General features: G+C 41.4%; 3 protein-coding genes across 3 annotated transcripts; all 3 read left to right on the top strand.

The window, feature by feature from the left end:
* The first annotated feature begins 13,607 nt into the window (after positions 1-13,607).
* zc3h15 (zinc finger CCCH-type containing 15) lies at positions 13,608-48,544 on the top strand. Its single transcript, XM_067987695.1, has 10 exons — positions 13,608-13,787; positions 22,802-22,903; positions 23,334-23,442; positions 36,273-36,425; positions 39,987-40,072; positions 41,030-41,209; positions 43,085-43,231; positions 43,334-43,432; positions 43,512-43,665; positions 47,627-48,544. Exons 1-10 carry the CDS (start codon positions 13,716-13,718, stop codon positions 47,800-47,802), a joined length of 1,278 nt encoding a protein of 425 aa, XP_067843796.1. The 5' UTR covers positions 13,608-13,715; the 3' UTR covers positions 47,803-48,544.
* Positions 48,545-75,173: 26,629 nt separating this feature from the next.
* On the top strand, positions 75,174-163,833 carry itgav (integrin, alpha V). The gene is made up of 30 exons (XM_067987696.1): positions 75,174-75,837; positions 76,238-76,368; positions 100,177-100,268; positions 104,948-105,062; positions 106,717-106,778; positions 109,709-109,754; positions 110,094-110,219; positions 111,064-111,108; positions 112,509-112,552; positions 113,118-113,174; positions 113,278-113,330; positions 117,308-117,513; positions 121,237-121,428; positions 123,206-123,251; positions 128,173-128,277; positions 129,744-129,799; positions 133,116-133,270; positions 138,039-138,176; positions 139,069-139,136; positions 139,296-139,443; positions 141,635-141,727; positions 143,434-143,513; positions 147,590-147,670; positions 150,286-150,385; positions 152,146-152,304; positions 154,743-154,847; positions 158,237-158,350; positions 158,587-158,688; positions 158,787-158,909; positions 162,558-163,833. Exons 1-30 carry the CDS (start codon positions 75,668-75,670, stop codon positions 162,657-162,659), a joined length of 3,114 nt encoding a protein of 1,037 aa, XP_067843797.1. The 5' UTR covers positions 75,174-75,667; the 3' UTR covers positions 162,660-163,833.
* Positions 163,834-169,443: 5,610 nt separating this feature from the next.
* On the top strand, positions 169,444-211,274 carry fam171b (family with sequence similarity 171 member B). Its single transcript, XM_067986814.1, has 8 exons — positions 169,444-169,690; positions 189,295-189,528; positions 190,505-190,597; positions 193,908-194,066; positions 195,333-195,503; positions 199,895-200,011; positions 204,475-204,595; positions 208,121-211,274. The coding sequence occupies exons 1-8, from the start codon at positions 169,510-169,512 to the stop codon at positions 209,523-209,525; spliced, it is 2,481 nt and encodes an 826-aa protein (XP_067842915.1). The 5' UTR covers positions 169,444-169,509; the 3' UTR covers positions 209,526-211,274.
* The last annotated feature ends 12,839 nt before the right edge of the window (positions 211,275-224,113 follow it).

Here is a 224,113-nt window from a genome sequence, read left to right on the forward strand (position 1 = left end):
TTTTATTATGATATTTTCAGCTCTAACCTCCTCAGCAAGTTGATGTTAAGTCAGCGTGCCACACGATCCTCCGCTAAAACGATGACTTACTGTCACACCGCCAAGCATGGTGGGACTCGTGACAGTGTATAAATATACAGCTCAAACAAGGGTTCAGGGTAAAGGTCGAAATGTTGCACCAGAAGGGGCCAGCTGGGTCTAGAATGAGGGGCCACAGTCTCAGGATACAGGGTAGGACATTTAGGACTGTGCTGAGGAGAAATTTCTTCCCTCAGAGGGTGGTGAACTTGTGGAATTCTCGACCACAGAAGGCTGTGGAGGCCAAGTCACTGAATATATTTAAGAAGGAGATAGATAGATTTCTAGACACAAAAGGCAAAAAAAGGGTATGGGGAGAGAGCGGGAATATGGCACTGAGATAGAGAATCAGCCCTGATCATATTGAATGGCGGAGCAGGCTCAAGGGGCTGAATGGCCTACTCCTGCTCCTATTTTCTATGTTTCTATGTTTAAAGTAAAGAATCGTTGTACCAATTTTGGTGTCATTTCTGAATTCCTACACAGCCCTCAGCAGTTTTGACCCAAAATCCATGGGATCGGTGCAGAAGGGTGAGTTTAGAGGTATGCTGCCACCACTCAGTAAGCCTTCAATTATTGTAGGCATGGTGAACAATGTTCCCTCTAACTTTTTTCTGCCACGTGCGGAATGAATTTGGATTTGTGCATAAAGGCTGTGTGCGCCACCGTAAAAAAAAAATCACAACTTTGAATAAAACATTATTCAGGGTATATAACAAACACAACAAATGTACAAAATAATGGATAATTGTAACAATTTAATGTTATATTGGCTGGTAAATTTATATAATTTATGAAATGGGTTTCTTAAGTTGCACTAGGATTGAGCAGACCAGTCTTGTTATATTTTATTAAAAATTATCTGATTGGAAAAATTCCAATCAGCTTTTTGTTGAATCCGCTTAATGACTGATTCAAACAGAAATAAATCATGTGCAATCAGAATTTTTAAATGGAGTCAGAAATACAAAAGAGCTGTTAAATCAGTCAGTGTGAATTTGGGGATTGGGAACAGTTTAATTAAAGCTCCCTCACCATCACCACCCACCCCCCACCCCCCATTGAATCCTCAGCATGGTTTAGAAAATTATTGCATTGCAATTGTACATCTTGCAGGTCTCATTAGTTTTGGCTGCCTCTATGTAAGGCATGGAGCAGTTTGGTCATGAAGAACCTGAACTGAGGGAAACAACAGACAAAGATAAAGAGAGACAATCCTTGGGGCAACTGAGGGCTTTTGGATAGCAGTTGTATAAAACAATTTAAATCAACTTTTTTGTTTTGATTGCAATGTACCAATGTGATTGGAAAGTATATTTTAGCACAATTGTAGAAGGATCTTTAACAACAGTATTACACATGATCTGTGTCAGAATTACTTAATTTGTAAATATGAAATATGGAAATTGATAAACGATTATTACAATATCCCAGGTAATTTGGGTTCATTTGTAGTTTACTTCAGAAGCTAATGTTGAATAGGATGGTGACAAACTGTTAATTGCACTAATCGTAGACTCCCTCCAATGTTATTTGCTAAAATAACAGTTCTCCACAATTCGCACTAGAGGTGAAAAGCTTTCATTTAATTGAAGGCATCTCCTCACTGAATCTTTACTGTATCCTCGTGTGCTGAGGTTTTCTGATTGGAAACTCAAATCAGTTATATCATGAAGGGATGGAAATACACACTTTTACACTATTTGTCCAAGGAATACATATTTATGTATACATCCATCCATCGGACAGTATACTACTTGTGGAGACCAGTGTCTGAGCAGCTGTACCACTAACCCGCACTAGATGCCGACAACTGCTGTACAATGCTCCCGTCCAACTATTACACTATTTTCCCAATGCTCCAGTCCAATTATTACACTATTTTCCCAATGAATATACATATATGCAAACTGTTACACTATCTGTTTGTGGAGGCCGGTCTCTGAGCAGCTGTACCACCGACCAGCACTAGACGCCAACATCCGCAGTACAACGCTCCCGTCCAACCTAACTTTAACTCCCGCCCTTGCTGCAAAGTGATTGATAACTGACATCAACTCAGCAGTGTCTTCGTCAGAGAGCACTGGTTTGGTGCACGGATGGAATGATGACGTGCGTGGCACGTAACAAACCGCTGCGTACGCATGCAACTTAATGGGAACAGTGATGGTGAACAGCTGCAGAAGGAAAGTATTGTGGCCACATTTTAGGTAACAGACATCTACATGTATAATGTTTCTGTGGTCAGGCACCGAATGAACATTAGTGGAATGGAAGGTTTTTTGGGTCATGAATGTCATAGCATTGATATGAGGGCCCTGATTCCCACATGGGTGCCATCTACAATGCCTGCAATCTAGGGAATCCTACCATCCAGTGAAAGGTCTGCACCTTGTCAAATGATGCCTCTTTTTATAGGAAAAGTGATAAAAGTGTTGCCTCTTACAAACAATGACTTGTCACATGTTTGAGACATGCGTGCATTGCAAATTGGTTGATCTGGCAGATGTCCTCTGCAATGTTTTTCAAGTTTAAAAGTTTAATGCCGTGGTAACCTTCACTGCTATGGGAACAGCCTTCAGAAGATGGCTTTGTGACGGCCACTTTTGTGAAACCTGGAGTGGCAAAGTCAAATCTCCCCTTATCATGTCCAGGTTGGTGTGGCAGAGCATGTAAAAGCAGGTCCTGGGGTACTGTGGGGTGCAGACATACCACCTCGGGGGTCATTGCACCTGCTTTTGTTGACTGCTCATGACCTCTTCTTCCTCGTCTAAATCATGCAGCATTATCAGAACCCCCAAAAGAATTCCCATCCTCACCACTTTTTATATGCTAATATTTCAATAGCAGCAACAATAATGTATGGAAGTATTGCCAAAAGCATACTGGAAATGCAAAAATAGCATTCTCACTAGTTGTTACAACATGAAGCAAAAGAATTCTAAATATGGAAAAAAAAAAGTTTCCAAGCAAATTCAGTAGTAATAATCTCCCTTTCAGAATCCTACCCGAGTAAGCTACTTCACAGGGTTAGACATGCAGCCAATTTCTATCAGCACTACGGGTGAATATGACAAAAATTAAGCATTACTGTATGTGGTATATCATCATACTGACTTTATTCTTTCTGTGACAGTATATATGAGGTTTAAAAAACAGGTTTACTTATAGAATATAAATAATAGCTTCAGAATCGATGTTAAGTCATATTTGACTTAACTAGGTATCTGAGGGATCGGCCAAAGAATTCAATTCTTTTGTTTGAATAAAAGTTTCATTGACGGCTCTATTTGAGTTTAAAAGATGCATATTTAAATTTCAAATCTTGAACAGTCTCAGTTTGTTATATTCCAATTGATTCGTCTACCAAAGCCATCAGAGAGAGATAGGTAGGCCAGAGATTCCACACGGTAACAAACTGCCACATAAAGGTTAATATTCAGGAGCCTTATGCCTGGTCCAGTTTATATAACAGTTTAGCACAGCAGATGGAACTGTTATTTTTTTATTTTCTGCGGAAGGATTGTTAAACCTGTAACTATTGAAAATCTACAATGTCTTATTGCTTACTGTTTAATAAATCTGGTAATTTATAGCTTAAGCCATGGTCTAGTGAAGTATTTATTTTACTCAAGTCAAGGAAGGACACGTGAGGGCAAATGATATAATCAGCAAGCTGAAATACAGTAACATAGGTTTTCTATTTGATCCATGACCTGGTCAAGTAAAGGCGCACTCTGAGTCATAGAGTGAGAGCTCGTCATTGGGAGTGATCAGTTCACCTGGCTCAAGCACACCCTCTCCCACAGCCCCAAAAATCTTTGCTGCAAAATACAGCACGGCTTTGCTACAGCATATGAGCCTATAGATCCAATTTTATTATCCAATCTCATACCCAGTGAGGCTTCATTGGACAACACCGTGTGAACTGCTGAGAGTTTGGTGAGTGTGGGAGTTTGGTGAAGTGGGGGAAGGAGGTGTTGCTTTGCCTTGCTTTTCCTAACTTTTTCCCCAGAGCGGCAGTGGACCTGAGCGTAAAAGACTGAGATTGGGGAATAAAAGCAGCAGCAGACCTGCAACAAGAGAAAACTACTGGAGCGGTGGTACTGACGGTGAGCCCCGAGGTGGTTTACAAATCCAGGTTCCGGGAGAGGGAAGCAAAAAGTATTCGTAGTGTGACGTCACCAAAAAGCAGGTAAGTGATTGGTTGGTGAGTATTTTCTTTCTCAATTTTTCTAAACTTATATTTTGTGGTTACTACGGTCTCTTTGTGTAGCGGGGACGACTGTTAAGCAAGGGCCCTTGAGTATATAAACTTAATTCCAGTATGATTGGTGGGATCCATTTAATTTAAATCAATTAAAGGGTATGTCATGGCAGGACAGCTCGGCCCTGTGGCATGCTCCTCCTGCTCTATGTGGGAAATCAGGGACAATTTCTATGTCCCTGACGACCATGTGTGCGGGAAGTGTATCCAGCTGCAGCGGCTGACAGACCGCATTGCGGCACTGGAGCTGCGGATGGATACATACTGGTGCATTCGCGATGCTGAGAACCACGCGGATAGCACGTTTAGCGAGTTGGTTACACCGCAGGTAAAGGGTGTGCAGGAAGTGACTGGGTGACCACCAGGCAGAGTAAGAGGTGCAGGCAGGTAGTGCAGGGGTCCCCTGTGGCCATCCCCCTCTCAAACAGGTATACCACTTTGGATACTGTTGGGGGGGATGACTTATCAGGGGAAGGCAGCAGCAGCCAACTTCCTGGCACCATGGGTGGCTCTGCTGCACAGGCTGGGAGGAAAGAGTGGAAGAGCTATAGTGATAGGGGACTCAATTGTAAGGGGAATAGATAGGCGTTTCTGTGGCCGCAACCGAGACTCCAGGATGGTGTGTTGCCTCCCTGGTGCAAGGGTCAAGGATGTCTCGGAGCGGCAACAGAACATTTTGGAGGGGGAGGGCGAACAGCCAGCTGTCGTGGTGCACATAGGCACCAACGATATAGGTAAAAAAGGGGATGAGGTCCTAAAAGCAGAATATAGGGAGTTGGGAGGTAAATTTTAAAAAATAGGACCTCAAAGGTAGTAATCTCAGGATTGCTACCAGTGCCACGTGCTAGTCAGAGTAGAAATAGGAGGATATTTCAAATGAATACGTGGCTAGAGGAGTGGTGCAAGGAGGAGGGATTCAAATTCCTGGGGCATTGGAACGAGTTCTGGGGGAGGTGGGACCAGTACAAACCGGACGGTCTGCACCTGGGCAGGGCCGGGACCGCTGTCCTAGGGGGAGTGTTTGCTAGTGCTGTTGGGGAGGGTTTAAACTAAAGTGGCAGGGGGTTGGGAACCTGAGCAGGGAGACCGAGGAAAGTGTCAAGAAGGGACAGAAGGTATGGAGTAAAAGGTAAAGTGTTAAAAAAGGAAAAAGCAGGAACTAAGTGTCACAAAACATATTTGAAATTTCTTTATCTGAATGCACGTAGCATTCGTAACAAAATAGATGAGTTAACGGCACAAATAACTACATATGGGTATGATCTTGTGGCCATTACAGAAACATGGCTGCAGGGTGACAACGACTGGGAATTAAATATGCCAGGGTATTTAACAATCAGGAAGGACAGGCAGGAAGGAAGGAGAGGTGGGGTGGCTATGTTGATAAAGGAGGGAATCACTGTAATACAGAGAAATGATATTGGGACAAAGGATCAGGATAATGAAACAGTTTGGGTAGAGATAAGGAATAATAAGGGGAGAAAAATACTAGTGGGCGTAATATATAGGCCTCCTAATAGTTGCAACTCTGCTGGAAGAAGTATTAATCAGGAAATAGTCGGGGCATGTAATAAGGGAACAGCTATAATTATGGGGGATTTTAACTATCATATTAACTGGACAAATCAAATTGGGCAGGGCAGCCTTGAAGAGTTTATTGAGTGTATTAGGGATGGATTTCTTGAGCAGTATGTAACTGATCCTACAAGGGGGCAAAGCAACCTTGGACCTGGTCCTGTGTAATGAGCCAGGATTAATTAATAATGTCCTAGTTAAGGATCCCCTTGGAATGAGTGACCATAACATGGTTACATTCCATATTCAATTAGAGGGTGAGAAGGTTGGTTCTCAAACAAGCGTACTGAGCTTGAATAAAGGAGACTATGATGGTATGAGAGCGGAATTGATTAAAGTGGACTGGGAAAATAGATTAAAGGGTAAGACGGTACATAAGCAGTGGTGTTCATTCAAGGAGTTATATTACAACTTTCAAAAAAAACTATTCCACTGAAGAAAAAAGGGTGTAAAAGAAATGACAGCCATACGTGGCTAAGTAAAGAAATTAAGGATAGTATCCAACTAAAAACAAGGACATATAAGGTAGCCAAACTTAGTGGGAGGATAGAAGATTGGGAAGTCTTCAAAAGACAGCAAAAAGTAACTAAAGGATTGATTAAGAAAGGGAAGATAGATTATGAAAATAAATTAGCAAAAAATATAAAAACAGATAGCAAGAGTTTCTACAGTTTTATATAAAAAGAAAAAGGGTGGCTAAGGCAAACGTAGGTCCCTTAGAGGATGAGACCGGGAAATTAATGGTGGGAAACATGGAGATGGCAAAAATGCTGAACAAATTTTGTTTCAGTCTTTATGGTAGAGGACACTAAGAATATCCCAACACTGGACAAACAGGGGGTTCTGGGGGGGAGGGGCTAAATACGATTAAAATCACTAAGGAATTGGTACTCAGTAAATTAATGGGACTCAAGGCAGATAAATCCCCTGGACCTGATGGCTTACATCCTAGGGTCTTGAGGGAAGTGGCAGTAGGGATTGTGGATGCTTTGGTAATAATTTTCCAAAATTCTCTGGACTCGGCAAAGGTCCCGGCAGATTGGAAAACTGCTAATGTAACACCCTTATTTAAAAAGGGTAGTAGGCAGAAGGCTGGAAATTATAGACCAGTTAGCCTAACATCTGTGGTGGGTAAAATGTAGGAATCTATTATCAAGGAGACAGTAGCGGAACATTTGGATAAACATAATTTAATAGGACAAAGTCAGCATGGCTTTACGAAGGGGAAGTCATGTCTGACAAATTTGCTTGAGTTCTTTGAGGACATAACGTACAGGGTGGATAAAGGGGAACCAGTGGACGTAGTGTATTTAGACTTCCAGAAGGCATTCGACAAGGTGCCACATAAAAGATTATTGCTCAAGATAAAGAATCACTGGATTGGGGGTAATATTCTGGCATTGGTGGAGGATTGGTTATCTAACAGGAAGCAGAGAGTTGGGATAAATGGTTCATTCTCGGACTGGCAACCAGTAGCCAGTGGTGTTCTGCAGGGGTCGGTGCTGGGTCCCCAACTCTTTACAATCTATAGTAACAATTTGGAGGAGGGGACCGAGTGTAACATATCTAAGTTTTCAGATGATACAAAGATGGGAGGGAAAGTAGAGAGTGAAGAGGACATTAAAAACCTACAAGGGGATATAGACAGGCTGGGTGAGTGGGCAGAGATTTGGCAGATGCAATACAATATTGGAAAATGTGAGGTTATGCACTTTGGCAGGAAAAAATCAGAGAGCAAGTTATTATCTTAATGGCAAGAAATTGGAAAGTACTGCAGTACAAAGGGATCTGGGGGTCCTAGTGCAAGAAAATCAAAAAGTTAGTATGCAGGTGCAGCAGGTGATCAAGAAGGCCAACGGAATGTTGGCTTTTATTGCTAGGGGGATAGATGATAAAAACAGGGAGGTATTGCTGCAGTTACATAAGGTACTGGTGAGACTGCACCTGGAATACTGCATACAGTTTTGGTCTCCATACTTAAGAAAAGGCATACTTGCTCTCGAGGCAGTACAAAGAAGGTTCACTCGGTTCATCCCGGGGATGAGGGGGTGGACATATGAGGAGAGGTTGAGTAGATTGGGACTCTACTCATTGGAGTTCAGAAGAATGAGAGGCGATCTTATTGAAACATATAAGATTGTGAAGGGACTTGATCGGGTGGATGCGGTAAGGATGTTCCCAAGGATGGGTGAAACTAGAACTAGGGGGCATAATCTTAGAATAAGGGGCTGCTCTTTCAAAAACTGAGATGAGGAGAAACTTCTTCACTCAGAGGGTAGTAGGTCTGTGGAATTTGCTGCCCCAGGAAGCTGTGGAAGCTACATCATTATTTCTATTTTAAATTTATTTAGACAGTTTCCTAGAAGTAAAGGGAATTAGGGGTTACGGGGAGTGGGCAGGAAATTGGACATAAAGCTGAGTTTGGATCGGTCAAGGCCCTGTGGGTGGCGGAGCGGGTCCAGGGGCTGAGTGGACGGGTCCTGTTCCTACTTCTTGTGTTCTTTAGATTTGAGGTTAGGATCAGATCAGCCATGATCTTATTGAATGGCGGAGCAGGCTCGAGGGGCCGATTGGCCTACTCCTGCTCCTATTTCTTATGTTCATGCTGGAAGTGGCTCCTTGCAAACGAGACCTTTATTGGTTTCTATGAAAGACTGAGGTAGTTAGCTTGAATGGACTCCCTCTTATCTTTGTGAACTGTCGAGACAAGGACAGAGAACTATCCAAGATCTGAGGCAGACGAATTCTGTTGCTGGTGGAATGGATCACGAATGGTTTTAAAATGAATGTAGATTTCAATGTAATAGCCTAACAGCAAGATTATCAATTTACCATTATCTACAAATATGATGTGCAAGTGCAAGCAAAAAGGATTAGAGTTAAACAGAGGAAACTAAATGTCTTTGACAAAAATATATTGCTAAAATATTGGCTGAGATGTGCATAGATTCACTATTTCAAGACAAAATAACCAACTACTGAGTACTTCTTAGCTCATGATTTTTGATGTTCTTGTATTAATCACTATTTGAGGTACATGGAAAAAATATAGTTGCTGAGGCTGTACAGTGCCACAAGAGATCACATGCTTCCAGTTAGGATGCATAAAGGAATGAAGAGGAACATAATGCAGTTTTCTCCAACAAGGATCTGTTGATTCCTATATTTTTTAAACATGGAAGAATTTGTTAGATTTCAAAAAATCATATGAGCCTCTAAAATGAAAACTATATCTGCAAAATGAGTTTCTGTTTTAGACTGAGTTATTGCTTTGGGTAGCAGTTCAGTTTGAAAATGGAGGATTTACAAGTAATTTATGTCTTCTTGATACATTATCAATTTCAATTTTGAGAAGTAGTTAAAGAATTTAAACCTGCCATTTTGGATTACGAGAACTTTTTTGAAGGGTGGAAAATAGACTCAGAAGGGAATATTCCTTTATTTGACCCGTTAAACTTTAAGCTTCCCAGATTCTAGGAGGTCTGGTTTCTGTCAATTTCTTCTCAATAAAACTCAAAGAAAGTTGTCTGATGTTAGGTGATCTGAAAAAAGCCCAGGGATTGAACAGAAATATTTAATTTTATAAAAATCTCCATTTTATATACATAAAATAGCATTATTTAATTCCAAAATACATGCCAATATTCTTTGGAATGCAAAATCTCTTGATGCTTAAGTTTGTAAGATGGAAATAAACTTTCCCCAGTTTCAGAGATATAGTTGAGGGTTTATGTGGGACAGATCAGACATCTGTCCTGTTCAATATAATTCTTCACTGATGTCTTTAATTATATAATTATGTAAGACTGGCATCAGCTATGGAGGATAGAAGTTCTCTCATCCTATTGTGCAAAAAGTGAGAGAATTTACATCCCACCAGGTGATAGAAATAATTAATATTGACTCGATCCAGGATTTTCCCATATTCATATTCTATTTCATTTGTTATTGTACTAGGTATCCAAAGGGCCACCTGTGATGTCTGTCTCATCAATGATTCCTGTTTACCAGCCTCGGAGTTGTGCTTTGTCCTGAAAGAGGGAGAATGGCTTTAGTCAGGTTTCTGAGGAGGCTGCCCTGTACTTTTGATGTCTATTTTGATTGACAATTCTGTAGCCAAAATCTATGTGAGACTGGGCATAAGTATCACACAGTCTTGGTAGTTCACCAATTCCCTTCTTGCTCTACTGCTATATGAAAGATATTAACAAACAATTCCATGAGGTTTCACTCCCGTGTAAAACTTCTCATCATGGCATCTGGTCCAAACTAAAAGTGCTGATAACAAGAACTGAGAACATTATGATATTTATTGTTTTGAAAGAGATACTGGAAGTTAAGTGAAGTATTAGAAACTAGCCAATCTGCTTTACTTATTCTTGTATCTGTCAATCTTGAATCTTAATAAACTTGAATAGTACGGGTTGGATTTTACTGCCTGGGCAGTAATGTAGCAGAGCGGATCGCCTGATCTTTACAGAATCCACCTGATTTTCATTTCCACTGAAGTCAATGGAATGAAAATCAGGCTGGTTCTATGAAGGGTGGGCAATCCATTCTGCCAAGTTAACCGCCCAGGTGGTGAAGACAAAAATCTACCCTGTAGTTTCTAGCATGTGATGCATCATCTGTCAGTGTTGTTTGTCTCTGAGAGATGAGGAGGACATGGTGGTAACCCACAATGTTTCCAGTGCAAGTATTAATAGAAATCAGATTCATTGTTTGTCTGGGACATGCTACATCCAGGATTACTTCACCCATAAGATCATGCTTCTGTTTATGAAGCATGAGGGCTTGCTAATGGAAGCAGACTTTTGCACCGACACAAAACAAATCTTGAGAGCACCTGAATTATTGCTGCTGGTGTTAGAATACTTAAACTTGGGCTCCAGCATTAGGATCAGCTGGAGTATTAGCTGAAGTTACAACAAGGTGAAGCTTGCAAAGGCCTTAAATTGCAGGTGCAAGATTTTTGCTAAGTCCTTAAAATCACCTTTTCACTAAGTTTTTAGTGAACCTGCCAGTTCCATTTCTGATCTACCTGTTTAAACTTGTTCCTGCGCAGGTAAGCAGATTATTTGCTGGATGCAACATCAGCTGGTTATTGTACCAGGTGTTTTTTGTGCTCAACATGCAGTCAGTTCCCTCCTACTCACTAGCTCTGTTTAAGATTAGAATTTGTAATAACATGCCAGTCAGCGTAGGGGAGCGGAGTCATGCTGACTATAAAACAAGCTGACAAAGGATGGAATCATAGAAATTACAGCACATTCGGCCTTTGCTGGTGCTAGCTCTTCAACTGAAGCTATCTACACTAATCTCATTCCCTGCCCTTTCTCCATGTCCTTTCATATTTTTTTTAAAATAAGTTATTGTCTCAGTTGCTATTTATGATAAAGCATTTCATGTTCTAATAACCCAGTGAGAAAAAAATCTTCTAATTTCTCCTTCATTCATCTAAAGACAATCCAAGTTTATGCTTCTTTATTACAAATTTATCAACCAATGGAAACAATCTTTCATATTTTACCCTCAAAACATTTCATAATTTTGAAACCTCTATTAGATTTCCCCCTTTCCAGTGAAAAAAGCCCCAATTTTTCATGGCTTTCTTCACAACAGTAGCCATTTATTCCTAATCATTAGTAAATATTTGCTGTACTCCTACCATGGGTCTAATATCCTTTCCACAAATAATTACGACACCCTAGCTCTGACCCAACCTATGTCTTGTACAATGCAACATTCCCACTTTTGTTTTTTATTCAAACCCTATATATAGAAACAAAAATCCAATTTGTCTGTTTTACAGCCTTTTCTAACTGCACGCCTTTAAAGACCTATGTATCTGCATCCCTAGATCTCTCTGTTCCCCACTCTATTAGCATGTAGGATATACCTTTCACTGTTCTTTTTCCCAAAATGTACTGCTTCATATTTCACCTGCCACCCATCTGCCCACTCTGCTAGCCCATGTCCTTCTGCATTCTTCCTCACAGTTCGCCATAAATTCTGATTTAGTATCAGCCAACTTCAGTGTCATTCCTCTTGTGCCTTTGCCCAAATCGCTCAAACAGAAAACAAGAGGTTCCAGCGCAGATCTCAGAAGCACACTACATCCCACCAATCCATAAAACATCCATTTACCCCTACGCTCTGCTTTTTGTCTCCTGGCAATTGCTATATCTATACAGCAACATTCCCTTTAATACCATGCGTCTTACTTTTCATGTTATATCTTGTCAAATGCCCTCTGAAAAGCAATATATCCAATATCCATAGCCTTCCTTTTATCTTTATCATCTCAAATTCAACCATAAAAGTCCAGCATCGCCTGCCTTTTGCAAACCTATGCTGTTGTCCCTGATTCATCCTTGCTTTCCTCAATGTTCACTGATTTCATTCTGTATTATGGACCCTGGGAAGCCGATTTATCTCTATTGGTGCACACTGGGCAAATAGCTCGGGTGTACCCCAGACGCAGGCCCATCTCTTGGCTAGGCTTTGTGCCTGAATGTCCAGGAGGGCAGCTTCCTCTGGTGTTCAACTGCATTCCTGGCCATTACTATTGGGACTTGAGATTGTTTGGAAGCGGGGGTAAATTACATTTTTAAACTTACCTCCTTTCACATTTAAATAGAAACACAGGGCCTCTGCCTACTACAGGGGCAGATCCAGTTATGTCAGGTGGGAAAGTCCCATGAAATCATACGGCAGCACACAGGGGCACAGACCTGACAAAGGATCTCAACAACATTGCATCTACATAGCGCCTTTTACGTACTAAATGCCCCAAGGCATTTCACAGAAGCGTTACCAAACAAAATTTGACACCGAACCACATAAGGAGATATTGCTTGGTCAAAGGGGTAGGTTTTAAAGAGCGTCTTAAAGGAGGGGTGGGCGAGGTAGAAAGATTTAGGGAGGGAATTCCAGAGTTTAGGGCCTGGGCAGCTGAAAGGCATAGCTGGCAATGGCAGAGTGTTGAAAATCAGGGATGCGCAAGAGACCAGAATTGGAGGATCACAGAGATCTCTGAGAGCTATAGGGCTGGAGAAGGTTAGAGAGATAGGGAGAGGAAGAGGTCATGGAGGGATTTGAAAACAAGGATGAGAATTTTAAAATTGAGGCATTTCTAGACCAGGAGCCAATGCAAGTCAGTGGGCACAGGGGTGAGGGGAGAACGGGGCTTGGTGCGAGTTAGGATACGGGCAGCAGAGTTTTGGATGAGCTCAAGTTTACAGAGGGTGCACGCCGGGAGGCCGGCCAGGAGAGCTCCATTAGCTGCAAATCCTGAGGTCGTGAAAGGCGCTATATAAATGCAAGTCTGCAGGGGTCAAGTAGCCGAGGCCTTAGCTGACATTTTAGAATAAAGCGAGAGGGGAAAAAGACCTCTGCTGCAACCTCCCGAGGGCCACTGTCCGAACCTGCCTGCAAACCACGAGCAGGTGTGGTGTGTCTCTGGCCCCGCCCCTACTTGCCCGGCCTGGCCCCGCCCCTACTTGCCCGGCCTGGCCCCGCCCCTACTTGCCCGGCCTGGCCCCGCCCCTACTTGCCCGGCCTGGCCCCGCCCCTACTTGCCCGGCCTGGCCCCGCCCCTACTTGCCCGGCCCCGCCCCTACTTGCCCGGCCTGGCCCCGCCCCCGCCCATTGTTGTTGCCAGGGTATCGGAGCCGAGCCGGGATTACCCAGAACACCGCGCGGCCGCCACTTCCTTGCAGCGTCGCGGGCCTTCGGCGAGAGGATCCTCCAGTGCCGGCAGCGAGAGCGTGGTGGTCCGGAGAAACACAGTGACATGCCCCCCAAGAAAACGTCCAGCCAGCCCAGCAAAAAAAACGACCAAAAAAAGAAAGAGAAGATTATAGAGGTGAGCGGGAGCCGCGGTCGAGGGGGGGGGGGGGGAGCACGCCGCGCCGGCAGGGGCCTCGCCTCCACTCCACTCCACGCGAGGCACTGGCCGGGGCGGCCCCCTTTCCCCTCTCGGCCGGTAAACTCGTCAAAGTTTGAGGAGCGGGGGCATGAAGTGGAGGTTGGCGGCGGAGACCCCTGGGGCTCGGGGCGGAGGGCAGTTCCTGTTCCAGTCCCCAGGCCCGGCTCTCTCTCTCTCTCTGCCCCCCCCAATGTGTGTGAACTGGGATCTGTGACCGGAGGGAGCGCTGCTCCACACACTCCAGGAATGAGCCGGGTAAGGAGGCGGCTGTGAGAGATCAGGAGCCAAACTGTCAGTTCACCGTGACAATTCATGGAAGCCCCCCCCCCTTTTTTTTTTCTCCCGGTTAAAAACGTGCGGCTTCTGACTTACTCTTCGAATAAATCACAATTCTCAGTCTGGTTACCCACAAAATGGCAGCGGCGGGTCTATTTTTTTATTCGGCTCGTTGGCTGTAGAATCTGTGCAGCACTAACGTTTCTGCCTCCCAAGAATACGGCTGCTTTAATTCTGAAATAGTTGTTATTCAGTCTTTTTATACAAGGGGGAGGGCTGAAATTAGAGCTGCTGCTCAAAGAAGTAACATGCCTGAGAGGGGATTTGTTAGAGATTACATTCTAACAGCTGTCAAATAAAAAGTGGTATTTTTGTCCTGTTTTAAGAAGGTTGTAGTACAATCATCCTCGATGGTTGACTAGATGTTTTCCCTAACAACTTGTATTTATATAGCACCTTTTAACAGAAAAATATCTAAAAGCACTTGAGGTGGGGAAAAAAATGGATGCAAAGTTAAAGACAGAGATATTAGAAGTGACTATAAGCTTGGTCAAAGTGGTGAGGGAGTTGAAGAGACTGAAGGGTTCAGGGAAGAAAATGCAGAGTGTGGGGCCAAGGTGGCTGAAGGCACACACGGCTGCCAATGGTGGAGTTAAGGGAAAAGGGGATGCCCAAGAGACAGCAGCGAGATGGTATAGTACTGGAGGAGTTTAGGATGAGAATTTTAAATTTGGTGATGAGAAAACTGGGAGCCAGTGTAGGTCAGTGAAGACAGGGTGATTGGGGACTTGGTACAGGATGGGATGTGGGCAAAAGAGTTTTGGATGAGCCGAGGTTTATGAAAGATGGGTGGCTGGCCCAGGCAGCATTAGCATAATTGGGTCTGGAAGTGAGAACGGTATGAATGAGGGCAGATTGCTGATGAGGTTACAGAGGGGGAAAAATGTGGTTTGGAAGCTCAGCTCGGGATCAAATAGGATGCTAAGTGAGCAAATAGTCTGGTTCAACCTATGGATCGCTGGGGGGGGTGGTGGTGGAGTTGGTGGCAAGGGTATGGGGTTTGTAGTGGGGCAAAGGATGATGGCTTTGGTCTTCCCAAAGTTTAGCTGGAGGAAACTGCAGCTCACCTGAGACTGGATGTCAGACAAGCACAAGCAGTAGGTGCTTGTCTGGCGAGGTAGAAGTGAGTGTCATCAACATGCACATGTCTGCAGATAAGACTGTCAGAAAGTAGCATGTAGATGATGAAGAGGAGGGGGCTGAGGATGAGTCTTTCAGAGACTCCCAAGGTATCAGCACAGGGGTGTAAAGAGAAGTTATTGCTGGAGATGCTCTAGCTACAATCTGTTAGGTAAAAGTGGAACCGAGAGAAGTGTTTGAGGAGGATGGGTGATCAACCATGTCAAAGGCTGGAGAAAGATTGAGGATGGATAATGTGCCACAGTCACAGGAAATGTTATTTGTGCCTTTGGCAAGGGCTGTTTTGGTGCTGATTTAAGTCTGCATTCCCTTGGACTTGAGGGAGCGAAGATGGGACCAGACCACAGGAACAGCTGGGATGATTTTGCTGGGGACAAAGGCATCAAGAGTGGTGAGGTTTTTTTTTATTCGTTCATGGGATGTGGGCGTCGCTGGCGAGGCCGGCATTTATTGCCCATCCCTAATTGCCCTTGAGAAGGTGGTGGTGAGCCGCCTTCTTGAACTGCTGCAGTCCGTGTGGTGAAGGTTCTCCCACAGGGCTGTTAGGAAGGGAGTTCCAGGATTTTGACCCAGCGACGATGAAGGAACAGCGATATATTTCCAAGTCAGGATGGTGTGTGACTTGGAGGGGAACGTGCAGGTGGTGCTATTCCCATGTACCTGCTGCCCTTGTCCTTCTAGGTGGTAGAGGTCGCGGGTTTGGGAGGTGCTGTCGAAGAAGCCTTGGTGAGTTGCTGCAGTGCATCCTGTGGATGGTACACACTGCAGCCACTGTGTGCCGGTGGTGAAGGGAGTGAATGTTTAGGGTGGTGGATGGGGTGCCAATCAAGCGGGCTGCTTTGTCCTGGATGGTGTCTAGCTTCTTGAGTGTTGTTGGAGCTGCACTCATCCAGGCAAGTGGTTGAGCCACAGAGATATCATGGTGAATGGAGGACCTAATAGAGGCAGCTGGGAGTTTGAAATTGTTGTTGTAAGTGACGTGGGAAGAGTGTTTTCCAGGGGTGGACGTGGAATGGCTGGAAGGGGTAGGGTTGTGGGCAGTGAAAGATACAAGGAAGTAGTCAAAGATGGCCTTGTCAGAGATCGAGATCATACAGTAGAGAGGCCGAGGGGGATGGTATGGTCAAGAGTTTTTAATGGAGGGAGAGGTTTAGGGAGGGCAATGAATTCATGAGAGCACGCAATGAGTGTTGAGATGGAGATGAAATCACTGAGGAAAAGTTGCTCATTGCAGAGGCTGATAGGATATTTTGGGATGCGGATTGGGGCGGTAGACAAAAAGGATTTTGAAGAAGTGAGGTGCTTAAAGAATTACCAGGTGCTGGAAGAGATGGGGGGGCAAATAAGGTGTGACGTTGTGATGAGGGCCAAGTTGCCACAGCAGCAATTTGATTGGGATGGGTGGTGGAACGTATAGCCAGGTGGGGAGGCTCTGCTAAGAAACAAGGTGTCACCACCCATAAGCCAAGTTTCAGTCAAAGCCAGAATATCAATGCAATCATCCATAATAAGGACTTGAATGTCTGCGAGTGAACAGCCATTCTGGAGGGAGTTACGGACAGGGGTGATGATCGTTGGTTCGACAAGAGTCCAAGGGGGCAGTGATGGAAGCGTTATGCGGAACAGCAAGGTGGGTGGTCAGCTTAGCCCCCAGCCAGTGTGCTGGACATGAAAGTGGGTGAGAGAGGGGAGCATGGCGCAGTTGGGTTGCTGCTCATAAGGAGGCAGTGATGGGTGCTTGTTGAGCCCTTCGGAGAACACTAAGAAGTACAGAGGGTAGAAGTGGGTTTATTAAAGGTGATTCTAGCCTTTGGTGACAGCAGAGTAGGAGGGCAGAGGAGTAGTAATTGGGATGGGGTTGTAAAGTACCAAGAGGGGATAAATGAAAAGTGGCACAGTTGGGTGACAGGGAGGAGAGAGGAGAAAAGGGCTCAAGTGGCTGAGGGAAAACAAAATGTCTTTTCATTTATCAGACTAGTGCTTTTCTCGCGTCATTGTTCAGTGTATCAGAGAAGCTTAATAGAGTGTGTTCGCTAAGGTCTGACACCAGTATCCCTTCCCTGCCAGCAGAGCTGGAGATGACCCCACCCTACAAAGAGTTTCTCTCTGTCCTCTTGCACTTCAGATTCTTTTCCGTTTCGCGCTGAACCAGGTCTGCAAGACTCTCCCTTTCCCCCTCTTACCATGTCTTTAACAACAAAGATGTGCTCCCATGTGTGTGAATTTTGTATACAGTGAAATTATTGCATCAGGATTTTCAAAGTCAATTGGTCAGGTGGGAATTGTGAAGTGCGGGGAGGGGTTTTCTTGTAGCTCGGAAACCTGGTGGAGTTTGTGGTGGTGTTTGTGAAAGCTGACAGCCTAGGTTGTTTGGTATATAGTACGGTGGTTGAAGAACCATTATGGAGGTCTATATGCCACAGAAACTTCATTTGGTATAATGAGTGAATCACAATGCAGGTGTGGTTCTGGGATCTTTTGGGTTGAACAGACTCTAAATATGGAGTACTATAGAAAAAAAATCAGTACAGAAATGCATTGCCGTTAAGTTTGAGCATAAGATTTTTTTTTAAATTGGTTCATATCAATACAAGTTTATTTTCAGACGAGACTTCCTCAGCTGACGTTTACATTCAGTATCAGCAATACGACGGGCCTCATAGTAGGAGATGTCTTAGTGGGTGGTTTTTTGTCCTGCTTTCTTATCTTGAGCAGGTTGTTCCCCCTTATGAATGTTTATTTTTCAGAGTTGTTTTTAAGCAGTCTTTATATATCTCTTGCTGCCCACCATGAAATCACTTCCCAGTTGTCAGTGTAGCATATAAGATCTTTGGGATTTGTTCACCAGGCATTTGCACCACATGGCCTGACCGGTGTAGTCTTGGCTTCATGATCAGAGCACCTATGCTTTGCATGTCAGCTTTTTTAAGAACTTCTTGCCATATTATCTTCATTAGTTGTCTCATGCAGCCTAGGTGAAGGTGATTCAGTTTTTTTTAATGTGGCTTGCCTATGTTGTCCAAGTTTCACAGGCATAAAGCAGGATCATCAGAAAAACAGCCTGTATACTTTGAGCTTGGTCTGCAGGCTGTAGCCTCTCTTATCCCGGAGGCACTCGTGAAGTTTTCGAAAAGCTAGGTTGGCTTTGGTGATTCCGTGGGATACCTCTGTATCGATATGGGCTTCTCTAGACGGGGTGCTACCTAGGTAAGTGAGTCTGTCCACAGCCTGAACTCTGTTACCGTCGATACTGATGATAGGTGGAGTGTAATCCTTGCCTGGGGCTGATTGAAAGAGTATCACCATCTTCTTAAGATTGGTAATCATGTCAAATTGCAGGCAAGCTGTTGCAAAATGATTGTTCATGATTGTTTGCAGACCGTCCTGGGAGTGGGGCTCGAGCAGACACTAAGTGAATCAAGGGATATAGGGATAGGGTGGGAAAGTGGAGTGGAGGTCGAAGATCAGCCGTGACCTTATTGAATGGTGGAGCAGGCTCAAGGGGCCATATGGTCTGCTCCTGCTCCTACTTATGTTAGACCAGGTCATCAGAAAATAGGAGTTCATAAACAAGTTCTTCCAGCATCTTTGTTTTAGCTTGTAGGCTTCTAAGGCTGAAGAGCTGCCCATTTGCCTTGAATGTGATCTTGACTCCGATTTTGAGATTATTGAAAGCATAGCAGCAAACAAAATGCTGGAGTGATGGTGCAAGGCCACCATCCTTGTGTAGCACCATTTGTAATGAGGAAGGAAATGGAATTGTCCTAATCTTCCACCACTCTAGCCATCATGCTGTCATGGAATTGTTTGACCACTTTAATGAATTTGTCTAGACACCCAAACTTGGAGAGGATTTTCCAGAGACCATCCATACTAACAGTGTCGATGCCTTTGTCTGGTCAACAAAAACACAGTAAAAGTCTACATTTTGCTCTCCTTTTCTTGGAGTTGCCTGGCTGTGAAGATCATATCAGTTGTGCCTCTTATCCACATTGCTGAAAAAATCTTACCAGACAGTTAATGTGTTGAATAAAGCAATTGAGCATCATTCTTGCAAGGATCTTTACAGCAATGACAAGAGTTTCCCTGGTGATAAAACAATTTCCCTTTCCATTGTAGAGTGGACAAAAGAAGCAAATTTGAACTTCTGGGGCATCTTTCCTGAACGCCACATAGGTTGAAATAACTCATTGAGGTATTTGATTAAGTAGTCGCCACCTGCTTTGTATATCTCAGCTGGAATAGCATCAGAACCCAATGCTTTCCTATTTTGAGAGCATCTAGATGGCTAGAAGATGGTGTTGGTGATGAAAAGGCTGTGTTCAGCGTATTTCCTTAGGAGCAGAAGGCCGATGTTATTTCCAATGCCATATTTGCCAACGATGCACCTCCAGGTTTGATGGTCTGACCCGACGTGAGTGTTGAAATCATCCAGGATGATTTTATCATGCGTAGTTACTTGAGAGCATGATCTAGATCTTCATAGAACTTGCTTTTGATCTTGTGTGTGTTGGTGCTGATGATGTTGGCAATCTTAGTGTCATCATACGGTCATTGATACCTTTGGGAAAATTTTCAAGTTTGTCTGTGATACTGGACAGTAGCAAAGCCATCACCGGCCTCTCAACATTCCTCCTTGGGCCAGCCACTCCAGAAAAAGATAAAGCAAGCACCAGTTTCCTTAAGCTGACCAACTTCGACATGGCAAATTTTGCGTAGTGCTGCAATATCTATTTTATATCTATTCAGTTCTCTGGCGGTCAGCACAATTCTGCGTTCATGTCTCAGTGGAATCACCATCCATGAACGTACGAACATTGATAGAATCATAGAATCTTACAGCGCAGAAGGAGGCCATTTGGCCCGTCGTGCCTGTGCTGGCTCTTTGAAAGAGCTGTCCAATTTAGATCCACACTCGAGCTTTTTCCCCAAAATCCTGCAAATTAGTCCTTTTCAAGTACATGTCCAATTGTCTTTTGAAAGTTCCTATGGAATCTGATTCCGGCACCCTTTTAGATAGTGCGTTCCTGATCTTAACAGCCCTCTTAGAAAACATTTCTCCTCATTTCCATTCTATTTTAAATCTGTGACCTCTGGTTAGCGACTCACTTGCCAAAGGAAACAGTTTCTCCCTACTTGCTCTATCAAAACCCCTCATAATTTTGAATACCTCTATTTGATCTCCCCTTAACCTTCTCTGCTCCAAGGAGAACAATCTTGAGCTTCTCCAATCTCTCCACATAACTGAAGTCCCTCATCCCTTGTATCATCCTGGTAAACCTCCTCTGCACTCTCTCCAACGCCTTGCCATCCTTCCTAAAGTGTGGTGCCCAGAATTGTACACAATACTCCAGCTGAGGCCTAATTAGTGATTTGTAAAAGTTTAGCATGACTTCCTTGTTTTTGTATTCAGTGTCCCTATTTACAAAACCAAGTATTCCATACGCTTTCTTAACTAGCTTATCAACTTGCCCTGCCATCTTCAAAGATTTGTGAATATGCACCCCCAGGTCCCTCTGCTCTTGCACCACCCCTCAAAACAGTACCATTTAGATTATACTGCCTCTCCATGTTGTTCCTCCCAAAGTGCATCACTTCACACTTATCCACATTAAATTGCATCTGCCCATTTCATCAGTCTGTCTAAGTCCTCCTCAAGTCTGCTACTATCCTCCACACTATTTACTATGTTGCCAAGTTTTGTATCATCCACAAACTTCAAAATTGTACTCCCTATACCCAAGTCCAGGTCATTTATATATAACAAGACCCCACTGCATACCTCTGCCCAGTCAGAAAAACATTCATTGCAGGCAGCAATATTGAAAAGGAAAGGTTTGATTCTTGATTTTAGGTGTTTTTGACTACAAAAATGAGTTGTCCATCAGTTGCAGCATGCTGACTAGGGAACACAGAAGTGGGAAATGTTTAGGGCACCTTTTCTTATCTCTTCCTCATGCCATGGAGGTGAGCAGTGCTGTCATAAAGAGGGCTGCTGAATTCCACTGCCGCTTAATTCAGTGAGGAGTGACCTTGTGCTCTGAGCTGCCTGTGTGCAGGTCTGAGTTACTGGAAGGTGAGCAATGCTGTGGAAGTGTACTATTGAGGAGACAAAAATGTTTTGGTCATTTGCCTCTCTGGAGCACAACATCCTTCCTATGATCAGGTGACCACAACTGTTCACAGTACACCAGATTGGACTAAGCAATGCTTACACAGCAACAAATTTAAATCCCTTGATTTGTGCTTTACCTCTCTCCTAATGGAACCCATTACCTTATTTTTCTCTTGATATAGTTGAGCACCAGGTGACAATTTCATAGATTTATTCACAAGAACTGTTTTGCTTTCATCAGTGTGTGCATTTAAATAACTGTATATTGAATGCTTGATCTGTTGCTAAGTTTTCAAATACTGAAAGTGTCCAAGCATTTGTGTTCATGGGCCGCATAGATGCATTCCATGCAGCCTATGTTGAAGGCCGAGATAGGTAGATTTTTGGACTCTAGCGGCATCAAGGGATATGGGGATTGGGCAGGAAAATGGAGTTGAGGTTGAAGATCAGCCATGATCTTATTGAATGACTGACCAGGCTCGAGGGGCTGTATAGCCCACTCCTGCTCCTATTTCTTATGTTCTTTGGGGCTTCATAAAAAGTTTAAATCCATGTTCCGATTGATTTGCATTTACCTCAAGTTCCTATTACGAACACATCTTGATGTTGTGGCTTATCCACCAGTAAAGCAACAACAGTAAGAGCAACCCTTTCCGCACCTAAAGGCTCTCAAAATTCAAAAAGACAAACCAGCGAATAAGACGATTGCAAGTAGGAGCACATTGCTGGGGCTTCATGGTTTGGTATGCCAGGGCTCATGGGTTGCAGGTTGGACACCCCTGATGTACTGGGATGGGAAAACATCCAAGTATGCAACATTCATTGCATTTTTGTTGTCTACCATGTCAAAAAAAAACATCATTAGCTGAGCTTCCTTTCTCTTTTTTTCAAAATAACTAGAACTTTTTAACATTATTTAAAGTGTCAATCTCTACCAGTCTCTTAATTGAGGCCCACTCAGGGATAGTGCACTGTGAAGTGATGGGGCACAGGTCTGTGCATGCAGTTCCTCAAGTTAAACTGATCTCAGTAATATTACCATGTAGTTAACTAGCAGAGGCACTTTTGCACAGGATGAGTTTAATTTTAAATAAATGAGAAAATATAGCTTGTGATCCTAATAGAGTGCCTTCACCTATTGTAAGGAAGCTGCATTACTTTGCCTTTATTTGCTGGAGAGCTAGAAAAGGAGAGAACAGCACTGAATCCTAACTCGGTCACCATCCCATAGCAGACCATTAATGGAGAGGCCCTAAAGTGCATGGTACAGCATCCACCATAGGTGATGGGGAGGCCGGCTATATTCTGAATACCGTTCATCTAGTGAAACTTCAGATGTTGGCTTTTCTTGCTGTTCTAGGATAAGACCTTTGGTCTGAAGAACAAGAAAGGAGCAAAACAGCAGAAATTCATCAAAACTGTGACAAACCAAGTCAAGTATGGGCAGACAGGTGGAAAACAGGTACAGTAAATTAAATGTTGAAGCCCTGTAAGTTGTGGAATATTTGTTTGTCTTTCATACAGTGAGTCAACTCACAGACAAACCTAGACAAAATCTTCAGTTTGTTTAAAATGTTGTGCTGGTGAATGCTTTCAGCTCTGTTGCAATCCTTGAAAATCTGAATATCAATACAGTATTAATTGTTAAACAGTCTGAAATGATCAAATATCTTTCAAGAAAATCTATATGTTAGTATAAGGAGAGACTTGTATCCCGGTGCTAGGGTTTTACTGAACTGTAGCTGTGATTTAGGGAAGTGAATTATATTTTGGATTTTTGGTGCAGCATTGAGGCACTGAACAGATGGAGCAGGAAATTGATATAAACTATACTGCTTCCAAGCAATGTTGGTGTGCACTGTTTGCTTATTAAGAATTTTTTTTTTCTTTAGGCACCTTTTGGTGAAGAAAAGAAATCTAAGAAAGATGATAAAAAGAAAGAGCTCCAAGAGCTGAATGAACTTTTTAAACCTGTAGTAGTTGCTCAGAAGGTCAGCAAAGGTAACTAGTTTTTTATTACTGTTTGTCAACTCTTAGACTACTGAAATTTAATCTAAAAGGACATTGACAAATGATGGCATGGATAAACACTGCAAGAGATGATTAAAATACCATTGCCTCAAAATGATTCAATACCCTTCATTTTACCACCACTGTACAATAGCGCTTCACTAAAATTAGTGCCAACTACTCAGGGTGCATAAAATAGTCATGTCTAAACATTGATTCTGCCTATGTTCAAGACTGCACAGCCTGGCAGACATCTGACATAGTAAATAGTTTACCTGCTATATGTCTCATTGTTCCAACAGCCTCAGCACAAGTATTGTGGAATTATTTTCTTAGGAATAGACAAGAGATCAGTGATGTCCTAATGATCTGTAATTATCAACATTATCTCACAACATACAGAGTACAGTTTTTACTTGCTCCTTTTCTTCAAAAGCATATTGTGAGCAAAAATAGTATGCAAAAGGAATACTCATATTTTCTTTCTCCCCTTAAGTGACATTGCCTGAACTCTTTTATACATCATGTTGTCACTGTCTCTCTACATCTACCCATCAGCTTCCGCCCGTCTTTCCCTCCCCTCTTCGATCTGGCCTTTAGCTTTGCCCAAAATCTTTCCCAATTTATTACACTATCTTCCACTGTCTGTCTCCCACATTGTTTTTTTTTCTCCTATTTCAGCAGCAACTACAACACAGCATCGCAAGATATTGGGCCAGCAGGAATAGTGCACCATATCAGTCTCTCTGATTCTTCAGTTCTTCATAGACCTGCAGAGACTTTGGTAGGGAGAGAGATGTGTTTCAGAAATCAGCTGGTGGCATTGACTACATTATTAACTTCAAGAATACAAAGGATGTTACCAACATCCGGCATCCCCTGCCCAGCCCCCCTTCAAATTCCAGCCCTACCCTAAAGAAAAACATGTACCGTATGTTTGTGATAATGCTGAGAATTCTGGACAATTCCCTAATGTAATGACAAGATAGAGAACTATAATTTTAACTGCAACAAAAACATTCTTTAAATTTTCTTGCTAAGTTCTGTTGTAGCACTGGATTCTTGCCACTAGCTGGCATTGTAACCCATTTATACATTGATGTGTGTCTTACATTGATATGTATCTTCCTTTGCATGGTCTAGCACTGCCTGGGACTGTGCAAATCTATAATTTACTGCTTTGTTTCTGGACAGAGGCAGCAAATAACTAATATTTCAGTGACCTGAATTTGGAACTACAGCAATCATTGCCAGACATAAACCTTTTTGATGAAGATAAGTAAACACAGGGAAAGATTTGAAAAGAAAAAGTATTACATAGAGAATTGGAAATCAGATGGGAGGGGGAGAAGAACAGACTTTTATTTGACTGTCTGAAATTGACTTGTTAATCTGGGCCAGGTACCTTTTCAGGGTTTTTTTTTATTCGTTCATGGGATGTGGGCATCGCTGGCGAGGCCGGCATTTATTGCCCATCCCTAATTGCCCTTGAGAAGGTGGTGGTGAGCCGCCTTCTTGAACCGTGTGGTGACGGTTCTCCCACAGTGCTGTTAGGAAGGGAATTCCAAGATTTTGACCCAGCGACGATGAAGGGACGGCGATGTATTTCCAAGTCGGAATGGTGTGTGACTTGGAGGGGAACGTGCAGGTGGTGGTGTTCCCATGTGCCTGCTGCTCTTGTCCTTCTAGGTGGTAGAGATCGCGGGTTTGGGAGGTGCTATCGAAGAAGCCTTGGCGAGTTGCTGCAGTGCATCCTGTGGATGGTACACACTGCAGCCACTGTGCGCCGGTGGTGAAGGGAGTGAATGTTTAGGGTGGTGGATGGGGTGCCAATCAAGCGGGCTGCTTTGTCCTGGATGGTGTTGAGCTACTTGAGTGTTGTTGGAACTGCATTCATCCAAGCAAGTGGAGAGTATTCCATCACACTCCTGACTTGTGCCTTGTAGATGGTGGAAAGGCTTTGGGGAGTCAGGAGGTGAGTCACTCGCCACAGAATACCCAGCCTCTGACCTGCTCTTGTAGCCACAGTATTTATATGGCTGGTCCTGTTAAGTTTCTGGTCGATGCTGACCCCCAGGATGTTGATGGTGGGGGATTCGGTGATGGTAATGCCGTTGAATGTCATGGGGAGGTGGTTAGACTCTCTCTTGTTGGAGATGGTCATTGCCTGGCACTTGTCTGGCACGAATGTTACTTGCCACTTATCAGCCCAAGCCTGGATGTTGTCCAGATCTTGCTGCATGCGGGCTCGGACTGCTTCATTATTTGAGGGGTTGCGAATGGAACTGAACACTGTGCAAACATCCCCATTTCTGACCTCATGATGGAGGGAAGGTCATTGATGAAGCAGCTGAAGATGGTTGGGCCTAGGACACTGCCATGAGGAACTCCTGCAGCAATGCCCTGGGGCTGAGATGATTGACCTCCATCAACCACTACCATCTTCCTTTGTGCTAGGTATGACTCCAGCCACTGGAGAGTTTTCCCCCTGATTCCCATTGACTTCAATTTTACTAGGGCTCCTTGGTGCCACACTCGGTCAAATGCTGCTTTGATGTCAAGGGCAGTTACTCTCGCCTCACCTCTGGAATTCAGCTCTTTTGTCCATGTTTGGACCAAGGCTGTAATGAGGTCTGGAGCCGAGTGGTCCTGGCGGAACCCAAACTGAGCATCGGTGAGCAGGTTATTGGTGAGTAAGTGCCGCTTGATAGCGCTGTCGACAACACCTTCCATCACTTTGCTGATGATTGAGAGTAGACTGATGGGGCGGTAATTGGCCGGATTGGATTTGTCCTGCTTTTTGTGGCAGGACATACCTGGGCAATTTTCCATATTGTCTGGTAGATGCCAGTGTTGTAGCTGTACTGGAACAGCTTGGCTAGAGGCGCAGCTAGTTCTGGAGCACAAGTCTTCAGCACTACAGCTGGGAAGTTGTCGGGGCCCATAGCCTTTGCTGTATCCAGTGCACTCAGCCGCTTCTTGATATCACATGGAGTGAATCGAATTGGCTGAAAACTGGCTTCTGTGATCGTGGGGATATCGGGAGGAGGCCGAGATGGATCATCCACTCGGCACTTCTGGCTGAAGATGGTTGCAAACGCTTCAGCCTTGTCTTTTGCACTCACGTGCTGGACTCCGCCATCATTGAGGATGGGGATGTTTGTAGAGCCTCCTCCTCCCGTTAGTTGTTTAATTGTCCACCACCATTCATGACGGGATGTGGCAAGACTGCAGAGCTTTGATCTGATCTGTTGGTTGTGGAATCGCTTAGCTCTGTCTATAGCATGTTGCTTCCACTGTTTAGCATGCATGTAGTCCTGTGTTGTAGCTTCACCAGGTTGGCACCTCATTTTTAGGTACGCCTGGTCCTGCTCCTGGCATGCTCTTCTACACTCCTCATTGAACCAGGGTTGATCCCCTGGCTTATTGGTAATGGTAGAGTGAGGAATATGCCGGGCCATGAGGTTACAGATTGTGCTGGAATACAATTCTGCTGCTGATGGCCCACAGCGCCTCATGGATGCCCAGTTTTGAGCTGCTAGATCTGTTCTGAATCTATCCCATTTAGCACGGTGGTAATGTCACACAGCACGTTGGATGGTGTCCTCAGTGCGAAGACGGGGTTTCGTCTCCACGAGGACTGTGTGGTGGTCACTGTTACCATGGACAGATGCATTTGCGACAGGTGGATTGGTGAGGACAAGGTCAAGTAAGTTTTTCCCTCGTGTTGGTTCGCTCACCACCTGCCGCAGGCCCAGTCTGGCAGCTATGTCCTTCAGGACTCGGCCAGCTCGGTCAGTAGTGGTGCTACCGAGCCACTCTTGGTGATGGACATTGAAGTCCCCCACCCAGAGTACATTTTGTGCCCTTGCTACCCTCAGTGCTTCCTCCAAGTGGTGCTCAACATGGAGGAGGACTGATTCATCAGCTGAGGGAGGACGGTAGGTGGTAATCAGCAGGAGGTTTCCTTGCCCATGTTTGACCTGATGCCATGAGATTTCATGGGGTCCAGAGTCAATGTTGAGGACTCCCAGGGCCACTCCCTCCTGACTGTATATCACTGTACCACCACCTCTGGTGGGTCTGTCCTGCCGGTGGGACAGGACATACCCAGGGATGGTGATGGACGAGTCTGGGACGTTGGCTAAAAGGTATGATTCGGTGAGTATGGCTATCTCAGGCTGTTGCCTGACTAGTCTGTGGGACAGCTCTCCCAATTTTGGCAAAAGTCCCCAGATGTTAGTGAGGAGGACTTTGCAGGGTCGACTGGGCTTGGTTTGCCGTTGTCGTGTCCGGTGCCGGGTGGTCTGTCCGGTTTTATTCTTACGACTTTTTTTTAGCGAGATTTTACAACTGAGTGGCTTGCTAGGCCATTTCAGAGGGCAATTAAGAATCAACCACATTGCTGTGGGTCTGGAGTCACATATAGGCCAGACCGGGTAAGGACGGCAGGTTTCCTCCCCTAAAGGACATTAGTGAACCAGATGGGTTTTTACGACAATCCAGTAGTTTCATGGCCACCATTACTGATACTAGTATTTAAATTCCCCAGCTGCCGTAGCGGGATTTGAACTCATGACTCCGGATTATTAGTCCAGGCCTCTGGATTACTAGTCCAGTAACATAACCACTATGCTACCGTACCCCATTTCAGTAGTTATAAAGGATCAGTCTACATTCTAAAATAGTACTGACCCCTGTATTGTGTTAGATGTTAAGTTTTAAGTGGACATTCTTGATGCTACCTTAAATTAACCTTTTGTATTTAGGGTATTATTTTGTTTGTAAATCAAAAATTCAAGCAGTTGAATAAAATATATTTTATATGTGAAGAGAGTATAAATTGTTCCTATCCTTAATGGGATATTTTATATAAATTTATTCTAACCAACAAAATAATGTATCAATTTTATCACAGCCGTGGAGACCCTTGTGTGGAATCTCTCAATACTGGCATAGCCTAGCAAGATCAGTTTTTCCCTCTTGTGTGGTTTCCAGGGGTTGGCCGTTATGGAGCAGCCCTCAGGTTGGTTCAAAGTTGCACCTCTTGTTTGCAGTGGAGTCACTCTGGAGTCTTATTATTAGAGCAGCCTAAGAGGGAGTGAGTTCCTACTTGAGGATCCCCATGCCAGTGCTAAAATTGACACTTCCTTGGAGTTAGAAATTTCTGATGTACAGTATTTTTTCTTTGAAAAGGTAGGAGGCGTACTTTGAACAAAAGGTACTCCCCTTCTTCTCTCCCCCCACCGCCTGACTTTATTCCCCCTTTAAGTTGTAACCTACTCTTAGCCAAAGCAAAGATCAGGCTTATTGCATAATCCACAGCTTTTAACTTCCTTCCTGGTATCTTTTATTCTGATGTAAAGTGCGTGAAATTTTCAGCTATAATTGAACTTTGTGAACTTTCAAAGGTGTCTTTGTGTTTGGTCTCAAATCACCAATGTCATTACCGATGATGTGATACCAACATTTATATAATGGACAGAAAAGAGGGAACCAAGGGGAGGTAGAGAAGAAGGTCCCGCAGACACTGGTCCTATCCAGCAGGTACAATGTACTTTTGCTGTCTGTGAGGATAAGGATGTTGGCTGCAGGATGGACAACCAGAATGCTAACCATGGCACCATGGAGCAGGAGGCAGTCCAAGGTGGGGGAGGAGCAGACTAGAAGGGATATTCGTAGGGGATTTGATAATTTGGGGAATGGATAGCGTCCTCTGCAGTCACGACTAAATGTCCAGAAGGGTGTGTTGCCTACCTTGTGCAAGGGTAAAGGATATCTCTGAGCAACTGAAGAGGGACTTGGAAAGGGAGGGGGAAGATCCAGTTGTTGTGGTCCATGTTGGGACCAGTGACTTAGGGAAGAAAAGGGAGGAGGTCCCACTAAGAGAATATCAGAAGTTAGGAACTAAATTTAAAAAATAGGACGGGTGGTAATCTTGTGCTAATTTGCATAAGGATAGACAGATCAGGAAGGTGAATGCGTGGCTGAAGACTGGTGTGGGAAGGAGGGGTTCCATTTCATGGGACACTAGCACCAGTATTGGGACAGGAAGGAGCTGTACTGCTGTGACGGGCTCCACTGGAACTGGAATGGACCAGTGTCCTAGTGGAAAGGATAAATAGGACTGTGGATAGGACTTTAAACTAGTAAGATGGGGGGAGGGATCTGGTCAAAATAACAGAAGTCTGAAGGTAAAAGAAATAGATGAGAGTAATGGTCAGACCAAGGTAAGGAATAAGGGTAAAATAAACAGTCAGGGAACAAATACAGTTATAGAACATAAATACAAAATCACTGTTGTAGAATAGAATCATAGAATGGTTACAGCACAGGAAGAGGCCTTTCGGCCCATCGAGCCCATGTTGGCTCTCTGCGAGAGCAATCCAGCGAGTCCCGCTCCCCTGCTCTTTCCCTGTAGCCCTGTTTTTTTTTTCAAGTATTTATCCAACTTCCTTTAAAGTGAGGGGGAATTAAATTGCCTCTACAGCAATGTGCACAGTATCAGAAACAAAACGGGGGAACTGGAGGCAATAACTCATAGCGAGGAACCAGGTATAGTAGGGAAAACTGAAACATGGCTACATAAAGAACAGGACTGGCAGTTCAATATTGCAGGATATAACTTTTTTGGGAAGGAAGAAGGGAGGTGGGGTAACTGTACTAATTAGAGACAACATAATGACAATACAAAAAAGGACATCAGTAATAACAGAGGGTCAGAGGGATCTTGGTGTGCAAGTTCACAGATCCCTGAAGGCGGCGGAACAGGTAGATAAGGTGGTAAAGGCGGCATATGGGATACTTGCCTTTATTAGCCGAGGCATAGAATATAAGAGCAAGGAGGTTATGATGGAGCTGTATAAAACACTGGTTAGGCCACAGCTGGAGTACTGTGTGCAGTTCTGGTCGCCACACTACAGGAAGGATGTGATCGCTTTGGAGAGGGTACAGAGGAGATTCACCAGGATGTTACCAGGGCTGGAGCGCTTCAGCTATGAAGAGAGACTGGGAAGATTGGGTTTGTTTTCCTTGGAGCAGAGGAGGCTGAGGGGGGACATGATTGAGGTGTACAAAATTATGAGGGGCACAGATAGGATGGATACTAAGGAGCTTTTTCCCTTCGTTGAGGGTTCTATAACAAGGGGACATAGATTCAAGGTAAAAGGCGGGAGGTTTAGAGGGGATTTGAGAAAGAACTTTTTCACCCAGAGGGTGGTTGGAGTCTGGAACCCACTGCCTGAAAGGGTTGTGGAGGCAGGAACCCTCACGACATTCAAGAAGCATTTGGATGAGCACTTGAAATGCCATAGCATACAAGGCTACGGACCAAATGCTGGAATATGGGATTAGAGTAGACAGGGCTTGATGGCCGGCGCGGACACGATGGGCCGCAGGGCCTCTATCCGTGCCGTATAACTCTATGACTCTATAAGATAGAAACAGAATCCATATGGATTAAGACAAAGGATAAGAAGGCATCGATCACGTTAATAGGTATATTCCACAGAGCACCTAATAGTGGAAGGGAAGTGGAGGAAGAAAAACATAGGTAAGTCTTTGAAATCAATAAAAAACATGGAATAATCATAATGGGAGATTTCAATTACCCCAAATAAACTGGCAAGAAGAGGTAGGGAAAGGGGTTTTTACAGTGTGTACAGGACTCCTTTCTTACTCAGTATGTGAGAAACCCAACAGGAGAGGGATCACTGCTAGATCTAGTAATGTAAACAATTTTACAACACCAAGTTATAGTCCAACAATTTTATTTGAAATTCACAAGCTTTCGGAGGCTTCCTCCTTCCTCAGGTGAATGTGGAAATGAAATCCTCGAACCCTTCGCATTTATAAATCACAGAACAATACCTGGTGATTACAGATAGTCTTTCCAACTGCCCGTTGCCAAAGCAATCACAGTGTGCAGACAGAGGTGTTACCTACAAGGCCACCGAATATACAAACAACCAAAAAAAAAAGAGAGAGAGAGGCAGAAACATAGAAACGTCCGGAAGGAAGAGAAAGACAGCAAATGACCCGTTATATTAAAAACAGATAACATTTGTTCGCTGGTGGGGTTACGTGTAGCGTGACATGAACCCAAGATCCCGGTTGAGGCCGTCCTCATGGGTGTGGAACTTGGCTATCAATTTCTGCTCGACGATTTTGCGTTGTCGTGTGTCTCGAAGGCCGCCTTGGAGTATGCTTACCCGAAGGTCGGTGACTGAATGTCCTTGACTGCTGAAGTGTTCCCCGACTGGGAGGGAACCCTCCTGTCTGGCGATTGTTGCGCGGTGTCCGTTCATCCGTCGTCGCAGCTTCTGCATGGTCTCGCCATTGTACCATGCTCTGGGGCATCCTTTCCTGCAACGTATGAGGTAGACAACGTTGGCCGAGTCACAGGAGTATGAACCATGCACCTGGTGGGTGGTGTCCTCTCGTGTGATGGTGGCATCTGTGTCGATGATCTGGCATGTCTTGCAGAGGTTACCGTGGCAGGGTTGTGTGGTGTCGTGGACGCTGTTCTCCTGAAAGCTGGGTAATTTGCTGTGAACGATGGTCTGTTTGAGGTTGGGTGGCTGTTTAAAGGCGAGTAGTGGAGGTGTGGGGATGGCCATAGCGAGGTGTTCGTCGTCATTGATGACATGTTGAAGGCTGCGGAGAACATGGCGTAGTTTCTCCGCTCCGGGGAAGTACTGGACGACAAAGGGTACTCTGTTAGTTGCATCCCGTGTTTGTCTTCTGAGGAGGTCTATGCGATTTTTCGCTGTGGCCCGTCGGAACTGTCGATCGATGAGTCGAGCGTCATATCCCGTTCTTACTAGGGCGTCTTTCAGCGTCTGTAGGTGTCCATCGCGTTCCTCCTCGTCTGAGCAGACCCTGTGTATTCGCAGGACCTGTCCATAGGGGATGGCCTCTTTGACGTGGTTAGGGTGGAAGCTGGAAAAGTGGAGCATCGTGAGGTTGTCCGTGGGCTTGCGATAGAGTGAGGTGCTGAGGTGCCTGTCTTTGATGGAGATTCGTGTGTCCAAGAAAGAAACTGATTCTGAGGAGTAGTCCATGGTGAGCTTGATGATGGGATGGAACTTGTTGATGTTATCGTGTAGTCTCTTTAGTGATTCCTCGCCGTGGGTCCATAGAAAGAAAATGTTGTCGATGTATCTGGTGTACAGCGTTGGTTGGAGGTCCTGTGCAGTGAAGAAGTCCTGCTCGAACTTGTGCATGAAAATGTTGGCTTTTGGGGTGCGAATTTGGTCCCCATGGCTGTTCCGTGTGTTTGGGTAAAGAACTGGTTATCGAAGGTGAAGACATTGTGATCCAGGATGAAGCGGATGAGTTGTAGGATGGCGTCTGGAGATTGGCTGTTGTTGGTGTTGAGTATTGATGCTGTCGCAGCGATGCCGTCATCGTGGGGGATACTGGTGTAGAGTGCCGAGACGTCCATCGTGGTGAGAAGTGTTCCTGGTTCAGCTGGTCCGTGGGTACTGAGTTTTTGTAGGAAGTCTGTAGTGTCGCGACAGAAGCTGGGGGTTCCCTGTACGATGGGTTTCAGGGTGCCCTCGATGTATCCAGAGAAGTTCTCACACAGGGTTCCGTTGCCAGACAGGAGGGTTCCCTCCCAGTCGGGGAACACTTCAGCAGTCAAGGACATTCAGCCACCGACCTTCGGGTAAGCATACTCCAAGGCAGCCTTCGAGACACACGACAACGCAACATCGTCAAGCAGAAATTGATAGCCAAGTTCCGCACCCATGAGGACGGCCTCAACCGGGATCTTGGGTTCATGTCACGCTACACGTAACCCCACCAGCGAACAAATGTTATCTGTTTTTAATATAACGGGTCATTTGCTGTCTTTCTCTCCCTTCCGGATGTTTCTATGTTTCTGCTTCTTTTTTTTTTGGTTGTTTGTATATGCGGTGGCCTTGTAGGTGACACCTCTCTATCTGCACACTGTGATTGCCTTGGCAACGGGCAGTTGGAAAGACTATCTGTAATCACCAGGTATTGTTCTGTGATTTATAAATGCGAAGGGTTCGAGGATTTCATTTCCACATTCACCTGAGGAAGGAGGAAGCCTCCGAAAGCTTGTGAATTTCAAATAAAATTGTTGGACTATAACTTGGTGTTGTAAAATTGTTTACAATTGTCAACCCCAGTCCATCACCGGCATCTCCACATCAGATCTAGTAATGGGAAATGAACCAGAGCAGATAAGAGAAGTAAGCGTTGGGGAACATCTAGGCAATAGCGATCATGACATAATGAGGTTTAAAATAATGATTGGGAAAGACATAAGTAAGACAAAGACCAAAGTAATAGATTTGAAAAAAAGCTAATTTTGAGGGGGATGAGAATGGAACGAGGGAAGGTAAACTGGCAAAAAAAATTGACAGACTGAGAGAACAGAAGTGGGAAATACTTAAAACGGTGATCAATAGAATTCAAGAGAAATATATTCCTTTTTTTAAAAAAAAACAAGAACAAACTAATCAATAATAAAACACCATGATGAATAAAGAGATATGGGTAAAATTGAAACTAAAGAGAAAAGCATACACTAAATACATAGACAATAAAGGAAAGGATGACAAAAATGAATACGAAGAGATTAGGAAAGAAGCCAAAAAAAACATTGAGAAGGCAAAGAGGAACTATGAAATTAAATTATCAAAGAATATAAAAAGAAATAGTCAAGTATTCTACAGACACATAAATTACAAATGAAAAATCAGGATATGGATAGGGCCATTAAGGGATACACAAGATAAATTCACAGGTAATTGCAGAAATATTGAATAGTTACTTTGCTTCAGTATTTACCAGGGAGACCGACAAAATGGGCATGATATTAGAAGAGACCAAAAAAGATATAAAGACAATTAAGATAGAAAGGGGGGAGATAATTGATAAACTAATCAAATTTAGATAGGATAAAAATCCTGGTCCCTACGGAATGCATCCGTGCATATTGAAAGAAGTTAGGGAAGAGATAGCAGAGGCACTATTACATATATATAAAAATTGATTAGAAAAGGGAGCAGTGCCAGAGGACTGGCAGGCAGCTAATATGATTCCTATGTTTAGAAAGGGAGATGAAACAAGTCTGGGGAACTATAGACCAGTTAGCTTAATGTCGGTGGTAGGAAAGATAATGGAATCCTTACTCAAATAGAAAAACAGCTGGTTGGGGATTTTAGGAGTAGGGGGCACAGTCTAAAAATTAGAGCCAGATCTTTCAGGAGTGAGATTAGAAAACATTTCTACACAAAAAGGGTGGTAGAAGTTTGGAACTCTCTTCCGCAAATGGCAATTGATACTAGCTCAATTGCTAAATTTAAATCTGAGATAGATAGCTTTTTGGCAACCAAAGGTATTCAGGGATATGGGCCAAAGGCAGGTATATGGAGTTAGATCACAGATCAGCCATGATCTTATCAAATGGCGGAGCAGGCACGAGGGGCTGAATGGCCTGCTCCTGTTCCTATAAAACAAAAATAATAGTAGTCAGCACAGATTTCAGAAGGGAAAGTCATGCTTGACCAACCTTATTGAATTCTTTGAAGAAATAACAGAAAGAATGAACCAGGGTAATATAGTAGATATAATCTGTTTGGACTTTCAAAAGGCCTTCAATAAGGTACTTCATTGTAGACTCATGACTAAGGTCAGAGCATATTCAGCCAGTACAGGTAGCAGAATGGATAGCAAGCTGGCTGCAAAACAGAAAACAGAGATTAGGGGGTTACGGGTAGCTACTCAGACTGGAAAAAGGTGGGAACTGTTGTTCCACAAGGATCTGTGCTGGGACTGCTGTTCACAATTTACATTAATGATTTGGACACGGGAATTGGAATTTCAAAATTTGTGAATGACATTTAATTGGTGGGTATAGTTAATACAAAGGAAGAATGCATCAAAATGTAAGACGACGCTAATAAACTTGCAGAATTGGCGTGTAATTGGCAAATGAATTTCAAAATAAATAAGTGTGACGTGCATTTTGGTAGGAAGAATAAGGAGGCCACATATTGCTTGGATAATAAGAATCTAAATGGGGTAGAGGAGCAAAGGGATCTAGGGGTACAGGTACACATCGCAAAGTAGCGACGCAGGTTAATAAGGCCATAAAAAAGGCCACCCGAGTACTGGGGTTCATTTCTAGAGGGATAGAATTGAAAAGCACAGAAATTATGTTAAACTTGTATAGAACCTTGGAGTACTGTGCACAGTTCTGGTCTCCATATTATAAAAAGGAATAGAGGAATTGGGGAGGGTTCAAAAAAGATTCACAAGGATGATACCAGAACTGGGAGGATATAATTATCAGGAAAGGCTGAACCGGCTGGGGCTCTTTTCTCTAGAAAAAAGACTGAGGGGTGACTTGATAGCGGTCTTTAAGATAATAAAAAGGTTAGATAAAATGTTTCCACTTGTAGGGGAGTCCAAAACTAGAGGTCATTAATATAAGATAGTCACTAATAAATCCAACAGCAAATTCAGGAGAAACCTCTACCCAAAGAGTGGTAAGGATGTGGAACGCGCTATCTCACAAGGAGCAGTTGAGGCAAATAGCATAGATGCATTTAAGGGAAAGCTAGATAAGCTTGAGGGAGAAAGGAATAGAAGGGTACGCTGATAGGGTTAGATGAAGATAGGTAGGAAGAGGCTCATGTGGAGCATAAATGCTGGCATAGACCAGTTGGGCCAAATGGCCTGTTTCTGTGCTATAGACTTTTTTTAAATATCTTTTTATAAACAGCAAGTGAGGGTAGAAATTATGACTGCAAATTGTGACTTGTATTTGCTTTTCCTTCTAGGAGCAGATCCCAAATCTGTGGTCTGTGCTTTTTTCAAACAAGGTCAGTGTACCAAGGGTGACAAATGCAAGTTTTCACATGACCTGACCCTGGAAAGAAAGAGTGAAAAGCGCAGTATGTATGTTGATGCCAGAGATGAAGACCTTGAAAAGGGTACGTTTGCAAAGCACAGATCTTAATTTAAGTTTGTTACAGTATCTTTCATTTAAACTTGACTCATTCGATTCCCTTTTGTACCTTGTAAAAAAAAAAATAATTTCTAGTGAGACCGTTGTATACATGGCTGTAATTTAACTAAACATAATTCAGGAATGCATTTTTGGGCCAAACATTATGCTGAGTAATTTGAATCTATTTATTACACCTTTGTGAAGAGTTCTCATCTACCCTCTGAATCTATTTTCTGTTCCTGTTTCTATGTAAGACTTATTTGGTGTATAAATATATACAGCAATTTTTATATAGGCTTTCAGTTCAGCAACAAACAGCCTAATCTCCATGTCTGAATGGATCAAGTAATATTTTTAAAAAACAACTTGTCCTCTGGCTTTTTTTCTTAAGTCTAGAAAATAGGTTCATTAGGATAACCCTTATGCTCTACAATCCTACAATTGGTCATTGTACACTCTGTGCCTGCATGCCCATTGACAGACTAGCAACAAGAATTGTTGGGGCTAATATCCACATGTGATAATACTGTGGTTATAGTTGTATAAAGTAATGAAAAATCTTTCTCCTCTTCGGCTTTTCCATTGCCAAAAGAGCAAAGACTGGTCTATATAAAGTTGACTACAAGCAAGTTTTACAAATTAGCATCATTTGACCACACAATCACAAATATGGAAACGAGGAATTACATTGTGGGCATTGCCCGTAGCCAGCCACTTCATTTGCTACTCATGCTCTCCATTTTCAATTTCGCACATGGCATGCACTTTAAGTACTACGTCCATTTGGTGCCTTTTTTGTTAAATTTCTCTTCTTTTTCCCCATTGCACCCCTCCCCCAATATATTTCACTTCATTCATTAAATGCCATTCTTGGTGTGAAGCACTTGAGCATTCCAGCAGAATATGTGCTGGATGCAGTTCAGTTCCAGCTTGAAATGTCAATCAGTCTCTGTCGGGTAACAGATGTTGAAACTAAGTGAGGAAGACTTTTCATGCAGAAGTGAAGCCTTCCTACTCTAATGACTGCATAATGTGAATTCGACTAAAAGTTCAAATGAAAGTCAGACTTGCGTTTTAAGAACAAAAGATTTGTGAAAGAACGGCTTTCTTCACAGCCGAAGTAATGGGATGCAATGCGTTTGCCCTTTCTAGTTTTTCTCTCGTCGCACGTCTCTTATGATGAACCTCAGATTCAATTTTAAATATTGTGGAAAATGTTTTAATCTGGGTCTGCTGTATTTTAGCATTCGAGCCAATGTGCTTCATGTTTTTGGCCATGAACATGCTTAACATACTTAACTCTATCCAATCTTCCAGTTGAGAATGGGGATTAGATTTACACTGACTCAAGAAATTCCCATATTATCTTTATGAAGTGGAATGTATGTCCTGTTAAGGATGATGCCAGTACAGTCTATTCTGTTGATTTAAAGTCGCTTTTTCTCAAAAATTCAAATTATCCACAGTAATACAAATTAAATCATTTAAATAAAACAACCTGAGGTGCTTTTTGCTCAAAAACTTAATTATCAGATAATTTGAATGAAGCAACTTTGAATTAAGAGTGAACTGTAACTATTATTAGACAAAATCTACTCGACAAATCTTCTTCAGATGAAGCTTCACCAAACCAACAGCAGCTTATTAACAAGTTGAGGATAAGACACTGGGCTAGGTTTATTAGAAATAATTAGATACTGTAGTATGTTAGGGTTGGTATTTTGGAAGGGCATGATGCAGTGGACTGAAGGGCCACCTTCAAGCAAAACTATCTTATGAAGTATGCTGTATTGTGCATTACCAGGTGGCAAGGACAGTTTTTTTCCCTCTTAAGAAATAAAGGCTATCCCAAGCAAGAAGTTGCCTCTGTTAGGCCAGTTTCAAGCATATTGTATCAGATTTTTAAGGATACTTTATATCTCTGGCAATTCTCATTCTTCAAAAAAAAGTTATCCTCTGCATAGCTCTATACCTTGATACAATGGCCCAGAAATGACTCACCAGAGGATGCCATTCATCAACCGCTGGCGAAGACAGGGAGCAAGTTCACGAATTCGCGTGCACTAAAATCAGGAAATCGCGAACGTGCTCCCATTGGTTCGGCGGTTTGACAGGTCCAAATTAAAGGGCCACCTACGCTAAAATCATTAAACATTCGTAAACTTAGCCATCAGCCCAGCTGGATCAAAGATACTTATGCCACCAAAAGGTATGCTGGAAAATACCAGTCCTACACTACTTTTTAAAAGCGCGATGACTGTTAATGACTGAAACAGCAAAAAAATAAATTTTTAAAATGTGGAAAGTCATAATACTCAATATTTTTTGATCATTAAAAAAATTTTAAAATTTAATTTTTTTTAACTTATTACATTACATTAAATCATTTGCTTGGCTTTTGATAATATGTTAAATTTTTATTTAAACTAACATACAGAAGTTTACTTTAAATGAATGATTTGTACTTGTCTGCTTGTGGGCGTGACTTCTCTTGACAGATTCTGTGGGCGTGGTTTCCATTCCCACAGTCTGTATTGGTTCCGAATGAACCTGCGCTGAAATCACAGCGCTGAACTTTTTAAAAATTGAAAAGGGAGCCATGATGTAAGTTTTCTCGTAGTGTTTGTCCGCAGGATGTGTGGACGGCCTTGCCATGCTGGTCGGAGCAAGTTCAGGCTTAGTGAATTATTTTAAAGTGCAGTTGCTGCTGTTATGTAGGCAAATGTAGTAGACATTTTGTGCACAGCAACGTGCCATAAACAGCAGTTAATCTTTTTGGTGCTGTTGGTTGAGGGAGAAATGTTGGCTGAAGTGTCATGATTAGCATATACACTATGTTCTGTAAAGAATTTCTCCCCTTTTGTTCTCTTTCGTCACCTCCCCCAAAGCTTGGTAAGGATATAATTAAAAAGGGCAACTTTTTATACAAAAATCTCCAACACTAATAATTTTCCTGTTACAGCAATAAGGCAATTTACACAAAGCTTGCCTAGTTTGCAAAATCAGGAAGTGTTTTCTTCTAGCACTTCCTCATAATTAACAAAATAATTAGAAGTACCTTTTACGAAGGTACTATTATATTAATATTTGAAATCCTATTGAGCAACTTGTACTGAATTATCCATATTGAGCAGCATCTTACAGCAGTAGCAGGCTATGTATGACTTTGGAGGGCTTTTTTTGTCTCAGGTGACTTACTGTTTGGTTCTTGGACCTTGTTGTATAGGATTGCTGAGAAAGTGTTTTGATATGCATTTTCTGAAATCAAGTTTTGTACAGTGCTCTGTCACCATTTAAAATTGTACTTATGAGCTGCTTCAATTTCAGTACTAAAATTACTTGGCCTTAACAGTTGAAAGTTTTAAATATGCCCTTTCTATTTTTTGTAATATTCTAATTTAAACAAAAATTAAAATATATGATTAAACATTTATAGTTCTCAATGCTAATTAGATGCATTTAAATGGTGGGTTGATTTTCTTTTTTAAAAAAGCTTTTTGCTAATATTTGATCTCAATTAGAGAAACTTTCTGTTTCATCTCAGACACGATGGATAATTGGGATGAGAAAAAACTGGAAGAAGTAGTGCAACAAAAACATGGTGATGCAGAACAGAAGAAAACCGTAATAGTAAGTAGACTTTAACACTATTAAGCTTGTTAACTTTGTGTAGAAAATTGAACATTTTGTTCTATTTCAATGCCAAATAAGCATCCTCTAACTCAGGGTAGGCAACTTCTGCTAGGCCAACACCCAATGTCTCCACAATTTTTTTTTCTCCCTATCACACCAGAGATCAGAAACTCCCTGTGGAAGAGGGGAGATATTTAGTGAATGTTTGCTTTGTGGTTCCTTGATTGTTCAGTGATTAGCTGAACTCCACAGACCAGGAAAGTCACAGGTTCAACCTCTGGTCAATGCTATGTTAGCTGATCTCAGTCAGACGGTTGTAAATGTGTGTTACATTGGTCATCAGCGTTCCTAATTTGGGAGAGGACTATTGGCCAGTGTTCCTGCTCCCGATTGCTGTCCAGTGACTCCCTCTGTAAATGTGTTTGTGTATGTATATGCATCTGGGGACAGGTCCAGTCATAGGCTCGGCTGTGTCACTCCAAGATTGCATGGGCTGCAAACACTTTCTGCCGAGGCTCGCATATTAAAATGACTACTTTTGCAAGGTATTGGAGGATGACCAGTGGCAATCATACTTCAACAAGGAATCAATCCCTTGGGGAGGAGAGAAAGAACTGATTTAATTTATTGAGGGTTGTCAATACTAAAGCGTAAAGGTGAGTGTCTCCACCAAACATGAATAATTTGCTTTTATTTTTCTCAATCAGTCTCCCTTCCACTACCTCTACAGGTTGAGTCAGTTTCATTCCAACGGAGGCAGAGCATACCCATGCTTAACGAGAGCAAAGACATTTTAAATGTCTACAGGTTTTTGTATCCAACTTAAAATTAATTGGGGAAAAAAAAATCATCTACTTTGTTATAGCTACAGTTTAAATAAAGGTTAGTGTGGAGGTCTACATTGAGTTAAATTGTATAGAAAGGTGTGATTTGAGCTTTGATTTGCCTCGTTAGGTATGCAGACATTTCCTTGAAGCCATAGAGAATAACAAATATGGCTGGTTCTGGGTTTGTCCTGGAGGAGGAGACACTTGTATGTACCGTCATGCCTTGCCACCAGGCTTTGTACTGAAGAAAGACCAGAAGAAAGAAATAAAAGAAGAAATTTCATTAGAAGATTTAATTGAAAAGGAGGTAAAGAAAAAACATTATTTGATACATAATCTCGCCATTAACTTTTTGGGCTAAATGGCAAAATACTTTTAACTTTTTTGGATGTTTTCTTTCAATTTTGATCTGTGGAGGTATCAGTGTTGGTACTTTTTGTTCTGTATGTTTTGTTCTTATGGTTGCTTTTTTTAAGTGTTCATATTGTGGTAACATACAAAATAATAAAGATTTTGGAGCCAAGACCCAATAGCATTATACCAAATGGGTCTGGTATATGGGAGCCTTATCCTATATTGGCATCTTATTTTCACAGTATCTAGGTCTTTGTGCAGTCTTCCCCATTCTGCATGAGAAACATTGTTTATGGCCCTGCTAGAAGTGGGGATTTTAATTGAACTTCCTCCTTGTGTATGTATTTTTAATATTTAAAATGTCAATCGACTTCATAAAGTACTTTGCCGTGGGTTGTCAGAGGCCCATCTTGCATCCCCAAGACATCAGTTTGCTGCAGGAGTTCCTCAGGCCAGTGTCCAACCATTTTCAACTGCTTCATCAATAATCTTCCTTCCATCATAAGGTCAGGAGTGGGGCTGTTTGATGATTCCAGTGTTCAGCTTCTTTCACAACTCTTCCAATAATGAAGCAGCCATGCTGGCCTACAGCAAAAGACTTGGACTGACCAATGGCTGATAACATTCATGCCTTGTAAATGCCAAGTAATGACCATCTGGTATAATAAGTCCAAAGACTCTCCCTAACCTTCAGTGGTACCACCATTGTCGCATGTTCCACCATCAACATCTTGGGGGTCGCCATTGACAGAGTGGCTACATAAATAGGATAGAGGCTGGTTACTTTGCTATGAGTGGCTCGCCTTCTGGTCCATCAGATCCTCCCACCATGTACAAGGCTCAAGTTAAGAGTGTGATGCCATTCACCTTCATGGGTGCGGCCAGAATAACACTCAACAAGCTCAACACCATCCAGGACAAAGTTTGTTTGACACTGCTGCCAGCAGACTCTATATGTACCCCCCTCAACTGCTGATGCACTGTGGCTGCATATGTACTATCTACTGTAGCAACTGTCCAAAGTTACTTTGACAGCATCTCCCCCAGGGCCTGTACTACTGGGAACAAGAACAGCAATATCATGGGAACACCATCACCTCCAAGTTCCCCTCTAATCACAAAGCATTCTGACTTGGACATTTATTGCTATTTCTTCGTTGTCACTGGTTCAAGATCCTGGAATTCTCCATCTAAGACCATCCTGGGAGCACCATCAGCACAAGACTGCAGCGGTCCACCACCACCTTCTCAAGGCAACTAGGGATGGGCAATAAATATGTCCTTGCCAGTGTTGCCAACAACCCATTAAGAATTTTTTTTATTTAAATAAACACTTTTGATAGTTTTTTAAAAAGATTCCGTTTAAGATTTCAATTTGTGGTGGGACGCTTAAATGTATAAGATGTAGGAAGCCGATCCTGTTCTCATTGAATCAAACTGAATATTGAATTGGTCTTGGCTTAATCAAACTCAGAAAACTTATCGTTTTAATACAAAATACTAAGACAAAATACAAATGCTACGATTTCTGTACAGTTTAAGCTTTGTAAACTTACTTCTGTTCAAAGCAGTATTTGCAATGCACATTCTAACCACATGGTGACACTAGATTTTTAAAAATCTAGTAGGTGTATGTGCTGAACTGCAATAAGTGATCTTTGCAACTCCATAGAATAGCTTCAGTTATATATTGGAGTTTGTACAGTTTAATGCTTTTGAATTGTCTTGAATTCTTAACTATACTTAAGGCATTTGTTACTCACTGAATTAAAATAACTTTTGAACAAGTAATGGTAAATTTATTATAATTTTGTCTTCAAATATTAAGAGAGCAGCCTTGGGACCAGAAGTAACAAGAATCACCCTAGAAACCTTCTTGGAATGGAAGAAAAGGAAGAGACATGAGAAAATTGAAAAAGCACAGCAAGACCTAGAGAGGAGGAAAGCAGATTTCGATGCTGGCAAAGCTTTTGGCGTATGTAGATTTGCTCTTTTTATCACTTATTGAAATGCTGCTTTTTTTTATACTTTCAGTTCAAAAATGCTTGAAATTAAGAAATTATTTTTTCATAACTAGGTGAGTGGTCGTGAAGTCTTTGAATTCAGACCTGATTTGATTAGTGCTGACGATGAAGAAGCAGATGACACACAGTATCCTCAAGAAGACGACGAAGAGGTAACTCCAGCTACACAGAATGGCTGCTGCTGCTGCTTTCCTGTCATAATGTATTTTTGACTGACTGTCTTCATTCTAGGTTGAAGAGGAAGCACAGGTCAATGACATTGATATTTCCCGGTTTGTGCCAATAGAGATAGATAAAACTGGCATTACAGTTTCTACTGGATTTGACCGGATGGGAGTAATACATTCTGCAACCTTATCCAAAGAAATGCCCAATGATGCAGATGGTGAGTGGAGTTCAATAGTACTTTTGTTAGCATACTAGGTGGCTTACTTGGACATGCAACAGGGGCCAACTTGGGGAGAATGACTAGCCACAAGTTTCACCTGCCCAGGTTCCATAATGTGGCATAAATTTGAATCGAATGATGTGATCATTGGTGTGCAAGTGATCTAAACTTCAGTTTCCTCATGCTGCTTACTAAATATTAGGTTGAGTATTTCACCTTGGTCCACGTGTTACATTTCCCATAATTAATATCACACTTTTCTCTGAGGGATATTGATGCCAGGCAACGGATTATGTTATAGCATGATTAGATTCAATGTGATGCTCTTTTTATACTAGCGCTATTTTGTTTTAGATTCTGGACAACTGGCATTTGTGATTTTGGCTCCCCAAGTACTGCTAAATCTCCTGTAGTCCAGCAGCAGATTCACAGACCCACGAAAAAACTAGGTTTATGATTTCAGAGCTGGTTTCAGTAGTGTACACTCGAATCAGTTTACAACAACTGGTGCTTGCATTTAGATATAGTCCTCACCGTTTAAAACGGCAGTTGCTTATCGTCCAAAAAGCACTAACAATTACCCATTTGCATTATCATCCATTTCAAAGTTGCCAGATATAACGTCTTAAGAGCTCCGTTTATTTCGGGCAGAAACAGCTGTGTTTACTCACTAATTACATTTCATTCTACTTGGTGTTTCTGAAATTCAAATACTAAACATCAGAAATTGAATTACTGTAAGTGTTTCTTCAAGGCACAGTGGTTTTGCCATTTGCCTGTATTCAAATGATTAGGTTTTGCCATATAAATTAAATCTCCCTTTAGAATTGGATAGTACACTGTTATTAATCATTAATAAACTGCCTTGTTTTTGGTGGATCCAGGGCGATTAAATTATAAACAACCATACATAAATAAAGTGTGTGTGTGTGTGTACTTTTTAAAAAATCATTGAATTGTGATAAAAGCGAACTTGAAATTAACAGCACTTGTCAGGATTCTGTTTTCTATTTACGTTGCGAAGCAGTGCAGATTATACAGATAAATATAAACCGATGGAAAGTAACCCAGATGTTGGCCAGGAGGTTCTTGGTGTATTGGATTTTAGATTAAATGAAGCAAGAGATCAGACACTGCAGGTCTGCACGACCGAATGTACTTTGCAGATTATTTCAACAGATTTTAAATCTGAAAGGCTGGTGACGATTGTGCAGATAGCCTGGTCCCGTACCATATTGCCTGCCACTTCCAGGATCTCTGCCGTCTGGTTACACCGGCCATCGCATATACTGGGCAATCACGTTCACACAAACGTGTCCACAATAAGCAATGGGGACTGTACCACCTTTGACATAAAAAACATGCCAAGTTGCTTTTGGGGGGAGAAAAGGATAAAAGAATGGGTAACAAGCCATAGAGAGCTAGCAGAAGTAACTGAAAAATGGGTTTAAAGAGGTTTGTACAGGTGGAAAGAGAATTCTAGAGGTTGAAGGAAGTTCCAGAGAGTGGGGCTAACGGTAATGCCACCAGTGGTGAGGAAAGGAAAACAGGTTGCACAAAATGGCAGACCCAGAGGAGTGAAGAATGCAGGAGGTATATACAACCAAAGGAGTTTTCAGCAATAGAATAGGGCAAGGCCATGGGCAAATTTGAAAATGAGGGCGAGGATTTTAAATTTGTGTGGTAAAAGTTGGGAGTCAAAGTAGTTCAGCGAGGATGGGAGTAATGGGTGAACGGGAGGCAGTTCAGAGAAGGTTCACTAGGTTGATTCCGTGTATGGAAGGATTGTCTTATGAGGAAAGATTGAATAGGTTGGGTCTATACTCATTGGAGTTTAGAAGAATGAGCGATCTTATTGAAACATACAGGATTCTGAGTGGACTCGATAGGGTAGATGCTGAGAGGATGTTACTCCTTTTGGGGGAATCTAAAACTAGGGGGCATAGTCTCATAAGGGGTCGCCTGTTTAAGACGGAAATGAGGAGGAATTTCTTCTCCCAGAGGGTCGTGAATCTTTGGAATTCTTTATCCCAAAAAGCTGTGGAGGCTGAGTCATTGAATACATTCAAGGCTGAGTTAGACAAATTTTTGATCAGCAAGGGAGTCAAAGGATATATGGGGAAAGGGTGGGAAAATGGAGTTGAGGTAAAAATCAGATCAGCCATGATCTCATTGAATGGCGGAGCAGGCTCGAGGGGCCGAGTCTCCTGCTCCTATCTCTTAACGGAACAGAATATAGGCAGCAGAGTTTTGGATTAGTTGGAGTTTATGAAGGGTGACATAGAAGGCCAGCCAAGAGAACATTAGAGAAATGAGTCCAGAGGTGACAAAAGTATGAAGAATTTCAGCAGCAGTGGGCTGAGGTAGAGGCAGCGGTGGACAATTTTAAAGCAGAAGTAAGCCATCTTGGTGATGAATAGGATATAGGTTTGAAGCTCAGCTGTCAGTCTTCCCAATGCTCGTTTGGAGTAAATGTTAACCCATTCATGCATTGATGTCAGACAGGCAATCTGACAGCACAGAGTTTGACATAAGGAAGAAAGAAATGGTGGCGAGCTAGAGCTTGCCTTCATCAGCATACATAGGGAAGCTGTCCTTTGCCATTGGATGATGTCACAGAGGGGCAGTTTGTAGATGAGGAGAAGAGGACCAAGGATTAATCCTTGGACTCCTGGTGTGATTGTGCAGGCGCAGGAAAATAAACCATTGCTGTAGATGTGCTAACTGCATTCAGACAGTATGCACGGAGTAGAACGTGAACATGGTCAACTATACCAAACACTGCGGAGTCAGTCATTTGTTTTGGTCTCTGTCATCGATGTAGGTCTAATAGAATCAAACTAAAATAACAGCAGTATAAAAATGGCTGGAAGCTCACATAACATTGCCTTAACAAAGGATTTTGCCTGCTGACCTTAGAGTACTCTGGGCTGCATCATTGAATTTTCCACTTGCTACATCAGCACCTCTGATATTTCATAAACTCAGCTAACTTAAGTTTTGTGGTTTTACAGTTTAATGAATGTGTCTTAATGTAAAAGACTGGCAACATAAATTACTGAATAAATTATGTGGTGCACTAATGAAAAACGACTACCAAATTACTGGCTGAATTGTGGGCTGTTTGATGCTATACCAACTTGAAATTAGGGTGTCTGCCGCAACTCATTTCATTATTTCCCTGAGTCAGCTTTAAGGGTTCCTGCAATCTATCTGTTTATGTTGGATACATAGCCAGGTCTCAAATGTGAGTGCACAGTATTTTAACCCACTGCTACACAAACCACCTTTCCCCAATTGCAGTTTGTCACCTGAAACAGTTATTACCTTATTGCATATCATAACTGTCTGTAATTCTCAATTTAATTGGAGCAGTGGTCAGATTTAAATGGAGGAATAGGAAAAAAAATGAATGCTGAGTATGGGTTCTGTATTCTTTGAAACAAGTGGGTTAGCTGGATTGGATTGGATTGAATTGACTTAATTTTTTAAAATATATTTTTGGCAGATTTCCTTTGTTTTGGAAGCAATACCATTGATCAGCCAGAAATAATGTTTTACTGAGAACAAACAACACAAAACTGGAAATGTCTGAACACATTAGATATGGAGCATTTCTGCAAATCATAAAGGGTCATTAAATGTAATTAGCATTAATAGAAATATACAAGAAATATAATTTCACTGCAAATATCCAGTTGCTTAGCTATATCGCAGTACTGTACTAGTGCACACACTTAGTTTTTTTTTCCATGACCTTTTGGCCTGGCTAACTCAAATTTTGTAAATGTTTGAATAATTATGAAATTGTCTATCGTTATGGAGGTGACCAGAAGATTTAGTTCTTCCAATTCTGATAATTTCTCGCTTTTAGTGCATATCCAAATGTTCACTAAACTCATCTTTACACCAGAGATACACATGTAGATTGTATGATAAATTGTTTCCTTTGTTACAGAAAATAAATTAGATGAGGCCTCGGGAGGAGTTGATAATGAAAGTGAAGATGGTAAACTAGATGGAGAATTAGAAGATGGTCATATTGATGGTGTCCCTGTAGATGAAAATCTCTTTACTGGAGAAGATCTTGATGAGCTAGAAGAAGAGTTAGATGACTTGGATCTGGAAGATTAAGGAACCTGGAAAGCAAAGCATGTTTAACACAAACTTGGAGATGCAAATTCAAAAGACTTCATATTAAATAAACATCTGACTGATTTCTTTAATGTTTGACCCCATAGACCTCTCCTGTGCTGCTTTTGAAATATGCAGAAATATGGTATACATTGACCTTTGCGATGATCATCTCGTTGCCCTGTAAACCACCAATAGTTGAGATCTACCTTTCAAAATTGGCCAAAATGTATGAGTAAACATTTATTAGCATCACCGACTGTAATAGTGAAATCCATGTATTAAAACAGTTATTTACTCTGCTGAGCTGCAAACATTTTAAATGGCTCAAATGTAAATGTTCCTTTTTGAAGAACAATAACAGTGTCCCCTTTAATAAATGATACTTGAATTCATTATTTTGGACAAGATAGCTGTAGAGCCATCAGAACATAGGATATGAAACTGCATACTTAAAGGAGAGTGAAATGAAGTTAACCATTTCTATTAAATTATTCTAAAGATCATTTCTATGTGGAATTCAGTGTTGATCTGGGTATTGTAATGCCTAATGCCACATTAAGCAGTGCATCAAGCACCACTGCTGAACCCCTAGTTTATGAATTCATCAAGATGAAGAATATGAATTGGCAGTGTTGCGAATTGAACTGCTAGAAATGAATGATGCAAATGTCCAATATTTTAAATTTTCCTTACCATTCATGTCTGTGCAGGTTGTAAATAAAGTGTATTTGAAAAAAAATTGGTGGCTTGCTTTGTATAAATCACAAGCTTTACTTTATAGTGCATTTTTTTTACAAAAAAGTAGAAAAGCTTCGATGTACCAATGTTTAACTCTAAATTTAAAATGGTTGTGTTCCACAATTTACTATTGTGGTTTAAACATAGTTGGCAATATGTCAGGCATGGAGCTTCTAGCACTGTTCAGTATAAACAATGCATCTTTCATTCTCAAACTTAGCAACAAAATGTAGTTTATTGGTTCTTCTAACCTTTTTTGTTTCTACTCGAAATGGTACCCAGTAATTTTTTCTTTTAAGAGAGATTCTTGGCATTCTGAAAAGGAGTATTTTAACCTTAGTTCTGCATGATACTGTAATTATCACATACATATATAGAATATTGCCACTCTTTCATGGAAGCAAGTAGATGAGGATGATGAAGGCTTTTGAGCCCAATTGATTTCATTCTTCCAGAGTACCAACCCTGCCATTTTTGTTACAGCATTTTTTCTGATGCAGGAGCAAACCTGAAACATTAATGTTCTTTTCCAGATGATCAACCCAGTCTATGTTTTGAGCATTGAGTTTTTAAAATCTGTACAGCATCTAGCTGTTTATTAAATAAGTCTTGGTCTTGGTCACAATTCCTTGCAGCTCATTCCAGCTGCTCAACTTCTGTAAAATACTTCTTGACTCTGTCTTAAACTTGCCTGTTGCAACTGTTGCCTGCTTGTCCTGTTAATCTGACATATCTAAAACATTTGTTCTGGGTTTACCTTCTCTATCCTGTTGATACTTCTACAAGGCCCCCTCAGAGATATCTCTCCTGGAGGCTGGAGCGCTGTAGCTTATCTAGTGGCTCTTCATAAGCTGTTCCCTCCAGCAGCAGGAATTGGGTTTGTTGCTCTCCTCTGCATTGGCTGTAGGGCCTGATGGCTCCTTTATGCTACAAACATTGCAGCTTCAGCATAACTTCTAGCAATTTATAATACACTAACTTTGTAATCATACCCCAGTATCCTCTTTTGTATATTGTTGCCTAGTACTATTTAGATATGATGAGCAAGGATTCAACTAATACCCTGTAGATGTCTCACCTGTTTTGGCAAGTGTATCATACCCAAGGGTGTTGTCCATTTTCAGATCAAGTACAGCATGATTAGACACAGTTACAGAAAGTTGCTTTTTTAAAAAATGTGCAACAGCATAGATCTCATATATTGTCTGCATGTACATCCTGTTGTATAACACTTTCTGCAACAGTCACATTTTAGTTGTCATACATTGTTGATCGGCTAAAAGTAATAAAATCAAATCTATCATAGAAGTAAATTTAAATCTCCTAGATTGTCCCGGCAATGTTCCTGCACCTCCATACCAGAAGTCGACTTGGACAGATCTCCATAGCAATCTGATTGAGGGTGGTCATTAAGGGTACTTCAGTCTTATTGTCAAAAGAAACTTGTGCATTCTCCTACACTAACCATCCTGTCATCTTTGAGTGAAATTGTCAATTATGGGGTAGTTTTGTGCTCTGCTCATTAGCAACTGGATTGCGTGGACCCTTGAAGACTAGTATATTTAAATTCATCTGGTTTTACTTCTGAATTCCGTTCACTAAGACGTGTATACTTATGTACTTCTTGAAGCAGTCTGAAAACAACCCAATGAATCACAAAGCACTTACATTTTGGGATATACTAACTCTTACAGCACTCTGAACCTAGAGATTCTATTTTCAGTTTAAGTAATTGGTATTTAGGATGGAAACTACTTACAATAAATTGGCATTTGGAACTGAAATACATTTGAATAATTGGTAAGGAATATAAATTTCTGTTAAGATATTATAATTTCATACAAAAACACTATCTTGATTGTTTAAAGTAGCAATATACTATATTCCCAAGTTCATTAATTTTTTTCTCTAGGGTCTGTTTAATTATTAAAAGGTAATTGACTATTACTTGGCAGACAGTAACCAAACAGCATCGGATTAAATACATTCTTAAACTGATAATTGAGTCATTACTATCTATTAAAAACAGCTCGTTCATAACTATTATGATAATAGGCTTCCTGCATGACTCCTACTGAAATTTCAAGTCAACACTTCACAATGGATCTAAATGTGCCTGATTGTATGGAGGATTGTACAGTTTCCTGTTCCAATGTGTTTGCAAATTGATCTGAATTCCGTTCACTAAGACGTGTATACTTACATACCTCTTGAGGCAGTCTGAAAACAACCCAATGAATCACAAAGCACTTACATTTTGGGATATACTAACTCTTACAGCACTCTGAACCTAGAGATTCTATTTTCAGTTTTAAGTAATTGGTATTTAGGATGGAAACTACTTACAATAAGTTGGCATTTGGAACTGAAATATATTTGAATAATTGATAAGGAATATAAATTTCTAAGATTTAGTATAGAAATAGATGAGTAAAGCTGGCAGTGCAGTGTTTTTTTTTATTAGAACTGTTATGACATAAGCCTCCAGAACCTAGGGTTGCCTTCATTGGGTAAGAAAGAAATATGCATAATATGAACCAAACCACAGGATATTTTTCCAGATAATTGCTTTATCTGGGTGTTACTGCACTAAGCCTCTATGACCTCAGGCAACAATCTTCTGTGCTGACTTTTAGAACTAGAATCTTACCATATCTTTCATCTAAATATCTGAGATTAGTGTTACAGAAACAAGACACAAAGTTATCTCTGACTTTCCTCCTGTACATGTTGACCTTTGTGATTTGACAGTATTTAATTGTGTGTACTGCTGGTGGGGCATTCTCATAAAATACAGAACTTCTTTCATTGAATAATTTTTGATTTTGTGATTTTTTCCCACTTTTTTCAGGCATAAAATGCAGATTTTATTACTTAAGCCTGAGGAGATACCCTGGATAAATACTCTAAACCTTAAATAAATTTTACAGAGACTTGGCAGTACTTGGTCAAAACCACAGTGCAATGGGATTCTCCTTATATCAAAAAAAATTTAAAACATTGACCAAAAAGCTTCCATGCAATAACCAAAATTAACAGCATACATCGACGAAGAACAGAATTGGGGTTTGGCTGTAATGCCCTGCTCAGCTGAATAGCCTACCAACTCTTAGTCGAGGCTCAAAAGTAAAGATTAGATAGTTGGGTGGGTATTGGAGAGCATCAAGCACACATTGTGTGGTTTCCAGCAAGATCAATGCCTTGAGGGAAGAATGAGAGAAACTTAGTAAGAATATTGTTAGCTACAGGTGGTTTTAGTTTTTGAAATGAGCTTGTCACTAAATCCTGGAGTGGAGTAAAAGTTTGGACAGTATAGGAGTATTTCTGTTTGTTGCTTCTATGGCTGTTTAATCTCCAGTACTGCCTGCATGTACTACACAATCTAACATAGAACCTAAAAATATGACCTATTTGTCATTTGAATGAACAAAGCTGTGACTTAGCACTTCAATTTTTTCTAATGCTCATTATTTTGAAACAGTCAGCGATTGATTGTAAATTGACTTTTATAATTCAATCAACTTCTGACAGTTCATTTCCTTGTATGTTTCAGATCTTCTCTTCCAGGTCAACAGGTCATATGACCTGACCTAAGTCAACCAATGCTTTAGTGGCTCTGGAACTCATTCATGGCAACATCCTGGACAGAATGGGAAAGTTCATATTGAATCAGATTTAAGAGGCGCCCACAGTACAGCAGAAAGGGTGTAGTTTCCTTCCATTGATTAATACCATCATAAGAGCTTTGTTATTCAGTGTTCTGAGAGAGAGATTAGTACAGTTAGGCTTGTACAGAACTAACACGAGCACAGATAACAGGAAATAATTTCACATTTTTTTCCAAAAACCTCTCCCAAAAAGGCAGATATGTGTACTTTCTCATTTTAGACACTTTTATTACCATATTTGTGTGCAGAATACCCTAGTGAGTTTGGGAATATTGATACCATTTTAAAAGAGTGCTTTACTTGAAAGTGCTTGGAAATGAAAGTTTATTCCCAGAGTTAATATTCGGTCTTGACTTAATAGACTGTTATGCTCTCCAAATACCCCAAATCCATCCATACAAAAAAAACTGAAGATCTGCATAGTCATTACATAAGAATTTTATATTCTGGGCTTCAGGTAATTTTACCCTGGGCAATGAAAGTCATCAGACCAAAACAAAACATTCATGCTGCTACTAAAACAGTAACTAGCTGACATGATATAAGACTATTACAATTGAGGGGTTCAGATGACTTTACAAAATCAAATACACTAAAATAACACTGCCATGATACATAAGCCAGATTGTTACCGGTATAAAATTTCCTGTTTAGTTGCAATGACATCACTATCCTTTCATATGACTACCATTACTCATTAGCAGCATGGAGTGCAGGCACAAAATTTGATGGATGTGTATTACAAATAATATGGTAATAGAGAATGATTTAAAAGCTGTGGTTTATTTGAAGAATTCAGATGATGGTTATAAGTCACTCAACCTTTGCTTTTTGGAGTTTATTATTCCCATCTGAACCTCTCAATTAGAATCCTACCTTCTTATTACTCCCAGGAATCCGGTATTTTCTATTTATAATATGTATAATCTTCCCTTTTGTTGCTACTATCACATTGACATTTGGATTTGGAGCTTCTGTAGACATTGAGGTATGAGAACTCACAGTGGAACATCATAATGTGTTATGAAGAGAGGAGACTAGGAAATATTTTTTAGTTTGTCACAGGGATATACAACGTCTTGTATTTATTATAAGCCTTATAAGTTCATTGTGTGGTTTTAAGCCTTTGTCAGTTTTTCCAGGAGTGGTGTGCATTAGTTCAGTTGATTTTTTTTAAAAGGCACTTTAAAGGCACATCTATAGCAACTCAGTCTGGGTCGGAAAACATTCCAATGTAACCATATGTCCTTTTAAACTAGTTGCAGAGCTCTCCAGCTCTGCATACCAGCACATTCGAATCACCCTGTAGTGGTCTAATTTTGCATTTTTGACTCATGTGAATGTCTTTTTTCAATGTTAAACAGATATTTCCCTAGATTCAAAAAAAGATTTTTGGGAACACTATGGCCTTCTGGTAGCCTAATTCATGCTCAAACAGTGTAAGTTCTGCACATGATGGTTAGCCACATTTGAGTTTTTGTATACAAGGGACATTATTTCAGTCTAATACAGTGGGAATTGAATTTAAAAATCTGTCATTTATTGGTTCCACTTTATACTGTTCAATGATTATACAGAGTAATTCACAATACCAACTTTTCAAAATTACCTATCGAAATAATTGGGTATATATTTTGTTTCTAGATAAAATTATATTTTGTCCGTTAAACCAGTGTTAAAGGCTGAGTTCTTTAATATACTGCATTTTGTGACTAAAAATAAACTATATAACAAAATAGTAATACTGTTCAAAGAATTATAGTTCTGTGCTTTACAGTTTAGTCTCATTCTTCCTGAAGGTAATATGTAAGGAATCTTACAATACCAGGTTATAGTCCAACAGTTTTATTTGAAAATCACAAGCTTTCGGAGGCTTTCTCCTTCGTCAGGTGAGTGTGGGATTCCTTGAAAGTTACCGTATATATAGTCAGAGAACAATGCCTGGTGATTACAGATAATCTTTCCAACTGCCCGTTATCAAGGCAATCAAAGGAATTGAATAGTGTTCAGACAGAGAGACATTAGATACAAGACTACTGAATATACAAACGGCCAGAGCCAAAGACAGAGAGAGAGAGAGAGAAACATCCGAAAGAGAGAGAGAATGACCAGTTGTATTAAAAACAGATAACTTTTTTCCGCTGGTGGGGTTACGTGTAGCGTGACATGAACCCAAGATCCCGGTTGAGGCCGTCCTCATGGGTGCGGGACTTGGCTATCAATTTCTGCTCGACGATTTTGCGTTGTCGTGTGTCTCGAAGGCCGCTTTGGAGAAGGTTTACCCGAAGATCGGTGGCTGAATGACCTTGACTGCTGAAGTGTTCCCCGATTGGGAGGGAACCCTCCTGTCTGGCGATTGTTGCGCGGTGTCCGTTCATCTGTTGTCTCAGTGTCTGCATGGTCTCGCCAATGTACCATGCTCCGGGGCATCCTTTCCTGCAACATATGAGGTAGACAACGTTGGCCGAGTCACAGGAGTATGAACCATGCACCTGGTGGGTGGTGTCCTCTCGTGTGATGGTGGTATCTGTGTCGATGATCTGGCATTTCTTGCAGAGGTTGCCGTGGCAGGGTTGTGTGGTGTCGTGGACGCTGTTCTCCTGAAAGCTGGGTAATTTGCTGCGAACGATGGTCTGTTTGAGGTTGGGTGGCTGTTTGAAGGCGAGTAGTGGAGGCGTGGGGATGGCCTTAGCGAGGTGTTCGTCGTCATCGATGACATGTTGAAGGTTGCGGAGAACATGGCGTAGTTTCTCCGCTCCGGGGAAGTACTGGACAACGAAGGGTACTCTGTTGATTGCGTCCCATGTTTGTCTTCTGAGGAGGTCTATGCGATTTTTCGCTGTGGCCCGTCGGAACTGTCGATCGACGAGTCGAGCGTTATATCCCGTTCTTACGAGGGCGTCTTTCAGCGTCTGTAGGTATCCATCGTGTTCCTCCTCGTCTGAGCAGATACTGTGTATTCTCTGCAAGACATGCCAGATCATCGACACAGATACCACCATCACACGAGAGGACACCACCCACCAGGTACATGGTTCATACTCCTGTGACTCGGCCAACGTTGTCTACCTCATACGTCGCAGGAAAGGATGCCCCGGAGCGTGGTACATTGGCAAGACCATGCAGACACTGCGACAACAGATGAACGGACACCGCGCAACAATCGCCAGACAGGAGGGTTCCCTCCCAGTCGGGGAACACTTCAGCAGTCAAGGACATTCAGCCACCGATCTTCGGGTAAACCTTCTCCAAAGCGGCCTTCGAGACACACGACAACGCAAAATCGTCGAGCAGAAATTGATAGCCAAGTTCCGCACCCATGAGGACGGCCTCAACCGGGATCTTGGGTTCATGTCACGCTACACGTAACCCCACCAGCGGAAAAAAAAGTTATCTGTTTTTAATACAACTGGTCATTCTCTCTTTCTCTTTCGGATGTTTCTCTCTCTCTCTCTCTCTGTCTTTGGTTCTGGCCGTTTGTATATTCAGTAGTCTTGTATCTAATGTCTCTCTGTCTGAACACTATTCAATTCCTTTGATTGCCTTGATAACGGGCAGTTGGAAAGATTACCTGTAATCATCAGGCATTGTTCTCTGACTATATATGCGGTAACTTTCAAGGAATCCCACACTCACCTGACGAAGGAGAAAGCCTCCGAAAGCTTGTGATTTTCAAATAAAACTGTTTGACTATAACCTGGTGTTGTAAGATTCCTTACATTTGTCCACCCCAGTCCATCACCGGCATCACCACATCATTCCTGAAGGTACTCAGTGAACCACTTACACTTTGATCTTATGCAAGCTTATACTGTGGAACGCTCATAACTAGCAAAAGGTTACATATTAGTGAAGTGAGGATACACACCAAGATATACCAAGTAAAGAACAGGTAAAAAGAAAAGAAGCTATGAATTCTAACATTCTCTAGACATAATTCTTATTCTTTGTATAAAACCTATGTTCTCATGTAACCATCCTGATTTTTGTTGGGTATTTATTAGCTTTGTTAACATTCCAGTTAATACATGGGAACAGTTATGAGGTAATTTCCATGTGCTTTCATATCCTTTCACAGGAGCAGGACCCATTGGGAAATGATTAGAGAATATGGAGTTTTAGTAGGAAGTTATGCAGTGTTACAAGGAAACTCCTTAAATTGCTCTGCTAGAGTGAAGTATTATTTTAGATGTTAATTACTTTATAGTGTAATGTTTAATCAGTGGTAGTGCAATGGTTCTCATAATGCATCCATGTTTAATTGCAGTAAAAGAAAACTGGTATTTGAACTTGAGGGACTTTGCAGGCAGAAAAGGAGTATTTTTTTTAGTACAAATGAGACTGGAATAGCCATTGTATTACCAGTGCAAGCCTGTCACAAGAAAAGGCTACTCTATGGCTCAACTAAACATTCTAATTTAGATTTTTCCCATTGTACAATACATTTTTATTGTAAAGGCACCTGACCAGTGGATACTGAAAAGAAATGTGATGAACTACACCGGGCTGGACCATTAAATTTTGTTACCAGAGTATCACTATTAGTCAACATTATTTAACGCTGGAAACGAGTGGCTGAGTGGAAACTGAGTATTGGAGTACTACATTCTGCCCATTGAGCTGGAGGATGCCAAGTGGTAGTTCTTGGAGGGGGGGGGGAAGGGACCATTTTTACAGGGCAGGCTAGCCTGGGTAGTAACTTGAGCTGCCTAGTGACAGGCCAAAGATGGTATTGATGCACGGATTGGGAGCAGGCTACCCACCCACCATCTCAGTAACACAGGCCCAAGTGCAGGTGAACTAAGAATGGGATAACATATCTTGTAATGGAAACAGTTAAAGAATTCTTATTTAGTATGGTTCTTCATACTAGGTGTACATTGAGCTCTTATTAACAAAATAGCACTAATTCTAACAGAGATCCAGTAGAAAGTACTTTTCCCTCTCCTGAAGGAATGGTTCTCCTGAAGGCAAGGGATATGGTTCATTGTTGCTGATTGCCTTCCAGTATCTTGCCCAAGTGACCATTCTTCCTGTGTGAGCCTGGACAGTGAGTGTTGGCAGGCTATTTTATCATCACACTGGTGCACGTCCAACATTCAAACATACACATTTTATCAGCAAAGATCACTACAGAATGATCAGGAGCAGGAACACTGGCTGATCTTTCCTTTCCTTAGCCCAGGGTTGTTGAGGTGAAATGCACTGCCCCCAACTGCTATCCTATATGAGATCAGTTATTGCAGCACAGACTAAGGATCAAACTTCCCCATAGGGAGCACCTGTGCTGTGGCCTCAAAGGGACAAGGCAGGTAAAACACGGTTCCATCTTGGCAGCTAAACGTCACAACCGTGCTCCAGAAAAACCCCACGAAAGATCAGCTAGTTCAATTAAAATAAGAATAATGCATTTACATAAAATCCCATTTCGGAATGTTGCATTATAGATCATTTTGAAAGTTGCAAACCCTGAGGGTTACTTGTGATTTGGGCTGACCCTAGATGAATGCCTTGTGAAAGAATTGTGTAACATGCAAACTAGAAAAAGGTAACATTAAAATAAGACTGAATATTTCACTCCGGTGAGAAGTCACATTGTTCAATAAACACAAATGATACCTTAATAATAAGATTGGGTCAAAGGAAAACAACAGCTTGTAATCTTACTGGCAGCACTGATTTGAGGGGGAATTCCATCACTTTCAAATGCCTAGAGATAAACTGAATGGGTACATTGAAAAGATGAGAGGAACACTGATTTGCCAAGTTTGTATGCCTGAATGCTGCTGATCCTCTGTGCCCTGAGCTACAGAAGAATTCCAAGCACCATTGTAAGGAAAGCAACTCAGCTGCTTCAGTCACATGGTGCTGGGCCTCAGCTCGCATATGATGTAGTTGTCAAGTACAAAAACAAAAGGCCGATTGTGGCCCCTGCAGAGTGCAGACTAAGAGCTTGTCAGGTAGTGTGTGGAAGTTTTCAGCTATTAATGTGCTAAAGTAAAAAATGAATCCTGCCCAATTCCAGAGCACCAATCTTTAATTCAGTGAGAAAACAGTTAGCAAAAGTAAAACATATCTGGTAGAAGACCGCTCCCATTCTTGTCAGATTTGCTGTGTTAGTTCACTTGGTAGATTTGCAGACAATTAACAACAACTTGCATTTATATAGTGCCTTTAACGTAGTAAAATGTCCCATGGCACTTCACGGAAGCGTGAGGGGAAAAAAAAGTCTGCAAATCTACTAAATGAATTAATGCAGAAAGTCACTTTGACAACAAAAATTAATCACAAATGTGCATAGTGACAATCCTAAATAATTATTGTGTAACATAATTGATTTCATGCAGCTTATTTTTAAAAATTTATTTGCACTGAAGAGCAAATCAGACTAATAATTCCTGTTGTAAATAATGGGAAATCCTGTAATTCTTGGGTGTAAAGCGATTAATGATGTTCTGCTGAATCAGTAGAATAGGTGAACAATGGCCTGACCGTTATCAGCCGATGAGTCTACCTTGTATATAATCTAATTGAATAGGTTGCACAAGCACATCCTGTAACTTGTATAATCATCCTGTATTTGGCAACTTCTGTGTATATAATTGCCAAGGAACTACATAATTGTTTGTACAGTGTCACAATGTGATGACCTATGGCAACAGTCATTTACCACTTCCCAACACCAAATCTACTGAGCTATTTTTTCTTCCACAGTATCCCAGTTGATTGGTTGTGTGTGTTTCGTGTTGATTAATGATATCTGAATGACATCCTCAGTCCAGCTTCACCGCCCCCCCCCCCAGAGACCAAGTCACTCCCAACAGCTTGATCCCCTCTACAGAGAAAGGAATGTGATGAGGAAGGAACATTTTCTTGGTTGTTTTCTATTTTACTCATTTGTATTTTTTGTTTTCTGTTTTTTTTTACCCTTTCCATACACATTGCTTTTATCACTTAATTCATTTTTCTTTTTCCACTGAGATTCTTGTGTTCCTGTTTGTTCTATTAATTTATTCCTTCAATATTTTACTTGAATATTTTTCTGCACCTATGTATAAGTCATTGTATTATTTTCTTCTCTCTTTGTTCCTGTAGTTTTTTTTGCAGTACATTCCAGGCTAAAGGCCTGCTCCCAGGCATTCACCAATGCCACTCTGCAGTCCACTAGAGGGAGCATCCCAGAGCTGTTTATGAAGGTATTAATATTATTCCATTTGATGGTACAATGAACAAATGTTACATTACACGTGCTCACAAAGAACTTAGGTTTTGTACAGCTGAATTACCCAAACTTACTTTCCAGATACATGAACTACCACGGTGATCACTTAATCTACTGTTAGGTGTTTTGCTCATTCAGTCTGAAAAGAATGAATAAAATTTCATTTCCACTTTTCTTTTTGGATGTTAGGTTTAAATGACTCTTCTGTGTTCTAGTGACAACATTCAAATGGAAAATGGCAGTTTATCAAAGGTTTAACAATAATGGATTAATCCTTGCAGATAGGTTGAGCAGACAAAAGAAAAGGATCCAGGTGCAGGGCTCAGCTGAGTCAGTGGGACTGATATCCCCACATGGTCAGAATAGACCGTGAAAATGGTTGTAAATACAGGACTGTCCTTAGTAAGCTTCCAGTATTACTAACAAAGTCAAAATAGGCTTTGCGCACAAAAATGCAAAGATGAAAAGAACCAGCAGAGACTTTGAGGGTCAGATGAAAGGAGCTAATGAGCTGAACTTGGCTAACGGCCCACGTCTAGGAGCAGTCCAAGTGCAAATGTCAACCAAGTCCGGGAATTTGAAGTCAGCCTTTCTAGGCATTAGAGGTTGTAATGAACAGGTCATCCCAAACACCACTTCCCATAACTCCAACCATTGAAAACACAATCCATTTTTTTTTGCCAATTTTCTCTCCTCTCTTGAAGGCATTGACTTATGCTAGGGTATTGTCCCACAGGCATTGACCATCCTCCAATACTTTGCTCAACTGACCACACATCATATGATTGATGGCAGGTTAATCGATCATAGCTGAGCCCGATGCTGTCCTCACCTGACATTGACACACGCACTGCTTTCCAACATGGGTCATTAGATAATGATCACTTTTTTTTCTCTATACCTAGCCTAGGAACACCAAAGTCAATTGTAATGCCTCAACATTGATCAGTTAACTCAGTGCAGACCAGGAAACAAGTCTAGGACCTTCAGGAATATATAGCTCAGTTGAATGTCAAAACTCTCTGAAAAGGGCACTGCATGAACCGACAGTATGTTTTGGGGGAATTCATCGGCTCACTTGATTCTTTGTCATTCATATCTTTATTTTTTGTTCAGACACATGATAACTAAAATATATACCAACACCAGACAACAAAAGCTGTTGGGATATTTTGTACTTGTTGATGATATGTCTCCATGTCCTCTTCATTGCATTTGACAGCTTTTAGAATTTTTTTATTATGTTCTCCATCTTCTCAGGGTCCTGAGTTTTATTGTCACTCTCCTAGTTTAATTTATGCTCTGGAGACAAACTGGCCATCATTTTCAGTCTGATTAACCTTCTACAACACATGTACCAGCACGTATTTCCATAAGCAAGATAAAGAAAGCTGTGTACTGTAAGGTCCATGCCTGACTGATTGCATTAAAACACAAAATACCTATGTACAATATCATACAAGGAAATGCTTGTTAGGAAATCCTTACCAGCTCCCAATTCATGCCAGACACTGTCAATACCAGTAAAGAAATTCCTTTTAGATGAGAGGCTGGTTTCTATCCACACAGACCTATTACATAAAACAGTGCTAGGATTCCAATGTGCTTGCAGGATTGTACTCTTTCCATATACTGCCATGTATTTGTTTAAGATACTGAGAAGAGTGATTTCAGATCTGGCTTGTTGTTAGCAATCTTAAATGATAATGTGGACTATCTCAGCCATACAAATATACATGGGAAACATCAGGCACCGCGTAATTGATGTTACCCCACACCAACTGTGTTTCAGATAATAATCACAGATAAAATTCGATAGGCATTCGATGGAATGTAAACGCTTCTTCTCTGCAGTTTCCCCATTTTATTCAGTGTGTTTTCCCCTCAGTGCTTGTATGTCTGGTTAGATTATTTTTCACTCTAGATGCTTTCCTTTTCATGCCTTTTTTAAGGTTTGTTTTGTTGCAGTACAACCCCCAATCTCCCTAGCTTTGTCTTCATTGTATATGTATATATCAGAAAATAATTAAGGCGTTTTAACAGTGCCATTAGTGGAGAGCTTCCAGACTGAGCAGGCACTTTTCAGTTTAACAGCAACCACCAACCAATAGTTAGGAAATATTTGAATTTTAAAAAATAGAAATTTAATTTGTTGACAAATACAGTAACACTTCCCGTGTGGTGAAGTTTAATGCATAAAATATTGTGAACTGGAAGGTGTGTGCAATGATTGTCTTGGCACAAAGCAAGTTGCATGCTGAACAGTCATTACCATGGTTACCTCTACAGGGTTCAGTACTGCTATTGGTTCCCGAATGTGTGTGTCTCTCTCTTTCTCCCTGACAGTGCCTGTTTTTCTGACTTTCTACCTTTTTGTCTTTCTATTTATATTTGTCTCTTTATACTCGTGTGTGTGTTCTCTTTCTGTCTGCTTCTCTCTCTATGTCTGTATCCTTCCATTCATTTCAGTCAAATGAAAATAAACTTGCTGGCTGGCACTCATATCTCCGCAGCTGGACTCCTCACATACAGCATGAAAAGACTTTGTGCATCTGTGCGGTGACAGCTAACAGATGATCACAGAACTCCTGCCTATGCAATGCTCACCTGACATCAGCAGCCTCATTTTCCAGTTAGCAACTTATGAGAGGTAAATAATCAAAACACTTCTTGCCTCTGAGTCAGAAGACCATGGGTTCAAGCCCCAAATCAGGACTTGAACACATAATATATAAGCAGAAACTTTAGTGCAGTACTGAGGGAGGTGACATTGTTGGAGGTGCCAGCTCTCGCATGAGACTTTAAACCAAGGCCCTATCTGCCTGTTATAGCGGTTCAGGTGGATGTAAACAATCCAATGGCATTATTTGAACAGATTAATTGGTCATTTATCGCATTGCTGTTTATGGGACCTTGCTGTGAGCAAATTGGCTGTCACATTGGCCCACATATCACTTCAAAAGTAATTGATTGCATGCGACGGACTTTGAGATGTCCTGAAAACATGAAAAAGCTTGATAGAACTACAAGTTATTTCTTTCTTAAAATTAAGACCTTAATTCCCTCCATGGGTAAATGTTATACAATCCAAGAAGTTCTCAGGTCTGACCCTTGGTCTGTGCTGAGTAAGCTAACTTCAGCAAGAGCATTGGTAAGGACATTAGAATGAATCTTAATATTACTAGGCCATCCTGATGCGACATATGCTGGAATCATAGAATCATAGAAGGTTACAGCACAGAAGGAGGCCATTTGGCCCATCGAGTCCGCGCCGGCTCGATGCATGAGCAATTCAGCTGGTCCCACTGCCCCGCCCTATCCCCGTAGCCCTGCACATTTTTTTGTTTGAATACTTATCCAGTTCCCTTTTGAAGGCCATGATTGAATCTGCCTCCACCACTCCCTCGGGCAGTGCATTCCAGATCCTAACCACTCGCTGTGTAAAAATGTTTTTCCTCACATCACCTTTGGTTCTTTTGCCAATCATCTTAAATCTATGCCCTGTGGTTCTTGACCCTTCCGCCAATGGGAACAGTTTCTCTCTATCCACTCTGTCTGGACCCTTCATGATTTTGAACACCTCTATCAAATCTCTTCTCAACCTTCTCTGTTCCAAGGAGAACAATCCCAGCCTCTCCAGTCTAGCCATGTAATTTAAGTCCCTCATCCCTGGAATCATTCTAGTAAATCTCCTCTGCTCCCTCTCTAAGGCCTTCACATCCTTCCTAAAGTGCAGTGCCCAGAACTGGACACAATACTCCAGTTGTGGCCGAACCTGTGTTTTATAAAGGTTCATCATGACTTCCTTGCTTTTGTCCTCTAAGCCTCTATTTATAAAGCCCAGGACTCCGTATGCTTTTTTAACCACTTTCTCAAACTGTCCTGCCACTTCAACGATTTATGCACATACACCCCCAGATCCCTCTGTTCCTCCACCCCTTTTAGAATTGTGCCCTCTAGTTTATATTGCCTCCCCTCATTTTTCCTACCAAAATGCATCACATCGCATTTTTCTGTGTTAAACTTCATCTGCCACGTGTCAGCCCACGCCACCAGCGTGTCTATATCCTCCTCACTGTTCACTACCCTTCCAAGTTTTGTGTTATCTGCAAATTTGGAATTGTGCCCTGTACTCCCAAGTCCAAGTCATTAATATATATATCAAGAAAAGCAGTGGTCCCAGCACCGACCCCTGGGGGACACCACTGCACACCTCCCTCCAGTCTGAAAAACAAACATTCACCACTACTCTCTGTTTCCTGTCATTTAGCCAATTCTGTATCCATGGTGCTATTGTCTCCTTTATTCCATGGGCCGTAATCTTAATAGCAAGCCTACCATGTGGCACTTTATCAAACGCTTTTTGAAAATCCGTATACACCACATCAACTGCATGGCCCTCATCTACCCTCTCTGTTACCTCATCAAAAAACTCTACCAAGTTGGTTAAACACGATTTGCCTTTAACAAATCCGTGCTGGCTTTCCCTAATCAATCCACACTTGTCCAAGTGACTGTCAATTCTGTCCCGGATTATCGTTTCCAAAAGTTTCCCCACCACCGAGGTTAAACTGACTGGCCTATAGTTGCTGGGTTTATCCCTACACCCTTTTTTGAACAAGGGTGTAACATTTGCAATTCTCCAGTCTTCTGGCACCACGCCCGTATCTAAAAAGTCTGGACGATTATGGCCCATACCTCCGCAATTTCCCCCCTTACTTCCCTCAGCATCCTAGGATGCAACCCATCTGGACCAGGTGACTTATCTATTTTAAGTACAGCTAGCCTTTCTAGTACCTCTTCTTTCTCAATTTTTAGCCCATCCAATATCTTAACTATATCTTCCTTTACCGCGACTCTGGAAGTGCATGAATTAGGGTTGGATCCATCCAGTATTCACTTCTGACTCCAAACCTTCGAAACATATGAAAATGATGGACAAGAAATCACCAGATTGTCCATCGAGACTCTCTTGTACTGTCATGGTGTGATTTTTGTACTTCATGACCCCCACCCTCTGGTCTCCCACTCACCAGCCATACAATCTCCTGGGAGAGGCAAAAAAAGTGGAACACAACTTTAGGCCAATTTAGAATAAAACTCCACAAAATTTCTCTCCAATCTCCAAAGGCATTCAAACATGTTCCTGGTGAGCACGGTGTTTGGGTGACACATCCCCCAATACCTGTCTACTTTCTACATGTAGTTATGTTAGCCATACCCCCAGGAACTTGTCCAGATCCCTGAACATTAGTCAATGCCTGCTCCAAGCTGATTCCACACTGTCTACGAGTGTACTTCATCCCACCACAGACTCTTGGCCCTCAGGTTGTTACATATTGGGGTAGAAATTGCTTTAAACCCATTTGTAGCCCTGAAATGGGCACCGTGCATGAATTATGCTCACCCATCGCCCCTATCCTTGCTGACCTACATTGGCACCCAATGGCTTAAATTTAAACTTCTCATCCTTGTGCTAAATCCCTCCATGGCCTCACCCCTCCATATCTCTATGACCTTCTCCACCATACATCTCCTCTGAATTCTCCTTTCCTCGGACTCTGGCATCTCCTCTCCCCTCCTCCCCCTGTCCCATTCCCTTTGTGCAAAGGGTGGGGTCATGAAGTGCAAAAATCACACCATGACAATACTAGAGAGACTCGATGGACAATCTGGTCTTTTCTTGTCCATCATTTTCATAAGTTTCGTAGGTTTGGAGTCAGAAGTGAATAATGGATGGATCCAACGCTAATGCATACACTTCCAGTATATGTCACATCAGGATGCCTAGTAATATTAAGATTCATTCTAATGTTCTTACCAATGCTCTTGCTGAAGTTAGCTAACTCAGCACAGACCAAGGGTCAGACCTGAGAACTTCTTGGATTGTATAACATTTACCCATGGAGGGAATTACGATCTTAATTTTAAGAAAGAAATAACTTGCATTTCTATGGAGCTTTTTCATGTTTTAAGGACATCTCAAAGTCCATCACATGCAATCAATTACTTTTGAAGTGATATGTGAGCCAATGTGACAGCCAATTTGCACATAGCAAAGTCCCACAAACAGCAAGGCGATAAATGACCAGTTAATCTGTTCAAACAATGCCATTGGATTGTTTAAATCCACCTGAACCGCTATAACAGGCAGATAGGGCCTTGGTTTAAAGTCTCATGCGAGAGCTGGCACCTCTAACAATGTCACCTCCCTCAGTACTGCACTAAAGTTTCTGCTTATATATTATGTGTTCAAGTCCTGATTTGGGGCTTGAACCCATGATCCTCTGACTCAGAGGCAAGAAGTGTTTTGATTAGCAGCTGTGTCCTTAGCTGCCTAGGCTCCATGCTATGGAATTCCCTCCCTAAACACTTCCTTCTCGCCACCTTCCTCTACTCCTTTAAGACTCTCCTTAAAACCCACCTCTTTGCCCAAGCTGTTGGTCGCACCTCCTAATATCCCCTTCTTTGTACCCATTTTTGTCTGATTACCCCTTTGTGAAGCTCCTTGGTCTGTTTTTCTGTATTAAAGGCGCTATATGAAGGCAAGTTATTGTTATTTATGTAAATATGTGAGAATGGATATCAGGCGAGAACAGGATTAGGCTAAGTCTGATGTACCCACTTTCAAATAGCTTGTCTGGGTTTCATGATAAATAGCCACTTGGATGAGGAAATGGAGGGCTGCCAACATCTGTGGAATGTATCCAAAGTATGAATCACTGCCTTTGTTGGGCCAGGGTTGGGGGGGGCCTACTGGACTATAACAATTATTGGAGAAACGATCCTTGTTCCCTCTCACCTCCTCACTTCCCCACCACAAGGATGCTCCAGCAATTGTTTGATTTTAACAGTGTGTGTTAATTCAGCTCCTGTGCCCTGTTGGGATCAATAACTACTCCAGATCCAGTTCTACTTATATCATCATCACCACCCAGTGTTTAAGCACTAAAAATACACAAACCATTAGGAGAGACAGACAGATCAAAACAATGTTTAAAACATAATGATAATTCATTGTAACCATAAAAGGAGTAGTGATGCTGACACCGTAACTGTTGGATAAAAAAACAACATAATTTGAAACGTTAACAAAAAGGTTTTCTGGCTCTTGTGAATTGCAGCCATATAAGGAGATTGATACACCCATAGACTATGACTGTACTGTTCAACTGAGTAATGCAGCAAACCTTTCACACAACTGACTAAATGGTTTCCTGTCAGAGGCGGGAGATAAAACCACCAGAGACGTTTATTGATCTTACACAACATGGCACGTCATTAACCAACAGTTTGTTGTTTAAATTTTGAATGTCTCAATGAGCCACTCCAATACCTGTGCATTTAATTCTGCAAATAATTACCTGCAGAGTTAGCAATTTGAAAATTTTAATTAATTAAAATCTTTGATCTCATTTTTATAGTAATTAATGGTGTTCAATTAAAAAAAAGTGCAAACTTTTTTGGGCAGGAAGTTGGAAGATTTGTTTTTTCTTCCTTAATAAAGCAATGCAGAGCAAAATAGTTAATTTCTAAAATGTCCCTTCTGGATGCCTGGAAGTATCCTGTGGCATAAAGGTTGAGGACAGAGGTGACATTCTTTGCTAGTTATAGTGCAGCACAAATAGCAAACTGTCCCTGCAAGTCTTCTTGTATTAGATGGCAAGTCTGACGTGGAGTAAAGTACTTTTCAATTACCTTCCATGGCTATATAATTCAGCATAAGTTTAACAAAGCCATAACAATTTACATTAACTTTTTGCTAATGCTCATGAAGTTATTTTGGAGTAAGAGGAATCCCTAGAAAGGGGCTAAACACAAATAGCATTTTCAAAATGGCATTATACCACATTTTACTCATATACCTTTTTGCTAATGATTTTTTTTAGGAAGTGATAGCACAAGTGGACTGGAAAGCCCTGTAATTCCCATTAAAAAATAGAAAGGTTGAACCAAATTCAAACTAATGACTTCCAAAAAGGCATTTGACGAAGTTTCACATGAAAGGCTGTTAGTTAAGCACAAACCTGTGAGGATCCTGGGTAAATCTAGGAAATAGATAAGAAATTGACTAGCAGCAATGAATATTTCTTAGGTACATTATGTTGGGGTGCACCAGAGATTGATGTCGGGACCACTACTGCTTCTAATTTACATCAATGACTTGGATTCAGAAACTCAATGCCAATAGTCAAATTTGCAGAAGGTACCAAGCCAGGAGGGGCAGTGGAATCAGCAGAGGCAGCTCAGGAACTATAAAATGAGTTGGAGAAAATATGGAAGTGAGGAGAACAATGGCAGATGAAAGTTACTGTGGACAGGTGTAGAAATAGGTGGCAGATTTACTCCATGAATGGTGTTGAAATAGCTAAGGAAGAAGTTGAAAGAGACCTGGGAGTGTCTGAAGTTGAAACAGGAGTAGCTGGCAAAACTGAGTCGTATCCAACAACCCAAAGAGAAGAAAAGCAGGCCCGCATCAAGGAACCAGACTCTTCCACCAGCACGGTGTTCTGACGAAGAATCTCCACCCAAGCACAAAACCACCTGTGTTGACACACACAGCCACATCGCCAGAAACACTTGTCATAAAAAAATTGAAGGCTATAGTTAGAGTCTGAAATTATTAAAATCAATGTTAAGGCCTCAGGTTGTGCCAGGTTAAAGATGGGGGACTGTACCGTGAGCTTGCATTGAGTTTCAATGGAAACAAAAAGAAAGACTTGCATTTATATAGCACATTTCATGACCTCAGGACGTCCCGTAACACTTTACAGCCAATGCAGTACTTGTGAAGTGTAGAAGGCCAATGACAAAGATGTCAGGGTGGGAATGGGATGCGGAATTAAAGTGGCAAATGACAGAGAGCTCGGAGTCACACTTGTTGATTTACCTCCCACTGCTATTCATACGCTTTTTGTTTTTTTTATTTCATTTATACTTCTTCCCATCGTCTGATGTAAGCTTCATCTCAGCCATCTAACCATCATCTTTTGTTTTAACAGATTATAGTTCATTCTACTGATACTTGTGCATTGCTTCCTCTTTCACTGATTCTTTTTAGATGCTTGTTCGTTTTTTTATATTTTTCAGTTCTAATGAAGGATTAAACCGAATATACATTAACTTGTCACTTCTCTCCACAGATGCTGACTGACCTGCTGTGTGTTACCAGTATTTTCTGTTTTTGTTTCATGAATCGATCTCTTTTTAGATGCTGATGAGCCTGCTGTATATTTCCAGCAAATCAAAAGCAAAACACTGCAGATGCTGGAAATCTGAAATAAAAACAGAAAATGCTGGAGAAGCTCAGCAAGTGAGGCAGCGTCTGTGGAAAAAGAAAGAGTTAACGTTTCAGATCGAAGACCTATCGTCAGAACTGGAAGATGTTAAAAGAGTTAAAGTTTTTGAGCAAGTACAGAGCCAGGGAAAGGGGGGGGGGGAAAGAACAAAAGGGAAGGTCTGTGATAGGGTAGAGGGCACGAGTGATTAAATGACAAAAGGGATGATGGTGCGAGGCAAGGAAGGTGGTAATGGGACATGATAAGAAACAAAAGATTGATCAGGAGTAGCAGCACAGAACCATTACCAGCACTAGCTGACTGAAAAAATGGGAGCAGTGGTTATGATCTGAAGTTATTGAAATCAATGTTGAGTCTGGAAGGTTGTAAAGTGCCTAAACGAAAGATGAGTTTCTGTTCCTCGAGCTTACGTTGAGCTTCATTGGAACAGTTTAAGAGGGTGAGGACAGAGAGGTCAGAGTAGGAGTGGGAAGAGAAATTAAAATGGCAAGTGACCCGCAGGTCAGAGTCACGCTTGTGGACAGAGCGGAGGTGTTCAGCATAGCCATCACCCAGTCTGCGTTTGGTCTCCCTAATGTTGAGGAGACCGCATTGTGTGCAGCGGATACAGTATACTAAATTGAAAGAAGTACAAGTAAACTGCTGTTTCACCTCGAAGGAGTGTTTGGGGCCCTGGACGGTGGGAAGGAAGGAGGTGATGGGGCAGGTGTTGCATCTCTTGCGCTCGCACGGGAAGGTGCCGTGGGGAGGATAGCAGGTGTTGGGGGTGATGGAAGGAGCGGGCCCTTTGGAATGCTGAAATGGGAGGGGAGGGGAAGATGTGTTTGGTTGGGGGATCGCGCTGGAGGTGGCGGAAATGGCGAAGGATGATATGTTGAATGTGGAGACTGGTGGGGTGGAAGATAAGGACAAGTGGGACCCTATCATGATTCTTGGAGGGAAGGGAAGGGGTGAGGGCAGAAGTGCGTGAAATAGGACGGACACAGTCGAGGGCCCTGTCAACTACAGTGGAGGGGAATCCTCGGTGGAGGAAAAAGGAAGACATATCGGAAGCATTGGTCGTCAGAACAGATGCGACAGAGACGGAGAAACTGGGAGAAGGGAATAGAGTCCTTACAGGAAGCGGGATGGGAAGAAGTGTAGTCAAGGTAGCTATGTAGGAGTCGGTGGGCTTATAATAGATATTGGTGGGCAGCCTATCCCCAGAAATGGAAATAGAGAAGTCGAGGAAGAGAAGGGAAGAGTCGGAGATGGACCATGTGAAGGTGAGGGAAGGGTGGAAATTGGAAGCAAAGTTGATGAAAATTTCCATTTCAGGGCAAGAGCAGGAAACGGCACCGATACAGTCATCAATATACCGGAAAAAGAGGTGAGGGAGGGAACATGAGTAGGACTGGAACAAGGAATGATCCACGAATCCCACAAAAAGGCAGGCATAGCTGGGAGCCATAGAGGTTCCCATAGCGACACCTTTTATTTGGAGGAAGTGAGTGAAGTCAAAGGAGAAGTTGTTCAACATAAGAACAAGTTCAGCCAGGCAGAGGAAGGTGGTGGTGGATGGGGACTGGTTGGGCCTCCGTTGAAGGAAGAAGCGGAGGGCCCACTGGCCGTCCTGGTGGGGGATGGAGGTGTAGAGGGACTGGACATCCATGGTGAAAAGGAGACGGTTAGGGCCGGGGAACTGGAAACTGTTAAAGTGGCTGAGGGCGTCAGAAGAGTTGCGGACATAGGTTGGAAAAGTAAATTTCCAGCAATTTTGTTTTTATTTCAGCATTTGAATCTTTTCCTTTTTGTTCTCAACCATTAGTTTGGTAGTGTTTGGTTACATCCCTACTGAGAAGACACATATCCCGTCTGTACTCTTACAAATCCTATAATGTCTCATTATTTAAATCACTACAGACTATTTATCCATTATTAACGGGATACCAAGACATTCTCATTTCCGACTAGATTACCGGCTTTATTTTTCTTCACGTTTCTAAAGCAATGTTTTTTTCGTATTAATCCAAGAATTCAATTAGATATTGGATTGTTGCATCAAAAGATCACTGGTGATTTCTTTGACTGTGCATGGAAGAGCAGCAGTCGCACACACTGAGGGGAAATGAAACTTGAAGAACAGGAGATACTGTACAACGTTACTGTCAAATATGTACACTAGGTTTGCCTGAAACACTAGAAATCTCTTTGCTATGATTTCAGGAAACAAACTGCCAGCATGAAATGAGAGCATTTGGACTTTTATTTTTAGTTATAGATATCTAATAGTGCAGACAATTACTTTAAACAAATCACTCGTTGTTAACTGGTTTTACAGGGAGAGCTGAAGGTAGTTTTTTTCCCCCAAAAACTACTTAAGTCACAGCCTATGCTTGGTGGACCACAAATGGAAAAGAGTGAGTCAATTGTGAATGGTAATCTCCAAGGCTATTCTCACATCAGACGGTGAAATGCCCACTTCCTGTGAGCTGAGTCAGGGTCTCTTGCTATTAGTCTTTATAAAACAAAGGTACAATGGAAAACAAATTGGAACTGTGAAAACTTTTCAGGAACAGTATATATTCACAATCTGTGAAAATCACCAAATGGTTGAGGTGAATTAAAATGCTGACTGATTAGCAGGCAGTTATTGAAATGCCACTGTCTTGGTTAAAGAGTGGTTGGTAAAGGTTTTTCTTGTGTTTGTAAAGAACTGTGATGTGATGATGCAATTCATGTCAAAACAAATCACTGTGTCACAAAATACTCAACACAGGGAAAGTTACAGGAATCTGCCTGTATTTCTTCAGAAACCGTATGGAAATTCTAAACAAAAATATCCAAGGCCAGGTTTATGGGAGAAGTTGGGGTTTCAAATAAAAACCTTAATGAAGCTATTAAAAGACATGAAAAGCATTTCAATGAGTAAATATAATCATATTATTGTGAAATATGTCCTCTTTTGAATTTTTTATTTTGTTTAAATCCTCATTTTGGACATTAGAAATTTCAGATACTCAGAAAATATATTGTATATTACATGTCACAAAATAATATTTGTTTTTGGGACATTGGCAAGGTAATATTTTTGTCCATGTTTAATTGCCCCGAGGGCATTAAGAGTCAACCACATAATATGAAAGTGGAGTCACATTTGAGGTGCCAGGTTCCCTTCCCTGAAGGACATTAGTGAACCAGTTGAGTTTTTATAATAAACCAGCAGCTTTCATGGTCATTTTCTGATGCCAGCTCACAAATGACCAAATTTATTGAATTCAGTTTTACAACTTGCCATAGTGGGATTTGAATTTACAACCTTGAGGTTGCTTGCACAGTACCATAACCACTGGGCTACTGCATCCATGTTCAGATAATACATCTTTAAAATATACAAAAATAATATACTATAGTTAAATTGCACTTAGGTTTATTTTGTATAGTTTTATTTCCACTGCTTAGCAAATACTCTTTCATCTCAACATCTGTTACATCTGCAAATCTCGTATTTTCTGTTGGTATTGATCTTCTACTATGCAGCTCATCATGACTATCAAAAATCTCGGATAGAGTTCATTTATTCACGTGTTGAAACCGACAACTTATATTTGCAAAATCCTTCATTTTCATTTCAAATGTCGTCCCAGTGGCTCAGATCTAAAGTCTTCATCACGGTGCCACACAAATCTGGAAGTCCCAGGTTGGATCCCCAGTCTTGGCTGAGTTAGCTGATCTCAGTGGGGTAGCACTAGGACAACTACAGATGGCCACAGCACCCCTGGGTTTGACAGGAATAAATCAGTAACAGTTGGATAGCCTGCTGGCACTTACTGTCAAGGCTTGCACGTGAATAATCTCTAACTGGGTGAAGTATTAGAAGTTGACTGGTGCCTGTGGAACTGTACCTCTGTAGGTGAGTTATGCTTTCAGGAAGAGAGGAGAGGGAAGAACATTTCAGAAAAAAAATCTTATTTTAATGCATTAGTCTGAAAGATAATTTTTGTTCTAGTGAATCTATTTGTAGTTCAGATTAGCCAAATATATGTCCTAGGCCTCATTAATGTGGCTCTGTGAACCTTTTTCAACAATGCTGCGGCATTTATGAATAGGAAAGCATTACATTCAGTTAAATTCCATTCATTCTGTAGATCATACATCCTGCAGCCACAGTGTACCAGTGAAAGAGGGGGTGGATATTGAATCCAGTGGCAAGAATGCCAATCAAGTGAACTGCTCTGTCCTAGCTGGTGTCAAGCTGCGTGAGTGTTCTTGTGGCTGCATCTATCCAGGCGAGTGGTTAATATTCATTATTTGTATTGGTGAGACTGCACCTGGAATACTGCATACAGTTTTGGTGTCCATACTTAAGAAAAGACATACTTGCTCTCGAGGCAGTACAAAGAAGGTTCACTCGGTTAATCCCGGGGATGAGGGGGCGGACATATGAGGAGAGGTTGAGTAGATTGGGACTCTACTCATTGGACTTCAGAAGAATGAGAGGCGATCTTATTGAAACATATAAGGTTGTGAAGGGGCTTGATCGGGTGGATGCGGTAAGGATGTTCCCAAGGATGGGTGAAACTAGAACTAGGGGGCATAATCTTAGAATAAGGGGCTGCTCTTTCAAAACTGAGATGAGGAGAAACTTCTTCACTCAGAGGGTAGTAGGTCTGTGGAATTTGCTGCCCCAGGAAGCTGTGGAAGCTACATCATTAAATAAATTTAAAACGGAAAATCGACAGTTTCCTAGAAGTAAAGGGAATTAGGGGTTACGGGGAGCGGGCAGGAAATTGGACATGAATTTAGATTTGAGGTTAGGATCAGATCAGCCATGATCTTATTGAATGGCGGAACAGGCTCCAGGGGCCGATTGGCCTTCTCCTGCTCCTATTTCTTATGTTCTTATTACACTCCTGATTTCAGCCTTGCAAATAGTGGGGAGGTTTTGATGAATGAGAAGATAAGCCACTATGTTGCAGAATACCTGGCCTCTGCCCTGCTTTTTTTTAGCCACACTGCTGGTCCAGTTAAGCTTCTGGTCAATGCTGTTCCCCAAAATGTTGATTGTGATGGTTGTGCCATTGAGGGTCAGGAGAAGATGGCTGGGCTTTCTCTTGTTTGAGATGGTTATTACCTGGCACTTATGTGGCTTAACTGTTATCTGCCATTTGCCAGCCCAGGCCTGGGTGTTATCCAGGTACTGTTGTAGGCTGGCATGGGCTGCTTCATTATCAGAGGGGTTGTAAATGGAGTTGAACATTATGGAATTATCAGTAAATAGTCCCACCCCTAACATCGTGACTTAGGGAAGGCCATTGATGAAGTAGCATCCCTCTATTACAATTCTGTTTTTGCCTTTCTCTCTCTTTGCCTCTGCAACTGGGACTGATGACAGGCACCAACATTAGGACTCAAGTGAGTGGCTAAGTTGAGGTAGTTGCAGACCCTGGGGCCTTTGGTGGTGGGTAGAAGTAGGAGAATCAGTGGGTGGGAAAGTAAGAGGTAGCCATTGCAGTTGGGGCATTGCGGGATGAGAGATAATTGCAGAAGTGTATAATATATCAGACTTTTACCTTATTCACCATTTTGAACATCTCAAGGAGAGAGTCTTGGTTCTGCCAGTTTTGTCAAGTTTATAGCAGCTTATCAGCACGGCGGGAGCCTTTGCCGTGTTATAATTAGGCCCTTGTTACTGTTTGCTCATCCCCTGTCCATTCCTGCGTCCTGGTTAGTTACTCCTGCATTACAGGCCAGCATCCTGAACTGCCTCATATATTGTAATACAATTCAGTGTCCTCATTTTAACCACTGATTGCTACTTATTTTGGTTTAAAATGTACTTTATTTTAATATATGCCATTCCGAAAAATGTCACACATTATGTTTAAATAAGATTGCCATCCGTCATTCTCATTGATCACAAATGTAATTCCTAACTTTTTCCCATTGTTGATAATTCTGTAAGTGATCTAGACAATGACCGAAGTGTACAGATTTTAGCTAATCTGTATGAGGTGCTAATTAGTTTGGTGCCCTGTTTTAAACAGTTCTTGTCGTCTATTTTACCAGCTATGTCTTCTTAAGCCATCAAACAGGTCACATTCTACAAGTCCATTGCCTTCGTTGTATCATTTACACCCCGGGAAACTGCTGGGTAATTCCATTTTTCAATTTGTGACAAAGTTGCTACAGAACGATACAAATTAAACCTCTCAAGTTTGCCCCCGGCTTCAAGCCATGTCTGGCCGGAATGATCTCCCATGTAGACCAGTTGATTGTACATTCCAACCGACAAATTGAATGGAACAATGTAGGAGAGAAAAAAAAATGCATGACAGGCATTATGTTGCTGGAAAATTAGTTGGGCGGAGCTGATCTTCCAGAAAGCCGTCGGTGGAAAGCTCGGGTCCGGGGGGTGGGGGAACCAGAACGGCACGTTCGACGCCGCTCGCACTTCATTTCACTTCCTGAGACGAGCGGCGCGCGGCCGTTCTGTTGCCATTGACAGCGCCAGGCCGGGGTTCTATATCAGAACCTGGAGACAGTGCCCGGGAGCGGAGCGCGCGGCCGTTCTGATTGCCATTGACAGTGCCCGGGAGCGGAGCGCGCGGCCGTTCTGATTGCCATTGACAGCGCCAGGCCGGGGTTCTATATCAGAACCTGGAGACAGTGCCCGGGAGCGGAGCGCGCGGCCGTTCTGATTGCCATTGACAGCGCCAGGCCGGGGTTCTATATCAGAACCTGGAGACAGTGCCCGGGAGCGGAGCACGCGGCCAGTTTCCCTGCCACCGCTCGAGCCGAACACTCAACACACTTAGCGAATGGAGTTAGCCAGGCCCGCTGCTGCGTCTCTGAGGAACTCAGCCTGCTGAAATCACCGACCCGCAGCAAGCTCGCCCCGGCTCGAAGAGAGAACTTCAGGACATTGCAAGGCGAAGAGAAAGAGCCGAATAATAATGGCATCCGTGGGTCCGGGCACAGAGCGCCAGGCGTTGGCCGTGGTTTTCTTCGCCCTCTCCTGTTGTTATGGGTTTAACTTGGACTCCGCCAGTCCATCCGTTTATTCCGGACCTCAGGGCAGTTATTTCGGATTTGCTGTCGATTTTTTCACACCTGCCCCGACACAGTAAGTAAGGGGTTAAAGTTAGAGGGGGAACAAAAGTTCTGGAAACTTTTGTATCCACTGTGAACCCAATTTCTTTTCCGCAACAAAATAAAACATAAAGTTAATTGTATAAGTACGCTCATTGCTTTAAAAATACAGAATTTGTGGATGGCGTTGATCATATTAACTCATCAACACATTAAGACAAGAAAGTAAGCGCCCTGTTATCGTTAACTACTAGTATACTTGTTTTTCAGTCAAAACAAAACAATATTGGTATCTATGGACTAAGATTGTTGCAGAATATATTTGACCAATCTGTTGCATTGTACGTGAATAAAATACACTTGTTGAAAGGTGACAATACAGTTAAATTGAACAAAGGCTTTTGCCTCTCCGCTCTTTTTCATAATCTTACTAGGATGAACATTTTAGTTGGAGCCCCAAAGGCAAATACTTCTCAGCCAAACATTGTCGAAGGTGGGGCAGTGTACAGGTGCCCCTGGAACAAGGGGGTCACCAGCTGCGAGCAATTCCCATTTGACAACACAGGTATGTGAATTCATGCTTGATTTAACTGTTCAAATAATCATGCCCTTATTAATCGTGTGATACTGTTACTGAGTGGGTAACAGATTTGATGCAAGTTATTCTGTACACCATGCTTAATTATAGTGGGTTTAGAACAAATGTTTTACCAAATTCACATCTAGGAGGATTTCTTGAATTATTATACAGTTTGGCCATCTACATTTATGTCTTGGGAAGTGCTTTCCAGTTGGAAGTGCTCTGATCAGATGAACAGTGAATGACTCACTTTTCAGTACCTGCTTTTACAGCTGGGGGTTGCCCCAGCTGCATAAATTGCCTTGTAATTTAAAAGTTAAAGCCAAATTTAGTTCTGTACTACAATGTAGTTAACACAACTACCCTATTTTTAAGCATATATTATTTTTTAAAAATCAGTTGCCTACTTAACAAGGGCATGTTATAGTATAAGAACTCAAATTTGACTGTTAAAATGGCTTAGAATATTTAAAAATAACTACATCAATAGGTATGATTATTGAAGGGGAGGATAATAGTGCAGTCATCAGTCTGATAAGATGCTCATAACTTGAATGTTCAGTTAGCCCACTGTTGGGCTCAGTGGTAGCACTCTCGCCTCTGAATCAGAAGGTTGTAGGTTTGAGACCCAGACAAGAGACTTGAGCAGGTAATCCAGCCTGACACTTCAGTGCAGTAATGAGGGAGTGCTGCACTGTCAGAGGTGTCATCTTTCGGATGAGCTGTTAGACTGAGGCCCCGTCTGCTCTCAGGCAGATGTAAAAGATCCCATGGTACTACTGGAAGAAGAATAGGGGAGTTCTGCTGATGTCCTGGCCAATATTTATGCCTCAACCAACATCACTAAAACAGATTGTCTGGTCATTTATTTCATTGCTGTTTGTGGGACCTAGCTGTGCACAAATTGGTTGCTATGGTTCCCTACATTACAACAGTGACTACATGTAACAAAAAATTAATTGGCTGTAAAGTGCTGTGGTACATCCTGAGGATGTGAAAGATGCTATGTAAATACAGTAGTTCTCTTCGAACAGTTGCAGGGGTTTTCTGGTGTACTGGTGGTCTGCACCCTCCTAAGGGAGTACCTGGTTTCAACCACACTGTCATGGGGAGATGTTGTGCTGAGAGGTGAAATGGAGGAAGTGAAAATCAAAGAACATGTCATACTGGGTTGTTCGCTTACACCTCCCAGCATTTAGATCAAGAGTGGTAGTGAGAGAGGTGCAAGATATGGTCACCTGCTCACTTCCAAACTAGAAACATAGAAACTAGGAGCAGGAGTAGGCCATTCGGCCCTTCTAGCCTGCTCCGCCATTCAGTATGATCATGACTGATCCTCTCTCTCAATACCATATTCCCGCGCTCTCCCCATACCCCTCGATGCCTTTTGTGTCTAGAAATCTATGTAGCTCCTTCTTAAATATATTCAGTGACGTGGCCTCCACAGCCTTCTGTGGTAGAGAATGCCACAGGTTCACCACCCTCCTGAGGGAAGAAATTTCTCCTCACCTCAGTCCTAAATATCCTACCCCGTATCCTGAGACTGTGACCCTTCGTTCTGGACCCCCCAGCCAGGGGAAACATTCTCCCTGCATCCAGTCTGTCTAGCCCTGTCAGAATTTTATACGTTTGAATGAGATCCTCTCTCATTCTTCTAAACTCAAGTGAATACAGGCCGAGTCGACCCAATCTCTCCTCTTACGGCAGTTCTGCCATCCCAGGAATCAGTCTGGTGAACCTCCGCTGCACTCCCTCTATGGCAAGTTTATCCTTTCGTAGGTAAGGAGACCAAAACTGCACACAGTACTCCAGGTGTGGTCTCACCAAGGCCCTGTATAACTGCTGTATGACATCCTTGCTCCTTCCTAACTGCTTGCTGCTCCTGCATGTTTGCTTTCAGTGACTGGTGTACAAGGACACCCAGGTCCCTTTGTACATCAACATTTCCCAATCTATCACCATTTAAGTAATACTCTGCCTTTCTGTTTTTCACATTTATCCACATTATACTGCATCTGCCATGTATTTGCCCACTCGCTCAACTTGCCTAAATCGCCTTGAAGCCCTGCATCCTCCTCACAACTCACGATCCCACCTAATTTGTGTCATCAGCAAACATGGAAATATTACATTTGGTTCCCTCATCCAAATCATTGATATATATTGTGAATAGCTGGGGCCCAAGAACGGATCCCTGTGGTACCCCACTAGCACTGCCTGCCACCCCGAAAAAGACCCATTTATTCCTACTAGGAAATGGTGCGTAGCATAGTGATTTTTTTTTAAAAAGAGGATGTCTGGAGAGAAAAAAGTAATAAACAGTTGATGTTATAAAAAAATAATATTTAATGCTCTTTGTAGTTTTTCTCCATTAACTTGAACCACAATTCTAATTTTTCCAATTGTAACACCAATGGTAACTCATTAGAATGAATGGATTACTGTCAGCATTAAGATCAGAGAGTCTAAGTCTCAATATCTAGAACTGACATTTTCTTTATCATAGTGATTTCAAAGTAGTCCTGAGCTTGGATTCTGTGTAACTGGATAACTTTAGCTTAGACCAGTTATGTTGCTTGATTACAATAGTATTGGGAGGAGAGTGGTCATAGCAATCTGCTGATGTACAGTTGGTCCCCTACACACTTACATATTTTCTGGTGTGTCATTGGCATTTTAATAACATTTAATTTTTTTTGTGAGCAGATGTTTATACTATTTAAGATGTAGTGATGCAGACTAGCATTTGCACTTCGGACAGCGTAATGTAAAACTGCTGTGAGACCACTTTGTTGATGTGGCCTTTTATATCAGTCTTTTAAAGTTTGGGATGGTCCCAGAGAATCTATGCTGCACTTTTGGCACATATTTCTGAGAAATCAGCATGAAACTGCTTTCAATAGATAATGGGATGTTTGTGCTTAGTCTGTGGAAATCATCCTTGTGGCACGGTGACTTCCCTATCCAATAACAGGCCATTGTACGTTACAAAATGAAGTAGCAAATGTTGAAAGTTTGGCCTCAGCAAGGACTGATATGTGCTGACTACAGACATTTTGCAATAGTGCAGCTGGCTTAATTTGCAGTGCGCTCTCATAATGCACCCAATATTTCAATGTTCAGACTCTCCAGCAAAAAAAATTATCAGCTTGGCTAGGTTGGTAATATTCTTGCCTCTGGCTTAAGAAGTTGTAGATTTGAGTCCATCAGCATCTGTAAAGAGGAAGGATAGGCTAAGATGTTTCATGTGTGTACCCTTTATCAGAACACTTCTGGTGAAAGGTACACACCTGAAACATCATAACCTGTCTTTCATCTTCACAGATGTTGACTGACCTGCGTATTTTCAGCATTTTCTGTTTTTATTACACAGAGCGTTGTTTTGCTGTGTGGATCATCACAGCAAGTTGTGGATTCCTACAAGAAAGTAGAGTGTCTTTGTAAATTTGAGGAACAAACTCGAATAACTGCAGCAAAACTAGAGTTATAGTGAATGACTGTGGCAAATGACCAAAGCAGAAAGATTGTGAATACAAATAAATACCATGGGAAAAGTCTACATTAAATAAGAATGCTGACAAAAACTAGAATGCTCTTAATAATCAAAACGTTCAAGAATTAAAGTATGCTACCAAATCACCATCAGAAGTGAGTGTTGTTGGGAGGGGGAGGAAAAATCGTTTCCTGAAGTTGGATAATTCAAAAATATTGGGGGGGATAAATGTTTAATCCTTAACTCCAGTGATCTTAATGGAGTAAATCTCCCCCTTCAGCCTTAGTGGATATAGTATAACCAGTGGTGAAGTTGTGTAACTGAAACCATCTATCTTTCATTAAAGTCCTGCATTTAGTGTGTGAACATTGTACTTCAAAAAAAGAGAGAAAGAAAGTAATTTCCTGCTGCTTTTTCTGGCCTTGATAACCTGGCCTTATCCCAAGGCAAGAAGCTGGGAAAAAATAAGCAGCTACAGTTGACCATCTGATTGACCTCAAGAGATGCCTATTTAAACTATTTTTCCCAAAAGGAGTAGCTCATCAATGGCCTTAAAGGGACAGGAAAAGTTAATCTCAACTCCGTCTCATCAGCTAAACATCACGAGACCCCAGCCCAAGTACTGTGAACAACACCACAGGGATCCTGTGTGGTGCATGTTTTATCTGCAACACTCCAGACATCACACATTCTTACGAATGCAAAATGATTTTTTTTAAAGGCAGTCATTTAATGCAGGATGCTTCTGACCAGCATTTTGCAACTCTACAAGTCCCTCACCTAAGATTGACCTGAAGCTATGTTTATTTAACAGTAAGACTATGTCACCTTAAGTGCATACAGTTTGATTTTAATCAGCAAATAATACATTATACATTACATGGTATTCCACTCCTGTCCTTATAAAATGATATCATCCTACTTGCTGTGAGCAACTTCATGGGAAATTTGTATTTTTTTCTGTTTACATAAATAGCGAACACTTAGGAATTTGTAGAACAAAGTGATAATGAAGACAAAACCATCATATATAAATGAGCAAAGTTTGAGTGAATGCAAATCTCTGAAGCATCTAATGCAGCATTTTTTCCCAATGATTCCTTAGATGTGGTGCAGTGATCAGAGTGAGATCCTATTAGTTGTTGGATTTGTGTATTGAAGTAATTCCTCTGATAAGCGAGACCAAAGTGCAGTAGCATAGCAGACCTTAAATTTTTTTTTTACAAGATAGCTTTAAGAAAATTGAGATTTAAAATGAAGATGTATAGCTAACAAAGTCCTAAACCATAACTTTGGGAGCTAGTTTCAAAACTTTTGGAGCCTAACCATATGGAATATGAATGTGATACTGAGTAGAGGAGCTAGCATCAGCGGTGTAAGGTATTAGTTCAAAAATTTAGATATAGTGATGTCTGTATGGTGTCAGTATTCAAGATTGCTCAGAGTACTTGAACTGAGGCAGCTTCCAGTAACCTGGGATTCTCGATTTTTCAAGTTTGGATTCTTTATCTTTTAATATGAAAATCCTTTAGGAATTGAGTCCTTTTCTGTTGAATTCATGATGGAAACGTTCATTTACATCTGTAAATAATGTGGACCCTTTAAAGGAATGTGCGAAGATAAGTTTGTATGTAGTGTATTTGGGCTGGCATCCTGAATAGGGCAGCCATTTCTGAAATGACCCAGTTATGAATCCAGCCTTGGGGCCCCAGCATCCCCTGTTGCTTCCCAGAATAATGGAGAGTGTCTCAGCAGCTAAGAGCTTTCACATCTGTTGTGAATACATTGTATTCTTTATATAAAAGTAATGTGCAGGCTAGCTTTTCAATGTACCAATGGTTCTAGAGGGAAACTTAATTTAAAAGTAGCAGGGAATTGGAATTCGGTTCATTTAATAGTGCAGCAGACAGAATTGTGACAGTAGAGAGTTGGTCATCATGGATAGAGAATTTTGATAAAATGTCAGAACTCAGGTTCATTAATGATTTTGCTAACATCAGAATAACTGATGGATATTTGGGCTGTGAGCTGTAAATGTGCTTAATTGGGATAAATATTTTCAGGCTTAACATTAAGTTGGGATAGAAAGCCTTGTGTGACAAACTGTAATATATTGCCAACTGTAATATTTTCACATCGTTCACCTGACGAAGGAGGAAGCCTCCGAAAGCTTGTGAATTTAAAATAAAATTGCTGGACTATAACTTGGTGTTGTAAAATTGTTTACAACTGTAATATAGGTAGATAGCGTAGATCTAGCTTGGTTTATGAATGAATACATTGTGTTCTGTATAAATGTAAAGCTAAGGCTAGGGAAGGTCTAAGATGGTTGCTCAGCTCGTATTTTTGAAAGATGGCTTTTGTTTTTGACTTCCATTCTTAATGTGCTGATTAAACCAGAAATAGGTAGTTTGGATGGTGTTAATCATTCAGGCTGGAAATGGGACTGTCGGAGGAAACCTTGGCCTAGAAATTCAGCCATTCAGTGCCTGTTTTTTGGGTGCTAACTGGCCTATTAAGGTCCCAATATGGCAGGCAGGAAGCATGCGCACACTTCCAGCTGCAATTTTATTGTCAGCCATATTGGTGAAGGTGGTTGCATTGGAGTCAGGAGCGCTCATCGGGAACATTTAAACGGGGGAATAATTTATTCAAATTACGGTCCTGCTTTTCTTTGGAGGACCAGTTTTCAATATTCGATTGCCCCAGCACTTCACTCTCCACATGCTGAACTTGTACAGCATTATGTGGCGCTTACCGGCAGGAAGGCCCCCTCACCAGTGCTATTTGAAGGGATCATGCAGTACTTACAGCTTAATTGCTGGTTTCTCATTTCAGGCTGCTGGTTAACTTCTGAATGTTTTCTGATGTGTTTCACTCTGGAAAGTTCACTTTATCTAAAAAGAGAAAGATTTTGCTGGTGTTGTACTGTTGTTGGCTGCCTCAGAAATACTTTGGTTGCAGTCATGGGTGTTCTTATAGGGCTGCCTTTGGGGTTGGAGGACACAGGGGAGCAATAAGGAAGACACCACTGAGCAGGAGCAGCTGCCAGAAGAGGGAGGAGGGCACTACACAGGAGATCATACCCACAGCAGGTATTCAGGGAGCACTTCTCCTACATTAACTTTACTCAGGAACAATATTCTGGGTGCCTTTGCTTCACCAAGGAAGCTGTCACCAAGATATGTCACCTGCTGCAGCCACAACTCGAGCCTCAAACCAGGGCATGGACACCATTGCCTGTGGTCAAGGTCATTGTCGCCCTCAACTTTTCTGCTACTGGCTTCTTTCAGGCAGCAACAGGTGACATCAGCCATATCTTCCAGTTTGCAGTACATTGATGTACCAGGGAGATCACTGAGGTTCTCTACTCCAGGCGGAACAACTACCTCTCCTTCCCTATGGACAGAGCAAAGCAGGATGAGAGAGCACTAGGTTTTGCCTGCATGGCAAGCTTTAAGGTGCCATTGACTGCACACACATTGACTTGCATGCACTAGCCTAGCAACTTTATCAATCGAAAGGGATCCCACTCCCTCAACTTACATCTGGCTTGTGACAACAAGCAGTGTATCACGGGTATTCTGGCAACAATCATGACTTTCATCCTGTGCCTGTCCTCTGTGCTGCCTTTATTCCAACCAGGCCACCAAATTACAGGCTAGCTGTTGGGTGAGCTGCTATAGCAGCAGTCACTTCCATACAGTGCGTGCCACAACTCCTGCGCTCCTGATTCTGGGTGCAATCAGATTTCTAGGCCATTGTCATTAATGTGCCAGGTAGTTCAAAGTAATTTAAGCCTGATGCCTGTGAAGTTGTGTGAGAGATAAAAACTGAACCTCCAAAAGCATGGAAACCAGGATGGATCTAGGTGAAATTGAACTGAAAGGAAGTGCTGGGATGTGTTCCAGACTGTTAACAATGAGACTCTCTACATTCACTGCTAGTGGAACCCATTGTTGATTTAAAAAGACCTGATAATTTCTGCTGCAATTGTGCAAAATCTTGTGCTGTTTAATGTGTCCTACTGTAAATAAATATGAGTCTTACTTGCTTGTGGTGTGTCTTCTAGAATAGCTTGGAGAGAAATAAATCTAGGCTTGTGAGAGTACTGAAAGGTAAGAGGTCTCTGCAGGGGCAGAAAATCTCAAGACTGCAGCTTTTGGCTTGTAAAGGATGAGAAATCCACCTACAGGAAGCACAGTGAGACTTTTGATCCATTTGGAAAAATGGGTTAAGCAAACCCACCCTATTCATTATTTTACAATCAAAGCCAATCATTATTCTGATTGATAACCTTACAGAAATATAGCCTAGTACAATGAAACATTGCCAATGGCACCTTTTGAATAGTGGGTTGTAGGCCTGTACCCACGGTATCTTACGTAATGAGTTCTCAATTTCAAAAGGCTACTGTCAGAGGTTTAGAATCGAAGCTCACGACTTGACCTGTGGCACTCCCGTGCATTTCTAAATGGCACTGATCAAAGCTTCTGAGCAAATTGCCTGCTTGGTTTGTAATAGATACTAGCTCTAGAAACCAAGGAATTCAACCTGTACTGGTATGTCTATTACTAAAAGGACCACAAGTCCAGTTTTTATTAGGCTGTCCAATCCATACTTAATTAAAGTTTGGAAAGAAGTGCTGTGATTACCTGTGAAATATAGACCCATCTAGTTAGTGTAGAGGGCAGGGAAGTATCTAATGCTAGGATACTGTCTGTAGACCATCCTGGTGTTTAGACTTTTCCATAACAATGACAATGGCTGTGTTGTTGAGAATGTGCCCTTTAAATGCTGGCAATAAAAATATGGTGCCAGCACCATGTGCAAGGCCATGTTTCTACAGGAAGCAAGGAGTGCAGATGTTGCAGTAGCTGCTATTCATTGATTTGTATCTGCCAGGCAGCCAATTTTCATTACCCAATTTTCAAATATGTTTCTTCAGTTTTTGCCCCATTTACACCAAACTCATTGTTAACCTTGTGGAACTTAATAAAAGATAATGCTGTTTTTACTCCATTGGAATCCAGATTGATACGACATGTACAATTAAATGACAAGGCAAATGTGGCAAAAAAAATAGATAGTTGGGGGACTTTTAATTACTAGTCTTATTATGAGAAACAATACACATGGGATTAATTGTGGTTTTCTGTGAGCTAGGTTCTGCATTCCATTGAAAATACACATTACATCATGGCAGATGATGGTCAGTTAATATGCATCGGGGCAATGGTCCCTAAAGAAAAGTTGTTTTTCTGTGTAATGCGGGCTGGCTGTGATACTTTAAGGTCCAGTAATCAAGAGGCCCTGCCATTGCTGAAGCTTGAGATACCTTGCTACTTAAGGTGCCATTCTATTTAATTCACCTTGTATGGCACACATAAATCTCCATTCTCCTCTAGAACATTCCACGCAATTGATAACTTGTAACTGCTGATCTGAAGTAATTTGCCTTGGTTTCAGTATACTCCCAAAGAGGATGGATTGTATTTCTGTGAGAAGCTTGTTTCAGACTCACCACCAGATGAGTGGCTGTATGCTCTTAAGGTCAGTGCCATGTTAGCCAGGGAGATTAACTATATTGAATTTACCAGTAAGTAAATTTTTGTTTAGCGAGAAAGCAAGTGGCATCTTTTATTGTTTTATATATCAAGAAAGGTAGTGAAATAAATTTCACAGTATTATACTATTCATTTATCTATATTGTGTAAGTAAAACCGCTTGTTGGCCCAAAGTCTGGATATATATGCAGTCCAACTTTTGCGCAAAGGAGAATGACGTGGCAGTGTGTGATACTTTCCAATAGCTGGTGTGCTGAGTAAGGGTTTTCACTATTGTTTACTTAGATATTGGGCAGAAAAAAACACACTATATATTGTAGGGGATGTGAGGTCTGCTTACGGAAGTGGGCAATGATACTGAATGAGAGGAAATATATAACATAGAAACCCAAAAATATGACCGTAGATATTGGCAGGGACACAAATAGACTACCAGTTCAATACTGTTTGAGTGTTTATATTGGCGTAAGTGTGAAAGATATTTAACACCCATTCATTTGGTGTTGATTTTTAATGCTAGTTACATCACTACATAAGTAGGGAGCTTAATAGTGATGTATAAGCAACTGAAAATTGTTTTCCAGTTGCTTATACTGGAAGCACCAGACATATTCTTGTGATATGATGATTTCATTGGGGCATAGGATATTTTTCAGTCGGTCGGTGCTAGGTATGAGCTAACCAGCTTGAGAGCTTGGGTGCTATTACCCTTTTGGGTCAAAAGGATTATAAGTATCCAAATATGCCAATCTCTGACCTAGCACATCAAATTCTGACATTGCAGTGTTGGTTCAGTGCAGTTCTCCCATACAATCATAACCCTAAACAAAAATAATCTATCCAACTTGTAATCTAACCCTCTAGATTGGCTTGCATTCCTGTTGTAGGCTCTTTCAGGCTTCGCAGAATATTTTGTTACATCTGGATTGAAACTGAAGACACTCCATCCAGTTACATGATCCACCATATTTCTCCTGGTGTATGCAAGGGACTCATGGGTAAAACTTCATGCTCGCCCACAGCAGGGACTCTAAGCTTCTTTACTCACAATCAAACTATTTCCTTGCATTGACACTGAAAGTGCTTTGTCTCCTTTTGGTCATTCCAGTTTTGTTTTGAGTTTTCAAGTGATGCCCAAGGTCTACAGTGTCATTCTCTAATGTTAGTTGCCATTTTGTTCCTGGAAAGATCACTTCAGTGATATAGTTACAGATTGATACAGTTACACATAGGTTGAATTAATGGGAACGGGGTGGAACTTTTTACCAATAATGAAGCTTTGTTACCTGCTCAGTTTTGTAAACATGATGTTGAGATGCCGGTGATGGACTGGGGTGGACAAATGTAAGGAATCTTACAACACCAGGTTATAGTCCAACAGTTTTATTTGAAAATCATAAGCTTTCGTAGGCTTTCTCCTTCGAAGGAGAAAGCCTACGAAAGCTTGTGATTTTCAAATAAAACTGTTGGACTATAACCTGGTGTTGTAAGATTCCTTACAGTTTTGTAAAGGCATTGGGGGTGAAATTGGTGGGAGCACAAAACAGGCGATAGCGAATCGGCATTTTACACCCTGCCTGATTTTTCTTTTCCATTGACTTCACTGTAAAACGGGCTGCTGATTCGCTATTGCCCATTTTGTAGACCAATGTCACCCCCATTGTTTTTGGATTCAGTTCCACCTTTATATCCCGGTCATCAGAATTATTACTGAATAGCTTTAATGCCACAGGTGCAACCGAGCACCTCCAGGAAGAGGTTTCATATCTAGAAAATATCTTCATTGGTTTTAAATTTCTGAATGGAGCTTGCCTCTGATTTTACTTAACTTTTAAAAATTTCATGGATTGGCACAAAATTTCACTAATTGTTGCTAAATTGTCAGTCTTGCACATGCAGGATGGCTGATAGGGGAAATAGTTAAATAAAACACTTATGCAATAGGGAACACTCTTCTCCATATGGGGCTGAGGGCGCTTTAATAGATGGACCTTTACCCTGTATCGGACCATGATACACTTGACCTTGCAGTGGTTAATGCTGATACTAGGGCCTTGATTCTCCTCAGTTAACCTGGCTGAATTTGGACAAGATCACCATGGAGATTGAAGGACAATGTAGGCAGTTGGACCTACTGTTACCTCACCACATCACCTGTAATCCTTCTTTTCCGCCTTGCCAGGACCACCGCTAGCTTCTCCTACCCCACTCGTTGCGTGTGAATGGTGACTAGGGAAAGGGAGCTGCTAGGTCCCTGAAGGATTTCCCTCCTGTCCCCGTGTTGGGGGAAGATGGGCTTGTGGAGGGAGAGAGCCTGGTAGTGGCACCTCTCCCTCCATTCTGGCCCCCAACACTTACCTGCTGAAAATCGCAGTCTCAGCTGAGGCCTTAAGTGGGACATTATCTTCGATCTTCAGGGTGCTTCTGTCCCTTTTTAAGGATCCCCACTGGCTCTTCTGGTTTTGCAGCATCACTGCTATAGTACGGTTGATATTCTGGTCTTTGCATTGGCTGGCTCCTTTTTGGCAACAAGAATCCCACTGAGAACCCATCATACATTTCTGATGAGCCCTAACCTCTGAAAATAGATCAGGGTGGATTCGGGTGGAGGTGTTTAAAATCTACTCCGTTATGGAACTGCCATGGTGTAATAGAGTATCAGTACACAGCACTCTCCATCCTGCTGTTTTAGACAGTTTTAAAATCAATTTAGTATTGTCCACTTTCCCACACTTTCTCTCTCTTTTCCCACCCCCACCCGCTTTACACATTACAACTTAAAAGGCCAATCATGTTCCGGTCAGCACTTTTGTTTTTAGTTTTAAAACAAAATACTAATTGACTGTGGTGAAGCTTATTGATTGGGGCAAAGTTTTTTTTTTAACTGAAAGGTAACCTGAAACTCCAAGAAAGCTAATGGAGCTGGGCTTGAAACTTTCGTCAAATCTGCTGCCAGTTAGAAACAAAGTTCCATGGTAGGGTGACAACAGATAATCTAAATGCTGGCTTATTTTCCAGAAACTCTGGAAAGTTGCAATTCAAAACAGTAATATAATGTTTATATTAATATTTTTGAATTGCAGCCAACCAGCACTAACAAAGGAAGTACTGTTTGTGTAAACATTTTTTGGCAGCCGTAGACAGTAAATATGTAAGTTAGTGCTTGTTGTTTTTACTAAAATAATTACAGTTTAATAAAGCTAATACATTAAAATTACACAGTCTGACTAGGATTTACTTTACTGTAAAAAGCAGCAGCAATACTGTAAATCAGATTTACTAAATATTGTTGTTTTGGATTATTTCCCTCCCGGCCTGTTACACAGCCTTCTTTCCCCATTTTTTTTTCATTACCTTACACTGTACGTGATTTCCCAGCAAAGAGGGTAGGTAGACTTCTGCCAATGCTGCTATCTAATTGGTTAACAGAAGATGCACAAGGGGCCCACACTGATTGTTTTGCTCCAGTTTCATTTATTTTTTTGAAACTACTTCTCCTCATTACTTTTCCCCAATGTGAACTGATTGAGATTGAGAACTTGGAACAACATGTCGGGGAACACATGGGAGCTAACACATTCTACCACTCCAGTGTCCTTGTGTGTTGATCCGTCACACTGCCTGTACTTTGTGAAATTGATTAATCACCCACATCATGAAATACATCACTTGTAGTCTTGTGGTGTGATGCATGTTTTTACAGACCAGAAAAAATGCTTAATCATTGCAAAATTAACTTTGGTTAAGAGTATAAGTGTATTTGGATGAAATTGTGAATGGCCATCTTTAGAATTGTAGATAGCCTTGTGACTTAACTACTGAAAGATTTTCTTTATAGTGAACACTTCCTCTCAATGACGCTTGTGTTTCACTGGCAAATTTGGACTATAATTGAGACTGTCCAATACAGTGATACTTGTTAACCCAGCAGTTGCAACACTCTGTCATTAGTTGCTAAACAGAAAACAGCCCAGGGCACATAATGTACAATGACGATAATTTTGATGACCAGATTTAAGTGTGTCTGACCAGAAATATTTTCGGCAATGCAGTTCTATTTTTAATCTTTCCCTCCCTCGAGCAAACACACAAAGAGCTGTCTGAACAATAATTTATCACTTCAATAATTGAAAAATATCTCAGCACATTCTCATGGTTTATTTGTAAAAAAAACCTCTTATTTAGGTTACCACCCTCCCTCTTTCTTTCTCCCCCCACCCACCCTTACTTTCTGGTTAAGTATGGTCTGCAATGGTTTAATGCCACTTTTTAACTCTCTTCTCTTCCACTGACTCTTTCCCCACTCTGTTCCAAGTCTCCCTATTTTAAAAAAAAAGTCAGTATGACCTGTTTAGATGGCTGTAAGATGTCATGTATTTTAAATATACTTAAAATCTAAAAGAAGAATGTCTGACCAGAAATCCTGATATATAACTGGGGTTGCTGCCAAGCCTGCGGTTTAATTGCTCAGCAAACCATACCAGCCATGAAGCTGTCTTTTTTTTCAGCAGCGCTCTGGGAGTTTAACCCCTGGAAAACTGCAGTAGTATTTCTGAGCGAAAGAATCTAGAAGAAGATTACAATTATTTATTTCATACAAAATGCATTGTGAATTATGCGGTGTCCTAGAATTAGCGTACTTTTTAAAGGGGGCTTATAAAGCTTAACGTGTTTTTGAATAATTTCTGAGTTATTTTTAGACTTGTCCCATGCTTGTCTCCAGTTTTATAAAATCAGCTGTAGTTTATACCATTGAAAGATATGGCACAAGCAAAAAGGGCACACTGGGCTTTTCTTGAACTCTTATAGCTCCAGCATAGTGCAGTGGAAACAAAAGATGTTGGGATTTTTGGCATGGTCTGTAGATTTCTCTAGATGGATAGGCCAGTTGGCTTCATCATCCATTCAACTAACATCTTGAATTTGTCTATTTTATGACGACTTCATTTGAGGAGCTGGCTTGGAGTAATTTTTGAACCCAGCAGTGTGAAGCAGCTAAATTAACAACAGTATGAGAAAAGATCATTTAACTCAATGCTTTAGTGTTAACTGTCTGCATTCACCCCCCTCACCCTATGGGGTTAGAATCTCACTAACGCCGGTTCCTCCCTGATGATAATGTCAACATTTGCTGTTTTTAAAAAAAAAAAATCCCATCCAAATCAATAAACAAACAAAAACTAAGTAGCTGCAAAAAGTACTACTTTGTAATCGATTTTAAGTAAGGTTGTAAATCCAGAGCACTACTTCAGGTTAAACCAATATAATACAACTAGGGGTGACAATTCAAATTACCAAAAGACAAATTTGGGATTGATGAAGGGATATTCTTCACACAGAGTGATCAGCACATGGAATGAACTTCTAGATGGAGTAGTGGAGAAAAAACCTTGGAATCATTTAAGAAACGAGCGCTTACAGTGTTGGGACTTAGGCTTAATCTGGATGGAGAGCTAGGATGGTTTGAATAATAATTTCATTTACTCCTGGACCACTGAAGCCTACTCTGCTTTGCCAAGTTTTCATGCTCCCCCTTTTCCAATTTAACTAACCTACATTTACTGTTCACGGATTCTCTGGGTCTCGTATGTGTGTTTTATTTCTCTCATGCTTCTTTTTGACTTGCTGTATTATCATGTCTGTCAATTAATCATCTCATGTTCTCCACTTAATCACTTTACAGCTCATTCTTTTTCTTGTGGGTGTGTTTCTCCCCACCCCCCCCCCCCTTCCATGTCTCTGTTCATCTGTAATATCTTCTAGTTCTGATGAAGGCCTATGGCTGAAATGTTAACATTCCCCTTTCTTTACAGATGCTGAGTGTTTCTAGCATTTTCTGTTTTACAGATTTCCAGCACCTGCAGTGTTTTTTTTGTTTTAATAATTTTGTCTCTCTGGTTAGCCATGGGTAATTTAACAATGATACTTATCAGATCTTTCTTTAGGTAGATAAATATTCCAACATGAACATCATCTTGGCATATGAATTGTGGGTAATTGTTTCAATCTGAACTGCTTTGATGGGTACATCAAACTATTCTCTTCAATTTCACTAAAGATATCCATAATTTAAATGGACCTGTTATGCAGCTGTGGGTGGGTGAACACTAACATTGCAAAGTTGTAATAAAAAATTAAAGCTGAAGTAAATGGACAATTCTTTTTTTCACACCAAAACAAATTCAAATCAGTCTTTTTCCTCAATCTGCACGTATTGGATTTTAGAGGTGACAGATGAATACAGTGATGGTTAATTCAATGTGCTTCGGTTGGAACTATATGTCTAACGTTAAGAATTTTCAAAATGAGCACCAGTTTCTCTGTGGCACAGTGATGACATCCAATTACATATGTGTCATGTTCTCTACCAACTGTAAATGTAAAATTTACACATAGAATTGAGGGATATTATTTCCTAGCATAGCAAAAGGGAAGGCTGGTGCTTTATACCAGCTCCATCACAAGGCCACCTACTTCAACCTCCATAACATTGCCCATCTCCGCCCCTGCCTCAGCTCATCTCTTGCTGAAACCCTCATCCGTGCCTTGGTTACTTCTAGACTCGACTAGCTGGCTAGCCTCCCATCGTCCACCCTCCATAAACTTGACCTTATCCAAAACTCTGCTGTCTGTATCCTAACTCACACTAAGTCCCGTTCTCCCATCACTCCTGTGCTCGCTGACCTTCGTTGGCTTCCGGTCAGGGAAGGTCTCAATTAAAAATTCTTATCCTTGTTTTCAAATCCCTCCAATGCCTCGCCCCTCCTTTTCTCTGTAACCTCCTCCAGCCCTACAAAGCTCTGCGATCTCTGTACTCCTCCAATTCTGATCTCTTTTGTATCCCCGATTTTAATCGCTCTACATTGGTGACTGTGCCTTCAGCTGCCTAGGCCCTAAGCTCTAGAATTCTCTACCTCTCTCTCCTTCTATTAAGACGCTCCTTTAAACCTACCTCTTTGACCACCTCTCCTAATATCTTATGTGGCTTGGTGTCAAGTTTTGTTTGATAATACTCCTGTGAAGTGCCTTGGGACATTTTACTATGTTAAAGGTGCTATATGAATACAAATTGTTGTTGATTTCCCTGTGATCAATCCTAAGACTTGTCCAGCTATGAACTTATAGCTTGGCCTAGGTGTTAGAAAGTTTAAAGTGGAAGCTGTTGCTGCTGGGATTATTACAGTCCCTTGTCTTCGCTTGAGAACTGGCAGGTAAAAGAGTAATAAATATTGCCTCTTGGGCCATTTTATATTGACAAATTTAAATTGTCTGTAGTAACTGCACTGTTGAACAGAAGTGATTGATTTATGCCAGCTCGGAGGCATAAGAGGCAAATATGAAAACACATCGTCTAGGCCTTAAATTTAATTGTGAAATCTATTGGCGAGGCTTAATGCTGGATGCAATTGTTTATACTTATGGATTCCCTTTTGTCTCATCTGCCACTGCAGGATTAACTCAAAGTGGGTCAGTTTTAATTAATTGGGAATAATACCATCCTTACCGTCTGTTATCCTATTCTGGACATCCAAGCAAGACATATAATATGGGTGGTGCCCCAAGATTTTTAGATTCCTATTTCTTGGCATCACTATGCGTGTGGGTGGCTTTTAGGGACTCCATGAGGTTCAATTCTCATATCAAGTGTTTCATCATAGACTTCTGTTCAAGTTTGTTGAGAAGAACTGCTAAAACTTGGAGTCTGATTGTATCTAACACCATCTGTTCTAAAACAATGTTTTATCATTATTTAGTGATGATTTGTTGTTCTGTTTATATTACATAAAATATAAGCTCTTAGTTTTATTTTTATTAGTCTGAGCTGTATGATCTGTCCGCAATGTGTTTTCTGCCAATTTGGAGAAATCCAGAGGCTACGATGGGTAGGCTGCATTGTTCCCAGTGTACACCCCAATGGAAGGGTTCACTGTTCGCCTTGCAGCCTGCTATCTCAGATATTTTGCACATAAGAAATACAGGCTTGCCTATGAAAGCTGATTTTTGTGGAGAGCATGAATACAGAGTATTGGTAAGTAGCTCAATTACAACCATACTACAAGTTCCTGATCACACCTGTGCTGCAGTGGGGAGCAGCTGAGTGGAAACTGGTTTCCCCATTGGGACCGAGGAAAATTTAAAGGTCAGTCACCTGTATAAAGAGTTGAGTGCCTGAAGTATGAAAACAGGTTTTCAGCCCATATTATCAGCTGTGGAAACTGTGTAGGTCAAGGAGACTTTGGAAAGAAGGAACAAAAATAGTAATTACAAGCAAGACATTTGCGACTGCATAGCTGAGCTGATGGGACGCCTCCATTGTGTCATAGCTTAGCAACTCACTCTTAAACATCTGTTCCCTATCTAGTACTGGCTCCAAATTGTGTCTAAATATGGTGTCACTCCCACTACCCCCCCCCGCCCCCCCACCACCCCCAACTCGACCGCCAGACCCTGTTATGTTGCAGAAAACATCTGTGTAATGTGAACACTACAGTAACTGCACAGTATGTAGTTTTCTTAAGGGCAACTTAAAAAATAAAATAAAGTACATTAACTTTCAATAAACTTGGCACAAATTACAGTGATCTGTTTGGCTCACATTACAATGACATTTTGTACGGCTTTACGGAAATAAACAGTAAGGGCAGTGTGAAGGATCAAGAAATTATTCTGTTCTTTCCAAAAGTGAGTGTTTTACCAGCTTTGTAAAGTTATTGCAATCTTAGTTCTGGAAATATTTTTAATTGCTGTCAACTTAGAAAATGTAGAAACAGAGGTAGGCCATTCAGCCCCTCGAGCCTGTTCTGCCATTCATTTAGATCATGGATGAACTGCACCTCAACTCCATTTACCTGACTTTTCTCCATATCCCTTGATATCCTTACCAAGTCTGAGTCCTGAAAATTTCAATTGACCCAGCAACCACAGCCTTTTGGGGAAGAGAGTTCCAGTTTTCTGCTACATATATGCGAAAAAGTGCTTCTGAATTCACTCCTAAATGGCCTAGCTCTAATTTTAAGATTATATCCTCTTGTTCGGGATTCTCCCACCAGAGGAAATAGTTTCTTTGTATCTACCCTATCAAATTCCTTTATCATTTTAAAGACCTCAATTTAATCACTCCCCAACCTTCTAAACTCAAGGGAATACAAATCGCGTTTATGCAATCTGTACCTCATAATTTAACCCTTTAAGCCCTGGTTTCATTCTGTTGAATTTGCCCTGTAGCCCTTCCAAGGTCAATTTATATTTTCTGAGGTTTGGAGACCAAGTCTGCGTGTCAGCCATGTCTAGCTGCAGGGAATGTTTGATTATACACAGACTGTGGGGGGGTGGTGTCTGTGTGTCGTTCGTTCGTTCGTTCGTTCGTTCGTTCTTTCGTTCTTTCTTTCGCTTCAGTTTCATTCGTGTTCTTACTCCAGCTACTCAGAATGCTCAATATCACAAGCAGGGAACCAAGAACAGTCAGTGTGGACTCAAGTTCCCCACTCCCTTCACCCCACCATTGGTGGCTGTGCTTACAGCTGTCTAAGCCTAAACCCTTTTGCCTCTCCTCCTTTTTAAGACACTCCTTAAAACCTATCTCTGTGGCTCAGTGTCAAATTTTGTCTGCTAACACTCCTGTGAAGTGCCTAGGGACGTTTTACGAAGTTAAAGGCGCTATATAAATGAAAGTTGTTGTTGAGCAACGCTCTTTACAACTGCAGCATAACTTCCCCCACTTTGTATTCCACCCCCATTGAGATTAAAGGCCAACGTTCTATTAGTCTTTTTAATTACTTTTTATACCTGTGCTCTAGCTTTTTGTGATGTGTACGTGAATACCTAAATCTCTTTGCTCCTCCACAGTTCCTAGTTTCTCACCAATAAGAAAATATTCTGATATAATTCTAGACTGGACTGAGTATTCTTTTCAAAAAAATGTTTGACCTTTCCACGTCAGAAATATCATTAAATAGAAGGCAATAATTAAAGTTGTGATTTTGTTTGCCCCAGTCTTGGGCCTCTTTCCCACTATTATCTCCTGCTGGTGAAGCCGAACAATTAAATGCTCTGGGCTGTGGACTGCAGGATGCTCTCAGTGCTGCTCATTTGTGGAACTGTGCTTCTGCCCTGCCTGTCAATGTGTCCTCTCAGAAATATAAGCAAGGTTCAGTATGTTTCTTTTAGTCCATGTAATCCCTTTGGTCAGATATACAGGGTGTTCTGGTTCAACACAGGCAGCCCACCCTGCTCATACTCCACACACAAGCAACTTTGCATGTATCCAGCTTCCACTCACCACCAGATAGTTTTTATGTGAGTTTGTGAACTTTGGATTTTCAATAACTTAGTTTAATTGAGTCTAGCAAACATTTCCTTTTCTAATAAGGTTTCCTGTTGTAACATTCTTTAAGTTACTAATTTCTTGGTGTATAGAGTGGACAGTTAGAATCATATAAACAATATTCATTTAATTTCTTTTTTAGTAACCACAATAGCCATTTGGATTTTGAACCTGCTCTGAACCATGGAGAAAAGATGAATTTCTCATGATTTTGTCTGAACAGGACCTTGATAGGAACGGTGGTGGGCAGCAGCGGGGGGTGGGGGGAGAGAGAAGATGAGGAGACTTTTTTTACGCAGTGAGTTGTTACGAATCTGGAATGCACTGCCCGAAAGGGTGGTGGAAAGCAGATTCAATAGTAACTTTCAAAAGGGAATTGGATAATTACTTGAAAAGGAAAAGTTTTCAGGGCTATGGGAGCCCTGACAAGAAAGGAATTTATCAGTGTGGGATATTGAAATGAAGTAACTCTAAGAAGTACGAAATGGGCTGTTACTATGCCTTGTTGGAATAGACATGAGGATCGTATAAGTGGTTTTAATAAATCAGAATTTATGTTCCTTTTTTTTAGTGTAAGTAGTTCCAGAATGGAATTAATTAGTATAGGTCGAACAGTTAGTCCTCTCCTCTACCTCCCTTTTCCTGGCAGTATCTTGCTAATTTTCCTGAAAGAGCTAATATTCCTGATGGATGAATAATCTTATTAGAGAACAATAGAGGTACAGGTACAAAAGATGCAATTCACGTTTAAAAGTAGATAATTCCAAAACTCTAATAAATCCATGCTCCTGTATTGGGTGTGGTTGACAGTAAGAGAGCAGATTCTAACAGGCCCAAACAAGGTAGAGAAGAATGGTTTGAATATTTCCTTCTCGATGCCTGTTGTGTCTTGAATTCTATTTGAATGTAATCATAAATCCTTTCTGGGGGTGGAAAAGGGCAGGAGAAGTGGTTTAATTACAGCTGAGGATTCTCATTAGCCAAAAAAATCATCTTAAGCTTTAGGTTAGGCAGAGTTTCAGAACATGAATTTAAGTCACTCAAGATGAAATGCTGAAAATACACAAAGGGAAAGCCCTTTATAAATTTAAAAACTTGGACAGTAAAGGACAGGCACTAAAATTCTCACTGAGCACATACTTTGCTCATTCATTATTTGATCATTTTATTCATTGGGAACATTCCTTTCAGCTGATGCTACGTGATGAACTTTCTTTAAAGCTTGAAAAGGATTCTGACTTGTCTGTAGTTTTTGAGTTGTATAATCCATACAAACACTACCCTGAACTGTGCTATATTTATGTCCTTGTGACCCTGATGTAATTATTAAAAACTCTTGATATTATTCATAATGCAAGCACTAGTATTCACTCAGTTATGTCTGTGGAAGAGCTGGAAGTTTTTTTAGCAGCTCCAAGTCGAGATCTTCATATGTGCAGCAAGAAATAATCTATACAACTCAATTTATTGTGCCCATGATTTCAGAGGCCACAAATAAAAACTCTCTAATTATCTTTCCCCCTTCTAAAATGTTGCACCCTTAATGCTGTAATGTAAAACTGGACCTATATTTAGTGCTGATTAAAGGAATTCTCCAAAATTCATAGGAGCCATTAAAAATATTTCAAAGGTTCATACTTTAAACCCGCCGACTGGTAAAAGCAAAGCATTAGTTTCTGTTCCCTCCTGAGTCTTGTATCAGAAAAGGGAAGATAAATTCTACCAATGCACAGCTAAGAGTCCTCTTAATATACCTAAGCAATACCCCACCAGCAGAATGATTATATGTCCAAAGAAATTTTAAAACATTTCACATGAAGCAAGGGCATCTCAAATAACTCTGCTCACATTATAACAGAGGCCGTGAAGAAAGATGGGAACCCTCAATAAGAATAAGTGCACATTGACAGATACTCCCTCTCTTTTCCCCCACCCCTCCATAACAAAACCTTTACTTAATAGGCCCAGTGAGTTTATTGAGTGAAAAGCAGAGCCACACAGACCAGGAATGTCCCAAGTTTGATCCCCATTCTGTTAACAACTGAGCGGTGCTACTGTTGGTCTGTGTCCCCTTCCTTACCCATGGCCACTATCGGCCAGAGTTCCTACTCCTCATTGCTATCTAGTAATCTCTGAGGGAAGTGGGCATGTGTGACAGTCAGGTTGAATAGTCTGCCAACACTCACTGTCACAGCTCATGAGAAAATGGTCATTTTGGTGAGATACTGGTTGACAATAGATACTTGTGGAACTATATCCCAGCAAGGAGTTGACTCCTTTAGAGAAGGGGGGTGCAGAAAATTGGTAAGCGAAGGGGGAGGACTAAAAAGGAAAAGGATAACAAATGAGCAACTGACCTAAATTTGGAATATCCTCAAAGGACTAGTTTTGTGATGACCCAGCACTGTTGACCAGTTGGTCCAGTGACCTACAATACATTTACAGTAAATATCAAAGAATGCTAATGTGTGTTGGGAGAAGGTTAAAATAGTCATCTGAATAAGGTAGTTTGGTAAAGCAGGAAGCATTACTGTGTTATGATCGACATAGCTTCAGCTCATGCCAACCATTGCTGGTTTTTGGCAGCCAAAGTTAAGCTAAAAAAGTTCTGACTGGGCCATTTGAAAGTTGTGAATTGAGGTTAGATTGCCTAATGACATAATCCAATTGCTCAAGGCTATTGAGCAATAGAACTGATTTGTGTGTAGATCCCCACTGAGCATACAATAATAGTATCCCAATGATCCTGATTTAAAATGTTTACTGAACCTTGGGATTGCACTGTTGCTTTGTAACAAACTTTTCAAATCAGCTATTATAACTTTGTATCCAATGTATCATTGTAGGTACAGCACAGAAAGGGGGCCATTAGGCCTATCATGCCTGTGCCAGCTCTTTGAAAGAGCTATTCAATTAGTCCCATTCCTGTGCTCTTTCCCCATAGACCTGTAAATTTTTTCCCTTCAAGTATTTATCTAATTCCCTTTTGAAAGTTGCTATTGAATCTGCTCCACCACCCTTTCGGGCAGTGCGTGCCAGATCATTGCAACTCGCTGTGTTTTTTTTAAAAAAAGTTTCCTCATGACACTTCTGGCTTTTTTGCCGATCACTTTAAATCTGTGTCCTCTGGTTACCGACCCTTCTGCCACTGGAAAAAGTTTCTCCTTATTTATTCTATCAAAACCGTTTTTGAACACTTCTATCAAATCTCCCCTTAACCTTCTCTGTTCTAAGGAGAACAACCCCAGCTTCTCCAATCTCTCCACATAACTGAAGTTCCTCATCCCTGTACCGTTCTAGTAAATCTCTTCTGCACCCTCTCTGAGGCCTTGACATCCTCCCTAAAGTGTGGTGCCCAGAATTGAACACAATACTCCAGCTGAGATCTAACCAATGTTTTTGTACTCTATGCCTCTATTAATAAAGCCCAGGAACCCATATGCTTTTTTAACAGCCTTCTCAACTTGTCCTGCAACCTTCAAAGGTTTGTGTATTTGCACCCCCAGGTCCCTACACCCCCTTTTTAATGTATATATTTTGTTTTGGCATTTGGCTTTGCATCTTCCTTTGCTGCTTCAACTCTTTTATGATCCGTGGGATAGTATCATACAAGACAATGAGTCAAAGCAGGGCTTTTATGCATATTACAAGAGGTGTTTGGATTAGAGTAGTTGACACAAACTAGGCTTAATCATTCCAGCTGTGTGACTGAATTTGTTAGTAAGTAAATGTTGATGAAGCTGGCTGGTTGATGACTGAATCTTAAAAAGCAAACTGTTGTATGGGGGTTGATGTATTTTTACTAATTGTTAAAGATTTCCTGTTTTATTTTACGGTGTTAAAATTCATTTGTTGTTATGGCAATGCACGTATCTTGCTTTTTCTCATTTTATAGAGCCAAGTAAATCACCAAATTTAACATTGGAGTCGCTACTCCATTTTATTAGAAATCCATTGCAAGGGTTTCAGCTACATAGTGCTTTTATGACTACATTGAGAAAGGTAGGCTTTATGTTTCAGCACCAACCGTGGCTTAAAATAAATGCTCTGTTAAATTATTTATTTTGGCCCAAGAGACCTTAAGGGCATTTACACCGTTTTTTATGGGGAAGTGAGAATGGGCTTGAACTGGCTTGAACTGTGTTTGGACAGTACTTGTTCTCTGAGCTGAGTGCTTAAAATAGCAGCGGTAATGTAGCATGGATGCTTTGTTCTGAATTCCAGATGTCCTGGAGTCCAGCTTTATTAGTAGCAAATGTGGCCTGATGATTTCTGAAATAATTAAAGATCTTATTTTCCTGGATGTGAAGTCCATCTGGGCTATTTGTAAAATTCATAGCCGTAGAGGCAGTTTTGAGTTTCGCAGTCATGTGAAGGTATTTTAATGACTTTTAAAAATATTCCTTCAGGCAACAGATTTCAAAACGGTAATGATCTGATGGAATTTAAATCCTACCAGTGGTTTGGAGCATCCCTGAGAACTCAGGATGATAAAATTCTGGTAAGTGATGCATTCATCCGGCTGTGTGGTCATTCAGTGTTTACATGCATCTGAAATTAATTAACCATTGCTTAACTCCTGTTCTTGATTGGTACACTTTAGTTAAATAATATTTGTGGCAAGTGATGCTGTTAAATCTTCAGAACTGCATCTCTGATAATGTTATGAATCACATTGGATCCTATGTTTTAATTTATTTAAAGATTATTGGAAATTAAGTATTATTCCGAAGAGTTATTTTTAAAGGAAAAAAAGTCCCTTCTTTTCCACCAATTTTTTCCTCACCCCTCCTCTTGCAAAGGCTGCTGGGGTATGGATCTGAAGGCGCTAGATACCTCGCCTATATGGTATAATTCGTGTTAACCTAGATTAGAGCATTAGTAGTATATTCAACCATATTGACAGGAAAGGAAGTGGGATTTGCAACCATGCACTGTTCCATTCTCATTTATTGTCTGCAAGGAATCCTGACTGATTTTCCACTCGCTGTTATATCAGTGATCAGTTAATCAGCAGAGACCAAGGATTGATCTTAGGATCTTTCTGGTCTGTATGGCTCAGCTGTTCACGTCCTTAATCAGAAAAGCCATCAGCGTGTGTGTGCTTGTGTGTTTTCCTGGGGTGTGGGCATTTCTGACAAGGCTGCATTTATACTCCATCTCTTGTTGCCCTGAGAAGGCGGTAGTGAGCTGCTACCTTGAACTGCTGCAGTCCTTGTTGTAATGTTGCTCCAAGGATGGTATTATGGAGGGAATTTTAGGATAATGACACAGTGACCATGAAGGAATGATGATATATGTCCAAGTCAGGATGGTTTGTAATGTGGAAGCAATGGTGCTTCCATGGCCTTGCTGCTCTTGTTCTTCATGGTAGAGATCATGGGGAAGGGAGGTGCTATCAGAGTAAGCTTAATGAGGTGCTGCAGTGCATCCTCTAGATAGTACATACTGCAGCCACAGTGCACTGGTAATGGAGGGAGTGGATGTTGAGGGAGAGGGAGTGAAGTGGATGTTGATTCCAGTGGTAATGGCGCTGATTGAGCAACCTACTCTGTCTTAGATGGTGTTAAGCCACTTGAGTGTTGCAATGGCTGCATCTATCCAGGCATAGAATTACATAAAGTCAGGCCATTCTGTTTTACACCAGTGTTTATACTCCACATGATTATCTTCCCACGCTCTCCACCGCCCCTCCCCCAATATCCTTCTCTTCTCCCTCACATATGCATCAAGCCTACCCTTAAATTCATCAATGCTATCTGCTTCAGCTACTCCGTGTGGCAGTGAGCTCCACATTCTCACCACTCTCTGTAAAGAAATTCCTCCTTTGTCAGTGGCTATTGAATATTCCATCACAGCACATACATAAACTTTGCAGGTGGTAGAGAGGCTATGGAAGGCAGGGTGGTGGAGGAAGTGAACCACTCATCATAGTACACCCAGCCTCTGCCTTGCTGTTGTGGCCATGATGTTGATGTGGCTAGTCCTATTAAGTTCCTGGTCAGTGGTGACCCCCAAGGTGTTCTGGTGAAGGGGTGGAGGTGGGGGGGGGGGGGGGGGGGGGGGGGGGGGGGGGGGAAGAGAAACTCCGTGATGGTGGTGCTGCTGAAAGTCATCAGGAGATTGCTGCGCTATTTCTTGTTGGAGGTGAATATCACTGCCACTTACTAACTCAAGCCTGGACATTGTCTAGGTCCTGCTATAGGCTGACACGGGCTGCTTCATTATCCGAGGAGTTGTGAATGGAGCTGAAACTATAGAATTGTCAATGAACAGCTCCATTCCTGACCTCATGATGGTAGGAACGTCATTAGTGAAGCACGTGAAGATGGTTGGGTGGAGGATGCTTCTCTAAGGAGCCCCTGAAGCAATGTCCTGGGACTGCAATGATTGGCCTCTGACAGTCACAACCATCCTCCTTTGTGCCAGGTATGATTGTAGTCACTGAAGGGTTTCAGTCGAATGGTGCCATGAAGCTGTGGGCAGCTGCCCTTACCTCTCCTAAGATTCAGCTTTTGCTTCCATTTCTGGGTCAAGGCTGGAGTCAAGTGATTTAGGTGGAACCTGAACTGAACACTAGTGAGTAGGCATTGCTTGATGGGACAATTGATGACTCAATCACCTTGGAAATGTTTGGGAGGAGGGTGATTTATTCTGGTTTTTGTTATTCCAACATAGCTGAGCATTCTTCCAATTGTGTCAATGACAGGATGCAACCACTACAAGGGAGTAACCTACCTGCCACAGACATATCTGCCTTTGATAGCATTAGAGTGACTACTGTACCGTCCTTGTGAAGACAAAATCTTTTCTCCACGATGAGGAAGCCATCTATTCTGTAGTCTGGTATTACTACTGTGCTAATTGAAACACACTAAGGAGAAATATAGCAGCTTTAAACTGGGCATCTGTGAGATACTGAGTGCCATCAGCAGCTGCAGAATTGTATACCACCACAATCTGTAACCTCATGGCTTGTCACATCATTCACTCCTTGACCAACCCTGGTTCAGTAGGAAGTGTAGAAGGGTGTATCAGGAGCAGCATCAGGCATACCTTAGAATGAGATACCTACCTAGTTAAGCTACAACATAGGGCTACCTATAATAAACACCAAAACCAGCAGGCTATACATGCAGCTAAGCAGTTCCACAGCCAACAAATCAGAGCAAAGCTCAAGAATGGTGGTGGACAACTAAGCTTCTCCTGTACCAATCCTCAATCATGGTGGAGTTCAGCATGGAAGTGCAGGAGACGAGGTTGAAGTGTTTGAGTCTCTTCAGCCAAAATTGCTGATCCCACCGTTCATGGCAGTGCCTGGCCAATTCAATTCACTTAATGCCACATTAAGAATTGCTCTGGGAACAACGGAGACTATAGCCTCTGTCAATAACCCAGCGGTAGTGCTGTACATCTGCTCACTAGAGCTAGCCCTCCCCCAGCCAAGCTGTTCCAGTGCCCTTGTTTCCGTCAGTCCGCTCTCCAAGTGATGTTTAACTAGCTGAGGGAGGTGGTATGTGGTGGAGGATTTCCAGAGCTATCCCACCTGACTCTGCCCCATTATTGGACACTGATGGAACAGACAACATCCAGAGGTGGTGGAGGAGGTGTTTGCAATGTTGGCTCTTAGATATGTCTGTGAGTATGACAGCTGTCCCAACTGGGGCACCAGTGAGGAAAACATTGCAGGACTGCATGGGTCAAGATTGCCTACGGTGATTGCTGATGGGTCGATCCATTTTTAAAAAAAATTGATAATTGAAATTTGTAGTGATTGTCTACAACTGTGTGGCTTGGCTAAGCCTCTTCAGAGAACATTAAGATTCAATTCAGCACCTTTCTTGTTATTTTTCTAGTAATATCCTACAAATTACCAGAGTAATTGAATTCAATTTCATAGGTTGCCTTTGTGGGATTTAAATTCATTACCTCTGGTTTGCTAGTCCTGTGCCATAGCTACTGTACTATCACACCTATTTTCAGCTGGGAGAGATCTTAGACAAGTTGTCCACATACTATGCCATTGCTGTTGATCACTAGGAAGCACACATATGAAAGTGCCCTTTGAGTTAGTTACTTTCCTTCCTTCCCTCCCTCTGATGAGGTGCCTGATCTCTAGGTGCAATCAGAGATGGTGTGCTGGAACTTCCTATGGTGGCTTGGTCTAATGCTTTGTTACAGCAGAATAAAGAAAATGAAGAGGAGTTCTCCTCTTTCAAGATATTCTGAATGAATTAAAACATTTTTGTTTTTCAGGAACACCTTCTAGCAAAGGCATATCCATGTACAGTAGAAAAATCCTGTAATGCCATCACTCGTACTTTGAAATTGTGCCTTTTATGTTGGATATCATTTGATGTATCACAATATAAATATAGGCTTCCAGCGTTGCTCATTTAATATTGCAAACCCCACAGCTGGTCCATTGTCGAGACCATTTCCTTTTTACCTCTGGAGCATTCTTAGTTCGTACCCTTGTCGCATCCACACTGATGTAATTATTATCAACACCTTCATTACTTTGAGGATTAATTTCTAAATGCTATCCTTCATCCTTCACAAAATTCAGCTAATCCAGACCTCTGCAGTTTGAGTCCCCTCCCGCACAAAGCCCTGTGCTCCCATTGTTCCTATCCTCATTGTGCTCCGCTGGCTCCCTGTACCCCAGAAAATCGGTTCCAAGTTCATCACTTCCAAATCCCAGAACACCTTGCTCCCCCAGTATAGCAAATCTCCTTCAACTTTGTCCCTGCACTCTCTGCTCTTCAGACTAGATTGCTACTTGCTCGACGCTCACTAGGCATTGCCATTGAAGGCCAATCTTTCACTCATTACACTCCTGTCCGCTGAAATTACTTTCCAAATCCATCTCGCTTTGCTACCCCTCTCTGCCTTCAAAAACATCTTAAAGTCTTACCTATTTGACAGTACCTTTTTGTGTCTTTTTTTTATTGATCTTCCAGTGTCATCCGCCTCTTCTCCCTTGAGACAACCGCCTATATAATTGTTTACAAATATAATTATTCTGCAGTCTACAATTTTCCTTTATATAATTACTATCTTCATATAATGTTCAAGGCAAGATACTAAAGTCATGTATTGCTAACAGCAGGTCAATGCTTAGCTTGCTAATAATGAGCTGGGGTGCCCAAGCTTTCACTAATATTTTTGTGTGTCCAGGCTTGTGCTCCCCGTTATCACTGGAGAACATTAAGAAATCCAGAACGTGAACCAGTGGGGACCTGTTTCCTTGCAGATGGGGAAAAGATAGTGGAGTATGCACCTTGTCGATCAGGTTAGTTTGATGATGATAAGGCTTTTCAATGTAGCTTTATGGGTACTACATCAGAAATAATTCCTAATCGCTAACATTCTGTGAACATCACCTTGGTAAGAACTTCTCAAGCAGGTTTGATAACATTACCATCGGGATCCTTTTTAAAACCAGTTACAAAGTATGGTCAGAAACATTGACATCCTGTTCATTTCTGCATTTCTGATGTTTGTGAATTATATTTTTAAATCATGAGCAAAGAACAACATCCTGTTGCTTGTTTAAACCAATGGGGCCTTTCTAGAACTTTTTAGAAAGCTTCTTAGCTTTCTGAGGTCCACTTCACTAGTGGGGCCTCGCACGCAGTGGACTGTTTATCAGAAAATCACGAGTGCATTGCCTGCGATTTTCCACCAAAGTCGAGGGATGGAAAATCGTGAACAAAGCAAATACAATTTTCTGATAAGTCACCTGCTGATGGCGTGGAGCCTCAAATTTCCATCTATGTTCTCTTATCTTTATGGCATGTTTACCCTTCCTACGTAATTTACTATCTTTTATATATCGCTAAGGACGCACAGATTCAAACTGGTGAAAGGTGTATTTAGGATTAATGGAAGTTTTTCTTCACACAAAGAATGATTAATGTATGGATGGGACTCCTGGATTGGTCAGTGAAAGCAATAGCCTTGGAATCATTTAAAAGCAGTTAGATGCTGTGATGGAGGGGGGAAATTGGATTTTTTTTTTCTGGATGAATGGGATAGGATGGGCCAAATGGTGGACTTCATCTTCATCTATCTTGTAATGATTTCATTAATGGAGCTGGCTTGAAGTAGTTATTGAAATCAGCTGTGCAAAGCAGTTAATTTAATACCAGTAGGGAAGTAATCATCAACTTAGACTCTTAACTGTCTGCATTCAGCTTGCTTACATTTTGGGGCTTAATAGTTCATTAAAGGCAGTGTTTGCTTTTAAAAAATCTCCATCAAATTCTATGGAAAAACAAGTAAGCTGCCAAAATTACTGCTAATTCTTTGTAACTGGTTTTCATAGTGTTGTGATGGTTTCAAGATAAAATGTTCAGCTACAGTTGCGAACTTTGGTCATTGAGGGTCAAATTCCCTGCTTTCGTTCCCATGTAATAGTTTTTTCATCTGATCCCCATGTGAATAGGGTCTTCACAATTGAAAGTTGAGTCCTTAACAAAATGATTTGCTAGACTACATGGTGCAGTTTCCTTAAGAGCTAACAGATGTCATTGGGGCTTATTGGAAATGTTCCATACTGTACTATTTTTTTTGAGTGCAGCAGCAACTGTGATTGGTATAGAAGTTCTGCAGCAATAGTTTTCCCCTCTTTCAGGTAAATTGCATTTACCAGTCCTTCTGTTGAGCTGACTGCTAGGAGAGACATGAGTGTAGCCCAAGGTAATCCCCACTTTTTTTTTTCTTCTTTCCTGTTGGCAAACAGCTGAGCCTATAACTCTTATTTGTCAAACAGTGTGGCTGAGATCAAGAACCATGTGTCATTTGCACTTATTTTTTTCTGAAGATCAAATGTTCCTATTTATGTTACTCTGCCCCCTCAAAGAGAAACTGATGTCAGTACCGTGGACATTATTTTAAAAGCAGTGATGACTCATGCCTTATGTTTCTCTTTCCTTTTTTTTAAGACAAACCTGAGGCTGATGGTCAAGGATTTTGTCAGGGAGGTTTCAGCATTGACTTTACAACGGTAAGAACAGAAGGTGTTTTTTTACTTTTAATGCATTTTGGCTAAATCTGATTTAAAGTCAGACGTTGTATCTTTTATGTAGAATTTTCTGACCTGTAAACATAGCTGGCTCTTGCACATTCGTGTGAGCAATCTTTGCCAGTTGACCACGTTGCATAAAAGTGAGGTGTGACTTTTTCACTGTTTTTAAAAATGATTTTTGTGTGTGTGTGTTATTTAAAAAGCTTATGTCTACATAGACTTCCTGTCTGGATCATTTGACTTCCTGCTCCCACACTATTTGTGTGAACATTTTCCTATGTCCACTGTTACAATTTGTTTTGCCTGTGTAAAAGTGTCAAGCTATAGTAACACACTAGTCCAGAAATTGCTTATAAAATAACAGAACTCAACAGCACTCACCGCTGTTAGTGGTGAAATCGAGGAGCAAGTTCCGGCGCAGTGAAACTCGGAAATCCAGAACTTGCTCCTCCTGGTTTACTGGTGATATGACAGCTTCACACTAAAGGAATATTGTTGGCTGAAATCAGTGGAAACAATGGACCAGCGGCAACTTGCTCTTCTGCCCAGCTGGAAAGTAACTAATATCACCACAAAACAGGTGTGCTTAAAAAATACCAGGTCTAAACTAAGTTTTAACAGCATGGTAAGTCTTAATGACTGCCAAACATCTAAAAATTAACTTTTAAAAACGTGGCATCTCATTACTCCTTATATTAGTTTATGGTCTTTTTAAAAAAAATTTAAAATCAAAAAATTAAGATTTGTTTTTACTTTTCCCTTCTGTCTCTTTTCACTTAATTTGATTATTTTTTACCCCCTCTTTTGCTGTCTATAACTGTTTTTACAAATGATTTTAGTGTTGTAACTTTCACTTCCTGGATTTTTAAGTTCCAGCTTGCAGAAAATCTTCACAGCTTGTCAAAAATGTTGCAATCTGATTGGTTGAGAGGAGAGAGTGATCCTCTTGCTTCTCCCACAGGTCCTAGCTTCGCCAGAGCTGACACTGAGCTCTTCTCCACTTCCTATTAGAGGAAGTGCCCTGGTAAAGACCGCGGTAAATTAGTGTGTTAGTGTTAATCTATGGAGCAGCGAGCGCTGTTGGTTTGCCACTCCAAGCAATTTCTGTGCCAATGTGGCCGCAAGATGGCTTTGTGCCAAGTCTTTACTGAGCCTGTCAAAGATTTCAGTGCATCGTCTGCCATCTTGTTTTGTCTCCCAAGTAAATTTTAGATTTCAAGTTCAGATCTATCTTCAACATTTGTGACAATTTAATTTTAAATTCTATTATTTTCATTTTCTATAGCCTTCAGACTGATCTCTCCCCTTTGAGTTTAAAGAAAGAAAGAACTTGCATTTATGTAGCGACCTTTACAACCTCAAGACGTCCCAAAACAATGCACAGCCAATGAATTATGTTTGAAGTGTAGTCACTGTTGTAATTTGGGGGAAAAACAGCAGTAAATTTGTACACAGCAAGGTCCCAGAAACTGCACTTAAATAAATGCCCACATAATCTGTTTTAGTGATGTGGCTTGAAGAATAAATATTGACCAGGGTACAGGGAAAACTGCCTATGTAAACTTGTGACACTATAATTATATCCTTTCACGAGTCGGAGGGGGCTAGCTATACAGGGGTTCAGTGGGTAGTTCAAAGCGGAAGGCGTAGGGACTTGAATGGTCTTAAGTCATCTATTTATCTTCAAATCATCTGCACAGTCATTGCCCCTTTACCACACCCTGCCCCCCTTAACCAACTGACCAGAACCTGCACAGCACTTATCTGCAACATTGACACTGGTAACCAGGCTTTCGCCTTGGTTAAATTGCAATTGAAATCAAATTTATAGTACTCCACATTTGTTAAATGGTTGTGGGGATGACATATTTGGACAGGAGTGCTAAGATGGGTTAGGTTTCAGAAATAAATTTACAAAAATCTTCATTGGCTCTCAAAATTTAACAGCAGAGTGTAAAAGAGCATCTCATAGGCTATTGTGTACTGCTAGCTAAAGAAAGAAAGGCTTGCATTTATAAAGTGCCTTTCACAACCTCAGGACATCCCGAAGTGCTTTACAGTCAATGAAGTACTATTGAAGTGTAGTCACTGTTGTAATGTAGGTTAATACAAGAGCAGCTGCTAATGTTGGTAACTGAACACCCAGTTGTTTTAGAGCTAGCTTTCTGGAAGCCACAGCCAGTCTGTAATTCCTCCTATATCCAAAATGACTTTTGTAAGCGACGATATGGAGTTGATTACTAGTTTATTTCCCCCACAACTTCTCCGCTTCACTTCTGAATTTTCTACTCGTGTTAGTATACTATTAGTATGGGTGCTGGTAACTTTTGGTATCTTGCCCAAAAGGCCATTCTTCTCATATGAGCCTAGATGGTCAGTGCTGGCAAGTTGTTTGACTGTAGGGACACTACAACCTAACCTTATACTCGCTTCAATCCATGTATGCATGCAGGGGTGATTGGATGTTGATCAGCAAACACTGGCTGACTAGGCCCCACTCCAGGGATAATGAGGCCAGTTGTGATGTCCCCAGGTTGACCTCACTGGTCAGCTAACTCTGTATAATCTAGGGATTTCACCTGGGATCATCGTGATCTATATGGCTCATTACTATGTTTTGTAGTACATTTATTCACTGAGCCATTTCAGAGCTCAGTTACATTAAATTTGATTGGAGGCCAAGTGCTTTATATTGAGAATATTCCTCACTGCATTATCCCTCTTCTGTAAGCTTGAAACCCCATTTATAAATAAAAGGAAAGCAAAAGATGAAAACGCCTGCTGCCTCAGACAGTATGGCATGTGCCCAGAAAGGAGTGTTTTGATGACATTGTACAATGCCACATGATAACTACAAGTGCTTAGAAATATAACTCTTACTGTTTATTTGTCCCTTTTGTGAATTGCAGGCTGGTAGAGTGGTTCTTGGGGGACCTGGCAGTTTTTACTGGCAAGGTAAACATACAGTACTACTTTGTTATAACAAAGGATTACGAATTTACTAGTTGTAGACCTAAAACAATTGCTGTCCATGGCCATTTACTATTGATCTCATCTGTTTTGTTTTCTTTTAAATTTTTTGTCATGACTTTAATGTATTAATCTGACCTTCAAAAGCCAAGAGAAAAAAACATTTTCCTCAAATAATATCTACATATTAAGAAGTCTTTAATCATTGTAATGATGGGTATTAAACTAGATTTTGTAGCTTTCTTTTAAAGCTCTAGGTAGAACATTGTATCATTTATACATTAAACATTTTTTCACAGTAAAATCTATTACGTAATTCCACAGGTCAGTTAATCTCTGACGCGATACAGGACATTGTGACGATGTACAATTCTTCAATTTTTATCACAAAATTTCCGAATCAAATTTCAACCCGTGGGGCTAATGCTGTGTATGACGACAGCTACCTTGGTAAGTAAGGCCTTGCTTTTCATATAGCTCTTCTGGAACAAACATAACTGAACCAAACACATGAGTTTATTAAACTGAACTATCTGTACCTTTTTTTAAAAAAATGATTTTAATATGAATACCTAACTAAAAACAAGTTAATTGTTCCTATATTATTGAGTTTGTTAGAATTGGTAATTGTTGAGTATGTTTTACAAGGAGAGACAGGGAAGCCCAGTCAGTATTGCATCTGTTCTTATACCTGATCTAGGAATAATATTGAAGTCAGCAGGACACCAAGTTGAGATTGCGTTGTCAAATTATAAAATATAACTTTGAGTTCCAGGGGCACATTTAAGGATATGCTTATTTTATTAAGAAACCTCTTTCTTCTGCGTACCCTTTTGATTTTGTACTGAATAGTAGAAATAATACTAATGTGTTTTTGAGTAAGTCCACTTTTTGTCTGAAATCGGCTTATTAATTAGGAGTTGTAAAATGACAGCCTTTACAAGTGTCTCTTCTGAAGTGATCTTCTTTGCCTGGCCTAATTGTTTTTCTTGTGTAGTTCTGTAGTTAAAATTTGTAACAGTCATTTCACACTCTGATTTTAAAAGTTTGCTCTCATTAAATGTACACTTGATGGATTTAGAATGCTTCTTTAGTAAATATTCTTTACAGTAACTCCCATATTTGAAGGCTAGTTATCCAGTGGATTTCAAAATACGTCAAGGCCAGATACTAATTGTGCAGGCATTGTTTTTGTCAGCTGCCAGATGTTTCTGTTTCAGAGGCTGTATATTTTATGCCGGTTCAAAACATCAATTTTGACCAGTTTTCTAAACATCAAAATTTCTTCCATCAGGCTATTCAGTTGCTGTTGGAAATTTTAATGGTGATTCAGTGGAAGGTAAGCAAAGTTTCCGTGTGGTTATTTAAAGACAATGGTGAAGTGGCAACTCACTGTCTTAGTGGGTCACAACTCGGTGGAGTTGCTCTGACCTTAAAATCAGGAAGATCCAACTGTATTGAGTTATCTAATCAGCAGTAAGGGAAATGTAACTGATCCGTATGTCCATCTACTAGGGAAGAGAAAATTGGTCCAAGTTTTTGTTCTTGATTGCTGTCCCCCTACTCTTGGTAGAGATTGCATGGTGAAGACAAAATTGGGCTCACCTGTGCTCTCTTTACCAGCTCTCAGCCAGAATAGTAGTAAGAGCATTACAATTGGCCCCTGTGTCCCAGGGAAAAACTAGCTAGGGCTCCTGCTCCTGCTCGGTATCCCGTGATCTCTGCTGGAAGGTGTATTTGCATGGGTGTAAGTTGAGGACAGCAATGGGCTTGTTGTGACACCCCTTTTTGTTGGTGATCTGCCAACACGTGGTGTTTGAACTCATGTATGTTGATACAAGAATGGACAGGAAAAGACCTGTTGGTCTATCTTGCATGTCCCATAGTGTTGTGGTATAACTTATACACACCATGACCCTGTTTCCCCTTCTCTGCCTCACCTTCTCCCTATCAATTAGTGATGCAATCTTCTGGGGGAGGCAAAAAAAACATCGGCCAAATTTGGAAAAAAAAACTCTGGGAAATTTCTCATCAACCCCAAAGGCAATCAGAAAAAGTTCTGGGAGACACATTCCTTAATACCCATCTAACTTTTATACATAGTAATGTTGGCCACACTCAGGAACTTGTCCCACTCCCTTTTGAATTTTTGCAACTAACCTGCATTCGTCGCATGATCCGGATTTTACTAAGTAGCCAATTGTGTGACACCTAGTCAAAGGCTTTTCGAAAATTAAGGTTTACTACGTCAACTGGGCTATTGACATCCACTAACCTAGTGGCCTTCTCAGCAAATTCCACTAAGTTGGTGAGACTTGACCACCTTTTGCAGTTATGACTTATTACCCTTTTTAAATATTGCACCACATGGGCCTCCCTCCAGTCCAGAACCATCCCAGACCCAATGGCCTCTTAAATATAAGAGCAAGGGGCTCGCATGGCATAGTCCCTGATTTTTTTTATTTAAGCACAGTCAATGTTTGCTGCTTGCTGAGGTACCAAAGGACAATTGGCACCGTTGAAACTATACCTGAATATGAGTCAGTGCCGTCAGGAGAAGAGGGAAATTAAATGAGGGATTGTGTGGCCAAGTCTGAGTCCTATCACTCTAGTGTAGGGCATCAGTATGTAAATGTGCTGCGCTAATGTATATGGAAATGTGCTGTTTACAACATTATTGTCTGATGTGCATAATGTTTGATTTTAATGTGTAAAAGAAATTAAATTCTTTTCTTTTAGATTTTGTAACTGGCATCCCAAGAGGAGCAAAGTCCCTGGGCTATGTAAGAAATGCTCATTTGATATCCCAGTATTTGGGGAATCATTTAAAATAATTAAAACTATAAAAGTGAACTGCATTTAAATGTCACTATCACGCCTTGAGGATGTCCCAAAGCACTTCACAGCTAATAACTAACTTATCTTTCAAGTGCAGTTGCTGTATGGAGGCAAATGAAGCAACCAATTTTCACACAGCAAGATCCCACAGACAGCAAATCAGATAAATGACCATTTTGATAGTGCTGGTTGAGGGAGTGATGTTGGTCAGGGTACCCACTCCTTCAAGGAGTAAAGTGGGATCTTTTATATCTAGTTGACAGGACCTCAGTATCTTATACAAAAGATGGCACCTCTGACAATACAGCACCAATTTAGTACTGCACTGAAGTGTCAGCTTAGATTACATGGCCAAGTGCTGGAATGGGGCTTGAACCCATGGCCTTCTGACTCAGGAGAGAGTGTGTGTATCATGGGTATATAAAATTAAATATATAACTTGAATCATTCATCTTTATTAGGAGATTTTCCTGTGTCTTTTGATGTGTTAACGGTCCTTATTATTGACAGGTGACTATTTTAAATGGAGAGAATATGGAATCCCTCTACAATTTTACTGGGGAGCAGGTAAATCTTTATTTTTAATATATTGCAGAATGTTGTGTGTGATTTACCAAGTTTAAGTATCAATGGTGAAAGAAGACTGACTTAGATTCTGTTCTTTTCACAGATGGCTGCATACTTTGGTTACTCTGTTGCTGTTACTGATATCAACAATGATGGGTAAGTGGGGGGGAGTGGAAGAGAGCAGGCAAATTTGGAGAGATATATTGAAGAACTTTTTGGTTGGTTGTTGGAATATGTCTTGTTCCAGGGTTACACTGGTAAACATTGACCATTTGAGCAAGTCTGTTAATTTGTTTAATTGAATTTAAAGGGCAGGGTTGGTGGGTGAAGTGCCAATTCTTTATTTATAAAAAGACATGTGCTGATTACATCAGCTGCTACTTTTTAGTTCTGCCTTGGGTTCTTTTATTTTTAAATGTAGTTTGTTTATTGAGTGGGGTGCTCCAGGGATCAATACTGGGACCACTACTCTTTCTAATTTATATCCACAACTTGGATTCAGAAACTGAATGCAAATTGGTCAAATTTTCAGATAATACCAAATTAGGAAGGGCAGTCGATTCTGATGAGGCATTTTAGAAAATTCAAAATGAGTTGGACAAAATAAGTAAGGAGCAGAACAATAGCAGGTGAAAATTAATGTGACCAGTACAAAGTACTGGTTATATTAGCCATGGCTCAGTGGTAGCATACTCTCCTCTGAGTGAGAAGATTGTGGGTTCAAGCCCCACTTGAGACTTGAGCACAAAATCTAGGCTGACACTCCAATACAGCACTGAGGACTCTGTTGGAGGTCTCATCTTTCGGATGAGACGTTAAACCGAGGCCCCGTCTGCCCCCTCAGGTGGACGGAACAGATCCCTTGGTACTATTCGAAGAAGAGTAGGGGAGTTCTCACCGGTGTCCTGGCCAATATTTCTCTCTCAACCAACATCACTAAGACAGATTATCTGGTCATTACCAAATTGCTGTTTGTTAGCCCTTGCTGTGTGCAAATTGGCTGCTGCGTTTCCTACATTACAACAGTGACTACACTTCAAAATTACTTCATTGGTTATAAAGTGCTTTTGGGACATCTTGAGGCTGTGAAAGGCATTTTATAAATGCAAGTCTTTTTTTGGAAGAAAAAAATGGATGACGTACATTCACCATGAATGCCGTTGAAATAGATAAGGATGAAGTTGAAAGGAGTCCTAGTAGATTCAATGCTTAACATGTCCAACCACTGCAGAGCAGCAGTCAATAAAATCAATAGAGTATTGAGCTATATAACCAACAGAGTAGAGTGCAAGTCCAAGGAAGTCATATGTGTACAGTGTTGTGGTCAGAGCACACACTGATTACAGTACCCAGTTCTTGCCACTGAGACTCAGAGAAGACATTGAAGCACTAGAGGCATTTCAGATTAGAGCCACTAGCATTAGAGATATGAGATGTTAGGAAAGACTGGAGAAACTTGGGATTTTTAGGCTTGAAAGGAGTTGTCTGAGCAGTGATCTTATAAACTTAAAGATATTAAGTGGTATGGAAAAGGTAAATCTGTAAAACTAATTTAAACTGCAGGAGGAGAACAAGGAGACTAGTAAAAGGCTCATTTAGGACTGATATCAGAACAGACTTCTGGGTAGAGTAATAGAAGCTAAAACCCAGGAATTATTTAAGAAACAATTGGATGTTGCATTGGGAGCACTGGGTTTTTCTGGATGGACTAATTAAGGTGGATCAAATGGATTTCCTCATCTATATTTATCTCGTGGACACATTCTATTAATGCAAGGCTTATCCAAATCTGATCAGGAGCCAACTATCTACCCTTCCTCAGTCAGCTGTTTTGCATCATAAATCTTCATTACCATCTTCTTGGTATGTAGGAATGTTATAACTTTTGAGCTGTACCAGATATTAAACTCTTAGTCCTAAGAGCCACACTATAAGTGAACTGTTGCTCCCTACAAATCAAAATGTGACCATATACGCACATAATCTAGTGTTGTAGCATTGCCCAATGTTGAACAGAGCATCTTTGTTTCTGTAGTTTGCTTACTGGAAATGTCACATGCCTTTCTGTGTCCTTCTAGTCTTTGGATAGAGGAAGAGCAATCACTATCAGATTCTGTGGTTTACAGCATAATCCACAAATCAGTGAGCAAATTAACAAAAACTTAATTGCAGTAGATTAGAACAGGAAAACCTGCTGAACTGGGAAGTGCTGAATATATCTCTTTGAATTTGGAGCAGTCAGTTAATACCTTCCCTCAGTGACACAGGACATCAAAAAGGAGCTTTCACAATTAAATAAAACTGCCATTCATAGTAGGGAGTCAAAAACATAAGGCAGGTCTCTCAGAGCCTGTTTCTAGCCATGCCCCAGCTTTCATCTCCAAGCTGTTCTGTTTAGGTAGTTTTCTGTAGACAGATTGGAGGAGGACTACAAGTTGAATACCCATATTGCAAAGCACAAAAACAGGGTGACTGCCAACAATATGCCAGAGTCCATAGATGGATAACTGCAGATAATTATCAGAAAGTGCTTTGGTGAAGCATTAACAATAATATTGTAATTAAAATGTTAGTGTATTAAAGACACTTTGTGCCCATTTTTCCTGTTCCTGAACTTGAGCACAGCGCATAGAAGGAATATCGGTCTGAGAACATCACATGCCCATAAGTGAGCCCACCTGATTAACCATCCATTAATTTAAATGGATGAGAAATTGGGCAGGCTCCCTTACAGGTGATTTTCCTGTATGCGATCCGGTACACCGGGAAGAGGAAAATCTGCATGTTTGTCTTGGTACAGCAGATTGTATTTGGTGTGACTCTAGGGTTAAGTACGCTGGCTTAATGAATGTGCCGTTTAGGACTAAGTAGTGTTTTTTTTAAGTGAAGCTATCTTAACCTCAGATACCATGAAGAAAAGAAACAAAAATTAAACCAAGGACCAATTACTTTAAGGTTACCTTTCAAACCTGTTCTCTGACTGCTTCTCATATTTGACTGCAGATGATTAAAAACTAAGATTGAACAAATGTGATTGAAAAAGCTAGTGCAAGACTGGGAAGTTCCCAGGTTGGATCCCCAGTTTGTTCGGCATCGGCTGATCTCAGCTGCGTTAGTGGTAGGATACTACAGCTGCCTTCAGCACCCCTGGGTTAGGGAATGGAAAACTGGGCAGTGTTGAACTGATTGCCACTCAAAGCGGGAGTCACGAAGTAGCAATGTGATAGTGGATGAGAATTTGATTAGGTTCAGCGGTGATGCCCTTGTCGAATAGCCTGTTGTCACCACTTTCAAGGCTCACAGATCAATAATGACCACTGTTGCTGTGGAACCATTCCTCTCCTTCAGAAAAGGAGAGAAAAGTGGTAAAGAAAAAAATAGCGCTGTAGCAGATATAGCATCTGTAACAGTGCAAACTTCCATGGCAGCAACAATCTTTTAACAGGCTATTGCAAAATCACCTTAATGTGGCAATAATAGCATGCATTTGAATTGTGATAAGCCATTTCAGTCTGACTGATATTTTAAGTGCAGATATGACTTGAAAGATTAAAAACAAGACCCTGCCAATGTTTTGGTGGCTAACTTCACCACATCATGCAGACTAGAAGCTCTGCGCTGAGTTAGTTGAACTCGGTTGGAGTAGTGGTAGGGGGTCTCAGTATACTTGGCCTAGGGTTAAGAAAAATCTGCTGGAATTCTTGCTCCTGACCAGTGACCCTGTTGAAAAGTACATGTGTGCAGATACTAATTGAGTGACAGCTGTTTTGGTTCCCATTATCGAATAACCCTCTGACACTCACTAGGCTTACTTGCTCAAGTACTGGAGGGCCACTGCTATGGACTCTTGTGGAGTCAAAGTTGAGGACTAAATTAGGAGTAAATAGCCCTGATCTGTAATGTGAAATATATGAAACCTTTATAGCTCATAGATTAGCCTAATGATAGAAGTAAATTATTTCTCACAGCAACTGTCATAACACAGTTGCGAGCACTGTAGACCATATACTGTTATAAAATTATGACTTGTCCTTTTAAGTGCATTGGGGACAACTGCCTGTGTGTAGTTAGATAGTAATTCTTTAAGCAATTAGCTCTCCAGTAACTCTTGATGCTGATATTGTGTCTTCTAGACTGGATGACCTTTTGGTTGGAGCACCTCTTTTTATGGTTCGTGGTTCTGATGGGAAGTATCGAGAAGTGGGACAGGTGCATGTTTATCTACAAGATACTTCGTCTGATTTTACAAGTGCCCAGAAGCTGACTGGCACGGAGACCTATGCTAGGTTCGGGTCTTCAATTGCACCTCTAGGAGACCTTGATCGAGACGGCTATAATGGTGCGTCAGTTTTATTTACTGGCTTGCTTACTTGGGACATTTTGTGGTTTGAATTCTTAATTATAATATCCTGAGGCCTTGGAAAGAATTAACTGTACAAATAGACCATGCCTCATTGACATGCACCCTTTCGGATGGACATGCTAATGAGAGTAACATTTATTATAAATCCAGTCCCTTTGGAACAAGCCCATGTCAAAAAATGTTATGTCACAACTTTCCTCTCTGTTTAAGAAAAAGGGTAAATGTTCTATTGGTCTGCACTGGTTGCCTGTGTGCACCTGGCATAGGGGCCTGGATAATCCAGGGTGGAGGCATCGGGGGGAATTTTAAACCCCCGATGGGTAGGAGAGGGTTGGGGGGTTTAAATTGGTAACTATGTGAAACCCGCCACAAACACACCTACTTCTGGTTTAGGGGTTACGGGGAGCGGGCAGGTAATTGGACATGAATTTAGATTTGAGGTTAGGATCAGATCAGCCATGATCTTATTAAATGGTGGAGCAGGCTCGAAGGGGTGATTGGCCTACTCCTGCTCCTATTTATTATGTTCTTATGTAACCGAGGCGAGTTGGGGGCATCCGAGTAACCTGCTGTAGAGAGGTGGGTCCGTCATTATAATATATTAATGAGGCTGTGTTCCTCAGATTTTGGCATCCATTTGAATTTAATGGCTGCGGCCCGGGTTTTCCAGGGCTCGGGAAACCCGGCAGCTAAAGTGAGGCGGCAGATGCCGGATCCAGCAGGTAAGTGCTTATTAGAGCACTGCTTGTGGGCCTGCAGGAAGAGGAGTGCTTACCCTCCGGCCCTCCCAGCAAATCTACTGCGATCGGCACCCCCCACCCCCACCCCGGCCGCTAGATCAGAACATGTGGCTATGTGGGCTCTTTTCAACAATGCAATGGCATCTATGAATAGGAAGAGGTTCCATTCAATCAGGGTACAAGTTTATGTGACCATCAGTACCGTAAAATCGATATGTTTGCCAAGTACCATGGAAATTGCCATGATGCATTTATTCTGTGCCAGTCAACAGTCCTAATATTTCTTTCAGTAATATCAAGATTAAACGGTTGAATTCTGGGAGAACCAGGGATGCCCTTTTGAGTCGTAACCTAAGACACTGGTCCAAAATCCATGAACAGTGGTTGAAAGACAATATGAGGCTAAGGTTCCACAAGATACAAATCGAGCATACGTAGATATGCTGAAGCAAAGATTCTGGTGATGTCTTAATGTACAACCTCGAAAAAGTATCTAAACTGGTGGTGATGTATACTTTAAGCTGCACAGTTATGCAGCCGAAAGAGAGGCGAGTCAGGAAGACCGTGAAGAGTTTACTGATAATGAGCCTTAGGCTACAGGGTTGCCAGCTGCAGCAAAGCAGACAAATGTGGCAACACCTAATGAGATAACGATTTCAACTAAAAATCAAAGTCACTGCAACACAATCATTGTTCATTACATATTCCCAATGAATTGGTGTACCATACACAAAATTATCCTATTCTCTCTTCTCCCTCATTCCTGGTTTTCTGCATAGAATCATACAGCACAGAAGGATGCCATTTGGCCCATTGTGTCTGGCTGGCTCTTTTGAAAGAGCTTCTCTGTAATGTTAATATAAACCACCCTGTGAGGCTTGCCCTAAGTGGGACTGGAATGAGTCAGACCCTATATGCATATCTCAGTTGATTACTGTGCAGCCTGTTCCCTTAACTGAATGCAGGCTCAACCTCTGTAAAATCCTTGGATTTTTAAAAATCTCATTTAGTCCTTTCTCTTTAATGTTTTGTAACGGTAGAACATTTTGTAGCTGTAATCAAAACATTTTTCAGCACTCTGTTGTCATTTTAAATAGCTGTTTGAATCTAGCTTACATTGCTAGTTAATTGGGCAATATTATTCATACTTGCCAATGTGTAACAGCTCAAAAGTCTGGACTTTGGGAAGAGGATACTAGAAAGCATTATGGCAGGGGCATGGGAAGAGGGCAATTTATTGACTTTGCACTAATGCTTTACAGTGATTGTCAGAGACATTTTAAAAACAAGGAAAAGTAAGGGATTATGGTATTTGGTCAGTGTGGAGATTAAGACCCAACAAAAACCCCAGGAACAAGCTAATCACTAAACAAATTCTACTGTCTGGAGGTGAAGACACAACTTACTGATGACAAACTGAACTGATATCACTATGACATCACCAAAGACTGTCTTAAGTCTGCAATTATTTCTGGTTATGTATTACAAATACCATTAAAATCTACAATTCACTTCACCCCCCGCGTTAAGAAGGAAAAAAATGAGCCAGGATTCTCGTTCCTAATTGCTATTGGGAGTTGCTGAATGTGCATGTGAGGACAGGATTGGGATTTGATTCAATGTCCTGTGTAATTAAATAATCTTCCGACAATCTGTCAAGGATCACATACAAATAATAACCAATTGAGTGATTTATCAAGGGTGACAAATGGGACCGTTGGAAGTCTATCTCAATCAACAGTCAACACTTTCAGGAGAGGAAGGATGCAGAAAAAATTAGCTAGGATGGGGGGAGGGGGAAAGAACCCTACGGGGCTGTTTATTTTTTATTGTTGGCCTTATACCCCTGGATGGAATGATGGAATTAATAAATGCACTCTATTGCTGAGGTGAAATACTTTTCACAAAATGCCTAATAATAGAGAAATGTTGCTGCTTTGAGGTTAGTCTTCAACAGTCAAATAGATTATTTCTTGCTTTTCTGCCCATTTGGGAATTCTGTTGCCATAATGGGAGCAATATGCTGTGCAGCTGAATTGTATACTGCCAGCGGGCAATCCATCTGCAGCAATGCAATTGTTTCTACATGTCAGTCACCTTTTTAATGCCGTGACTGGTTTGGTTCCGTTCCAATGAAAGTAGAAATACTTAAGCTGATTAGTATCTTGAAGTATCCCAAAGCAGATGTTGCTTATGTCATTTTTGCCAGTTTTGGTAGTTTGTGTTTGTGGGTGTTCTTTACAACATTTTGTTTTACTTTGTACATCATTTTTCTGTGTGCCGTTTCCAGTGGTTTACGCTATGATATTTTTCAAATTTAAACTAATGTTGCAGACTGACTTCATTACTTAGTCTCTTTTTGTTAACTTTCATTTTTTTCTCTCTCGCCTCCTGACTGGAGTGATTCATGCTGCAGTACAATTACACATGGACCAGCCACACTTTAATACCCTCCTACCCACCTCGGTGGGCAGTCAGCATGTATGAGACAAGAGAGTGAATGCCAGCTGAATATTTGAATATGAGACCAGACTGATCTTTAATTGATGTCCATGCACAAATACTTTTCAACAGATGTCATAAGATGGAGGTTAGAAGTGGGAATCCTGGCTGTAGTGTGTTTATTTTACCTACACACTGCAATCTGAGACCATTTGTAGCACGCCCATTTGTATCACTCTGGCTGAGATCAGCCTATAATCTTATGGTCTGTATGGCTTAGCGTTGCAAGTGGTTTTATAATTAAGAGTTTCTTAATGTCTGTCAAATCAAACTGGCAAAGTAAGTCACAAGAAGATAGTACATTAAGCAGAAATGAAACCTTGAGCAGATAATTTTTCAGTATGTCTACAAATTGAATTTAAAAAAAATTAAGTTGCACTATATATAGATATTTATTTATAGAGACAAACATGTAAATATGGGACTAAAGATTAATTAAACTATGTTTAATTTATAGATGTTGCAATTGGAGTTCCTTATGCAGGGGAAAACCATAAAGGCCTTGTTTACATTTATAATGGAAAATCTTCTGGTCTAAACCCACATCCTTCTCAGACTTTAGAAGGGCAGTGGGCCTCCGACAGAATGCCTGCAAGTTTTGGTTATACCATGCATGGTGCTGTTGATATCGATGCAAATGGATATCCAGGTATGTTTGAGAGAGTATTCTAAAATAATCCTAAATTGGTAATCATCCAAATAGATTTTGATTTTAGTGTTGTTGTTTTGTCTGGGTGGAACGTGCTTTAATGTTATTATAGAAATCCCTTAAATAAAATAATGTTTATTTTAAAGAAACCAATATGTGTTCAGCCTTATCTCTGTGAAGTAGTTGTATCTCAATTGTACATGTGAGTCTATTGGGATTAAAGAATAACATCTCTCCTGGGATGGTAGTAATGTACAATACATCAAATGTTTGAAAGCTGAATTACTTTGCATTGAACAAGGGTTACAGAAGATAAGCCTGCATTTCGATTTCCTTTTTGTCTATATGTTTAACAATGTCAGCTGGGTCCCAGAGAACCAAATAAATGTCCAGTACTTTTATATAATCAAAAGTGTTATCACACTGCCTGCTGAATAAACAAACTTAATTTATCAGAAATGACCGCATATAATCCCAAACTGAGAAAGAATTAAAGCTGATTCTAAATACAAATATGACTGGTTTCTTCAGCATTCTAAAGGTGTGAATGAATAGTAGTAATGTTTTTGCTTGTACTTTACCATATGCAATCGCCTCCATCAGTCAGGCAACCTATCTTCAATCTCGTGATACGGTTTTGAGACTTGTACTCAACAAATAATTAAATGATAATGTACAAGCATTGGTCCCACAGAATAAGTTTCTAATTGAATCCAGATTGATTCAGATCAGAATTTGTCCATGTTAACCACCTTTCAAATTCCATTCTATCCTTTCATTATAAGAATAGTGATAAGTACTTTGATGGAGTCTGAATTGAATTATACATGTTGGTATGATGTGCTTGGGGTCCTGCGTGATGCATATGAAGGTACTGCAGCAAGCTATGTGAGGGTCCCAATATACCATGTGTCAAGGAGTTGCTTTGGTCATGTAAACTTTTTTTTTTCTCTAAAGCAATGTCTTCTAAATAAAAGCATTCTCTTTTTAAAGCCAAAAACTTGACTGTTCCAACTATTATTTTGCTTGCCAATTTTCACCCTTAATCACTTCTCTTGAAAATGTTGACTTCTTGCTAGATACTGATACCTTCTCAAGTGGCCATTATTTACATGTAAGCCTCGATGGTGAAGTTATTTGACCATAGGCAGTGGAAGGGAGGATCACAGTTGAAGCTGATTCTGTTCTCGAGCAACATCCATGTACACATGCTTCAAGAGGGGTAATTTCCCCCCTTCCTAATCCTGGGGCCTCTGAGGCTAGTGCCCTACTGATGCGGCAGCTGAGATCCGCTAACTCTGCATAGCCTGTTGATCAAGCTGGAACCTTCCTGGTCTGTATGTTCACTGGATAAACTCCCTAAACCATCGAAAAAGCCCTGTTTAACATTTTCATGAAACTCTGACAATTAGACAATGAGTTATTGTACTAGAGTTGAAGTATGATATGTGTGGGAGTGGGAACACTGCTGCGTCCCTATGTGGGAATATAAAGGGAATCGTTGCCTTCTCCTATTGCTGGTGATTATTCAATCTTCCCAACTGATTCCAAGCAAAGTCCCCTTACTTGGTGCTCAAAAAATGTACAAATGGGCAATAGGGGCATATTGATGCACAGGAAATCATTCCAGATGTAGTCCAGTCAACATTTTTGTGGTTGAAAATATAATGAGCTAAGACAGCCACAAAAATAGTTTGAAGACTTGGAATGAAAAAAAATAAGAAATGATAAGAATCCTCCATTTATGAAGAGCTCACTCTGCAACTTTTTTTTCTAGACTTAATTGTGGGAGCTTTTGGTGTTGACAAAGCAGTAGTTTACAGGTAGGTAATATAATTTTTCTACTGAAGTATAAAGTTTATTTTTATGAAATCCTAAATTGGAAGTTTAATATTTTATTTAAAAGGAAATGTTTCTCACTGTTAATAGTTTTTCAGTCCGATGCTGCTGACCCCTCTTGTATATCCTGCATTGGTTTCCCTTGCTTGCCACAGCACTGTAGATATGCCAACCTAACAAAAATACTACGAGTACTAAGTTTTCCTGTGTTGTACTCGTGAGCTCATTTCTTCTGTGAACTATTCTTTTCCTTCTCCACCATGACAACTGTTGTCCTGCGGCCTGCATGTGAAAAACTGACCTGTGATGGCTGATGGGCCAGCTTCACGGTGGCAGGACTTGGGAATTCATGAGTTTGGATCCATGCTCCTTTTTAAGCACAAAGTGGACACTGAGCCCAAATGCTGATATCCGTGTAAACTGCAGATTGGTTGGCTTTGTGGATTTTTGATTTTTATTTTAGGGTGGCCTTATTTCAAAATTTGTTTACTCTTCATCTTGCCTCCACTTTTTGCTGTTAACTGGGATGAATATTTGGCATTTATTACATATAAAATGTCTGGAGTAATCTCCCAGTGAAGTCAAAAATATTAGGGATTTCAAAATCAGTTGAATGGTAAAATGGGAGAGTTAAGGTAGTACAGGGAAGTGTTTCAATGGACTGAATGATCTTTTATCTTTCAATTTCCTTATGGATAATTTTATGACACATTTAACAAAAGCTTTTAAATAATTCAAAACTGTTACCTCAAAATTATTCAGTTTAAAGTGTGCGTGTGTGTTTAACATTTTCAGCAGTTTGGCTCCTTTAGTTCCAAGTGTTTCAAAAGATGTCTAACTTTTTATTGACTTAGTTGGCCTTAATACTTGCATAATGTACAGTGAGGGGAAGAGGCTTCATTCTGCAATTACCCCTCGTGAGTTTAGTTATCACAACTGGTGATAACATGCTGTTATCCTCTCCTCGTCCCACCAAAAGTCTGTTCGGGGATTTCAGTTTTGGAGTTTTACTTCAGAGTAGTCCTCAGCCAACCCTTAAGAATGTGACTCGTACATACTTTTAAATCAGAATTTCTACCTTGCCATCATCAAACAGATCCTGTTGGAAAAATGTATTAAGCTCCTCCATTGGCCCAGAAGGTAAAGGCAATGCCTGGTGTAGCACCAAGCCATGCAGATAGCAAGGTCCCAGGTTCAATCAGCTGTTTACTGATTTCAGCAGCAGTAGGGGTGTTACAATTGGGCTCAGTACCCCTGGGTTAAACAATGGGAAAATTGGCTAACGTGGGTCTCCATTTCTAATTGTTATTCAATACCCTCTGTTGGAATGAATGCATGAGTGAACAGCATGGGGCCCTTCATGTTTAAGTAACCTGTTGATGTTGACTGCTAGGCTCACACAGAAAAAGTGGTCACTTGAAGTGATGTTAGTACCCATGCTACTGTATACTAGCAGGAGTCTGTGCCTTTAGGTGAAGGGAAGAAAATTGCCAAAAACAAAAATTGAAGATCATTTTTTTAAAAAATGGCAATCTGAGCACTGCCGTAATCTGCCAAGGACGCCAGTAATGGTTTTGCATCCAAAAGCTGAACAAGCAATTTTCCTTAGGAAGTACAGCACTATAAATAGAAACATCTTCCATGCCTCTTTACTTAGTGCTGACTGGGTACTGTACTCCTAAGGATTATATAATTTTAAAAACAAAAATTGAGACTGAAAACATGTTTCTCAGCAATTAAAGGAGTGCTTCAATTCTCGAGAGTGACCATCATCAATGGCTTTAGTTCCTTTGCATTTTTATAAGACCGGCAGTGTAATAACACAGCTGGAATGCTCTAAAGTGATGGTGATTCTGGAATGAGCCCTACACAGCAGTTGAAAGTTTCCATTTGGGTTGCTGTTCCTTAAAGCACCAAGTTAATATGGATTGCCTGGCCCTACCTTTTTTCTTGTAATTTTCAACAACAATGAAATAGCTTTTTCTGACCAAATATAATGTAGAGTTAAATGCATTTTAAAGTAATCTTTTTATTCCAGTGTGTGACAATGGAAATATTGCCTTGCACCTTGCGCGGTGGAAGTGGCAATCCTGTATCCCTTCTCTTCCATTTCTTCCCCCAACCACCACTATGCGGTTGCAACACTCAAGACTTATCCTTTAGAAATTACGTGCAGCCATAAATTTGGGCTGGAATAAAACTGGATAACTTGGTTTCTGTGCCATTAAATAATGTTGGGTTGCAGACTGTAGATATAATATTTCCCAATGGCGCATCAGAAACAAAATCTGCCCCATGGTGTTGCAAATAGGTTTTATTATACCAAAGTCAAAAGTAGGGTGTGTTCCAAATCCCATTGGTATTCTTGGTGTCTTTGGCAAATGCTATATATGTAAATGAGCAAAATGTGAAATGTCTCAATGTACTGCAGTCTTTTGCTACTTTACTCACTGCAGCATAAATGGCTACTGGTTTCAGGGCCTTCTGACTGGTGTCCAAAAACAGCAGCCCGAAGGCCACCAGCCCCAAAAACCCTTTGCTGCACCGGTATTTGCTGAGCTCCCAGCCCCATTTCAGAGCTGAGCTGAGTGGGCATAAACAGTAAGCCCCAGTATTCAAGGATACAGTTCCACTTGGATCTCCACCAAGCAGAGACCCAGGAAAATGAGGCAGAAGGTAAGGTGATATTACTCCTGTCTCATTACTTTGGGATTATTATAGTTGTGCGTGTTTTAGGCGCAGCCGCTCTGCCCCTTTCTCTTCCCCCCCCCCGGGACTCCTGGAAATCCCCAGACGATGCAAAGGGGGAAAAAACCCAATATCCTGGGTCATTACCTGTTTTTTTCTCTGCTTTGCAACCAGGTAATGAGCATTGCCCTGACATAAAGCAGAGGAAAACTGGCCCCTGTAAGTCATCTTGAATAGTGGGTTGATCTTGAAGGATTTTCACACACTAACTTTAAGAATATGTTTAAACAGTGTAGGTGTTGGAAGTGAGTTAAACTATCTTTTTATCCATTCAATCCTGTCCAGATGGGATGCAATTCTCTGTCAAATAGCTGCAGTGGATCTACCCATTGAGTTTGGGTTGTTTTAACCTTTTTCCTGGATAAAAAGCTCAGCCGAAAACGTCTCCTAGTTCTGGACTAATGGCATTAAGTTGGTTGGACAGTTGGCTCATACATACAAATGTCACACTGGTCTGAGGTTGGAGTTGAATCATTTTACTAAGATGATGTAGAGAGCTTTACTCAACATGGGAATGTTTACTAATGATACTGGGTGCAAATAGTTTTGGTGGTAGCCTCCCCAGTGCAGACATCACTCACCTTTTTTGAGCAAGGATTCATCTATTAAAAGGAAAATACTCAATTTTTAATAATGCTGTACAAAAATGCACAAAAACAAGGAAAAGATGGACTGTAAAAACTTTCATAATCTAAAAATTCATAATCTAAAGTACTTATTCTGAAAATATTTTACATACAAATGAACTTTCAAGGAACTGTTCTTGCTAAGGACAGATCTGTGTTTTATATAGCAAATGTAAGTGAAACATTTTAGGTTCCTGGGGAATTCTAAATGATAAAATTTACTGTTGATCCCAGAATTCACTAGGTAAAGCAGCTTACGGTACACGATTAAAATGATTTGCTCAGCTCATGAATAATGCTATAAAGGTCTAAATGGCATTTTAGGAATGCATTAATTAGATTCAGCTGACCTGTTCAGTGTTTACCACACGTGGTGTCCTCATGTGCCTTGCACCGATAAATACAGTATGTTCTGTAAAATGAAAACCACTTTTAAAAATAGCAAGCAGAAATTTATATAAAAAAGCGATCAGCAAACAATATGTTTGGATCTTGTAAATTTTCCTGTAATGCAACTCTATGATGCAGTTCATAACGAGGAATACTGGATGAGTACAGCGGTCAGTTACAGCTAAAGTAAACACAGATTTCTGGCCAGATTCAGTGCAGAATTTTACAGATGATTACTTAAAATTAAATTACATTGATAATGATTTGATATCCAGAAATGTCTGTAATAAAATGCATGTCAGGGTTTTTTTTGCCATTATTAAGTTTAATTTGGTATACGTGGTGTTACTTCAAATTGCAGATTTCTTGAGGGAGATCTGTCTGATATTAGGCAATGCATAATAAGCCTATGTAAACTTATTAAGCAGATTCCATGCTAGTGTGGGGTTAGCAGGTTAGTCCATTATGCAGATTAATATCTGCTGATCCAATTCTTTCCTTGACTTCGTTTTAATGTAGTTGAAAGGCCTGCGGGATTTTGATTTAATGGTATAACTACAATCGTATGTGCTATAGGGCCTGATTTTATATTTAAGCTCCACTGTAAAACGAAGCTTATTATCAGTTTTTGGCATGTTTTGAAGGGTTGCATTAGTATACATCATGAGGTTTCTTGCAGTTGCATGTGTGATAAGGGAACACATTGGCACTGCCACCCAAATGAAGAATCTTTGATTATAAAGTCACATTTAAATGGAGTTATTGTCAATTTTATTGCAATTAAGATATGGCTTTATGCTATTTTTTTAAAAGTAAGTGTGAAGGCACAAAAAAATCTTGATGGGTTGAGTAATTGAGACTAGAAGGGAGTATGTTTCCTTAACTTGCCTTCAGAGTCTTCTGCCCTCCTCCATTGGGGCAAACAAAGGGAAGGTTTTGTCATCTACCTGTATGGAAGCTAGATTTCCAAATAATCATGGTGCTGAGCAGGGCAATGTATCAAGTTGAACAAAAATCTAAAATGGTATGTTTTGGTGCAAGTGATAAGATTGTACCAGTGCAGAAAATAAAACTAGTTCAGAACCTCTCCAACAGGACACTGTGTTAATGGAGGACTTCTCTTTATGCTTTAAACTTTCAGAGCCAGGCCAGTAATTCATGTGAACGCTTCATTAGAAATCAGCCCATCACTCTTGAATCCAGAGAACAAAAGTTGTACACTGAAAGAAAATGTCATGGTGTCCTGGTAAGTTCAGCCCTGTGTAATCTGAATCCCAAATCACTGATTTCTGTTTCTCAGTTTGCTGTTCCCAGTAACCAGTTTGATTTGTACTTTATCTGATTCCATTTGCTTGACAAAGCACAATGAAATCCAAGATGTTTATAGCCTTAGTCTTATAAACTGCTTTGACTGTGTAATAATTTAAACTATTTATTTATAAATGATACACCACCAGATTCCACTCAAATTTGAAATTTTAGTTTGCTTGAAAGCCAGGCATGAATAACGAGAATTAATTGGATGAAATTTTATTTAATTTGAGAAAGAGCAGGGAGTTCTCCTGGTGTCCTGACCAACATTCCTCCTTCAACCAAAACAGATTAATAGATCATTCATTTCATTTAACTGTTTGTGAACTTTGCTGAGTACAAACTCACTGCCATGTTTGCCTACGTAACCAAAGTTACTGCACTTCAAAAATAATCCATTGGTGTGAAGCACTTTGGGAAGTCTTGAGGATCTGCTAAGGTGCCATATGAATGCAAGATCTTTTCCTTTCTAACTCTAAAAGGGGCAGCAAAAAACACTCTCTCTAGTGTTCCCATTCATAACTCGTGTTGATTGACTTTCTTTGGTTCTTCAAAAATGTTTTGACTTTTATCTTTTATCACGTCCTATCCATTGATTTCAATGGAAAGGAAAATTTGGCAGTGTATAACAGGCGGATGGTCCATTAATGCCCGTATTGCACCTCTACCATTGGATTTTTATCTCCAGAATAGAAAAAGTGTTCTAGTCCCCAGCACTAACACCTCCACTTTGATGAATATCAAAAAAAAAACTTGAAGCAAGAATGCTAAAAATTGTTATCGCTCTACATGTAGAAACAGGAAAGAATATTGCAGCATCTTTGATACCAATTTATATATTGAGGGTTATAATGAATGTGATAATCTGCAGTGTGAATTCTGTAAAAACTGCTAATGGAAAGAGGCAACTTGAAAAGAATATTTAAATTTCTGTATTCTGCTAATGAAAGCAATTCTGAATTATAAATGAACCTTGATACACAGGCTGCACCTTGAGAGAATTCCATCAAAAGTAATTGCATAAATTCTAAATATATAAAGAAGTTCAAGACTGTCCAGAAGACTTATTTCCTGTTTGCAGTTTTCAATTCATTAGTTCTGACTGCAGATAATTAAAAAGCGCTTCAGGACCTGAGACCACTTAACAATAGAATTGTAAGTTTTCCAGAACTCAACATAAAACAGCTTTTGCATCACAATTAGGGAATGTGCATCTTGGACATGTATAGCCTCTAACTAGACCACAGTGCAACAAGCCTTTGATGGAATTTAACTTTAAGCAGTACTGCCACATTCAATCCTTTCTTTTTTTGTACTTGACTTTCGTTTTAGTAAAAAAAACCTGTTGTATTGAAATCTGGGCTTGTCACAATTGCTGATAACCTCGTTTCCCTTCATTAGTTTTACAGTTACATTTTGCCTAAGTGCATATGGAATAAAAGCCACAGAATTCTTGGGTGAGTTCAGTCTTCTCAGATGTGTACATTCTGCAGTATAGAACAATTTAAATAAAACTCTATAGTTTCTCTATGTTCTGTTATCATTTTAATTCTGGACTACAATCAACTAAATGGCTGCGCAATCTTTCAGGATTTAGTGCAATGAGAAGCCAAGACTTGAGACAGCATTGTTCAGAGCTGGGTGGCCCAACTGTCCTAGGGCTGAGCTAAGCCTGCAGCAAATTAGGTGTGCCAGAACATGAGCTGAGCCAAATAAACTTGGTGGTCATGATCCATTTTATGTAACTTGAAAATCAAAAGGGAATTGGATAAATACTTGAAATGGAAAAAATTGCAGGGCTATGGGGAAAGAGCAGGGGAGTGGGACTAATTGGACAGCCCTTTCAAAGAGCCGGCACAGGCACGATGGGCTGAATGGCCTCCTGTGCTGTATCATTCTATGATTTCTATAAATGTGGTTGTGGCTGTCTTATGACCTAAAGTGAAGCTCTTATAGGTCCTTTTTAATGCAGCACTTGATGATCAGTAAAGTACTTGCCATTTAATTGCTGTTCTATGTAGGTAGAGTACCTTGTGTTACTTACAAATTATAATTTAATACAGTTGAAACTATACCTAGTTCTATCAGTGACGTAATGCAGATTTGGCACAGCGTCATCAAAATAAACTTTTAATGCTTTCAGTATTCAGGAACTGTGAGAGCATTGTCTACCAAGGTCTTGAAACATTGTGTATTGTGGTGCATCCCTATTCTGTAAGGAAAGGATGAAGAAAGAACAAACTAACATCTCAGCCCAGAATTTCCAAGAAAGTTTCTGGATAATTATGGCATAAGAGTGGAATTGCGCCATTTTTTTTCCCAAGGAAATTTGCACATAACTGCATTGCGCTGGTTTTACGCCAAAACATCGCTATGCGCAAATTTCCTCTATCATTTGCACCACTCCCACGTTACATCCACCGAAACCCCACTTAGCTCGTGAACATAGCTCTGCTTCCGTGCAAAAGACAAGTTTCCTGCATTTAGCCAATTCTGAACAGATGTAAAATTACTCCAAAAATTTTAGGTGCAACAGGACCCAAAATCACTCTTTCTAGTGCTTTACAGTGATTTTTCTTTGTGTTTTTTCCTTTCTGTATTTTCAGTATCTTTAAATGTTGTATTCCCTTGAATATAGACGATTAAGCGGTGTTAAAGATGATTAAAGGATTTGATAGGATAGAAAAACTATTTCCTCTGGTGAGGGAGTCCAGAACAAGGGGGCATAGCCTTAACATTAGAGCTAGGGGTTCAGGGGTGATGTCAGGAAGCATTTTATCACACAAAGGGTAGTGAAAATCTGTATTTCTCTCCCCCAAAAAGCTGTTGAGTCTAGGTCAGTTGAAAATTTCAAAATCGATTGATAGATTTTTGTTAGGTAAGGGTATTAAGGCAGGTAAATGAAGTTAAGATACAGATCAGCCATGATCTAATTGAATGGTGGAACAGGCTGAAGTGGCTCAGTGGCCCATTCCTATTCCTATGATGGGGTTTGATGGTTTCAAACTTTATCTTACTGATGTTATGAAAATTATAAACAATTTTACAACACCAAGTTATAGTCCAGCATGGACTATAACTTGGTGTTGTAAAATTGTTTACAATTGTCAACCCCAGTCCATCACCGGCATCTCCACATCATGAAAATTATAGGGGGATCTTAATAAAGATGGCATATGTTTAGTGCTTTTATTGGGCCCTCATTTTTTATGCAGATATCGGCTTGTTCCAAGCCAGTTTTTATGTTCTGGTGTATGCTGATGAGATTCTCGGGAAATTTTGGCGTAAGTTGCCATCAGCAAAACCAGTGTGGAAACCGGCATTAATTTTGGTGTAAGTCAGATCAAGGAAATTCCGGCCCATCCTGTTTATCTTATGCACAAGCGTTCAATGCTTTTGTGTAAAATGAATGTTACTTTGAGTGGTTGGACAAGATTTTAGCATATACTAGTATTTCTCTGAAACAAGATTCCAAATGCCCCCATGGAAAGTCTTCTGACTCAGCACAAAAGTCGTCTCTTCTGCTTTTCGGCTCCCATTGTTCATCAATTCAAGAATGTGTTATGGTGACATCTAGTGTTAGTAAGACAGCACTGCAATTATTGTACCCAAGGGCTCAGTTTAACTCTCTTACCACGCTAGGCCGTAGCCAGCTGGTTTAATAGTGGATACCATAGACCTCGCTAAGGTGGATAGTGCTTTTGCAGCTTGTGTGTACTTAAAAATCCTGTAATTTTACAGTGTTTCAGAAGTTGAACAAATGGTCATGTTTAATCTTTTGAGCCTAAACAGCAAGTGTCAGCAGGTTACTCAACTGTGGAGGATATTACATCAAAACAGTCATGCTTTCTAGCAGGTTTCACTGGATAGTAATGAAGAACAAGAATCATTTTCCTTCTCTGGCCAGGGGCACTGAAGCTCAGTGTAGTTCACTTAGTTATGCCAGCCACTATCCAGCTAACTCACCATGGATTGGAATTTAACTGTGGCCCCTTTCAGTCTGTACAGAACCTTGGCAGATTGCACAAGTCCAAACTGAGCTTCATTTTTAACATACAATCTATTACCAAGATTGCTACCTTTTGCTTCTGAAACATCACTTCCTCCCTCAAAGATGCTGAATTCCTGTTCCTTGTCTTTTGCCCCGTGGAGCGTGACTTCTCCAGTGCTCTCCTTGCCTGCCTCCTGCCGTCCTTTCTCCACGAAAGATGGTTCATTTAGAACACCACAGCCTGTGTCCTCGCTTGCACAAAGTCCTGCACTCCGATCTCTCCTATTCTCGCAAAGCCGCTCTGGCTCAGTGTGCCCCAGAAAATGGATTTTAAGATCTTTGTCCTTGGTTTAACCTCCTGCTCTGTTTTCAAGAATCTCCTGAAAACCCTTCTGTCCTTCTATTGGACCATTCTAAAACACCACCGCTCCCCAACTTTGTTTCTTCATATCCCCTCTTGCTCAGTGTCCACTTTTTTCCTCTGTCTTATAAAGTGCTCTGAGACATCTATCAGTATTTGAGGAGTATTATAAAGATTTAAGATGTAGTATTGACATACCTGGCAGTGCATCTATCCACTAAGCCATTAGAGGTGCTTCAGTTTTATTCTTGAACACCATTTTTTTTTACTTGATGATAATTAACTGCTAGGTCACATTGCAAAGGCATGTTTCATCTCTGTTGTTTTGAAATATTCTCTCATTGATCCGTTGATTTGTTGAATTTTTTTTTTGTTTGGTGTTGTATACTTAAAGCTAATATTGAGTTTGATATGTTTGCAGATTTTAACTTGGAATTGCAACTGGATAAACTAAAACAGAAGGGTGCTATCAAGAGAGCTATGTTTCTCCATAGTTCTCTTTCTTATTATGAGAAGAAAATGAAAGTTGAAAATAACCGAAGGAAAGTTTGTGAAGAACTGCAAGCCTATCTGAGAGTATGTTGTTACCATACAGTTTATCTCTCTGAGCAAAATTGTATTTTTTATTTGTTTGAGAACAAGCCTCTTGCTCGCTCTCGCTCTCGCTCTCTCTTTTCTTGGTGTCCTCAAAATGCACACCATTCTCAACCAAGATAGCAGGTGAGCCGCTCCCACTTATTCTGCCAATGCTGCTCTGGAACTAGTGGCTAAGAGGTATATCATAGTAGTCTGTTGTTTCCTCCCTGAGTAGAACGTCTGTGCTGTGCCATATCATTCAACATGTGGAGGATAATGGATACAGCCTTGCATTCTGCTACTCTGGCACAATACTTTAGGGCTTCAATGCACTGTGTCACCACACAAGCCTCGTGCGCAGTGGTTTGTTCAGGGTTGTTAAAATATATATCAGGAGAGTTAGCACATTAATGCTCATAGCTACAGAACTGGGTTGCATAGAAGTTTGAGTCCCGTTGAGCAAAGAAAACACCATGTGAAGTGGGTCACACCTGGGATGTTCCTGGTGCTGTCAGCTAAAGAATATTTTAACAGTTGTCAGGTATGTGCCAAATTTGGCTTTTTTGTCTGTAGAAATATCTGGAAAGTTGGATGAAGCAGGTAAAAATTGCAGAACAAAGGGGAACTTGAAACCCCTTCAATAGATTTTTTTTTAAGAAACGGCTTCACCGTACACAAATGCAACTTACAAGCAATGGGCTGCAAGATATAGTCGTTCATATATCCTTTACAAGAGATGAGAATAAAATTTGAAATGCTGAAAATCTGAAATTAAATATCGAACAAGCTGGAAAAGCATAACAGGTCAGTCAGCACTTGAAGAGAAGGCGCAGTCACGACCGAGAGTTCAGGTGGGTGTGTTGACTACGTGGTGCAAGGATAAAGGACATCTCGAAGTAACTGGAGAGGAACTTGGATAGGGAGGGGGAGGATCCAGTTGTGGTGATCTATGTCGGCACCAATGACATAAGGAAGAACAAGGAGAAGGTCCTGCTAAGGGAATATCAGAAGCTAGGAACTAAATTAAAAAGCAGGACCTCACTGGTAGTAATCTCAGGTTTACTACCCGAGCCATGTGCTAATTGGTGTAGGGATAGAAAGGTGAACGTGTGGCTGAAAGAGTGGTGTGGGAAGGATAGGTTCCATTTCATGGGACACAGGCACCAGTACTGGGACAGGAAGGAGCTGTACTGCTGGGATGGGCTCTACCTGAACCAGAATGGGACCAGAGTCCTATCGGAAAGGATAAATAGGGCGGTGCATAAGGCTTTAAACTAGCAAGATCAGGGGAGGGATCTGGTGGCAATAACAAAAGTTTAAAGATGAAAGAAACAGGAGATGAGTGTAAAGGTCAGACCAGGGTAAGGAATAAAGATAATATAAACGGTCAAGGAACAAATACAGTTATAAAATAGAAGTATAAAAGGACTTTTTTTTTAAAAAAAAGTAAAAAGAACAACTATTAAAGATGAATTAAACTTTCTGTACAGCAATGTACACAGAGTCCAAAATAAAATGAGGAACTGGAGGCAATAATCCATAGTGAGGAACCACTAACTGTTAGGAATAACTGAAATATGACTACATAAAGAACAGGACTGACCGCTAAATATTGGCAGGTTATAACATAATGAGAAAGGATAGGGCAGGAAGGAGGGGAGATTGAGTAGCTGTACTAATTAGAGACAACATAATGGCAGCAGAAAAAAGGGACATAACTAACTGAAGGATAGAAATAGAATCCATGTGGATTGAAATAAAAGATAAGAAGGGATCAATCATGTTAATAGGGGTAAACTACAGATCACCTAATAGTGGGAAGGAGGTGGAGGAAGAAATATGTAAGCAAATATGTGAAATGAGTAAAGGACATAGAATAATAATCATGGGAAATTTGAAATATCCCCAAATAAACTGGCAAGAAGAGATAGGTAAAGGAGCAGGTAATGGAGTTTTTACAATGTGTGCAGGAATGGAACTAGGGAAAATAAACTGGAAAATTTACTTTTAAACAAAGAAATAGAACAGAGAGGAAACATTTAAAACAATGATCAGAGAGTCCAGGAGAAATATATCCCACTAAAAAGCAAGAACAAACGAGCCAGTACAAACAATACCATGGATGAATAAAGAAATAAGGGCAAAATTGAAACTGAAGAAAAAGGCATACATTAAGTACATAGACAACAAAGGAGAGGATGATAAAAGGGAATATGAAAAGTTTAGGAGAGAAGTTTTTGAAAAATAATTAGGAAGGCACAGAGAAACTATGGAATTAAATTATCAAGGAAAATAAAAAGAAATAGTGAAATAGGCTACAGAAACATCAAATAACAAAAGAAGAATCAGGAAAGGGATACACATGATAAACTCACAGGTAATGACAGCAAAATGGCAGATACATTAAATAATTACTTTTGCCTCACTGTTTACCAGGGAGACTAACATGGTGGGCATGACTTTAGAAGAAGAGATCAAAAAAAATGAAGTTATTTAAGATGGAATGGGGGGAGATAATTGATATCCTTTCTAAGTTTGATTAGTTTAAAACCCCTGGTCTAGATAGATTGCGTCCACGCATATTAAAAGAATTTTAGGGAAGATATAGCAGAGGCACTATTACATATATAAAAATTCATTAGAAATGGGAATAGTGCCAGAGGACTGGTGGACAGCTAATGTGACTCATATTTAAAAAGGGAGAACAAGTCCAGGGAACTATAAACCAATTAGCTTAACCTTGGGGGGTGGGAAAGATAATGGAATCCTTACTCAAAGATGTAATAGAAAAACATCCAGAAACTGAAAATATAAAGACTAGTCAGCACAGATTTTAAAAAGGAAGGTCATGCTTGACCAACCTTATTGAATTCTTTGAAGAAGTAACTAAGGGTAGATGAGGGTAATGTAGTAAATGTAATATATTTGGATTTTTAACAGGCCTTCGATAAGGTACAGCATAGTAGACTCATGACTAAGGTCAGAGCATGTAGAGTCAGGGGATAAGTAGCAGACTGGATAGCAAGCTGACAAACAGAGATGAGGGGTTAAAGGTAGTTACTCAGACTGGCAAAAGGTGGGAAGTGGTGTTCCACAGGGATCGGTGCTGGGACCACTGTTCATCATTCACAAACGATTTGTCTCGAATTGGAAGTACAATTTCAAAATTTGAGAACGACACCAAATTGGGTGGTAATATTAATACCGAGGAGGATTGTGACAAAATACTGGAAGACGTTAATAAACTTACAGAATGGGAGTGTAATTGGCAAATGAATTTCAATATAGATAAGTGTGAGGTATTACATTTTGGTAGGAAGAATAAGGGGGCCACATACAGCCTGGATAATAGTCTAAATAGAGTAGAGGAGCAGAGGGATCTGGGGGTTACAGATACAAAATCACTAAAAGTAGTAACGTAGATTAATAAGGTCATTTTTTTTTTAAAAGGAGGCAAACCAAGCATTGGGGTTCATTTCTAGAGGGACAGAATTGAAAAGCAGAGAAGTTATGTTAAACTTGTATAGAACCTTGGTTAGACCACACTTCGAGTACTGTGAACAGTTCTGGTCTCCATATTATAAAAAGGATAGAAGTACTAGAGAAGGTGCAAAAAAGATTTACTAGGATAATACCAGAACTGAGGGGTTATATCTACCGAGAAAGATTGAGTAGGCTGGCGCTCTTTTCTCTAGATAAAGAAGACTGAGGGATGACCTGATAGAGGTCTAAGGTTATGAAAGGATTTGATAGGGTAAATGTGGAGAAGATGTTTCCACTTGAGGGGGAGACTAGAACCAGGGGCTATAAATATAAGATAGTCTCTAATAAATCCAATAGGAAATTCAGGAGAAACTTCTCTACCCAGAGAGTGGTTAGAATGCGGAACATGCTACCGCATGGAGTAGTTGAGGCAAATAGCATTGATGCATTTAAGGGGAAGCTAGACAAACACACGAGGGAGAAGGGAATAGAAGGATATGCTGATAGGGTTAGGTGAAGTAAAGAGGGAGGAGGCTCGTGTGGAGCATAATCGCTGGCATCGATCTGTTGGGCTAGATGGCCTGCTTCTGTGCTGTACAATGTATGTAATTTAATTTTTCAATAAAACTTGCACCAACATTTAGCCCCTTTTTTTGACTATTGACTGGCCTGCTATGCATTTCCAGCATTTTCTGTTTTATCGTATATCCAAGAGATTGTTTTTCTGAAGATTGCATAAATAGGAACAACTGCAAACGCCAATGTGTTTTTTAAAAAAACACATGAAAGGCCTGTTGTGCTGTAATGGGAGAGCGTTTGGTAGGCTCTATACTTGGAGCAGCACGTTCTGGAAACACTTCTGATCTCCCATGTTGTCCACCAGCGTAGGTTCATGTGCCAGCAGCTGCTTTAATCTGCTACAGTGCAACCATTTATGATTTTTTTTATATTTTGATCTTGATTTTTATTTGAATATAAGTTTTACTTGTGGTAGCTGACCCAAAAGGTACTGGCACCTCATCATTAATATCACGTGCCAAGTGTGTTGTGTTAACAGTTTGTCATAGCGATGATGGATCTCCTAAAGAATGGATTTATGAACTAACAGTTCTTAACTCCTTTTATCGCAGTGTTCACACACCGGAATCCCCGGTCTTTGAAATTTGAAATGGCGTATTTTATCATGCAGTATGTAAAGTGTTGTACCTTTTTGTCATTTATCGGCTTGTAGGAGTTTCAAGGACATAAAATTTACAAAGTGAAGTGTTTATTCTTTAATTTATAGGATGAGACTGATTTCAGAGACAAACTGACTCCCATTGCAATCTACTTGGAGTACAGGCTAGATTTAAAAACTGCAACAGATAGCAATGGACTGCAACCAGTCCTCAACCAATTTACTGCAGATAATATCACCAAACAGGTCAGTAACCTACAAATTTCTCTCTTTGAACTGAGATTTACTTGGCTAATTATCTGCATATTTGGTGATTTTTTTTTCTTGAAAGTACATATACTTTTTTTACCCAATGATTTTAAAGTGCTAAATATTGCTAAAATTAACTTTTATCCCTTTCTTCAATTTATTTCTCTCTGTCCCTTTCCCCCAAGCCCTCCAAATATTCAGGCCACGGACCATTCCCTGGCCATTAAAGCAGGTAAGGAACCTGATCTACCCATGCATCATTGTAAACAACCTCATTTTAGGAGGTGCGCGAGAGCAGCCTGGTTGACTGCCATCAAATTTTCCTTCCCAGTAGGGAACTGTCAGGTTTCAACTCATCACTATTCTATTTTTCTTTCTTTGCCCCCCCCGCCCCGCCCCCCTCTGATAGGTATCTGAGATCAGGAGCTCATACATGATCTGTGATGACAATTTTTTTGTTAGCCTTCCACATTAGCATATCTGAATCCATTTCAAGAAATCTCTTGCGTAAAATGCAATATTCTGATCAATTCTTGGGAATCAATGGTTTAGCTTGCATTGAATCATTTACTTGTAGCACAAGACTTTGAGTGGTCTGATCAAAACACAATCTGTGCAAGAGCTTGAAATAAAATTGTTTTTCTGACAGTTCATCTTAATGCTGTGTGTGTCTCGGTGACTGCAGTACAAAGTTTGCACTCTCCAACGACTGTGAAAACTTGCGACATGGCACCTCACAAACCCTTCTCATCTAGGTTTAGCACAGAAAATAACGTAAATTTTTCCAAATTAAAGCCAAGTTGTATTCTGGGGCTGAACGGTGATTTGACCAAACTACCCGTTCCATTTGCGTATCATTATTTGATTGGTGCTTTTTTGTCTCTTGCAGGCCCACATTTTACTGGATTGTGGTGATGATAACATCTGTAAACCTGATCTTAAACTCTCTGTGCGAGGGTAAGTTCAAATAGATTGCAAATGGCAGTTCCCTTAATCCGGTTAATACAATTTTTTAAATTAGATTTGTTAACAAGTCAAACTGCTTTAACTTGCTGTGCAATACTTGAGGCTCTAAATGTAAAAATGGTGATCACCTGTGACCCATTTCCTCTTCAGGGATCAAAAGCAGCTGTACATTGGTGATGATAATCCCTTAACCTTGACTGTAAATGCACAGAATGAAGGTGAAGGAGCATATGAAGCTGAACTGTACATCACGTTACCACCACAAGCAGATTATGTTGGGGTTGTTCGCAACAATAAGGTAGGCAATTTGAACCTTCTGTGTATCAAAGTTGTATGCCTTGCAAAGCTAACACTGGATTCTAGTCCTACAATTTGTGCTACAGCTGAAGCCAAAACTACCATATACGTATAAATATTAATATTAGCTTCCATAAGCTTCCAGCATATTGTCTCATCGTATTTTAATAATGCAAAAAAGAAGTGACTCAAACAGTAATGGGAGTGAACACTTTTTAAGAATACTTAAAAATGCTATGGGGTTTTAAAATAACCTGTACTAACACATTAGAGATTTCTTTGTCTCAATATGTACAGTTAATGAAATAGTTCCACAGATAAACAAAATGGTAGGCAGGTTAAACATTTAATTTAGAATTATAGATTTTGTAGCATTATTGATATAATAGTTTACTACAATTAAAAATGATAACCAGTAATGAACACAAAAATAGACATGCTGTTTAAAACACAGAAAGCAAGGGGAATCCTGATATTTTTAACAGTAAGCCTAGGCTAAAAGTGACCACTTAGACCATTTATATTGGAAGTCATTGACTTATAAGGGATAATAAAACAAACAGTGTGGTTTAAAGTGCCATTTTCCCAACACACTGTGAAAATGCTAGACTGCTCAAGAATGTGCTGGAAACAGATTGTATAGCAAGTGCAAAAGAAACACCCACACTTTAGGGAACTTGATGCTACTAAACCACCTTTTCAATATTTTACTCAAGTACTACTTGTTGTACTTTTTTTGACATCATCAAATTGAAATATACAATTTAAAAAACTATGTATAGTAAGTGCAACACAAGCTTCTTCAATGGCAACTACTAACTAAAATGGAGACATTACTGGAAGTATGAATTATGAAATCTCAGTATTAAGACAATGGTAGCAAATGCTAAATCAGAACAAGTAAGCAACTTGCCAAAATTCCCTGTGTGAAAAATATTGGGTTGGAAATTGCTTTCAAAATATCAGGTGAGCCCAAAAGCACTCGTCATTATTAGTGGCGAAATCGAAGAGTAAGTTCCAGTGACTGCACATGCACAAATGCAGAAATCCAGGACTTGGTCTTCCTGGTTCGCTGGTGATCTGACTGCTTCGCCTTAAAGGGACATCCGGCTGCAATCAATAGACCAGCGCCAACTTGCTCTCCTGCCCAGCTGGAAACTAACTAATATTGCCACAAAACAGGTACGCTCAGTTTTTTTTAAAGTCTAAACTAAGTTTTAACAGCATGGTAAGCCTTAATTAACTGCCAAACAACCTCTCTGGCACTGAAAATTAACTCTTAAAAATGTGGAGTCTCATTATTCCTGAATTTAATAGTTTTGGGAGTTTTTTTTTAAAAAATATTTTTTTCTTTCTATCTCTTTTATCTGAGTCTTTTAATGTTATCCTCCCTTTACTTTGCTTTCTCTGTCATTTTATAATGCCTTATCAGGCACATTTGGGTTTTTAGTCTGCGCTGTTGGTGAATGAACTGCAGTGTGACTTGCTTCATGCTGATTGGCTGAGGGGCCTTAGCGATCCTTTCATCACTCACACTGCCTGGGAAAGAACGCTGATGTTTGAACTCTCTGTTAAAGGAAAGTGCTGCCAAAAAGAACATGGTAACTTATTGGGTGAATTTAAATCTAATGAGCGGCGACCACTGCTAGTTCGTCACTCAGCGCAATTTACAGGCCATTAATAGAGAGGAGTGTAGAAATTATTTGGAGAGTTAGTTTATCTGTAATAAAATACTAAATAGTCAGACGTGGAAATACCACTGGAAACTGAAAAGTGAATATTCCATTGGGCTGAATGCAGAAGTAAAGAATATGTTTGACCAACCAATTTTGATGTTTTCTCCACTGTTAAATTTTTACTTATTTAACATTCCTGCAAAATCTGTAGCTCTATTGTATTTGTAAACTGAAGCATTAGATTATCTTCACTAGCCTTGTAAAATATTCAAATTATAAGTAACACAACTAAAATCCTAGAATGGAGCTTGTTTTCTATGAAAGCAAATACATGTAACAAGCTCCTGGACTGCGCTTGTGTAGATGTGGGAGCTGGTTGGCCTGCTGAACCTGTTAAGGAATTATGTAATTATGCACAATGCAGCAGGAACGAAAATTTCACAAGATGTTGGGAGGGTAGGCTGCTTGTTTACAGTTGGTGCTAAAAGTTGCAGGTACATCTGCTTTGTTTTTCAGAGTCTTACTAGATTGTCCTGTGCTTACAAGATCGAAAATCAAACTCGGACGGTAGTTTGTGACCTTGGAAACCCTATGAAAGCTGGAACAAATGTAAGAAAACTATTCTTAATATTTGGAGGAATTTTTACTTTTAAGAACGGAACAGTCTAGGCTTTTCGATCACAGCACTCCTCAGACAGGACGGGATTTCTGCCCACCAGGAAATGTCCCTCGACCCTAGCTGATTTTCCAGCCCCTGGGTCATTTTGCATGCTGGAGGCAGGCTCCCCAGCCTCTGCTGGAGAGTTGTGCGAAACTCTGGCCAGAAACCTGCTGCAGCAGGCCTCTGTGAAGAATCCTGAGGTCCCCTCTGCCATCCTTTTGAACATAAGAACATAAGAAATAGGAGCAGGAGTAGGCCAATCGGCCCCTCGAGCCTGCTCCACCATTCAATAAGATCATGGCTGATCTGATCCTAATCTCAAATCTAAATTCATGTCCAATTTCCTGCCCGCTCCCCGTAACCCTTAATTCCCTTTACTTCTAGGAAACTGTCGATTTTCCGTTTTAAATTTATTTAATGATGTAGCTTCCACAGCTTCCTGGGGCAGCAAATTCCACAGACCTACTACCCTCTGAGTGAAGAAGTTTCTCCTCATCTCAGTTTTGAAAGAGCAGCCCCTTATTCTAAGATTATGCCCCCTAGTTCTAGTTTCACCCATCCTTGGGAACATCCTTACCGCATCCACCCGATCAAGCCCCTTCACAATCTTATATGTTTCAATAAGATCGCCTCTCATTCTTCTGAACTCCAATGAGTAGAGTCCCAATCTACTCAACCTCTCCTCATATGTCCGCCCCCTCATCCCCGGGATTAACCGAGTGAACCTTCTTTGTACTGCCTCGAGAGCAAGTATGTCTTTTCTTAAGTATGGACACCAAAACTGTATGCAGTATTCCAGGTGCAGTCTCACCAATACCTCATATAACTGCAGCAATACCTCCCTGTTTTTATATTCTATCCCCCTAGCAATAAACGCCAACATTCCGTTGGCCTTCTTGATCACCTGCATACTAACTTTTTGATCTTCTTGCACTAGGACCCCCATATCCCTTTGTACTGCAGTACTTTCCAGTTTCTTGCCATTAAGATAATAACTTGCTGTCTGATTTTTCCTGCCAAAGTGCATAACCTCACATTTTCCAATATTGTATTGCATCTGCCAAATCTCCACCCACTCACCCAGCCTGTCTATATCCCCTTGTAGGTTTTTTATGTCCTCCTCAATCTCTACTTTCCCTCCCATCTTTGTATCATCTGCAAACTTTAATACGTTACACTCGGCCCCCTTCTCCAAATCGTTAATATAGATTGTAAAGAGTTGGGGACCCAGCACCGACCCCTGCGGAACACCACTGGCCACTGGTTGCCAGTCCGAGAATGAACCATTTATCCCAACTCTCTGCTTCCTGTCAGATAACCAGTCCTCCACCCTGGATTACGCTGGATTACCAGGCCTAGCCTGTGTTCAGGATTTAAACAGGGCAAACGGTAGGGAATGTGGCCGAGTGAGGCAGTGGTTCTTCCATTTCAATATTTTTTGCATGCACCTGGCCACACGTGGACGGATGCATTTTAGGCTGCCCGACTTGCCCTTGGGAAAAGGGGGGAGGCAGGGTCGTGGCAGAGCGTATCCCCGAGCAACTTTCTAGCCCCTTGATTGGGAAAACTGACAGGAAAGTCCAGAGGCCAGTGTGTTTTATTGAAGGGATGAAAAATTTGAAATTTATTTTTGAAATTGATTTTTGTCCCTTAGCTCTGGGCTGGGCTGCGATTCAGTGTGCATGAGTTGCAAGATGCCGAGGCAGCTGTTAGCTTTGACCTGCAGATTCGAAGGTAGGTTTCCGTCTTTACCGACCATTATGGACATTTTCTATCATTTGCGTTTGTCAGGCATTGTAGTGTGTGAGCAGGTTAATGAGATCCACACCTTAATTGTTTCCTTCTGTCAGTAGTAAAAGGGACAGATGAGTGCAGCATGAAGCAACTACCGCACCAGTATTTTGTCTCAATGTTGTTCCAAAAGGGCCTTGATTACCTTACCTGCTACTCAACAACCCATAAACTGATTCCTAGTGCAGAACGGGAGTTAAAGTTGGGAGTAAACTAATTTTCCTTTTTACACAGAGGGTTGTGAAGCTGTGAAATGCACTACCAGAGTTAGTGACTGAAGCAGGGACTATATCAACATTTAAAAATAGGTTAGATAGGTGGTTGAAGGAAAGAGGAATGAAGGTATATGGAAATAGTGTGAGCACATAAGATTTAGGAAGAAAGAAATACTTGTACTTATTACACTTCCTCGTATTGTCGCAATGTCTCAAAGCACTTCACATCAACTTATTTTTGGACTGCAGTGACTGTATTGCCTGAACTTTGAAGTGTCTGCATCCTGCTGTCCCAGCTGAAGAGGCATTGACTCTGAATTAGTCCATAGGGCAGTCCAGGCTGCCCTCCTTACTGAAGTAGGCTGCATGGTTTGTGAATGGCTCTTGTAGGAGAGAGCAAAGGGAGATATTGGATCCAAAATCAAAAAGGAAGAATACCAACACTAAATTATAGTGACCGTAATATGATTTTGGACTGTAAGAAAATCAAGGGATATGGGGATTGGGCAGGAAAGTGGAGTTAAGGTTGAAGATCAACCATGATTGTATTGAATGGTGAAGAAGGCTCGCGGGGTCGTGTGGCCTACTCTTGCTCCTATTTCTTAGTCATTCTGTCTCATACAAACATGAGAACTTGGACAGGTATCAGTTGATCAAAGAAGCATATATTTGTGAAGGGTAGGTCATGTCTAACTAATCTAGTTGAATTTTTTGAGGAGGTCACCAGCATGATACATCGGGGGGAGCTTATAGATGTTGTTCATATAGACTTAGAAGGCATTTGATAAGGTTCCGCACAAGAGATTATTGGCAAAAATTAAAGCGCATGGTATTGGTTGGGAGGTAGGAGACGGTGTATGGATAAAGGATTCGTTCTCCGATTGTAGGATGTGACGAGTGGGTGTTCTCCAGGAATCTGTACTGGTGCCTCCGCTTTATATTAATGACTTGGATGAAGGAATAGAGTTGAATATCCAAGTTTGCAGATGACACTAAGTTAGGAGGCCCAGTAAGTTGTGTGGATGGGAGCAGGAAGCTACAAAGGGATATAGACAAACTAAATGAGTGGGCAAAACCATGGCAGGTGGAGTTCAAAGTGCGGAAGTGTGAGGTGATCCACTTTGAATCTGAGAAAGACAATGGAATATTTTCTTAATGGTGAGAGACTCGGAGCTGTCCATATGCACAAATCACTAAAAGCTAGTACACAGGTCCAAAAAAAATCAAAATGTCTAATGGAATATTGGCCTTTATCTGATGGGGGTTAGAATACAAAAGTGATGAAGTGATGCTTCAGTTGTACAGAGCCTTGGTCAGACCCCCATCTGGAGTACTACATTCAGTTTTGGACACCAAATCTTAGGAAAAATATATTGGCCTTAGAAGAGGCACAGCGCAAATTCACCAGAATTATATCAGTGATCAAAAGGTTAAGTTATGAGGACTGGTTGCATAAACTTGGCTTGTATTACTTTGAGTTTAGAAGGTTGAAAGGTCATCTAATTGAGGTGTTTAAAATGATTAAGGGATTCAGTTGGTAGATACTGAGAATCTGTTTCCTCTGGTGGGGGAATTTAAAGGGCATAAATCTTAAAATTAATGCTAGGCCATTCAGGAATGAAATCAGGAAGCTCTTTTTCACACACACATGGCAGTGGAAATCTGGAATGTCCTCTCCCAGAAGGCTGTGGATGCTGGGTCAGTTGAAATTTTCAAGACTGAGAATGAGTTTTGTTAGGTAAGGGTATCAAGCGATATGGAACAAAGGTGAATAAATGGAATCAAGATACAGATCAGCCATGTTCTAATTCAATAGCAGAAGAGGCTCGATGGGCTGAATGGCCTACTCCTGTTCATATGTTTTATAAGTATATTAAGGGTAAGAGGATGACTAGGGAAAAAATAGGGCCCATTAGGGACAAAAATGGCAATCTGTGTGTGGAGCCGGCAGATGTAGGAGGGGTTCTAAATGAATTTTTTGCATCTGTTTTCACTATGGAGAAGGACGATGCAGACATAGAAATACGGCAGGGGGACTGTGATATACTCGAACATATTAACATCGAGCGGGAGGAGGTATTGGCGGTTTTAGCAGGCCTAAAAATGGATAAATCCCCAGGCCCGGACGAAATGTATCCCAGGCTACTGTGTGAGGCAAAGGAGGAGATTGCGGGGGCTCTGACACATATGTTCAGAACCTCTCTGGCCACAGGGGATGTGCCAGAGGACTGGAGAACCGCTAATGTAATGCCATTGTTCAAGAAGGGGAGTAGGGAAAAACCGGGGAACTACAGGCCAGTGAGCCTAACATCAGTGGTAGGAAAATTATTGGAAAAAATTCTGAAGGACAAAATTAGTCTCCACTTGGAGAAGCAAGGATTAATCAGGGATAGTCAACATGGCTTTGTCAAGGGAAGATCATGTCTGACTAATTTGATTGAATTTTTTGAGGGGGTGACTAGGCGTGTGGATGAGGGTAACGCAGTGGATGTGGTATACATGGATTTCAGTAAGGCCTTCGATAAAGTCCCGCACAGGAGACTGGTCAAGAAGGTACGAGCCCATGGAATCCAGGGTGCCTTGGCACTTTGGATACAAAACTGGCTTAGTGGCAGAAGGCAGAGGGTGATGGTCGAAGGTTGTTTTTGTGACTGGAAGCCTGTGGCCAGTGGGGTACCACAGGGATTGGTGCTGGGTCCCTTGCTGTTTGTGGTCTACATTAATGACTTGGATATGAATGTAAAAGGTATGATCAGTAAGTTCGCTGATGATACAAAAATTGGTAGGGTGGTAAATAGCGAGGAGGATAGCCTCAGTCTGCAGGACGATATAGATGGGTTGGTCAGATGGGCGGAACAGTGGCAAATGGAATTTAACCCGGAAAAGTGCGAGGTGATGCACTTTGGAGGGACTAACAAGGCAAGGGAATACACAATGAATGGGAGGACCCTAGGCAAGACAGAGGGTCAGAGGGATCTTGGTGTGCAAGTTCACAGATCCCTGAAGGCGGCGGAACAGGTAGATAAGGTGGTAAAGAAGGCATATGGGATACTTGCCTTTATTAGCCGAGGCATAGAATATAAGAGCAAGGAGGTTATGATGGAGCTGTATAAAACACTGGTTAGGCCACAGCTGGAGTACTGTGTGCAGTTCTGGTCGCCACACTACAGGAAGGATGTGATCGCTTTGGAGAGGGTGCAGAGGAGATTCACCAGGATGTTACCAGGGCTGGAGCGCTTCAGCTATGAAGAGAGACTGGGAAGATTGGGTTTGTTTTCCTTGGAGCAGAGGAGGCTGAGGGGGGACATGATTGAGGTGTACAAAATTATGAGGGGCACAGATAAGATGGATACTAAGGAGCTTTTTCCCTTCGTTGAGGGTACTATAACAAGGGGACATAGATTCAAGGTAAAAGGCGGGAGGTTTAGAGGGGATTTGAGAAAGAACTTTTTCACCCAGAGGGTGGTTGGAGTCTGGAACTCACTGCCTGAAAGGGTTGTGGAGGCAGGAACCCTCACAACATTCAAGAAGCATTTGGATGAGCACTTGAAATGCCATAGCATACAAGGCTACGGACCAAATGCTGGAATATGGGATTAGAGTAGACAGGGCTGATGGCCGGCGCGGACACGATGGGCCGAAGGGTCTCTATCCGTGCTGTATAACTCTATGACTCTATGACTCTATGTTCCTAAGTGCCAGCGAAGTATCAAAAACATCTCTCAGTAATGGTAAGCAAACATTGACTTGAACTGTTCAATGCTTTGTGTCGCTTATCACTATTTTTGTGCATTTACTTTGCAGTTCCAACATACACAATGCGACGAGTGAAGTGGTTTCCTACACAGTTGACATTACAGTCCTGGCTCAAGTTGATATCCGAGGGTAGGTACTGAAAGTTCAAATGCAGGCACAAAGATAGATTTAGACTGAATGGTATTATGTTTGATTGCAAGTCATTCTCAAAAAGTTTGGGAGAAAATGATCATTGAAATAATTCATATAGAATTAATAAAACTTTGTGCAATAATAAAACCACCATAGAAGCAACCAGACGGTAGTTTAAAATGTAAATAATGTTTCCATACTAGTACACACAGACTAAAACCACATGGTCAAATTTATTGACAGACCGAATATAATATACAGAAGCACAACAACACATCAGAGTACCAGGTACAGCACAGTACTTTTTTTTTAAAAAAAGGATTGTTCCACAAAGGGTTAATGTACCTTTTTTAGAATAGAATCTTAGACCCTGATAAGTAATAGGATATTTGAGTGAAACAGCAAAATTTGTTTCTTAGTGGACATTTAAGATGAGATGTCTCATGCGGACATCCAATTTCCCATGAATCTTGGATGCTATTGCCATAACTGAAGCTTAGCAGCTAGAACTAGGGGGCGGCATAATCTTAGAATAAGGGGCTGCTCTTTCAAAACTGAGATGAGGAGAAACTTCTCCACTCAGAGGGTAGTAGGTCTGTGGAATTTGCTGCCCCAGGAAGCTGTGGAAGCTACATCATTAAATAAATTTAAAACAGAAATAGACAGTTTCCTCGAAGTAAAGGGAATTAGGGGTTACGGGGAGCGGGCAGGAAATTGGACATGAAGCTGAGTTCGGATTGGTCAAGGTCCTGTGGGTGGCAGAGCGGGCCCAGGGGCTGAGTGGCCAGGTCCTGTTCCTACTTCTTGTGTTCTTTAGATTTGAGGTTAGGATCAGATCAGCCATGATCTTATTGAATGGCGGAGCAGGCTCGAGGGACCGATTGGCCTACTCCTGCTCCTATTTCTTATGTTCTTATGTAGAACTGTGAGTTCTGCCATGGGACTCCAAATTAAAGCCAATTCTTTAAAGGAAATAATCAAGCTGAGAAGTTAATAGCCATTGCACCTTGCACGATCAAGTATTAAATGACTGTCTGGAAGTTGCGATTTCCTTCATAAGTTTCCCCTGGACAGGGTCATTCCATTCCCCTAATGGTTCAGTATTCAGTGCGAATGGTCATTTTTGTTGAGCTGTATGTAATCCACTCACCTGACCCCAGCCTTCAAAAGGAACCTTCACAGGAGCTATCTCTTTTTCCCCCACATTGACTGCCATTTTCTAACTGATGAAGAATAGATTCCATTTTAAGTCCAGCTATATTACAAAACAGGGCCCAGTACTAGGTCCCTTACTTTTTGTGATATATATTAATGATTTGGACTTAAATGTAGGGGGCATGATTAAGAAGTTTGCAGATGATACAAAAATTGGCCGTGTTGTTGATAGTGAGGAAGAAAGCTGTAGACTGCAGGAAGATATCAATGGACTGGTCAGGTGGGCAGGAAAGTGACAAATGGAATTCAATCCAGAGAAGTGTGAGGTAATCATTTGGGGAGGGCAAACAAGGCAAGGGAGTACACAATAAGTGGGAGGATACTGAAAGGTGTAGAGGAAGTGAGGGACCTAGGAGTGCATGACCACAGATCCCTGAAGGTAGCAGGACAGGTAGATAAGGTGGTTAAGAAGGCATATGGAATGCTTTCCTTTATTAGCCGAGGCATAGACTATAACAGCAGGAAGGTTACGCTTGAACTGTATAAAACACTAGTTGGGCCACAGCTTGAGTACTGTGTACAGTTCTGGTCACCACATTACAGAAGGATGTGATTGCACTAGAGAGGGCACAGAGGAGATTGACGAGGATGTTGCCAGGACTGGAGAATTTTAGCTATGAGGAAAGATTGGATAGGCTGGGGTTGTTCTCTTTGGAACAGAGGAGGCTGAGGGGTGATTTGATTGAGCTGTACAAAATTATGAGGGCCCTAGATAGAATGGATAGGAAGGACCTATTTCCCTTAACAGAGAGGTCAATAACCAGGGGGCATAGATTTAAAGTGATTGGTAGAAGAATTAGAGGGGAGATGAGGAATTTTTTTTTACCCAGAGGGTGGTGGGGGTCTGGAACTCACTGCCTGAAAGGGTGGTAGAGGGAGAAACCCTCAACTCATTTAAAAAGTACCTGGATGTGCACCTGAAGTGCCGTGACCTACAAGGCTACGGACCAAGTGCTGGAAAGTGGGATTAGGCTGCGTGGCTCGTTTTCGGCCAGCACAGACACAATGGGCCGAAGGGCCTCCTTCTGTGCCGTAAATTTTCTATAATTCTATGAAAACCTACATGAAATAAAAACTAATTTCCCTATTTTCTTACTTGACCAAAGTGATTTCTACCAAGCATCCATACAAAATCTGATTATACCTGATGCTGGTTAGATTCAATCATTCCTTTAATTTGCCATTCCAGGTGTCATTTTGTAGCAAAATATCAAAGTTCCCTTTCAGATTCAGTCACTAGTGCTCTTAACATAGGTAAGATTGTATTGATAATGGGTAGACAAAAGTGTATTGTCAAACATTACAGATCGCTTCACGCAGTGCTATATTCTTTCCCAGTTTGTTTGTGTGGATTGTTGTGTTGCAAGGTCCTAAACTGATTTTAATTTTTTTGTTAGTGTCTCTTCTCCTGATCAGCTGTTCTTACCTATTGCAAATTGGAAGGAAGACCCTGAGAGTGAAGAGGAAGTGGGCCCACTGGTCATACATGTCTATGAGGTTTGTGCTGATTTGTCCTTTTAGAATACTTTGTCTTCTGGCTGTTCTTGAGCATCCGTGTTGCTACCTGAACTGCCTTGTCCTTCCTAAGTCTTCCTGTTGCAGTCATAGCTCTGTGTATCGTAGAAATTACAACATGGTTCTATAGGTTAAAAATATGCTTCTGTATTTAACATTGTGTTCATCATTATGATTTGTAACAGTCAGAATTACAACATGGAATATTTAATGTATATATGCTATAAAAATGTCAAGTGTTTTGTTTTCAGAGTTAAACTTTAGTGGTAGCTATAACATGAGTGTTACAGTTCGGGCTTTCTTCCGACTTTTAACTTCTCTTCAAAGCAGGAAAGCTCCGAAAGCTTATGATTCCAATAAAGCTGTTGGACTATAACCTGGTGTTGTAAGACTCCTTACATCAAAGCAGAAAGGCAGTTTCTGTAAGCAGACCAAGTTTCCTATGAACTGAAACCTGTACTCTTTTGGAAGCAGTGTACAGGATAACATGCCACAGAACTAATTAGTTACTTTTTAAGTCCTTTTTTAAAAAAAAATTCTTTCTTGGGCATCGTTGGCAAGGACAGCATTTAGTGCCCATCCCTAGTTGCCCTGAAAAGGTGTTGGGCCGCCTTCTTGAAGCGAGAGGTTAGGAGAAATGTATTTACGCAGAGGCTTGTTAGGACCTTGACTACCCTAATTAAAAACAGTGGTGGAAGCAGAATCCACAATAACTGGTTTTAAAAAGGAAGTCGATAAATCTTTCATTTTCATATATTTGAAAGTGTATAGGGAAAGAGCAGGGGATTGGGACTAAGTGGATAACACTTTAAGAAAACCAGCGTAGGCCTTCTGTGCTGTGAAATTGTATGGTGCTATCCCTCACCAGCCTGACCCTAAAGCTGGTTTCCCAGTACTAAGGCCCAAGAAAGGTGGGAAGCTAGCAGGCATAAGAGAGGCCCAAGAGAGGCCCAAGACAGACAGTAGGCCAGGATTGTAGGAAACAGAGAGGCTCAAGGCCTGTGGATATGGTGATAACTTAAAATAAAGGAAAAAAATATATAAATTTGAAATAAAATTAACTGCAGCACCACTTGGAGGGACAAACCTGGAGATGTACCTTTTACATGCCTTGCAGCTTAAAACTCCCAGGCATAACAAAAATAGTGTGACACCCAGGCATAACATGATCTTCCTGTAAGCACAGGAAATGCTGCTATAAGTAAATCTTTTAATATATTAATTGATGTAGCACAAATGTACAGTAACTACTGAAAATACATTGTATGTATGTTTCATAAATGATAAGGGTCCATAATGGGTCAACTACCCTTTTAATGGCATCTTTGGATGGAAGAAGAAATTCTTTAACCGGTTTGAATGGCAAATTCAGCCTGCTTGTATCACTTTTGGTATTGGCATATTGTTTTGTAATATATTGCATTTATTTATATAATTGGCAATGTTACATGTAAAATTAATCACATGCAGTTATAGAGCTGATGTAATCGGAGCATTACACAAACTTGTCTGCAGAGATGCAAATGATATCAAATCAATGGAGATGGAGTGTAGTGCAGAGAGAAAAATGAAGGGGAAGGAGAAGAAAGTAACAGTGTGTGATATAATGCCAATGGAGTGCCAATGGACTGGGTTATAAAAGGTCATGTTTGGCAATTTTTCATAATTATGTGATTTCTAATTGCTACTAATATGAGAAGTAAAATGTTAATCTAAATCTAAAATCTCTCTTTCTTTTAAAGTTACGGAACAATGGACCAAGTGCATTTAGTAAAGCCATATTCGACCTATACTGGCCCTACAAGTATAAGGAGGCTTACCTGTTGTACATAATGGAGTACACACCTGAGGGTCCTATGAACTGTACCTCAGATACAATTATCAACCCACTGAACTTAAAGGTAGACATTGCACTTTTATTCATCAATCCCTAGTAAGCACTGCATTTTTAATATATTTGTTCTCTGGATGTGGCAAAGACATATTTAATGTCCTGCACTAATTATAATGAGAAAATAGTGGGGGGGCCTCGAACCATAACAGTCCTTGTGGTGATGGTGCTCCCATAATAGTGTTAGGTAGGGAGTTCCTGTATATTGATCCAACATATTGAAGGAACAACGATGTATGTCCAAGCCAGGATGGTGTGTCCTGGAGGGGAACTTGGAGTTCCCATGTCATTGCTACTCTTGTCCTTCTTGGTGATAGAGGTTGCAGAGGAGGAAGGTGCTGTCACAAGTAACCTTGGGAGTTGCTGCATTGCATGCTGCAGCCACAGTATGCTGGTGATGGAGTGAGTGGACATTGAGCCCAGTTGTAGGGACACAGATCAAGCAAACTGCTTTGTCCTGGGCGGTGTCAAGCTATCTGAGTGTGTTTTTGAAGCTGCACCCACCTGGGCGAGTGGTGAGTATTCCATCTCATTTTTTACTTGAACCTTGTAGATGGTGGCGAGGCTTTGAGGGGTCAGGACGTGAGCTACTCACCACAGAGCACTCCGGCTCTGCTCTGCTCTTGTAGCCATGGTGTTGATATGGCCGGTCCAGTTAAGCTTCAGGTCAATGGTGATCCTCAAGATGTTGATAATGGGGGCTCGACAATGGTGGTGCTATTGAAGATTAAAATGAGATGGCGAAGCTTTCTTTTATTTGAGATGATCATTACCTTTCACTTATGTGGTATGAATGTTATCTGCTGCTTGTCAATTCAAGCCTGAATATTATCTAGCACCTGTTGCAGAATGGCATGGGTTGCTTTGTTATAGGAGAATTGTGAATGAAGTTGGACACTACAAAATCGTCAGCACATATCCCCACTCCTGCTGTTAAGATGGAGGCAAGGTCATTCACGAAATAGCTGAAGATGGTTGGGCTAAATACACTTTTCTGAGGAACTCCTGTGGTGATATCCTGTGACTGTGATGAATGGCTTCTGACAATCACAACCCTTTTCCTTTGTGTTAGGTATGACTCCAGCCACTGAAGGATTTCCCTTTGACCCCCATCCCATTGCTTTAAATTTTGCTAGTGCTCCTTTGTGTCATACTTGGTTGAATGCTGCCTTGATATCTAGGGCAGCTACTCTAACTAGCATTCAGCCGTTGCATCCATCTGGATCAAGGCTGTGATGAGGGTTGGAGCTGAGTGATTCTGGTAGAACCCGAACTGAGCATCGGTGAGTAAGTGTGGCTTGGTGGCACTATTAATGATACCATATCACTTTGCTGATGATGGGGAGGAGGCTGATAGGGTGGTAATTGGCCTGATTAGATTTATCCTATTTTCTGTGGATAGGATGTTCCTCAGCAATCTTTCACATTTTAGATGCCAGTATCCTAGCTATACTGTAACAGCTTGGTTAAGGAAGCAGCTAGCTCTGGCATGCAGGTCTTCAGCACAACAGCCAGGATGTTGTCAATGTCCATAGACTTTGCTGTATCCAGTGCAGTCAGCTGCTTAATGTCATGTGGAGTGAATCAAATTGGCTGGACACTGACATTTATGATGGGGATCTTGGGAGGGGACTGAAGACACTTGCAAACACGTCAACCTTGTCTCTTACACTCACATACTGGGTCCACCATGGTTGAGGATAGGAATGTTCATGGAGTCTCCTCCTCTGGTTAGTTGCCTGGTTGTCCACCACCATTCTTAACTGGATTTGGGGGGGGGCTAGAGAGCTTTGCTCTGATCAGTATGATTGTGGGGCTGCTTAGCTCTTTCTATAGCCTGACCTTTTGGTGTTTAACATGCAGGTTGTCCTGCATAGTTGCTTCACTAGGCTCATACCTCATTCTGAGGTATACCTAGTACTGCTCCTGGCACACCCTTCCTTCTGTACTCTGCATTGAACCAAGGTTGGTTTCCTGGCTGGATTGTGAACAAGGAGTGAGGGATGTGCCAGGCCAGGAGGTTACAGATTGTGGCAATTTTAATGCACATGTACAGAATCTAATGTTCTACTGTTTAAATATTAGTCAATCTCCCATGACTTGCACATGGGAAATCAAGACCAAGTGTATTCTTCAGGTTGAAGGGGGACCAGGGCACACGGCATTACAAGCTGAAGAGTTGGGAATCACAAAACTGATGTGTTGTAGTACCACTACCAACAGGAGACTGAGGTGTATGACATTTATATAGGGAATTTCCATTATAAATGTGGATGTAGGAATTTATAATGTGACATTTTTGTGCCAAATTTTTCCCATCAGGATGTAAGGGTTTGCAGACAGGAAGTACATGCAGGTGTAAGATATTTAATACACTATATAAATGATACTATAAGAAATGTTCCAGTGACTCTTTATTTTACTAATTTCACTACCTTTTTGTTACAGACTGCAGGTTCAACAGCAAACCAGACATTTTCAACTACAAGGCTGGAAAATCAGCACCATGTAAAACGCAGAGATGCAACTGAATTGGAGGGGGTGGAGATGCTGGTATGTACCCACTGTAGTAATTGAATGATTCAAATATTTGTTATTACTGATGTTCAAGAAATCCCTTCACAATGCCTTTCAAATAGAAATGCTAAATGGTGAAAAAACGTTACTGTGAATTTAGTTGTCAGTGGATTGGAAGAAACTTCATTCTGAATGTACATTTGTTCTAATGAAACCTAATCTTCCAGTCCTCTGGAGTTCAGGTGATGATTTCTTTTTTATTCGTTCATGGGATGTGGGCGTCGTTGGCAAGGCCGGCATTTATTGCCCATCCCTCATTGCCCTTGAGAAGGTGGTGGTGAGCCGCCTTCTTGAACCGCTGCAGTCCGTGTGGTGAAGGTTCTCCCACAGTGCTGTTAGGAAGGGAGTTCCAGGATTTTGACCCAGTGACGATGAAGGAAAGGCGATATATTTCCAAGTCGGGATGGTGTGTGACTTGGAGGGGAACGTGCAGGTGGTGTTGTTCCCATGTACCTGCTGCCCTTGTGGTGGTAGAGGTCGCGGGTTTGGGAGGTGCAGTCGAAGAAACCTTGGTGAGTTGCTGCAGTGCATCCTGTGGATGGTACACACTGCAGCCAGAGTGCGCCGGTGGTGAAGGGAGTGAATGTTTAGGGTGGTGGATGGGGTGCCAATCAAGCGGGCTGCTTCGTCCTGGATGTTGTCGAGCTTCTTGAGTGTTGTTGGAGCTGCATTCATCCAAGCAAGTGGAGAGTATTCCATCACACTCCTGACTTGTGCCTTGTAGATGGTGGAAAGGCTTTGGGGAGTCAGGAGGTGAGTCACTCGCCGCAGAATAGCCAGCCTCTGACCTGCTCTTGTAGCCACAGTATTTATATGGCTGGTCCAGTTAAGTTTCTGGTCAGTGGTGACCCCCAGGATGTTGATGGGGGATTCGGCGATGGTAATGCCGTTGAATGTCAAGGGGAGGTGGTTAGACTCTCTCTTGTTGGAGATGGTCATTGCCTGGCACTTGTCTGGCGCGTATGTTACTTGCCACTTGAGCCCAAGCCTGGATGTTGTCCAGGTCTTGCTGCATGCGGGCTCTGACTGCTTCATTACCTGAGGGGTTGCAAATGGAACTGAACACTGCAATAATCAGTGAATATCCCCATTTCTGACCTTTATGATGGAGGGAAGGTCATTGATGAAGCAGCTGAAGATGGTTGGGCCTAGGACACTGCCTTGAGGAGCTCCTGCAGCAATGTCCTGGGGCTGAGATGATTGGCCTCCAACAACCACTACTATCTTCCTATGAGCATGAATCATTAAATTTCCAGATTTTCTCTCCTCTCCTAAAGGCTTTGATTCATGCAGTGTTATGATTTCACATATACCAACAAATCTGCAATATGTGACTGTTATTTATGATTGAGCCTAGACAATAATGCTCAGCAGTGTATCAAACCATGGAGGCATCACGGTGAAGTCTGAGTCTGCCATTACTCCATATTCACACATACTTTCATAAAGCGTCACTGAATAGCGATCATGAATGGAAACTGTGTCAACTGTTTTTCTCTTCCCTTCCTGGTCTGGGAACACTGCCCCACAACTAACTGGTTGAAACTGGTTAACCAACATAGATTGGAATTGAACCTGGAACCTCATGCATTTTGCCACTGAGCTATCTGGGAATAACTCAAGCAGTTTCTGAACATCAAAACTTTGAAGCTAGCTTCTTTCCTTCAGGGTTTAACTCACTTCTTGTTATCTGTTGTTTTCTATACATATTGCAACTGAAAGTTCCACATGCAGTGTTTATTTTGTTAAAGCTCCAGGATTTCCTGCTATTTTGAGGAACATTCCTGAGTATCAATAGACTGCTTATTGACACTGAAGGTATCACTGTTTTGTGATATTGCTCATGGCTAATCAAAAAAGAAATAGCTTTGTAGTGTCATTAAAGTAGAGCACTTTTGAGTGCAACACCATTTGTGTTGCTGCTTACGGGCAACCAAGTATTATAATAGTGAGGGAAATTGGGTAAGATTTTGAAAATTCTAAAGTGTCAAAAGATGATGGTCATTACAGCTGCCGTCAACTTTTAAAGTGGCTTTTGTTTGATACATGGCCATTTAGACATAATTAATTTCTCAATTGTATGTAGTGGTCTTGGAGCTCCTACATATTGGATATTCTGTGCAGTGTTATTATCACTGTCTTCGTAGAACCGTCCACAGTCTTGTGTTTAGGATTTTGGCACTAAATGCAACATTCATATAGTACTTTTTATGTAGAAAACACAAGATGTGCTTGGTGGGGGAGAAAGAGAGAAGGGGTGGAGCAAAGGGATAAAGAAACAGACTAAGGGCCATGATGAGAGAGGTGAATAAAAGCTTGGTCGAAAAGATAGGTTGAGGCAGTTTTTAAAGGTGCAGAGAAGTGGAGTGGCAGATGGATTTAAGGAAGAAATTCCAGAGATTAGGGCCAAGGTTGATGCACCAACATACTTGCCTCCATTTTGAGGCTGTGTTTTCTGAAGTGTCTCCAGTGTTTGTATTATAAGAACATAAGAAATAGGAGCAAGAGTAGGCCAATCGGCCCCTCGAGCCTGCTCCGCCATTCAATAAGACCATGGCTGATCTGATCCTAACCTCAAATCTAAATTCATGTCCAATTTCCTGCCCGCTCCCCGTATCCCCAAGAAGGAATTGAGAGAAAATGGTACCAATGAATATTATTGTAATATTTTAAATATTGTTTGGTTTGCTTTTTTAATCCTAAAAAGAGATGATAAACACGCTTTACTAGTTGAATTCATATAGAAATCCCTCACTGGATAGTGTAGAAAACTGAAGGTTGACTTGGAAATTCAAGTGTACCTTCCAGGCAACTATCACACATTAATTATCTTTCTTTTCACCACCCTCTTGTGCACAATTGTTTGTCTTTGACTAGTTTTGTTGTATTCTTGCTTTTATATCTTGTTCTGCGTGTTCATTCTTTCTTGTTTATTGTATGTTCTATTTCTGCCTCCTTTGTATCTAGTTTACCCGTGTTTTGCTCAGATATCTAATTTTGTGTGGCCTCAGCTGATTCAGTGCATTCTGACCACCAATCAATTGACCTTACTCCAGACCAAGATGTCTGCAGATATGTGCCTTCCTACAACATCATTATCTGTTTTAATCAGATATATATCTGTGTACTGAATCTGCTACTTTTGTTAGAACTAGAGTGTGGTATTTCCCTTTTAATAAAAGATATATTGAATAAGGAGCTAAAATTAATTCTCTAATTCATAAATCTCAGAAATATAATTGGGTAAATAAATACATTTGACGTGTCCAAAACAATTGGAATCATGTATATTTTGTAAAACAAATTTAAAGGAACATATAGTCAGTGGATTTAAATCTAATGATGTCTCCTGTTAATTCCTATAGGGATGTGGCACAGCAGAATGTTTAAAAATAAACTGTCAGATTGGCAAGCTGGAAAGAGGCAAGAGTGTAGTTCTGCACATCAGGTCACGAATGTGGGCTGAAACATTCATGCAGGTGAGTGACAAAGTTTTTGAAATATACTTTTTAGATTTTTACAGTCTGCATAAATCTTACTCCATTTGTTCTCTACCATAATTATTATTTTGTACAATTTTATTTCCCCCAATGTTCTATGAAGTAATTAGAGATGTCAGTTATTGGATCTTATGGAAACTTTCATGAAGAATAAATATACTTGTATATAAAACATCAAAATACATCTCCCTTTCATTTCTTTTTAATGTAACTAGAAAGAGAATCAGTCCTACTCCTTGATGGCTTCAGCATCATACAGTGTCATAGAAATGCCATATAAAAACTTCTCTGCAGAACTTCCCGCTGGATCTATTGTGGTGAGTACTTATTTTAGATCCATTAATATTTTTGAAAATTATAAAACTCTCTTTTTGTAAATCAGTTTTTAACCAGCATCCTTTTTTTTAATATAAAGGTTACCACCTTAGTGACTTGGGACAAACCAACAAATATTCACCCGGTACCAGTTTGGGTTATTATATTGGCACTGCTGGCTGGTCTACTACTTCTAGCTCTCTTGGTATTTGTCATGTACAAAGTAAGTACCTTGTATTTTAAGATAAAATCTGACGCTATAAAAGAAAAAACTTCTAGCTCGCTGAAATATGTTCATTTGCTGAAAACCAACAAAGCTTCTTGTAGTTCTAACTGCAGAAATATCACTGGACAATAGACCCTCGGTTACATTGTCTTTCAATTATGTGAGATGTATTGTAATGAGGAAATGCCATATAAAAAGTTTTTATAAAGTGGTTTCTCTGTTCTTAAAGGATCCATAAGTCAGCATCTATGCAAATCAGAAAGTAAGAGCAAATTTCACTAAAAAGCGGAGGTTGGAAGATTTTCTTTTTTCATAGTTGCAGAGTAAAAGAGGGAGAACCAAGTTCTTGGGTGTATATTTTAATCTCCTCCTAGCATAGTTCAGGTTCAACACAACAACGGTCCGTCTACTAGGTTAATAATGTATTAATTAATAAAGCTGTGGGATTAGAGGGAAATTAAATTCCTCTCCACACATCATGAAAACTTGCCCTATGAACTCTACCCAAACCAATCAATCTCCTGAGGCGACTAAGAAACTTTTAGAACTAAAATTATAAGAAGCCAGAAAATATTGATATCAGCATCACAAAAGCATAAGTGGCAAGTAGAAGGGGAACCAATGAAATTGCTCAACATATCTTGGTTTATTAGTAACCTGAGGATATAATACCAAATATAAACTTGTAAGATGATAAAACACAAGAAAATTACATAATTCACAAAATTACATTTTTTGTGCTTGTAATCTCTGGAATATTATTTCCTCTCAGAAGCTAGGACTTAAGTTTTAGTTTGCTTTTTTGCTGGGTACTGGCTGTTTTTCCCAACACTTTTGTATTCAGTTTTGCCTCTTGGTTGACCTTACAGATCAATGTTGTACGTGGATGATGCAAATCTCAGTTCATCCGCAGAGTTCAGATCTCCTGCCAGAACTAAAAACTACGGCAGAATCCTCAAGTACTCTGTCCAAGGATGTCTGGTCAGAGCTGTCAGTTAAAATAAGATTCAAAACAACAATAACTTGAAATTACAATAGTGCCTTAGTGTTTTGGATGAGCTTCTGTTCTCTGGCTCCTGGTGCGCGCTCCCAGCACGTCGCTTATTTCAGGCCCGAGAACGGGCTGAAACGAATTTCGATCCCCATGTATCTTGACTAATTTCCACATCAATCAAACTGGCCTATTTGGCTCCTATCTGTAAGGACACCTGCAGTGAACCTGCACCATAAGGACTGCACTGTCAGTGTCAGGCAAGATTACTAGTGCACTCAACTTTTTTGCCTCGAGCACTATCCAGTCTCGTATAAGAATCATCTGCACAGTCAGCCAGTGTGCTGCCCAAACATGTATGAGATAAATGATCAATGCATTGGTCAGAATAGCCAGCTATTTATCATTTTTGCTACTGGCTAGCAGTAATAGATGACAGAGCTGCCCAATGTCACTGCACTGCTACATTTCCCAAAATACATGGGATTCACCAGTAAATCTGCAACTGGTTGCTAATGACACTTTGTAGCATTCATATTTGGGCCTGGTAAAGCATACCATTGGGTAAACTTACCTTGACAACTTCCTTAAGATTTGCCATTCTCTTTTGCACCTGTTCTCCGATCTTGCCAGTGGTGCACACAGTGCTGAGATTTACTGCTGTGTGCTTTAGTTTTTTAGTTTTCCCACAATGCAATTTCAGCTCAATTCCCCTATCCTCCACGCTCCCAGTGCCAGTCGCAATATGGGCTGGAAGCTTGCCTGCATATATCTGAATATATTAATCAGCTGACCACAGGAAATCCCATGAGTTGGCATTTAGGATCCTGTGAATTGAGCTTTAGTGTTAGGAACCTTTTGTGCAGACCCAATGCTAGTCAGGCAGATTATACTGTTCACACAGATGCACTGAACAGGTGCACTAGTGCCACGCTGAGTCAGGTGCATCACTGCAGGGAGGAACACCCACTCACCTAGCTGAGCTATAAGCTATTGCCATGACATATGGCATGCTCCGAAAGAACATCTAAACATCATTTGGACATTGTAAATGTACAGTCCTGCTTGTAGATGATAACATTCTGATCACAATCCCCGAATTTGGTTCAATTCAAAACACCAAAAGATCTTGCATTAATTGGGTTACAGCATTGTACCGCAGGCGTATAACATTGATCTGATATCACCCTGGCTCCTGGAATGGGAACATCTTGCGTTTTCCCATTGAGATTAAAACAGTCTTGATTCTCACAAGTGACATTAGCTCACCAAAAACCAATGACATTTTCAAATAGCAGTTTTAAACATTTTCATTAAAAGCCAGCATGGTGATGAAAGGGATGAAAATCTTTGGTCCTTGCAGTGCTCTCCTGCTGCATTTCCAGCAGGATTGTGGTGGAAGGGCCAGAACCTGGATATGCCATGTCCCAGTCCAACGTGGTGGACTCTGCAGGGCTTTGTAAGGACCAGAGCCTTGCTGCCCCTCATAAGGCCAGTGGTTTGGGAGGGGATGGGGGCTTCCAACATTGGCAGTTCCACTTTCCTGATCTCTGTCTTCAGAAGAAGGATCGGCAGCTGGTATGCCCCGTGAGACGAAGCATACTGAAGTGTAAATGTGGACCCCACCTGTAGGTCCAGGCAGGGATCGTGGCCTGAGCCCTGTCAGCTTCCCCAAGCTTGGCCACCTATACCACAATTTGCAGATGCAATACAATATTGGAAAATGTGAGGTTATGCACTTTGGCAGGAAAAATCAGAGAGCAAGTTATTATCTTAATGGCGAGAAACTGGAAAGTACTGCAGTACAAAGGGATCTGGGGGTCCTAGTGCAAGAAAATCAAAAAGTTAGTATGCAGGTGATCAAGAAGGCCAACGGAATGTTGGCTTTTATTGCTAGGGGGATAGAATATAAAAACAGGGAGGTATTGCTGCAGTTATATAAGGTATTGGTGAGACCGCACCTGGAATACTGCATACAGTTTTGGTGTCCATACTTAAGAAAAGACATACTTGCTCTCGAGGCAGTACAAAGAAGGTTCACTCGGTTAATCCCGGGGATGAGGGGGCGGACATATGAGGAGAGGTTGAGTAGATTGGGACTCTACTCATTGGAGTTCAGAAGAATGAGAGGCAATCTTATTGAAACATATAAGATTGTGAAGGGGCTTGATCGGGTGGATGCGGTAAGGATGTTCCCAAGGATGGGTGAAACTAGAACTAGGGGGCATAATCTTAGAATAAGGGGCTGCTGTTTCAAAACTGAGATGATGAGAAACTTCTTCACTCAGAGGGTAGTAGGTCTGTGGAATTTGCTGCCCCAGGAAGCTGTGGAAGCTACATCATTAAATAAATTTAAAACAGAAATCGACAGTTTCCTAGAAGTGAAGGGAATTAGGGGTTACGGGGAGCGGGCAGGAAATTGGACATGAATTTAGATTTGAGCTTAGGATCAGATCAGCCATGATCTTATTGAATGGCGGAGCAGGCTCGAGGGGCCGATTGGCCTACTCCTGCTCCTATTTCTTATGTTCTTATGTTCTAATTTGCATCTCCCCCGTGCAAGGTGAGTTTCTGAGATGTACCTCTAGTAGTGCGGTTGCCTACTGGCACTGTTTAAATCAGGTGATCTACAATTTGTGAATTTTGTTTTACAGTTCGGTTTCTTCAAACGTGTCAGACCGCCACATGAAGATGCCATTGAACGGCAGCAACTCCAGCCACAGGATATGAATGGAGATGGTGCTACAGAAACTTAAGTGCCACTTGAGTTGAAACAAACTTCCTGGAACTTAAATTACGCCAAACCCTGGACTTGAAGTGAACAACTTAACTAACATGGTGTGAAATGAACGGCCAAGAATGCAGTCTGCACTAGCATCTTTATTTGTATTGACATGGTTGTAGGTCAAGTATTGAGCAAGAGCAATATAAATTTAGCTTTGCTGGTTCTCACTGATGTGGTTCATGTATTTCATTGCACTGATTAGCACTTCAAAATCTGCATAATACTGCAGGTTCAAAATGGTGAGATTCATTACCATTGTTGCTGTTACATTTATAGCAACCTGTGTTTTAAATTTTAACTTTGAAGTGCAATATCACGACAGGTTAGCAGATTCTCACTGAAAAACAAATCATTAAAAATGATTTAAGAACAAGTCCTCTTAAATGCATTAATTCTTGATTTAACATATCCTTTTGTAGCATTACATGACTGTTGCCAATATATTTGGATGAAAGCAAAATGGTTTTCATGATGAGAATGTATATTAAAAAGTTTTGGAATGTGATTTGATTGCCCATATTGGGTGAATAGAGGGTAATATGTTCTGTAGTTTTGTCACATTTTATTTTGGTCAACAATGAAATTAATGAGCATTTGTAAGATGCACTATAGTGAACTATTGTGATACTACTTTGGACTCTCCTTACCAGAAACTTTTTTTTTCTTGGTTGCACTGTATAACCTGGTAAACATAACCCAGTCTGTTACAGACTTCTGTGTTACTGCATTGAAAACTTAAATGTAATTCACTGCCCCAAAATAAGAGAGAACAGATCATGACACAGTATTTAATGCACTCTTTCCTAATTTGTACAAACTGGCCTATTTGGAATCAGCAAGCAAGTTGTATTGCAGTTTTAAAAAAAAAATAATTCCTTACATGTGAAATATAGATGCAGCTGATTGATTACTAATTATAACACTGCTACATTTAATAAAAGGAAAAAGCACAAATATTTTCAACACTTTTTTTAATCAGTCTATCAATCAGCCTGTCCCTATAGATTTAAAATAAAGACAAAAGGGAAATGAGTGTTTTTGCCGTTTATCTTTTAAGATTTACATTTGTTCTTTAATAGCTTACATATGTACTGGGTGATTTTTATTTTGTGGCTTTTTAAAGGGAATAAATGGGATATAAATTTCACTGAGTCTGGGTCATTCTTTGAAACTAAAGAGCTTGCTGATTCACAATTGTGTAAATATACTTTGCAACACAACTTGATAGGATTTTTTTGGACAAACTATGGATTACTAACATCCGAATATTCAAGTCGGACATCTTCGTGTGGTAAAACAGTCTGATTTTGGTGAATAGGTGGTACCATTCAGTTGATCCAAATGAAACAAATGTATGCACTGGATTCTGTAACTACCAAGATTTCTTATGCCCTCAGCCACTGCATTACTTCAGCAGTTATAAAGTTACTACTGGGGACAATATCCACCCTGCAATTGTCCATGTAACAACAATTTTGTTCCCTTCCAATAATCATAGTGATCATTGCTACCATTAGTCTTGTCCCATCAACTATTTAAATTGTTTTCAAAATTTATTTTGTCTTGATGTGTTGCAACCTTAATATCTCAACAATCCCGTGCAAGCACTACATCCAGAACAAATTTAATGCATATGCACATATTACCACTACACAGTAGGCTTGAAATGATGGTCTCACTTTCTTAATCGCTGGACAAAGGTGACTTCATTTTATGTAATTCATCCGTTATTTCCACTAGTGTTCTGTGTGGACTATTTTTGCATGAATATAACCCCTTGAAATTGCAGGAATTGAGTTTGATGGGATTGAAAAGCAAAACAAAAGCTAAGAATATAAAAAAAACAGATGTGCAGCAGTTTTGTCAGCATCTGGAAAGGGACAGGCAATCAGTTTGGGTAGACACTCTTCAGAACAGAGGATGAAGGTTTAATGGTCCTTTCCAAATTCTTAACCTTTCTCTTTCAGATGCTAACAGACCTGCTGAGTATTGCATGTATTTTGTTTTTCATTTTTCAGAAAAATTCAGAGTGCCAACATGCTTTCAAGCTTGAGTAAGGTAACTGCCTTGATCACCACACTTTATATAAGACCATAAAACATGAGCTGCTTAGACCACTTACGGGAGTGATCAGCACTGCTCTACTCAAAATATCTAAGATAGACACTAAACTTGTAACAAGGGATGAGGGGACAGAGCCTAGAAGCTGCAAATTCTAGCATGCTCAGAACAGTTTTGCTGTTCAAACAATTCTAGAATCTTCCTCAAACAAAAGTCCTAAAGTTCATAGTATTGGGCTTTTACAGTGGAAAAAAAATCAATTATAGATGTTTCATGTTTTCACTATACTGCATGGTGATGGGGCTTTGGCAGGTTCATCGTTTTTTGGTAAGTTCTCCTGCTGTTCATTCAAGGTTGGATGTTTTCATAAGTGCTAGTTTATTATTGGAAGTTTAGCTACTCTGTTTTCTTGTTCCAGTGATATGGTGCCTACTAGTTCAATTATGAACTGTCACTGATGGGTTTAAATTTTGTATTCATAATCAATCAGACACAAGTCTGCTGTTGCTCAGTGTAAGTGAGAGAGGATATGGGAGCAGTTGACAATGTGAGTGGGGAAAATGAAAATGGGGTAGTGAATAAAGGGAGAGTAGTGGGGGTAGTGGATATTTGGGGCAGAGAAATGAATAGTGAAGCGACCAGGAGAGACTGAATAATGAAGGGGCTGGGATTTTTTTTTAAGAGATGAGTATTTGGTGATTAGGGTGGTAAGAATTCAGATTCATGGCTACATCAAAATGAATAGTAAGTGGGGAGGGAGTAGTATTTTGGGGAAGTTAGTGCTTGGTGGAGGGGGTGAGTGATCAGTGTGGAGGGGGTGAGTGTGGAGGGTGAGCACTGAAGATTAAGCATTTAATCTGAAATTTTACCTTAAGAAAACTTGAAAAATTCATTCCAAAATTTGTTTCTGGAATGCTCTGAATATCAATCGTGGAAATTTCCAGAATTTTCCTCAGATAAATGTAAACCATTAATTTAAGAACTTTTATCAGGTTTTTAAACACAAAACCATTGAATTACCTCAAACTTTTCCAAACTTAGTAGGAGGGTGATGCTTACAAATAGGTCTGCAGCTATCATCGTCATCTCGGGGCTTATTCAAGTGAGGACATTGCTGTAATCAGCTTCTTCCAACGGTTAGGTTGTGCCTCACCGGCAGTAAGGTCCATGCTGTTAAGAAGCACTTTTATGTCGTCGTCCAATCTTGTTCTGGGTCTGCCTCAGCCTCTTTCATGTTGATGGTGTCTGATGGTGAATGCTCTGGCAGGGCCAGAGTCAGGGTGGTGCATTAATCAACCAGCCAGGACAACTGTGGTTAATTCGTCAGGTTGCCTCCAATCTCATTTAAGATTTTGTCCTGAGGCTTAACCATTAGTAGTGTGCAAAGTGATTAGTTCAATTCTCAATCGTATCACCTATTTATTACTTTGGTACCCTTAATTCTGAACCATATTTCAAAAATGGGTATTACTAATGCGTTGCAGAGCAATACTCTGATTGCAACTTATGTTCGATCTCCGTATAGGGCTAGAGAGTTCGTTACGGAACTTGCAAGTGCATTGTGCCTACGGCAGTCAGAAAAACAGTCCCCATTGGAGGAAATCTTGCAACCTAAGTAAGTGAATTGTGTCACTGATCCCACTGTCTTGGCTGGATTGTCCATTATGAAGGTAGCTGGAATTATACTGGGCCGGAAATTGCTTTTAAAAAAAATGGTGAGCTCAACAGTGCTCATCGTTGTTAGTGGTGAAATCAAGCAAGTTGTGGCATTCATACATGCACAGTCAAATGCAGAAATCCGGAACTTGCTCCTCCTGGTTCACTGCCAATATGACAGCTTCAAATTAAAGGGATATCGCCGGATGGAATCAATGGACCAGCGCCAACTTGCTCTTCTGCCCAGCTGGAAAGTTACTAATATCACCACAAAAAAAAGCTTAAAACTTAGTTTAGACCTGGTATTTTTAACAGTGCGGTAAATCTTTATGACTGCCACACAACTAAAAATTAACTTTTAAAAATGTGGAGTCTCATTACTCATAGTTTTTGGTCCTTAAACTTTTTTTTACAAATTAAATCTTTTACTCTTTTTCCTTCTGTCTCTTTAATTAAATTATTTCTTACCTTTTTTGCTCTCTGTAACTTTGTACAAATGATTTTAATGTTGTACCTTTCACTTCCTGCATTTTACGTTTCAGCTTGCAGAAATCGTTTGCAGCTTGTCAAAAATGCTACACGCTGGTCGAGGGGCGAGATCGCTCCTCTCGCTTCTCCCTTGCGTCCTAGCTTCGCTGGAGCTAATGCTGGGCTCATCTCCGCTTCCACGTAGAGGAAGTGCACGCAATAAATCTATAGAGCAGCAAGCACTGTTGGTTCGCCACTCTGAGCAATTTCTGGGTCATGTGTGTCCTAGCGATTGCATTTTTATCTTGTTCTAGCTTTCTCAAAGTAAGATTAAAGCAATTAATAATAGTTTGTATGTGAAACTATACAGAAATAAAGCTGTTAAAATTCATTCTCCAGCTGGTTTTCAATTAACTTGAAAAAACAAAAGAAAGCTAGTTAAACACATGAGGGAGAAAGAAATGGAAGGTTATGCTGATAAGAGTGAGATGAAGAGGGGTGGGAGAAGGCCCTGTGGAACATAAAGACTGGCATAACCAGTTGGGTTGAATGGCCTGTTTCTGTGCAGTAAATAGACATCCTATTTGACCCCAAGATGAACTTATGACAAAATATGTGCACGATCACCCAGACTGCCTACTTCCACCTCTGTAACATTGCTCATCTCTATCCCTGCCTCAGCTCATCTGCTGTTCAAACCCTCATCTATGTCTTTGTTACCTCTAGACTTAACTATTCCAATGCTCTCCCAGCCGGTGTCTCATGTTCCACCCTCCATAAACTTGAGCTCATCCAAAGCTCTGCTGCTTGTATCCTAACTCAAAGTCCTGTTCACCCATCACCCCAGTGCTCGCTGATCTACATTGGCTCCTGATCCAACAATGCCTCCATTTTAAAATTCTCATCCTTGTTTTCAAATCCCTCCAGGGCCTTATCCCTCCCTATCTCTGTAACCTCCTCTAACCCTCTGAGATCTCTGTGCTCCTCCACTTCTGGCCTCTTGTGTAGCCTTGATTTTAATTGCTCCACCATTGGTGGCTGTACCTTCAGCTGCCTGGCTCTAAGCTCTGGGATTCTCTCCCTAAACTTCTCTGCCTCTCTCTTCTCCTTTAAGACTCTCCTTAAAACCTACCTCTTTGACCGAGCTTTTGGTCGCCTGTCATAATATCTCCTTATGTGGCTCCGTGTCAAGTTTTGTTTGATAATGCTCCTGTGAAGCACCTCAGGATGTTTTACTCCGTTAAAGATGCTATATTATTGTTAAATTCTATGTAAACCAAATCATATTACGGCATAAGGGAAGAGAGGCTTCAAGTTGTAGAATAAGAATCATTGTGATGCATACTGGGAAATTCTGTACTCTGGGTTTTAATTTCCTTTTAGTAAAAACAACGAATCTACTCAAACACCAAAATTAAGGCTCATCACATTATTGAAAAATATGTAATTTTTGACTGGAAAAATTCTTAACTATTCTGAAACCAAAATGACTAGGAATGAGGCTGTTTACTGGAGAAGAGTAAATACATGCTTTGGTTGGTTTTCTCTGTGTTAACAACAACTTGCATTTATATGGCGCCTTTAATGGAGTAAAACGTCCCAAGGTGCTTCACAGGAACATTATCAAACAAAATATGACACCGAGCCACATAAGGACAGGTGAGAGGTAGGTTTTAAGGAGAGTCTTAAAGGTGAAGAGAGGGGCAGAGAAGTTTAGGGAGAGAATTCCAGACCTTAGGGCCTAGGCAGCTGAAGACACAGCCACCAATGGTGGAGCGATTAAAATCGGGGATGTGCATGAAGTCAGAATTGGAGGAGCGCAGAATTCTCGGAGGGTTGCAGGACTGGAGGAGGGGCGAGGCCATGGAGGAATTTGAAAACAAGGATGAGAATTTAAAATTCAAGGCATTGCCAGACTGGGAGCCAATGTAGATCAGCGAGCACAGGGATGATGGGTGAAGGGGACTTAGTGCAGAGTTTTGGATAAGCTCAAGTTTACGGAGGGTGCAAGGTGGGAGGCCAGCCAGGAAAGCATTGGAATAGTCGAGTCCAGTGATAACAAAAGGCATGGATGAGGGTTTGAGCAGCAGAAGAGCAGAGACAGGGCACAGATAGATGATGTTAAGGAAGTGGAAGTAGGCAGTCTTAGTGATGGAGTGGATATGTGGTCGGAAGCTCATCTCAGGGTAAAATAGGATGTCAAAGTTGTGAATGGTCTGCTTCAGCCTCAGCCAGGGAGAGGGATGGAGTCGGTGGCTAGGGAACGGAGTTTGCAGCGAGTTAAAACTTAAGCAGTTCAATTCAGCAGTTACTTATGGTTGAAATTCAAAAATTACACGAAGAAAACACATTGAAAATTTGTCCTGCGAGAGGTTTTGGATAGCTCTACTCTATCCCTGATCCTACTCTATGGTCAGCTTGTGTGCTGGTTGGACAGGTGCTACTTCATTTGCGGGAGTTTCCTGCGGAGGGCGCCAGCTCCCTCCCCCGCCCGTTTTTCGAGAGAAATTTCCATCCTACAGCAATAAGGACCGCACCGAGCAGCAGATAAACAAACATGGACACAAACCGAATGCTGCAGCTCTTTCTGCCTCCGTGATGTACCATCTGCCCCATCAGATCACCGCCGTCAAACCATGTTGGAAATGTTCAGTTACCTTGTCCTGTTTGGTCTCATTTTCTGTAACGTGCTGAACGCCTCCGTCAGAAGCAAGCTGACGGTGAAGGCGGGCGTTGAGGTGCATAATAAAACGGGAAAGCTGCAAACCAACCAGCCGCGGCTGCTGGAATCACTGCAGCTCCCGGGGAAGAGCCCAGGTAAGAGTCGCGCGGTCCGGGTCCCGGGTCCCGGGGTCGATTGACGGGGCTCGTGCCGAGCGAGCAGCTCGCTGGCAGCTGCAGCACTGCCAGACTCCACCGCTTGTTGCGATGACAACCTGTTATTCCGCTATAAATATATCCCTGACAGTGGGAAGGGTCCCTTCCTCCTTCGCTCCCGTATGATCAAACCTACGCATTTTTAATATACTTACATTTGTCATATTTATTTAGTTTACTGGTGTATTTTGCATCCAATATAACCAATGAAAGGGTTTTGATAATCCAAAGCTTCTTAGGGGGGGGGCTAAAATCCCAAACCAGTTTGGTTGCACCTTGCGCCTTCGACAATAGGTTGAATTTTTACCCGCGTAAGATGTTCGAACCTCAGGTTGGAAGGTCTATATAGGCAAATATTTCATATCACGATATGATTTTTTAGTATTGGAGCTTTTTGACTGCAAGGGTGACCAATGTTGACATTAGAATTCTCGACCAAACATCGTTTGATAGACACAAAATAAAAACCTTGTTTTGATGAAGCTGTGCTCCTTTACTAGCGATTCTGGCTTAGTTCAGCCATTTAAACAGATGCTTTTGTTTGCAAAGTGCGTATGATTTTGATTTTTTTTTTAACACTAAATGCTAATCATTTTCACGGTTGCTTTTTTTAAAAAAAACGTACATTTGGATAAAAGTGTGCAATTCACATGCAAGAAGAGTTAGATAGATGGTAATAATAGTAACCAGGGCTGGTTGTTGGCGGGAGCTTGGTGTTCCGAGGTTATAGTGTGAAAGGGCCACGTGTAACTGGTGTTTATTGTGCACTACCCTTAGTTCAAGCCCTGATTGGACATCACTATCACGAACATTATTAGCCACGTTAATTTCAGGGTCAATACTTACTGGAGCCTATTTTTTTAAAGCTTGTACAGTTTTGCTAACCAGTTTGGTATTTTCAAAAGGACAAGTGGGAAAAGGATTTAAAGGTTTTACAGATCATGGACTAACCAGCGAATCAGAAATGACTTGAAAATATCAGGCAGTTGCTCTTTTATGAATAATGATTAATGTAATGAGAAGGTGGCAGAAAAATGTCTCCAGAATATTGCCCCACAGCAGCATAGAACAGATTCATAAAGGAAAGAGAACTGAAGTTGTGATCTTTGAACACTACTATGGAATCTTTAATGCTCAACTAAACCCCCAGAAAATGCAGATGGGGCCTTGGTTTAGCATCTCATCCCATCTCATTTGAAGGTTGCAACCCCTGACAGCGCAGGGAAAAAGGAGACTTTCATTTATGTAACATCTTAGCATGTCTCTCAAATGTCCCAAAGTGCTTTACAAGCAATGAATTACTCTGAAATTCCAGTGATTGTTGTGAGCAAAATGACTGCTGTGCTTGACTACGTAACTGGATATCACAGATCGCAATGGGATTGTCAAGTGCATCCTCAAATATTCCCCAGTACAAATTATTATTTTGCACATAATTTGTACTGGGGAATATTTAACATAATAAAATGTTCTATATTATAAATTGCTTAACATGCAGTTCCATCTGGAACGAGCAAGATTAACTTTTAATAAACTAGAAAGGAGTTAAACAGCTTAATGACACATTTTAGTAAATCATTTTTATAAATCAACGCTGTTTTTAGGTTTCACTGCCGCAGTATGTCAAGACTTGGAAAAAAAATACAGTGACATCTGCCGTCGTAATTATTCTGGATTACATCAGTATTGTTCCAAATCTTTGAAAGGCAGATGGACAAAGGCTTTACTATACCAGAGATTTCTTAAACCAAAGGTCTGGTATATGAAAGCAATGTTTATGTGCAATTGGTAGGCAGCTGGCAGTCATTCTCTGAAGGGGGCAACCAGATTCTTGCATCTGTGCACATTGACCATTATCAGACTTTTGAATAGCAGTAAAACAGAAACTGGTAAGGAAATCAATATTTTTTAAAAATTTCATTTATTTCCTTATTAAATTAAACTAGTCAGGACCCAAATGCACCTTATCTTCCCCAAGCATGTGGACACATAATGATATACTCGTTCTTAGGACAGATGACTATGATTTTAAAAGTATTTTTTTTCTCCAGCTTTCAGAGGAAAAACTGTAAATACCTAAGGTGCAAATGCCCCCTCACCCATAGGGTGCATACGGTGCTCCCACCCAGTGGATGCATACACCCCAGTCACCATGTTGCCTCTTTTCTCCCTGTTAAACTTGAGAGTTTGCAATTGTTACTAGTTTTTAAACTCACCTACAAGTAAATTTAGAAAAATAGTTTCACTCATTGATTTTGTTTGCAGATCCAGGATTTGCAATGTGAGAAAAGTTAAAAGAGCAGTAATTTTCATTGCTGATATAATTTCACCAACAAGCTGCAGAACAGAAATTCACATTTAAAATCTATATACTCAAATTGCTCAATGGCAGATTAGTGATCTTATCATCTCACCAGAATTGCCACTTTGAATGTGGGTGGGCTGAGTATGCTGCAGTTGTGCACAGCCTGACAGGTATCAGCTTGGTTCAGTGGCAGCACTCTCAATGTAGAGTCAGCAGGTTGTGGGTTTAAGCCCCACTGCAGGATTTCAGCACCTAATCATTTCAGGCTGACACTTTAGCGCAGTACTGAGGGAGTGCTACGTTGTTGGAGATGCCATCTTTTGGATGAACCGTTAAACCGAGGCCCCGCCTGCCTGGTTAGGTTGACCTAAAAGATCCCATGATCTATTTGAAGAAGAGCAGGGGCCTTCTCCCCATGTCCTGACCAACCTTTATCCCTCGACCAACACCACGAAAGAAAACCAGATTAACAGGTTATTTACCTCATTGCAGTTTTGAAACTTTGTTGTGCACAGATTGGCTGCCACATTTGCTTACAAAACAATAGTGACAGCGCTTTGGGGCGTCTTCAAGACGTGAACGGCACAATATAAAAGTAGGTTCATTTGTTCTTCCTTTCTTTCCCTGTCCTCCAACAGTCTGAACATATTTGCCATAAAGTGTGTGTTACAGTTATGGACCCAGTTAGGCTTGCAGTCATGTCTCAGTCCGTGTGACTTGGAACAAGGACTGGGTAGACTAGAAACCTACTAACAAAAATATATACAGAATAAATTTAAGTAACAGTATATTCTAAATGACATATGGGCCAAATGTAGCCTGTGAGCTCATTTCCCTCAGCCCACTTCTGCTCTCTTTTGTGTGCGACCCACTTCCACCTCCGTAACGTGGCCCACTTCCTCCTCCGTAACGTGGCCCACTTCCTCCTCCGTAACGTGGCCCACTTCCACCTCCGTAACGTGGCCCACTTCCACCTCCGTAACGTGGCCCACTTCCACCTCCGTAACGTGGCCCACTTCCACCTCCGTAACGTGGCCCACTTCCACCTCCGTAACGTGGCCCACTTCCACCTCCGTAACGTGGCCCACTTCCACCTCCGTAACGTGGCCCACTTCCACCTCCGTAACGTGGCCCACTTCCACCTCCGTAACGTGGCCCACTTCCACCTCCGTAACGTGGCCCACTTCCACCTCCGTAACGTGGCCCACTTCCACCTCCGTAACGTGGCCCACTTCCACCTCCGTAACGTGGCCCACTTCCACCTCCGTAACGTGGCCCACTTCCACCTCCGTAACGTGGCCCACTTCCACCTCCGTAACGTGGCCCACTTCCACCTCCGTAACGTGGCCCACTTCCACCTCCGTAACGTGGCCCACTTCCACCTCCGTAACGTGGCCCACTTCCACCTCCGTAACGTGGCCCACTTCCACCTCCGTAACGTGGCCCACTTCCACCTCCGTAACGTGGCCCACTTCCACCTCCGTAACGTGGCCCACTTCCACCTCCGTAACGTGGCCCACTTCCACCTCCGTAACGTGGCCCACTTCCACCTCCGTAACGTGGCCCACTTCCACCTCCGTAACGTGGCCCACTTCCACCTCCGTAACGTGGCCCACTTCCACCTCCGTAACGTGGCCCACTTCCACCTCCGTAACGTGGCCCACTTCCACCTCCGTAACGTGGCCCACTTCCACCTCCGTAACGTGGCCCACTTCCACCTCCGTAACGTGGCCCACTTCCACCTCCGTAACGTGGCCCACTTCCACCTCCGTAACGTGGCCCACTTCCACCTCCGTAACGTGGCCCACTTCCACCTCCGTAACGTGGCCCACTTCCACCTCCGTAACGTGGCCCACTTCCACCTCCGTAACGTGGCCCACTTCCACCTCCGTAACGTGGCCCACTTCCACCTCCGTAACGTGGCCCACTTCCACCTCCGTAACGTGGCCCACTTCCACCTCCGTAACGTGGCCCACTTCCACCTCCGTAACGTGGCCCACTTCCACCTCCGTAACGTGGCCCACTTCCACCTCCGTAACGTGGCCCACTTCCACCTCCGTAACGTGGCCCACTTCCACCTCCGTAACGTGGCCCACTTCCACCTCCGTAACGTGGCCCACTTCCACCTCCGTAACGTGGCCCACTTCCACCTCCGTAACATCACCTGTCTCCGCCCCTGCCGCAGCTCATCTGCTGCTGACACTCTCATCCATTCCTTTGTTACCTCCAGACTGGACTATTCCAATGGTCTCCTGGCTGGCTTCCCATCTTCCACCCTCCGTAAACTTGAGCTCATCCAAAACTCTGCTGTCCGTATCCTAACTCGCACCAAGTCCCGTTCTCCCATCACCCCTGTGCTCACTGACCTACATTGGCTCCCGGTCCGGGAACGCCTCGATTTTAAAATTCTCATCCTTGTTTTAAAATCCTTCCATGGCCTCACCCCTCCCTATCTCTGCAACCTCCTCCAGCCCTACAACCCTCTGAGATCTCTGCGTTCCTCCAGTTCTTGCCTCTTGCGCATCCTCGATTTTAACTGCTCCACCATTGGTGGCCGTGCCTTCAGCTGCCTAGGCCCTAAGCTCTGGAATTCCCTCTCTAAACCTCTCTGCCTCTCTATCTCTCCTCCTTTAAGACGCTCCTTAAAACCTACCTCTTTGACCAAGCTTTTGGTCACTTGTCCTAATACCTCCTTAAGTGGCTCAGTATCAAATTTTGCTTGATAAAGTCCCTGTGAAGTGCCATGGGGGTGGGGATTTTTAGTGCATGGGGGCATGGATTGTTTGCATCTAGAAGGTTTGGATTTTTAGCAGTTGTGGATTCACATTTTTACTGCGTGGAGCTTGGATTTTGAAGATATTTCTTCAATAAATATGCAAATGTTTTAGTAGAAAAGAAAGTGATTCTGTGAGATATGAGCCCAGATTTTATCTCTGAATAGGAATCAGGTGGGCAGGGGCTTCGGAACAAGCGCCTGACCTCAACAGCGTGAAGCCCAAGAGTTAAAATCTGCATGCTCTGGTCAGTTGCCCGCCTGGAAGCAGCAGCAGCTGGCTGGCAGTCGGGCGCACAATGTCGGGCAGCAGGAGGCTTCCGGCCAGTACTGAAGGAACAGTTGCCAGAACTGAGGCGAGTTGCGAGGAGGGGGGTTTCAGGAGGATCTCTCGATCGGGACAGTGTTGGGGGGTTGGCGGCCAGGATTCAAATTGCCCAGCGGTGTTTACTCATGACTTATGAAACAAAAGTGTTTTAATCATAGATGGCCCACTCAATGGTTGTGCCATGTGTATCCACCACCTACTGCTCCAAAAGCTTGACCATTCTTGTCCTAACTAAAAAGATTACACCACACTTTAAGGAGCTGTCCCAAGAAATACCAAACATCCTCATGAGATACTGAATAATCAAAAAGTTAGTATGCCGGTGCAGCAGGTGATCAAGAAAGCCAACGGAATGTTGGCGTTTATTGCTAGGGGGATAGAATATAAAAACAGGGAGGTATTGCTGCAGTTATATAAGGTATTGGTGAGACCGCACCTGGAATACTGCATACAGTTTTGGTGTCCATACTTAAGAAAAGACATACTTGCTCTCGAGGCAGTACAAAGAAGGTTCACTCAGTTAATCCCGGGGATGAGGGGGTGGACATATGAGGAGAGGTTGAGTAGATTGGGACTCTACTCATTGGAGTTCAGAAGAATGAGAGGCGATCTTATTGAAACATATAAGGTTGTGAAGGGGCTTGATCGGGTGGATGCGGTAAGGATGTTCCCAAGGATGGGTGAAACTAGAACTAGGGGGCATAATCTTAGACTAAGTGGCTGCTCTTTCAAAACTGAGATGAGGAGAAACTTCTTCACTCAGAGGGTATTAGGTCTGTGGAATTTGCTGCCCCAGGAAGCTGTGGAAGCTACATCATTAAATAAATTTAAAACAGAAATAGACAGTTTCCTAGAAGTGAAGGGAATTAGGGGTTACGGGGAGCAGGCAGGAAATTGGACATAAATTTAGATTTGAGGTTAGGATCAGATCAGCCATGATCTTATTGAATGGCGGAGCAGGCTCGAGGGGCCGATTGGCCTACTCCTGCTCCTATTTCTTATGTTCTTATGAATTGCATGTTATGCATATATACAGTGAATATATCATTTAATAATCCCCATAGCATCAATTAATAATGGTGCAAAATTTCAAGATATTGTGGGTTTCTGACTATCATTTTGTTTTTCTGCTGTAAAACAGCATGTCGTTTTTTTCCCCCCAAGAGGTTTGCTTGAGTTATTGTAAAGCTGTCAAAAAAACAGGAGTCAGGAGTCAAAAACAGGAAAACAGCATTATTTAAGTACCTCATTAGATCATCAGGCATCAAGCTCATGTTTCCATAATGCATTTCTGGATACAGGTCAGATGGGTCTCACAGATTGTTAGATTAAGTCCAGTCAGGCTCCGATCACTGTCTCGTTCCTCTTTGAATGCAGTATTTTCTACAACTGGCTATTACTGGAACTGCCAAAGAGTAAATTGATTGATGTATTTTTGAGACATTGTGGTTAATAATATTTCTGCTCTTAAAGACCCCCCCCCCAGCACGCATATGCTTCCTTCTGCACCATGTTTCTCATGACTGTATATGATTTTGAAAACACAGCTGAAGCAGTGAACAGATATTTCCATTCCTCACATGCCCCACCCTCAGTAGATCTGACACTAGGAGTCATAATCAGTTTAGAAATGTAAAATATTTTAGTGCACGTCATTCCAAGAGTGTGTTTATGCTGCAGTTTAAGCATTGATGTGAAGAGCCCATGTGAAACCCCAGAGGAGGTTGTGTCATACTGCTGCCTGTAGTATAACTCCTTCAAACCTGATTTTAAAAGAACTCAGTTTTTAAACTTGCTCAGATCGTATTTAAGTGTTTTGATAATGTGGACACTTCCTCCCCCACCCTCCGAACTATTACAAATTTATGACCAGAAGAGATCTACTATTAAGCACACCTCCGCAGAGCTGTCATTAGAATTTGAATTGGAGCCAGACACTGCCTGGTTGGAGCCTAAACTGTAGCTAGTGGTCTCGGAACAGTAGCTACAGGATAACTACAACTGTAAAATTAATCACGGTTCTGTATCTTTAAATGGTTTGTTAGCAGTGCCACTGGTACTGGTCATAAATGTCACACCTAACATTCTTCCAATGTTGACAGCTGCATTTTTCTTCAAGCGCTTCCTGCATCAGGTCAAAAACTAAATCAGTCGTAGTGCCCCTGTTGGTTTACGAGGTAAATGTCATGTCTGGTGTGGTGACAGAGTGTGCAGAAGGTCCAAGGTTTGACCTGCTGCCTCTTCCGAAGCTTCTTTAATATTGTGCTGTGGACTTCTGGCCAGCAGATCTTGCACAGCCGGCGGTTTCATCAAAGTAACCATGTCAGATTTGCTGTAGCCGATGGGTGGGGAGAGCATAGTTTGTACTGAATCTTTCTGACTGCTGCCAATCTTTGGAGCTTGGCAGGTGTCCAGTGAGAGCACTGAATTAAATTCAGCATGTACGTCTGTCCTGATAACAGAAATCAGTACATAGGCACACATGGCCTGCTCAGGAGCTGCTCAGTTATTGATCTTGCTGAAAGAGCAATGGGGGTTGTACCCTCAGAGGTGCTGCCTTAAAAAATCAAACTTCTACTGTATATACATGCATTTAAGAGGAAGCTAGATAAGTGCATGAGGGAGAAAGGAATAGAAGCATATGCTGATCGGGTTAGATGAAGAAGGGTGGGAGGAGGCTTGTGTGGGGCATAAGCACCGGCATAGACCAGTTGGGCCGAATGGCCTGTTTCTGTGCTTTAATTTCTATGTATAGGTGTTCATTTTGTACGGCGGTAACGACTCTCTATTTGGGGTTTGCTCAGTCTTTAAATTTAATTTTGATTTTTTTCTATTAATGTAGTAACACGGGTCAATTATGATTGCATCATGTTGCATTTTGCTTCTATTTCTGAGTATGACAGCCTCTCCTGTCTGTGGGTCCTGAGCACTGGACCCTCTCTGCTGTATTTGGTGATATCTTTGTCTAGTTGGTTGAAATCTGCAGTGGCAGAAAAGTGACTTCCGAGTCACTGTGTAATGATTAATATTCAAACTGTGAGGATAAATTGTCGGAACATGGGAGTGACCTGGAGAAACCCTCCCAGCTGGCAAGAGAGGAATTACTGGGCTGGAAATCAGCGATGGGTCCCTTCTGGGAAACGATTATTGGGATCTGTTTAATCTGAAGGATTCTTCCAGCTCTGCCTGTGCTATGATCCGGGGTGGGGGGGGGGGGGGGGGCAGTGATCATGTGCTGAGTACTGATAAGTGCACAGTTGTCAGGTCACATGTATTCTCCTAGGCCCTTATCAGAAAAATGTGTAACGGGTGGCAACTGCACTGTATTATTAAACCGGCTGTGAAAGCTAGTGGAAAGAGCATAAAATCAGCAGGAGTTAGTAAACATTTTTAGGGCATATTGACACCGTAGGCCTATATCTGAGCTAAGTGAGTGCTAATGCATATTTAGATTATCAGAGGCTCTGAGAAAAGCCAGCGTTGCATTAGAATTTTTCTACTGCAAAACTGACTCTTTTTAAAGCCTTTGATAATCTAAATATGCATTAAGCACTAAACATTTCCACATTTTGAATCTTTTAGGTGGATACATAGAATTTTGCAAGTCTGGGAGTCAATAAAAAGTCTGTAATTAATTCTAGTACTCAGATAACATCATAAACCAGGAGCGTGATGCTGATTGGCTTCTGCACATCATCTGAACCTCAAAATGAAATGGCAGTCTTGGACTCTCCACCATTAATGAAGGTAAACTGTACAGTGGATATAAATTGTCACTGAGATATCAGATTCCTAATAAAATGTGCATTTAAACATATTCAAATTGCTTACTGTGTCCTCACTCTGTTAAAGCAATGAAATATATTTTGGAGTAGACAACAGTCCATAATGAGGGAGGATTGAGGATGTGGAAGGGTGAGATTTTTGGATTGTGTCAAGGAGAGCCAAAGGAGGATGTAAGGAAAGAGGTAACAGATGAACAGGACTTAATGCAGAACAAGATTATGGCAATCAGCATTAAACAAGTTGGAGTTTGTGTAGAGTGGAACTTAGGAGTCCAGTAAGAAGACCATTGAAGAAGTCAGGCCTGGAGATAGTGGAGGTTGAGTGTTTCATTGGTGTGGGATAGGGAAGGGCAGAGCTGGGCAATGAAGTGAACATGGAAATGGGTGGTATTGTGGAAGGATCAGATATGGGGTTTGAAGCTCAGCTCAGCAATATGCACTGGTGGATTCAGCCTGAGTGAGTAACCACAGAAGGGGAGGAATTGGGGTTTTGGGTGCTGAAGTTTTGGCAGGAACCAAACAGGTTGGCTTCAGTCTTGCCAACATTAAGTTGGAAAAAATTCTGTTAAGTCGATGGATATACGGAGCTGAGCGTTATCAATATACCTATGGAAGCTCACCCCATGTTTGTGGATGATGTTACTGAGGGGAAGCTTGTGGACCAGGAATAAAAGAGGGCCAAAGATTATACCTCAAGGTAACCTGTATGTAATAACTGCCACAAAAATTGCAGTTAGTATTTAGAAAACACCCAGAATAATGGTTGTTTCCCATATCTTGAGGGATGTTTAGAGAGATGCAGCGTGTCCTCTGATTGGCCGTTCCCCTGGAAAGTTGCTGTCTCTTCCCCGGTAATGTGCTGTTTGATTTTTTTTCCCATCAGTCATTGCTTTATTTCTTTCAGTTATATTTCAATCTGTAAAGATAAATATCTCTGGCTTCTTTCTGAATAATATTGAGCCAGTGAATGCAAAGTAATGAATATATTGACCATATTTATGGAACAGTCAAAAAAAGACATTGCACAGTGCTCCACTAAGAAATCACAAGATACGGGGTTGTTATCCAGAAAATAGTTGACAGCAAAAGAGAGAATCCAAAATGGTCCAGACTGCATTTTACTTTCATCTGGTTCTCATTTGATTTCCTTGCTGCCTTCTCATCTATAATTGCAGATTTGGGATTTTCTAGTCCACTGCCGATGTTCTACTAATGCTGCAGTGTTCTAGTGGTACACAGCTGGTGCATATACCATATGGTCAGGGTAGGTTTTTTTTGGGGGGGGGAGAGGCAGGGTGGGAGATACAATAATACAGACAGGGAAGTTAAAAGGTTGAATAACCTACAACCGCTTAATAGAAAACTGTTAGCTCATACTAAAAATCATCTGAGTGAGGCAATTCAAAAACATTAAAAGAACAAATAGCCACGGTAGTGAAAAGACAGGGGAGAGGCGACATAAGGAGAATTGGGGGTGGGGGGAGCAAGAAAGATGAAAAACTGCAGGTACTTGAGATGAAAACAGAAAATTGCTGGGAATACACTAAATGTCCACTAGTCTCAAAAAAAAAAGAAAAAACAAAGGACAGCCGCCCCCCCCCCCCCCCCCCCGCCCCAGAACTGTGTTCTGATGAAAGGTCTAATCCTGAAATGTCCCCTCTCCTGCATACTGACATTACCAACACAACTGCTGTAAAGAACATAATGGATATACCTGAAGTTACTAAAGTCATTGTTTAGCCCAGAGGGCTGCAGAGTGCCAAGGAAAAGGATGAGATGCTGCTCCTGAAGCTTGAATTGAGCCTGGTTAGAACAGTGTAGGATGCCAAAGAAGGAGAGATCAGGGTGGGAATGTGAGGAGGAGTTAGTGCTGAGGAACAGGGAGGTCAGGGTCACACTTGAAAACAGAATGGAGATGTTCAGCAAAGTGGTCACTGGATGGGTGCTGGTTTGAAGTGAAGTTGCACAGTAAATCCTGGGTGATATTTTCCAGGTCTCAATAAATTCTCTGCCAAATTTCTGCCCGATTCGGAACTGGAAATAGGCTTCTGATTTTCCTTCCTGTGTTTCCTTGGACAGGAACTGTTTTCCGTGAAGTAAAAACCATCAATTATTAGGAGAAGGATCCAGCAATATCCACACTATGACTATGACCTTTTATGATGGAATCTAAACTAATCAGTCCAGGATTTAAAAACACACATTGTGTAAGATAGAAAGGAAAAATAGTGATCCTTTTACACATTGTTGATTAAATATTCAATATTTAGAGATGAAGATTGTTTGCTTTACAAGTAATGGATATCTTTGCAAAAATATACTTGTGAAAATTTGTGGATATGACCAATAATTTGCATTTGTGAAATAGTATTGTTTGAATGCAATATCACATCAATGTGTAGATGAGGTAGGACCCACAATATAAAGGAGAGCCACATGGGACAGATAATTCCAGAAAACATTCAGTGGGCACTCCGTTGTCTCAAAGATGTGGATGCTGAGCTGTTGAATATGTTTAAGGCTGAGATAGATAGATTTTTGGGCTCTAGGGGAATCAAGGGATATGGGGATCGGGCGGGAAAGTGGAGTTGAGGTTGAAGATCAGCCATGTTCTTATTGAATGGCGGAGCAGGCTCGAGGGGCCGTATGGCCTACTCCTGCTCCTAATTCTTATGTTCTTAAGTTAATGTCGTTCTGTGAAAGAAACACAGTTCTGAAGAAGAAAATAAATACACAGAACAAGAAAGCCTTGGGTGCAAACCTCTTAACTGGGAAAGCTTTTTTAGGTAAATAAAATCCGCCTGTAAGTGAATTTATACTATGCGAGGTGTTAAAATTTCTAAATCCGCAGTCAGGGCCTGAACTGACTCCAGAGAAAAGAGATGAGAGGCTCCCTGGTGGAGACTACTGTTTCACATCACATGGCGTGTAATGTCAAATCTGGCTTAAAAAGTGCCTGAGGCTTCTTTGGAAGTCGCAGACATTTTCAGACGTTCAATTAATTAGATAGTGCAGACTGTGCCACCTGTGCTGTCTAAATGTTTAAAATTTAACTTCTGGGCAGAAGAATTGGAGTTCCAGCCAGTCACTGTAAGCTGGATACTGTCCGTCGGGAACTGTCATTGTAGCTACTGTGTAAGTTGCAATTGTCTCCAGGGCCTGTAAAAATCCTGCCTGTCGCCTCATGCTCCCCACTCCTGCATCCACCTGCCACCTTTTCTCGAGCCCCGAGTTGGTCTTTCTTCCCGCTTCCCTTCCCCACTACTACAATTACAGTATAACTACATTATGCACTTCAATGACTGAGGTTTGCTTAGCTTACAGATGGGGAAACCATTTTGTAATATTTCTGTGGGGTAATGCACACACAGCTTTCATTCTCTTTCACCCCTTCCTCCTGCTCCCACTTCGGTCCATTCAAGTGCTTGTGCCTTCCTCTTACTGCCATTCCTGCCCCAAGCACCCATTGTTTTTCCCTCCCCCCACCTCCATACCCCATTGCTGACCTGTATTTGAGAATACCTCTTTTGGCATGTCTCCAAATGTGACCAGGGACCCAATTTTAAGTTCTTTAAAGCATTTACTAAAATAGTAAAAGTACAGTAAATGCTTCAAAGAACTTACAGCCAGTTCACAGGTCATGGCCACAAACCCAGCTTTTCAAAGTGGCACCCTGCGATTTCCCCTCCCAGCAATGTAATGCAAGTGCGTTAAGCAAATGTATATGACCATCACTGATTGCAAGTCTTACACTTACAATATGTTTGAACATCAAACATGAGCATGTTGAATTTATGAAAAAGCAAATGATTATGGACTAAGAGTTTATGTATGATCTGGAGGGCTTGCATATTCATCCTTACATATACATTATTGAAGTTTATGTTACATAGGGTCAAATTTTACAAGTTAGCAATCCCAGTTCAGAGCCTTGCTTAACGGAAGGGCAGAATGCCCATTCAGACACGGAAGTCAGTGCGCCCAATTGATTTTCTGATCATTAAAATTAATAACCGGCAAGGCAGTCTGTCAGGAACACTAATGTCTCATGATAATATCCAAAATTGTTATTTATGAAGTAATTTCCATCATCTACAAGGCACAAGTCAGGAGTGTGATGGAATATTCTCTACTTGCCTGGATGAGTGCAGCTCCAACAACACTCAAGAAGCTCGACACCATCCAGGACAAAGCAGCCCGCTTGATTGGCACCCCATCCACCACCCTAAACATTCACTACCGGCGCATCTTGGCTGCAGTGTGTACCATCCACAGGATGCATTGCAGCAACTCGCCAAGGCTTCTTTGATAGCACCTCCCAAACCAGCGACCTCTACCACCTAGAAGGACAAGGGCAGCAGGCACATGGGAACAACACCACCTGCATGTTCCTTCCAAGTCACACACCATCCCGACTTGGAAATATATCGCCGTTCCTTCCTCGTCGCTGGGTCAAATCCTGGAACTCCCTTCCTAACAGCACTGTGGGAGAACCTTCACCACATGGATTGTGACGGTTCAAGAAGGTGGCTCACCACCACCTTCTCAAGCGCAATTAGGGATGGGCAATAAATGCTGGCCTTGCCAGCGACGCCCACATCCCATGAACGGATTTTTAAAAAAAATTGACCTGGCTTGATAAAATAACGTAACAATTCAGCGTGATCACTAAAATGTGAGGTGTCAAATCCCATTGCAAAGTTGGAATATTTAGGCTTCCCTTCTGCCTGCATTAATATTTGTTGTTTTGGTAAATCTATGTCTGGCATCGTTCTTTTCTTGCAGCTAGGAAAAATAAACTATTTACATGTTGCAGACCATTGATGTACACTTAGCTATATGTGTTTGTCCAGTCCTTAGGTTTACGTGAGACTTTTGTAACTTCTTACACTTAGTTAGCAACTGTTTACCATCTGAACACTCCCGTGTGGTAGAAATTTCTCTCCATGCATAGAAATAGATATTGCAAATTGTTTGACAAGCTTTTGGCCATGTATGGTGTTTCAATCTATTTCCCTTTTTTAACTGCCTTTTTCCAGTGGGTGATATAAAAAATCATTTGTGTCAATCAGTTATCGTGTATCTGATACTTACAGCAGTGAATTGGAATAGAGCAGGTAGAAATCACTGCTGATCTGGATTTTTAACTTCTGTGGTGTAAGCTTTAGCTGTGACTACTGCAGGGAATGAGTACTTCCTCTTTCGATATGATGCGCATTGTAGATCACCAACTGCCCCTGCTGCCAGAGCTCTGGGGGAGGGTGGGAAAGAGATGTGAGAAACAGGAGCCCTGTGATGGGCGAGAGGTGGAAGGAGGGAGGGGGGGGACGAGAATGTGATCCAGGTCTAAGCTGGGGTGGGGGGGAGGGTGGAGGAGGAAAGAGAAGGAGAACGTGGTCCAGACACGGAGATGGATCATGTTCTCCTCCTACCCCCCATGTTAGGCATTTCAGCATGAATGGCAGCGAGTTGATTTCACGGAAAGTCCGACGCATGTGCGGCAAGTGATGTCATCGGACGCAGTGTCACTATTCACTTTGTAATGTAAAAGGTGACCTTCTCTCCAGCCCCATTTTCTACCCACTAAACCTGAAAACAATCCATAACTCTGACACAGTCACCATAGCTCTTTCCCAGAGTGTTTAGTTTAATGGAGTATTTTGTGAGAGTGTGGGTATTTACGGTTTTTGATTGATGCATGACTTCCTCCTGCGCATCTAAAAAGCTACAGCTCCGCTAGTGATGTCACTTCCAGTTACGTCACCCTTACCTGTTCTCGTTGAATGAAATGCCCCTCTCAAAACCAAATTATGTGGGATGGCCAATGCTGTGGATTTGTCAAATTCAGCCTCAGAGAAACGGCTACAGCCCCCCGCATGATGTTGCAGTGTCAGTTCATGGGGCCACATGTTTGAAGAGGCCCACAAGTCAATTGCTGGGTTGGCCTGGCATGGAGTGTTTTCAGAGTCAAAGCGAGGTGGGAGGCTGCTCATTGTGGAGGCCCCACTCCTCCAGCAGACAGAAGTTTTTACAGATCATGCTGATAGTGTGCCATGTGTGATGTCAGGTTCACAATGACTGGCACAAATTGGTGCCGTGGGGCCTGGCTTGCCAGTGGACATAATCTTTCACTATTTACCCACAGTAGGGTCCCCCAGGTTTCATTCACTCCTTTACTAGCTGCTCCTCTCTCAGCATTGCTCCCACTCACCATGTTCTTGCTGCTGCTTCCCAACTCTATCCAACTTATCCTCCCCTGATCCTCTCTCCCCACCCCCATTTCCCAGTCTTCCTCTTATCAGGTCGCCTCTACATCTACGCTGCTCTAAGTAAATAGACCCAGTTTTTTAAGCTAGGAATTATTCTTGTAGCTCTCTTTTGAACCTTTTCCAAGGCTGCTATATCACCCATCATGTGAGGGGACCAAAACTGGTTGCAGTACTCCAGATGCAGTTCAACCAGTGACCTGTATAATGACAGAAGAGGGTCCTTTGATTTGTACTGAGTGGTTATATTAATACCACCCAATACTGTTAACTTTAACTACAACTTCTCTACATGGGTCATGAACCTTCAGTGATCTGTGCACAATAACACCTAGATCTTTTTCCCTCTTAACCTCTTTCAGTATTATTCCCTGTAAATGATAGTGTATTCTGTGTTGGCCGTACCAACGTGCACGACAATACATTTATGTGTTATTTGCCATTTTGGTGTCTAGCGGCAGGCAGGCCTTCCTGGGCGCTTCACTGGGTTCGTCAGCCATTCAAAGGTCCACCTGCTGCTGCTCCCGAGATGCCCTTCCACACCAGGCATTGCAGCAGGCTGAGTCCACAGGCATAATGGCGATCAATGACTATGGGCCATGAGGTTGAGGACGAGGGGGGCTAGTGCACCACAATGACAGTGAGTTCCTTGCAACTTGTTAGTGGTGAGGGGTAGATGGGGGCGGGTTTATGGAAATGATTGATGGTGCAGTAAAGAAGTGGAGTTAAAGTTAACAGTACCGTTGCTCTCCAGGATGACCCTGGTGTAGTAGGCGGTCTTGGAAAAGGAGGGTGAGGCCTGAAAGTGCTTGATGTTATTCATTCTGATCTGGTGATGGATGGTCAAGCATGTTATGCACCGGATATACCCAAGCCTGTGCTCCTTGGGCGTGCAGGAGTGAAGATAGGGGCCATATCAGAGGGAGGAAGGAAGGAAGGAAAGAAATAAAGGAACCAAAACATGGCAGCCAATTTGCACACAGCAAGGTCCCACAAACAGCAATAAGATGGTGTTGGTGAAGTGACAGGGTGGGACTAATGCCTGCCCATTCAATCCCACCAGTAGCTACTCGCATTGTGGAGGCCTCACTCCCCCAGAAGACAGGGGAGTTTCATTGGAGTTTTTCCAGATCATGCTGATAGCATTCGATAAGGTTTCACATAAGAGACTGTTAACAAAAATGAGAACGCATGGAATTGGAGGCAACCTATTGGCTTGGATAGGGAATTGGTTACAAGGTAGGAGACAGAGAGTATGGATAATGGGTATGTACTCAAATTGGCAGGATGTGACTAGTGGTGTCCCATAGCAATCTGTACTTGGACCACAGCTTTTCACTATATTTATAAATGGCTTGGATGAAGGACTAGAGAGCCATATATCTAAGTTTGCTGTCAACCCTAAGTTAGGTGGCACAGTAAATAGTGTAGATGGGAGCACCAGTTGCAAAGGGACATTGATCGATTAAGTGAGTGGGTAAAACTGTGGCAGTTTAATGTGGGAAAGTGTGAGGTCATCCACTTTGGACCTAAGAAAGATAGATCAGAGTATTTTCCAAAGGGCGAGAAGTTAGGAACCGTGGATGAGCAGAGAGAATTAGGGGTCCAAGTACAGAAATCACTAAAAGCTAATGGGCAGGTGCAAAAGATAATTTAAAAGGCTAATGGAATGCTGGCCTTTATTTCAAGAGGACTGGAATACAAAAGGGTGCAAGTTATGCTACAGTTGTGCAGGGCTCTGGTTAGACCCCATCTGGAGTACTGCATTCAGTTCTGGGCACCGCACCTCAGGAAGGATATATTGGCCTTGAAGGAGCAATGGAAGAAGGATGAGCAGCCTTCATAGATACACATAACCCAACTGGCAGAGCAGCTGTAGGAGTGTAGAGGAGACACTGCGATTCCCAACAGCTATCATCTGTATTCCAATAGACACTGTGCATTATCTGCAGCTGTGGAGTAGAAGGCAGTGCTGCCGTCCATTGGCCCCGTACCTATCTGCTATCTTTCCCACAACTCCATGTTTAAACTTCTCCAAACAGGTTTTGGCTCTAATCAAAGTCAACAGTGAAATCCTCTGTGACTGGCCATGGTACACTATCCCACTTCATCTTTATTTCAGTAGTTTTTAAAAACAGTTGACCACACCATCCTTCTCCAACGCCTCTCCTCCGTTGTTCATTTGAGTGGAAATGTCCTTGCTTTGTTCCACTATTATCTATCCAGCCATAGCCAGAGAATCTCCTGAAATGGCTTCTCTTCCTGCTTCCACAATGTTACCTCTGGAGACCCCCATGAGTCAATCCTTGGCCCCATCCTATTTTTCATCTACATGTTGCCCCTTGTCATTTCTTCGGATGATGTCGCCGTCAAGTTCCACATGTATACTGACGACACCCAGCTGTACCTCACCATCACCACCTCTCATGCCCCGTCCACTGCCTCTTTTTTTTGTTATCAGACTGCTTGTCCACTGTCCAGTCTTGGATGAACTGCAAATTCCTCCAATGTGGTCCCTACCACAAGCTCCATTCCCTCGCTACTGATTCCACCCCCGTCCCAGGCCACTGTCTCAGGCTGAAACAGACTGTTCGGAGTGTTGGCATCCTAATTGACCCTGAGCTGAGCTTCCGACCCATATCACAAAGACACCTACTTCCACCTCCACAACATTGCACATCTCCGCCCCAGCCTCAGCCCATATACTGCTAAAAGCCTCATTGATGCATTTGTTACCTCCTGACTCGACTCTTCTAGTGCTCTCTTGGCCGGCCTCCCATCTTCCACCCTCAATATACTTGAGCTTATCCAAAACTCTGCTGCACGTATCCTAACTCACAGCAAGTCTCGTTCATCCATTAACCCTGTGTTCGCTGACCTACATTGGCTCCCTGTCCATCAACAACTTGATTTTAAAATTCTGATCCTCATATTGAAATCCCTTCATGGCCTCACACCTTCCTTCCCCGATCTGGGCGGTGCCGGCGCCGGCCGTTCCCCGATCTCTAGCCTGCCTGACTATGACTGGATCAAATTACACATTCCAGACAAAGGGTTGGCTGAGTATTGTCCTCCCACTTCCTGTTGATGACAATAACTAATTACCTATTTCCACCACAGTGGTGGAAATAGATGTGACGGTATGAGTTTGTTGTCTCGTAATGACAGATAAAATGGTGGAAAATGCTGTCTGGTTTTCATCTTCCAGACATGTCAGAAGTCCACATTGAATCCAGAATACCCCTCTCTGTGTCACTTGGAAGAATCCACCATAGTGCATCACACAGTGTTAATCAGGTGCACAAAAAATATTTTGCCAATAAAATAATCCTTTGGTCAGTCATTTTATTTCGCAAGCTACCTGGCGTAGAACCATTGGACGCTTGGTTCTCAGTGAGGTACTGTAAGCTGGGGAGAAGGCTGAGGGATGACCTGATAGAGGTCTTTAAGAGTGGTAAGAATGTGGAACGGGCTACGACAAAGGAGTAATTGAGGCAATTGGCATAGATGTATTTAAGGGGAAGCTAGATAAGCACACAAAGGAGAAAGGAATAGAAGGGTAGATGAAGGAGGGAGGAGGCTCATGTGGAGCATAAACGCCAGCATAGACCAGTTGGGCTGAATGGCCCATTTCTGTGCTGTAGATTCAATGTAAGTAGCAGTCTTCTTCCTAAATGGCTGTTCAGTCCCAGTAGGTATTTATGTTTGTGCTACGTGATTTTCATCATAGCCTCTAGCTTGTGAGCAACAAGCTGTCCCTCCCCTTCTCAAAATAGTGGAAAATCTAGACTAATTAAACATTTTCATTGGCATATTTTGGTATAAAATACCAGTCAAATTTAAAAGGTACAGTTATTCCGATCCCAAACATCTACAGTTTTCAGTGTAAAACCAACTGTTGAATTTATTTACAAAAGAGGTAATTACACAGAAACAGAAGCCACCCTGCATTTATAAAATAATACTGGTCTGCATGCTGGAGAATGGAGTACAAATTAACCACATCTTCAAAAGGATATTTGAAGTGCGATCTATTTTTAACAACAGTTTAGCAAAACTGCTAAACATTAATCTTCTCTTGTTTCAGGGTCGTTATTTACTTTGAAGGTGCAGATAAATGATGTGGTCACTCGTCATTATCTGGATCAGGCCATCGTTGATGTCTTTGTTAACTACACAAAGACTAACTCAGCCCTTACTGAGGATGGTGGAGGAGTTATTTTCAAAGTACCTTACAAGCTGGGCCTTACTCTGACCGTTACAGCACGTAAAGGCGGCTACCTGCTAGCATCCTTACCTTGGAAAACCCGAAGAGTGCCAGGTAAAAAATCACTTCATGATTATTTCTCCAATTTTAATTCTTCTTCCCTCTTTCTAGGTTCTGCTCCACCCAACCCCTTCCCAGGTTGAGCAGGTGGGCAAGCAACTGCACTCCAGGCCTCTCTGTGTTCTACAGTTGGCTGCCAACAGTGTATGACCCTTTCATTCTAATCCCTCTGAGGCAGGCTGTACTCCAGAAGCCCCAGGATTGAGCCTGCAATCGGGTAATTAGTGTGACTGCATCATGCCTCAAAAGGAAAATTCATTTATTATCATTTTTGAAGTTACTTTAGATAGACCGAATAATCTGAATTTTATATTCACTTCAGTTAGACATGCCTGAGACTTGGAGTTCTTTTGTCTTGGTGTAGGAGAAGAAAAACAATATACTAAACTGTCAAGTATATTCATGTTTTCAGGGGACCATCTGGCCTTGGCAGTTTCAGCAGTGACGCAGTTGCCTAAATTCACAAGCTAATTGCATTAGAAATTAACTCATGCTTTTAAAATATTAATCTGTAAGTTTACAGGTTGGGAGACGATCTCTAATGATGGTACCATCTAGAAAGTTTCACTCCAGTTGAAATTCTGATATGCTTTGTTTTGTACCCTGGCAGTTGTGAGATCCCGACAATGTGCATCAGATTGCTCAGTGGAATGCCCTGCCAGTACTTTATTTAACGCCTTTGATTTTGGTTGTTGAAACTGTTTCTGGAATCCCTGCAAATTGTTTAGAGCTTGGGGTTTTGCTTGAGAACTTCAGTTCCATGTTTTGATTGCCTGCTTTCACATTGAGGCAATGAAGAGAGGTTCCATGGAGGGTGTTTAATCAGAGGCTCTGTTAAAGGATTCTGGAAAGAAGAATCAATATTTTGGACTCTATATTGTTTTTGGAACAGTTTAAGTATTATTTAGGTCAGGTGTTGTAATACTACATACATGCTATGGAGATTTATCTATTTATTTCTACTTTTCAGTTTTTGCGGCTGTAACTCTTTCAATGCTTCCACAAAGCCGAGCAAATCTCTGGCTATTTGAAGACACTATTTTAATTACAGGAGGAAAAATTGGTAGGTAGAGTAAGTAATTGCTTTTGTTGTTCTTTCTCATTGTTTATTTTATAACCTTTATTGCAGTTAACAAAAATATGATGATGGAGAATGTTTGGGGGAGTACTTTTAAACATAAAGTGCTGCTATCCTCCCTAAAAAAAATATATAATGACAACATATCTCCTAGGAGATATAATAATTGTAATCATGCACCCTCCTCTGGAGACTTGTCATTTTGGGTTTTGTTACAAATTTGGGTCTGCCGCAGATGCCTCGTTGCGTTTGGTGTTGTCGGTCTCTCATAAGTGGTCTGAATGTCTTACTTTTATGGGAGTTGACTCACGCTGCCCTATATCTACTTTTATGATACAGCAACCCAGGGATGAACAATAGCACCCCCTTGTGATCTGAGCCAGTTCCTTGTGTTTTTCGCCTGGGTATTTCTTCAGTCCCTTAAAAGGTGGCTAGCTGTTAAAAGTAGATGAGGTGATGGTCAGTTCAAATCATTAATACACTTTATTAAACAGTAAAAACCCAGAGCAATAGTTCTGATCAGATTCACTTAGTTCAAATCAGTAAATCTTATTCTCACATAAATGATATAAAAATAATGGAATTGCTACACTACCCCACTTCAGTGGATCATCTTCCTAACTTAAACGGAATAACTCCTAGAGCCATAGAAAAGATACAGCACAGAAGGGGGCCTCTGCATTCTGTCTTACATCATCTCCCTGTTGCCTGCTGTTTATTTAACCTTCTTGCAGCACTTTGCTGCCTGATGAATTCCACTCTTGGCGAGGGAGGCCGTCAGCCTAACATGGCAATGACTGCTACTGCGTTCAAATAAATAGAATTCTCACTGCAGCGATGAGTGCAAATGGTCGCTGGAATATCAAATTGTATTTCATTGTCTCTGATTCAGATGCCGACTCTGAAACTTAATATGTGCCTGCCAGGCCTGCCAAACAGTTAATTGAACCCCTTGAGAGCTTAGTTCAGCTCAGTAGCGGCATTTTTAACATATAGTACACCAAAGTGCCCCAGTGTTACCATTGTCTGAAATCCTGAAACACCACGAGCTTCGTTGCAACAGGTCCCTATTCAAATAGCATCTGTTACAGATGTGCCGGGGAGTAGGTCCATAGGAAAACCTGGAAACCAGATTTGGACCTAACTTGGATAGCAATCTTGATGTGCCAAAGCCAGGAAAAGTCCCTAGGCTGGGACTGCCACTCAGCAGGGACTGCCACTCAGCACTGAGTAGCCACAGTGGGGGGCGGTAAATACAGAGAATGATGATATATCATACAGGACAGATGGTTTTTATCTTCTACTTTGATGCTGAGAGATGTGGGGAGGGAAGCAGTTTTTTTTTTGAAGAAAATGTCCTTGTTTAAATCTGGATTTCCATGCAGCTTTTAAAACTAATATCAGCATTTCTTTACCTGATCTAGCACAAATTTTTGTTTATTTGAAAGGGTGTAATTAAATTGCGGTATGTGTGACTCCAACAGAGTAATCAGTTTTACAAAGCAGGATTTTGTGTGCTAAGCCTTTGCCCTCCTCCAACAGAAATGCACATTGGAACATTGAAAACAATGACTTCAGCTCAAACGGCGGTGGGGGGGCAATATTAACCCTGAGGGCATGTTGTGCAGCGTACACACATTTCAGAAACATTTGCAGCACTTGGTGTCAGCTGGAAGTGTAATTGTGGCATGAGCAGTGGGAATTTTAAATTGGTGAAAGCAGTAAGTGAGGCCTGTGCTTTAACAGATGGTGTTATTACAGGGCTGTTACTTGGATTGAGAAACGAAGCAGTTGAATGACATGTTCGGCAGATAGCACCAAATTCTGCTAACTTAGTAAATAAACTTAACGCTGTACCACTCTCCTTGTATGGCTTAATTTAACTTTTGAAATGACAATTGCAGCTATTTAATGATAGTACGAAAATGACGGGCAGGAAAAGCCTAGCTGGTCCATCAAGTCTGCCCCACACTCGTGATGCCTGGAGCATCCTGACTAGACACTTCCTACCCCCACCCCGCAGCCATGTAATCTCCTGGGAGAGGCAAAAAACCCAGGGACAATAAAGGGGGAAAAATCTCTGGAAAATTCCTCTCTGACTCCCTCAGACGATTGAATTCATTCCAGGAGATCACGTCGACCATGCTTACATTATCTGTTAATCCACTTACCTTCTCTGATGTGACCTCTGCCCAGCCAAGAACTCTCCTGCAGAGGGTCAGCACAAACCATACTAGTCGGGAATGCATTCCAGAGGCTCACTAATCTCTGGGAAAAGAAGAACTGCCTAACATCTGGCCTATTCCTACTTTTGCGTAGTTTAAATGCATGACCCCAGGTCCTCCCAATCTGTCAAACTGAAATAATCTATCAATAGGCACGCAATCCAGCCCTTTCATTATTTCATAGTGTTTGAAGACAGCTTTAATTTTTTTTTTCTAAATGTTTTTTTGCTAATTCTGTGCTATCAAGTTGAGTGTCGACAAGTAGAACACTTTCTAGTTTAGTCACCAATATCAAAATGTTGAAATCAAATAGGAAGAATGCAACAGGTTGGAGTCAAATAGCGTAGACTGTAAGGATGGAGTGATGTCCTGAGATTTCACTTAGTGTGCTCAGGTCAGGGTAATGTTGCAGAGTTTCATCTTCCTGGTGGTTTGCCTATGGTAAGTAATTTCTCTCAGGTTGTTGAGTGATTGATTAGTGTCCTTGATGGACCAAATTGTACACTGTCTGTGGAGGAAACTGGCCGATGAGTGGAATGAGTGCTTCTCATGTTCTTATTTTTAATATTCTGTTATGTAAGACTAGAGAGCAAATAAACTATTCAGTCGTAGTTTAAAGGAAAGCCTCCATTTATCCAAGACTTCCCTTTTTACAAGCCACATTACCTTCTAGATCACTCCCTATGCTTCAGTGCCTTAAATCAGACATGCAACTGTGTAATGCCTCAAGTTGTGAGCGACTTATCTGCCTCGCTGTGTATTAGAGTGCAGGCTTCTGCAGGGTCATTGTGAAAAAGAGCGCATGAATCTGTAGGAACAGTGGGTTCACAATATGCAAGGAATGCCCCTCTAAATGGCTCCATTTAATTTTAACATTTTCTGTGTATTTTCTAGTTTTATTCAGAAAAGGATGAAATATGCATGTTACTAAATACTGTTCTCTGTAAACTTGAAGCTACTAGTCAGCCAATCTTACTGCCAGGTAGAACAATCAAATCGAATTCTATAACACACAGCAGTTCAGGCTGCTCTTTTCCTGCCCTTGTAACGAAGTTTCTTGTGTTTTTTAGATGACCAAAGATATCCCAGCGTCCAGTTTCCAAAGGGATTACTGAGACTATCGAAGAACACCCATGTTTCGAATCTAACAGCCTATCTCACAGCTCCACAGCCTCCCTGGGGAACAGACAACTTTATCCATACAATGGGAATCTTAATGAACAAATCAAGTAAAGGCTTAATCACTCCTTACCATCATCGCATTGTATCTTGTCATTCTGGGTTTCATTGTAGCAGTGGTACTCCTATTACAGCTCAGGCCACTTGTGGCCCTTGGTAAACCTGCGCGATATGTATGTTTAGGCCTCTTCATAGCCTGCCTGGGTCTGGTTTATTGACTGAGCTGAAATTCAGTGCTAATCTTTCTTCTTTTCTTACACTGTAGCAAAAGAAGTCAAGCAAGTGATATTGGGAGGCAGGGTTATCACAGCTCCCATGCAGGAAGTGAAAAGATTCTGTTAAAATGGAACCATTTAATAGACCTATTCGTTTTTTCCTCTTCCTGTGGAGAAGTGCCGAGTCTCCACTGAGCTACCCAACGGAGCGATATGATTGTAGTCAGGAGCTAACTATGTGGGAAATTGCTCTGACTACCACCATATATTTGTCACCCTGAGGTGCTTTCTGGTGATAATGCCACACTTTGTGTACAGATTGAAATGGTAACAGTATTTTTTTATATGTGGGCATGATTTTTAATTTTTTGCCTTCCTTTTCGAACCCCGTACCACATATCCCCCTGGAGACACAACCTATTTGATTTTCCTGCCAGTTTTTCCCTTCCCTTCCTTACTGTGAGGAAGTACTTGTCTCCCACTCTAGTTGTAAGCTTGAGGTTGGGAGCTGATAAGTAGGGAAATTGCAGGTATAAACCTCATTCTGACACTCCGAGGTAACACCAAGTTGGGAGAAAAGAAAGAACTTTCATTTATAGAGCATCTTTCACAGCCAATGAATTAATTTTGAGGTGTAACCAAGGTTGTAATGTAGGCAATATCCTGTGTAGTATGATAAATATTTGTCTGAATCATAACAGTATTTACATTTAGCAGAGATAATTCCTTGTATCTGAAATAATTTGTTTACGAAAACAAGGGGGGTAAAATTCAACTTCGGCGGGCCGCAAAACCTGCAGTAGTGGGTCAGCCACCTATGATACACCCCATCCGATTTACCTTTCCATTGACTTCAATCGGGTGGGGTGTATAACGGGTGGCCCATCGCTATCGTCAATTTTACACCCCCGCCAAAATTGAATTTCACCCCCCCTCCCACCCCCAGAAGTTTTAGGAACAGGAAAAGGCCATTAGGCCTGACGTGTGTTACTTTTTGTTTGATTTAATGATGGATCTGTGTTTCACCGCAGAATTTAGTGTTGATGTGGATTTGTTTGCTTTGTCACACAGTTCTTTAATAGTAAATGCTTTCTGTTACAGGGCTGAAGAGCATTGAACTGACCCCTCTGGCTGCCATTAGTGTTCAGTTGTTTTCAGGTGAAGATGATGTGAAGGTGGCAGGATCCATCCATATTACATTACCTCTTGGACCAACAGACCTAGTGACGCATGCAGATGCTCTTCCAGCCTGGACATTTGACCAGAAAATTGGTATGTGAGCAAATCTTAGCATCATAATCCTGATTAATGTGGATCAACTGTAAAATCTAGTGGAAAATACCCTGTCCATACTCAGAGCTGCGGCAATCTAGATCTGAGGATTGAGAGCACCACCTTCTGTTAGTAAAGTGCCCTGTTTAAAGTGCAGGGGATTTCATGCAATAGGAGAGAGAAAAACTGTCGTAACACAACATTTCTAAAATTCCTTCTTGTGGGACAGAAGCTATTTGATTTTAGTTTAAATGTACATAGTTCACTGAGTACGGATGAGATGAGCCATTTGGCCCATTTAGCTCATTCTTCCATAGAAACCCAAGACTCCCCCTGCCCATTATTCTTCCCTCCACCCCAAGTCCAGTGCAGTATCGGCCTCTTGAATGACTCCAGATGTTTTTCTTCCACTACCCTACCCAGAGGACCATTCCAGTTATTGATCATACTTTACATGAAGAAGTGCTTCTTGACATTAGTTCTGAACTTGCCTTTTACCGTTTGTATTTATGTCCCCCTGTCCTGCAGTTGTGGTTTTAACTTGGAATAGTGCACACAGTTAACATTTTTCTTTTATATTTAGTGTCTTAAGAACATAAGAAATAGGAGCAGGAGTAGGCCATATGGCCTCTCGAGCCTGCTCCGCCATTCAGTAAGATCATGGCTGATCTTCTACCCCTACTCCACTTTCCTGCCCGATCCCCATATCCCTTGATTCCCTTAGTGTCCAAAAATCTATCCATCGATCTCAGCGTTGAATATACTCAATGACTGAGCATCCACAGCCCTCTGGGGTAGAGAAGTCCAAAGATTCGCAACCCTCTGAATGAAGAAATTCCTCCTCACCTCAGTCCTAAATGGCCGATCCCTTATCCTGAGACTATGACCCCTAGTTCTAGACTCCCCAGCCAGGGGAAACAGCCTCTCAAACCCTGTAAGAATCTTATATATTTCAATGAGATCACCTCTCATTCTTCTAAACTCCAGAGAGTATAGGCCCATTCTACTCAATCTCTCCTCATAGGACAACCCTCTCATCTCAGGAATCAATCGAATGAACCTTCATTGCACGGCCTCTAAGGCAAATATATCCTTCCTTAGGTAAGGAGACCAAAACTGTATGCAGTACTCCAGGTATGATCTCACCAAAGCCCTGTACAATTGCAGCAAGACTTTTACTCTTATTCCAACTCCCCTGCAATAAAGGCCAAACATATCACTTGCCTTACTAATTGCTTGCTGTACCTGCATGTTAACTTTATGTTTCATGTACAAAGACACCCAAATCCCTCTCAACACCAACATTTAATAGTTTCTAACCTTTTAAAAAATATTCTGTTTTTCCAACCAAATTGAATAACCTCACATTTCCCCACATTATACTCCATCTGCCACTTTCTTGCCCACTCACTTAACCTGTCTATATCCCTTTGCAGACTCTGTGTCCTCCTCACAGCTTACTACTTTCCCACCTAACTTTGTATCATCAGCAACTTGGATACATTATACTCAGTCCCTTCATCTAAGTCATTAATATAGATTGTAAATTTCTGAAGGCCCAAGCACCGATCCCTGCGGGCCCCCACTAGTTACAGCCTGCCAACCTGAGAATGACCCATTTATTCCTACTCTCTGTTTTCTGTCCATTAACCAATCCTCTGTCCATGCTTAAAATATTACCCCCAACCTCATGAGCCCTTTTCTTGCATAACAACCTTTTTTGTGGCACCTTATCGAATGTCTTTTGAAAATCCAAATATATGGTTCCCCTTTATCTATCCTTCTAGCTACATTCTGAAAAAACTCTTAATAGATTTGTCAAACACTATTTCCCTTTCATAAAACCATGTTGACTCTGTTTAGTAATATTACGATTTTCTAAGTGCCCTGTTACCACGTCCTTAATAATAGACTCTAGCATTTTCCCTACCACTGATGTCGGGCTAATTGGCCTGAATTTCCCTGTTTTCTCTTACCTTCCTTTCTTGAATAGCGGGGTTACTTTTGCTACCTTCCAATCCACTGAGACCGTTCTAGAATCTAGGGAAATTTGGAAGATCACAACCAATGCATCCACTATCTCTGCAGCAACCTCTTTTAGAATCCTAGGATCTAGGCCATCAGGTCCAGGGGATTTGTCTGCTTTCAGTCCCATTAATTTCTCCAGTACTTTTTCTTTATTAATATTAATTACTTTACTTCAAGTTCCTCACTCTCATTAGACCCTTGGTTCCCCACTATTTCTGGTATGTTTTTTGTGTCCTCTACTGTGAAGACAGATACAAAATATTTGTTTAATGTTTCTGCCATTTCCTTATTCCTCATTATAATTTCTCCTGTCTCGGCCTCTGAGGGACCGATGTTTACTTTCGCTACTCTCTTCCTTTTTACATACTTGTAGAAGCTCTTACAGTCTGTTTTTATATTTTTTGCTAGTTTACTCTCATTCTATTTTCTCCCTCTATCAATTTTTTGGTCATCCTTTGCTGGTTTCTAAAACTCTCCCAATCCTCAGGCTTACTATTCTTCTTGGCAACATTATAACCCTCTTATTTTAATCTAATACTATCCTTAACTTCTCTAGTTAGCCATGGTTGGATTTGTTTTTGTTGTTTTAATTGGCTTTGTTTACGTTTAAGACTCTAGTTTTGGACTTAAGTATGTCACTATTGAACTCGATGTAAAATTCTATCATATTATGATCAATTCCCCAGAGGATCCCTTACTATGAGATTACTAATTAACTCTGTCTCATTACACAAGATAAGATGTAAAATAGCCTGTTCCCTGTTTGGTTCCATGACGTATTGTTCTAGGAAACTGTTTTAAATGCATTCCATGAACTCATCCTCCAAACTATTTTTGCCAATTTGATTTGCCCAGTCTATATGAAGATTAAAGTCCCCCACGATTATTGCATTACCTTTGTTACAAGCTCTTCTTACTTCTTGATTAATACTCTGTCCAACACTATAACTACTGTTAGGGGGCCTATAAACTACTCCCACCAGTGTTTTCTGCCCCTTGTTATTTCTCATTTCCACCCATACTGATTGTACTTCCTGATCCTCTGAGCAAAGATCCTTTCTCACTACTGCCTTTACGTCATTTTTTATTATCAGGGCTATCACCGCCCCCCCCACCCCTTTTCCATTCATGTCTGTCTTTTCAAAAAGTCAAGTACCCTGGAATATTTAGTTCCCAACCTTGGTCACCTTGCAACCACATCTCAGTAACGACTATTGGGTCGAACCCATTCATCTCTCTTTGTGCCATTAATTCACCTGTCTTGTTACGAATGCTTCGTGCATTCAGAGAAAGCATCTTTAATTTCAACTTTTTACTATTTTTCCCTGATTTGACCTTATTCATTGATGAACTATTACTGTTAAACTCTCTGTCCCTTCCTGTCACACTCTGCTTATCTTTATCCAAATCACTACACTGTTCTATGGCCTTAACTTTTCTCTTTAGATTTATAAATTTCCCCTCACCTGAACCCTCTTTCCTCCCCCCCCCCCCCCCCCCCCCACTCTGGCTTTTTTGTTTAGTTTTCTATGCCTTCAGACAGTTCCTTTCAAGGCTGAAGAGTCCAAGTTTTTCTAACCTTCCCTCATAACTCAGTCCTCTGTCACAAGACAGCAGCCTTTTGGCCCTCCGATTACACTACCTAACTGAAACTCTTAACTTTTGACATTTTTGATTTGAAGCTGCCAAATGAAGAATTGCATGGAAACATTCTTTCGAATACCACGGAATATGAGGAATGAGCCGGTTCAGATAAGCTGAAAAAATGAAACAGAGAAACAGGCTCTGTTATGATGCTAAATGTAGTAAATTCCATAAAAAATAAAGCAGTTTACTATTTGTTCTATTTAAAAGATTTTTTTTATACTAGCTGATAAATAGATCCTCCATTCAAAACTGAAAAGCGGAACTGCAACTGTGGGGTTTAATAGGGAACTGGCACTAGTTTCAATTGTTTTCTTAAAAATAGTTGGTGCCTAATGTTTGTGCTTCATTGCATTGCATCAAAGAATAGTAGTCGATGGTTTGCACCTCCAGTTCCTCACGTGGTGAGTTCCCACTCTTAGCTGTGGTGTTTGGGAGATGGTCCCAGGCACTTCCCCGTAGGGATGGAGAGTCACCCTCAGCTATTTTTACACATCTTCTTGTGACATTGTCGGAGGCCTGGGAATAAGTTGCCTGTCCATCCCCTCAGCTGTGTTTTTATGCAAAAATATCTGGACCTGGGAAATGGGTGGAAAATGTAAATACGTTACCATTAAAAGAGCATTTCAATAAATAGTGGGCTATAAATGTTGTTTCTTCTGTAGTTGCATTGTAAATCTAAGATGAATGCCTGACTTACAAATGTTCTCTCATCAAAGGTGCTTGGGTAAATCGAGGACTTGGAACAGTTAGAAAGGAGGACGACCATCTTGTCTGGACATACATAGCCCCTCATTTGGGTCACTGGATAGCTGCACCATTACCTTTAACCAAAGGTAAACGTGCATATTATATATTCACTCTTTCCAAATTCCTATTTTATTCATCCTATTAGTGCCATGACACAGTTTTAGTTTTGTAAACTTATAGGGAGATAAACATTGTAGGGAATGTATAGAACTGTAGATCAGGTAATCCATTGGATTCTGTAAATTAACAGACAATGGGCATTCTTCCTGTGTAGGCCTAGACAATGAATACAGCAGGCTATTTAACCACATAAGACATCAGAGATGAACCTGACCCTATCCTTACCCAATGTCCATGAAAACGGACTTTTCAAAGGATTAACCTCAAGAAAAAGTTATTTAAGTGTTGGCTGAAACTGAAATAGCGACTGCAGTTTGTAACTGCATTTATCTCAAGTTTGTTTTCCAAATAATGAATTTAATTACATAGTTGTTATGATTTTGAGCTATTTATCTTTTATTATTACCAATGACAAGATCTAGGGACCTACCACTGTGGTCCTAGATGCATACAGAGGGACAGTCTGTGTCGTGTTTCTTCACTAACAAGTGACATAGGTTCATTAAGTCTCAAAGAAAGTTGCAGTATAATTGAGATCAGTAATAATTACAGCCGAGTCCTTAAAACTCATATTATAAATAAAACAAATGACCAAAAATTTTATTTGATAATACTACCGATAAAACTTTCAGGTACATTTTGCATGAATAAATTTCACCCGCATGCCTTTCATATGATGTTTAAAGAAACTCAGCCGATGCATTCAATTATTTTCATTCTGAAGGAGACACGGGCATTGGCAGACATAGTCAACAGCTTTTATTACTGTCATATATTTGTCTATATTGCCATCACTCAGCTCATTGAGGTATAATAATTACATCTCAATGAATAGTTTGTTCCAGTTTACAACTTTTCAATTAATTTAGATATTCAAATACAATGTTTAAAGTGGGTTTTTATATCCATGTGAGTGAAAAAATAAAATTATCTTGGATCAAATTCAATATATGTTAATGAACCCACACACACATACTTACGTAGAGATAGATAAAATATTTATTTTGCCCCCTCTTTGTTGTTCTTGAATTTGATCCCACCCAGCGCTACATTCCACTCCCGATTCCCAATCTGTCAGAGCAGGCAGGGAACCATCTTCCAGATCTGTCAATTGCAGCATACAATCTGCAATAGCAGCTGCACAAGAGTGATCCGAGGTGTTTTGCACACTTTATTTTTCCTTTCCCTCCGTCTCACCTTCCCACGGTGCATCTCAGACAGAGATCAACACAAATCACTTGCCTGTAGTGGTGTTCTACCATTAGCACCTGTTTTGGATTAGAAGTGCAGTTGTGGGTCACCCTGTAGTGGGTTTTATATGGGATATATTTTAGAAAATGATTATAAATAGGGACAACGTAACCTGTTGGAAGATCATCTTGTCCTGTTGTGAGAAGTGTGTGAGAGTTGTCCAGTGAGAGAAAAGAGTACAACACTGAAATGACCAAGAGGGACACAGACAGAATTAGAGAGTGGCAAGGAAACCGAGAGACAATTGCGGGAAGAATGATGATTTCTTCTTGTTCATTAGCCACGTCACAGGAAGTTAACTGGTGCGAAACCAATTAAAACCTAACCAAAGCCTTTTAACCTGTCAGAAATTTCGATCCCCATTGTTTGAGCATATTTCACTTGGAATGACTCCTATTGGATGATTCATCTCGGCCTCCCCCAGAGATCCCCACCATCACAGAAGCCAGTCTTCAGCCAATTCGATTCACTCCACGTGATATCAGGAAATGGCTAAGTGCACTGGATACAGTAAAGGCTATGGGCCCTGACAAAATCCTGGCTGTAGTGCTGAAGACTTGTGCTCCAGAACTAGCTGCCCCTCTAGCCAAGCTGTTCCAGTACAGCTACAACATTGGCATCTACCTGACAAAGTGGAAATTTTTTTTTTATTCGTTCATGGGATGTGGGCATTCCTGGCAAGGCCAGCATTTATTACCCATCCCTAATTGCCCTTGAGAAGGTGGTGGTGAGCAGCCTTCTTGAACCGCTGCAGTCCAAGTTGTGAAGGTTCTCCCAGAGGTCTGTTAGGTAGGGAGTTGCAGAATTTTGATCCAGCGACGATGAAGGAACGGTGATATATTTCCAAGTTGGGATGGTGTGTGACTTGGAGGGGAACGTACAAGTGGTGGTGTTCCCATGTGCCTGCTGCCCTTGAACTTCGACGACAGCTTCCATCACTTTGCTGATGATTGAGAGAAGACTAATGGAGTGGTAATTGGCCGGATTGGATTTGTCCTGCTTTTTTGTGGACAAGACAGCAGGTATGTCCTGTCCACAGAAAAGCAGAACAAATCCAATCCGGCCAATTACCACTCCATTAGTCTACTCTCAATCAACAAAGTGATGGAAGATGTTGTCGACAGTGCTATCAAGCGGCACTTACTCACCCATAACCTGCTCACCGATGCTCAGTTTGGGTTCCACCAGGACCACTCTGCTCCTGACCTCATTACAGCCTTGGTCCAAACATGGACAAAAGAGCTGAATTCCAGAGGTGAGGTGAGAGTGACTGCCCTTGGCATCAAGGCAGCATTTGACCGAGTGTGGCACCAAGGAGCCCTAGTAAAATTGAAGTCAATCGGATTCAGGGGGAAAAAGTGGCTGGAGTCATACCTAGCACAAAGGAAGATGGTAGTGGTTGTTGAAGGCCAATCATCTCAGCCCAGGACATTGCTGCAGGAGTTCCTCAGGGCAGTGTCCTAGGCCCAACCATCTTCAGCTGCTTCATCAATGACCTTCCCTCCATCGTAAGATCAGAAATGGGGATGTTTGCTAATGATTGCACAGTGTTCAGGTCCATTCACAACCCCTCAGATAATGAAGCAGTCCGTGCCCGCATTCAGCAAGACCTGGACAACATCCAGGCTTGGGCTGTTAAGTGGCAAGTAACATTCATGCCTGGCAAGTAACATTCATGCCAGACAAGTGCCAGGCAATGACCATCTCCAACAAGAGAGAATCTAACCACCTTCCCTTGACATTCAACATCCTGGGGGTCACCATTGACCAGAAACTTAACTGGACCAGCCACATAAATACTGTGGCTACAAGAGCAGGTCAGAGACTGGGTATTCTGCAGCAAGTGACTCACCTCCTGACTCCCCAAAGCCTTTCCACTATATACAGAGCACAAGTCAGGAGTGTGATGGAATACTCTCCACTTGCCTGGATGAGTGCAGCTCCAACAAAACTCAAGAAGCTCAACACCATCCAAGACAAAGCAATCCGCTTGATTGGCATGCCATCCACCACCCTAAACATTCACTCCCTTCACCACCGGCGCACAGTGGCTGCAGTGTGTACCATCCACAGGATGCACTGCAACAACTCACGGCTTCTTCGACAGCACCTCCCAAACCCGTGACCTCTACCACCTAGAAGGACAAGGACAAGGGCAGCAGGCACATGGGAACAACATCATCTGCACGTTCCCCTCCAAGTCACACACCATCCTGACTTGGAAATATATCGCCGTTCCTTCATCGTCACTGGGTCAAAATCCTGGAACTCCCTTCCTAACAGCACCGTGGGAGAACCTTCACCACACGGACTGCAGCGACTCAAGAAGGCGGCTCATCACCACCACCTCAAGGGCAGTTAGGGATGGGCAATAAATGCTGGCCTTGCCAGCGAAGCCCACATCCCATGAATGAATTTTAAAAAAAACTTCCGCAAGAAATGTGGGAAATTGTACTAATTTCTGTAATGTATTGCTAAGCAATTACTACAATTATTCATCTATACAAGAAGCATAATGTAAACAGAACAAACTGCTGAAATAATGAGGAATGAGAGGCTTTCGTTCTGAGAAGAGACCAGAAAAACCGGGGCTCTTTTCAATGTAGCAATGAAGTTTAAGAGGAAATCTGATTAAGGTCTTCAAAATTATGAAAGTTTTTAAGGAGGTATATAGAGAAGAGCTATTTGCACTGATTGGTGAGTCAGTAACTAAAGGGCACACATTTAAAATGGAAGGGTTAAGATGATGTTTTTCCACACTGAAATTTATTAGGACATGGAACATCCTACCACAAGGTAGGAAAGGGAAGAGGATAAATATTTTTTAAAATTAAAAAACGTAAAGGGTTATAGGGAAAGGATAGGCCAATTAGCCTCCTCCTGTGCTGTAAAAATCTGTGATTCTAATGCAGGAAAGTATATCAGTAATTAAAAAGGACTTCAGTAACATCCAATCCAATTTACTTGTTGAAACTAGACAAAATGAGCTATTTATTTAGAATCATAAAATTCATGTGTAGTCTGTATTTGGTACAAGTATTACAGAAAATCTGCACTGAAGTGAATGAGGCATTTACTGCTTCATACAATCTCTTGAAGCTGACGCTGTGATTTTAAATAACAATGCAGAACATTACATACATGTGATTTTTATTAAAACCTGTTTTGTTAAATCCAGGTACAATTGGTCGTATTGCAAAGGATATAACGACCTACCATACAATGCTCCTAGTGGCTATATTAGGAGGAACTACAGTGATTCTTGTGGGTTTCGTGGCTGTGCTCTTTTGTTACTGCAGGTAGGGGAGTTAGATATTTCCATGCATAAGAACCTGTGCCCTGGAGACTTGTACGTTTCCCAAATTATTTTGTCCCCCTGCATATTTTGTGTTCTACAAAATGTGACTTCTGGTCTATAATTGAATGTAAATAAATGGTTATTCGTTGAGCATGTGATAATTAAAGACACAGACAATCTGACTGGAATGCCATAGATTTGTTTGTATGGGGAATGGGGAATGTCACAGTAATGCAGTAGGAGATACACTGGTGAGGTTATGGCTAAGGAATGCTGTTGTGCAGATGCAAGGAGGGATTTAGTCCACGTGTAATTTTGCTACATTTAACATGGGAGTGCTTAATCCTGACACTGGATGATTGAAATCAGTAAATATTTGATTGTTTTCGCAAAACCAAGCACTTATAGGTTTGTGTGAACAACACAATGCAGACAAGTCATGGTGTCTTCTTCCAACCTCGGGTACCCTGCAGTGGTTATGGGCATTTCTGTTCACCGCGTGTTCACATTTTTACAGACTTTAAAGTCCATTTTTACTGCCGGTTTAAAAACCTAGGATTTCTTTCAGCTTTATTTTTTAGTGTGAAAATCAGTTTTTAATATTTTTTATTTTGAATATTGTTAAAATTCAAAACAAGGAAGGGATTTTTTTTTAAAAGTACTGTTAAACTAAATGACAACCCATAATTATTTATGTTGTTCACAGACACCATTTTTAGGTGGCTCACCATCACTTAACCCCTAGATTTTATTTTAAATTAAAAGTTTTTTTTATTATTCGTTCATGGGATGTGGGCGTCGCTGGCGAGGCCAGCATTTATTGCCCATCCCTAATTGCCCTTGAGAAGGTGGTGGTGAGCCGCTTTCTTGAACCGCTGCAGTCCGTGTGGTGAAGGTTCTCCCATAGTGCTGTTAGGAAGGGAGTTCCAGGATTTTGACCCAGTGACGATGAAGGAACGGCGATATGTTTCCAGGTCGGGATGGTGTATGACTTGGAGGGGAACGTGCAGGTGGTGTTAGGAACATAGGAACAGGAGTATGCCATTCAGCCCCTCGTGCCTGCTTCGCCATTTGATGAGATCATGGCTGATCTGTGATCTAACGCCATATACCTGCCTTTGGCCCATATCCCTTAATACCTTTGGTTGCCAAAAAGCTATTTATCTCAGATTTAAATTTAGCAATTGAGTTAGTATCAATTGCCGTTTGCAGGAGAGAGTGCCAAAATTCTACCACCCTTTATGTGTAGAAATATTTTCTAATCTCGCTCCTGAAAGGTCTGGCTCTAATTTTTAGACTGTGCCCCCTACTCCTAGAATCCCCAACCAGCGGAAATAATTTCTCTCTATCCACCCTATCTGTTCCCCTTAATATCTTTTAAACTTCGATCAGATCACCCCTTAACCTTCGAAACTCTAGAGAATACAACCCCAATTTGTGTAATCTCTCCCATATGTTGTTGTTCCCATGTGCCTGCTGCTCTTGTCCTTCTAGATGGTAGAGGTCGCGGGTTTTGGAGGTGCTGTCGAAGAAGCCTTGGCGAGTTGCTGCAGTGCATCCTGTGGATGGTACACACTGCAGCCACAGTGCGCTGGTGGTGAAGGGAGTGAATGTTTAGGGTGGTGGATGGGGTGCCAATCAGGTGGCTGTTTTGTCCTGGATGGTGTCGAGCTTCTTGATTGTTGTTGGAGCTGCACTCATCCAGACAAGTGGAGAGTATTCCATCACACTCCTGACCTGTGCCTTGTAGATGGTGGAAAGGCTTTGGGGAGTCAGGAGGTGAGTCACTCGCCGCAGAATACACAGCCTCTGACCTGCTCTTGTGGCCACAGTATTTATGTGGATGGTCTAGTTAAGTTTCTGGTCAGTGGTGAACCCCAGGATGTTGATGGTGGGGGATTCGGCGATGGTAATGCCGTTGAATGTCATGGGGAGGTGGTTGGACTCTCTCTTGTTGGAGATAGTCATTGCCTGCCACTTGTCTGGCAAGTAAAATTTGAAGAGCCTGTTTTTATTGTTCCAGCGGCTCACTGATACTATGATGGTGGAATAATAATAAAAGGGGAACAGTTGCAATCTTGCTCTTTAGTTTAGGTGCGTGACCTGAATTCACATTTGATTTGAAGACCTGAGTCTTCAGGGGCCAATCAGCACACTGCTGTCCCTGCTCCATACCTAACCAGAATGAAAGACTGACATTTGCTGTAGTATAAATAATCTAGTGATTCAGCCCTCACTGCAGTACCTAAAGATAATCCAGGCCCTGTCCAAGGTGCACAGCCTTTGTTTCTACTCCTGCCTAAAATCAGGTCCAGTGTCGCGTGCGCATTGTATCAGTAACTTCAACATTGCCCATAAATCGCTCATTGTGCATGCTGACATCGCGAGTACAATTTTCGTGCATCTCTAAGTCTCATTTTTGGTAAGAAAACATTGGGAAATTTTAGGGGAGGGGTTTCTCAAATTTGGTGGAAATCAATTCACCACCCACGAAAATCCAGGAATTTACCAGTTAGAAATTGGTTTTAAAAAAAAACTGATTTTAAAGGCCCCTGCATATTTTTATTAGTGAGCTATCACATCATCAAACTGCTTTCACTAGTTTAGTTGGACCCTCCACAGGGTATTTTAGAGTTTTGCACTTAAAAGTTTTCATCCGGTCGTCGCTGGCTCCTTGATTCACATTGATCTGTGATGCTGCATATATGGCTGGCACCATTTTAATTTTATTTACATATTTTAAAAATTACTTCTGAAAGTTAATCTGGTGGAGTCAAGCTATCCTACCCAAAATTGTTAACTTTGAACTTCTAGTAATACTTGCTATTTTTTTTGAAAGCCCATTTTCTTGCATTAGTTAAATCAGTACACAGAGCACTATAAAATGGTCCACTTCTGCTGGCCACCAAAATGTTGCCTTTAAGCTTCAGGTGGGAACTACTGGCTTCTGTTTGATGAATGAAGCTTGGAGCTCTGGGACTGCAGAAGTTAATACCATGTCTTGTTCAAAGCACCCCTATTTAAAATTGCTTTAATTGATGAAACTGGCTGGGTCAGTCTGGAGTGAGATCTTTGTTTTAAGTACACGTCATACTCAAAATCAAATAAATAACTTGTCAAAAGTGTAGCTTTTCTATAGCTTGTGACATCAAAAACTCCACAAATTGCTTGTTGTCATTTTCTATTACGTTGTTTCTGTGTAAAAATCGGAGAATCACTGAAATGCAGAAATTTTCCTCCATTTACTAAAATGCATAGTTAGTGTTGATCATTATTATAGAATCATACATCACAAAAGGTGACCATTTGGCCCATCATGCCTATGTTCGGCTCTTTGAAAAAGCTATCCAATTAGCCCCATGCACCTGCTCTTTCCCCATAGTCCTGCATATTTTTTTTCTTTTCAAGTATATATCCAATTCCCTTTTGAAAATTGTTATTGAATCTGCTTCCATCATCCTTTCAAGCATTTATATTGACAAAGTTTTCCTTTATATAATTAAAACCAACTTCTGTTTCTTGACAGAGGAAGATACAGTCATCCACTCAAAAAGCCAAGAAACAAGATTAAAATGGATACCTCAAAGAAGGACCAGACCACATCAACCAGCCACGTGAATTTGCCTCCCGCCACCAAAGAAAACTTAAAACCTGATGAAAAGCCTGCTTCTCAACAGCCCAAGGTTGTCTCCTATAGTCCAAGGAGGGAACTATCTCAAAAGGAAGTGGACGAATTCTGTAAACTTGTGAGTAAAACTGCAGAGAAACAAAATAATGAGAGCTGCAAAATTTATGTCGAAAATTTCACAGTCCGGTCTCGGAAAAAATTCGGAGATAATCTTCACCACAGGGAAACCGTATCTCAGCAAGCAGTCAACAGCCCTGAGGACGTACCCAAAAACGCATTGCAGATTAAACACATGAAAATGCTAGCCAGGAGAAAGGAGATGATAGAAGAGCAGTACAAAATGCAGCACACTGTTAATGAAGAAATGTACCAATTACCGCATATTTCAAATAAACTATTGCCTGTTTATAACCCAACCATGGCCGTCATGCAAACTCAAGATCTTTTTTGTACTCCAGACCAGGTTGCCAGGTCGGCTACTTTGCCCAGGAATAGGCAGATCATATATAGCCCTTTGGCTGAAACACTAACCAGGGACAATTACACACAGACACTTTCTAAAATGCCACTGCATTCTCAACAACAGACCGAATCCCACAGACAACAGCAGATTCTTCAAGGACAACAGGACTATATAAATGCAAAACAGGTCATGGATTCCAAGTCGGTGTTGCCCGCAAACTGGGGAAGATATAGCAACAATCTGCTGGAATCTGTTTCTGTCCCTGGCACGCTGAATGAGGCAGTGGGAATGACTCCGTTTGCCACTGAACTGCAGGGCATATCTGAACAAACGCTATTAGAAATGACCAAAGGCAAGCCTTCACCACATCCCAGAGCATGGTTTGTATCACTGGAAGGTAAGCCAGTACCTCCAATCAGACATTCATGCATGGTTGTTCAGAAACCGAAAAAAGCGCACAGCAATGACACCAGCCTTGATTCAGGAGTTGATATGAATGAGCACCATACTGGCAAGAAGCTGGAAAAGGAAAAGACTTTCATCAAAAGTACACCTGCTTCAAAGAGCCTTTACTCAGAAGACATGGATCTGAGTGGCAGTGAAAGCGGGACCACTGTCTGTACCCCGGAGGACCTGTCCTTCAGACACATGCTCGATATAGGAAGCGACCAGATAATAGAGGTTGAAGAAGAACAAAGTGACAGAGATTTGCAGGAGGACGAGCTCAGTCTAACCCCCCCAAACAGAAAGGGACGATTGAGTACTGATGGAGATGGGGAAGATAGTAAAAAAAGTGTTTGGCAGAAAAGAGAGGAACGGCCTCTGATCTCTATAAACTAAGTTGAGTTGCTTTGCTTCCAAATCTTTACAATGGAACAAAAGCATGTTATTGGTTCTGTGGTTAATCTAGCACTCTATTTTACTGATTAGTTACAGTTCATTGTACTGAATAAAGACATCCTGTTTGTATAAGGTGTATCTCTTGGATCTCTCCATATCTTTAATATACTGTAAATAATTACGCACAGGGTTATCAAGCACCAAGTTATTTGTGTCCTTTAGACTTTTGCCCCAGAACCTGTTTATATGAAATTGATAAAGATTATCTAATTAGTTTTCAGTATCTTTTCGCAGCAAAACCTTACCTCCTTTCTCTTTCAAAGTGCTTGCCCCTCTTTAAAGTCTCTCACCTCTGCCACTGTAAACTCTAGCAAGAAAGAAAGCAAGTGAACCCTCGTCTCCTCTATTAGTGTTTAATGTCAGTCTGTTATGTAAATCTGTTAGCACTCTGCCCTCAAAAGGTAGACATGGTTAAGTCCGAGTCATCTGTTGTGATTAATTGTGTGTTGCCCACACGAGAGCTGATTTAAGAACTAAATAAATATATTCTGAATAGAATGCTGACTTAACTTGAATCTGTATCAACAAAGGGATGATATGCAGCTTTATCTTGAGGCTGATATCATGACTTGTTTGTATTTGAACATGAAAATAGTACAAGACACCGCCTTTAACAATTTATACAAATTAAATTTATTCCCAAAACTTGATACAATATATAGTTTTGCACTAAAGGATACTTTTATAAAATATTAAACCATGTATATGTTTTTAAAAACTCTATTCCCAAAAGCACAAACTTTTCAAATTTACTAAGCAACAGGAAAAGGTTGTAAAACTTTGTATGTATTAATTCAACAGGCAACATTTTCAAAATGGAGGTTGATGTTTGGTCTGAGAGGCTGCTGTTCATATATAAATACATACAGAGAGGCACATAGTTTACAACTAAATCTAAAAGACTTAAGAATAAGCAATATTTGTGAATCCCTTTTAAAACCTAGCCATAAAAGCATAACTATAATTTGTTCTTTTTGTGACAGAGGTGGGCAGAAAATCTTGAAATAAATTGTTTTTGGGTTTTGCTGATGAGCAGCATCAAAGCAATATATATACTGTAACATTTGTTTCCATTGTTATGATTCATGTAATGAGCCCCAATCATTTTGTTGCATTTAACTTGATTCATTTCAATGGAGATTTCCATTTAGATATCCTTTCAGATTCTGAAGAAACACTGGGACTTTTAAAGTTGATATAAAGCTACATGGCACTGTGCTGCGGACATTGAGATTTGAAGTGAATCTTCCTAACCGTTGCTTTTTGTACCCTGTTGTTCTGGTTTGCAACAATCCAGACAGTTCTCCTGACCAGAATACACTTTTAGTATACAGTTCTGCAACTAATTCTGCTTAACCTTGTTCAGATCAGACTCATTATTTTCAGTAAATAAGGTGCATATCTTGAAAAACAACCTGCATTTTCATTTTGTAGTTGACAAAATGCTGGAACAAAAGCAGGAGCCTGCTGTTTTGTGAGACCATTGGGAAGTATTTTATTGTATTATATGTTTTAGGAAAAGTGTTTATTCAGTGTGGTGTCAAGCATGGTTGCATGTTCATACATTTTATTTGTTATCAAAGCCAGTTTTGCCATTAGACTCATGTTCAGTGTAGTATTTCTAAGGAGTAGTGAATTACATTCAGAATTGTTTTAATGCATTGTTTAAAACCCAATAAAATTGAACTGAGTTTCGTTTACATTGTGTTTGACTCAAATGCACATAATGTAGTGCACAGTTACCCAAAATGCATTTGGCCTTGACATCACGCTGTGGAATGCAGAATGCATTAGTCTGAAATTTCTCTGTCCACTTTTAGCAGAAGCATCAATGCATTTATTTGAAATAAGTTAATGTCGCTGCTATCGTAGTGAAGAGAGGAAATTCAGATGAAAGTGTAGAGTTTGCATACACCATTATTTCGCACTGTAATTTCAAAGCCTTTATTAAATTAGAATAATCATTATTTAATTTAGTAGCCAAAGGTAAGACTTTTTTAATATAGTTTGCTGAGTCTTCAACCTTAGCTATGTCACTGGAGGGAAACTCCAAATGAAGGCCAGGCACCTATCACAGCTGGGGAGGGGAAGCCAGGGGGAGAGTAGTGACTGGACAGCTCTCCTGGTGGCAGGTTCACATCAGTATTGTTGATACCTCAGAGCACATCCTACCCTTCCCTTTGGCTACAAGTTGTATGTGGCCTAGGAGACGAAAGGGGAGGAAAATGGAAAACAGCAGAAGATGCACTTATTTTAATTTGAAAATTTTTAGGTTCAGTATTAGTCTGTGAATGGGAATCATTAAACCTAGTAATGCCATTTTCAAAAAGACATATCTACAGTTACACATGCTAGTATGTATATCAAATACAAATAATTTTATTTAATAATTGTTAACAACAAATGTTTCTCGCCAAATCCTCAGGTTATATAGTACTACTAACAAAATACAAGTAAAAAGTGAATGCATGCAATTGCAAAACCCCATCCAGAATGTTATTGTACATAACATTCCCCTGTTACAAGTATTTTCCAGTCACAATAACAATTACAGAGGCTTACAGGTAATGTAGATTGTGCCTAATTTTGAAACCAGAACATTTGCCATTTCTGAGACAATCCAGACTCCAAAAGACAGCATAAATGACACAGACTATTCTCAAAGGTGATTTCCCCCCAAACCATATATTATGACTTGCAAGTCTGCTTCAGGTGGAATTGGCAAAAGTGGAATTGCTCCATGGGGCAGTACAAACTGGATGCAAGACGTGTAAGACTTACACACACACACACACACACACGTCCTCATCATCATTTACCTCAGTCAATTATTAAAATCACAAGCTAGTTATTTTGAGTTCAAAATAACTTTCTTGCAAGCTATTTTGGTGAGGCGGAGAGTGTCAATAGATGAAGGACTAAGGATGGTGGAATCAAAGGTAAAATGTGATAGTTGTTGGCAAGACTTGGGAGAGAGACGGTGTATCTTTTGGAAAATTGAAAGAAACAATTTCAGTGCCCCACTAAAGGACACTGGAATGGTCATGATGTAGTGATTCAGCTCCTGCTCATCGAGTTCTGGAGGTTGGGTGCATCGAGAGCATGTGATCTGAAGAAAGCCAATGAATGTAGAATTGAATCACCAGCAAGAGTGGATGGGATTGGAAGATGACCAGAGAAAGCCAGTGATGTAAAGAAAAATGGGAGCTCAGGGGGACTCTTGAATTGATTGGTAAAAAGAATCTAAGGATCTTTATTCCAGAGCATGTGATGTTATTAAGGATGATCTTTGCTCACAGGTGGAGACTGACTCACAAGCAGGAATTTCACAACTGAGTTATACAGATTTTTTTTAAAAGGCAGGCAACTTCACACTGCAGTATTCCATTTATTTGACACATGCATGCTTCTCAAGTGCTGCACAATTTGCTGAGTTCTCCATAGTTGCAGTAGGAATTTTACTTTGTTTCCTGTTACATAATGCCACAGTATGTGAACCATTGTCTCTTTTCTCAAAAAGGGTTTCAGTTGATGGTTTCAGCATGACATGTTTATTAGCTTATATTAATTACTTTGAAAAAGTAACATCTCTTAAACATTCCACATTGAATGTTTAAGAGATTAGGAAGTAAAAAGATATGTGCATGACTTGTCTGATAGGGTTTAAAAATGTAAAATAAATTTATATTGCGCATGGGGGAAAAATGAAGTTGAGCAGGCCCAATAACGGGCTCACCTGAGTTTGCAGCACAGAGGGAGGGTGGGCATGGTCCCATTTTCCCTAATTTGAATAGGCTATTAGGCACATGAAAAGTTTGCCCAGAGATCTTGGCATGTAGCACACTTGACTGATGATGGGGTATTCTGGGGAGGGAGGGAGGGCTGCAGCTAGCCACAAAAATGCAAGTCATGGTGGGGACAGAAAAGTGGAGTAATTGATCACAATAACACAGTGGCGACAGTGTTCCCTTTGAGACTGAGGAATTGGGGATCCTGCTGAAGGAGGTGTATTAAAGGAATGTGGCACTATTTAGGGCTGAAGACCAACCTCCAGGTGCAAACTACATTGAAGATCACCAAACAAGGGCAGCTCTTCCCACAAAATCTGTGCAGTCATCCAGATTCCTTGCACCTGACTGCAAATTAGGAAGACGTTTGCTGGGACTTGCATCAGGTGTCGTTTATTTGCAGGTGTCCCTCAGGAAGATGATGCTAAATGTGTTCCTCACTGTTGCATTTTTTCTAGTATGCCTCATCCAGAATGGCACCAACATAAGATGGGACCTCCCACACCCTCTAGGACGTACCATGTCAAGGTTTCTTTAACACATTGGTCTTTTGCAGACACACTTTCATTGTGCCAAAGCTGCAAGTGCATTTCTCTTACAGGTGGAAAATTTATTTCATTGCTGTTTACTGTGCGCAAATTGGCTGCTGCGCTTCCTACATTGCAACAATGATTACATTTCAAAAAGTACTTTATTGACTGTGAATCGTTTCAGGCCATCCTGAGGTTGTGAAAGGTGCTATATAAATGCAAGTTTTTTCTTTAAGAAACAATTGCTCAGGCTCACAGCCCAAGGCCCTCCTCTGCTCTTAGCAGGTTTCTCAGTGGGGTCAGCAGCCATGGAGATTAGCCCAGCTCTCTTAGGAGCTAATTTCCCCACCCCACCCCAGTGATTCTTCTTCCACTATGGGCTGCTGTTTACTAATGACATTGTGGCAGCTTCCTGAATAACAGCCACTGATGTTTCACAGCAACTCAAAAATACTGAAAGGATTGACAGCAAAAAAAAATTGAGACAGGCCAGAGTTACCAGCAAAAACTGAATGCTTGGACTAAAATACAGCAACATTTACTAGAAAATGCAAAATAAATTCAGAAGATCACGAGATCTATCTTTAAGAGGCGTGCCTGAGGCCAGACATTGATGCGCATAATGATATTGCTATAACTAGGTACCATCTCAACCCTTTCATATTTTGCATGTAAGCCGAAGCATTGATGTGAGGAATCCCAATGCCCACAGGGGCACCATCTGGGCTATCTTGCACTGAAGGGATGCCTCGTGCCCTGAAAACTCTGACCAGCCGATGCTTTCGTTCCAAGGTGAAAATAATGAAATTGTTGCCTCTTACAAACACAATGGGGAGAAATTGTGATGTGTCTTGCATGTTTTTGAAGTTCAAAACGGCCGCGACTAAGTCAAATATAGCAGCACGACGCTCCGTGCTGGAAATGCGCACACGGCATTTTGGACTGGGCACTCGATAGGTGTCCATGGCGACCGCTTGAAACAAGAGCAGGCATCATTTAAATATGATAGTAAGGATCCTGCGCCTGAATCAGGGCCCTTTTGTTAAATTAGTGTTTATGCGCGCCTGAAATATCACTTTCTTAACCTGCCCAGCAGATCATGGTGGTGACAATTGGTAAGCAGATTTCACAAGGCATCCTCACTTGCATCAAGGTAAGTATCTGTTAGTTGTTTTAAGCTGCTGCAGTGCTTTTGGGCCAGGATTTTGGCTGTTTCGGCAAGTGTATCTCTGTTTAATACTTTTGCTGAGTGAGTTTGAGGGGGGCAAGAACTGTTTCACAGAATTTGCTTGTTCTGAATTGCTGAACATGGGGATGCTGCTGGGCTTACCAGTGAGATTCCCAAATCAGGTGGAGGAACAGGAGCAAGGAAGGAAACAAAAACCTGCACAGGCTGCAAGAATGGGGTACAGGAGGCATTACAGCATGTGGGTATTCAGGAACAGAACATCATACCTGAACCTCACAGAGGAGCAGTGTGTAAGGCAGGTGCATTTTAACAGGGAGACAGTCACTTACCCGTGTCACCTGTTGCAGCGAGAATTGGCATCCAACACCAGGGCATGCACTGCACTGCCTGTGGTAGTGAAGGTCACCATGGCTCTAAATTTTTATGCCTCTGGCTCCTTCCAAACTGCTCTTGGTGTCCTCACTTGAAGAGCAGGTGATGGGCCAAGTCAGGAGTGTGGCATCTGGCAAGGCTGGAGGAAAAAGCCTGTGAGGTTTTAAACCATCTTTTTCTCCTTCCTTTCTCACTTATTTTTACACACGACGTGTAACAAATTGCTGCTGCCATCTGTCTCCACCAAAACCTCCAACAAGGCCTCCGAAAACCAGAGGGCCCTTGCAGCTTCTGCTGTGGCTGCCATCATGCAGAATCTTCACCGACAGTTGCCTACAGTCAAAGTGCACCTCCCCTTTAAGAGGCACAGGCTGCCTTTAAATGGCATCAGCAATGCGCATAATTGACGCCAGTGATTAGGCGAGCTGCTAACGAAAGCCACAAGTCGCGTTGGGAGACAATTTGGGGCACAAATATGGGGCCTTCCTCGCACTCAAGTGATCGGGGGCGGGCGCCAAGCGCGGTGCCCATGCTGCACACGAGAACACACTTAAAGCAATTCCTACCCCAGAATCTGTCACTTGCTTGATATGGGATATGCTGTATACTGCTTGATGTAGCACGTGCTCCCAGGGTATACAGTAACATGACAGCTTTAGACTGTGGTAAACTTCACTTCTATGGGAAGAGCTGTCCTTATTCTAGATATTATCTGCAAATCATCCTGTAGCAGATGGCAGAACTGTGTGACAGCCTATCTTCGGAAGTAGAAGCAGCAAAGAAGTGTTTCCTCTGACACATGCACGTACACGTGGAACATAAGGACTAAAGAAAAAGGAGCAGGAGTAGGCCATACAGCCCCTCGAGCCTGCACCGCCATTCAATAAGATCATGGCTGATCTTCTACCTCAACTCTACTTTCCTACCCTATCCCCAAATCCCTTGATTCCCTTAGTATCCAAATATCCATCAATCTCAGTCTCGAATATGCTCAATGACTGAGCAACCACAGCCTTCTGGAATAAAGAATTCCAAAGATTCACAACCGTCTGATTGCAGGTATTTTTCCTCATCTCGGTCCTAAATGGCTGACCCCTTATCTTGAGACGATGACCCCTAGTTCTAGACTATACAGCCAAGGGAAACAGCCTCTCAGCATCTACCCTGTCAAGCTCTTTAAGAATTTTATATGCTTCAATGAGATCACCTCTCATTCTTCTAAACTCAAGAGAATATAGGCCCATTCTACTCAATCTCTCCTCATTGCACAAACCTCTCATCCCAGGAATCAATCTAGTGAGCCTTCATTGCACCGCCTCTAAGACAAGGAGAACAAAACACTAAGGAGTACACAGTACTCCAGGTGTGGTCACGCCAGAGCCCGATATAATTGCAGCAAAACCTCCTTACTCTTATACTCCAACCCCCTTGCAATAAAGGCGAACATGCCATTGGCCTTCCTAATTGCTTGATGTACCTGCATGTTAACTTTCTGTGATTCACGTACATGGACACCCAAATCCCTCTGGATACCAACGTTTCTTAGTCCCTTGCCTTTTAAAAAATATTCTGCTTTACTATACTTTCTACCAAAGTGGATAATTTCACATTTCCCCGCATTATACTGCATCTGCCACCTTCTCACCCACTCACTTAACCTGTCTATATCCCTTTGCAGCCTCTTAGTGTCCTCCTCATAGCTTACTTTCCCACCTAGCTTTGTACTGTCAGCAAACTTGGATACATTACACTTGGTCCCTTCATCTAAGTCATTAATACAGATTGATGACCCATTTATTCCTATTCTCTGTTTTCTGTCTGTTAACCAATTCTCAATCCATGCTAATATATTACTCCCAATCCCATGAGACCTACTCTTGTGTAACAACCTCTTGTGTGGCACCTTATGGAATGCCTTTTGAAAATCCAAATATACTACATCCACTGGTTCCCGCTTATCGAGCATGCTCATTACAACCTCAATAAACTCTAATAGATTTGTCAAAAATGATTTCCCTTTCATAAAACCGTGTTGACTCTGATTTTCTAAGTGTCCTGTTATTACGTCCTTAATAATAGATTCTAGCATTTTCCTTACTACTGATGTCGGGCTAACTGGCCTATAGTTCCCTGTTTTCTCTCTCCCTCCTTTCATGAATAGCGGGGTTATATTTGCTACTTTCCAATCCACTGGGACCATTCTGGAATCTAGGGAATTCTGGAAGATCAAAACCAATGCATCCACTATTTCTGCAGCCATCTCTTCAAAACCCGAGGATGTAGGTCATCAGGTCCAGGGGATTTCTTGGCTTTTAGTCCCATTAATTTTTCCAGTACTTTTTCTTTACTGATCTTAATTACTTTAATTTCCTCACTCTCATCAGACCCTTGGTTCCCCACTATTTCCGTTTTTTTTGTGTTCTCTGAAGACAGATACAAAATATTTGTTTAACGTCTCTGCCATTTCTTTATTCCCCATTATAATTTCTCCTGTCTCTGCCTCTAAGGGGCCACACTTACTTTCACTAATTTCTTCCTTTTTACATATTTGTAGAAGCTCTTACAATCTGTTTTTATATTTCTTGCTAGTTTACTCTCATATTCAATTTTCTCCCTCTATCAATTTCTTGGTCATCCTTTGCTGATTTCTAAAACCCTCCCAATCCTCAGGCTCACTACTCTTTTTGGCAACATTGTAAGCCTCTTCTTTTAATCTAATACTATCCTTAACTTCTCTAGTTAGCCATGGTTAGATCACTTTTCCCGTGGAGGTTTTATGCTTCAAGGGAATGTATATTCGTTGTGAATTATTAATTATTTCTTTAAATGTTCATCATTGTTTATCTGCCGTCATATCTTTTAATCTAATTTCCAATCTACCTTAGCCAACTCTCCCCTCATACCAACATAATTGGGTTTGTTTAAATTTAAGACCCTAGTTTCAGACTTAACCACATCACTTTCAAACTCAATATAAAATTCTACCATATTATGATCACTGTACCCCAGAGGAACCTTAATTTTTTTTTATTCGTTCATGGGATGTGGGCATCGCTGGCGAGGCCAGCATTTATTGCCCATCCCTAATTGCCCTTGAGAAGGTGGTGGTGAGCCGCCTTCTTGAACCGCTGCAGTCCGTGTGGTGAACGTTCTCCCACGGTGCTGTTAGGAAGGGAGTTCCAGGATTTCGACCCAGCGACGATGAGGGAAGGGCGATATATTTCCAAGTCGGGATGGTATGTGACTTGGACAGGAACATGCAGGTGGTGTTGTTCCCATGTGCCTGCTGCCTTGTCCTTGTAGAGGTCGCGGGTTTGGGAGGTGCTGTCGAAGAAGCCTTGGCGAGTTGCTGCAGTGCATCCTGTGGATGGTACACACTGCAGCCACAGTGCGCCTGTGTTGAAGGGAGTGAATGTTTAGGGTGAAGGATGGGGTGCCAATCAAGTGGGCTGCTTTGTCCTGGATGGCGTTGAGCTTCTTGAGTGTTGTTGGAGCTGCACTCATCCAGGCAAGTGGAGAATATTCCATCGCACTCCTGACTTGTGCCTTGTAGATGGTGGAAAGGCTTTGGGGAGTCAGGAGGTGAGTCACTCGCCACAGAATACCCAGCCTCTGACCTGCTGTTGTATGGCTGGTCCAGTTAAGTTTCTGGTCAACGGTGACCCCCAGGATGTTGATGGTGGGGGAATTCAGAGATGGTAATGCCATCGAATGTCACTGGGAGGTGGTTAGACTCTCTCTTCTTGCAGATGGTCATTGCCTGGCACTTGTCTGGCGCAAATGTTACTTGCCAATGTACAAGCCTGGATGTTGTCCAATTATAAGATTACTAATTAACCCTGTCGCATTACACAATATTAGACAGGTATGTCCTGTCCACAAAAAGCAGGACAAATCCAATCCAGCCAATTACCGCCCCATCAGTCCACTCTCTATCATCAGCAAAGTGATGGAAGGTGTCATCGACAGTGCTATCAAGCGGCACTTACTCACCAATAACCTGCTCACCGATGCTCAGTTTGGGTTCCGCCAGGACCACTCGGCTCCAGACCTCATTACAGCCTTGGTCCAAACATGGACAAAAGAGCTGAATTCCAGAGGTGAGGTGAGAGTGACTGCTCTTGACATGAAGGCAGCATTTGACCGAGTGTGGCACCAAGGAGCCCTAGTAAAATTGAAGTCAATGGTTATTAGGAGGAAAACTCTCCAGTGGCTGGAGTCATACTTAGCACAAAGGAAGATGGTAGTGGTTGTTGGAGGCCAATCATCTCAGCCCCAGGACATTGCTTCTGGAGTTCCTCAGGGCAGTGTCCTAGGCCCAACCATCTTCAGATGCTTCATCAATGACCTTCCCTCCATCATAAGGTCAGAAATGGGGATGTTCGCTGATGATTGCACAGTGTTCAGTTCCATTCGCAACCCCTCCGATAATGAAGCTGTCCATGCCCACATTCAGCGAGACTTGGACAACAGCCAGGCTTGGGCTCATAAGTGGCAAGTAACATTCGTGCCAGACAAGTGCCACGCAATGACCATCTCCAACAAGAGAGAGTCTAACCACCTCCCCTTGACATTCAACAGCATTACCATCGCCGAATCCCCCACCATCAACATCCTGGGGGTCACCATTGACCAGAAACTTAACTGGACCAGCCATATAAATACTGTGGCTACAAGAGCAGGTCAGAAGCTGGGTATTCTGCAGCAAGTGACTCACCTCCTGACTCCCCAAAGCCTTTCCACCATCTACAAGGCACAAGTCAGGAGTTTGATAGAATACTCTCCACTTGCCTGGATGAGTGCAGCTCCAACAACACTCAAGAAGCTCAACACCATCCAGGACAAAGCAGCCCGCTTGATTGGCACCCCATCCACCACCCTAAACATTCACTCCCTCCCCCACCGGCGCATTGTGGCTGCAGTGTATACCATCCACAGGATGCACTGCAGCAACTCACCATGGCTTCTTCGACAGCACTTCCCAAACCCGTGACCTCTACCACCAAAAGGACAAGGGCAGCAGGAACAACGCCACCTGCATGTTCCCCTCCAAGTCACACACCATCCCGACTTGGAAATATATCGCCGTTCCTTCATCGTCGCTGGGTTAAAATCCTGGAACTCCCTACCTAACAGCACTGTGGGAGAACCTTCACCACACGGACTGCAGCGGTTCAAGAAGGTGGCTCACCACCACCTTCTCAAGGGCAATTAGGGATGGACAATAAATGCTGGCCTCGCCAGTGACGCCCACATCCCATGAATGAATTTTAAAAAAGCCTGTTCCCTAGTTGGTTCCTCGACATATTGTTCTATAAAATTATCTCGAATGCATTCCTCCAAACTACTTTTGCCAATTTGGTTTGCCCAGTCTATATGAAGATTAAAGTTCCCCATGATTATTGCATTACCCTTGTTACATGCTCCTCTAATTTCCTGATTTATACTCTGTCCAACACTATAACTATTGTTAGGGGGTGTATAAACTACTCCCACCAGTGCTTTCTGCCCCTTGTTATTTCTTAGCTCCACCCCATACTGATTCTACATCCTGATTTTTTGAGCTAAGATCCATTCTCACTACTGCCTTTATCTCATCCTTTATTATCAGGGCTGCCCCCCCCACCCACCTTTTCCATTGTGCCTCTGTTTTCTAAAAGTCAAGTACCCTGGAATATTTAGTTCCCAACCTTGGTCACCCTGCAACCTCATCTCAGTAATGGCTACTGAATCAAACCCATTTCTCTCTATTTGTGCCATTAAATCATCTTCTTGTTACGAATGCTTCATGCATTCAGATATAGGGCCTTTAATTTTAATTTTTTACTATTTTTCCCTGATGTGACCTTAGTAACTAATGCCCTATTACCTTTGTTAAGCTCTGTCCCTTCCTGACACACTCTGATTGTTTTTCCCCAAATCACTACTCTGCTCTACAGCCTTGACTTTTCTTTTTAGACTTATTAATTTACCTTGTCTGACCCTTCCCCCCCTTATTAGTTTATAGCCCTATCTACTGCCCTAGTTATTCGATTTGCCGGTATCCCAACAGAATAGCTCCCTCTTTCCCCAGTGCCCCATTAATTGAAACCCCTGCTTCCCACTCCATTCTTTTAGCCACACATTTAACCGTGTATCCTGTTTGTCCCTATGCCAATTTGTGCGTGGCTCAGGTAGTAATCCAGAGATTATAACCTTTGAGGTTCTGCTTTTTAATTTAGCTCCTCAAACTCCTTCAGCAGAACCTCATTCCTAGGTCTACCCATGTTGTTGGTTCCTACATGGACAACAGGCTCTTCCCCCTCCTTCTCCAAGTTCTTCTCTAGCCACGAGGAGATGTCCTTAACCCTGGCACTGGGCAGGCAATATAGCCTTCGGGACTCCCGGTCGTGGCTGCAGAGAACAGTATCTATCTCCCTGACTATACTATCCCCTAACATTACCACATTCCTTTTCGCTCCCCCCACTTGAATGGCCTCCTGTACCACAATGCCATGGTCAATTTATGATGTGGAGACCATGCAGACACTGCGACAACGGATGAACGGACACCGCGCAACAATCGCCAGACAGGAGGGTTCCCTCCCAGTCGGGGAACACTTCAGCAGTCAGGGACATTCAGTCACCGATCTTTGGGTAAGCGTTCTCCAAGGCGGCCTTCGAGACACACGACAACGCAAAATCGTCGAGCAGAAATTGATAGCCAAGTTCCGCACCCATGAGGACGGCCTCAACCGTGATCTTGGGTTCATGTCACGCTACACGTTACCCCACCAGCGAACAAAAGCTATCTGTTTTTAATATAATGGGTCATTTGCTGGCTTTCTCTGCCTTCCGGATGTTTCTGCCTCTCTGTTTTTTTTTCCTGTTTGTTTTTTTGTTGAATGTGTATTCGGGGGTTCTGTAGGTGACACCTCTCTGTCTGAACACGGTGATTGCCTTGGCAACGGGCAGTTGCAGGGGCAGTCTGTAAACACCATGTATTGTTCTATATGTATAAATGAGTAGGCTTCGAGGAGCTCCTGAACATTTACCTGACGAAGGAGGAAGCCTCCGAAAGCTTGTAGATTTCAAATAAAAATTGTTGGACTATAACTTGTTGTTGTAAAATTGTTTACAATGGTCAATTTACCCATCCTCCTTACAGTCTTTGTCTCATCCACAAAGGTAGCAAGTACCTTGTACCTGTTGGACAAGGGCAAAGACTGAGGCTCCTCCATCACTGCATCTTGGGTCCCCTTACCCGCCTGATTCGCAGTCACACCCTCCTGTCCTATAAATATGGGTCCCAGGGTTGTGATGGAGGTGGATAAAACACCTCAGGAGCTATCGTTCCTTCCCTCACCCACTCCTTTCCCATCACCTCCTCCCTCCCGGAAACTGCCAAATCAAGGCGTACTGTTAATTTGCAATGTTGAACTCCCAGCTTTCAGCTTTTGTCTTTGAACTCAGAACAGTTCTGACTAAAGTCCTACATCTGAAACGTTGGCCCAGAATTCACTGCGACAGTGATATTTGCAATGAGCGGCACGAAGTAACCGGTTGTGCTCTCTGCTCTTCCAGTGGTGATTTTATGCCAAAATTTGCTGGAGAACCTATTTGAATACACCGCAGTGAGCAAAGTGGTGAGTTAGCAGTGGTGCAACCAATGTCTGATACAGATCCAAGGTGCCGGGGATTAAGTCCACTTTTGTAAATAGTCATTTAGGGAAATGAGCATTTAGGAATATTTATGAAGTTTTCCCCTAGGCATACAAACTCTAAATATTACTATGTATTATGTATATTAATTCTTTCACTTACAAAAAAAGAACTGTTACTGAATTACTGCCGGCACAGACATGATGGGCCAAATGGCCTCCTTCTGTGCTGTATGATTCTATACTTGGATAATTTAATATGTGGATTCAATAGTTCCTCCTTATGGGTAATTTTATAAATTAAAATGGGCAAAAGGGATTAAATGATATTTGAAATGATTGTATTTTAATAACAAAGAGCAAAAACTCTGATAGGTACCAAATCTGTATGGGTGACATCCCATCAGAGATACTGAAATTTAAAAGGAAACAGTAGTATAAATGCAGGATTGGCTGTCATTCTCACCTGTAAATGTTTTACGTGGCACCAAGAGGACCTTCACATCATAAACTATTGTTAAGCTAATAACCACTGGGCGTTTTACGACCTTTGTGCTGATACGAATTGACATTCTGATGCCATAAAATCCACTTGCTTAAATTTTAACTAGATAATGCTCGACTCATTATTTTAAAATGAAGCCCTTCCTCAAATATAGGGAACTTCTGACTGATTAATTTACTGATTCTGAACTCACCAACGCCATGCTGTGACACACCAGCGCCATTCTGTAATGGTCTAATTGTCAATGGCAATCGTAGTGTTATTTCAGCAAAATCATGATCGCCATTGATTTTGATGGGGGTGGATCTATTACTGACTGTTTCAGCAAGGGTCTCAGCGGAGCGGTGTAAAAGTTCCAAGAAATCATGGCGAGATCAGCTGGTGTGTAACAAAAACAGAAAATGCCGGAAAACACTTGCAAGTCAGGCAGCATCTGTGGAGAAAGAAGCAGAGTTAACGTTTCAAGTTGATGACCTTTCATCAGAACTGGAAGATGTTAGAGTG

This window comes from Heptranchias perlo, chromosome 7, assembly GCF_035084215.1.
Source record: "Heptranchias perlo isolate sHepPer1 chromosome 7, sHepPer1.hap1, whole genome shotgun sequence".
In the NCBI taxonomy this organism is placed as follows: Eukaryota; Metazoa; Chordata; class Chondrichthyes; order Hexanchiformes; family Hexanchidae; genus Heptranchias; species Heptranchias perlo.

Coding starts and splice junctions, on each gene's coding strand:
- zc3h15 (XM_067987695.1), top strand. CDS start 13,716: ATGCCCCCCAAGAAAACGTCCAGCCAGCCCAGCAAAAAAAACGACCAA. Junction 13,788..22,801: donor AGAAAGAGAAGATTATAGAG/GTGAGCGGGAGC, acceptor TTGCTGTTCTAG/GATAAGACCTTTGGTCTGAA. Junction 22,904..23,333: donor GGCAGACAGGTGGAAAACAG/GTACAGTAAATT, acceptor TTTTTTCTTTAG/GCACCTTTTGGTGAAGAAAA.
- itgav (XM_067987696.1), top strand. CDS start 75,668: ATGGCATCCGTGGGTCCGGGCACAGAGCGCCAGGCGTTGGCCGTGGTT. Junction 113,175..113,277: donor ACAATTTTACTGGGGAGCAG/GTAAATCTTTAT, acceptor TTCTTTTCACAG/ATGGCTGCATACTTTGGTTA. Junction 158,910..162,557: donor TGGTATTTGTCATGTACAAA/GTAAGTACCTTG, acceptor TTTGTTTTACAG/TTCGGTTTCTTCAAACGTGT.
- fam171b (XM_067986814.1), top strand. CDS start 169,510: ATGTTGGAAATGTTCAGTTACCTTGTCCTGTTTGGTCTCATTTTCTGT. Junction 194,067..195,332: donor AATCTTAATGAACAAATCAA/GTAAAGGCTTAA, acceptor TTTCTGTTACAG/GGCTGAAGAGCATTGAACTG. Junction 195,504..199,894: donor GACATTTGACCAGAAAATTG/GTATGTGAGCAA, acceptor CTCTCATCAAAG/GTGCTTGGGTAAATCGAGGA.